Below are 288,358 nucleotides of genomic sequence, written 5' to 3' on the forward strand. Positions count from 1 at the left end.
ACAAACTAATGACTCTGGGGCTCTGTCCAGTGTAGTTCGGCCTGCACAGGGTTAAAAAGTAAATTGAAATGCCCTGGGTGGGGCCAGTGTTCTCCAGTTCTCCACAGTTCCCACCAATCTCATCTGACATCTGGACAGCTTCATTCATGTGTCCACTCCTCTGTAGATCTTCGAGAACCATTGCAGGGAGTCCCGCCAGCCTTGCCTTTTGTTTTATGTAGATGCACTGGTCCACCTTCAGACTTTTCTGCTGCAGGACTGACAGTGAAGTGAGAGCTGGCTCCACCTTCCCTGCCTCCCCTCTGCAAGCATCTTCCCCAGGACAGGACACAGAAATGCCCCCAGCAGCCCCCCTCGCCCACATCCTGCTCAGTCTGGAAAAGGAGACCAGGGAGGAAGGAAGGAGAACATTTATTGAGAAATGTTAGCAAGACAAAGGTTGGAAGGGGGCAGTGAAGACCAAGGGAGAAAGAACGGCTTTCTCCTGGAAGTTCAAATGCAATGTTGATGTGTCAAGGTGCTTTTACACATGTATTTCCCAGGTTCTTGGGTTTTTAATCATAAGGTTTTTCTTGACCTGTTGAGTAAGGAAGGCTGATGGAATAGCCCAAAGAGTGATGCTTCATGTACCATATTCTTCAAGGAGCTGGTAGTGGGGGTGCCTTTGACAGGTGTGTTCTGGGATCTCCAGAGGAGGGGGAACTGCAGGTTTAGGGAAACACAAAGAGTTGAGCAGAGTTGAATGAGTCAGAACTGAGAAGGTGATTGTTCTTCATTGTCCAGCCTGCTCCATCCCACAAGCTAGCACGTGTGGCTATTGGGATTGAGAAGTGTGGCGGGTCCAAAGGGAGATGTACTGTGAGTGAGTGTAAAATACACACCAGACTTCAGAGACCCACAATAAAAAGAAAAGTGTTACCTATCTCATTAATAAGTTTTAGGTATGTTACGAGTTGAAATGATAACATTTTTGACATATTAGGTTAAATAAATTGTATTATTAAATCATTTTACCAGTTGTTTAGTTTTTTTTTTAATGTGGCTACTAGAAAATTTTAAATTACATATGTGGCTTGTATTACATTTCTGCTGGATAATGCTGGTCTAGGCTTTTCTTAAAGTTCCAGGAGCAAAATACAGGAACACACAATCTCACAGACACAGATACAACACACAACCACACACACACACAGCCACACACACACTCTGTTGAGGGTTCCAGGCAACTCCAGCAGTTGGAAGATAAGTCTGCTGAACTTTTCTCTTGAAACTGTGATCAATTCTCGAAAATAATGCAGACCGCTCCTCGGCCCTTGGCGACCCCCTGCTATGGATCAGTCTTCCTTTTTTGCTCTTGTCGTCAGCCCCTCCACTCCTGCCATCTTTGCCTCCACCATACTCCACCTCAAACCCAGCTTAGGCTGTTTCCCACTTTTTAAAATGCCACCATAGATTCAGGGTGTGAGATGTGCTCTAGGGAAAAAAAAGTACTTACCCTTTGGGAATAAGAAGTCATTTTTCCCAGACTTTGGAAATTAACATAATGGGGCTTTTCTGCATTCCAGCTGCAGCATTGGATCTGGCAGGTTGGCTGTTCTCTGACATAATGCAAAACATAACTCAGTGGTCATTTCCATGTGTAAAAAGTTCAGCAGTATTGTTGGAACAATCATCATAAATCAGGAACAACTTTCTTTAGGGAATCTATTGCCACTTGATTTAGTATTTCCTGGCAACTTGCCTATCATGGAATGAAGCCATGATTGCTTCCTACACAAAATGTTATCTGCAAAACATCCCACCAGAAACCTATAGAAAGAACACTGACCAGCTTGCAAGTTTTGATAATCTGTGACTGCTTTTTATATTGAGAATAAATTTGACAATGGGACTCATTGTTAAACTGGACAATATATTCCATGGAACAGCTTCCAAATTAAAATGGGGTTTATATGGCGTTTTACATACCATTTGTTCCAAAGGAAAGAAAATCGGACTCTTTCAGTTCCAGGAAGAAAATTCAGCAAAACATATATACTGTGAAATAAGAGAAATTATCCTCAGCAACTTTCGTGCTAACATGTTCAGTTATTATGAAAACAGGGAAATGTGAATCAGCTGTAGAGAGTAGGTGAGCATGACAGTCTCACGTCCAAAATGTCCCAGAGCTTCTTTTAGACGAGCACTGTGAGGATGTGCAGTTCGTCACATGTAAAGGAGGAATTTACCCAGGAAGTACTAGGAGGAAAGGCTGGGAGACTCCCTCCAATGCCCTGTAGTAGTTTTGCCGGGGGCAGTGCGCTGTGGGGGAGGGGCGGTGGGGGGAGTTAGGGACTCAGTAGATGGAAATCACTCTGTCAGTTCACAAACCCATGGTGGCTCTAACCCCCAGATGACACCTGTTGTGGACGATAAGCCCAGGTCAAGAACACGAGTGACCCTTGGCCAGCACTCAGCAAAGAACAAGGACACTTCCAGAAAACACCTGACACCCTCCAAAACTTAGCAAAAACACTGAGCAGAGATGAAGAGCTCCGTGCGGGGCCACCTCTGCTGGTTCACTCCTGAGCTGCCTAGCTCCCCAGGCCACTGAATCAGCAAAGCAAAACTTGAGTATTTAGTAAATCTAAACCTATATTTTCTTCCTTTCCCTTCCCTTGGGTCGGAACAATTCAGACTGGGATCTCAGTTCCTGGTCCTGGACAAATATTGTGCTCCCTTTGTAATGATGAGCACACAGAGAAAAATTGCCAGGCAAATGAAAAGATAGCAGAGTTCAACAGAAGGGACCACTCTGAGGAATCAGAGAAAATATTTTTCTATGAAATATAGTTTCTACAAGAGACGCGGGAAGCACTCCTGATTTGTGTTTCCAAAAAGCTTCAAAAGGACATTTCTTCTATGAAATTTGAGCAGGGAACCATAAAGAGAAAAACAAACAGGTAATGGAAGCCAGCATGGAGATTTAAAAAAAAAAATGTTCATTTCAGATTGAAATGGAGGAAGTGAACAGCAAAATGGATCCTGCAGCAAACAGGCTTGGTGGAGCAAAAGTCAACTTTTACATCACAAAACTCAGAGAAAAAAGACAAAGAGATAAAAAGAATGGGAGAATATATAAAAAGCATGGACAAGAGACATGTTTAATATGTAAACACTAGGAATTTCAGAAAAAGAACCAATAAAAATGGAGCCATTATTAAAAAACAATTTGGGAGAAGTTTTCCTGAGCTAGAGAAAGTCTTGTTTTCTGAAAATCAGACAAAAATAATGAAAAAAAATTAATACCTAGACTTAATTTTGATAATTTATTTTAATTTCAAGAATAAAAACAGATTCAGTGAGTATCCATGCAGATAAAGCTTGCCTCCCACTTCTCCTTTGCAACATGAAGAAGACAGAATTGTCTACAGAATTATGAGGAAAAAGGGATTGTGACCTAAATGGGATTGTCAGTTAAAATGTGTGTTGACAAGAAGTAAAAACAAATTCCTCATATTACATAAGGAATAATCAATTGACATTGCTCTATTTTTGATAATGAAAATTAGAGAAAATAGATATCAGTACATTTTAATTTAATGTCATTACTAATAGGATAAAAATAGTAGATATGACTTCCAAAATCACGGGAAAAGTCAAGTTAAAAAAGATAACTGTAGTCTGTAAAAAGGTATAACTGATTCACTTTGCTGTACAGCAGACACTAACACAACATTGTAAAGCAACTATACTCCAATAAACATTTTTAAAAAAGGTCCATTAAAAAGAACCATAAAACAACAAAACCCATAAAACCATGTTTTATAGTAGACATAAAACTAAACATATAAATCTTGTTAATAAAATGATCAGGATAAACTCTCACTTTGAATCACAGACTTTTATATTGGGTTAAAACTAAATATTGTATCAGTGTACCCAGTCAATCCCAAAATAATAAAAATAAGGCAATGGGCAAAGACATAAGAAGATGAATCCAGACAAAAGCAGGGCAAGAGACTTCCGCAGTTGCCGGCGTTCCGGAGCCCAGACGCAGCCTCTGAGTCACTCGGCACCTTTTGTTCGGTCAGCGGCGTGAGGGTCTCGCCGCGTCGCGTGTCGTCCGCGCCGCTCTGCCCGTGTACGCCGGTGCGCTCGCCCGGCCGGCCGGCCTGCGGAGCTCCCGCCCGTGTCCCCCGGCTGGTCCGGGGGGTCCGGGCACTGGCTCGACTAAGGCTCCGCCGGACGCGCGGGCTGGACGGCAGCCCGCACCCCGCACCCCGAGCGGACGGGGTCATGAGGCGCCTGCCATACTTCTGACGCGGCCAGGTGGTGCTGGACTTCGGTCGCGGCTCCAAGCAGCTGGGCATTTCTACAGCTAACTTTCCTGAACAAGTAGTAGATAATCTTCCAGCTGATGCATCCACTGGCATATATTATGGTTGGGCCAGTGTTGGAAGTGGAGACGTCCATAAGATGGTGGTGAGCATAGGTAGGATGGAACCCATACTGCAAGAATACGAAAAAGTCCATGGAAACTCATATCATGCATGCTTTCAAAGAGGACTTCTACGGGGAAATTCTCAATGTGGCCATCGTTGGCTACCTCAGACCAGAAATGAACTTTGATTCTTTAGAGTCACTTATTTCAGCAATTCAAGGTGATATTGAGGAAGCTTAAGAAACGACTAGATTTACCAGAACATTTGAAACTCAGAGAAGACAATTTCTTCCAGGTTCCTAAAAGTAAAATAATGGCCACTGATGGAAAAGCATCTTATTTATTCATTCACTGTTTTCTAATATTTTACTGCTCATAACTACAGTCTGATCTTGGTTATACTTTAAAAATCAAACATTTTCCTACAGCTGTGAATTAAACAGTACAATGTAGTTACCATATTATGTTCCAACTGTTCAATTAAACCCATCGTATTACAGTACTAAAAAGGTTCATTTAAAAATTTTTCTTTTTTATGTAATATGTTGATTAAAATGGACCACTGGAAAGGTCTTAAGTGTTTTATAATGGAAATGAAATATATATAAATACGGGTAACAGGCAAGTCACTAGTTTGAGATGAGAACTATAATTCTCATGGTAAAATTTTAGCATGCATGTACCTGTATAGCATGCTCTGCTAATCAGAAGGCTTATAAAAGTAACTATATTAAGCAGAGGGTTGACAGTTTATTACAAACCTAAGGGGAAAAATCCAGACTTGGTATTTTTTGTATTTTGTGCATTTATATATTATTATAGACATGAAGACTTGTGAAATTTCATTTTAATTAGTCATTTCCTTTAAGGGCTCAAATGATTGTACTGTGTTCCATTTTTGTTACAGCTGCCTCAGTTCTAATTGGTCTAGACTCTCTCCCTATTATTTTTTGTTTTTCTTTTAAAACAGTAAAATGAGTGTTTTTCGAATCTCTAGTTCTCATTTTTGTGTTGTATAACACTTCTCTCTTTTTAAGAGTAGCTATTCTTCAACATTTTTCTTAACCTTTGTTTCCTGTATACAATTGTCAGTGGCAGTTTTTCCATTTAGAATATCTAACTCTACATTTACAAAATGTAGAGTTTCATCTGCGTCTGTATCTGCCATCCCATCCCTTCACTATATGAACAGTGATTAAGCGCATATCTCTTGCATTTTAGGAAAAACACCCAAAACTTCATCTGTAGTTTCCTCAAAGTTTAAACGAACACCTGTCAGTTCATTTATATATACCAGTTTCTTAAACAACACAAAATATTTGTTCCCCACCCCCCACCCCCACCCCGGGAAACTATTTAAGAGCCAACTAAACTATGAAATACAAAGTTATTTGTTTTTAATGTGATTATATGTTCCTGGGCAAATGCAAACAGTTGTAGTCGTGTGTGCACAATGTAATTTAAGGCTAAGGAGTGCTATCTAGAAGGTAATTTTAAAGATAACTCATTATAAAACCATTTTCCCCTAATCTGCATAAATGAGAGAACTAATTTTAACAAAACTGTTTATATAATATTTAGAAAAACATCTAAAGCTAATGTTGGAGAAGGGGGAAGCAGGAATAAATTCAGATGGATTTTTACTTTGACTTTTTGGTGTATGAATTTATGGCAAACAATGTAGTATGTGTCTTTTTCATTTCTTCTTTATAGAAATACTTAGAAAATGTAATTTAATGTTAGAAATCCTATACTTGAAAGAAGCCTCAATTATCAGTGGTTCTATGAAACAAAGTGAAAAACAAACGTGGAAAACGTAAAAAAGATTTGTGTTTGAGTAGCTTGCGACTGATTGTGTCCTCTTTAAGTGTGAAAATTCTTTGATATTGTCATCTTACATTTTGTTAAATAACTATTGCTTTTGAAAAACCTTTAGTGTGTGGTTTAGGAGTTAGTTAATAGTGTCTACATTTTTTTGAGTTTTATATTAAGTATTTATATATTAGAAGAAATTGCAGTAGGGCCATTTTTGCTTAGTCACTGTTTTCAGGCCTTGAAATAAATCTTGACCAAGTGATGTTTCTTCTTAAAAAAGAAGGCAAGAGTGGAACATGAATAGGAGACAAGGTGGAACCCAAGGCTGGCACAGTCAATATGATAAATAGTGTTAATTTATTCCACTAAAAGAAAAAAATCCTCAATGAAGATATAACAGGTTGTACTCTTCTATGCTGAATGTAAAAACATTAAATGTAGTAAACAAAAGTTTCTAGCAACACAACAAGAGGAAGAGAAGTGCTGTTGTAGTAGGTGATGTTGACACACTCTGTTGGGACAAATCTAGTGGACAAAAATGAGTAAGTGTGTAGAGGGTTCAAACAATGTAACTTATTTGTGTCCCTAAAATGGAGAAGGTACAACTTTTCAAAATATACTTAGAACATTTCTACAATTTCATCACAAAGAATATCTTAGTAGATTCTAGCAATTAAAATTCCACCAGTGGACCACCAGTCCACGAGTTTTTGGTTGTGTTGTAGACCACTCAGTGCTTTTGACAGATCCCCATGATGATGGTTATTGTCATCATAAAATATTCACTGAGAGCCTGTGATGAGCACATCCCCCTGCATATGCCATAGACAGGCGGTCAGGAGATTCCATAGCCATGCATTAAAAAGGAAAAGAAGAGGGCTTCCCTGGTGGCGCAGTGGTTGAGAGTCTGCCTGCCGATGCAGGGGACACGGGTTTGTGCCCCGGTCCGGGAGGATCCCACATGCCGCGGAGCGGCTGGGCCCGTGAGCCATGGCCACTGAGCCTGCGCGTCCGGAGCCTGTGTTCCGCAACGGGAGAGGCCACAACAGTGAGAGGCCTGTGTACCGCAAAAAAAAAAAAAAAAAAAAAAAAAAAAAGAAGAGAAACTAGGCTTTGATCCATTGTGAATGACTCCCAAGCTCTGATTCTTCATCTAGATGGCAACTGTTGACCCCTCGGTCAATGATGGAATTAAAATCTAGTTAGTGTCCATGGAGAAAATAGATTCCATTTCCAACATGAGGACAGCGACCTTTTACTCATTCTCTCCCCTGCCTTGGATTTCAGACTTACAGACTTAAAAGGACTGCTGTCGTGGAACGAGAATAACTCACTCTAGAAGGGCTGTGTTTTGGTAAAAGCGATTTTTATTATGGAGCCTAAGGTGCTCTGGAAATATAAGCAGTGTAACTTGGGAAGGCATGTCTCATTTTGAGAAACATTGCAGGAGCACATGTGATCCTTTATAGAGTGATTATAAAGTGATTCTTCACTGCACAAACTAACTCAAGGACCTTAAATACTGAACACTCTTAGTGTGTTGCAAGCTAGATTAGGGTTCCACATGACTTTTCTGGAATGCATTTATTGCAGAAGGTACAGCCAATGTGCCCCTAGGAAGGAAAATCATTGAAGCTCTCCATGGTCATCTGGAGTGTAAAATGAAGAGACCATGTGTGGTCTGGACAGGAGTGATCTGTGCCTAAAACTAAGTCACCTGGTGCAAGGTGAGTAGATTGATTTTAGTAAGTAGATAATTAAGAAAAAGCATGGGCATGTGCTCCAACGTGCTGTGTGGGCTCCATTCTAACCACCGACTCGGCAGTGAATGTGTTTTTAAGGAGATGAACTCCCTGGTATCTTCATCCAGGTGAGTTGAAAGTGATCAAGAAGAAAAGCTCCCCAGGGTCCCTGAGGTTGCCAGAGCCCTGCTTGCTCTGTCCTGGGTCACCCTGCATGTCAGGGAACAGAGTTGAGATCATATACTCTCTGAGAAGTGCACGCCTATTTACATACATACACAATCTCCTTGAGAGCTCCTTTGAATTCAGACACATCAGTTATTCGCAACTGCATGATTTCATTCCACACAGTGGTGATATTTTTTTCTCCAAATATGGACTCCTGAGGTGGTAATAAATAATGCAGTCTGGGCGTAGGAAATGGAGTATCCTTCCCCCAGGGTTATTCCAGGGAAGGAGGGACGGAAGTGGGCCTTGCTATTTCAGGAAAGCGGGTGGAGGTTGGATTGGAGGGCTGGTAGCTGGGCGGCAGCTGTCCTCAATCTTGTGACTTTAACAGAGGGGAGCTGCCAGATTTACATTGTTCAAACACTTAACTAAATTAGCTATGAAAAGAAGGATGGGAGGAGCCCCGCTTAGTGGGGGAATTCAGGTCTTCTGGCTTCACACACTTTACGCACACACACGCACACACACACGTGCGCGCGCGCACACACACACACACACACACACATACACACACACACACACACACACACACTGATTTTCCCCAAGAGTCTGCCAGGGGGTACTGGAGAGAAATTGTGTGCCCCTTATAGCAAGATTAACATGACAAAAACAGTGAAAATGCCTGCTTTAGAAAGCTGTGCCTGGAGCATCTGGTCAGGGTTGCAGGGCTCTGGGCCTACACGCTGGGCTGAGAGTCTAAGTTAGACCCTGGATCAGCAGACTGAGGACTAGTCTAGGGCAGTGGATCCAAAAAATAAGGATGAGAACCCAGAGGCTTTAGTTCTGAGGACAGGAAACACTGGATGAAGGCAAGTGGTGTAGGTCTGGCTCTCTGAGTCCCTTTGAAATCATCTCTGCTCTACTGGATTTTCAGTTTAGCGATTGTTGGTTAGGGGACAGTTGCATCTAAGAATGTTAAATATTGGCTCTTTGTCAAGTTGGTGTTTTCGCTAGTGGATGGCCACAGTGCTCTGTCATTGAGTTTATCCTCTTTAACATTCGATCAGTGAGTTGAGTGACACCATGGAAGACATTTATCTAACATTCTAATAACTTAAAACATGAAAGCATATACAATGGAAAACAGAATCATGATTTGAAATAAATTTGAAAAATGGCAAATTGAGCCAAGACCAACAAGGTGAAGCTTCTTAGGAGTACACGGAAGATTCTAAAATTCGATTCCAGAAATCCATTTCATAAGCGTAATATAGAAGAACTGTAGCTGGGCAGATGCAGCATCTAAGGAGACACTCTGTGACTTCACTTTAGCACATAGTGAGTCATGGGGAGCCAGGACTGTCCTGTGGCAAAGAAAGAAACAGCCCAGGCAGCGATGGCAGACCCTGATCTGGCTCAGCTCCAAGAACCCTGAAGACCCATGGACAAGCCAGGAACTGACACCTTCTCACAGGAGGAATTTGTAAAGGAGCCTGGGTTATTCATCCTGGAAAAGACCTCTCTAAGACATGGTCTCCATCTCTGAAGACTCTCATGGAGGACTGGAAGCAACTGCTCAGACAGACCTGGAGGGCAGAAGTCACAGGAAGGAACACTTGGGCTTAAAATACAAAGATATTCTAATGACTCAAGGTCCAAAAAGCGGGTGCCTGCTTTGTAAAGCGAGTACTGAATATCTGAGCAGAGGAAAGAAGGCCTATGCCATCGCTAAGACACCTCTGGCACCATGATTCTCTGGAGTCTATGTGGATATAGGCTAGTCCTCTTTAAGAAGCAAAATCCACTCCTTCCCCTGGATAATGACACGAAACACCTTTAATCAATGGGGCTTCTCAAAGTGACCTTTGGGAGGCTGAACTGCATCTTCCCTAAGTGGAGATAAGGAGTTCACTCTTTCAGCCCAGAGGAATCCTCCAGGCTGAGGAGACCCACCTGAGACTATGGCATGTTCTGGGCCTGGCCTGACCTTCCCGGGCCTCCAGGCCGAGGTTCGGCTCCTTGGGGAACCCACCGACTGAGCTGCCGTGCAGCGACTAAGGCTCATACACCAGAAGATTAGCCTCACTGTGTGTTGCCCTCACTGGACTATGGCCAGACTGATGCTCTTCCTGTTCCCATTCTGGGGGATGGCAAGGGAACTGGGGTTGGGGGAGCCTTTGATAAAGCTGCACAGGTCCCAGGAACCATCACAGAACCCTGGTCTGGAATTTTATTCCTAAATTGGCAGAAGAGTTTCCAGATGGCCTCTGCTCTACTCAATCCAGGTCCCACTTCTGTCTGTGCTTGCTGGGTTGACCCTGGACAAGTTATTTGTCCTGTCAGATCTCAGTGTCCTCATCTGTAAAAAACAGTGGTTAACTTGGTGATTGTCGTGAGGTTTAAAAATATAAGCGTGTACGCCGTATACCATATAACAGTCTACAGCCCACGTACCATGGGCACATTTTGAGGCCCCAGGTTATTAATTGTTGCTGTTCTCATTATTTTAGGTAATTGCATGCACCTATTTTATTTTCTATGTTGCCAGTTCTCTGAAGGTAGGACTTTAGGTCTTATAAATTTTTCTATAACTCGGAACTAGTTCCAAATTTGGCATATAACAGTTGCCAAGGAATATTTATTCCACAGATAAGTAGCTCATATTTTAATATAATGTAACGTTAATTAGAGAAAGACCATCAACAGAATGAAATAGGTAATTTGAGGTAATAATAAAAATAATAAGCAATTATTAATTGCTTCCTTTGGGCCGGACACTTTACATGCAGTCAAGTGCAGCACTGAATCCTCACAATAATTCTCAGAGGAAGAAACTACTAACTCCACTTTAAAGATGGAAATACTGAGGTTCAGAGTTTAGATGACTTGCCTAGAAGCCCATAGTCTGGACCTGACCCCCCCAGGGGTGTCTCACACCACAGCCTGTGCTCTCCGTCACCAGGTGACCAGACATGGGAGCTGATCCCGTTTCATCCACAGTAACTGTATGCAGTGGGACTGGCCCCAAACCCCCCAAGCTGCTTCCAGATCTGATGGCAGCGCCACATTTAGCCCTTACATGGAGCCCCGGAGAAGCCGTGTTCCTTAGCCCAGATTCTAATCAATAACCTCACACTTTCTGTACACATCCTTGCTGAGTGTGACTGCATGGGGAGCATCTGTTCTGGAGATGGGCCACCCCCGACGGGCTCCTCTGCTTCCTGTCCTCTTAGGGGCACACAAACAGGGACAGACCCAGCTGCATGAGTCTTGACAATCATCATCATCATCATTATCCCTTTGCTGTCAAGAATATTCTGAAAGTAAATGTGAAGGTCCTCCTCCCAAGTGAAACTCCTTGTACATTTCTGCGGTGTCACTTCAATGCATGTACTATGCCTCATTTATTGTAACCTCTCCCAGAAATACATAAAGTGAAAATTAGATTAACTGGGAAGACCTCTTAAATACCAGTTAATTGGGATGTGTTTGCTGGACTTGAGTTAACGTGACTAATTAAATATAGAGTTACATTTAAGTTACCCACTGAAGATGGGTGTTGTCCTCATAAATATCAACAGGTTCATTTACTTCTACTTGCTGTGAAACCACAGAATTCAAAACCAGAACTACTTGTGTGATTTGTTGCATATACTGCACTGCCATGATCTTACTGAATGTATTTTTTAATATCCTTTTTATATGTGTTCCATTTTAGTTAAGTGGTCTGGAAGGAACCAGGACCAAAAAAAAAAAAGATGAAAACTTCTCCCCCAGAAAATGTGTTTACAAAATATTCTTCTTTGATGTTTCAGTAACAGAATAATTTTGCACGTAGAGCTCCCAATTTACATTTTCTTCTTTCTATTTTTATACAAAGCCTTTTTTTTTCCCTTCAGAGCAACAGATAAACTGAGACATATTTATTAAGGTGGTAGACAGATGAAAGGGATGAGCACGAAGTCTAGAGCAGGGGGTGGCAAACTTATTTATAAAAGGCTGTAACATTTTCAGTTTTGCAGACCATATGGAACTACTCAAGTCTGCCATTGCAGTGTGAGAGCAGCCGTAGATGATACATCTAAATAAGTGTGTTGGGTCCCAACACAACTTTATTTACAAAAACAAGCAGCAAGCAGATCGGATCTTCCAGCATAGTTTGCCGACCCCTACTCTAGACAGTCAAACACCTCAGTTCAAGCCTTGTCTCCATCACCTATCAGTTCTGACTGTAGGCTGTGAACCTCAGTTTCCGCATCCGTAAAATGGGTATGCAGCACATATTTCAGAGAGTTAGAAGTTAGGTGAAATGTAGCACTTCTGAAGCACTAATTAAATGTGTGCCTCTAAAATAAAAAAGGAGAGGATCATCCACACTGTCAATGAGGTCAGTGCAAGAATTTTTTTGTTGGATGTGAGACTGAATTAGAAATAATTCCTGCCCTGTGGCTGTTCTTTGGTCTTTTGACTTCAGCTTACTTGAAAGAATTAAAGAAGAAATAATTGCATGGGATTTATTTATTGACTGCAAAAATAATGTTAAAAATATTTTCTTCTGTGTTGCTCAGTAAGGCCACAATGATGATCTGGCCAAAGCAAGTTCTCCGACAATCTTGCTTTACCCTGAAGGGTTTTTATGTTTTTACTTCATGGGTAATATCAATCACCTTATTTTCCCATTTTTCCATGGCCATCAGGAATCTCGAAATGAAACCTGTTGTTCAATTTTCAAAATCTAACAGTTCGAACTTTATAATAGTAATAAAACTAAAAATAAGAAAATTTTATTGAGCACCTAATATGTGGCAGTGTTCTAGGCACCGGGTTATGGTGAGCCTCGAGACTCACACGTTTCCAATCTCTTGGAGCTTTCCTCTTATTGGGGAGCTAAATAATAAACATAGTAGCACAAATATTAAATAATTTTCAGGGTGATAGAGTGGTGTGATGAAAATAAAGCATCCTGACATGGTAGAGAGTGATGGATGGAGGGGTGCATTTTAGAAGTGATTGAGGAAGTCTTCCAAGGAGCCGTGTGAAAGGCTGGCAGGGAGGAGCACAAGATCCTGTGTGGGGAACACAAGTAGCGGGTTGGGACCCAGCAAGAAGGCCAGAGGGGTTTGAGCAGAGCAGGCAGGAGACTGGAGCCGAGCAGAGGGTGCGCCAAGGCTTTCCCTGGTGGGTCGTTTCAGTGTTATAAGAAGCCACGGGGAAGCTTCCAGCCGGAGCCCAGAAGCCTGGATGTTCACCACACCGCACACCTGCCTCACCATTAAAATGGCATTTCTCCCCCTCCCTGCCATTCCTCTGAAGCTGCTGCACCTCTTGGAGTTACCAGTGCTCTTCTAGTAGCAAATTTAGTAGATGCCCCCATCAGTTTACTTAAAATATTACATACAATAGCATTCACTCGTTTTGGTGTCGAGTGCTAGGTGTGTTGAGTTCATGGGGTCCTGTAACCAGCCCCGCAGGCAAGCAGAGCTCCTGTTAATCCCCTATCTTACAATCCCAGAAGCATTGACACAATTGCCCATTTTCTCTCCTGATCTCTTCCTGCTGTGAACTCTTGGTGTCTTTTAGCCTTTTTCTTAAAAATTGGGTTTCTCAGAGTTTCATCCTCAGTCCCTTTCTCCTCTCACTCTGTATTTTTTCCCTAGGGTTGCCCACCCATCCCTGGCTTCAGCTGCCGGCCCTCCCCTTCTGGATGCCTGCAGGGACCATGGGAGCCCTCACTCCCTGGAGTCTGCTCAGATGACAATTCTTGGTACTTTTCCTGACTCCTACTTAAAATTGCCTCTGCTATCCCAGCTTCCCCAGCATTTCCTATCTCAGTTTCTCCTGTATGCCATTTCATAACCTTTATCACACCCTATCATACAATGTACTGATTCATTTGCTTCTTGTCTGTATTCCCACTAAGGGTAAGCTCCAGGAGGGTAGGGGATTTTACCCGTGTTGATAGATTTTCAGCATCTAAAACCATGCTTGGTATATAATAAGGGTTTAATAGTTTAATAACTATTTGTTGGGTGATGGAATAATATTGATGATCTGGTGCTTATTTGGACATCTTACTCTAATGCTCCCAGTTCCTCAAAGGCAACTGCTCAACACTATTCTCAAGTCCAGCTTCCCTTTGGGGATGAGAAGGAGCTGAGTTCCATGGTATAGATGAGGGTTCTGAAGCCGGGGCCACTCTGGGGATAGGGATATCAGTGGGCGCCTTTGGTCTCTTGCCTCCTCTTGCCTGGGCCCACTTGTCTCAAATGTCTAAAAAGATCCAGTGTCTTCCAGAAAGGGGGCCCACCTATCTCAATGGTCCTGGACACAGGAGAAGTCCCCTTAACACATTATTTTCCCTAGGATGTCATGGGATATGACAGCTATCATGAGTAAAGATTAATAGTCAAGACCGCTGCACTCATGGTTAGAAGAATGCCTAACACACAGTAGTCATTCAATAAATATTTGTCGAATAAATGAATACATGCTTAGCAATTTTAGCTATTTCCAGTGTAAAACTAACTCATCCTTTACTGTGATCTGGTTAATCAGTTCCTTCCTCTGGGACTGAGAAGAACTGATAAGGTGGTTCTAGTCATCCACTCTTCCTGTCGAGGGCTCTGGTTTCTCAGAGGGGCTCAGTATGGTTTCCATTTCCCTCTGAGTATAACTAGGGCACTGAGGGGTAGACATGGCTGCTTTTAAATGATATTTAATTAAATTGAATGTAATTTATAAAATTTTTCCCCAGCTTTTTTCAGGTATGATTGAAAAAATTGTATATATTTAGGTTATTAATGTGACTTTTTTAAAGGTGGACAACCTGATGCTGTAATGTATATATACATTGTGAAATGATTAGCACAGTCAAGTTAATGAACATGTCCATTACCTCACATAGTTACCATTTTGGGGGGGGTGTAGTGAGAACACACTTAAGATTTACTCTCAGCGAATTTCAAGGATGCAAACGAAAATAGAACAAACTGTACTTACACTCCTGAATGCCCATTGAGGTGCCTGGACCACTGACCGGAGCTCCATATGTAGAATGAAGCCAAGAGACCAAACTGACTCAGACAAGCATATCTGAAGGAAGAAGTCTTTACTTTTTTTTTCCCAATTCATTTTAATTGTGGTAAAATGTACATAACATAAAGTTCACTATATTCACTGTTTTTAAGTGTATAGTTCAGTGGCACTAAGTACATTCACATTGTTCTACAACCATCAAATCAGTCATCTCCAGAACTTTTTCATCTTTCCAAACTAAAAATCTGTACCCATTAAAGACTAACATCCCATTTCTCCCTTTCCCCAGCCCTAGCAACCTCCATTCTACTTTATTACTCTATGAATTTGACTACTCTGTGTACCTCATATGAGTAGAATCATACAGGATTTGTCATTTTGTAATTGGCTTATTCCACTTGGCATAATGTTTTCAAGGTTCATCCAAATTGTAGCATGTATCAGAATTTTCTTCCTTTTTAAGGCTGAATCTGAATAATATTCCATTATTTGATATATATATATTGATATATATCACAGCCATATCTATATCTACATATATAAATATGTAGATAGATAGCTATTTGTGTCTTAAATCTATCTATATTGCTGGATCATGTGATAATTCTATTTTTAATTTTTTGAGGAACTGCCTATTTTCCACAGTGGTTATAACATTTTACATTCCTACCAACAGTGCACAAAGGGTTCCAATTTCTGCTCATCCCCACCAACACTTGTTGTTTTTAAAATTAATTATTAAAAAAATTTTTTATTGGAGTATAGTTGATTCACAATGCTGTTAGTGTTTGCTGTACAGCAAAGTGAATCAGTTATACATGTACATATATCCACTGTTTTTTAGATTCTTTTCACATATAGGTCATTGCAGAGTATTGAGTAGAGTTCCCTGTGCTATACAGTAGGACCATATTAGTTATCTTTTATATATAGTAGTGCAACACTTGTTATTTTCTGTTTTTTTTTTTTTTTTTGGTGGTGTCCAACCTAATGTTGTGAGGTGGTATCTTACTGTAGTTTTGATTTGCATTTATCTGATTATTAGTGATGTTGAGCATCTTTTCATGTTCTTGTTGACCATCTGTTGTATATCTTCTTTGGAGAAATGTCTATTCAAGTGTTTACCCAATTTTTTAATCAGGTTGTTTTTGTTATTGTTGAGTTGTAAGAGTTCTTTATGTATTCTGCATATTGATTCCTTATCAGATATATGATTTGCGAATATTTTCTCCCATTCTGTGGGTAGCCTTTTTACTCAACTGACAGTGTTTTTTCACACACACAATTTTTTTTATGAAGTCTAATTTTCCTGTTTTTTTTCTTTTGTTGACTGTGCTTTTAGTGTCATATCCAAAAAATAATTGCCAAATCCAATATCGTGAAGCTTTGTCCTGTGTGTTCTTCTAAGAGTTTTACAGCTGTAGGTATTACATGTAGATCATGGATCTACTGTGAGTTTATTTTTGTATATGGTGTTAGGTAAGGGTCCAGCTCCATTTTTTTTTTTTGCATGTGGATATTCAGTTTTCCCAGGACTATTAGTTGAAAAGACTATCTTTTCCCCCATTGAATGATTGTGGCACCCTTGTCAAAAATCATTTGACTAGGGCTTCCCTGGTGGCGCAGTGGTTGAGAGTCCGCCTGCCAATGCAGAGGACACGGGTTCGTGCCCCAGTCTGGGAAGATCCCACATGCCGCGGAGCGGCTGGGCCCATGAGCCATGGCCACTGAGCCTGCGCGTCGGGAGCCTGTGCTCCGCAACGGGAGAGGCCACAACAGTTAGAGGCCCGCGTACCGCAAAAAAAAAAAAAAAAAAAAAAAAAAATCATTTGACTAAATATGTGAGGATTTATTTCCAGACTTTCTGTTCTATTCTCTTGGTCTATATGTCTGTCCTTATACTAGTACCATACTGTTTTGATTACTGTAGCTGTGTAGTTAAGTTTTCAAATCAGGAAGTATAAGTCTTTGAGCTTTTTTCTTCTTTTTCAGGATTATTGTGGCTATTCAAGGTTTCTTGAGATTCCATGTGAATTTTAGGATGAATTTTTCTACTTTTGAAGAAATGTCAATGGAATTTTGATAGGGTTTATGTTGAATTTTTAGATTATTTTGGGTAGTATTGACATTTTGGCAATATTAATTCTTCCAAACAGTGAATATGGGATATCTTTACATTTACTTATGTCTTTAATTTCTTTCAGAAACGTTTTATAGTTTTCATTGTGCAAGTCTTTTGTCTCCTTGTTAATTCCTAAGTATTTTATTCTTTTTGATGCTATTATAAGTGGAATGAACATTTTCTTATTTTCCTTTTCAGATTGTTCATTTATAGTGTATAGAATTGCAACTAATTTTTGTGTGTTGGCTTTGTATCCTGCTACATTGTTGACTTAACTTAGAACTTATTAGTTCTAAGTTTTGTTGTGGAATCTTTAGGGTTTTCTACATATAAGATTATGTAATCTGTGAAAAGAGATCATTTTTCTGCTTCCTTTCCAATTTGCATGCATTTTACTTCTTTGTCTTGCCTAATCGCTTTGGCTGTGTCTTTACTTTTACACTTATGTCTTTATATGTTAGGCTTCCATAGCAGTCAAATAATTACTGATCCCCCCCACCCAGGGGAAACAAAAGGAAAGGAAAAACACATACACTTGTTTAAGTTGAAGTACAAATTATAACAACTATGTTGGCCAACAGGAAACTTCACCTAAATAAAATGGGATCCAGGATGGGACGGATCCTTGCCTTGGCTGGAGAGGATATACCATGTCAAGGAAAGCACACCCATGGAGAAGGGCAGTGATAATTTACCCACCTTTGAAAATAAAGCACAGTGCAGCAGGAAGCCAGGTGGGGTCCTGACCTTGTACTGACCTCAGGAGTCCCAGTATGGTTGGTGTTAGTTCAGGAACCTACAGTCACACTTAATACATTGTGCTTTTTTTTCATTTAGTGTTTCCTAAGTCCCTTTGGGTCCCTATGGTGAGTGTGAAGGTACAGAGTATGGTAGGCATCCTCAGCTTTCCCACCCAAACCAGGTAGTCTATCATCACCTTTTTTCAAAGGAAAAAAACCTTTGAAATCTTATGTTTGTTTCTGATAAAGATGGCAAATTATACAAATCAGTGGAAAATTTAGCAATCTGGTGGAAAATGGGTAATTCTGGACACTCCCTATTCAGCTCCATGCTTCCTTCTCCCACTATTAGTGGGAATATAAAATGGTACAGCCACTTTGGAAAACAATCAGGCAGTTCTTACAAATAATTAAATATAGAGTAACTATATGACCCAGCAATTCCACTCCTAGGTATATACTCAAGAGAAATGAAAACACATGTGCATACAAAAACTTGTATGCAAATATTTATAGCAGCATAAGCATAATAGCCAAAAGCTGAAAACAAATCAAATGCCAATCAACTGATGAACCAATAAGCAAAAGGTAGTATATTTATACAATACAATATTGTTTGACTATAAAAAGGAGTGAAGTACTGATGCACACTACAACATGAATGAATCTTGAAAACATTATGGTAAATAAAAAGTAGTTAGTCACTAAAGACCATACATTATATGATTCCATTCATATGAAATGTCCAGAACAGGAAAATCTACATAGACAGAAGACAGTTTAGTTATTTCTCAGGGCTGGAGGGAAGGGAAGGGAATAACTGGGTGATAGCTAAAGGGTGTGTGGTTTCTTTCTGAGGTGATGAAAACATGAGCACGTGAAAATTGACTATTGTAGTGGCTGCACTTATCTGTGACTATACAAAAAACATATTTGTATACTTTAAATGATTAAATTATATGGTATGTAAATTGCATCTCAATAAATGTGTTCAAGGAAGTGAATTAAAGGATAACAATAGCATATAGGATGGGAGGAGAGAAATGGAAATGTACTGTTTAGGTTCTTATAGAGTTACAGATGTATGCTACCAACTAGGAAGAAACCATGAAAATAACAAATGAAAAAAGATGGTAGTAAGCTAACAAGGGAGATAAAATGCAATTACAAAATATTCAGTTAATCCAAAAGAAAGCAGAAAAAGGTGGAATAAAGAACAGATGGAAAAAATAAAACACAAATGTCAAGATGATAGATTTAAACCTAACCAAATCAATAGCCACATAAAATGTAAATGGGTTAAATACCTTAGTTAAAAAAGAAGACAGGGCTTCCCTGGTGGCACAGTGGTTGACAGTCCGCCTGCCGATGCAGGGGACATGGTTTCGTGCCCCGGTCCAGGAGGATCCCACATGCCGCGGAGCAGCTGGGCCCGTGAGCCATGGCCGTTGAGCCTGCACGTCCAGAGCCTGTGCTCCACAACGGGAGAGGCCACAACAGTGAGAGGTCCGTGAACAAGAAGACATTATCAGATTGTATAGCAAAGCAAGCTGACTGTATGCTGCCTAAATAAAACTCACTTTAAATATAGAGATATGAATAAATTAAAAAATAATAATGGAAAAATATACTATTCTAACACTAATCGAAAGAAAGCTGGAGTAGCTATTTTCATGTAAGACTAAGTAGACTTCAGAGCAGTAAATAATACCAGATATAAAGAAGGTAATTTCAAAATAAAAAGGGATAAATTTATCAAGAGAACATAACAATTCTAAATTTTTGTAAAAAGAGAACTTCAAAATATATGAAGAAAAACTGGGAGACTTTCAAGAAGAAATAAATCAACAGTTATAGTCAGAGATTTCAATACCCCTTTCTCAAAAACTGATAGACTATATAGACAGAAAATCAATAAGGTTATAGAAAATTTGAACAACACTATCAACCAGTTTGAACTAATTGACATATTCCTCCCAACAATTACAGTATATATTCTCTTCAAGTGCGTGCAGGACATTTACCAAGTTAGATCATATTTTGGCTATAAATTAAGTGTCCATAAACTTAAAAGCATTCAAATTGTACAAAATATGTTCCTTCACTACAAGATATTAAATTAGAAATCAATAATAAAGTCCTTAAACATTTGGAAATCATAGCACACTTCTAAATAAACCATGATCAAAAAAGAAATTTAAAGTGAAATTATAAAGTATTTTTAACCAAATGAAAAAGAAAATGCTACCTAGCAAAATTTGTAGGAATCCACTAAAGCAGTACTCAGGAGGAAATTTATAGCACTATAGGTCAATTATGGAAAAGAAGATCTCAAATTAATGGCATCAGCATGTACCTTAAGAAATCAGAGAAAGAAGAACAAATTAAACCCAAATCAAGTAAAGGAAAAAATAAAGATCAGGGCAGAAATCAAGGAAATATAAAAGAGAAACAAAATAGAGAAAATTAATAAAATAAAAAGCTGGTTCTTTGAGTAAATTAATAAAATTCATAAATCTTTTTTCAGACTTATTAGGAAAGAAGAAAAAGAACCAATTTACCAATATCAGGAATGAAGGAAGTGACATCACTACAGATTCTACAGATATTGAAAATATAGTATAGAAATATTTTGAACAACTTAATGCAAATAAATTAATGACTTATATGAAATGGAGAAATTCCTTGAAAGACACAAACCACGAAAGCTCACTCAGATGGAAATAACCTGAATACAGTAAATCTATATCAAAGGAAAATAGTTTGTTATTAAAACCTTCCCACAAAGAAAACTCCACACCCACTTCACTGGTGATTCTTCCAAATATTTAAGAAGGAAATACTACTAATTCTGCTATATTATTCCAGAAAATTGAGGTGAGTATGGTACCTCTCAACTCATTCTATTAAGCCAACTTTATCCTGGTACCAAAACTTTCCTGGAAAAGAAGATTATAGGCCATTACTCCTTATAAACATATATGCAAAAGTTCTTAACAAAATTTTAGCAAGTTTAAGCCAATCATATATAAAATAGATCATGACCAAACAGATTTATCCCAGGAATGCAAGGTTGATTTAACATTTGAAAATCAATCAGTGCAATTCATCATATTAACAAGCTGAAAGAGAAAAAAAATGTGATCATCTCAATAAACACAGGAAAAGTATTTGACAAAATCCAAATCTATTCCTGATAAAAACTCTCAGAAAACTAGGAATAGAGAGGAACTTTCCTGATCCAATAAAGGGCATCTAGGGAAAAATCCCTACAGTTAACATTCATACATAATGCTGAAAGGCTGAATGTTTTCCTTTTATGATCCAGAACAAAGCAGGGTGTCTGCCTTTACCACTTCTATTCAACATTGTATTGGAGGTTCTTGCCAGGGCAAATAGGCACAAAAATGAAATAAAAGTTATCCAGATTGGAAAGGAAGAATTAAAACTGTCTTTATTCACAGATGACATGATGGTCCACATAGAAAATCTGATAGATTCTACAAAACCTAATGAAAAACTTAAAGAATATAATTCAGCAAGAAGGAAGTCTTAAAATCAGAAGGAAGGTCTCCCAGTGAAATAACACTCAGGAAGAAAAAAGTACACCTGTCAGCAATTATTAAAATGACTAAAATTGGGGATTTAAAAAAAGGTGGAACTAAACACTAGACAATACAGTAAGTTGGCAGATTGGAGGAGGAGATATGCTGGACAAATATCATTCTAAAGTTCTTGTATTGTCTGGGAGGAAGTTAAAAATCTAACTTTATACTTTGTAAAGTCTAGTATGCACATTAAAATGTAATGGAAGCTCATGAAACTAATAGAAATAGAATGTGTAATTGTAACTATTAGAGAACAAGGGAGTAGGATGAATTAAGCATGGATAAATATACAGAAATGAAGGAAAGAAAAAATAAATAAAGAAAAAAATACAGTAACTTAAAAATAAAAAAGAATGATAAGTCTAAATATATCAATATTTACAATAAATTTAAGTTGATTAATCTTATAGTTAAAAGCAACTTTGCTAAGTTAGATTAAAAAATTAAGCTATGTTCGTTCTTTTTGCAAGAGGTTCTACTAAACCTAAAACCTAAAATAAAAGTAAAAATAAACTAAAGCAATATGAATGTTAGACTAAATATATTTTTTAAACCAAAAAGCACTAATAGGAACAGAAAGCATAATTACTCAATAAGGAAAAGGAAATATTAATCAGAAAGATAAAACAATGGGGAAATATGTATATATTTAAAAACATAATATCAAAGGGATAAAATAGAATTGATTAAAGTTTCCATAAAGATTGATAAACCTATAATTAATAGTGAGAGATTTTCATACATGTCTGTCATAATTGATGAGTTAATTGAATAAACTTGGTATAATAGCTTTATAGAAATAACTTTACATGAAACAAAAAGAGGAATTATTCATTATTTTCAAACACTTGTGAAATGTGTTAAGATTGAAATCTCAGCAAATACTAACAAATTGTTATCATATAGACCATATTTTCTGACCACAATGAAATAAAATTAGATATCAAAAGTTAAAAGGAAAAAAGAAAAAAATAAGGAAAGAACAACAAAACACAATAAACTAAAAAACACACCTTTATAAATTTCGTGGATCAAAAGAAGTCATCATGAATATTATCAAAGATTTAGAACTTCATAACAATGTAAGGATTGTATATCAAAAGCGGTGGAGTATAGCTGAAGCAATATTTAAAGGGATAATGCTACTTTAAATGTGCTATATTGTCATTTCAAAAAGTTAACATAAAATTGAGTTTATCCCAAAGTGTGAAAAAAATAATAAAAAGAGGAAGTTAATGAAGTAGGATATTTAAAAAAACACAAGATAAAAAAACAAGAACAAAAGCTATTTTCTGAAAAGACACATTGTGGAATGGTACAGCTCTACCAGCAAATTGATTAAACAGCAAAGAAAGCACAGATTACCAACATTAGGAAGGATAGAGGGAGGAGGGATGTTGAAAGCTGAGGTTGGAACAGTGGCCAGGGGAAGGTGATGAGGTGTCACTGGGCTGGGCTGAGGCTGCAAGCTTGCCAGAGGACTGAGTGCTCTGGACCTGTTGCTAGGGCCCAGTGCCACTGGATGCCCCTCACCCCAACCTGGTTGGAAGAATAAGCGAACAGAAGCATGCTGGCACCAGGAAGAGGCCCCTTCCTCCTGCAGTGTTCCTCCAGCATCCTCTACTGATAAAGTCGAACACATGGGCGCCAGTAGCAGACAAGAAATGCTTACAGCTCGCTGAACAAGAAATAAAGAATGGATTTGCAGCTGAGACACATTAAACTGATAACTGGTACAGACAAGATCCAAGATGAAGAATCAACAGTTGGTGGCATTTCCTGAGATGAGATCCTTGAGGAAAAGACATTTAGAACAAAGTAGATGAAAAACATTTTGAAAAAGCTGAGTTTAACACACTTGAGAAACGCCCAGTGAAATGACCAGCAGGCAGCTAGCTTCTCAGGGGTCTGGTGCCTGGAGGGAGAGCCGGACTGGAGAGAGAGATAGGCAGGTCTCCAGTGATGGAGCCATGTGGCAGGGTGGAGGCACGTGGAGAGTCAATTAAGAGAGAACCCTGAGCAACTCTGACATCCAGGGTTCTGTAGAAGAGGCTAAGCAAATGCAGCCATGGTGGTCAGAGGAAAAGGGAGAGGAGAAGGTGTGGTGTCATAGGAGATGGGCAAGTTCAGTGAACGTTGTAACAGTGTCACATAAGAGAAAGACTGGAAAGAATCATTGGCTTTAGACTCGGAAGTCCTACATGCCTAGTGACCAGAGAAGCTGCAGTGGGGGTGGAGGAACGGAGGCAGGGGCGGGGTCTGAGGAAGCATCTGGTCAGCCTGACGATCTGTGTGCCCAAATTTGCCTTTGAACACAGAAAGGATGAGAGTTATTCGAGAGATGTGGGCCTGAGACAAGGTTTTATTTTTACTGGAGAGAAGGAGCATTTTTATGTGGAGACTGCAAAGAGAGGGGCATGGAAGTTGCGTATTGTTATGTGCATGAGTGAAGGAGGAAAAAGAAGGAAACAACAATGCGACTTGTCCCAGAGCTGGCAGTCAAGAAAGGTTTAGCATGCGCTTTCACCAGCTGTGAGGGCTATCAATGTCGTTTGGATGTCCTCCAGAAATGAGCTGACGGAGTCAGATGGGTTTAGTAAGGATGACAGAGGATAATTCTGTTGTTGAGCGGAGCACATGGAAGTGCATGGTGTGTGTGTGTGTGTAATAGCTGCCAGAGCTAAGGTTTCAAAGTCATTTGCAAAAGGTAAGGCGGTGGGAATCAGAGAATGAAAGGCTTAAGTGTTTACCATGACCTTCAGTTCTGACCTGTGATCAGTAAGAGGTATCAGTAACAGCCTGACTTTCTTTCTTCTTTTTTTTTTTTTTTTTTTTTTTTTTTGCGGTACGCGGGCCTCTCACTGTTGTGGCCTCTCCCGTTGTGGAGCACAGGCTCCGGACGCGTAGGCTCAGCGGCCATGGCTCACAGGCCCAGCCGCTCCGCGGCATGTGGGATCCCCCCGGACCGGGGCACGAACCCATGTTCCCTGCATCGGCAGGCACACTCTCAACCACTGAGCCACCAGGGAAGCCCTCTTTCTTCTTTTTTATTTCCATCTGTGGTGATTTCCCAAATCAGCTTTCAATAGGTCGCAGTGAATTTTAGCACTGGCCACTAGTTTGTTCGTACATAAAATATGTAATCCTCACTCTCACATCTCCAGAATGCTACACTTCTGGAAGCAGCTTCCTTGTGTTCCCAGTTCTCTTTGGCTAATGGGTTTATTTGTTTTGCATGTCTAGTTTTGTCAGCTTATCTTTCACTTTTTCCACTTGTTAATGTTTTCTTTCTCTATCACTCTTTCTTGTGACCAAACCTAGTTCTCTATCAGGTAGGGAGGTGTAGGAAGGTGGTGTTTCCCATGGCTGCTGGAACGTTGGGAGGGTTGTGGTATCTCCCTCCACTGGGGTCTTACATCCCCCATGCAGTGTGGGGAACCTGGACAGTGGCTTCCCTACATGCAGGAGTCTCTCAAGGGGAGGCAGTAAAGGAAGTGTGATGATATTCCACTTACACAGTGCTCTGCACACCTCCTTTAAAGATGCTGCACGATCAGAAGCATTAGTAGTTCAGAATTAACAAGGCACTAGGGACTCCACTTAAACTATAGTTGGTATTTTATATTACAATGTACAAAAATTGCCCTCAGGGCCGACTTGGGTCTTGTCCCTTGCGTTTTATTTTGTACAGACGTGTGTGGGCCTGAGTAGGGCAGGTTGCCAAGGAATGGTCTTTCTGTGAGGCAAACCACACCATTGGGCTTCCAGGTGTCTGGGTAAGATTGCCCTGCAATTGGTCAGCCTGGGCCACCATTGCAGAAACCTTCCTAATGTTTTGTTTCCAGAACAGACCACAAGCAGATTGCCGCTAGGAGCACAAAACCTGTCTGCCTGCCCCTCGTGGCCTCAGGACACTGATCTGTCACTTACCGTATGCACTTCCTAATATGCTCCCCCCACTTATTCAACAGTGTTCCATGACACTGTCTTCCTTCAGTCTTGAGTATTTAGCCAAGCCTTGTATTTTGTATTCCCCTGGTAATGCCTGGGGGAATCTGGCAATGCTAATTGAAGCACACACTCCATTTAATTAATTGAGCTCTTAGATAGTGCCAGGGACTTTCCTAGGAGCTGCAGAGAAAAGATGGGAAATAGATGTCCATAGTTCAATGGAGGAGACGGTTCCCAAGGCATTGCAATGAGTGTCCTAAGAGAGGCGTGGTGCAAAGTGCCATGGGAACGTAGATGAAACTTTGCTTCCTTCAGTTTTACCCTCCCCTATCTTCTGTCATCACATCTTCCATCAGAAATTGAGCAGTCAACTCTGGAGTCAACAAGATAGAACAGTGGAATGAAAGGACAGTCAGAGAAGGCTGTCTGGGCCTGGAAGGATGATTATGAGTTCATCAGGTAGGAAAAAAAAAAAAAGGGAAAATGCATTGCAGAGGGATAAACTGGGCAAAGATACAGGGGCAGGACTAGGCACTGAATATGCAGAGAAGAGTAAGTATCCCATGTGACAGGGCAAACGGATGGATGGAGTGAGGAGAGCGCACAGGAATTAACACTACAGGGAGTGTTTGCTGCCCAGTTTGGAGCTCCTGCCCTATCAGTGGGAGCCATGGAAGGATTCTGAGCAGGTGAGTGACTGATGGAAGATGTGATGACAGAAGATTGGGGAGGGTAAAACTGAAGGAAGCAAAGTTCAGCTGCTGTGCTCCTGGCTTACCTGTCAGGGGGCCATGGTCACCATGGAGTCCTCGCCCACCTTCCTTGAGGCCCGGTGTTTCTGAAAGCTCTTCTAGTCCAAATCTCTTTTGGGAGGACACTCAGTATCTGAGAAGAATCTGATGGGCTCAGCCGCTGTGCAGGGATCCTGCCATTCAGGGATGCTGTGCCTCTCAGCACAAAGGTGGGAGCAGTACCTCTTGGCAGGGAGTGCCCTGGACTGAACACAAGGACGTGTGGGAAACCTGAGGGCCAAGGAGTCTGGCCATGCCTTCTTATCATCTCCAGGTGGGCATGTAGTTTAAGGAGAAACATCTTCCTTCTCATGGAAAGAAATAAAGCTATTACTTGTAAGACAGGAGCTGATTCCAAAGCTACTTGGAAACACTGATTTCATCAGATTTTCTTACACTGTTTGCTTCAGACTCTTAGATCCAACTTAAATCAGCAGTGGCAAAATAGTCTCTCTCGGTTCAATGGCCCAGAGCTTGTATAATCAATACAAAGCCAGGTAACGAATGACCCATTCCTGCCAAGTGGTGTATTTCTTCCTGGGATCCCTTCAGACTGAAACATCCTACTCTCTTCCGTACATGGGACTTCTAAGCAAACTGTCAGAATAAAACTGAAACGCTGGTGGCCTAAAGCTGATCCTTAGACGCCAGATGACTCCACAGTGTATCAGAGGCTAATTCTTGGTAGTGTAGTGTTAGTGGCAGTTATGTTGGTTGTTCTACATTTTCGAAAATTCGTACTCTGGGGAAGTCTATCTGGCAACCGCGTACCAACAAGAATATTAGTCATCTGAAGTGTTACCCAACAGATGTGATGTTCCCCTGATGGTGGGAGGTGTCCCCCCGATTTCTCCTCTCGTGTCCCAGTGCCACTGTAGATGGGGGTAGGGATGAGGGAGTAACTGTTCTCTCATTGTACTAGGAGAGAACATGCCCTGAGCTCCATTCTTAGTGAAAACAAATTACCTCTCTATTTTTCCTGCCAACATAGGAAATCACAGACTTAAGACATAAATTAAAGGAAAGATAAACACTAGTGTCACCTCATAGCAGGAGTGGCCACAGCCTCACCAATCCACGCCCTGCCAGTCCCGGTGCCCCTGCGGAGGCCTGGGTAGGTGTGGGGTGGGGTTGTTACTTGGTGGGAGATGCTGGGCAGGGGATGAAGGGCTGTGCTTCCCCCTGAGCTGTCCTGCCCACTCCCCAACTCCAAGGATAATCGGAAATTTGCTTTGTCAAGATGTGAACAGGAATCTTTTCCTATAGGAAAAGAGTATTTTTCTCTTTTTTCCCAAGTCACCATGGTGCCTGATGAGATACCAATCACTTGCACCCACCCCTTACTGGCTGGGGGTGTCATAAAAGCATTCAGAGAGTCCTGGACCTGAAAGCAACTCATGGTCTAGGAAGATGCCTGTGGGCAGCAGCAGTCTGGCTGGAGGTCGGGCCCAGGATGCTCAGCCTCAGCAAATGGGCTGGCTGGTAAGACATGAGCCGGAGGGACAAGGTTGGGGCTCGACAGCTGCCTGTACGTTCCTGAAATCTCCTTGTCAGTCGAATGTCTGGTGTGGGGAGGGGGATGTGTGTCGCCACATCTGTCAGAGTAAATGCCCTGTGGGGGAGGGCTCACATGGCATTCTCTAGCCCTCTCTGTCCAGAGGGGCATGTCCTTCAACCAAGCACAGCGGGCAGGCCACACAACTCATCACTGACCCGAAAATGCCTTTGGACCCCAGACCCTTCTCAGACTTGTGATCCTGCCTCATTATGGAGTGAACGTGACTTCTGCTGTGGTTTAATCCCATTTCCTTTGTCCTCAGCGAGGACAGAGCATGGCTGATCATCTCCCAGAGGAATCGTGCTCATCACTAGCCATGTCAGGCCTTAATCTGAAAAGTGCCTTTGCAGAAATGGTTCTGAACAAATTGCCCATACTGTTCACAGCCACATGCATTTACTTCTCCATTTGTCTCAGCATCTTGGCTCTTTTCTTTGAGATAAGCCCCAGGAACCCAGAGAGACACATAAATAATCTGGCTGTTTTATTACCCTGGTTCTCATAATAGGCTACATTGTGTGACCCGACCATATCTTTTTCAGGAAATTTATGTTGTGGCAATAATAATTCCTTCTAACAGAAACAACCCGTAACAGGGTGGCTTTATTAAGAGAGTATTTATGGCTAACTAAGCTGCCATGAGCACTCTTTTCACTCTTGGGCTGCCAAGGAACAGATGCGCATGGGGAGACAGTGGGGGCATATCAGGAAGTAGATGGATTTTAAGGCAGGAGACTGGGGGTCTGCTCATGACATTTTCACCCACCGCATCGTAACTGAGGGCAAGACTCTTCCCTGCTCTGGATCACACTTTTGTTAACTGGAAAGTGAGGGGATTGAATTGGACAACCTTCATGCTCTGTGATTTGTGAATCTGAGGGTTGAGAAGAAGCTGGGTATTTATACAGGGATATGATAAGAATGAAGGATCACAGTCCAGTTAGCCCCCCACTCTTGATGTACTTTTGAGACTTCAGCCCACCACTTACCAGTCGTAAAGGTGACAGATGGTTTAACCTAGTCCAGCAGCCAAATCCTAACGTAAAAATAGACAACCTGAAAAATCAGGCCCACTTTGTGTGTGTGTGAGCTTCCAGAGTCTGCCCCTGACCCCACTGAGAACACCATCAGGTAAAAGCACACAAAGTGACCTAACTAGAGGCCATCTGTTAGCAAGAAAGTGCCCATCATTCATCACCTCCCTTAAGTGTGTTTGCTTCCACACTGGGGAGACTAACAACAGTCTTCCTGCTCAGGAATCCTTTCTGTCTCCTAGTCTCAAAGCCCTAGACAAATACAGTTGGGAAGAAATTATTCTCACAGTCAGAAGTGACACATCCTTCCTGAAAAACTTTTTAGCACTTAGAAGCACATTTCCACCCTCCCCCTTGCTAAGATGCTGTATAAATCCTGACCCCGGGGAAATCAACTTCAGCTGACCTAACCGTCTCTACTCCAGGCATTTACCTGGAGAATTAACTAGCCCTTGTTTTCTCAGCAAGTCTCCCATGTCCAACAATGGTGTGACCCCCCCCCCAGAAGTGCCTGAATGTTCACACTATCCCATCAGTTATGAGCAGTCAGGATTAAGTGTGTGGCTCTTTCAATCAAATACACAAATGGTGTAAAGGTCTGACTGTCTCTGGTCCACGAGTGCTTCATCACCGTCACCTCAGAGGTGCAGTCGATGTGTCAGACAAGGACAGGTTGCTCTAGATAATAGCAGAATTATTTAAAACATGGTCCTGGTCCTGAAAGGATTTGCTGCTTGAGAAACTTACTTTTAGAGGGAAAAATATTAACAGAATTACTAATCGCTGTCAGGTCTAGGAGGTGCTCCTTGACTGTTCAGAGAATAAGGACGGGGAAGTCTGCACTGCAGTGTTGGTGGTAAGACACTGGTTCCCACTGTGTGGTCTCGCTCAAATCCCTAAACTTCTCTCCACTCCCAAGTTCCCAATGGGAAAACAGCAAATTCCCTTACCCCGATACTCAAGGAGCAGAAAACCATTGGAAAAAATTGTACTTAGCCCCACCAGCTACCAGAAATCCAACTGCTAATTTCAACTGGATGATCAGCTAGCCTTTGGCTACCAAGACAAAACCCTCTGTTGATGACAGGGCCAGAAATAAACCCCCAAAGTGTTTCTTAGAGTTTTCTTTTCTTTTTTTCTTTCTTTTTGGATGTGCCATACAGCATGCAACCAGGCATCGAACCCGTGCCCCCTGCAGTGGAAGCGCGGAGTCCTAACCATGGGACCACCAGGGAATTCCCTCTCATAGTTTTCTAATAACACATTGAGGAGTAGAGTAAGAAGTACTTTTTAATAAGAGTCTGTTGATACTTGAGAGGTTAATAAATGCTCAGTAAATCCAAGGCAAAATCCCTCAGTATGAAATAAAAGCATGTAACTGGATGATTGGAGCCTATACATAGCCATTGGGTGCTTAAAGGTCTTATATGTTTCAATCTGGTCCCTGTTAACAAATGATAATAACAACAAAGATACTATTAAATAGTTATCAGTTATCAAACCATAGCATTTATCGAGTATTGTGCTAAACACTTTAGACATGGGACCTAATTTAATACTTCCAACAATTCTATGAAATAGACAATCATTTCTCTAGAGAGGTTTAGAGAAATTGTCACTTACTTAAGAGAAAATAGTGGCAAGCATAGAAATCGAGATTTGAACCCACCTAACCTGGCACCACATCTGTGCTGCTTTGTGCTCTGTATCCATGCATCCAGTCCTGCTGCCCCAGGGCGAGTGATGCTCTATAAAGCCAGATTTCCTAGAAAACTAGAGAACACTTTATATTTTCAGTTCAAATCTCTTTAAAAGTTAATACACATCTCCACACCTTTATTTTTAAATAGCTTTATTGAGATATAAACCACATACCAATTCACCCATTTAAAGTATACATTTAATGATTTAGTATATTCACAGTTATGCAACCATCATCACAATCTAATTTTAGAACATTTATGCCATTCCCAAAATAATTCTATCCATTAGCAGTCACTCCCAATCCTCTCTAACCCCCAGTTACTATACACCATTACTCTAACTTTCTGTTTCCATAAATTTTCCTCTTCTGAACAATATACGTAAATGAATCATAGTTTATGTGGTCTTTTGTGACCGGTTTCTTTCATTTAGCATAATTTTTTCAAGTTTCATTTATTTTGTAGCATCTATCAGTAATCCAATCCTGTGTCTTGCTAAATGATATTCCATTGTATTTTGTTTATCCATTCAACAGTTGATGGATATTGGAGTTGTTTCCACATTTTGCCTATTATGAATAATGCTGTAATGAACAGTCATGTATAAATTTTTGTGTGGACGTATGCTTTCATTTCTCTTGGGTGTGAACCTAGGAGTAGTATTGCTGGATCGTATGGTAACTTTATGTTTAACTGTTTGAGGAACTGCCAAAATGTTTTTTCAAAGAAGCTGTATCACTTTACATCCCACCAACATAGGAGAGTTCCAATTTCTCTACTTCCTTGTCAACACTGTTATTGACTGTCTTTGATTATAGCTATTCAGGGTGTAAAGTGGTATCTCATTATGGTTTTGATTTGCATTTTCTTAGTGATTAAATGTGTTGAGCAATTTTTCATGTGCTAATTCGCCATTTGTACATCTTCATTGGAGAAATGTCTCTTCAGATCCTTTTTCCATTTTTAATTGGTTTATTTGTCTTCTATTATTGTTTTGTAAAAGGCTGTTTTACATTCTGGATATAAGTCCCTTATCAAATATATGACTGAAAACATTTTCTCTCATTCTAGGGTTTGTCTTTTCATGTTTTGGGTCATGTCTATTGAAGCACAGAGGTTTTTAATGTTGATGAAGTCCAATTTATCTATTTTATCTTTTGTTGCTTTTGTTGTCATATCTAAGATAACATTGCCTAACCCAATGTCATTAAGATTTACTCCTAAGTTTTGTTCTAAAAGTTTTATAGTTTTAGCTCTTACACTTAAGTTTATGACGATTTTGAGTTAATTTTTTATATGTTGTGAAGTAGGGTCCTAGTTTCATTCTTCTGCATTGGATATCCAGTTGTCCAAGCATCATGTTTGAAAAGACTTTTCCTTCTCTCATTGAATTGCCTTGATGCTTTTGTTGAAAATCAGTTGCTCACAAATGTAAGGCTCTATTTCTGGACTCTAAGTTCTATTCCATTGATCTATTTGTCTATCCTTACAACTGTAACATACTGAGTTGAATTCTGTGGCTTTGTAGTAAGCCTTAAATCAGGAAGTGTGCGTCCTCCAACTTTGTTTTTACTTTTCATGATTATATTGGCTTTTCTGGGTCACTTGTATTTCCATATAGATTTTAGAATCAGCTTGTCAATTTCTGCAAAAAAAGCCAGCTGGTATTTTCATAGAGATTACCTTAGAATTTTATATACACAAGATATGTAATCTGCAAATGGAGATAGTTTCACTACTTCCATTGCAATCTGAGCACCTTTTATTTCTTTTTCTTGCCTAATGGCTTTGGCAGGGATCCAGTGTAATGTTGAAGAGAAGTGGTGAGAGTACATATCCCTGTCTTATTTCTTGAACTTTAGGGAAAAGCATTCAGTTCCTCACTATTAACTATGATGTTAGTTGTGGGTTTTTTATAGCTGGCCTTTATCAGGTTGATGACGTTCCTTCTATACCTAGTTTGCTGAGTCTTTTACCCTGAGAGGTATTGGATTTTTCAAATGCTTTCTCTGTATCTGTTAAGATAACCATGTTGTTTGTGTCCTTACTCTATTAATGTTATATGAATTCATTTTCAGATGTTAAACCGACCTTGCATTCCCAGTATAAATCCCACTTGATCATGGTGTATAATTTTTTTTAACATCTTTATTGGCATATAATTGCTTTACAATGGTGTGTTAGCTTCTGCTTTATAACAAAGTGAATCAGCAATACATATAGATATATCCCCATATCTCCTCCCTCTTGTATCTCCCTCCCACCCTCCCTATCCCACCCCCCTGTGTGGTCACAAAGCACCGAGCTGATCTCCCTGTGCTATGTGGCTGCTTCCCACTAGCTATCTATTTTACATTTGGTAGTGTATGTATGTCCATGCCACTCTCTCACTTCGTCCCAGCTTACTCTTCCCCCTCCCCGTGTCCTCAAGTCCATTCTCTACGTCTGCATCTTTATTCCTGTCCTGCCCCTAGATTCTTCATTTTTTACATTCCATGTATATGTGTTAGCATACGGTATTTGTTTTTCTCTTTCAGACTTACTTCAGTCTCTATGACAGACTCTAGGTCCATCCACCTCACTATAAATAACTCAATTTCATTTCTTTTTATGGCTGAGTAGTATTCCATTGTATATGTGGGCCATATCTTCTTTATCCATTCATCTGTTGATGGACACTTAGGTTGCTTCCATGTCCTGGCTATTGTAAATAGAGCTGCAGTGAACATTGTGGTACATGACTCTTTTTGAATTATGGTTTTCTCAGGGTATATGCCCAGTGGTGGGATTGCTGGGTCATGTGGTAGTTCTATTTTTAGTTTTCTAAGGAACCTCCATACTGTTCTCCATAGTGGCTGTATCAATTTACATTCCCACCAAAGGTGCAAGAGGGTTCCCTTTTCTCCACACCCTCTCCAGCATATTGTTTGTGTATTTTTTGATGATGGCCATTCTGACTGGTGTGAGGTGATACCTCATTGTAGTTTTGATTTATGCAATTGTTTTTTAAATATACTAAGAAAGAAAGAAGAAAATATGCAGTGTACTCTGTTTTATTATTATCTGCATAATTACCTTTACTGATCCTCTTTGTTTTATTGTGTGTATTGAATTAACGTCTGGTGTCACTTGTTTCTGGCCTGAGAAATTCCTTTAGTATTTTTTGCAAAGCAGGCCCTTTAACAATTAACACTTACTTTTTTTTTTTTTTTAACTTATTTGGGATTTTCTTATTTAGCTTTCATTTTCTAAAGTTCTTCTAGTTATAAGGTTCTTGGGTGGTTGACTTTTTACTTTCAGTACTTTGAATCTAGCTGCTTTCTGGCCTCCACTATTTCTGTTAACCTTCTTTGGGTTCTCTTGCATGTGATGGATCTTTTTTATTGTGCTGTGTTCAAGATTTTCTCTTTGTTTTGCCTTTTAAGTAGTTCAGAGAAGTCTATTTCCCTGCAACGTATAGCCTGTGATGTCTCTTTTCTGAGTGTGAAGGCTTGGGAATATGCACTCTCCCTTATCACCAGAGATGTCTGTGGTTTATTTGTGTACTCTTTGAATCTGTCTTTCCCTGACTTGCCTCTTAAGCTTCTGGCTCCTTTGCTTTTGTTGGTTTCTCACCTAAATGTTAGCCTCTACTAGTTGCTAGCTGTTTGCTCTATTGTTTTTGACAATAGCTTGATATAAATTGCTCCATAGTCTGATAAATTAAAGTCATGGAGCAGGGTGTTCCCAGTCTTTGGATCTTACACTGACTCCAGGAGGGCTCTTTTTAGCTGTCTCTTTCCCTAGTTGTTTCTGTTAAATTTCTAGCTGGTGTAGCATGTTGCTTGCTACTACTAGCATAGTAAAACCACCAGGCTTTTCCAGTTCACCACCAAGATCTCCACTGCTTTTAAAGTGTCCTTAGTCATGATCTTCCCAAACTATGTTATAAATAAAGTCAGTCCCTTTAAGGGGGTATGAGGGCCTCACTCTTCTTTAAACTTGCTTCTCTCCCTAGGAAGAACCTCTATGCCACTAAACCAGAGGTTGGATTGGGGACAGTGGCCCTCTTCTCCTGGTGACACCCCTCTCTATGAGTGAGAGGTCTTCTCCTCTTGCTTCTCCTGGTACTGAGCCTCAATCCTACAAGCTATCTGGGGCAGGGGTGATCAAGCCCAGTATTCTTGGCCTTATGAATGAAGGCTCATTGGGGGAAGGGAACCCCAGTCCTCTTGGACATGTCTGCCTGGATTAGAACTCCTATAGCATGGAGCTGGTGAGGGGATGAGATTTGCTGAGAACTTCCCCATGCTGGGATGAAATCACAACCCTAGATTGGGATCTTGAGGGAGAGGGAGACCCTTGTCCTTGGCCATGCCCACCTAGGATAGAGTTTCCATGACACTGGGCTGTGGGTAAGGATGGGAGATTGGTTGTGGTTCAAATGCTACGGACTCTCACTGTTAGTATTGAAATTTAATAGATTTTATTGAATGAATCTTTTCCCATATTATGCCATTAGGACAATCCCCAGAGACTTTAAATAATTGTGTTATATAACTTCCTGCATCTAAATGGATTTTTTGCTGGAGAGAGGATCTACTGAGTTCATTATGACACCATTTTGCATGTCCTCTGTCTCCACACCTTTTAAACACTGGAGGTGGATCATTATCTACCATCTTCTTGATCTTTCAAAAACAATTATAACACAATTCTACTATTGAATGTTATAGAAGACATTTTTCCTGCATAATATGGTCTCAGAACTTTTTAGCCTGAATTTTGTAGTTTTAAAATTTCTTCCCTTAACTTTGACCAGTCAGCGTTAATTTTTTTTTATTTTGGCAGCCTATGTGCCCATAGTTACTCTCTTTCATGCCTTCTAATTTTCAGATTCAAAGCTGACTGGAAGCTTGTCAAACCTACGGGTAATTACAGTAAAACATTCTGCCTGGAGGCCTAGAGAAATCTCTAATGAACCAAGTGTCTATACTCCAAATCATGTCATTTCACAAAGACTATCCAGAGCCTTTGATAAGTCTGTTAATTTCCTGCTGTTGATGACCTTTGAGACAGGGGGAACTATTGGGAAGCTCAGAGGTGCTACGGGGGAGACCTCACAAATTGCTCCCAGCTTCTGCAGAGATGATTGGGCTAAACAGTCAAGAGGTGTGTGTAAAAACACAGTGGCACTAGAAAGGGCTATTATTTTAGGATAGAAAAGAAACACCTTGCCTCAAAGGCTCACAGGGTCTGATAGCCAGTCTTGAGGTAAGGCAAGAAGACGGTGGGTGGGAAGTTCTGCCCAACAGAAAGGGGCCTGGCACTGGCTTTGCTGCTAGTCTAGCCCAGGGCAAGAATGCCCTGATTCTGATAATCCAGCTAAGGCATTTTCTCTGCATTTGAATATTGCCATGGAAGACTGCTATTCCTCAGAGCATCTATACCCTGGGGAGATATTCTGTCTTTCCTGGTGTCCTTGTTAGAGATTTGCATGAACTGGCTGGATCATTCCCTGGCTGGACCCTACTATTAATGACAAGCTTTCCTTGATGCTCACTGCCAGCTGTTCAAGTGCATGAAGTTCTCTCATAGTTGGAAGGTCTTGTTTGCTGGATCTCATCTGCTTTGTGTGTTTCACCAGCTTGCTGTGACTGTCTCCTGTGGTCTTGCCTGTATCACTTCCTATAGCTGGTCTGTTGGTCAGTGAATGTCTAACCTCCGTTGGGAGATATATTTGAAGTTCTGGCCTCTCTCAGCGTACTAGTCCAACATGCAACCCAGCTGTAGTTAATGGAGGCCTGACAGAAACAGTCACGGTGCTTCTCACACTTGGGTATACAACAGAATCACCTGGAGGAATCTTTAATACACAGATTGCAGAGCTCCACCCCCAGAGTTTCTGATTCAGTTAGTCTGAGTTGGGGACAAAAATCTGCACATCTAACAACTTGCTAAGTGATAATGGTGTTGCTGGTCCAGGGACCACACTTTGCGAACCACTGATCTAGAAGGTAACATCCCCCAAATTGTTCTAGCTGTCAACCCTGGGGAGATCACCAAAGCTGATTTTTAAATTTTTTTCCTGCAGTTTAAAATTTCTGTTTCTGTTTTTCGTAATTAAAAATAATAAAAAGCAACAGAAAATAGTACAGATACCTACTTCTCCAAATGCATGTCCTCAAATTCTCCCCTCAGCCTATTTTCTCTGGCCCGTTGGACCTCTTTCTCTTCCTTCCTTATTCTTCCCTCAGGGCCTTTGCAGAAACAATTCTCTCTGCCTGGAGAAGACCTCCCAAAATGCCCCTGTTGTTCAGGTCAAAGGTTAAAGTTCCCCTCATCAGAAAGAACTCTTCTAATTCATGCCACTCTCTATCACCCGAGATTTCATTTTATCTTTTTGTAGTACTTCTTATGACTAGAAATTATCTTGTCCTTTAATTTGTTTATGTTTTCTCTTTCCTGACCCCTTCTCCTTCCACCTCCCCTTCCCCACCACAGTCACTAGAACAAAAGTTTCATGAGTCATCTTTATTCATGCAGAATCCCAGGGGCTTGAAACAATGTCTGTTGCATAGCATGTGCTCAACAAATATTTGTTGATGGACTAAACAATGATAGGAACAAAAATATTATTAAAAAAATGGGTCATACCCCTAGCATGTTCTTAGCTGTGACAGTGGTTTGTATGTTAATTTAGCTAGAACAGATCTCCAGGGAGAGGCTGCATCTGAGGGGACATGGAGGGGAGCAGGGGCATGGCAGAGAAGGAGCTGGGGGCAGGTGGAGAGAAAAGGTGAACAGAGTTCTGCCTCAAAGGACAGGGCAGCTTAAGCAGGGCTGGCTCACCTTGTCAAACAGAGCAGGCTCAAGCATTGACAGGGCAGAACATTCTATGTACTTGTAGGTGACCGTATTAATTTCCTAGGACTGCTGTAACAATGTCCCACAATATGGTGGCTTGAGACAATAAAAAATGGATTCTTTCACAGTTCTGGAGGCCAGAAGCCAGAAATCAAGATGTTTATAGGGCCATGCTCTCTCCAAAGTCTTTAGCAGAAGATCTCTCCTTGCTTCTTCCAGCTTCCGGTAGCCCCAGGTATTCCCTGGCCTGTGGAGCCAGTCTCTGCCTCTGTAGTCACTTGGCATTCTCTCCCTGTCTGTGTCTGTCTTTTTTTCCTCTTCTTATTAGTTAACTAATCATTGGATTAGAGCCCACCCTAATGACCTCATCTTAATTTGATACATATGCAAAGATCCTATTTCCAAATAAGGTCTGGAAGTAGGACTTCAGTATATCTTTTTGGAGAACATAATTCAACCCATAACAGTGGCCATGGTAGAGCAATTTCCATGAGGTGTCCTTCATCTGTGACGATGAGACGTCTGTGACAATGAGTTACATCTAAAGACTATTTTACTCCACAGTTACTGAAGGAAGAGTGACCCACTGAAGCCCCCAGGAAACGTGCCTCAGTCCAGGATCCCTCCAAATGGAGAGCACCCTCACCCCAGGCCTCCCCAAAGGAGAAATGCATCACTCCAGGATCCTTCAAATGACAATACTTCTATTGATATACCCCCAAACATATTATGATGTTGGCCCACTTAGGGCCCATTTGGGGATAGAATGGGAGGGCTGACATTCCAATTTCAGCTGTGTCAATAAGGCAAGCTTGACCTGTGTCTTTGCTGGGGTTTAGACCCCTCCAGAGGAGGCTTTAGCCTTCAGTGCTGGATGATGTAGAGTGTCTTGGACAAAGTCCATTATATGTAGGTGTGTGCTGGGCACTTCCCTAACAGCGATGTATAATAACCCCTTTACACGGAGGAGGGAATAGAGGCTCAAAGAGGTCATGTGACTTGCCAGTGGTCACATGACTCATGAGTAGTAAAGCCAGGTCTTTTGGTGCTATTTAAGTGCCCTTTGCATTGCACTATGCTGATTCTGTTTTATTGGGATGCATTTACCATCAGTGAACCAGTTATCCATGCCTAGACCCTTAAGACTGGAGGGTACAGTCTTAAGATTGGAGGATGAAGGGAATCCCTGGAATCTGGAAATTGAACCCAAGGCTAAGGGCTCTCTGTATCTCGGGGGACCATTCTCTTATCTGTTCATTGTTCTTTAATGTTGGTTAAGTACATACAAAGTGTATATGAAGCATGACAAGGAAGCTATTCCCAAGGAGCTTGTAGTCTCACAGGCAGCACTGCAAGTAGAGGAATTCTGCGGGCAGCCACCTAGCCCAGACTGCAGGGGTCTTCCTTGAAGATACCACCATTGAGCCAAGTGCAGAAGGATTCTAGGTCAGGCACATCATGTGGAAACTCCTGGAGGAGGCACGAGAATGGTCTCCTTGGGCTTGAGCCATAGGAAATAGGGAGTCCTAGAGATAAGCCTGGTGGTAATCAGAGGTGTGGCTGTGAAGAGCCTTGATGCCACGTGAAGGAATTTGATGCTCTTTGTTAAAGTTCTCAGAGAGTTTGGAGTCATCCAGGGAGAAAGAAAGATAGTTTTCAGATTTCCAAATGCCCCCACATTGTGCAAGACAGAATCCTACTCATTGTGTCTGCATTCCTGGGCCCTGGCATTGCTCAAGGCCACCTTGGGCCTCCCCCTCTGACTGGAAATGAAGCAGCAGCTGCGCTTAGACTGAGACCTCTCAGATTTGGAGTCAGACTTTATCGGAGCCATGATCTCTGTAGGATGTTGGCCTTTTTTCTAAGCCTGTGATTAGAGACATGCCAGGCCGGGCAGGGCAGGGGAGGAGTCTTGTTACCTTAGCACCCCTGTGATCAGGGGATGCTTTCTGAGCCCCTGGATTTGTGCCCTTCCACATAGCCACGAACAAAGGCAATAATGGCCTTGGGACTTGTATGGCAAGAAAGCCAAGTCTACAAGGCAGGCTAGGACTTAACATGACCCTTAATTTGGGCATCTATTCTGTTGTTCTTTCAAGCACTAAATATTTATCAAGCATCTACCGTGTGCACAGCCACCTTCTTACTACAGGGATATGGAGGTGGGGAAAGGATATTCCCTGGCCCCAAGGTGTCCACAGTGCAATGAAGCAGATACCCAGAAAACATTCCCACTCTGTAGGTGTTACGATAGAGGTAGGTGTAAATCCAGATCTGAGAGCCCAGAGCAGAGAGCCGTTAACCTAGATGCAGAGACCTTGGTCCATGGATGAAGACACATACCCCAGAAGGTTTTGGTTCCAGTTCTGTCTGAAGTTGATTGACTTTAAGCTCTCACAAGATCCTGCCATGAGAAAAATCCTTCTCCCAGCTCCCTAAAAGACTATTTCGGACCTTTTCGAGATCCTTAGCTTTAGTACTGCCCCCTCACTCTTAGCTGATGACCAAGGAGACAGAACCAGCCAGTAAACAGTGTTGCTCCCCCTCGCCATCCTTAACCACCTCAGCCTTGGGATCCTAAGGTTCTAAGTACCGTCTCCAAGCTGATGACTCTCAGAAGCATATCCTTAGCCCCCCTCTCATGAACTCTAGCTCTGTCTCCTTACATACCCCAAAGGGACTTTAAGCTCAGCTTGTCTCAAACTCCATATTCATCTGTAGCCTCTCACACCAAAGAAACATACTCATCTTTCTGAATTCTGTAATTTTGTTAATGGTGGGGTGCCTACCCAGCTCCCTGATCCAGAATTCTAGAGGTTGCTCTTGAATCCCCCCGTGTGATCTTTCGGGTGTAGGAGGTGTCTGTGGATATCTCTCCTTTCTCTCTCCTCCTCACTTCCAATGTTACTGTCACATCATCTTTCACCCGAATTGCTGCCATAGCTTGGCTGTGACTCCTTTCCTATAATCTGCCCTTTGCTAGTTCACCCACCACACCGTCTTAAGGGTGAGTTTTCCACAAGTACAAAATTTATTGTAAAATCCACCATGGTATCCCATTAACTCACAAAGCAGACAAGATCCTTCAGAATTTGTTTCCGCATCACATCTCTTTCCCCATCACATCTCTCTACCTCAGGTGTCGGCAATCCAGAATTGTCCTTGCTGCAGGCACTACTGATAGCCTATCCTGCGCCTATTCCCCTCTCCCCTCTCCTCATAGAACCACATCTGATCACCACCCTCCCCAGCTCCTTCAAGGAGAGCTGCTTGCCTTCAAACCTCTTTACATATGATGTCCCCCTGCTCCATAAGTGGGCCAGAGAGGACAGATAGATTGAAGGGAAGGTGAGTTTGGGGAGGAGTTTTACTTCCTCTCTGTTTTGCTGGGTGTGAATAACAAAGCCCTCGGCTGTATTGTCACTGGTCGCTATCTTGACACTACTAGAGGGACAGCCCCGGGATGAAATTGACAGTGAGGACAGAAAAACACAGTGAAGGCACGTGGGTCCTTAGTGGAAGCAGCTAAGTGGCACCTCATCTGGAGGCCTCCTCGGACTCTAGTCTTCTGAATTTAGCAAGGGTTTTCTCTTACTCATAGCCCAAATCCGATAGATGCTAATTCAAGCCTCCAAGTCTGTGTTCGCTGCCTAGATGTAGGGTGAACATATGTCCCAAATGGCCCAGGACAGAACTGGTTTATGTCCATCAGTCAAGCATGATTATTAACAACAGCCCCTTTCAGTCCAAGATTCCTATGTCTGGAAAATAAAGTACCGATTCACTCTACTGGAATTACTCTGCATGGACAGTCTTTGCCTGGAGAATGCCTACTCAGACGTCTAGAGCCTGTTTATGCATCATCTCAATGAGGAGGCTTATTCAGCTTCCCTCTTTACTCCCCTGCTTGCCTGAAGGGAATCCCTCTGCCCCTTTGTAATAAACCCTATCTTGTGGACATATCTGGTACTGCATATATTAGACTGTACTGGAATTCTTTATTTTTATTTCTATCCAACTGTGACCTTAAGGGCAGGTACCACATGTGCTCAATAAGTGAGTGTTAAAGACAAACAAATGCATTGTTCAAGGTACGTTATTTTCATGCAGTAGATAAGAACATCTGAGCCACAAAGTGGCCTCATAGTTATTTTGGGTGACAGAGCTTGACAAAGCCTCAGTCTTCTCATCCCAGGGCACAGACACTCAGTGAGCAGCAGAGAGCAGTCCCCGTGAGGCATCTCCTCTCCCACTGAGTCCTCCAGAAGAACAGCACGGTGCTCTGGCCTGGGGAGCAGCAGGATGACACCAAGAATGTTCCTAAGGGCTCCCAGCTGCTCTGAGAGCAGCTCATCCAGCTGATCTGGGTGGGGACCACTCCCTGTTTCCAGAAGTCAAGGGGCATTGCAATGGACAGAGCCCCTGGGTCCCCATTTCCCATCTCAAAATGGAACTGAGCCCCATTTATATTTCCTCTGGTTCTGTCTGTCCCTGTGCAGAGGGGCTGCCATGAATAGTTTCTCTGTTGGAAAGATCAGAGTAAAAGGAGCCAGAGGAGCTGTCTTCATCCTGCTTCTCTGGACAGTCAGCTCAGTGTGAGGAAGGTGCTGTGAAGCCGTGCCCTGTGTTTCCACCTCTGCTGTCCTGGAAACCTTAGCTTATTAGGAATTCCCATCATCCTAGAATTTTGAGGGGGTCAGGGAACTCAGAAAAGAAATTTACTCCTTAACAAATATCACTGGGTACGACAAGGAGAGTCTTGCCTGACTAGACTAGCAAGGGAGCTTCAGGAAACAGCCTACAGTCAGGAGTGAAGGTAAAATCAAAGAAATTGGGGAAAGAGCAAACGAAGATGCCCCAACATTCTCCTAAAGGCATCAATACCAATGAGGGTGGCATAGCCACAGACACTGAGGAGCATGAGTGTGGTCCATGGCCAGGCAGCTCAGCGTCCAAGGGTGGCATCCTGCCCTGCCTGTTCTGTCCATGGCTCCCTATGCGACTCTTAAAGCCCAGAAGTGCAGGCATAAAGGTTTTACAGAGAGTTGTAATAGACACTCGTCAGAAAAAATTCCTAACAGTAACATGGCATTCAGGACACTTTTCCACCCTTATCTCTGCACCCCATCCTTCTATCTCTGGGACACAGGTACTCACAGTGCCTCAGCATCACCAAGAGCCCACACAATTCTCAACCTATGTGTCTTGAATGCACATGCATTCAGCTTGGCCTAGAATGTTTCTCTGCCTTTGCTATCCAGCAAAACTGTAAACAAACTTGAAAACCCGGTGAAAACAACTTCTCCTAATAAGTCTTTTATGAGCTTCCAAGACCAAAGAAATTGGGGTCTTTATTTATTTTTTGCTTCTAAAACTTCAGTCATACCTTGGCTTCAGACATCAGGGTACCAGAGTAACTACTTGTGTGTGTGCGTGTGTGTCCCATTTAGCATGTGAGATCCCTTAGGGAGGAGGCGCTGTCTTGCCCAGGCTTCCAGAATACTCTCCATTTTAGAGTCGATGCTCTGAAACATTGGATGAGTGGACTGTGTGCCTGTGAGGAGACTGCCATTTTCAGGAAGATAAACTTTAAAACTATGAGAAATTGTTCTTTTCTCCTTCTGGTTTGGCAAATAACAGTTATTCTCTAATGGAAAGCTTTAATTGGAACCTTGACTCTGTATTTGGAGGTAATGGGCCTTACTAAAAGCGGATTAGAGCAGTTCTCTCTCTAAATGTTAACATATTACAGGGCCTACAAAGGTTACTTAGCTTGGCAAGAAAACGCGTATTGAAGATCAAAATAACAATTTCCTGGATTCCTGTCCTGTGTAGGCTTCTAACTTGTCGCAGTATCCTTGGGCCTTGAGTAAACAGCTGTGACTTATTCAGTAACTGCTCTAAATGGACAGAAATCCCAAGCTCTATGCAGTTCTCTTGCAAGGAGAATGAAGGAAGAAATGGGACAGAGTAGACATGAAGGAATGATTACTGATAGCAGCCAACTTTTAGAGCCAGCCTCTCTTCTAAATATTTCACCCAGGCCATTTTGTTTTTGTTTTTGTTTTTTTGTGGTACACGGGCCTCTCACTGTTGTGGCCTCTCCCGTTGCGGAGCACAGGCTCCGGACGCGCAGGCTCAGCGGCCATGGCTCACGGGCCCAGCCGCTCCGCGGCATGTGGGATCTTCCCGGACCGGGGCACGAACCCGTGTCCCCTGCATCGGCAGGTGGACTCTCAATCACTGCGCCACCAGGGAAGCCCACACCCAGGCCATTTTTATAGCCCCTCTGGGCAAGGTTCTGCCATGATTCCCACCTGGAAGATGACTTACCTGAGATGCAGAGTGCTTGGGTCTATTTCTCTAGATTGTATAGCGAGACCCTAGCTGATTGCATTTGTTTTTGGAGCTCGAGTTCCTAACTAGTCTGCTAGGCTTTCTGCTTAATTATTCTCCTGTTGACGTTCAGGTTCAGAAAGGTCAGCTGAGGCATGCAGACAGAGGCATGCTCTGACAGTTCAGATCTCCTGTTCTTCACTCCAGGGCAGGGGCCAATGGCCTTGGGTGCAACAAAACTGGGCTCCGGAATAGTCCTGGAACGGGGTCTGAATCTAGCTCTGTGAGGGGGAGGGTGCCTTTGGGCATGTTGGTCGAGACCTTGAGCCATCGGTTTCCTCATCTGTAAAATGGGTTATTTTGAGATGCTTCATGTGCAGAGCTCAGCATGGTGTCTGGGCACGTGAAGAGATGGAAAAGAAGGGGGAGGAGGAGAGCAGAGAGCAGAGGTGGGGATAGAAGTCTGCTAGGGCAGGGGGCAGACTCTGTCTTCTTAAAATTACTCCCATTTCTGTGGTCATAAGAATGTCCTCTAAATAAAAAAAGATTTCCAGAAAGGCCCTCAGGAATTTGGGAGGAAATAGGAATCTATTTGTTCCCTTGTGCCTTTCTCCTCCTGGTCCTGGTACCCAACTGCAACTTCTCTTTTACCTCCTCTCTTCCCTGCCCAGCCTTGCCCATCCCCTGGGTTCTGGACTGGCCACCTAGCAGCAAGGACTGGCCTTTGGGTCTAGCATGGTCCCCAGACTGGACCCAGGCACTCAGCTTTGCACAAACACAGCAGCCTCATCTGCGGCCTGGCTGAGCGATATCCCCCAGGCCATGTCCGTCGTGGGGCAGAGCTAACTGGAGCCACTCACCTGAGAACATCCTGCTGCCTGTAGGAGATGGGGGCCAACAGGTGAGGGTCTGCCCTCATTGAGGTGGGCCAGCAAAGCTGGGTCCATCTTCTAGCAAAATCACTAAGGATGTTTCCTATGAGAGGGGATTAGGTGCTAGTTCACTAAGCCATCACATTGACCGTAAAAACCAGGTGGAGAAATTTCTGGATTTTAGGAAGAAGTCTCATTGTTAATGACACTCCATCAATGGCCTGGCTCTAGTGGTAGGCATGGTCCTTTGGTTTAGCTATCCGTAGCTCTGTCACTTTCTCGGCCTGAGCCAAGGTGACTGAATTCCTCACATAACCATAACACTCATTCATCATGTGTGTTTATAGTAACTGACACACTTCAAAGTCATTGACAAAAAGCAGCCTGCCGATGGCCAAGAGTCTCATTGGTCATGCAGTGGGAAAGGACCTTGACCAAGCCTTGAGATCTGGGTAATATGTGACTTATCTCAGGAACGCCTGACTTTGAAAAATATACAGAGTGACCCACAGTAGACCCTTAAAACTCTATTTGCTGGCCTTATGCATTCTCTGCCTCATTAAAAATGTTGGTTGTTTAAAATTGCTGAGGGATAATTAAACAGGCCTGCAGTTGATTTATGGGAGACAAACAGAGCTATGAATGCACAGAAATATTGTGAGGGAGATAATTTATGATGATAAAGCTAAATACTGTTGGGAGAAGCCCAACTCAAGGTTGACTATAAGAAGTGATATATCTCGAGAGCCCTCCAAATCCATGGAGGCCAGAAACGTCCAGATGAGTATCTTTTTTTTTTTTTGCAGTACATGGGCCTCTCACTGTTGTGGCCTCTCCCGTTGCGGAGCACAGGCTCCGGACGCGCAGGCTCAGCGGCCATGGCTCACGGGCCGAGCTGCTCCATGGCATATGGGATCTTCCCGGACCGGGGCATGAACCCGTGTCCCCTGCATCGGCAGGCAGACTCTCAACCACAGTGCCACCAGGGCAGTCCCAGATGAGTATCATATTTTGACATCCTAGCCTGTGTTTTGAAGTTAATAGCTTTTAAATCCTATCTCAAGACCTGAAAAACAGAATGAAATGAATGACTGCACTCATGTACCTACTTGCACCCCTGTGCACAACATGTAACCACAGAGGCTAAACTGTGTTTGGAATATGATGTGGAATCAAAGGGAAAGGTTGTGACAATGGATGTGATGAGTGGTCTTCCTTCTTTAACATCCAGCGTTTCCTAGTAGTGTGGTTAATACTCACCATCAGGCCCTTTTTACAACAGGTTATAAATTGGAGGGTGTGGGGGCAGCTCAAGTATGTCTCGGCCTTCAGTCTGGGAGTTCTTTGGGATGGGTGGGGAATTTCCTTTCTCTCTCTTCTTGGTGAAGTTCATGGTAAGAGAACAACAGAGAATGCACTGAGGCAGACTTCTGCGGGTGATAACTGTCTTGGATGTCAGAGGACATCTGAGACTTTCAAGTACTTGAGTTTCCCAGCCTGGCCAAGCTCACTGCTGGTCTGGGAGCAGCCTCGGTCTGCACTTGGACCTTCTGATGAGACCCCCTACACCTCTGTGTCTCCTAGCCATGTGGCAGCTTCCAACAGCTGCACTGGGCTATAGGCTTGGTCCTGCCCTCTCTGTCTTGTAACTCTGGTCCCTCAGTGGTCAGTCAATCAGGGACACCTGCTTTTACCCACTTTGAAGGGCTGACCTCCTCTGCCTCAGATGACAGCTCCTTACATCTTGAGAGCTGGTCCCAGGGAGGCCAGTGTGGGTCAGGTCTCACCTGGACATATCAGTGCATTTACCCATCACTCGCTTCTGGCCACCTTCCCTCTCTTCAGCTCTGCCCTGAGCATATTTCAATCCCTAACATCTCTGACTCAGTGGCCCACCCCAGAACCGCTCGTAGGATTCAGTACCTGATCTGGGATCCCAGCTCAGGTGTGCTCTTGTCCAAGTCCCAGTTCCACTTCCTCTGCCTGTGTTGTCTCAGATATGCACCTCGAGTGTCTCATAACTTCCAAGGGAAAAAGAAAGTTGAACTCTTGGAATGGCCACAGGTCAAAATAGTGTTCATTAAATATTTTTCCTACATGGGTCCTTTACTGAAGGTGCTTCTAACAGTATCAGAGCCAGCATAAGAAGATGGCCTGATCCAACCTTCTTTCTTGTTTCATCTCTACCTTCCCTTCTGTACACTCACCAAGTGCAAAATCCTACCCTTCTCTGAATCTACCCATGTTCTGTTTCTGTGTCTTTTTGAAAGTCCCTCTCTTTATCGGGAATGACCTTCCTGTTAAGCACATGTCCTGCTTAATTAAAATGTCAGCTCCAGCAGTGAGTTCTCTCTGTTTCTTTCTGTCAGAACCCACCTCAGAATCTGAGTAACTTCTCTCTGCTCCGAACCCAAAACTCTCCACAAATCACCAGTAAAGACCTCTTTGTTCTAACAAAGGAAACATTTTGCCAACCTGGTTTGAGTTACTATGTGAACTTGGAAATACTTAAAATGCTTTAAATACTCTTTAATGCAGAATTTATGTTGATTTAAACCGTGCTTGTCTTCAATATGTCTGAATTGGAAAATTTATTGTATGGAAAAATCAAAATCAGTGACTGCATTTTGCTCTCCTTCAAATAAACCCAAATCTTAAAAAATGGTTACTTTATTCCATTTAAATGTCCCCGAGTCTTAAAAATGCAACTGTATACTTGAGGTTTTAATGTTCCTGTAGTATTTATCAGTAATTTTAACCTAAGCCCATTAAAAAAGTAGAACTTGCTGTTTAGATTGGAAATGAAAGCACCTCCTGTTCTGGGAATCAGCAAGGCAAATCCCTGTCCCCCTTCCGTGGTGTCTTGAGCTTTTACAACCTGAACCAGGAAAAGTTGGTTTCCTTTTTGCATAAGTAGGGAAGTTGTACTGCTGTATATGTGACCCTGAGGTTGGCCTCTGCCTTGCACTCTAATCTGGTAAAAATGTCACTTTTTTCTTTATATAAGTTAAAGTATGTGGATGATCAGTGACAACACTGTTGTAAGCTAGAATGTGAAGTGGAGTTAGTTATTATCAGTGAATAAAATCAAGGTGTCCATCTGGGGAATCTGACCCTCTGAGAATTTCAGGAGCAGGAGAGCCAGCAAAGTTAAAGCTCTGAGTTGAGGGTCAGTGATCACCACATGGTCTCAGCTGAACCTGGAGATGGACAAGTGTTGGGCATGTGTGTGTGGGAGGGTGCCATGGGGGATGGGGTGGCATTTGTGGGTACTAAGATTTAAAAAAGAAAACAAACCATGTTGTCATCTGAAAGAAGATAAATGAAAATTGTTGAAACAACAGGCCTCCGGGGACTAATTACTTGCCTGCTATAATTCAGGGACTTCACCAGTGACTTACGTTGACTCAACATGTCAAATGTCAGTTCTGTGTTATGAAATAAAATACATGTTCTCTTAATATAAACAATCCAGAAATGTTCTCAAATGTCCCAAGTCGTTAGTCACCCTGGACACATTCAGTGCACTACGACTCGTCCGCATGGCTCTAGGCCCAGAGGTCACTTGTAGAGAAAGGAAGTGTAGAGGAATTAAATGATGCAGCCACGTAGTTGAATTCCAGGTATCACCTTGTTTACCTGGGGGCTGAGGAGCCTTCAAACAGCTGCTCATGGAAACTCAGCCTTTAACAGCATATGGTGTTGCACATTGAGAATACAAGAGTGATCTCAAATACAAGTCCCTCAAACTTACCTATCTGCGTTCTGCTTTGGTTTCACGTAGGTTGTCGCAGGAGACTGGAGGGAGGCTGGTACCTCCCTAGCTGGTACCTTGGTAGGGTTTGAATCAGCAGTGAGGGGTGGCGATAAAGAGCATAGGCTTCCCGTCACACTCCCTGCCTTCCCGGCCCTGCCCCACACCCTGCAAGCTGCCTTGGCTTCCCATGGGGTATTGTGTAGATCAAACACAATGTGTAGTTAAAGCAGACTGAGGAGTTGGTGCACAGAGAGCACACAGTAAGCACCAGCTCTGTTTAAGTAGGCTTTCGGGGACAAACATGCCCTGGTGCATCTTCTTATAATTATAAAATGTATCTCTTTTTTCTTATGAATTTTTTTGTTTTCAAGTCTATTTTGTCTGATATCAATATAGTCACTACGGTTTTCTTATAGTTGCTATTGGTATGGTATATCTTTTCAATTCTTCTATCTTCAGTCCATTTGTGTCTTTGGATCTAAAGTATGTCTCTTAAAGACATATAATTGCATCTTGTTTTATTTGTATCCAGTCTGACAGTCTTGGCCCTTTGATTGGATCATTTAATCATTCACATTTAATATTATTGATATAGTTGGATTTGTATCTGCTATTTTACGTTTTTGTTTTCTATATGTTTCATGTCTTTTTTTGTTCCAGGCATAGCATTTTAAAAGGGCATATTATAAACTATGGATTTGGGTTTTAGTTGCAATATTTAATGGCAAAATATTGTTTTGCTTTCTTTCCTTTGTGCATGACTCTCCCTCAAGGTCTTCCTTATGAGGAACACTAAAAATCTCTTTTCTACCTTGCAAATCCTGGTGAGCTACTCTGGGAAGGAGGTGCAGGGGGAGATAGGGAGTGTCCCAGGGCTCTGATAGAGGGGCTGAGATGTGATTAGGGAAATGCCCCATACCACCTCAGTCTCCACTCTCCCTGCTCTGCATCCCTTTAGAGATAATTCAAGTCACTTCAAGCACGTTAAGAGGCTGGTACCTAAAATGCAAAGGAGCTCTCTGGACCTGGCCATCACTGCCCACAAGGACCAAAAGGGAAGCTCTCTGCAGCTCACAATCAGGCTAAAGCACCTTCCTCCACAGCTCCCAACACCCAGGCACCAGCCAAGGCTTTCCTATCACCAAAATGGGCTTCAGTCCACTCCCTGGAAACCATAGGCTTGTTACATAGCAGGATAACATGATCACGGGAAAGCCAGTTTGGCAAAGTGGAAAGCATCTTTATGATATTATCAGGTGAAAAAAGCAAAGGACAAAATTATGCCTTGCTGAGACCACCAGGTACAACTAAGAATGCATGTGGACAGGACCACGGGGGAACACAGGCTTGATAAGAGTTTTTTGTCATAGTCTAATGTCAGTGTGCCTGATACTTTTCTTTTGTTAGATGTCCTTTATTATTGCTATTGTTTTTTTTTTATTTAAGGGGGTATAAGAAGCAATAAAAAATGAAAAATTAAGGAAGGACTGATGGAAAGGAGGAGGGAGGGAGGGAGGGAGGAAGGAAAGACATAGTGAGGGAGCGAACACAAAGAGAGGGAAGTTCAACCTTATTTGGGCTACAGGCAAAAGATAATCCCCTCATGTTTTAAGCCAGCTACAGCTGATGAATAATGAAAGGAGATCTGAGCCTCATTTATGTTTTAATATTTACTTAGTGTAGTAAAAAATTGGGGAAAAATAAAGTAAAGTATCAAGGGGAGTTCAAGACCTAAAATGGACCATCTGAAACATGATCTTAAAAAAAGATACTGTGATTCCAGTCCAAAGACTTTAATTTCACACAAGGGAGTAGGAAACTTCATGGCCTGGAAAACCTTTTTTACGTCTGGTTATTTGCCCTGGGGGAGGTAGCAGGAGGCTCATCTCCGCATTCCCAGTCCTCTCTGAGCTCTGCAGTTGAGGCTGCTTCTGCCCACTCCCGGCTCCCGTCCTGGGCTGCCGCCAGCGTCTCTCCATAGAACCTATCCACTGGGCCAGCTGCATCTGAGCCCCACATCCAGGATCCCACCTTATTTCCAAAACAACCTCAGATGCCACCACCTCCAATGGACGCTTCCTAACTCCTGGACCCCATTTCAAAAGGGGACTTGAATCCCTTACAGCTGTGTTCCCAGAGTCCCTGGACTCTGTCTTCCTAGGAGAAATGATCATTTCTTAGATTGCGTCATGGGTACCTGTTGGATGGATTTATGTTATGTCACCTTAGCTAAGCTGGAACATTGTTCCCCAGAATTCTTATTCTGAATTGTGTCAACAGAGCGTGGACTACACTCTGTATGAGCTGTGGCTCTCCACAGCAGATGAATAGCCTGCCTGCCTAGAGGTCAGTGCAGTGCAGGCCATCGTTGCTGACTGGCCAGTATGGTGTAGCTGCTGGCGGAACTCTCTGGGCCTGCTGCGCCTCTGCTCCAGCCTCTCCCACTAGAGGTCAAAGCGCTTCCAGGTGGTCCTTGTTGCGCCAGTGTACCACGAGGGGGTCCCACTAGGCAATGCTTCCTGCACTTCTTGTCTGCCATCCCTCCCCAGCCACCTGCCTGCAGGCTCCGGCCGGCATCATTCCCAGAAGCGGCAGCCTCCCGTGGACTGCATCCGGCCAAATCCCTGCAATAATGCCTAGGACATAGGCCTGGCAGTTCTGCTTGCAGTAGAACCCTGACTGAGGCCCACCTGTGTGTTGCCTATCCCCGTTCAGGCTGGTCCAGGGATCAGGCCTGATTCTTCTTCACAAGTCCAGGCATGCAGTAGATGCCCACAGAACACAAGGTGTTTTGGGGGCTTCATTATCTTCAAGCTGACATACCACTGCAGGTTCCCTGTGGCATTAGTCTGAGCACAGCAAGGCCTGGCTTCATCCCACAGCTGGGAGAGGCTCCATTTCCGGGATTCCTCTTGCTGTGGGACTACTTCTCAGGGCAGATGCTTGGGGACAGGATTCACTCTGATGGTCTTCCTCCGACCAGATGGCCTAGTGATGGGTGTGCTCCCCTAGGGACAGGGTAGGTGCTCCCGGCACAGCTGTGGCTCTGCAGACTGGCTGTGCTGCTTCCTCCCAGGAAAGGATGTGGCCTCTTTGCTCCCTTTTGTCACAGATGTCTTTGCCTCTCTGGTCTTTCTAACCCGGCCCCAGGTTCTTCCACAGGAGGAAAGACTGTGGCTACTGCCCAGGTTGGTGGGCCCTAATAATTATGTCCCTACAATGCTCTCGGCCCCTACTGACGTATGTCACCTACCTCTGGCTCAGTGTGGCCATCACACTTCCCCATCTGAGTGTCTTCCCCGCCCAGTGCATCTCTCTGTCTAGGACCAGGACAACTTGTGGGGTGTCCAGTTAAGGAGGGCAAGTCATCCCTCCCACCAGTCGTCTCTGAGTTGAAAATTCTCGGCACAAGTCACTACTTTGAATTTAAGAATAATTTCCAAATGCCGACAGGAGCAAGCCATTCACGTCTGTTGATGGCCTCCACTTGCAGGATCTGAGGACAGAGCAGGAACCTCTGAAGTCCCAGATTTGAGGCCCCAGTCATAGCCTTGTTCCTTGGCAAGCTGGTTAAGTGGTGGCTCCATCTCACGCCTCTCACCCCAGAGTCCCATCTATGAGGAATGATGAGGCCAAGAGCATGCCACACTAAGTGTTTTACAAGCTGACCTCCAGGTTTCCTTCTCTCTCATTGTTCCGTGAAGTTCTCTGATATGCACATTACCACGGTTACAGTCGTAGACCCTTGGAGCATCACCCCTCCAAGTAACCAGAGACACTCCACTTCCCAGCAGGTTCCTGTTATTTTCTGAAGGGCACTGGATGTCAGAGAGGAGAAGGGGCCTGGGCATGTGTGGGGTGATCTGCTGACTGGTGCTGTACATCCAGGTTCAGTGCTTGCAGGGCTAGGCTTGTGTTATGGGCTGAATTTTGTCTCCACAAAATTCATATGTTAAGGTCCTAATCCCCTGGTACCTCAAAATGTGACTATATTGGAAATAGGGCTTTTAAAGAGGCAATTAAGATAAAACGAGGCCATTCGGCTGGGGTGGGCCTTAAGACTGGTGTCCTTATAAGAGGAAGAGATAAGGACAGAGACACACAGGGGAAACCATGTGAGGACAAAGGGAGAAAACGGTCATCCACAAGCAAAGGGGAGAGAATCTTGGAAGAAACTAAACCTATCAACACATTGATCTCAGACTTCTAGCCTTCAGAATTGTGAGAAAATAAATTTCTGTTGTTTAAGCCACCCAGTGTGAGGTATTTTGTAATGGCAGCCCAGGCAAAAGAGTACAGGTGGTGACTTAATTCCCCTTGGTTTCCTCTAGTGGCCTCCACATGTGACTTTGGTGTATTTCATGTCCACTCTGTGAGGATTCGTTCAGCAGAGCGACCCTGAACCCAGATGGCTAGCTTCCCTTTTCACATCCTGTGTTTCACACCCAGTGTTCCAGCCTGTTCATTTCAGGACTTGGAGACCATGCCTGTACTCCACCTTCCGAGGCCTCTGTGTGGCCCCTTGTCTGCACTGGCTGCCTTGTTTCAGCAGGAGCAATTTGGGGGCATTTCCTTCTGGAGGACACAGAGGAGTAGGGACAGGAGTGCGAGGTGTTGGGCCCTGGGACCAGGCCTGCAGATCCTGCTCCCGTGAGGTCGCTTTTCTGCCCCTTGGTGCTCATGCATTCTGTGCCTGTGGCTTCTCCTCTGCGACCTCCTCCCTCCCAGCCTCTGCTTCAGAGGCTGAGAAATACCAAAGGCACAGGCATGGAGAGGAGACAGACAGAGGGCCAGGTCACAGATCTGAGGACACCTGTACCTTGAACATGGATTTCCCTTTGTCTTACCCTTCTTAATTCCTAGAAACAGCAAATTGTACTTGCCAGCCTTAAATATTTTGGCCGGGGGATGTGAAAAAAACCACGTTGGCTTGCTTTCCATTTAGTCACATATACTGTGTGGTCAGTGGAACAGCAGGACAGTTTGTCTGCATGTAAAGGAAAAGTATCTCTAGTTACCAAAGCTGCCCATTGGTTAGAAGGTTATAGTAAGAGTTATACCTTCACTGTATGGTGGTTTACAGTTTCCTGACCACTTTTACGAGCATTTTTGTTTTAAAACATTTATTGTCTCTGGTTTATAAATACAAAATTAAGATCAGGGGAGATCATATTCTCCTAACTGTGCTGATTTCTAGCCCAGTACAGATGTCCCCTAGGCCATCTCTTGCCTCTGCCACAGCTGGCTTCCCAGTTCCTCTGTGCTGCTGGCCCAGCACATCAGGCCCATGTGTAACTTAGCTCAGTGTGTTATTTTCCATGGGGACGGTGGGGAAGAAGTTTTCCCCAAATTGGTGAGATCGAGAGAGTTTCTTTTCAGGGAAGCTTGTTTCTGACCTTGCCGGCTTACCCAGTTCCAGGATCTGAGTCTGTGATGAACCTACCCCGTCCTCCACCATCTGCGCCTGAGCCAATTCTGACTGGTACAAAGAATATCAGCATCTGTCTTTCCCAGTATGGGTCAGAAAATGCCACTGTTTCTCCAGTTTCAGGCCACACTAAGTAGACAGTAGAGAGAAGTAGACATTTTTGAGAATTATGGCACCTTCTTCCACCAGCATTGTTGAAAAATGGTTGGCCTTTCTTTCTGAGAAGGTTTGGTGGCTTCTGTGTCAAATTCTAGCACGGCCCAGAGTCCAGTCATGCTCTGCTACCTGCAGGACCCCAGGTTCCCAAATAGCCCTTTGTTTATATCATCCACCTACCTCAGTACTTGAGGTGCTGCAGGCTTTTCCCTGTCCCATTCTGCACTGATTTAATGTAGAATTGGGCTGTACCTTGTTTTCCTTCCTGTCTTCTGCTGGAGAATTTGCAGCTGTCCTGTCCTGGACCCCAGCCAGTGCTGGACTCAGCACCTCAAGCCCTCCACCTAGGGTCCCACACCTATAGTAGGCAGAATTCTGAGAAGGCCTCAAGATTTCCACCCCCTGGTATATATCCCAAATAATCCCCTCCCTTTGAGTGGGGGAAAGACTGTTAATGTGATGGATTTATGTCCTGTGATTAGGTTTCGAAGGTGAAGGTCAGTTTGCAGATGAAGATCCCTAATGTTGATTCTGAATAATCAAAAAGGAAATCACATGAGCCCTTGAAAGGGACTGGGCCCTTCCTGAAGAGAGATTCCAAGCATGACAGAGATCTTCCTGCTGGCCTTGAGGATGTAAGCTGCCACGTTGTGAGAGGGCCTATGGGGAGGCCCCAGTAGGGAGCTAAGTGTGACCTCTAGTTGCCGAGAGCAACCTCTAGCTGACAACCTCTAGCTAGCATGAAAGCTGGGACCACAGTCTTACAGTTGCAAGGAGCTGAATTTGGCCAACAACCATATGAGGTTGGGAGTGGGCCCTGAGCTCCAGAAGGGAACGTTCCCCAGCCAATACCTTGAGAGAGACCCTGCCCAGACTTCTGACCTACAGAAGCTGTGAGATAATAAACACGTTGTTTCATGCTGCTAAATTAGTGGTAATTTGTTACACAGCAAGAGAACACTTAATGCAGTGCCCCTACTTCTATCCCCCCAACTGTGTGGCTCAGGGTGCTATCACAGCTTTCAGTGTTTCCTAATAGCTACTACTGCCTGACTTCGTGATTGGCCTGCATCCTGGAATCACATTTTTCAGACACGATCTGAGCCCGTGGTATGGATAATAACTCCTGGGCTCGGGGCTATAGCTCATCCTCCCCAGGGTCAGCCTGCTGGCCCCATCCACCTGAATGCAAGGGAGAAATGAGAAGGTTTGGTCTTTCTCCAATGGGCTCTACTCCACAAAGCTATGTTCCTTGTTCCCATCAGACCATTTCCAGGAACTTACGGGAGCCACAAAACCCAGCCGCTTGAAATTAGGAACAATCTCCCAAGCTTTCCCCAACAAAGGTCAAGAAAATGTCACCATTTCTCCAAGCCCAGACCACAGTAACTCGAGATTAGAAAGGAATGAACATTTTTTAGAATTATAGTGGCTTCTCCCATGTGCAGGCTTTAGAAATTGCCAACCATCATTTCTAAGGAGTCTTGGTGATTTATTTGTGAAATTCTTAGGGGGGATTGCAATGAGAAGAGAAATCTCACCAGTCTCAAAGCTGCTCATCAGCTTATTTAAAAATTTGCTATATATTTAGCAAACACTTAGGGCAAACCACAGGAAAAATACAGGAGAGAATTCATTCCCTGTCAAAACCAGTTGAAAATATAAAGCCCCAAAATGCATCAGTGAATATGGGAAATGGGGTAAGACCCCCCCACCCCCACCTGCTTGATCTCTGGTTAGCAAGCAAAATCATTTTCTTAAGAATTTTTATTTTGATGTAATTATAGACTCATAGGAAGTTGCAAAATGGTACAGAGTCCCATGCCCCTTTACCCAGCTTTCCCTGATGGTGAACTTTATATAACTATAACATAAAATCTAAAGTGAAATTGACACTGGTGTATGTTATGGATTGAATTGAGTCCTACCCCCTGCAGAAAATATATGGTAGAGTCCTAATCCCCCAGTACCTCTGAATGTGAACTTCTTTGGAAATAGGGTTGTTGCAGATGTACTTAGTTAAGATGAAGTCAAATTGGAGTAGGATGGGCTCCTAATCCAATATGATTGGTGCCCTTACAAGAAGATGGCCACATGAAGGTAGACACAGGGAGAATTCCATGAAACAGCAAGGGCAGAGATTTGAGTTCTGCAGCTGCCCACCAACTAATGCCGAGGATGGCCAGCAAACTGCGAGAAAGAAGCTAGGAAGAGGCAAGGAAGGCTCTCCCCTATAGGTTTTAGAGGCAAGGAAGGCTCTCCCCTATGGTTCCACTGACATCTTGATTTCAGACTTCTAGCCTCCAGAACTGGAGACAATAAATTTCTATTGTGTTAAGCCACCAATTTGTGGCACTTTGTTTTGGCAGCCCTAGGAAATTAATACAGTACAATACTAGACTAAACGACTGACTATAGTACTATTGTATCCTGGAGGTTTGGGGTGTTGTACTGAGAATTTCTGGATCCAATTTTGTCTTCTTTTTCTAGAAGGCTGTCATTCTGGTTACGTGTAGGTCATAGGTCCAGATCAGGGTAAATGTTCAGCTCCCCATCAGCCATACCCATATGAGGATGAGGGTGGGTGCTAGCAGTTCCTCATTGCGGATGAGTTTGGGGTGGAAGTCTAGCTCCCCAGTCAGCCTCGCGGACACTGTGGTGGGGTTGGCGAATGAGGATGTTTTCCATTGCTATTTGGCTAAAGTAGAACAGTTATTGTCAAAAAACCTCTCTGTTCTGTCAAGTTGTCATTTTCCCATTCCCATAACCACGGGCATTAAGCTTTGCTTGGGGCTTCTTTGTCTGTACCTGTTGGTAGCTCCAGGTGGCAGGCTTCTCCAGTTCCCTGGCTAAAGTGTAAAGAAAACCCAGGGGCCTCACTGCTGTGTTATTCTTCAAATCCCAAGGTCTCTAGGAAGGTGCCTTATGCTTTCCACCTTTCAGAGTCTTCCTATGTTTGATTTATTTTGTTGTTGTAAAATATGCATAACATAAAATTTACCATTTTAAGTGTATAGTTCTGTGGAATTAAGTATGTTCACATTGATATGCAACTGTCACCATCATCCAAATTCGGATCTTTCTGTCTTCTCACACTAAAACTCTGGTTTCAAGGTTAATCTGTGCTGTAGCATGTGTCAGAATTTCTTTCCTTTTTAAAGCTGAATAATATTCCATTGTATGTATGTACCACATTTTGTTTTTCCATTCATCTGTTGATGGACAATTGGGTTGCTTCCACCTTTGGGCTATTGTGTATGATGCTGCTATGAACATGGGTGTACAAGTATCTATTTGAGACCTTGCTTTCAATTCTTTTGGTTATATGCCAAGAAGTAGAATTGCTGGATCATAAGTAATTCTATGTTTAATTTTTTATGATTGACTTTTTACGTTATGTCCAGCATTTTTTTTTTTTAAGAGGGAGGACTTGGGAGGAAATGAGAGTACGCCACCTTGGCTGGAACTATCAAGCTAGTCAATTTGAAAAATCTTTTTCTTAGCGTTAACAAATAAACTGCCTTACAGCATAACTGGCAAGGGTCTCTTGAAGTTTATGTCCAGATCATGAATGCGCCTTTCTTTGGAATCCTTACCTGCTTCTGACACCCAGGGAATTTTCCAGAAGAATAAGTGGGTTCCAGGCCCTCTGGTCAATCATGGAGCATGAATCCAGGGAGGTGAATTATCTTTTACTTCTTTCTTTTTCTTTATTGGAACTTCTAACATGTAAGTAACACGTAGATATTGCAATAAACGTTATAATAATCCTTTTCATTTTCCAAGAAACTTTCATTTTATAATCTTACTAATCCCTATAGTATCACTCTGAAGGAAGCAATCAAGACCAAGATTATTTATCTTCATTTTATAGACAAGGAAATGGACTCAGAAATAGATTTGCGATGAGAATTCTCAAAATTCTGATACTTAAGTCACTGCTCTTGCTTAACCTCTCATGTCATTTGATTGAATTAATGATAGCAGGACCACTTCAGCATTTTAGATAATCAACCCCACCTTTATCAATAGAGAATGTCCTGTTAATAGGGTTGTAACTTGTTTCTGAGTCTGGGAACTGCAGGAAAAGAGTGAGGATAGAAGGAGTATGTTTGTGGATTGAGAACATCTGGTTTGCATTTGGCATTGGAAGGGATAATAACTCTGTTACCCAGGCCTGTAGTTTCTCTTTCAGATTTATCATCCAGTCTACCCTGGAGCAGGACATTAGCGTTAGTACAAACGGAGAGACCTTTCTTCTGAATACTCAGGGTCACTGACAGTGGAGGGCTGTGTGTGCAGATCATGATGGAGCAGCTCACATCAGGCTAGGGCTAACAAAGACAAAGTCAGCAGGAGGTCAGCAGAAGAGATCGCTGGACACGTTTGCTGATAGATATACCTGAGTCTCAGAGTCATATGCCTGGGCCTGGGATGTCTGGTGGGCTGCTTAGCAATTGATCCCATAAAACTCTCCCAGTGGAAGGTCAGATGAAGACTCAGAGCCCCACGTCACGGAACATGATAAAGTTTGACTAGGAGTCCTGAATACCCATGCTGCTCACACGGAGCCTAAGTGTCTCTGTGGTCCGACAGCCTCTCTCTGGGAAGCCTCCTTGCCTCCCTGGATTAGAAATGCAAGTTCCCGTGGAAGGTGCCCCAGTCATAAAGCCGACTCCACGTGTAGTTTTTACACACTAACGTCAATGGTCTCACCCATGTTATTAAGAACTACACTAAACAGATGGGGCAGAGTGCCAAGTCTTAGCTTCAGGCAGGCAAGTAAGAAGACAGGGTTACTGTGCAAGGGTTTTTCTTAGGCACCCTCTCTCCCTTTTAAAAACCATTCAAATACTCTGTTCCCACTGCTAGACATGCAGTAGGTTTGTCTGCAACATGAGCTGGTCTATGACTTTCTATCCCCTAATTTTTTTTAATGCAGTTTAATAATTCTTTTTTATTAATTTTTATTGGAGTATAGTTGCTTTACAATGTTGTGTTAGTTTCTTGCTGTACAGCAAAGTGAATCAGTCATGCATATATATATATCTACTCTTTTTTAGATTTCCTTCCCATTTAGATCACCACAGAGCATTGAGTTCCCTGTGCTGTACAGTAGATTCTCATTAGTTATCTATTTTATACATAATAGTGTATATATGTCAGTCCCAATCTCCCAATTCATCCCACCTCCCCTTCCCCCCTTCATAACCATAAGGCTGTTCTCTACATTTGTGACTATTTCTGCTTTGCAAATAAGTTCATCTCTACCATTTTTCTGGATTCCACATATAAGTGATATTATATGATATTTATTTTTTTCTTTCTGACATACTTCACTCTGAATGTTAGTCTCTAGGTCCATCCTAATAATTTAATTCTATCTTTGATGACCTCTTTAGTTGGCCAAGTTTGGATTGATGTATTTGGCTTCTCTCTACTTCCCTTGTAATAGGAAAGCAAAAGGAATAGACATTTAGATTTCTCCTACAACCTCTACACTTAGATTATCAATAAAATCTCAGGAAATTATGTTCTGCCTTTGAATGAAGAAAATGCCCTCTTCTAGTTCTTCCATTTGTCATATTTTTAACCTCTAAAATACCTCAATAGCACATCTGCTAGAAGCCCCTGCTGGACACACTTGCCCTGGGAACAAGGGAGTTGGCCACCAGCATTACAGTTTTTGTGCATTGGTGTCTAGCTTTGGGCCTGGGAGGGACACACAGACATTGGGTGGAAGGACCAGCTTGTTCCTATGACGAGGCTCTGGGAGCTCCACCTCCCCACACTCGACTCTCCAATCACAACAGGTCCTACCATCTCCCCCTCCGCCTTTCTCACGCTGCTCCCCAAGGCTAAAGTTTATGAATATTCTGCAGAGAGGATTCTCTAAAGCCCTTACTCAGAGCCATGTTTTTGACTTTTGTGTATGTTTAACAAGTTTAGCAGATATAGCAGAGGAAAGATATTTATGGAAATGTATTTTTTTCTTTACAAAATTTATCCAAAGTGATTAAAAACTTTTTTTAAAAGTACCAGGAATAATAACTTTGGTAGGCTGGATAATGGCCCCCAAAGATGTTCATGTCCTAGTTCTAGGAAGCTGAGAATATGTTATATTTCACTGCAAGGAGAGATTAAGGCAACAGATGGAATTAATATTGCTAGCCAGCTGAACTTGAGTTGGGGAGATTCTCTTGCATTATCCTGTGGGCCCAATGTAATCACAAGGGTCCTTAAAGTGGAGGAGGGAGGGAGAAGAGTCAGTGTCAGAGACGTGCAGGGTGAGGTCTGGACTGGCCTTTGCTGGCTTGGAAGATGGAGTAAGGGGCTGTGCACCAAGGAAGCTGGGCAGCCTCCAAAAGCTGGAAAAGGCAAGGAGATGGATTCTTGTCTAGAACCTCCAGGAGGAACCAGCCCTGCCAGCACCTTGATTTCGGTCCAATAAAACTGATTTCAGACTTCTGCCTTCCAGAACTGTAATAACAAATTTGTCTTGCCACTAACCCTGTGCCAATTTGTTATAGCAGCAACAGGAAACAAATACAGTAACATAGCCAAAAGCCTAATTTCCCAAGCTTTTAGACATGTGAGGCTATTTCTCATATGTCTAAAATGTAAATTATGTAGGAATACCAGAACTCAGGGTCACCTGTGTGTGTGGCGGTGGGGATGGGGCGCTGCAGATGGCTGTCATCCAGCCTTTTCTCTCTGCATGTGCTTGCTCCTCCCATCAAGGGCTGGAGTACGTTGCCTTTCCTCTCTAACACCAGATGGGACAGAATCGGCCTTAGCAGAATTGCCTGTTTCCAGCTAGGCCTGAAGAGGCCTAGTCATGCCCCCTTTTGCCCTCTTGGAAGCAACTGGTCTGTAAGAAGTCTAAATACTTGGCTGGAGAGTGAGACCTGGTGAATCCCCAGGCATTTAGCTGCCCCAGTGGGAGTATCTGGTGTGAATGAAGCCACTGTGACCCTCCAGCCCCAGTCGAGCACAGCAGCACCATGTGGATCATCAACAGCCATCTCCACTGACCATAGTACAGACTTGTGAGCAAATAATGCCAACAGCGTGGGCCAGATCATTTATTGAGTTTCTTCTATCTGCCAAGTACTAGATGAAACCTGTGTTCCTTGGTAACAGGGCAGAATTGGTGCCTGTTCCGTGTGCCTTCCAGGCTCCTAAAACAAAGCACAACAAACTAGCAAACAATCAAACATGGGTTTACCGTAAAAGGGGAAACTAAAAACCAGAGAGCCCAAGTCACTTTCTGAAGGCCACACAACTAAGTATGAATGAGGACTCATGCTCAGGGTTGGGGATCCAAGCCTGCTGGGCCAGGTTGGTTCCTGCTGCAAAGCACTTGTTTCACCCTACAGTTATCTCACATAAGCACCAAATGCCATCCTGTAGTTCTGCTTGACCAAATGTTCACATTTTCCACATACTATATTTTTTCTGTTCTTTAAGGATCTAAATTTTCTTGGTTAGCCTCACATAAAACTCTATTACATAAATAAGACACAAAGTTTGATTAGGTTTCAATGAATGGAAAACTATGAAGTCCAAATAAATGCAGAAATCATTGGACTTGGGACCAAAGGACAAAATGCTCCCAGCTGTAGCTATACCCTTTCTACCTTCTTTAAGAGAATTTACAACACAGAAAGAGGCTGATAAAGCAGAAATGTCAGTTAAAAAATGCTTTCACTTCTGGGAATTGTTCTGATTAAAACATATAATTCATCTATGCTTAATTATGATGTATAAAGCACTTTCTGAAATGCCTTCTATTCTTTGGAGTCCCCACCTGCCTGCTGGGATCACTGTCTACTGGCTGCTCCTTGGCCCTCTGGAGCTGTGCCCCTGCACCCAGCCAAGACATCCACCCCTCAGGGGGCTGGACTCTCTGAGGCTGGCCCTGTCTGGGCTGCTGACAGGGTATCACCCATCAGCATGGTAAGGCCTGGTTTCCTCCAGGGACTCCTCTACCCTGATGGGCACCTGGTCCAGGTCCCAGCCTTCTGGACCTGGCATATCTAGATGCCTCCTTGCACACAGCTTAGCAGCAAAAACAAGCCAGATGTTTGCAATTCTCTGCTGAAGCCATAACATGATGGCATCACGAATACTAATATATATATATATACACACACACACACACACACACATATATATATGTATATGTATATGTATGCCAAATTAGAAACCATTTATTAAAGACTCATATAAGATGGTACTTCAAAACTATCTTCCCTCTCCTGAGAAGGATATTCCATATGGTGTGAAGAATAAAAGTAAAGCAATGGAAATGATCTAGAGGGAGAGAGATGAATATTTATCAGATTCCAGGATGAACATGGGCTTTGTAATTGTAATGCTTTAGGGAAAATTAATTCACCAGAAGCACCCCTGGGGAGAACATGGTAATTATTTGGAAAAGATGCCAGATAAGCACCTAGAGGAAGGAGGGAGCAATACTTAGGGAAGGTGAGGGCATGGCAAAACTGCCTTCTGGAGAGCTGGGGACCTCGCTAGCTAAGAGCTGACCTCATGCTCGGCTGAGTACTGGTAGTAGTTGGTTTAGGGACAAATATTGTCCTGGCACAGTGGAGCAGAGGAAGTTGAGGTTTTGGGGGTATTAGGGGAGATTTCCTGGGGGGATTGGTTTGAATTTTGTACAAATAAAAAATCTCTGAAGCAACAAAAAGGAAAAATGTACCACAAGCAGATAAAAGTAAATAACAAGAGAGATTGGTTCAGTATGGTGGAGTAGAAGGATGTGTGCTCATTCCCTCTTGCGAGCACTGGAATCACAACTAACTGCTGAACAGTCATCGAAAGGAAGACAATGGAACTCACCAAAAAAAGATACCCCACATCCAAAGACAAAGGAGAAGCTGCAATGAGACGTAGGAGGGGCACAATCACAATACAATCAAATCCCATAATGGCTGGATGGGTGACTCACAAACTGGAGAACACTTATACCACAGGGGTCCACCCACTGGAGTGAAGGTTCTGAGCTCCATGTCAGGCTTCCCAACCTGGGGCTCTGGCAACGGGAGGAGGAATTCCTAGAGAATCAGACTTTGAAGGCTAGCAGGATTTGATTGCAGGACTTCGACAGGACTGGGGCAAACAGAGACTCCACTCTTGGAAGGCACACACAAAGTAGTGTGTGCATCGGGACCCAGGGGAAGGAGCAGTGACCCCATAGGAGACTGAACCAGACCTATGTGCTACTGTTGGAGGGTCTCCTGCAGAGGCGGGGCATGGCTGTGGCTCACTGTGGGGACAAGGACACTGGCAGCAGAAGTTCTGGGAAGTACTTCTTGGCGTGAGCCCTCCCAGAGTCCTCCATTAGACCCACCAAAGAGCAGGGTAAGCTCTGGTGCTGGGTCACCTCAGGCCAAACAACCAACAGGGAGGAAACCCAGCCCCATCCATTGGCAGACAAGCGGATTAAAGTTTTACTGAGCTTTGCCCAGGAGAGCAATACCCAGCTCTACCCACCACCAGTCCCTTCCATCAGGAAGCTTGCACAAGCCTCTTAGATAGCCTCATCTGCCAGAGGGCAGATAGCAGAAGCAAGAGCTACAATTCTGCAGCCTGTGGAAGGAAAACCACATTCACAGAAAGATAGACAAAATGAAAAGGCAGACGACTATGTACCAGATGAAGGAACAAGATAAAATCTCAGAAAAACAACTAAATGCAGTGGAGATAGGCAACCTTCCAGAAAAAGAATTCAGAATAATGATACTGAAGATGATCCAGGACCTCAGAAAACGAATGGAGGCAAAGATCGAGAAGATGCAAGAAATGTTTAACAAAGACCTAGAAGAATTAAAGAACAAACACCTAGAAGAATTAAAGAACAAACAAACAGAGATGAACAATACAATAACTGAAATGAAAAATACACTGGAAGGAATCAATAGCAGAATAACTGAGGGAAGAATGGATAAATGACCTGGAAGACAGAATGGTGGAATTCACTGGCACGGAACAGAATAAAGAAAAAAGAATGAAAAGAAATGAATACAGCCTAAGAGACCTCTGGGACAACATTAAACGCAGCAACATTCGCATTATAGGGGTCCCAGAAGGAGAAGAGAGAGAGAAAGGACACAAGAAAATATTTGAAGAGATTATAGTCGAAAACTTCCCTAACATGGGAAAGGAACTAGCCACCCAAGTCCAGGAAGCACAGAGAGTCCCATACAGGATAAACCCAAGGAGAAACACGCCAAGACACATACTAATCAAATTGGCAAAAATAAAGACAAAGAAAAATTATTGAAAGCAACAAGGGAAAAATGACAAATAACATACAAGGGAACTCCCATAAGGTTAATAGCTGATTTCTCAGTACAAACTCTATAAGCCAGAAGGGTGTGGCATGATATATTTAAAGTGATGAAAGGGGAGAAACTACAACCAAGATTACTCTACCCGGCAAGGATCTCATTCAGATTTGATGGAGAAATCAAAAGCTTTACAGACAAGCAAAAGCTAAGAGAATTCAGTACCACCAAACCAGCTCTATAACAAATGCTAAAGGAACTTCACTAAGTGGGAAACACAAGAGAAGAAAAGGACTTACAAAAACCCAAAACAATTAAGAAAATCGTAATAGGAACATGCATATCAATAATTACCTTAAATGTGAATGGATTAAATGCTCCAACCAAAAGACACAGGCTCACTGAATGGATACAAAAACAAGACCCTGGGCTTCCCTGGTGGCACAGTTGTTGAGAGTCCGCCTGCCGATGCAGAGGACACGGGTTCGTGCCCTGGTCCAGGAAGATCCCACATGCCGCGGAGCGGCTGGGCCCGTGAGCCATGGCTGCTGAGCCTGCACGTGCGGAGCCTGAGCTATGCAATGGGAGAGGCCACAACAGTGAGAGGCCCGCGTACCGCAGAAAAAAAAACCCAAACAAAAAAACAGCAAGACCCATATACATGCTGTCTACAAGAGACCCACTTCAGACCTGGGGACACATACAGACTGAAAGTGAGGGGATGGAAAAAGATATTCCATGCAAATGGAAATCAAAAGAAAGCTGGAGTAGCAATACTCATATTAGATAAAATAAACTTAAAATAAAATAAAAAATGTTACAAGAGACAAGGCAGGACACCACCTAATGATCAAGGGATTGATCCAAGAAGATGTAACAATTATAAATATATATGCACCCAACATAGGAACACCTCAGTACATAAGGCAACTGCTAACAGCTATAAAAGAGGAAATTGACAGTAACACAAAGTAGTGGGGGACTTTAACACCTCACTGACACCAATGGACAGATCATCCAGACAGAAAATTAATAAGGAAACACAAGCTTTAAATGACACAATAGACCAGATAGATTTAATTGATATTTAAAGGACATTCCATCCAAAACAGCAGATTACACTTTCTTCTCAAGTGCACATGGAACATTCTCCAGGATAGATCACATCTTGGGTCACAAATCAAGCCTCAGTAACTTTAAGAAAATTGAAATCATATCAAGCACCTTTTCCAACCAGAACACTATGAGATTAGAAATCAATTACAGGGAAAAAAATGTAAAACAAACAAACACATGGAGGCTAAACAATACATTACTAAATAACCAAGAGATCACTGAAGAAATCAAACAGGAAATCAGAAAGTACCTAGAGACAAATGACAATGAAAACACGATGATCCAAAACCTATGGGATGCAGCAAAAGCAGTCCAAAGAGGGAAGTTTATAGCAATACAAGCCTACTTCAAGAAACAGGAAACATCTCAAATAAACAATCTAACCTTACACCTAAAGGAACTAGAGAAAGAAGAATAAGAAAAACACCAAAGTTATTAGAAGGAATGAAATCATAAAGATCAAAGCAGAAATAAATGAAATAGAAACAAAGCAATAGCAAAGATCAATAAACCTAAAAGCTGGTTCTTTGAAAAGATAAACCAAATTGAGAAACCTTTAGCCAGACTCATCAAGAAAAAGAGGGAGAGGACTCAAATTAATAAAATTAGAAATGAAAAAGGAGAAGTTACAACAGACACCCCAGAAATACAAAGCATCCTAGGACACTACTACAAGCAACTCGATACCAATAAAATGGACAACCTCGAAGAAATGGACAAATTCTTAGAAAGGTATAACCTTCCAACACTGAACCAGGAAGAAATAGAAAATATGAACACACCAATCACAAGTAATGAAATTGAAACTGTGATTAAAAATCTTCCAACAAACAAAAGTCCAGGACCAGATGACTTCACAGGTGAATTCTATCAAACATTTAGAGAAGAGCTAACTCCCATCCTTCTCAAACTCTTCCAGAAAATTGCAGAGGAAGGAACACTCCCAAACTCATTCTATGAGGCCACCATAACCCTGATACCAAAACCAGGAAAAGATATCACAAAAAAGGAAAATTACAGACCAATATCACCGGTAAATATAGATGCAAAAATCCTCAACAAAATACTAGCAAACAGAATCCAACAACACATTTAAAGGATCATATACCATGGTCAAGTGGGATTTATCCCAAGGGTGCAAGGATTCTTCAATATATGCAAATAATTCAATGTGATACACCATATTAACAAATTGAAGAATGAAAACCATATGATCATCTCAATAGATGCAGAAAAAGCTTTTGATGAAATTCAACACCGTTTATGATAAAAACTCTCCAGAAAGTGGGCATAGAGGGAACCTACCTCACATTAATGAAGGCCATATACAACAAACCCACAGCAAGCATCATTCTCAATGGTGAAAAGCTGAAAGCATTTCCTCTAAGATCAGGAAGAAGACAAGGATGTCCACTCGCGCCACTAGTATTCAACATGGTTTTGGAAGTCCTAGGCACGGCAATCAGAGAAGAAAAAGAAATAAAAGGAATACAGATTGGAAAAGGAGAAGTAAAACTGTCACTGTTTGCAGATGACATGATACTATTCATAGAGAATCCTAAAGATGCCACCGGAAAACTACTAGAGCTAATCAATGAATTTAGTAAAGTTTCAGGATACAAAATTAATCCACCGAAATCTCTTGCATTCCTATACACTAATGATGAAAAATCTGAAAGAGAAATTAAGGAAACACTCCCATTTACCACTGCAACAAAAAGAATAAAATACCTAGGAATAAACCTACCTAGGGAGACAAAAGACCTGTACGCAGAAAAGTATAAGACACTGATCAAAGAAATTAAAGATGATACAAACAGATGGAGAGATATACCATGTTCTTGGATTGGAAGAATCAATATTGTGAAAATGAATATACTACCCAAAGCAATCTACAAATTCAATGCAATCCCTATCAGTTTACCGATGGCATTTTTTACAGAACTAGAAGAAAAAATCTTAAAATTTATATGGAGACACAAAAGACCCCAAATAGCCAAAGTGGTCTTGAGGGAAAAAAACGGAGCTGGAGGAATCAGACTCCCTGCCTTCAGAGTATACTACAAAGCTACAGTAATCAAGACAATACGGTACTGGCACAAAACCAGAAATATAGATCAATGGAACAGGATAGAAAGCCTAGAGATAAACCCACGCACCTATGGTCAACTAATCTATGACAAAGGAGGCAAGGATATACAATGGAGAAAAGACAGTCTCTTCAATTAGTGGTGCCGTGAAATCTGGACAGCTACTTTTAAAAGAATGAAATTGGAACACTCCCTAACACCATACACAAAAATAAACTCAAAATGGATTAAAGACCTAAATGTAAGACAGGATACTTTAAAACTCTTAGAGGAAAACCTAGGAAGAACACTCTTTGACATAAATCACAGCAAGATGTTTTTTGATCCACCTCCTAGAGTAATGGAAATAAAACCAAAAATAAACAAATGGGACCTAATGAAACTTCAAAGCTTTTGCAAAGCAAAGGGAACTACAAACAAGACAAAAAGACAACTCCCAGAATGGGAGAAAATATTTGGAAATGAAACAACGGACAAAGAATTAATCTCCAAAATATATAAACAGCTCATGCAGCTCAATATTAAAAAAACAAACAACCTGATCCAAAAATAGGCAGAAGACCTAAATAGACATTTCTCCAAAGAAGACATACAGATGGCCAAGAAGCACATGAAAAGCTGCTCAACATCACTAATTATTAGAGAAATGCAGATCAAAACTACAATGAGGTATCACCTCACACCAGTTAGAATGGGCATCATCAGAAAATCTACAAACAACAAATGCTGGAGAGGGTGTGGAGAAAAGGGAACCCTTCTGCACTGTTAGTATGAATGTAAATTGATGCAGCCACTATGGAGAACAGTATGGAGGTTCCTTAAAGAACTAAAAATAGAATTAGCATATGACCCAGCAATCCCACTATTGGGCATATATCCAGAGAAAACCATAATTCAAAAAGACACATGCACCCCAATGTTCACTGCAGCACTATTTACAATAGCCAGGTCATGGAAGCAACCTAAATGCCCATTGACAGATGAATGGATAAAGAAGATCTGGTACATATATACAATAGAATATTACTCAGCCATAAAAAGGAACGAAATTGGGTCATTTGTAGAGACGTGGATGTATCTAGGGCTGCCATACAGAGTGAAGTAAGCCAGAAAGAGGAAAACAAGTATTGTATATTAACACATATGTATGGAACCTAGAAAAATGGTACAGATAAACCGGTTTGCAGGACAGAAATAGAGACACAGACAGAGAGAACAAATGTATGGACACCAAGAGGGGAAGTGGCAGGGGTGGTGCTCGTGCTGGTATGAATTGGGAGATTGGGATTGACATATATACACTAATATGTATAAAATAGATAAGTAATAAGAACCTGCTGTATAAAAAATAACTAAAATTTAAAAATTAATAAAAAAGCAAATAACAAGTTAAGGAAAATGCAACAAATATGACGAAGGTTTAGTTGGCATGTTCCTACTCCTCTCTGTTAAAAGTGCCAATGCTCCAGAAGAAACTAGAAAAGAACATTGGGTCAGTGGGGCCCTCTGAGAAGACCAGGGGACGGGATGAATCTTGGGAGGGTTTACTAGGGGAACTGAGGGGGAGAAGGAGTGGGGAAAGGCAGCCAACAGGCGGGCAGACTGGAGGGAAGGAGACAAAGGAGTTGGGGAAGAGGTGTCCTGGATGCTTGGGATCCTGGAACCAGAGTCAGAGGAGCCCCAGGTTTCCAGGAGCAGGCCAGGCCTTGGCCTTCCTGCTGCCCACCCTCGTGATGGGGTGGCCTCTGCTCATGTGCAGCCTGGGCTGTGGAGCCAGCAGCAGGGACCCCTGGCCATCTGTATTCCCTCTGGTTGGAGTCTGGATGCTCATTTTCATGGCCAGCACAGATGTGACAAGAAGGTCTCAAAGGAGGGCTTGCAGATGGCCAGGAAGCATTTTATGTAGTGTCCCACAGCCCTCGGAGAAGGTGGGGCCACCAGTGCAGGCAGGGCAGCCTCCCCAGTCCTTCTCAGCCGTGGGCATACTCTCCTCACAGAGGAGTCAGGACTTCCCATGCTGTCCTCAGAGCCTAAATTTAACTCCAGAAGAATTGCAGATCTATGAATCTCAGAGCACAGGTTTTCTTTTAGTGCACCCCTATGGCCACCCAGCCTGTATCTGAATGCCTCCCATGCCAGTGAACTCACTCCTGTTTAAAATATATCTGGATAGGTTTTGAAGAGCCATGTTACTCAAAGCAGGATCTGGATAGGTTTTGAAGAGCCATGCCACTCACAGCATCTACATCATCTTTTTTAGAAATGCAGAGCTTCAAGCCCACCCTGGGCCTTTACAAGATCCCAGGAGCTCTGAGCACACATTCAAGTGAGAGAAGCACTGTGGCAGGGCAGGCCTCTGTGGACCAAGCTGATATCAGCTTCCCTCTGATGGAGAGTGAAAAAATTTTCCCTCCCCCTCTAGGTTCTTCTGGTTGGTCTAAGAATTAAATTTACATGAGACTGATTAAGTGGAGAAAATAAAATTACGTACATACATTCATGGGCTCCCAAAGAATATGGGGCCCAAGGTCAAGTTAGGTAATTGAGGCTTGTATGCCATCTGAGAGAAGAAGGGGATTGGGGTTTGGGACTTAAAAGGGAAGGAAGGCAATTCACAGGAAGATGAAAAAGATAAATGTTTGGTAAACAAATGTTTGGTAAACAAATGTTTGCTGGGCCAGGCAGAGACAATGGGACACAGAGAGAAATTTTAACAAACAGACTTTGCTAGGTTCCTCCTTGTCTCCACACCTAGTTCATACTATAGTTATCTTTGGTGATAGCTCCCTCCCTGGAACAGGTCCTCTATCTACATTCTTTTAGGCAGTTAGGGGGAAGGTCAAAAGTTCTTCCTGAGTGTTTTGGGCCTTGATTGTTTTCAGCTCTAAATCATCCATATGCCAAAGAGACACATTTTGGGGTGGCAAATTCTACTCCCCTAGACCTCCAACTCTTTTTCTTTTCCATATGCAGGTTAGGTTCCCCACCCCCCCTTTTTTAACATCTTTATTGGAGTATAATTGCTTTACAATGGAGTGTTACTTTCTGCTTTATAACAAAGTGAATCAGCTATATGTATACATGTATCCCCATATCTCCTCCCTCCTGTGTCTCCCTCCCACCCTCCCTATCCTACCCCTCTAGGGGTTCACAAAGCACCAAGCTGATCTCCCTGTGTAGACCTCCAACTCTTACCCACTGGTCTTGGTTTTGCTTTGGGGAATCACATGAAATGACGCTGCCCCCTGTCCTGCATGGCACGGGTAACAGTGATGGTGAACATCTACAGTGGCTGTCACTCTGGCCTGGGTTGGGGTTGGGGGGTGTCCTAAGTTGGGAAAGTGAGAAGCGCAGAGAGGAGCCCACATTTGAGGTGGGCAGAGGTGGGGAAGGAACAGCTAGTTTGGGGGATGATGTGAAGGGCTTTGTGCTTGTGATTGGATCTAAAGTTTGTGATGAAGAATGTCCCAGGTGGACAAGAGCTTTGGATATCATTATGAGGGTTTTATTCTTGAACAATACAACATTACTCCAGGACTTTTTTCAGGAGGATGCCTTTGGAGACAATGCAAAGGGCAGAAAACAAGGAGTGATTGGAAGTTTCAAGTGAGGAGTGGTGAGTGATGCTGAAAGTCTGAGTCAGGCAGGAGGGTTGGGAAGTTGGGCCCAACCCACGGCCCTGGGCTGGCTCAGGTGTGTGAGGGTGATACCCACACCACTCTCCTGCCCGGACCTCCCTCCTCAGTCCCAGACCCAAATCCTCCATTGCAGCTTCTCCACTTGGACGGCTCGCAACTACATTGTTATTGACTGAATTGTGTCCCCCTCAAAATTTATATCTTGGAGCCCAGCCCCCAATGTGACTATATTTAAAGATAGGGACTATAAAGAGGTAATTAAGATTAATTGAGGTCTAAGGACAGGGCCCTGATCCAATACGATTAGTGTCCTCATAAGAAGGGACACCAGAGAGCTTTCTCTCTCCCTCCACCCCTTTGTCTTATGGAAATACAGTGAGAAAGTGGCCATCTACAAGCCAGGAAGAAAGGCTCTCACCAGAAACTGAATCTCCCAGCACCTTGATCTTAGATTACTGGCCTCCAGAAACTGTGAGAAATGAATTTCTGTTGTTTAAGTCTGGTATTGTGTTATGGCAGCCCGAGCAGACTAAGATAAACCTCAAAAGCAGCATCTTACAAAAAGAACTCATGATTTCTCCCAGAACCTACCTTCCTCTATGTTCCATCTCACTGAATAGCATCACACACCTCCTTTCCAAGCTGGGAGGCCCCTGACTTTTCCCTCTCCTGGGTTTCTTACATCTAACTAGTCATCAGAATGTTTTGCTTTCATTCCTTTAAATTCTCTTGAATCTACTTACCTGACTCTCTGGCCACAGGCTTGGTGTTACATGCCCTAATCTCCAGCATGGATGATTTCAGCAGCTTTCTAGGAGACTTTCCTGCCTCTAGTTCTGCCCTTTGTCCCTCATTCTCACTCTATACAGTGGGCCTCTTTCTAAATCCTTCTAATAAAGCTCATTTGACCAAGTTACTTCACAGTACACATGCACCTGGGGTCCCTACTGTCCACAACAGGAAGCTGAGCTTTTTTTCTGCACAAACCCTTCATTTTGATCTCACCTGGTGTCCTCTTAGCTCTCACTTGTCATTCTCCCTGTGCCTTCCCGCCCTCCCTCCCCCTGCCAGTGGCCCTGAACCTGCTGGGCTCTCTGCCTGTGTATTTCAGCTTCAGCAATGCACTTCCTTCTCCCTGGAGTGTCCTTTCCTCTCCTTCCTCCTGTCTAACTCCCCAACTCACCCTTTAGCTCAGCTGAGCTGGATCCTTTAGGAAACACCTCTTCATCTCCCCAGACATCACTGTCCAAGGCAGTAGCCTCTAGTGCCATGTGGCTGCCAAGCACTCGAATTGTGGCCAGTGTAAATGGAAACTGAATTCCTAAGCTGAGACATAGCATAATTTTTATATTGATTCCATGCAGAAATGATAATCTTTTGAGTATATTTATTTAAATGAAATATATTATTAAAATTAATTTAATATTAAAAAAAATTTTTAATGTAGCCACATGAAAATTCAAGATTACATACGTGGCTCACATTATATTTCTATTGGACAGGTCTGCCCTAGACAGGTGAGCTGTCCCTCCTATGTGCTCCCAAAGGGCCATGTCCTATTCCTGGTATAGCACACATCAAACTGCCCTCTAATCATTGATTCTTTGACTGTCTTCTCCAACAAGGTCTGTTTCTTGAAGAGGTGTACTGGGTCTTGATCAGTAGAATATCCCCTACACCTAATGACAGAAATTTGCACATAGAAGATGCTCAAAAAGATTGATGGGAGGAGAGAAGGAGCTAGGGAAGAAGAGAGGGGACCAGGAAGGAGGGAGGGAAGAGGGCAGGAGGTGGGGATAAGAAGAAAGGAGGGAGGGAGGAGGGAAGACAGGAGGAAGAAACATAGATCCTAGCACATGGAATGGTGCAGGTCTGCAGATCCAGGAGGCTCTGAGAGGGCAGCAAAGGGGGGCCTTCCCCAAGCTAGGAGGGTGCAAATGTCTTCCTGGCTTGGATCTAGAGAAGGAAGCTGGTGGGGACAATGACTCGGCTATCACTGGTGCTAGAATAGCCTTCGTGGCAGACATGATTTTCTAATGCAAAGAAGAGCTAAATGGTGTTAGATGTTCATTCATACGCATCGTCAGAGGGCTGGAAGAGAAATGCTTTACCTCCTAACATAATGCAAAAAATAATCTTCTAGGCCTTATTATTTCAGAGGAAAGTAACTTCTCCCTCATCTTTTGGTCCATATGATGAAAGCATAATGGATTGTAGGATTTATCTACCTGGCAGGCCTTTTTACATATCTTGGCCCATGAGCCATAAATCAACCTGGGGCTGCTTAAGTACAGTAAGTCCAGTCTGTAGGAAGTGGTGGTCAGATGCAGTCTTTCCCTGCAGTCCTACCAGGGAGGAAGCTCACCGTGCTGACAGCTCTTGCCCTGGACAGGGCATTCCATGTGGTGTAGTGGAATTCACACCCAGAATATGTAGATAAGGTGAACTGAGTGAGTTAAAGCAATCTATGCAGTGAGTAAGACATCAAATAAAACTGTTGCTACTATTCTCTTTAACATAGTAGAATCAGTCCTTTTATAATTTATACAAAATTCGTGTTCTAAGGTGAGAGGACAAGATATATTTCAAACGTACCTATGTTGAATAACAGTTTTTATTCCTCTTCCACTATTTACAAATTGTTTAATTCTAACACATGGGATCCAGTTATCATTGCTTAGGAAACTCTTTTCTTATGGATTAAGGAAATAAATAGAATACGTAGTTTTTTTCAGATGGAGTTGAGTCAAGGGTCCAAGTACCATTCTACAGATCTTCCTCAATTTGCAATGGGGTTACATCCTGATAAATGCATTGTGAATTGAAAATATCATGAAGTCAAAAAGCATTTAACACACCTAACCTACCAAACATCATGGCTTAGCCTAGCTTACCTTAAACGTGCTCAGAATACTCACATTAGCCTGCAGTTAGGCAAAATCATCTAACACAAAGCCTATTTTATAATAAAGTATTGAATATCTAATGTAATTTATTGAATACTGTACTGAAAGTGAAAAAACAGAACGGTTGTCTGGGTACAGAATGGCTGTAAATGTACGAGTTGTTTACCCTCGTGATCAAAAAATCCTAAGTCAAATCATGGTAGGTTGGAGACCGTATATAGGTATTTTAAAGAATAAGTGTTAATAGCCGGTTATTAGAGGCTTAGGCAAATGTCAGAAGCCTGAGGTGTGAAGGACCGGGGCTACCTTCTGAAAATCCTGAAGGGCAGAGGTCTCCATGGTCTCAACCATCTGCAAGGAAGGTTGGGAAGGTAGGCAATCTAATCAAGAAAGAGTTATACTCTCAAAGGATGGAGACTCTTGGGGAACCATGGTTAGATTAGCCTGGCTGAATCTTCAGATAGGAACCATGGGGACCCTTGGGGAACCATGGTTAGATTAGCCTGGCTGAATCTTCAGATAGGAAGGGGAAGCATGAATAGATGAGAGTATCGACATAAGCCGAAGCCAGATTATTAAAAGTCTTAGGGTTGACCCTGTGGATTTTAGATTTGTATCCTAAAGGCAATGGGGCTAAGGAAAAATAAGGCACAGTCTCTGTACTCAAGGAGCCCAGAGTCTAATTGGGAGACAGAGCGGTAATTTAAATATGTTATGATAAATGCCAGAAGAACTACTGCATCTTACATTTTAGAGGGTTCCATCACTTTTCAGTCTATGTAATTACATGCCCTGTTGTTGTGTAGTTCACAGCCTGTGCAGCTGTCCGTCATGGCTCTGGTTGCCAAGACGGTGGTAAGCACTGACTGCTATGTGCATACATTGAAAGGAAGATCTAATTTAGCATGAACTGAACAGAAAAAAATTTCCAGAAGAGGGGACATCTAATCTAAGACTTGAAGTATAAATGGGAGTTAACAATTTGAAAGAAAAAGGAGCCAGGAGAAAAGGGCTTTCAAGGCAAGAGTTTCAGCACGTGCAAAGGCCTGGACACATAAGTGCATAATGTGTGTAGTCTGACTGGAGTCTAAAGAGCATGAAGGCAGAGGGCTGGTGGGGATATGCGTGGGTAGGCATATGCACTTAGATATGGAGGTCTAGAGCTCAGAAAAGAGGTGTGGGCAGGAAACACAGATGGAGTTGTCATCATCCTACAGGATGGGGTCCTGGGGAGGGATGAGTTGTAAATGTGGGAAAGGGATGAAGGATGGAACCCTGACTCATGAACGTGAGAGGAAAGGGTTGGGTAGGCTGAGAGTCCTCTACATGCAAGAGAAGGAAGTGGTGTCCAGCATTGACTTACTTCAAAGTGCCGTTTGAAATTAGCCACTAAGATGCAATTGATGACCTTTTGAGAACATTTTTGGGGATATTTTGAAGTGGGATGGGCAACTGCAGTGAGTTAAGAAGTGAGAGAGGTGAGGAACTTGACTGTTCTTTCAGAAGCCAGACAGTGAAGGGAGTAAAAACAGATACTAGATAAAGGTGATAGAGAGAAGACTGAGGACCTTTTTTTTCTTTTTGAAATGAGTGATTTGAACACATTTATATGCTTCTGGGAATGCCCCACCAGAAAGATGTTGAGAATACAGAAATGTGAAGGGAAATCTATGAACAAAGCTCTTAAGCAGGTACCTTGAGGGTGGGGAAGTGGGCGGGCAGGGGGTGCTCTCTGCGCTGGTGTATATCCAGAAACAAATAGAAGAGTTTGTGTTCAAAAGAGGAACTTATACAGTGATAACTTATTTCTCTAACTAAGTTCTGGATTGGAGGAGGGAAGAGCAGGAGCTGAGGAAGTTGTTGCCCTGTGTCCATCAGGTTCCCCGGGAAACAGACCCTGAGATGGAGGTTTGCAAGCAGAAGACTTATGTGCTTTCAGGAACAACACTTTAAAGGGTAAAAAAGAAAAGAAGAAGAAACTGAGCTGCGATGCAGCTGCACGACAAAAACCTCAGACAACTCTACAGGGAGCTCTTGTGCTGGGATGACCCTTTGGAGTTGTCCTGCTTTGAGGCAAAGGGGCTGAGCTTTTCTATCCTTATGTCAACTAGTCACTGGATTCAGGTAGAGGCACTCTTTGTGGATGAGAGAAATTCCAAGAGAGGGATTCATTTGAGAGCCATCAGCTGCCAATACCCCTAGAAGCTGGAGCAATGAGTAGTTTAGCCCTGAAAGGGAAGTCTAGATTGCAGACCACAGCCTCCACTACACCTTTTGTTTTTTCAGTGAACTACGTGGTCGTGCAAGTCATGAGGGAAGAGCGGGGTCTAGGGGACTCTTTAAAGAGAGTTGTGAAGGTTAGAACTAGTTTTGTTTTGAATAAGAAAACATCCTAAGGATCAAAAGAAGGACTGTGGAGGGTGTTATAGAAGCAAAGTTGAAGACCAAGAATTTCATTGACCTCAATCTTCAAGGTTGTGTGAGTTCAGCAGCATTGCTCAGCATCTCAGGTGTACTTGTAAAGAAAAGTATATGGCTGGACTCATTTAAAGTTGGGTGAAGCAGAAACTTGGAGGTTAAGACAGTTGAGTATATTTGCAAAAGAGCTTTAAGAGATGAATTATCAAACCCAACTGAAACCAAGAGGGGGATGGTAGTTAGTAGAATCATGATACATTCTCAAACTGTTAGGATCCTTAGGTTTGGTCCAGATCCTTAGGTTTGGTTCTCTTCTCTCTCTTCACTTTTCCTAGGTGATTTTTAAATGCCATTTATTTCAATTTATTTTCTCATTAAATTTGACCTCTAAATTTATATCATGTGGTTGAAGAACACTGGCCAATAATTCTCCTTGTACAGGTGTTCTGGTAGCAAAATCTCTCATTGTTTAACTAAAATGTATTTATTCTACTTACATTCTTAAAAGACATTTTTGCTAGATATGGAATTCTAGGCTGGCAATCCTTTTCTCTCAGTATTGAAGAAATCATTCCATATTGTCTACCTGCCTTTAGTCTCATGGTTACTCCTTTTGAACTAATCTTTCTTATTTCTCTTCTTACTTTAAAAATCTTTGGTTTCTATATTTGGTACCTTCCAAATCTGCCATACCACTTTTTTTTTTAACAACAAAAACCAAAATCCCCACCTTCTTAGAGTTTATTAGAATGGGGCAAGAGCCAATAAAAAACACAAGGTGGGGAGGGTAAACATACTAGATCCACACCACTTTTTATAATTTCTTGTTCTCCCCTGAAATTTTCAAGCTTGTCCTTTTCTCTTTGGCTTTTGGAATTAATGTCTGAGGAGGGGCAGTGCCAGTTGAAGGCACCCGCACCTGGACTACAAGAATGGGTAGCTGATTGAGAATGGTATTGGAGGGCATTAGACTTGGGGATTGATGTGTAACCCACAGTAACACTGAGGTAAGAGAAGATGATGGTAAGGACAGTTGATAGGGGCGAGGAAATGAAAGAAAGGAAGGCAATGATGTAGGTGTAGTCTTCAATCAGTGATGGAGTGTGAAGGGAAGGAGAAAGGGGTGATGGCAGCCAGTGAATGACATATGCTACAAAGAAGAAGGAATGGGCATGGCGAACAGAGAGAATGCTGATCTCTCATCTGTCCCCGTACTCAGTAGGGGTATCTCTCTGTCCACTTGAGAAGATCATAGTGGAGGTGGGCTCCTAGGTGCAGTGTCAGGCAGGAGAGCCTATGTCTTCTGCAAAAAGCCAAGGACACAGCTGAGAGTGTCCATCATGAAAAGGATGCCCAAGACACAGTGGCAAATATAGGGAAGAAAGAATGTGGTAGGGAGTTGCAGTGGTGAGGAGAGGCAGAGCATGGTTGGATGACATTTGTCCAGTAGGGAGCAAGGGAGGAGGCCTATATCACAGATGGGACCAAGGGCAACAAGAATGTGAGGTGTTGGGATTATTGGCTTTGAGACTCCAAAGCTATGTGGTTCTGGTTTGCTGTGAAACCAATTAAAGCTTAACCCTGATCAAATGGGCTACGGATTCCTGGGCTCCAAATGCACTGACCCCATGCTGGAAGCTGTAGCAGTCCCAGGTGAGGCAGAGAGAAGATGCGCTCCTTCCAGAACAAAAACACAGCCACAGCAGACCCAGAGGTCTTCTGGAGATGAGATGTGACTCTGGGAATGTCTTTCCTTGTGTGGGAAACAACTCAGAAGGACTCAGGCTATTAATGAGTTGGCAAACTCAGCTTCTGCAATAAAAGAGAATGTTAGATCCATGTCGGAGTGTGGTTGTGAATAAAAATTGAGATAATATATAATAATATATATGAATGCATTTTAAAGAATATATTATAAAATATCACCTTCTAATTTAAAAAGCATACTTTATAAATCGACTGATAATTTTCCTATTAATTTGAGGAGAAAGAGACTTAGAAATATTGATTTCTTTCTATAATTTTAAAATTAGCTAGAGTTTTTTGAGAAAATATCTACACAGGTGGTTGGAAATTTAAGTAAATACAAAGAGAATAAGATAAATCCTCTGTTCCCTCAGAGCTCTTATTGTCTAGGGTTTAATTCCTTAAAGCAGCTACTCTTGGAATTTTCTTATACGTCGTTTCAAAAATGTTTTAAACATATAAAACTACATATATGTATCTTTTTATGCAGTTGGGAGCACTCTATAGAGTATTTCACATTTGGTCTTCATTTTCCAATCAATCTTGGTATATTTCATGTTAGGATATATAGATCTAATTTATTCTTCATGGATGTGCTGTATTTCATTGTAGGAATATACTGTGATTTATCTAAGACCTGTTGATAGACTGGTTGTTTCTAGTCTTTGTATGGCTGCCAAAGTCAGCATCGATATCATTTTACTTAGGCCTTGTAAAATCCCATCTCACAGCATGTGAGCAATTTTATTTTATTTAGATAATGATGTATTGACCTCAAATGAGATCAGCTGGGTTTCTATATATTCTCCTAATTGTGTATTATCAAGATTTTGTTAAGTGAACAATGGGAAAAACAACATCTTTATTTGCAGTTATTTAGTTATGGGGGATGTTTAGCCTCTTTTTAATTATTTATGTGCAATTTGCGTTTCTATTAATGTCAATAGCTCATTTATGTTTTTTTTTCTCATTTTTCCTACTGTGTTTTTGTTCTATTTGTTGATTGGTAGAGTTTTTATATATTAAGAATTGTTCCCCCTCTTTATGCCTTTTGATTTTGATTACGATGTTCTTGTCAAATTTAGCAACGATTTTTTGGGGGGCTCTTTTTCTGTTTCTTGCTTTAAAAACCTTCTCCAACAAAAGATATGTCTAATTCACCTATTTTTTCTAATATATTGACATTTACCTTTTAAAAACATTTGAGTCTTTGATTCCTAGGATTTATTTTGAATGTAGGGGGGTGAGGTAAAAACTGAGCTTTGATTCTCTCGTGATTTTAGGCAGTTGTCCCCTTTTCACTTAGTTAATAATCTGTTTTTGTCCAATGATTTAAATTCTGCTGTATAATATGTTATAATCCTGTATGTATTTAACTCTGGACTCTCTTTACAATTACCAATTTTTATATTCCTTTTTCTAGAGGAAAACTTTAAATTACCACAACTTTAGAGTATGTTTTAATATCTAATAGGCCTTGACCTCATTACCACTCTTTTTTCCCCCAGAATTTTCCTAACTACACATGCATAATAATATTTCCAGATGAACTTTAGAAACAGGTGGCATAGTTCAGAAAATGTTAATGGGGGGGATGAAAGCTGACATTTTTATGACACTCAAGGTCAGAGTATCACTTCCATGTAGTTAGGTCTTTTATATTCCTCAGAAATTTAAGGTGTTCCTCATACAGCTCCTTTACATTTTTTGTTTAGTTTACTCCCAGACATTTTTGTTGCAATTGTTTTACCACTCTAAACAGGATGTTTTTAATAATTTTATTTTCTCAAAACTTGCTATTTATGTTTAGGAAATGCTCTTTGATGTTTTGTGATCTGCCATTTTACTGAAGAGTTTTTACTAAATTCCCTTAATGTTTTTAATGGTTTCATTGTATTTTATTTGAATTATTTTCTTGGGTGAAATTTCTGTATAAAGTCCTGCGCCGTATTTATTCACTGTATCATTATTAGCAGCAGCAGCAGTAATAGCAGTGGTAGAGCAGTAATAACAGTGTTACATCTGGAATCTAAATTGTGATAAAGGCCCAGGGCTAACCAATTCCAGGATGATCTGCAAGTTTACTCAGATAAAGGGCTCTTTTATTGAACGAGTTCATCAGTACATCTAGGTCAAGAAGAGCTGAGCCCTGGGCCTAATGCCTTTTATCATGGTTTTGGGTGATGTGTCTATCCCTTGGCAATTGTACTTGGAGTCCGTAACGATGCCTCTTTCCTTAGCAATGACCCAGAATCAGCACAGTTGGATGAGGCTTAATCCTAAAACCCTGGATTTTTCCAGCAGTCAGAGTTCAAAGAATGGTGCTTCACCCCAGTTAGCATGGAACAGGCCTAGTCACCCTGGGAAAACTTGAAGACTTCTGTGGACTTGGGGTGGCATGATCTTGCCATGTTATAGTGAAACCCAGGGTCAGGTCAGATATGTCCAGGCTCCTCTACTGCTGAGCTCTTTGACCAGCGGGTTCTTAGCATCCTGGCTACACTTCAGTACTTGAGGGGCTGAGGTCCTAGGTAGATACCCCATCTTCTCAGTCCTGACTTCTCATCTTACAGACAACTGAGGCCAGACAGGGCCATCCAGAAATGAATAATCCCAGAAATACTACTCCATTTCTCTGGAGAAAAGTTGACAATGCTCTTTTGCCTTTCTTTAGTCTTTCGTCACTCTGGCATTGATCAAATACATTCTTATTTTCCAGACTCTAATGAAAAAGCCAGTAATTTGATTTGGGCCCTGTTGTGCAAATCTTCTATGCTTCCCAGCAGAAAAACTCACATTTAATTATGTATAGTCTTTAAACAATTGCAATCAAAAATTTCTCATTTATAGTGATTCTTTTTAAACCAAAGATAATAAATAATCAACAAGTTTCAAAAAGTTTAATTTGGCAAAAAATTCAGCACTACTGACTTAATGCAACATGCAAACCTTGAGGATTTGTCTCATTCCTTTGCTTGTATTGTTTCCTGTATGTACATAGCCTGACATAGTCTCATTTATCACAGTTACTTCTTCTCTGGGGAGCTCCTATTTCCTGCCACCTTATCCTCTTACTTATACAAAAACATTGGAACAGGGAACTAAAAACCCCACACTGAACAACTCATTGAAAAAACAAGCAATCAGTTACATGGGTAAATAATCCACTGGTAAACAGGGTTGTAAACGCAAGGGAATCTCAATGAGGGAATGGATAAAAGAGATTTGCATAAAATAGCCCTGTAAGAAACTCCATGAGCTCAAGCCTATCTCTATTCAAGTGACGACTGGAATTCTTGGAAGTGTTGTCTGGCTGTGGAGCAAAACCAGGTGGTGGTAAATGCTTCACCATGTGGCACCAAGGGGCAAAGGCTTGGGGACCAGCATGAATTAATCACAGGCTTTTAGGATGTCATCACATTCCTTGGGTCTGGCTTTGGTGCATTCCAAAGCAAAAGCTGGGAGAGAAAGGCCATTTTGGTTTCAGAATTTTCTTTTTAAAATGCCAGCATTACAACTGAAGGTTCACTTTGATGTCAGGAGCCTAGAGTCTTTGTAGAGCAGTAATCCACTGCACCTGGCAGATGCGTTCAGCGTCTTCTGTAAAAGGGTCATTGAGGGACACACTGGCCTTAGATAAGGTCTCAGCCAGTGAGGAAGCCATTTAAATGTGCAAAGCCTCCACTGTTGGGCAGCTGGCCCAAGATCCATCCACTGAGGGCATTTTGCCTTAAATAGTCCCCGAGTAGAGGTCCATTTACTGTTCTTTGGTCAACCTTTAAAAAAAACTGAAGTATGGTTGATTTACAATATTGTGTTAGTTTCAGGTGTACAACAAAGTTATTTAGTCATATTATACAGATATATATTTTCAGATTATTTTCCATTATATATAGCTTATTACAAGATATTGAATACAGTTCCCTGTGCTATACAAGTAAATTCTTGTTGCTTATCTATTTTATGTATAGTAGCTTGTATCTGTTAATCCCAAACTCCTAATTTATCCCTCTGCCCTACTCCTTTCCCCTTTGGTAACCATAAGTTTGTTTTTTCTGTCTGTGAGTCTGTTTCTATTTTATATATAGATTCATTTGTATTATTTTTTAGATTCCACATATAAGTGATATATTTTTTTTGTCTGACTTAATTCACTAAGTATAATATTCTCGGGGTTCATGGGTTCATCCATGTTGCTGCAAATGGCAATATTTCATTCTTTTTTATGGCTGACTAATATATACATACACACACACACACACACACACACACACACGCACGCACACATACATATATATCTTCTTAAACCAACTGTCTGTTGATGGGCATTTGTGTTGTTTCCATGTCTTGGCTATTATAAATAGTGCTGCTGTGAATACTGGGGTGCATGTATCTTTTCAAATGAGAGTTTTCGTCTTTTCCAGATATGTGTTTGAAAGTGGGATTACTGAATCATACGGTAGCTCTATTTTTAGTTTTTTGAGGAACCTCCATACTGTTCTTCACAGTGGCTGCACCAATTTACATTCCCACCATCAGTGTAGGAAGGTTCCGTTTCCTCCACACTGTCTCCAGCATTTGTTACTTGTAGATGTTTTTTTTTAAAAAATTATTTTCTTTTATTTACAGTGTTCAAAATAATGAGTTGGTTTCCTTTCATCCTCCAAAATATGGTCATTTACTTTCTTTTCTCTAAGTATCAATATGAATTCATGGACTTAAGCATATTTGCTTTGTTTCATTCCATTATTATCCAACTGAGAGCTCAAATTGTCCCATTTTTTTGGCCAGTGGGAGCTTTTTCACGTGGGCTCCTGAGTCTCTGACAGCTTTCTTGCTATCTGGTATGACACGATGTTCCAGGTTCATCTTGTACGGTTCTTTCCCCAGACGTGGAATTTGTCATTTCTTCAAGAAGTCTTGATGAGAATTGGAATTTCAGTGCCACAAGCTGGGCAGCAGAGGTGCTCATTGCTAATGGGTTGATCATTTTTTCTAAGACTCTTCAGTGGATAGAGCAAATAAAAGCAGTCTGTTAAATAAAATATCTGATGAAGTCATATTGATGCTTCCAGTTCAAATTCAGCTATACCTCTTCTGTATTTATCTGTATCTCCTTTTTTCTACCTGCTAAAAATGCTACTTCTTAAGGGCACAGAGGATATTAGAAAACCTCATATTTATTTATTTTATTTTAAATTATATATATAACAGTCTCAAAATATTAATCTATTACTAATATTTCTACTACCCATATAATTACTGAGAAGAGTTTTTTTTTCACACCTTTATTGGAGTATAATTGCTTTACAATGTTGTGTTAGTTTCTGCTGTACAACAAAGTGAATCAGCTATACATATACATATATCCCCATATCTCCTCCCTCTTGCGTCTCCCTCCCTCCCACCCTCCCTATCACACCCCTCTAGGCGGTCACAAAGCACCGAGCTGATCTCCCTGTGCTATGCAGCAGCTTCCCACTAACCATCCATTTTACATTTGGTAGTGTATATATGTCAGTGCTATTCTCTCACTTTGTCCCAGCTTCCCCTTTCCCCCTCTGTGTCCTAAGTCCATTCTCTACGTCTTTGTCTTTATTCCTGGCCTGCCACTAGGTTCATCAGTACCATTTTTTTAGATTCCATATATATGCGTTAGCGTATGGTATTTGTTTTTCTCTTTCTGACTTACTTCACTCTGTATGACAGACTCTAGGTCCATCTACCTCACTACAAATACCTAAATTTCATTCCTTTTTATGGCTGAGTAATATTCCATTGTATATATGTGCCACATCTTCTTTATCCATTCTTCTGTCATTGGACAATAAGGCTGTTTCCATGTCCTGGCTATTGTGAATAGTGCTGCAATGAACATTGGGGTACATGTGTCCTTTTGAATTATGGTTTTCTCAGGGTATATGTCCAGTAGTGGGATTTCTGGGTCATATGGTAGTTCTATTTTTAGTTTTTTAAGGGACCTCCGTACTGTTCTTCACAGTGGCTGTAACAATTTACATTCCCACCAACAGTGCAAGAGAGTTCCCTTTTCTCCCCACCCTCTCCAGCATTTATTGTTCGTAGACTTATTGATGATGGCCATTCTGACCTGTGTGAGGTGATACCACATTATAGTTTTGATTTGCATTTCCCTAATAATTAGCGGTGCTGAGCATCTTTTCATATGCCTGTTGGCCATCTGTATGTCTTCCTTGAAGAAATGTCTGTTTAGGTCTTCTGCCCATTTTTTGACTGGGTTGTTTGTCTTTTTTAGATATTGAGTTATCTAAGCTGTTTGTCTATTTTGGATATTAACCCGTTGTCAGTTGCATCATTTGCAAATACTTCTTTCTCATTCAGTAGGTTGTCTTTTCATCTTGTTGACGGTTTCCTTTGCTCTGCAAAAGCTTTTAAGTTTGATTAAGTCCCATTTGTTTATTTTTGCTTTTATTTAAGAGACACACTTTCTACCTCAGACTAGAACCACTATAAGAATCCTGGGCAATCCCCACTTGCCAGTTTGCTGTGTGAACTTGAGTGTGCAAGTTAACAAGGACTACAAGTTCGATAGACTGTTTCTTTTCAAAACATACCTCCAGAGAGTTATGCACAGGTATGCTAGTCTGTTAATAAGCCAAGCAAGGGCAAATTTAGATAATCTATCTTAATGAAAACATTTAATGGGATTTCACAGAGCTGTATTATGTTAAAATTATAAAGAATAGATATGGTCATGTATTTTGGAAAATTGCTTCTGACTTTATCAAGCACTAGAATCTTGGTTTTATGAGACTTCTGTGTTTAGTTTTAATTATTTTGTTCATGTGTAACATACTTCATGCAATAAAGTCTTACAAAACTTACAAAAACACGAGTCATATGTGAAGATAAAATTTATACAGTATGAGATTCCCAGGTTGTGAATGAGACTTGCTATCTATGCCTAAATCGTATCCACCCTCCACAGGAGTTCCCAGGAAATAAAGAAGGTGCAAAGCCTCTAACACTAGAAATAAGGAGCTTGGTCACTGGGCCCAGCTCTGGAACTTTCATAAATGCTTTACGGACACCTCATATCTAGAGCTCTGAAGTAACACGAGACTGGAGAGGAGGGAGGAAGGAGACTGTTTGCATTCACCCCATCTGTATGGCTCTACCTCAGAGACCTGGTCCCAGGTCTGGTGAAAAGACTGAGACATGCCAAGTTTGTGAATGGGAAATTGAAGCCAGAGGTGCTTCTCAGTGACCCAGCTGCTCCCAGATCATAAGGGCCTTCTGCATCTGAATCCCCTCATTTTTCTCTTTTGTCCCAGGAAAGCACATGTGAAGGGCAGAGCTATGGTTTATCAAGAAATCATTCCTCCCTTGTTTGCTGACGTTGCTTCATAACCATCACAGCGGCCACCTGCATCTCCTATTTACATTCTGTGCCTAAGAGGAGGGTTGTGTCACTCTATAGCTACCTCCTCCTCACTCTTTCCATTGCTGATTCTCTGGCAAGGGCTCACATTTGCTGATACTGTGCCAGTATCGTGCCCTGGCTGGCATCTGTTCTGATGGTGCCCATGTCATTAGGGTCATTAGGTATTTAAAATATATCCCCTGCCTGGTGCCAGCCCACACTGCCTCTTCCCTTCCCCTGTATATAAACGCCTCTCTGTTTTCTACATGTCGTTGGTCACCTGACCATGAAACACTTCCTCCTAGTCGAATTTGACAGTGCTTCCCAGAGCCCTGGACCTCGCATTACCCTGCTCATAAAACTCTGACATTTCCCTTTGTCTTTCAGATTTCTTGGTCATTCACAAGCTGGCCTTGACTTACCTTTCCTAATCTCAGTTTCCATGACTTCTTAACTTGCCGCTCTGCTTTAGGCAAACCTGAGTATTCCCGGTGTGCCTGCTGGCTACCATGGATCACTCATATCTGGTATTGCCATAAGTGACCATCCTCACTTCCACACTAAGCTGAGTTCTGCAGGAGGAAGGGCAACATCTGATTCATCCCTATGTCCCCGACCCACTCTGGAGGCCCAAATACACCGGTTTCTCTCCTTGGCCTTTTCTCCCCACAGTTTTCCTCTGGCCACTTGCAAGGCCAGTGGCTCTCAGATATTGTCTTTAGTAGAGACTGCTCCCGAACAGCAGACCCATTGTCTTCCCAAGCATCTCCTGCTGGCTGGTCCACAGGCAGTCAGGGCTAACATCTGCAGACATAAACCAAGAACCTCCTGTTCTGCTCCTACCTCGTGTTTGTTTTGATTCCCCTACATTCCTTACTCAAGTGGAGGACCTCTAAGCCAACATCCTACATCTTCTTATTGGCCCATTCTTTCCCACCAGTCACCATATCCTAACAGTCTCCACCTTGACGACTTTTATATTTTCCCACTCCTCACCAACTCCAAATCTCATAAGTTAAGTGCTCTCTGAATTCACTAAAATTATTCCACTTCTTAAAATGCTTTGAGGACTTCCAGTTACATACAGCTATTCTTCTCAAACTGAACTACATGGACCTCTGGGGGGTACTTCTTTGTATTCCAGGGCACTTGAAACTTTTGAGACACGTGGTCTATTATTCGGGAGTAACAATTTTACTAGAAGGTTAGAACTATTTTAAAATATTAAAACAAGTATCAATTTATTACAAAGTAGAAGATACAATTGGAATATTTTAAGACAATTTTAAGTAAATTATATGCACAGGGCTCCCTTTGGGCTATGACCTAAGACCCTTAGGGGGTATGAGATCATTCTCTTTTTAACAGTTTGAATTTCCAATGAAATACAAACTTCCCAGTATGTCCTACAAGGCCCCTGAGGTCTGGCCCTCATCTTATTTCTTACAGTGTCTTTTCTCAAAACCCATGCTCTGGTCACACTTCATCCTGCCATGTTTTTCTTAATACAGTTTTCTCTGCCAAGATTTCTCTTACCCCATCCCGTTTTATGTGGCAAATGCATGTATATTCTTCCAGCTTTAGCTACACGTTTACTTCCTCTGTGAAACCTCTCTTCTTTCCTCCCCAAATGGAATAGAATTGATTTCTCCCTCCCTGTGTCCCTAATGTCTCCCTTTCCCGCAGTTTCCTAATACATTCATTTTGTGTAAAGTTAATGTTTCGGCTTCAGTGTCTCAAAAACTGGCAGGGAATTCTTTCTCAGCTGTGTGTGTTTTTGCAGACTGATGAAAGCAGCTTCCAGCTAAGGCACCTCTCTGCCTAGACAGCCCCTCAATGATGACTGTTTGTGTAGGAATGTCACACTTTAGTGGCCTTGGCTCTACCTATTGAGTCACAGCACTGGGGCTACTACATTCAGGGTTAACCCCCAAGATGATCATTTTCCATCTGTAGTCCCTGGGACCACCACCAGAGGGACCCTGCCCCGGGCTTCCTGGGGGGACCTCTCTTCTTGCTCTCACCTTCCTTGAACACTCAGACTTACCGCTGGGAGGGTCCTCTCCCTCTCACCCCTGTCTCACTTGTTTTGGCTGTTCTTTCCTCCTTGGATATGAAAAAACTTTTAAACAAGACCTTTTTTATCTTCCTTTAGAAGATTGTATGCAGCAATAATTGGGGAATTTGTACTCTATTCCTAGAATCTAGCATTGCCCCTAACCTACAGTAGGTAATTACTAAATGCCGGTTGGTTGGATGGGTGAAGAGACCACTGCAGTTCAGATTTTTAAAGTCAGCCCTGGAGAAACTACCTCTCTATCAAGTTCCTTCTCAGGAAAGGAGGGAGACTCTTGGAACCACAGTCTTTCCCTTCTTGCTATAGCTCTGCCTTTGTGGAAAGGATAGTACAAACATCCATGAAGCAAACCAGGCTAAGAAGTTGGCTTTTGGTTATCCCTGGCCTTTGTGATACGGGAATGAATATGACTCATCCACCTGAGGGACCTACACACATACCTAAAATTCAACAGATCATCTGCCTTTTCTTTCCAATCACTCAACGTACTCTCTTGGGGAAGATTCATTCACCTCAATGACTTGATCAACCCATACTATGACTAGCCCACTCTACAGAGTCCAGAGTTTTTCCTGTTGTGCAATTTTCAAACTCGTTGTTTTTCTCCAGGGCCAGCAGCCCTCCTATGATACCAACATTATAGGTCTTCATGAAGTACTTGAGTGATTCCAGTTTTACAGAGATAACTAGAGGATTATCCATGCTGTAGCCATGGTAAATGAAACAAGTAACAAAGCCATCAATAGAGAATAACTATATTATTATATAATTAGGAAGGAAAGGAGTGGAGAGAACATCTTCACCAAAGAGGTGATATTTGAACACAAAGATGGGTAGGTAGCAGAAGAAAGTGGATAAAGAAGATGAGGAATTCATTCTAAATGGAAGGGATAAGGGTATACAAGGAAAACAGGTATCCCTGGCCTTTCCTTCAATCCAAAAATTATAAACAGAATATATTTATTTGCATGCATTAATGCTTTTTCTCTTTCCAGAGGTAATTTTATACCTTTATGGAAAACCATTTAAAAGCCTTTTATTTATTATAATTTAAAAGTCTGTAAGAAAAAGATAAGCACATAGGACTGATGTTATCGCAGACAATCCGGAACAATTTATTTATTTATTTATTTATTTATTTATTTATTTATTTATTTTAAAAGAACTATTTAAATTGCCATCTGGAAAGCCCATCAGTGGAGAGATCCTTCTGTTGCTCCCTTTTCTTCCTTCTCTGCCAGTACAGCTTCCTCCGTCATTCAGACCCATGTGTGCACATGCTGAGGATGGTGGGGCTGGTCTCCCTGATAATGGGCTAGAAAGTAGCTTAAGATTAGTGATGGCTTCTAACGGACACGTGGCTTGTAACTTGGAATTCCCCTGCACAGAGGTCCTCATGGGATGACATCATGCTCATTCTGTGTAGTGACGTGTTTTGAGTATGTGAGTATGAACTTTCTTTAGGTACAGGAAGCAAAGGAAGGATAGTGAATTTAAGAAAACAATGGCAATCTTAAAAACATGGGTCAGATTTTCAACAAACATGCCAGCCTGTTCCATATTTTTACTTATTTGGAAAGACTGCTGTCCAGTGGTCTTGACCAACTCTCTCAGAGGGAGCAGGGGCCTCTCCTGTGCCTTTTCTGTAGAGCTTTGTGGTGAAGTTTGATGAAATGAGTCCCTTGGAGCTCACAGGCTGACACATCACAGGGAACCAGAGAAAACTCTGCTTATTTAAAGGGCTCTTGTGATTAGGATAGCACTACTCTGATACTCTCATTAACCTTATTAATTACATCATTTAATCCTCACTGGAGGGTTTTATTTCACATATGAGAAAACAAGTTCAGAAAGTCGTTCTTGCACTAGTTAGAGGAGGGCAGAAGCTTACACAGGTTCATTTGATGCCAATGCCACGAGAGAGTGAGGACAAAGGAGAAAAGAATGCGGTTGGGGAAAAGGACCAGTGAGTACTGGCTTTTGGTCACAGCCTGAGATTGTCCCTGTCGTGGCACATTAACGTGTTTGACCAACAGTTGATCCCAAAAAGGGGACTTGGGAGACAAAGAGAGTAATAGAAGTCATGTGGTAAAAGTGCGAGGGTTTGTAGATGTAATGAATCAATACAAGAAGAAAATAGTCAAGCTGGGCAAAGAGAAATAGCTTCCTCAACATCCAAACTCAACAGAATTGCTTTTGATTCAGGCGTCCACTCTTTAGTCCAAATACTACATCATGTCAGAATGTTCCTGTCTTGAAATGGTAATCTAATAATCTTCAGAATCCTCAGGGAGATGAAGCATCATTTGTTCCCTTCACCTTCTGGCCTTAGAAAATACAGTCTTTTAGAAAGTTATCTTTGGCTTCTTGAATTTCAGCACCAAGGGAATGGCATCCTTGGCGTGGTTCAGAAAAGATGTAAGCTCTCCTTAGCCTTGCTCATCCCAGCTCTGGGCAGCCACCTCTTGGCCTCAAGTTTTTAATCTTGGTGGTGTAAGCTGGACCCTTAACCTTCTTTACAAATCATGATGGGTATGTGAACAAGGAGGTGGTCCCCTGTATGCTGGAAAGAATGTTCTTGGCTGCCACCTTCTTCTCTTTCTATTTTAGTCCTGAGGGACATGGCTTTTTTTTACTTCTATGAGATTTAGGAGTCTTGAGGTTTTAGTGCAAAAAGAAGAATTCCGTGTGGTTTTAGAAGGCAAGTCACTCTGAGTAATTTAAACCCTTATTTATCTAAACACAAAGGCTGAAGGATGTTTTAGCAAACTAGCCCCATGCGATAAAGCTTTTGGCAAAGATTTTATCTGTTCTGTGCACTGCCCATATTTTTATGTAACAAGTCCAATAGTTGTTTTTTCCAGTCAGCCTGGCCCTGCTAGTTTATCTTCATAGGTGTGTATTTTATACATGTGTGTGCAGAAGGATGTTCACATGAGAATGTGTGTGTATATGGGGTCATGTAGAGAGAGGCAAGACTCCAATTGTTTACTAGGCCTGTAGCAAATGAGGTTCAGGGATAATTAAGAGAACTCTCCCTTGGCAGAAACGTGCCTGTTTGGGTCTGCTTCTCATTTGGGACAACTGGAAAAGGCAATCACTGAAGTTTCATTGATGCCAAAGAATTTTTCACTGTCATCAATATGGACTACAAAAATGAGGTTATTGACATCTTATTTCTGGGGGTTTTTCTTTCAGATAATTGTGAGCCCTCAGCATCAAATGTTCTGATATAAGGCAGTTCCACTCCGTAGCTGAGCATTTTCAATGCATTGTGTGCAATTGATCTTACCAAGTTCTGCCAAATCCCAGGCTGATCACATCTGTATCTATCCAGCCCATTCAGATTTCCCCCTCTTCTCTAAGACACTCTGATCTTGATTTTATTCAAGGGAGCATGAGATAAAGCTGATATCGCATATGAATGCTTTTAGCCATTTATTAAATTATGGATACATTTTGGATGTGAATGCCTAGGTTGTTGTAAGTAGACTTTGGCCTGTTCCCTTTAGCCCCGTTTCAGTTGGGTCTTCTGGAGTATTTTGGTTTCCCTCTTGGAGTGATCTAGGATATGAGCTCCTGCAGGTCCTTGGGCACTCAGATATCTACTAAGGCTCCCAGCAATTGCTCACCTGCCTCCATGGGGCTGGAAAAGACACCCTTCCTCTCTGTTGCAGAGTGAGAGCAGCTGGCTCCGTGCTCTTGGCGGCAGCCTTCTGTCTCTCTGGTGTGAGAAGGCCAGTCTGTGTGCCAAGGGCAGCCAAGATGAGATTGTGAGGTTGGCTCAGCTAGTTGAGAGCAGCCCTCTGTGAGCACAAGGCAGACTGGACTCAGCAAGCCATTGTGGCTGAGCAGGGCCTTGGAGCCTGCCCAGCAAGGTCGGGGGAAGCCAGGCTGATCTCATGAAGGGGGTGCTATTTCCCTGGGCCACCTGCCCTAGAGACCAGACTCAAGACCAGGTGCACAGGAAACTGAGTCATGAGTGGCCGCCATGGTTGCTCTGAGCCCAGAGGAACATAGAGAAACTCATTACAACCAGCAAAAGTCCGCACCATAAAAGTACAAGTATTTACTACCCCAGGAAGGAAATGGAGTGACCCATACAATAAGATTAGCCCCTGAGTAACTCCGTGAAAGTCACAATTTTAGCTATATCTTGTTTAAAAATAAAGAGCTAAATAGAATAATGGGATCTATTGAAGGGGTTTGTCAGGCTGTAGTGATGATCTCACTTGCATTCTATCATTACTAAAACTGAAGCCAATTTGAGAAACTGAAGTCTCCCCTTGCCAAATTACCCTCCTCAGACATTTTATTTATAAGTGGTTGCTATTATCAATCTCCATTGAAATCCGTGTGCATATGATGTGCACATCTACATCTCCTTTTTATGGACAGGAAGCTGAAGGTTAAATAAGATTCCCAAGACCACAAAAGATTTTAACAAGATCTGGAAATTTTTCTCAAATCACCTCCCTCTCTCACTCACCTCAATATGTGCTTCTCCGTCCAGATGTATTATAGATAATGATGCAATCAGTTACCATGGCGGTAAAGTCAGAAATCTTGAAGCGTCTTTGCGGCCCAGATCCCAGAACTCCAGCCAGCACAGGGACAGCCAGCGTGGCAGCCGGGCTGGGAGGTTGGGAGAGCCTGGGTGGTCCGACACATCCTGGCTGAATGTTTAAACGCTGACTTCACATGAGGGGCTGCCCTGGTCATTGGGGTAGAAAGCTTCTCCTATGAACTTCTAATCAGAAAGGATGTTTTAAAAGAAACCATTTGTAAATAGCTAATATGACAAACTCTTGTTCTGCTCGCTCATAGTTCTGGATTCATGAAATGCAAAATGACGCCAAAAGAGCTTTAATATTCCTGCAATTTAATATCCCCAACTTTGTTCGTGAAATGGTTGTTCTTTGCCTTGCTCCCATCTTTCTGATATCACTTGCAAAGCGTTCCATGTAATTAGGTATTCCTTACATGCCAATACCCACAGCTCATGCAAAAAATATAGAAGTATAAATGAACGTGTTGACTACTGAAAATCAACAAAGATTTTTACTTTTACATGATCTTGCCACAAATGATGGGACTGTGGGTCTGAGCCTGCCCCAAAGCAGCTACCTTTAGGCTTTCTGTGCAGTGGCCTGTTACAACAGCTCTGCCCAGCAGGGCTGCTCCATGTGGCACCATATTGACTCAGTTAAATCCTCTTTCTTCTGGATTTTGAAAATGAGACACACAGGGATGCAGACATTGGAATAGTGCATGCCAGATGACTCACAGAGAGAGAGTGTATGAGCAGAAGCTCTCAGACAGCAGAGCCAGTGGGAGCAGAGGGACATTTGATTGGCAGCAACAAGAGAAGATAAAGAGACAGAATTGCCATGTAAGAGATGCAGCGGCAGGGCGCAGTGGCCGTCTGCTGCAGGTGGGTGAAGGATGCCTCACTGCAGCTGGGCTGCATTTTGGACTCTTTTGGTTGGTGGATGCTAAATTTTCTTCTTTCCTCCCTACTTCCCTGATAGGATTAGCTGACATTGCTTGATAACTCGAGTCCATCTCCACTCCTTTGGCCTGGGAGATCCTAACCACTGCAGTGAGATTTCCTTAAGTGAGGCATTGGTTGGAAATGAAATCTGGAACTTACATAGGGTCAGACAAAATCGGCAGCTCTTAATGACCTGTCAGACGTGGGTGAAGAGCAAAAAGAAGAGGTAAATCCTAATGTCCAGCTTCTGCTTGGCCACAGCCACAGAGGACCGGGAATGGAATACAAGTGGGGAGGCAGGTCTGGATGTGTACTTCTACCTCAGGGTGAAGATGACATGAATCTGAAGTCCTCTTTAATATTTGTGTTCTTTTTCTTGCTCCTTATTTTTTTCCCTTTCCTCCTATTCCTCCCCTTCTACATGGAGGCAATGCGTTGAATGTTTCATCAGCTTCCCTGGTGTTTTGACTTCAGGCCGCCTGGTCCATCCCTCTAAGGAAATTCGTTATCACATTTCTGGCTCAGAGCAAGGCTCATTCAGTATAATTAGTTGACAACTCCTTGGAGTGGAAAAGTTCTGCCAGAAATGGTCTGAGTTCAGGGTGAGTGCCTGAGTCATTTTATGAGCTCTGATTCATGAGCTCAAGGGCAGAAGATCACAGAAATTGATAATTGGCATCTTTTCTGAAGTCAGTTTCCCTCTGAAGGTCAGTAGTGAAAAAGGGTGCCTGGGGTTCAGAGTTTTGCAGAATGATATGAATAATTACTCCACACAGTGTTACTACGCTCCAGGCTCTTTGTTCTAAGCACTTACATGTGTTAATCCATTTATTTTTCACAACAAACACATGAAGCGGTACTTTTTTTAAAAAATTAATTTATTTTATTATTTATTTTTGGCCGTGTTGGGTCTCCATTGCTTCCCGCGGGCTTTCTCTAGTTGCGGCTACATTTCTTGCAGTGCACGGGCTTCTCATTGCACTGGCTTCTCTTGTTGCGGAGCAGGGGCTCTAGGCACCCAGGCTTCAGTAGTTGTGGCACGTGGGCTCAGTAGTTGTAGCTTATGGGCTCTATAGCACAGGCTCAGTAGTTGTGGCACATGGGCTTAGTTGCTCCGCAGCACGTGGGATCTTCCCGGACCAGGGCTCAAACCCGTGTCCCCCGCATTGGCAGGCGGATTCTTAACCACCGTGCCACCAAGGAAGCCCCAAGAGGTACTTTTATTATCCTGTTTCCTGTATGTGGAAACTGAGGCAGGAAGAGACTAAATAACTTGCGCCAGGACTCAGGATAAGTAAGCAATGTGCCAGGCACCATGGTTCCAGGTCTGTGCTCTTTCATCCATGTTTTACCCCTCAGCCTCCCTGTGCATCTCTGCATCTGTCTTCATTCTTCAGCCAGTGAGTCCTAGGGTTGGCTACATCTAGACTTATCTCCATAATATAGTCAATTGTATTTGCTTTTCTGGAAGCAAGTCAACCATGAAACTGATATCTAAAATACTCTTCAAGTTTTTAGGAAAGAAAAAAGAAAAGTCTTCCTATAGACTTAGCCAGCAAGAGGAATCTGTTCAGAAAAGTGTCTTGCCTGGGCTTGGACTATCGTGAAGTTGTCCTATGCTCCCTGCTTGGGCTGCTGCCCCTTCCCTCGACTGCAGGGAGTGTGGAGCTTCAGAAGTCTGCTGGTGGTGAGGTGAGGATGACAAGGATGAACTAAGGATCTGCCAAAATCCAAAAGTGTCTTCAAAGACACACTCGATTCTGTTCTGGACACTTCTAGCTTTAAATGCATTTTATTAAAGCCTAGTTGTTTGCAAATCATGAATTAGGGTAAACATTCTGTCCTACAGGGAATCATTCTGATCAGAGTGGGGTTTGCTGTCTGGAAGAGTGAGGAAATGCCTGAACTTGACCCCTCTCCCCAGGCCCTCATGTTCATCTAGAAGGGTGGTCCCCTGCAGTGCTCTTATGGCCCTTCCATTGGCACGGGCTCGCCAGCTGACACAGGGCTGCTGCAGGTACATGAGCCCCTCTGATGTGGACAGGGGTGCAGCACACAGGACCCAGGATGGAAGCTTTGGAATCGCACCTCAGTCTTCACTGGGGCTTGAACCCACACCTTAGCCTGCCACTCTCCATCTTTAAGATGGGGGCAGTGGAAAGGCATTCTAGTTCATGCTTTATGAAATGATATGGAGCGATTAGTCTGGCTATCCATGACAACACTGTCCCTGAGTGATGAAACTGACTTGAGGCGCCAGTACAGATGAGTCAGCACTGATCAGGGGTGTCACCCACCCCAGCGTCCTTCTTTCATTCTTTCGTTACAGCATGTGTGTCCTTCGATTCTATGTGCCCCAGACAGCTCACTGAACCTACAGGTGCTCAAAGATACCAGCATGCTAAATGTGAATTACTTGTCAAATCTTCCTTAAAACCTTCAGGTCCTGAGCTGGAACCTGTCACCCTTGCCAACATAACACAAGGTGTCTTTGCTCATCGCAGGCTGCTACACAGGTGCACGTGACCCTTTCCAGTCTCTCAAATTGGTCCCTGCTCCTTCTCTAAGCTTTTTTGCATTTTAGGGACAGTTGACCTTTTGCTGGTTCATCTTGCTACCTGGGTGTGCAGAATTTGTTGCCTAGAGCTGGTTTCTGATCCATCGGCCTTGGGCCTAGGCATTGACATTTTGTTTTCAAAATAGAGCAACCCTATAGCTCCATCCTGCTTTAAACAAATGAACAAATAAACATCCTTTAATTATTACCCTTTCATAGCTCATTTTCCCCCTTTAGAACCTCTTTATTCTTTTAAATTTTTCTAAACTTTACCAATTAAGCTTTAAGCCCCCATCCCAAGTCTTTGCCCCTCTCTCCTATTGCACACTCATGAAGGATGACGTACACGATGGGTTGACTTTTCCAGGAAGTGGAGGGTTCCCAGTAGAGCTGGAAGCCTATCCTGAGTCATCCCCGCTCCATTGCTCTGTCTGTGACCAAAAGTGATCCCAGAGGAGCTTCTTCCCTCACCAGAGCTCGACTCACTCAACGTGGGGAATGACAGTAGAATGGAGGGCCTGGGTTCATTTTTCTTGCCCTCAAGATACCACGTCTGACATCCCAACTTCCCTATCATCCGGAAACTCCAAGTGAATTCTTCCCACACAGCCCCTGCTTCCCCACCAGGCACTTGACCCTTTTCATCTCCAGCAGCATCAGCATCAGGCTAGATCCCCACTCAGAACGAGGTCTTTTCTCTGCCTCTCCAGCTCCACCTGTTCTCTAGATTCACGTATGTCCGGGGGCCTCTACACCCTGGCCACCCCCATGGTGATGGTCACCAGGTGGGGTTTAGTGGCAGACCCAGAGTATGAGACATCAAATGAGAGTTATTCCTGTAGGTTTCCTTGTGTGCTGCTGTCTCCCTGCCCCCGCACACGGTCTCCGTGGGGCCAGGAACACACTCATCACGCTCACACTCTGTGTCCAGTGCCTGACTTGGTATCTGGCATAGGACAGGCGCTCAGTCACCCCCACTGACTGACTGGCTGCAGGAGTGCACTGTTGTGTGCCAAGAAACGTGCACACATTATCTTCTGAGCCCTCTTACCAAGTCTACAAGGGAGGCACAGTTCCTATCCCCATTTTACAGGTGAGGAAAGAGAAGTTCATAGTAACTGAGAGAATGATTACCAAACCCGGCTGATCATCAGCATCACCTGGAAGCTTTTGGAAAATATGGATTTCTGGGCTTCTTTCCAGATATCCTGAATCAACATTTCTGGGGTCAAAATATCTTTAGTTTCCAAGAGTTCACCAGGAGTTTCTGATGATCAGTGGAGTCTGGGAAGGACTGAATTAGGTAATTATTCGGGTCACAAAACTGGTAGAGGAGAGAGCCATGATTTACACTCGGGTGTAGCTGGCTCCAAGCCCTCTGTCCTCCTGCCAAGGAGTCTTCTTGGTGAGAGACCCTCATTCTATCCTGGGAAAAGTGGAGCCTCAGGGAGGTTCTAGGTCACACAAGGAGTCAGCATCAAAGTAGACCTTGGAAGCGAAGTCCCCAGCTCTGGTCTGATGGCATGTGGCATATTCCCTGACCTGGGCTGTCTTGTACACATTGATCTGTCCTGCACCCTGGCCATAGTACTTGCTCTTGGCACCAGAATTTAGATAAATGATTAGAATTATTTAAAAATAATGTATTTATATGTAACATTGAGCTATTGAAGAATGTAAGATTACCTACAGAAATGAGTGCTATTAGTTTTAGACGCTGGTCATTTTCAAGTGAGTTTATAAGGCTGAATGAGGCACAAAGAAGCAAAAATGGAAAACACTTGCTTTGTGGTTTGGAAGTGATCCTGTCCACCTTCCCTTCTCAGGGTTGCAGGGTGGAGGGAAATGGGAGAAGCTGTGCCTGCTTTCCCTGAGGAGACCATCCTGGGTTTGGAATGTCACTCTATTTGCTGTGCCAGGAGGTGGTGTTAGCTCAGCTCTCTCTGAGCTTAAATGCAGTTGCAGAGCCCGGATTAGGAACCAGGGTGTAGAGATGAAGAAAGAGCCCTTGCTGCCCTGTGGAGTGGACGGTCCAACAGTTCTCTAGCAGGCAGTCAGGATGTCTGGCTGTAGAATGACCAGAGTGCTTTAGACAGGCCGTGCAGGGGTGACATCTGAGCTGGCTGACTGTGAGTGACCAGAAGCTGCCAGGCTTGCAAAGATCCAGGGAGTAGAAACTACATGTTTGCACATATGTGAGTCTGGGGGTTCCTGAATCGGAAAGGGGCCTGTTTGATGGGAGCACACGGTATATGAAAGAGGGAAGTGTCTGAAAAAACTCACTTGTACCTACTTTTGGAGATTTTTTGACCCTGTTAGTGGCCAAAAGTGATTACTTTTTCACTTGTTTTCATTGTTCAGTTTGATTTTTGTTTGTTTTTGGCTTTGCCTACCTGGCATCCATCTTTTCTTCTGGTACCAGTGACTCAGTTTTGGGTTTACAGCTGTCTCTCTCTCCATTGGGTAGCTTTCTAGCGGGACTGATATTCAAGGTGTCCTGACCCACCCCACCTCTGCTGACCAATGAAGGAGGAGGTACCCATGCCAGGCCGATCCAACATTCTCTTCTAGAACTTTTGATGTGTGAATAAACTGGAAGTATGAGTCATTGGTCTTTCATTTACCCCAAGGGCTGCACTCTGAAGGCACAGGCTACCAATTCACGCTCTCCGCATCCCAGAACCATCCTGAGTCCCATCCATTTGAAAGTCTGGTCCTTCAACGTCTATTTCTATTCTCTGAGCTTTTCATAGCCTTTTTTAAAATTATTATTGTAGTATAATTGCTTTACAATGTTGTGTTAGTTTCTACTCTACAGTGAAGTGAATCAGCTATCTGTATACCTATATCCCCTCCCTCTTGGACCTCCCTCCCATCCTACCCATCTAGGTCATCACAGAGCACTGAGCTGAGCTTCCTGTGCCTTATAGCATGTTCCCACTAGCTAGCTATTTTATGCATGGCAGTGTATATATGTCAGTCCTAATCTCCCAATTCGTTCCACGCTCCCCTTCCCCCACAGTGTTCACATGTCCGTTCTCTACATCTGTGTCTCTATTCCTGCCCTGCAAATAGGTTCATCTGTACCATTTTTCTAGATTCCACATATCTGCATTAATATATGATATTTGTTTTTCTCTTTCTGGCTTACTTCACTCTGTATGACAGACTCTAGGTCCATCCACCTCACTACAAATGACCCAGTTTCGTTTCTTTTTATGGCTGAGTAATATTCCATTGTACATATGTGCCACATCTTTATTCATTCATCTGTCGTTGGACAGTTAGGCTGTTTCCATGTCTTGGCTATTGTAAATAGAGCTGCAATGAACATTGGGGTACATGTGTCCTTTTGAATTATGGTTTTCTCAAGGTATGTGCCCAGTAGTGGGATTACTGGGTCGTATGGTAGTTCTATTTTTAGTTCTTTAAGGAACCTCCATACTGTTCTCCATAGTGGCTGTATCAATTTACATTCCCACCAACAGTGCAGAAGGGTTCCCTTTTCTCCACACCCTCTCCAGCATTTATTGTTTGTAGATTTTTTGATGATGGCCGTTCTGACCTGTGTGAGGTGATGCCTCATTGTAGTTCTGATTTGCATTTCTCTAATAATTAGTGATGTTGAGCATCTTTTCATGTGCCTCTTGGCCATCTGTATGTCTTCTTTGGTGAAATGTCTATTTAGGTCTTCTGCCCGTTTTTTTTGTTTGTTTGTTTTGTTTTTTTGGTTTTTTTCGGTACGCGGGCCTTTCACTGTTGTGGCCTCTCCCCTTGCGGAGCACAGGCTCCGGATGCGCAGGCTCAGTGGCCATGGCTCACGGGCCCAGCCGCTCCATGGCATGCGGGATCTTCCCGGCCCGGGGCACGAACCCGTGTCCCCTGCATCGGCAGGCGGACTCTCAACCACTGCGCCACCAGGGAAGCCCTTATGCCCGTTTTTTAATTGGGTTGTTTGCTTTTTGATATTGAGCTCCATGAGCTGTTTGTATATTTTGGAGATTAATCCTTTGTCCGTTGCTTCGTTTGCAAATATTTTCTCCCATTCTGAGGGTTGTCTTTTCGTCCATAGCCTTCTAGTGCCAAACATTTCTGCTTTCATGAGCCACGGTTGTCTTCTGTTGCTGGCCGTCAAAAATACCGAAGCGGGGCTTTCCTGGTGGCGAAGTGGTTGAGAGTCCGCCTGCCGATGCAGGGGACACGGGTTCGTGCCCCGGTCTGGGAAGATCCCACATGCCACGGAGTGGCTAGGCCTGTGAGCCATGGCCGCTGAGCCTGCGCGTCTGGTGCCTGTGCTCTGCAACGGGAGAGACCACAACAGTGAGAGGCCCACGTACTGCAAAAAAAAAAAAAAAACCGAAGTGATCCACAGGACTAAGGAAAATGCTCTTAATTCTGAAGATGCAGTTGAAAGCTCACTGTGGGAGAATTGCATGGTATTTGCATGGTATTTGCCCTATGCTTTGGGAAAAACCTGGCAGCAGTATACAGAATAGATAAGACTGGAGAAAATGGAAAAGTCAAAGTCAGTTTCAAATCCATCTTTAACTGTGGCTCTATGCCAGGTCCTGAGTTAGCTATGGAGAATTCAGAAATAAATGGAGCCAGGACCTGCTCACCCTTCAACTTCCCCTCTCCCTAAAGAACTTACTATCTAATAGGCAATATAGTTAAAGGGCCAATTTTTAACTCACCCGGGTAGAGTTAGGGGTGCTATTATTAATTTCATAGGACTTTGTATATCCCTTTCCTATGTAGTTAATCCCATTGTTTCATCATTTTACTTGTGTTTGTCTGTCTCCCTCACTAGACTCTGAGCTCCACAAAAGTAGGAGCTTGTGTTTATTTGCTTATTAAATCTTTGTGTCTATTTGCTTATTTTTAATTTTTGCATTCTGCATGCCTAGCTCAGGCATGACTTTAACTCATGGCTGTTGTCTCATATGGCTTTAACACGTGGCTATTGAATGAGAGGGTGTTGGGTAAGAGAATGCATGGGACATTGAAGCTAAAAAGAAAAAGAGGCTGGGAAACAGCAGTAGCAACACCACATATAAAGTGAGGGATAGCCAGGACACTTGCCATAATGACTCTTGGCACTAGGCAGGTTATTGGGTACGATGTCAAGGAGTGGGGGATTCAGGAGGGATGGAGTCCAGCTTCAGTGCGGGCAACTCGTTTGCCCTGGGATGCACCTTTACACAACCTGGCCCCTCTCTCAAGCTCTGAACTGTCTCCCCCAGATTATGGCTTTTGCCATGTGTCTCTCTTCTCAGATGACCCCTTGGCTCTGGGTTCTTCAGCTTCTGGGCTCTCTCTTCTCTTTCAGTCTTACCCTGCAGGCAGAGATGCACCTTCTGCTGACTGCAGCCTGCACCAAGGTCAGGCTTGTGGTACTGAAGGAGACAGGCCCGATTGTGAGCCCTGTCTCACAGACCTGTGAGGCCTTATGAGATAATGAAGGCCAAGCAGCTAGGACAAGGATGGGCAAGTTGTTGTGAACACAGTAATGGTGATGATGATAACAACAATAGTGAAGGTCTATTAGGTACTTACTATGTGCAAATAATTCTGCTTAACATTTAACATAATAATTTCAGTTAATACTCAAAACTATTATCGCCCCCATTTTACAGATGAGGAATCTGTAAGATTCTAAGAGAGGTGAGTAACTTTCTCATGATCAAGCTGGTAGTACTTAGTGGAGCCAGGATTGGAACTCATGTGATGGGACTCCAGGGCCTCTTTTGTAGTTAGTATGATATACTATACTAAAGAAATGCTGGTCTTCTTCTCTTTCTCTCCTTCTCTCCTCTCTCTATTGGGGATGGGTTTTCAAGCCCTGAGCTCTATTAGTATTCCCAGTTCCTCTCACCCCACCTTCCAGACATGTGGCAGTTACAAGTCATGAGCATCCTAGATGTTAATGAGACAGAGATCCAAACACAAAGAATGAAGCAAGAATTCAGGGTCAGGGCAATGGCACTGTGAGTAAGACCTGAGGCTGAACCCTCTGGAGACTGGATTGGGAATGTTTCTTGTTTTAGGCCAGGCTTGGTGTCAGTGCTAGGATAATTCTCAACCTGCAGGTAAGGGCTGTGTCCTGAACTGTGGATGGACATGGTTGCAGGGGCAGAGGGGGTAGTTTCCTTTTGTAGCCAGGCTATATTGTGTTGCATAGTGAGCTGGAGAGGAAGAACTAGAAAGAGGAGTAGATTAATCTCTTTGTGAGATTGGCTGAAAAAAGACATCGCGAGATGAGGAAGTACCCCAAAGATAAATGAGTTTAAGGAAGAGATTTTTAGGAGAAAGAAAACCTTACTCTGATAAGACAGATCTTCCTCACATGTTTGCTTAGGACCAAAAGAAACACCAATCTCACCATGAGATTGTAAGGCATAGGAATGTGTTTAAAGTGAGAATCCGGCAGTTACAGGTGCTCACCTGAACCCATGTCTTATCCAACCGTGGCCCTCAGCTTTCTGGCTGGATTATAGCAAGTACATAAATCTTAGCTATACAATGACCCCAGGTTGTGTAACCTATAGTTGCCTAGCCTTCAAGGGTGCTGGAGAGAACCCAACCTTCCCTAAATTCTGTCTCTGAAATTAAATAATCAGTCCCAAGAATTAACCATCATAGGCAGTGATTTTTGTTGGTTTCAAGACTTACAAAGTGCCCCCTTTCCTCTAAAAAAAAATACAGACAAAGACATCATCTCTCACCATCACCATTTTATTCATTGTACTTGAAGTTCTAGCCAATGAAATAAAGCAGGAAACAGAAATAAAAGTTATCCATGTATGAAAGAAAAAAGCAAAACTGTCTTTATTTTAGGACATCATGATTGCCTATGTAGAAAATCTCATGGAATCTACAAAAAAGCTATTAGAACTAATATGTGAGTTGAGCAAGGTTGCAGGACACAAGATCAATATACAGAAATCAACTTCATTTCTATATACAAACAAAAATCAGCAGTTAAAATTAAAATACAATACCACTTACAATAGCACCAAATTATGAAACAGAGATAAATCTGCCAAAAATTGTGAAAGACCGCTATCTACACTAAGAAAAAAAATGTTGTTTAGAAAAACTGGATAAAACCTAAATAAATTGAGTGATATACATTGTTTATGAATCAGAAGACTCAATATTATTTAGATGTCAATTCTCCTCAAATTAATCTACAGTCAATGGAATCCTGATAAAAATCTCAGCAGGCTTTTTTTGAGGAAATTGATGTTGATTGTAAAATTCACGTAAAAACTCAAAATACCTGGAATAGCTAAAACCACTTTGAAAAAAAATGAACAAAGTTGGAGAACCAATAGTATCTGATTTAAAGACTTTTTATAAAGCTTCAGTAATCAAAACAGTGTGATAGTGGCATCAAGATAGACAAATAGGTCAATAGAACAGAATTAAGAGTGAAGAAATAAGCACACACATGCATGTACAATTGATTTTCAAGAAAGGGGCAAAGGCATTTCAGTAGGGAAAGTATAGTCTTCAACAAATGGTGCTGGAACAAGGTATATCCATATGCAAAATAAAATGAATTTTGATTCATGTCTTGTATCATATATAAAAACTTGAATCGAAATGGATCATAGACCTAAACATAAAATCTAAAACTCTAAATCTTCTAGTCAAAAACATAGGGGAAATTCTTTAAGAATAGAGTAAAACAACAACAACAAAAAATTAAGGTACCATACCAATCCATAAAGGAAAAAATGGATGAATTCAACTTCTGAAAATTAAAACTTCTGATCTTAAAAAGGCATTGTTAATGGGATGAAAAGACAAACTACAGTCTGAGAGAAAATATTTGCAAATCAAATATGCAAAAAAGGGCTTACATCCTGAATATGTAAATAACTCTTAAAAATCAATAATAAGGAAAAAAGCCAACACCTCAATGGGCAAAAGATTTGAACAGACATTTCACCACAAAAGGTATAAGGATGGCAAATAAGCACATTAGAAGATGCTTAACATCTTGGGGAAATGCAAATTAAAACCACAGAGAGATACAGCTTCATACCTACTTGAATGACTAAAATGACAAAGACTGAATATACCAAGTGTTGGCAGGAATATGGAGGAAATGGAACTCTTCTACGCTTTGGAAAGTAGTTTGGCAGTTTCTTAAGAAGTTAAATATATACTTCTAATGTAATCCATTCATTCCACTCCTGTATATTTACCCAAGAGAAATGAAAGCAAACTTTCATACAAAAATTTGTACGTAAATGTTTATAGAAACTTTATTTGTAGTAGCCCCAAACTGGAAACATCTAAGTGCCCATCAGCAGGTTAATGGATAAACAATCTGTAGTATATACATACAGTGGGTTACGCTTAGCAATAAAAACAAACAATTGATACACGCAACATGTGTGAATCTAAAAACTATTATACTGAGTGAAATAAACCAGACAAAAAAAGAGTACACAACGTATGTTCTATTGATTTGCATTCTGCATCCCCTCTCACTCTATGTTCTATGCTCCCCAGTGACAAAAAACCCTATGTACCGTGATACAGCTAAAGTATATTTTCAGTTCCTGAACTCTATTACATTTTTTGGTGCCTCTGAGAAATTCTGCTGAAATATTTGGCTTCACTGTTTATTCCTCAAATTCCCAAGCCCAGACTCCCAACAGTGGTCCCAAAAGAATTCCACTCAAGAAATCAAATATGAGATTATCCAGGCAACACGCTAGGTATGTTTCCCGTATGGCTGGCTTGATGAACTGGAGCTCCTGGAGCTCCTCTCCAGCATCCAGCTTCTCAGGATGGCTAAGTTGGCTATACTGTTGTCAACTTGAACAGCAAACCCAAGTACCCGGCTTCCCCCACACCACTAAAGGTGCTTTCAGTTCTTTCTCTTGCCTCTCATCTTGTTAATTCTAGTCTTGGTTGAAGGGAGATTGAAGTTTCCTTGAGGTCAAACAAAGCTCCTCCAAAGTTGACCATGGAGGGAGAATCAGGGGGCAACAGTCCATGCCCTGATCACTGAGATTCTCCTTTGCCTTTGGGTTTCTTTGAGAGGACTCCATGCCCCTGAACAACACAAGCTTAACTGGAGACATATGCCCCTTCCCTAGCAACAAAGCTGAGGCAAGCCCATGCCATTTAGACAAGGCTTTGCTGGTGTCAGGGATAATGTAGGGAAGACAGATATGAAGAGTAGCATGAAGTTGGGTGGTCTGGCTTCCCAGTTCTGGATGCTCAGAGAACCTCTGCATGTAAGCTTCTGTTTTCCTCTAAATGTTGGGCTCTGTTTCTGCTTTCCAACCAGAAGCCCACATGTAGTCTTTAACGCTCCCAAGTCCAGAATGCAGTGAGCTCAGTGAGATGCAGAGGTCCCTTATCAGTCTGTCTTAGTAGAGACAGGAAGTTCCTATTTCCTTTCTGATAAACTCTTTCTCCCAATTATTGACATCAGGACTGCCAGCCACCGGCACCCCCTTTAGGGAAAACCTTATGTAACCACCTGGCCTATCAGGCATCCCCATAATAGCCATATGAGAACCTAATACAATAGGCTCAACATTCATTGCCTTAACACTGGCATCCACGGATCCAGGTCCATATCACTAAGGACAGAAGAGTAACAAGGAGTGGCCTGGTTAGAACAATATCTTTATAACCGAACCAGCAAATCTCACACTTTATCAGCTCCAAAGGACAAAGGCGGTTCCATTTACATTTCTATCCCATAAACACTGGATTCCTTTACAATGGCATGCTCCCCTCCTTCCTAACCCCCTTTGCAGCAAGAGTTCTCGTGTTGCCCTGGGACTTCTCTCCACAGACGTTCTCAGGAATTCCAAGTGGGGGCATACCCTTGACTTTGGTGTCAGGCCAGGCTGTCCTCACAGCTTATCTGGTGTGGGTGTTGGGGATTCAGACCTGTACTTGAAGTGAGCTTATCCCAACTCTCCAGCAGCTATTGTGATCAAATTACTGCTGTCTCCATTAAAAATACAGCAAAGACACTGCACCTTTTCCCAAGGACACTAGGGCTTCCCTCTTTCTTTGGCAGTGCAGGCTCATGTCCTTCAATGCCATCACTTTGGATCCATCATTAAGGGGTGTCTCAAAGGCAATCTGCCTGAACTCTGAAAGGTTATTGTTACTATTTTTTTTTTAACCAAAAGACGTATTTTTTCCCTCTAGGCACACCCATACTGCCAATGTGTTGTGTCAAATGGGATCCCTTAGAGGCTGGATGTTAATGACACTGCCCTCAATGTCTTCGTTCATAAGGTCTCCCTTGTTCGTTCCAGCAGCCTGACCTTGGGTGGGCATCTCCGTGCACCAGCTCCTTTTTCATATTGCTGAACCTCAGTGAAGGGGGAAAAGAGCTCATTTTCCCAGGTCTTTCCCTCCTCCAAACCCCCTCTGTACCTTTCTAAATTCATGGAAGTACGTAGATCTTGGGGAAAGCATCATAATCTAATTCCTCTGGCAAATGCATACAAGCCTTGACCTCCAAGTGTGACCAGAACACTCTGTTTGGAATTGGAGACCCTGATAAGGCTGGGCCCTTAGCTTCCCCAGCGACTAAGGAGAGAGTGTCCATGGATTCCCAGTTTAGGTTTGATTCAGCACAGCAAGCTGTTGGTGGAAGGTCATTCCTCCAGCAGCCCATTTTAAGAGTAGAGTTGTCTGGGAGCATAGCAGTCATCAAAGGAAGAGGTAAAAGGAAAAGGAAGGAAGGGGTAGCTTTCTAATGAACAAGGAAAACCATGGGGAAGAGAAGAGAGCTCTCCCGGCATGTCCCTGGGGCGGGGCGGGGTGGGGGTGGGGGTACGTCCTGACACTGTTCTCTGCTTACTTGTAAAGTCTGACACAATCTGGTGATATTTCCCTCCTTTTCTATACATGTCTGATCAAATCCTACAATTACATTAGAGACAGAAGGGGGATAACTTACTGAGAAGGTCTACCTTTGCGTAAGGGAGAAAATTCCTATCAGAACAGCGGCCCGGCCCCTTTTCACATCCTCAGAGACAAGTCTTGGGCCAAAGGTGGGCCTTCATCTCCGCTGCCTTCTGCTTGCCTGGGGAGTTTCTGTTCCATCGCCACCTGGGAATGACCTCACGTGATTGTCTTGGTTTCGTTCTTAGAGATTCACAGATGTCACTGGGGCAACTCAAGTAGTGAAGGTGTTTCCTTAAGCCAGAAGGCTATGTCGGGTCTTCTCTTCTCTCCAGATACAGTTACACTTTTTTTTTTAAAACCTCTAATCTCCTCAGCTTGTCTGTATCTATGTTAATTTGCTTCAGGGTTTAACTTCAGTCATTTTGAATCTCCTCTGGGTCACTGTACATTCTAAGAGTGAGTTGCTAATAAACAGCATAGAAAAGGGGGAGAAATCAAAACAAAAATCTTGATAAAAGCCTCCCCTGATCATCAGATATTTGAGCAGTAAGGAAATGCAAATGACTTTCAGACTTTCCACTAGCCAGGGGCCGTATCTGAAGACTTCAAAATCTTTTCAAAAATAAATTATTACCCCTTCCTCCCACATTCAAGCCAAATTGAGAGCCTAGTAGACTGAGGAATTTCCAGAGTGGTCACAGGTCCTCTCTGGGGACTTACGGACAGTGGGTTTTAAAAAACGTGTGTTTGAGACGATTTTTCATGGGCGTTTGAATTCCGGCTGGTGGACTGCACATGGGGTCAGAATAAGCGTTCTAGCTTAAAAACAACAAAAAGGGCTGAGTTTTGCCCTGAGCTAAAGAGGAGGTCTTGTTCTGCGGTGGCAGCAGCTGCAAACACACACCCGAGAAGGAGAGTCAGGCTACCAGGGACTTTCTCCGTGAAAAACTCTGGGTATGACAGAAGAGAAAACACATTTATATGCTCATGCATTTTCCTCTCTTCTCCACATTCCTCACCCATCTCACTTCCCTCTGAGCAAGCCCTGCAAGGCTAGAGCAGGTAAAACATCAGGAAGAATTGTCACTGTGGAGCCCAGCACGTAGAAGAAAAATGACTTTTCAGACTCCCTACCTCTGTGGCAAGCAGGAGACCTGCTATAGGATGAATTCGGTCCCCCCAATTCCTATGTTAAAGCCCTATCCCCAGTACCCTAGAATGTGACTCTATTTGGAGATAGGACCTTGAAAGAGGTGATTACGGTTAAATGAGGCCATCAAGATGGGCCCCAATCCTTATAAGAAGGGGAAGAGCCACCAGGGATGCCCAGGCACAGAGAAAAGGCCGGGAGAGGACAGGGCAAGAGGATGCTGTCTACACGCCAAGGAAATGGCAATCGGGGGAAACCAAACTTGCCGACACCTTGATCTTGGATTTCTAGCCTCCGGAGCTGTGAGAAATGAACGTCTGTGTACTTCGTTATGGCCCGAGTTGCCTGACATGGGACCCCTCCTCACGGCCCAGCTCTCTTCTCAAATGCAGAGCCACAGGAGGGGCCTTGGGATCCAGTGCAACATAGGAAGGAAAATCCAGGCCCAGGAAGGCCGGGGAGGGGGTCTGTAACCCAGCACTATCCTCAGAAAGTTCTCTGCCTGCAGTGGGTGTCTGGGCAGAGCGAGGAACAAGCCTGTCTTTGCCAGGGACATAAAGAAAGGCCTCAGGGGCCTCAGGAGTGCTCAGCTTGGTGGGGGGGGGGGGGGTCCTTATGACAGGGAACAGACAGGGTTAATTAACATTTGGCCTGTGGATCCCTTGAGAGGGGAACCTTTCTTGTCCATGAGAGGTGGTTATGGGGGAAGGGAGAAGGGTCACCTCGAGTTCTGCTCCCAGACCTACCACCCTCTCAACCACACACCCACCTGACTCCAAATTTCTCAGGTACAAAATCTAGATTACCTCCAGGTCAGTGCTTCTCAGACTGAAATGTGATGTGACTCACACAGGAGTTTTATAAAAATGCAGATTCTGATTGAGTAGGTTTGGGTATGGCCCATGAACTTGCATTTCCAACCAGCTCCCAGGAGATGCTGATGCTGCTGGAGGTTCACAACTGAATATCCAGACACTGTCCCTGTGCTCCTTCTTAGCAGCATCTGCATCCCTCACCTCATCCTCTGCCCCACAGGCACCTTCAGCTCCTGGTTGCTCCAGGCACTGAGTTGAGCATCAGGGACACAGAGGAATAGGAGGCAAGAGACTGAGGGAATTGAGAAGAGTATGTAGGGGTCAGAACCATCAGACCTGGACTGAAGGACCCTCATTAGCTCTGTGACCTTATGTGAGAGTCTTAACCACTTAGAGACTTAGTTTCGTCTTCTGCAAAATGGGTCAGTAGACCTACTTCATAGGGTCTTTGTAAGGATTGGTGAGATTAAAATATAAAAATCCCTAGACTAGGACCAGGAACATGAGAAATACTCAACAAATGTTGGCCACTTCTCATATCTACACACAACTAACTCACAATCCATGGGGGAAAGTCCTGGAAGCAAATTATTGTAGGAAGTGTACTATCTGGGGTCAAGATTGGGTCACATGGGGACATGAGGAGGGTCTGCTCTCTCATTAAGACCCTGGGTTCTGTATAACTGTGCTGCCTACCTTCATCCTCCAGGACAGCGTCCAGCACGTAGGACATGATCACAGCATGTGCAGAGTGTCTAGTTCTAGCTAAGCTCTGGCCTAGCTGCTGGGCTTAAATGGGGAAGAAGACTCAATCCTGGCCTCAAGGGTCTCAGAGTCCTAGGAATTGGTGACAAATGGTCTGATAGGTAAGAGTATTGAGGCCTGGGGGCACATGGCAAGGATTCTTCCTGCTGTCTAGAGGAGGGGAGGTCAGAGAAAGCTTCCTGGAGAACATGCATCTCAACTAGGGCCTGGAGGGCAGCAGGCTGCGTGTGTGTGTGTGTGTGTGTGTGTGTGTGTGTGTGTGTGTGTGTAGGATATATGGTAAGAAAATGGAGAAGCGCACTCTATGTCTCATAAGATAGAACTAAAACTAATTAAAAAAAATTTTTTAATTGAAGTATAGTCAGTTTACAATGTTGTGTTTAATTTCTGCTGTACAGCAAAGTGACTCAGTTATACATATCTATACATTCTTTTTCATATTCTTTTCCATTATGGTTTATCACAGGATATTGAATATAGTTCCCTGTGCTATACAGTAGGACCTTGTTGTTTATCCATTCTATATATGATAGTTTACATCTGCTAATCCCAAACTCCCAGTCCTTCCCTTCCCTACCCCCCCCTCCCCCTTGGCAACCACAAGTCTGTTCTCTATGTCTGTGAGTCTGTTGCTATTTCATAGATAAGTTCATTTGTGTCATAGAACTAAAACTAATTTTGACACTTAGCTAACCTTAGGAAAAAAAGGAAAAAGTGAAATCTTCATGTGTCCAATGAAGAAGCTTGATGGTCTGAAACCTTTGAGGGGGAGGCTGGGGGTCTCACCCTTGTGTAGACTGGGAGATGGGATTGGAATATCCTGGAGGGAGGCAGCTAGAAATGAGCCCCTGCATAAAGCCTTGAGCCTCAAAGAGCTGTCCCTTCCATTTAATAGAAACTAACATCCTCGAGAATTCTGTGAAAAAAAATTTTGCAGTCTGGAGGAGGGAGAGAGGAAAGTCACCCATGAAAAATTGAAATGCCAGCTCTGTGCCCACACAGACGTGCAATCCAAATTTGTACTACCAGCCTGGAGTGGGAATTCCACGTGGAGAAATTAAAATAACCGTTCAGGACCACTAAAGCCCTATATTTTCAGCAGGAGCAAAATGTGAAATTATTGCTGGGGAAACTTTCACAACCCAGGGGTCATGGGACTCCCACAGAAGAAACAGCCTCTTTGAAGATGAGCTGACAGTCAGAATTATAAACTAACCACCCAAGAAAATGAACCACAATGAGCGAGTGTCAACACATGAAATAGAATCGCACCATCCAAACTGGAAAGAGTACATTAATCTGAAAAATCAATGGTATAAGTATATTTCAGAATATTAAAGAGAATAAGGGAATGAATGAAAACCATAATAAAAGGACTAGTCAGTGTGGACAGGGATTTAAGACAGCCATGTAGAAGTTCTTTAGGTGAAAAATATAGTCATTGAAAGTAAGAACTCAATGGACAGGATAAAGCACAGAGTAGGCACCCAGAAGAAGAATTAGGAAATTGGAAGGTAGTTCTGAAGAAGTCAGATAAAATGCAGCAGAGAAAGGAAGAGGTATAGAAGCATCAGCTAAGAGACAGGGAGGATATAAGGAGCTGATTCCTTGAAATGTGGGTCCCAGAAAGAGGGAGTAAATAAATGAAATGAAGGACTGGCAATATTTCAAGAGATAATGACTGAGAATCTTTCAGATTTCAAGAAAAATAAGTTTTCATTTCTAAGAGCCACAGGAGTTCTGAGAAGAATGTTTGTAAATAGAACTAACCATACTCGATCCATTAAGACTGGAGAACATGAAAGAAAAGAATCAAAACCTTTCTCACAAAGACGATACATTAACAGAAGATTCTTCATCACAACAATTAATGCCAAAACAAAGGGATGGTGACATTTTCAGAAGAACAGGGACTAAGAAATTTTTTCCCTTAGAAAGTCACCAAGAAGTAGCTACTAAAAGATAGACTGTAATACGGTGAAAATTGACCCTGAGGTAAAAGTCAGTTGCCAGGAATAATAGTGACTGAAAAATGGTGGCAAATATATTGGGAAATAAAAAAGAGCATTGGTAAAAACAAAAAAGACAAATTCTGGAAGTCTTAAAAATAAGGTGCAATTAAAATGCTAAAAACCAATAACATGGTAGATGGAAAGGTAGAAATCAGAAGTGATGTGTTCCAATATCCTTGTATTATTCGGAAGGCAGACAAAAATAGTGATTAATTGTATATTTACTAACTTAAAGAGGACCCATGAGGCATAGGGCAGAGAAGGCCTGAGGGTGGGGTGGGGGGCGGAGTGTGCATCTGTGGAATAAATGACCACTTTGGCCTGATTAGGTGTAGGGCGCCCTAAAATGGCAGGGAACCCTGCCGGAGATGATCTTGGAACCTGTGAAGGTCAGGTCCACGTAGTGCTCCAGGTGTGCAGAGCTGCAGGAGGGGCTGGGATAATTTGGAGGCTCAGCCTGAAGACAAGCGCCAGGCTGTGATAGGCTCTGCTGGGTCACAGTGTGGTTGCTAACATCTAGGCTGGGGTTCAGTGGTCTCCAGTGTGGTGCTGCATGCACCCAGGGGTGCTCAGGATAACCTAGCGATCGGTATTGCCTTCATGTAAAGAAAAACATTAGGCCTGGATAACATTTAATATGTGGATCCTTCAGTCAAAGATGTAGTGTCACAAATGCCTAAAGGGAGCTTCCAGCACGTGTGGTGACAGCTGCTTATTTAATCATTTCGTTGCTTCCGGCACATCAGGATTTGGCTGTTTCTTTGTACCTGCTTAAGGATGTACAGATTAGATGGTCTGAACTTGGGGTCTTGGAGGAAGCTAGGTCATCTGGTGTGGGGGTAGCAGCTTTTACCAGCCTGAATGGTTGTGCCAATGTACATCCACCAAGCACCAGCCCTGCTTTAGGTAGCAGAGAGGACTCCTGAGGCTCCGATCCGAAAACACAGCTCAATTCAGAACTCCTTCAACTGAGGGTATTATTCCAAATATCCTCAGTATATCCTAATATACTGAGTATATAATAGTATATACTAGTATATGTCAGTATATTTTAGTGTATATATATATATATATATATATATTAGAATATACTCAGTATATTCTAATATTCTAATAATATTAGAAGTCAAGATTTCTGACCCCTTTCCATGTTGGGACTTGTTTCAGGGAGACAGTGTGGTTAGCTTCTGCCCCATCTCTCCAATTTTCTAGGTGCTGTTTTGGAGGAGGGAGGGAGAAGACCAAGGAGAGATCAGGGGTGAGGCAGCTGCTCCATAGCCAGGGGCTTTGTTCTTTCTGAGTCTAGAAGGTGGTAAAAGTGGATTTTTCTTTTGGTGATACCACTGAGAGCTCCTCAGAGAGTCCTGGCTGGAAGTCTCTTTCTAATCAAGACAGATGCATCTTTATTCCAGGTGGTTGCTTGGACCTCCTTCCTTAGCACCTAGGATTCAGTAGATTCTTGGTGGCTCTTTGGACAGAACCCCACTCCTGCCACCCTGTCTCTTTCTCTTCAGTGACCCACGTCTGGTCTCTAGGAAGCATCATGGCTTCTGGCCCTAGAAATCCTCAGGAATGGGCTGGCCCTCCCCTAGCTTCATCCATCTTGCACACCTCTTGCCTCCGACTCTGGGAAGCATTTCAAGGCTGGAGGGAAGGAGCAGCGCCATCTGCTCCTCTCCACGTGGGGTCCCCAGCTCTCCGCAAGTGCACCCAGCTTGCTGTCCTTTTCCCCACTTTCTGAGTCCTTTGATCCTTGGTCAGGCTTTTAGGTTAAGAATAGAGCCACTTCCCAGAAATTTCTTTTGTAAATTCTGGTGGTGGTATTTGGTTTGCAATTTCATACCCATCATTAACTTCAGAACTTCAACGATGACATCCAGCTACCTGTGAATAGAGGTAATGGTTCCCATCTTTTTTTATTAGACTGATAGGAATGTCCAATCAGAAAGGTATGGAAACCACTGGTCTCATCTTTATGCAGCTTACCTTAGTTATCCATTCTAAGAGGATTCTGCCCTTTCTATCGTAAGGTTCTTGCCTTAGAAATTGCAGTAGAAAAGAGAAGCTCAGGTTTTGAGACAAAATCCATCATTTGGAAGCCTGGCTTTTGAAAGAAAATTTCAAATAATTCTCCTTCCAGACTCAGACACTCCAGGTCCTGTCACAGCTTAAACGTGCTTTTTCTGTTTGGTCAGTCTGAGTTAAATTACTCTGGGCATTTTTGAGTTTCATGAACAGGAAAAAAATAAACTTTTTCAACTTGAAAAATAAATGGAAGCCATTCTTTTTGGCGGCAGATAACTCCAAAAGATGTGACCTTTCAGAGTTCACACTGCCCAAGTGAATTGTTTCCTTACAGGAATAGAAATTGCACGAGTTCAATCAAGTAGTGTCAAGGAGAAAATGTTAAGTGATGGAGGAAGAAAAAATATTTGCAAGACAAGTAAACTTTGGAGCCTATTACTCTCCTCAATTTCCTGTAGCTCACTCTATGCCAGGGTTTCAATGTTGTTCAGAATGTTTTATGTCATTTCAATAACCAAAGTGGTTTGTCTGAATAAATACAATGATTTGATTTAGAAAAAGTGATTATTATGGTGGCTAGAAAAATAAGTTTCTATAGAAAATGGGATAATTTTATAGCCACTGGGTAAGACAGATTTGCCGTTGCATATTGTACAAACAAATCCAAATGACACTTATTCCCTTTTGGTGCATTCCTCTGGTAATCAACCTACCAGGTTCTGGAAATGGACCGTTATGCAAATTCATAAAATACAACTAGATATTTTCACTTTGGGATGTTTATATTTTTTTCCCCTTGGAAATAAGATCCCTAAATGAAAATCTCAGTGGCAATGCTCCATGAAGGCTAGGCCATAAATGCCTCGCTAGGCAATAGAAAATAAAAAATGTTGAACTACTCAGGGAAATATTAACTCAGTTTTGTGGCTGAGATGTTATGGATTCTCTCAAGGACTGTAATTTACTGATCTTTTAATATATGGATGTTGCTACTTTTATTGTTCCTTCTTGACGTAGCGGTGACTGTAGGGGATTCCATGAGGAGAAAGGGCTGGGCTCCTGCCTCTGATGGCCCAGGCACTCCCCATTCACTGGGGGAGATAGCTAAGCACATCAGTAGCTAAGATTTTACAGGCATCTCGAAGTTTACAAAACACTCTCACATTCTGCAAATATGTATTGAGTGCCTGCTGTAAGAGAGTCACTCTAACATTCATCATTGCATTTTAATTTTAAGTGCTTCTCCCAATATTATAAAGTGAAACTCTGTAAGATTAAAACACAGAATGGTTTTCATGTTAGTTCTTGTCTTTACTGGCATCATGCATGAGAAATCCACATTGCCCAGAGACTCAAAGCAAGAGGTCAGATGTCAAAGGAGAGACTTTCAGGAGACACCAAAAAAAGCACTGCAAAAAAAGAAAAGAAAAGAGAGGAAACCTAAGAACAACAACTTGAAAAACAAACAAAATAAGCCCAAAGCATAGCACAGAACCCTTGGGCCCAATAAAGTATTTTGCAACTTAAAGGAAGCTCAAAGCAAAGCAGAACAACTTGAGAAACTCCCACATTTCTGAGGCTGAACCACAGCTAGGATGCAGGGAATGACTTCCGTCCGCTGGAAAGGGTATGGCTTGGAAGCAGCAGTGCACAAGGGCCAGGTGAGAAAACTCCTGGCTCCACCACCAGGGGACATCAAGGGCTCTCCAGGGAAGCCAGCAGAACCCTCTGCTTCTGGAAATCCCTTCTACCTGAGTGACTCTCCCTAATTATAGTGGAGGAACCAGATTTTCCCCAACCCCCATGTCTGTCTGTTCAAAAAATGACTACTTCATTCTTTGGATAATTAGGCAACTCTCTTCCTTCCTTTCCACATCTTACTCACCCTTCCCTAAGGGATTGGAAGTGATTTGTCTGATGGATCGGTGGGCATGCTTGGCTTAGCTGCTCTTCTAAACTCTGTTTTGGAACTACCTGCCCACAGGTTTCAAGATTAACTAAGCCTCCTCCCTCTGCCCCCTCAGGTCTTTACTTAAATGCCACGTTCTCAGTGAGCGCTGGTCACCTTATCCAAAACTCCATACTTCCTCTAACTCTGAACACTCCTTAACCCACTTCACTCCTTTAATTTTCCCTTTAGTACACCCTACTATCCAACTTACCATATGTATCTTTGACTTAGTCATCTACATCATTGTTTGACTCCCCCAGTGGTGTTCTGGTAAATGTTTAATAACTGGCTCTGCAGGGCGGCGTTGTGTGGGGTGGAGGCCCTGATGTTCAGTGTTGCTCTCTGCACATCAGGGCCTCCTGATAGTGCAGGAGGCCTGTGCATACTCCCACTATGCACACAGTGCATACTCCCACTGTGGTCAATTGCAAGTATGGTTGTGTTTAACAATTGGCTTGCAAATTCCTGAAAATTTCACAATATGTTTGAATTGGTTTGAGCCAGCTTCAGCTCCCCACACTGGGAAGTCACACGAGGGTGCACCATGAAGGCAGGGGTTTGTGTGAATGCTTTGTCAACTGCTGTAACCTCGACACTCCAAATAGTACTTGGCCCATAGTAGATGTTTCATAAATAACTATTAAATGATTGAATGGGTATAAGTACCTATTTAATTTAATTAATTTATGTATTTTTTATTTTATTAATTTTTTTAACATCTTTATTGGAGTATGATTGCTTTACGATGTTGTGTTAGTTTCTGCTGTATAACAAAGTGAATCAGCTATACATATACATATATCCCCATATCTCCTCCCTCTTGCGTCTTCCTCCTACCCTCCCTATCCCACCCCTCTAAGTGGACACAAAGCACCGAGCTGATCTCCCTGTGCTATGCAGCTGCTTCCCACTAGCTATCTATTTTACATTTGGTAGTGTATATTAAGCACCTATTTTATAATTGGGATCATTGTATATAAAGAACAATGTATTCTGCCAATTTTATTTAAGCTCATATTAAGAACCTTGTCCATGCTATTACAAGTTATTCTGTAATATTTTAATGATGCTATGATACTTAATATTAGGGTATAAATTTTACAACTGCTATTTAATATTTAGGTAAATTTTATCTGATTATAAGACACTATTATAAATATCTTTGAACGTAAGTATTTACTCAAATTAACTACTTCAAATGTAGTGATATTTGTTTAAGGTTAATAAAATTATACTAAAAGTGGTATGGGAAATAAGTTTGTGAGGATTTCAAATGATATTCGGAAATTTAAATGATAAAAAATGTTTGACCAAATTTATCTGACATTAGAATATACTGTTAGGAAATAAGATATGGACCAATGGAACAAACAAAGGATCTAAAACATTGACTCTCTTCAGATATAAATTTAATAGATAAATAACTCTCATAAACAATGCAGAATATTTAAAAAAATGAGTCGGGGTAATTTGTAATAATATGGAGAAAAGTAATTTAGATTCATACTTCATATTATACAACAAAAATAAAGTCACTCTGGATAAAATAATAAAAAATAAAATAAATAAATTAGAAAACACATTTTATTCTAAGAGTGTAGAAACAAGAATTTCCTAACAAGGCAATAGAAGAAATTATTTAGAAGTTCAATAAATTTGAGAATATGAGGAATTAAAAAAATTCTGTTCCACAAACAGTAACAAAATTCAAACTAAAAAAAAAAAAAGGGGTTATGATAGCTCTGACAGACAAAAATCAGTTAAATTTTTATCCAAATTCGTAAAAACTCTAAGAAGTCATAAATGGACGAAAGGTTAAAGAATATAACAAGAAGTTGTATTAAAGTACAAATGATAAACACACATTAGGAAAAATACAATTTAGCTTAACCTACTTATTAACTAAAGCAATGCAAAGCAGAATTTTATTAGAAGAGATTGTATGCTTAGTTCAAGTCCCATCATTTATTGCTCCACCTGGATTGATTCCATTTTAATTCTCCTAAGCCTTCATTGGACCAAATATGGATTGATCCAAATGTGGATCTCAATTTGTCCACCCCTAATTCAGTCATGGAAATGCCAAAGGAAATATCAGAAGCTTGCCAAGGTAACCAACAGGGCCTAGAGCTGGTGTGTGATTGTATTGTCCTAAGAGATATTAGAATAACATTTTCTTGTTCTTCCTAAAGAGAGCCTCAAAGAGTCAATCAGCCAGAAACAAATATATTTCAAACCCAAGTGCATTGCCTTAAGATTGCTTCACTTTTGGTCCCTATATGAAGCTTAAGTGCAGATGTAGGTGCATCTGTTTACTTCATGTGCATTGTGATCCAATGGTGCAATTTTACTATGAAAACAGTTGTTGTTGGGAATATATCCAACTTCAGTAGTGGCTCTAAGTCATTGAATCATAGACTGCCAGGTGGTGGAAGAGATGGCAATTTCTATCTGATTCAAACCTTTATGGAGTCCCTGTGTGCCTACCTACTAGGTTAGGCATCCAAGGTATTTCCTGGGCAATTTTGTTTCCATATCACCTCCATGACCTTCACAAAGATATGGTTGTAGTTTCCAAGAGCAGCAGGTGAGGTTGCAGCGCTCAGCCCTGTGTGGACACTGGCTGCGTTGCATTGCTCCTGTTTCCTGTCACTGGAGTGCCACTGCTAGAAGCCTCCTCCCTGCTGTATCTGTTCCCACTCTAGTTCAATTCTCTGTGCCTGGGATGGCTTGGACCCAATCTGTGCATCCCAAGCTCCTCGTAAAGTACTCGGTGGGTCTTTGAAGGTATAAATGGAGGAAATGTGCATGAAATAAGACATAGGCCGATGTGCCCACATCTGGGGGACTTTGGTATAGCCAAAGAAAGGATGTTTGGGCTTGTATTAGGTGACCCATCTGCACCCTACAACTCAGAGTGTGTCTGACTTCGTAGGGAGGACTTAGCATCAGGGAGCCCTGGGCAGGGGCCATTGCTCCATCCTGACTCGGTACCTTGTCCATCCAGCTGTTGAGTTCTGAGTTTTCATGGTTAACACATTTCCTCCGTGACTGCCTGCATGCTCCCAAAGATAGAAATTGTTTCTCCTGTTATCAGATGAGGAACTGGGTCAAACAAGAGGACCTTGGGGCCCAGTGACACATCTGATAAGAGACAGAGGCAGGTCCAAGCCCAGCCTCCTGCCTCCTGCATCCTTGTCCTCCCCCTTTCCCCAGCGTGCCCTGGGGCTCCTGGATGATGTGACTTCCCTTCCCAGGCCCAGGACCCATTCTGCAAAGGGGAGCAAAGCACTCAGGAGGTGGTTTGGCAAATCCCCTGATGAAAACATGGCCTTCAGTTTGGCCCTTCTGCCCAGATCCTATTTTGAGTCCTTATTCTGGGTAAAATAACAGGAACCTGTACCTGTCTTGCTGGCTCTCTGTGGCTCAGCTCTCCTCAGGGCCTGCGTGGCTGCAGCTTCCCATTGTCCTTCTTGCGAAGGGAGCTGGTGACCATATCGTGGTGGACCCATTGTGTGCTTGGCGGGCTGCCACGCACTCCCTGTGCACAGGCCTGTGCCATGTCCCCGCTTTCCTGGAATTCAAGGCGTAAGAATGAAACTGACTCCTTATTCACTCCCCAGTTATTTCCAGCTTCATTTTTCAGGCTCCCCCTATGGCATTGTTTTCCCAGGAACTATGAAGCAATGAAACTATTAGAAAATTCAAACACTATGCATGGACTGTTTATCAAGAAAACAATCATAGAAAAAAGATCCTGCGAATTTGCCCAGTGAAAATTTCATTGTGGGGAGGAGGAGAAGGGAATGGCCACGGGGAGGGTCAGGTTTCCTCCTGAAATGCTGACCAACTGGACTGGGGCCGGGGGTGAAGCTTCCATAGACATACACACGCACGGACGCAGTGTGAGACCGTACGTGTCCCGCTGTCTTTGTAGGTCTCTTCGAAGAACTAGAAAGATTCAGATTTCCTTTTAGATAATTTATGAAGCACTTTAAAACACACCCACTCCCTTGGGGGAAAGATTTTCAAACAACAACCTAACTTTTGTTGATGGATTTTTGGGTATTAGGGATATTAGTTCAGCCTGATTTAATTTGTGGGTTTGGTTGACGAGAGCATCGACGGAGGCCCAGCTTGGTTCAGTAGAGAGAGACTTGGGCAGAGAGGTACCTGGGCTCTGGTCTTTCCTCCACATCCTCCCCAGCCTTTTTGCCAGCTGAGCAGAGGCCTAGGAGGTCTTCCGAGGTATTTTCCTGCCTCACATCTCCACCTGGCATTTGCTCCTGTCAGCATCTCACTCCAAGCTTAAACCAGGTGGGAAACAGGGACCTGCATCTCAGAGGCCTCTGCTCCAGGTGCATCTCCCCTGTGAGTCAATCATAGAGAATTGGGTGAGCCCAGGGACCATGCTGGGTCAGACCATTGCACCAGAGCTTGCCGATTCCATAGACTCATGTCCATCCACCCTGGGGTTTGAATGCTGTGATACTCAGAGCTCCAAGGGTGGCTGGTCTGGCCACTTGGAGTCCATAGGATGCTGTGGTTGGATGGACTTTTCTCCATCAGCTAATCTATCTGTGCTCAGCCCTTAGTGATGCTGCCTTTGGTCCACAGTTCAGAGGCCATAGCAGAGTAAAGGTATGTGCAAGGGTGGGTGTTTTTACCACCTCAGCTGGCAGAAATCAAAGGGCTCCCCCAAAGTAGAAAAGAGAGAAGGGAGGGCATATTCAGGAATGTAATTAGGAGGCTTCTGGTCTTACCCACCATCTGCCTTCATTCCCACCCAGGCCCCAAGCGGCTGGATGGGCCATGGTGGGGCCCTAGAGACCGTCAAAATACACATTTCCTCTGTGAATGTCCTCAGTCCTGGGGCTTCAGGGACTAAACCGTTCCATCTTCCATTAGAGGCAAATCCAGATGGCCAGTGCATTGTTCCCAGACCCTCAGGCTACACACAGCTTCAGCTGCTGCTTTTCCTAATTTGGGAAAGCAGACGTCTCTGAGCTTTCTAATTGGCCTCCGGCTGATCTGCCCCAGCCTTTTTCCTTTTAACCAACTTGGCCTTCTAACATGAATGAGGAAATGCCTCTTTGCTTAAGCTTGTATTTTCCATAGTTATATAGCAAAATCCCATTTTTATAAGCATAGTTTAGCTTACAGTATAATGACGCACCATTCAGCCAACCAAAAAAGCCAGCCAGGCTTCCTTCCAGTTTGAGATGAGGATGCTAGAAGAAGATTGAGGCCCTGGAGAGTGAGGCACTGTTTCCATCCTGAGTAGAAAAGAAGTGGGGGGTGGGGGGTGGGGGTGGTGTGGGGTTCATACAATATGAATGAACTTTAAGGACATTATGCTGGGTAAAATAAGCCAGTCACAAAAAGGACAAATACTGTATGATTTCCCTTATGTGAAGCCCTTAGAGTAGTTAAAATCATAGAGACAGCAAGTAGAATGGTGGTTGCTAGAGGTGGGGTAGGGGAGAGGGGAGTTAGTGTTTGATGGGTACAGAGCCTCAGTCTGGCAAGATGAAAAGAGTTCTGCAGATGGAGGGAGGTGATGGTTGCATAACAGTACGAACGCACTGACCACTACTTAACCGTATGTTTAAAAATGGTACATTATATGTATTTTACCACAATTTAAAAAAAGAGGGGGGATTCAGCACAGCCAGACCCTGTTTTACTGAGAGGTGGGGAAAATGCCACTAGGCTTTCTGAATCTCTAGCTCTGTAGCGTGGAGGAATCTCCTGCCTCCATCTTCTTCCCCATGGTGATGTTGACACTGTAAGTCTTCATTCATCAGGAATATTTTCTTGGTTTGTTTGAATTTTATTTATTTATTTATATATAGCAGGTTCTTATTAGTTATCTATTTTATACCTATTAATGTCTACATGTCAATCCCAATCTCCCAATTCATCCCACCACCACCATCACTACCCCCAGTCTCTCCCCGCTTGGTGTCTGTATGTTCTCTACATCTGTTTGTCTATTTCTGCCTTGCAAACCAGTTCATCTGTACCACTTTTCTAAATTCCACATATATGTGTTAATATATGATGTTTGACCCAATTTCGTTCCTTTTTTATGGCTGAGTAATATTCCATTGTATATATGTACCACATCTTCTTTATCCATTTGTCTGTTGATGGGCATTTAGGTTGCTTCCATGACCTGGCTATCGTAAATAGTGCTGCAATGAACATTAGGGTGCATGTGTCTTTTTGAATTATGGTTTCCTCTGGGTATATGCCCATTAGTGGGATTGCTGGGTCACATCAGGAATATTAATTCATGATTCTGGCCTAAAATAAAGGGCATGCATCACTATGACAAGAAGTGGAGCTTGGTTAGACTGTTCCTTGTTCTGGCTTTAGTATGAGCTGCCTATTGTTATGCAGTTGAATCAGTAATGCTTTTGTTTTCTCACTTGCCCATTCTTTCCTTCATCATTAACAAGCTTTTACTGGGAACAGTTTAGGGCCAGCACTGTGTTAGGGAAATACCTAGGTCCCGGGCTGTAAGGAATGTTGAATCTTGACAGGCACTCATCCCATTAAAGGCTGTAAACATTCTGACTTTGAGCTTTTAATCTGCTCATGGAAGATAAATAGGACTTTACTAGATGAGGTTGAAGAGTAGAAAGCATGTGTGCACATAGGTTGCTGGGAGGAGACCTGCAGATGAAAATCGTTGCTACTTCACCTGCATCCCTGCTCCTGCTCTGGGGGTAGCATGGCTGAATAGCCAGCAGGATCCTGGGCACCTCTCCACAGTGGGCGCCGACTCAGCCGACTCAGAGCACGCACACAGCAGTTCTTCTAGGTATGCACCAAGGGAGGGGCGTGCTCCAAGTTGGTAACACATGTTTAGCATAAACCTTACTTAAACGTCTGCTAACAATGACTCAGTTCAGCTATCTGGAGCCAGAAAAGCCCCAGGCGAGCTTTCTGTTGGAAATGGCATCTGCTCAAGTCAAAGAATTGCTTCTTTGAAAAAAGAAAACACACGTGAGGAATGGAAGGCAGACCTGCCTTCCTGATGCCTCTGTCAGGCTGCAATTCCCAAAGAAGAGCCAACAGTCCTGGGGTTATGTTGGCTGATAAAATCTTGTCCACTTGTAGAATTGGCTATGCCAAAGTGGAGTTGTTTAGCCGTTACACAGACAAAATAGGAAACACACATTTTCTATAGCAGCAGGAAGCAGTGTTTTTGTTGGTTTTTGTCAAACAAATCTTAAGCCCTTAAACCTTTTGAAAACTTATAGAATAGAAACATTTATATTCTGTGTGGACTTTACCTTCCCAATACACAAGCCAATTCCAGAAGTTCAAAAACCCCAGAACAATTTTTGGCAGAAATCTTGGTTCAGAGCGGGAAGGTTATAAGAGTTTATATTCTTCTATCTAGACCAAAGGCTCTTGTGGGACTGCTGTTTATTTTTCCGACTCAAAGAGCACAGCCTCCAATATAATGTAAAATAGGTAATAAAATAAAAATACTATATAAATCAGGAACTCCGTCCGGTTAGGTCTATGCTCTGTCAACTCTGAAATAAACACGCAGGAACCCTTGCTGACTTCATTTCCTCTTGGTTTCTTCATCAGAGTGCTGCCCAAGTCTTTCCTTGGTTTGTTTTCGTTAATTCCCCCAGCCCATCCTGTACCACATAGGTCCCGCTGCAATTACAAGTGAACCTTGCCTTCGCCTGCAGTGTGGCACGGAGGGATGTGTTTTTTTTTCCTTCTCCTGGTGGAGCAGAGGGGACAGGGCTGAGCAGCGGATGGCACAACTGGCCTATCAAACACACATCAATCACTCTGTCACAGGAAGGTCTAGTTCTCACAATAGCGCTTCACTCCTTGCTAAATGTTTGCTTTGGAAAACGGTGCATCACATAAGAGAAAGTTATCTGCGAATAAGGGACACCTAGTATGTCAAGCCTTCAAAGTCACCAACCTGCCTTTTGGCGTGAGGACAATGAGACCCAGAAAGGAAAGCGATTTGCCCAGGGTCACCTAGCTGGAAGAGTGATGGAGTCCTGACTTCCTACTGGAAAGGGAACCCAGGCACTGCGGAAGCCCCTTCTCTGCAGTGCAGGCTCTGCTTCCTCATCCTCCCAGCAGGCAGTGATGCCTTTGTTCCACAGACATCCTGGTTGGAACTTCTCTTTACATTCATCTCAAATCTGCCCCAATTGATCTTTTGCTGCCAATCACTGCTTCTAATTCTGTTGCCTGAATTGAAATAGAATAAGTGCATTCTTTCTTCCATGTGTTGGTTCTTCAAAAATCTGAAGCCTTTTAGAATATCCTCCAAGTCTTCATTTTTCCAGGTTAACCACATTTCCTCAAACTTTCCAGACACTTCTATCTTTTCTATTTTTTTTTTGTAAGATAATTTCTTAATGAAAATAACACTGTCTTCATTAAAGTATTGGTTTTTTTTAACATCTTTATTGGAGTATAATTGCTTTACAATGGTGTGTTAGTTTCTTCTTTATAACAAAGTGAATCAGTATACATATACATATGCTCCCATATCTCTTCCCTCTTGTGTCTCCCTCCCTCCCACCCTCCCTATCCCACCCCTCTAGGTGGCCACAAACCACCGAGCTGACCTCCCTGTGCTATGCGGCTGCTTCCCACTAGCTATCTGTTTTACGTTTGGTAGTGTATATATGTCCATGCCACTCTCTCACTTTGTCACAGCTTACCCTTCCTCCTCCCCATATCCTCAAGTCCATTCTCTAGTAGGTCTGTGTCTTTATTCCTGTCTTACCCCTAGGTTCTTCATGACCTTGTTTTTTTTTTTTTGTCCTTAGATTCCAGATATATATGTTAGCATACAGTATTTGTTTTTCTCTTTCTGACTTACTTCACTCTGTATGACAGACTCTAGGTCCATCCACCTCACTACAAATGTCTCAATTTCGTTTCTTTTTATGGCTGAGTAGTATTCCATTGTATATATGTGCCACATCTTCTTTATCCATTCATCTGCTGATGGACACTTAGGTTGCTTCCATGTCCTGGCTATTGTAAATAGAGCTGCAATGAACATTTTGGTACATGACTCTTTTTTTTTTTTTTTTTTTTCGGTACATGGGCCTCTCACTGTTGTGGCCTCTCCCATTGAGGAGCACAGGCTCTGGACGCACAGGCTCAGTGGCCATGGCTCACGGGCCCAGCCGCTCCGCGGCATGTGGGATCTTCCCGGACCAGGACACGAACCCGCGTCCCCTGCATCAGCAGGCGGACTCTCAACCACTGTGCCACCAGGGAAGCCCCATGACTCTTTGAATTATGGTTTTCTCAGGGTATATGCCCAGTAGTGGGATTGCTGGGTCGTATGTTAGCTCTATTTTCAGTTTTTTAAGGAAACTGCATACTGTTCTCCATAGTGGCTGTATCAATTTACATTCCCACCAACAGTGCAAGAGTGTTCCCTTTTCTCCACACCCTCTCCAGCATTTATTGTTTCTAGATTTTTTGATGATGGCCATTCTGACCGGTGTGAGATGATATCTCATTGTAGTTTTTTTTTTTTTTTGCGGTACGCGGGCCTCTCACTGTTGTGGCCTCTCCCGTTGTGGAGCACAGGCTCGGGACGCACAGGCTCAGCGGCCATGGCTCATGGGCCCAGCTGCTCCGCGGCATGTGGGAACTTCCCGGACCAGGGCACAAACCCGTGTCCCCTGCATCGGCAGGCGGACTCTCAACCACTGCGCCACCAGGGAAGCCCCTCATTGTAGTTTTGATTTGCATTTCTCTAATGATTAATGATGTTGAGCATTCTTTCATGTGTTTGTTGGCAATCTGTATATCTTCTTTGGAGAAATGTCTATTTAGGTCTTCTGCCCATTTTTGGATTGGGTTGTTTGTTTTTTTGTTATTGAGCTGCATGAGCTGCTTGTAAATCTTAGAGATTAATCCTTTGTCAGTTGCTTCATTTGCAAATATTTTCTCCCATTCTGAGGGTTGTCTTTTGGTCTTGTTTATGGTTTCCTTTGCTGTGCAAAAGCTTTTAAGTTTCATTAGGTCCCATTTGTTTATTTTTTTTATTTCCTTTTCTCTAGGAGGTGGGTCAAAAAAGATCTTGCTGTGATTTATGTCATAGAGTGTTCTGCCTATGTTTTCCTCTAAGAGTTTGATAGTTTCTGGCCTTACATTTAGGTCTTTAATCCATTTTGAGTTTATTTTTGTGCATGGTGCTAGGGAGTGTTCTAATTTCATTCTTTTACATGTAGCTCCCCAGTTTTCCCAGCGCCACTTATTGAAGAGGCTGTCTTTTCTCCACTGTATATTCTTGCCTCCTTTATCAAAGATAAGGTGACGATATGTGCGTGGGTTTATCTCTGGGCTTTCTATCCTCCTCCATTGGTCTCTATTTCTGTTTTTGTGCCACTACCATACCATGTCTATATTTTCTTCTTCCAATGTGTTCAAGGTCGTCGGTCATCACTCTTAAAACATTGTGTTTGGAATGGACCACAAGGTTCCAGACAGTGATCTGATCAGTATCATTAAAGATTTCTGGCACCATCGGACTCATGTTGTGTATACACATCAAACTTACACATTCTTAGGTCCTCTTTTGTTTGTGGTTTTGTAAACATAAACCATTATTTATATTTATTTATTCAACTGTGATTGCTTGGCTTTCTTGTTCCTAAAAAGATTTTAAATGACTTTTCAAAATATAATACAGCCATAAAAATATTAATTGAAGAAGCTAGCAAAGGGATAGTATAAATGGCGAAAATAGAGGGAGCCAAAAGTTATAATGGCGGGTAAAATGCATTCCTGGAGATCCTGTAACCCTGCTAGAAGCAGGCTATACATTTGGCTCTGAGTTTCCTAGCAACAAGTGGAAAGATGGTAGCATAATCATTTATGTGTTGAGGCACATAAAGGGAGCATTAGTCAGTGGCTCGGCACAATTATAGCTATTCCTGGTACTGGGACCTACGGTAAATATTTCCCATAGTCCTGACAGAAGCCACTACATGACATAACTCTCAACAACGTCCCCAGAGCAAACAAAGCACATTTCCTAAGGTCCAGTCGCTTATAAGTCCCTGAACTGCTGCTGATCTTATGCCACATCCAACACGATGTGCTCTTTGGCAACTGAATTTTTGAACCGTATTTTTATCACTCCTACATTTTAATGTTCAGTTTGGAGAATTATTATTAAGAAGGAAGATAGACAAACTACATGAGAGCATTAATGTTTCTATCCAGTGCCTCTTGATTTTTGAAGTTCTGTGGGATTCACCTCTTTTGTTGTTGAACCACATCCTTGTAATATTCTCCAAAGACCTTGTTGTTATTATTATTTCAAATAAAACATGTTTTGAGAACAGGGACACTTGTAGGAACCTGTCTGTTCTGATGTTTTAGCTCAAGGCAGGTCTAGCTGGAAATCTGGGGTTATGCCCAGCATCTGTCCCTCCAAGGTATAAAATAATTTCAACTCTCCTGAAGTCCTAGATCCCAGGTGTCTCCATGGGCTCCAAGGAGAGGCAAGCAGGGGCTATTTGCATATCTCAGCATGAGAGATGTCAGTGATGGAGAGAGAGAAAGAGCAGCCTTGTGGATATCCTTCTGGTCAGGGATGTGAGTGGGGATTGCCATGTGGAATAAACGAATCCACTAACTCTGAATGAGTGTTCATGCCCTTGCTGGGCATCCAGCACCTCCAATAGCTCCTTCAGCCGGGCCCACTGGCAACAACACTGCAGTAGCTCTATCCTCACGCTCTACTCAAAAGGTACTCCTGTACACATCCCAGTGTAGCTCGGTCATTCTAACAACTCATCTTTGGATTTTAGCCTCTAAGCAATGAAACTGACTGCCTTTTTTTGGCCTTCTTCCCTCCCTCATCCCACCCAGCAGAGCTCCAAGCCTGGCAGCCAGGTTCTCTGTCATCAAATCCATTGTCACCCCTCGGCATTACTTGTGACCAGCCAATGCAGAGGACGAGGTTGACCCCTTGTCCTCTTGGTTATCCAGCGCCTGACTGCTTTGCTTTCCTTTTAATTTCCTCCTTTCTACTTGCATCTGCATGGTTCATCCTGAAACACTGTCTTCCTTCTTAATGCTGATACCATCCACACTGGTAATGCGTTTCTTCTCAGGCAAACTGCCATGGTTGAGTTTCATGAATTCTCACTCTATCAGTATCTCTAATCCTTTTGTCATCTCTGTGGTTCTCTGAATGCTTCCCAAATTGTTTATTCAGTGTAGGTCAGTAAAGTTCTGTGAAGAAAGGGCAGTTCCAGCAGCTGTTCCAGAGACAGAGAGAGAAAGAGAGAGGACTTTATTTTGGGGAGTTTTGCCTCAATATTGTAATGAAATTACCCATAAAGGGCACATAACATTTTAGTTCAGAACTTGGGGTACTCCCCTCCAAACAAATTCCCCAGTTTTCTAATGAAAATGGCCAAGACTTTAAATTCCATTCTGTAGATAAAGGCACACAGGCACAAAACGTTCAGGCAATTTTCCCAAGTCAGGGTGAGGGAAAAACAAAACTCCAATAGTATCTGGGTCTTTCCTCTGGGAAGTGGAATCAGATTCAATTTCCAGTCTTGAACTGGGTCATTACAACTCCCAACTTGCAACAATAAACAGTGATAGTTTCTATTTTGTTCTCAGTTTAGTGATGACCTAAAGCAAAAGCAAGAGGAGAGGAGAAAGGGTTTCTGTACTGTGGTGGAACCAGCTGGAGAGTTTGCTCTGGCGAGAGGAGCCCACTGGGCTGAGCCCACAGGCCCAGGAGTGCGTATGCCCCACAGATGTGAGGAGCTGCTCTTTCTGCTTGGAGAATGCTTCGACTCAGTCCCAAACTAGAGCATGAACGATATCGGAACGTTTAAGGCTATCATTCACCTGAAAACATTATGCATGTACTTTTGGGGTTAACAGATACAAACTACTATATATAAGATAGATAAACAACAAGGACCTCCTGTGTAGCACAGGGAACTATATTCAGTATTTTGTAATAACCTATAATGGAAAAGAATCTGAAAAAGAAGAGATATATATATACACACACAGAAGTATATGTATATATGCACATATATATGCAAGTATACACACACACACACACACACACACACCTGAATCAACTGGTGTACACCTGAAACTAACATAAAGTAAATCAACTATACTTCAATAAAAAAATTTATGCATGTACTAAATACACAAACACTGATACTTCTGGAGTTTTAAACACATCACACATGCAATGTCCCATTTAATCATTGCACAGCTCTGTGATGCAGGAGTTATTATTACCAGCAGCATAACCCCACTTCCCAGATGATGAATCTGAAGTTTGAAGAGTTACGTTTGCAACAAGGGCCTTGAATGAGGTACTCGAGACCCACGTGGCATCATTTGCTTAGAAATGATGCCTTTGACTATTGCTCTCATCACTCCCAACACCCAGGACCGAACGAGGACTACCTGACACCGAATGTGGCCTGGGCCATTACTTCTTCTTGTCCTGGGGTGTACCTTTACCTTGATGGTGGCCACATTTGCAAATATCAGGGCTCCCAGAAAGAGAGGCCGCCTCAGCTTTGGAGATTGGGGTGTGTGACTCCTGGTAGCTGTCTACCTGGAGGGATGGGAGAGAGTGGGGATTTTTAAGAAGATGACACATTCTTTGTTATTATTGGCAGTCACGGTGCTGAACTCATTTCAGCTGAGTAAGCACCAGTGACTCAATTCTAAGAGCACCGTAGACTTCATCTCACACTGTGTGGAACTTTTAAGAGTTATTGAGTGTTCTCTTCATGGCCCCTTAAGATCTGTGAAATAAATCTCTGCCCTTGGCAAACGCATTGGCTTTCCAGTCTCCGTGCCCCATTGAAATGTCAAAGTATGACAGGAAGGCATGGCTTCTCTTGTTTGGGAGGCTTGATAGAGCAAATGCATGATGTATGCACACCAGCTGGAGGCTTCACCGGGGTCATATAATATTATATATACACAATAATATTACATATGTTAATATGTAATATATTAGCATGAAAACTGGTGTGATTTGCAGATCCAAGCATCTAACAGTTGTGTGGAATCTTCAGGTGCCCTGAAATAGCAGACTGAGTTTAAGGACTCCTCTCTGTGTGAAGGGCCACCCAGAACTCCTCTCCCCAGGGAGCTCAGTTGTTCAGAGCAGCCACTGCAGGGAACCATCTGGTCTGGAGACAGCGCACTTGCCTTCTTTCCTCCCTTGCAACCTTTAGAGCCAGGAAACACTTTGGGAGTTTAATAAGATCTTTCTTATTGTTCTTTTATAGATGAGAGAACTTGAGACCTGGAATGCATTTTTAAAAAATTTTTTATTTTATACTGGAGTATAGTTGATTTATGGAATACATTTCTTTCTAAGATAAAACAGAATCAGTTCAGGAGGCCACCTCTAAATGGGCATTGTGGCACAGGAGTGAGCATGGCGGGGGCAGGGCAAGTGACAAAAGTGAGTGACCTCTGAGTGGAGTGGTGATGTCGGGATGCTCACGGATGTTGTCCATGGGATGGGAACTGAGGGCTGAGTGAGCAAAGGGCCACCCTGTTTGTCATGACTGAGTGGGGAGACGTCTGAGAGGTTATGGTGCCTGCAGAGTGAATGGGAGCAGCATCTGCTGTGCTTGGGTATCATCTGAGCCAGGGTGGATAGCAGATGAGGATGTGCAGTTGGCATCTGAAAGGAATGGGAGGCATCTGGAGAGGTGGGCATGCTATCTGACTGGGGCTTAAGGCAGTGGTTCTCAACCCAGGGTGATTTGGCATCCCCAGGGGACATTTGGCAATGTCTGTCTTGGTTGTCACAGTTGGGGTGGGGGCTGCTTCTGACGTCTCCCGGGTAAAGGCCAGGGATACTACTAAACACCCTGCAATGTTTAGGATGGCTCCCTGCAACAAAGCATCACCCAGACCAAAATATCAATAGTGCAGAGGTTAAGAAACCCTGATTTAAGAGTTTGTAAACGTTTAAATCAGTATACAATGCCAGTTTTCATTTATAGCTATTAATTCTACGACCTTGACTTGAGATTAATTCTCTCATGCTTTGCAGAGCCGTTTCCCAGCTAATATAATAATGTCATGGTATAAGAGGAGAATGGTTTAGAAATACTCGGGCACACTCTGCCAGAGATTAGGGCCCAGCTCTTTCTCCCAAGCTGTAGGCAAGCTCTTCCTCCTTGGCACTGCCTAGGGCTCTATCTGTCCTCCTAGGGACTTCGAAACTTTATCTCATCTGAGCTCGATCTATTCATTTCCCATCCTTCATGGCAGCCAGTTGACTGTTTTGTCCCTAGAAACTACTTAATGAAAGTTTGTAATCCACCCAGAGCCACCGAAGCCACCCTAAAGCTGAGTTTCCAGGCATTCACTCCACCGTGTTTATCTCTGGTTTGGGAAGAGTGGTCATATGTGCTTTCAGGGCCTGGCTCCATGGAAGGAGGGCCAGCACCCCATTTAATAGCCTTTTCCTGTCAGTTATTTGTCTCCCTGAGACTCCAGCAGCTTCTCACATTGTTTATGGCCTTGACGTCCCCTTGGAAATAGAAAATGGTGTGTCCTTCACCCACCCAGCCTCCATCCCCTGCTCACATACAGACATTTGTTTTTTGCTTCCTGTGCACTCACTAAGTGATTCTGAACAAACAAATCTCTCTAACACTGTCCCGAGTGACCCTGTGAGGTGTGAAGGGTAAGAAACCATCCCTCTCTCACAAGTTCTCTCTTCAGTGAGCGGGCCGGTGGGCCCATAAATCATCCTGATAGATTGATTAAATGTCTTCGTAGAAACGCAAACAGGGTGTTTGTGAGAGTAGAGAGAAAGAAACTTGTAACTGGGCTTGGTGGAAGGGGAAGGTGTGGAGATTTGGAAAGGCCATGTTTTACCTGCCTTAATGGAGGCACAGAAGGTGACCAGGTGGAATGGTGCCTAGAATGGCTTCTTTCTTCACCTCAAGGAATGTGTAGTCAGGAAAGCTGTGGCGTCCACATTGCTGCCAAGGCAACCTGACCATTTCTTCCCATGGTTTTCACATATTGGACAGGCCACCACGTGGAGACTGAAAGCAATGGATGCATATCCAGCTCCCTGAACCGCAAGCCCCTCCACAGTCTGGACATGACTCAGCTGCCCCATCATCTCCCCTCGTGACCTCCCCCAGTCACAGTCACACTTTCTAATTCCTGGTTATGGCAGAATGTTTCTGACTCCTTGGTGCTCCGTGTATTGTGTCCTTTCCTCGTTTGGGAAGCATCCTCCATAGGTAATTTTTCTACCCATCAAAGTTTCACTTATCTTCAGTCAAAACGTCAAAGGCCCCTTTCTCCATGAAGTATTTCCACCCCAGTGGAAATCATTGCCTTTGTCATAGCTCATCACACTCGGGTTTTGCTTCACATCAGTGCTAGGAGTGTTCAGGTCCTTCTCTATCTCATGTGCTCCTTGACGTCACATATGATTTTTTTACACATATTTGTATATTTGTACCACTCTGTCCACCCACGGTTAACTCTAATGAATATATAGTAGATGCTGAATAAATGTTTGCCGTTAACAAAGATGATAAGTAATATAAGAGTTATATTTTCAGGAACTAGGACTCATGTGTTTCAGAGAAATACTGAATCTTTTCAAATTTCACCAGCATTCAGCTTTTACTGGTGTTCCTAAATACATAGACTGCTATGGTGCAGAGGGAATATTAAAGTTCAAAGAGACAGAGAAATCAGGTTGAAGATGGTAAGTGATCAGACTCTTAAGGGAGTAAGAGCATTTCCTCATTTCTGGACTGGAGCAGAAATGTCTGTAATCCAGATATTTAAAACTCGTCTGGGTGAATAGATGGGGGAGGTTTCACCGAACAGCCTGGAGCAGGGCCCTCAGGGATGAACTTGATGTGATCGTAAAGTCATATCTAACCCCAGAGCTTCAGATTCCAGGATAGCACATCTGCTTTTGATTGTGTGGGTTCTGAGCACTGGGCTTAGGGCAGGACGCCATCTGAAGGAGGAAATACTAAGCTTGTCTGCAGGTCTGGCTGTTCCCACAACGGGAGACCAGCTAAGCCCTGTGACCATAGAAAAGACACTGGAGCTTTGTCTCTGAGGCCCCACACGTGGAGAACTCTGCAGCCCACTCGGGCCTCTCAGAACCAATGAAATGGAGCAAGCGGAGATGCAAAGCCGGGGAAAGTGGATCCGACAGGAGCCGGAGATGATCGTTTGAAACATGGGATAACGCTGTCGTTAGGAGGGAAGGTTGGGAATCAGAATCAGACCTGCACTGTAATTCTGATGACTCCACTCACTGGCCCTTGTGTGACCTCAGGAAGCTTGCTGGTTCTTTGTCAAATGTGGGTTTATTGAGATACTGCATGCCAAGCATTTAGGACTGTGCCTTTGACTTACCACTCAATCGAGTCTGGCTATTATTTTATCATTTAACTTTGGCTTGCTCCATCTGGGGGGATAACATGACACTAAATACTTTGAAATTTGAAAGAAAGAAAGAGAAAAAACACCACCCCAGAGCGCTGTTTAGAATAGTGGAAGTCAAACTCAGATGAGCAGCCCCGGCTCCCTGCTGGGCACAGATGTGAGGGGCCCACTCCCTGGGCAAGTGCACTTGCTACCCAGTGAGAGCCAGCCAGGGCCACCAAGTCACGTGAGCGGAGGCAGTGAAAGCTGCAAAAACACATGTGGCGGGAAACAGGCACAAGGAGGTGATGCCGGCCCCAGGAGGTCCCTGAGGCTGCAGGGGACACAGATTCCTTGGAATGCTGCAGAGACCAGGACTATGTAAACAAGAGATCAAAACAATGGCCTCGCTGGCCCTTCAGTGTGATAAATGTTTGTCCTGAATGTGCAGCAGGAGTCAGACAACCACCATCTTTTTGCAGTCCGAGTTTTAAGAGGACCCGGGAGAAGATGCACTGGTGTGAGTTTGGGGAAATCCTTTCAGTTGGCTTGTCTCCCTGGTGGCTGAACCCACCTTCTAGGGGCAGACAGTCCCCTGCCTTTTCAAAGCCCAGCCTGCCTGCATGACCCCTCCTGAGCAAGGGGCCACAGAGCAGGCTGCTCAGAGGCTTTCAGCATTCTAAGCCAGCTCTGGGAGCCCTCCCCCATGGCGTGGGAAAGAGGGGCCTGCCTAGTCCAAATCACGCCCATTATCCCAGGACCACCAAAGACCACGTCTGTGAGCTCCGAAAGGGGGAGTTTAATGGGAAGGGAAACAGCGCGACCAGGTGTGCTCAGGGTCATAAAACCCAAATAAGTTTCAGCAGCTCTTCTTTCTATGTTTGCTACCGCTCTTGGTTGCACTTAGACCAAAGCCCCTTTGCCTTGGCTGTTACTGATTTGGTCCCTCACTGCCTTGTCTTGGGCATCTTCTCTTAAAAGCAGAAAATACGGAAGAGAAAACATTTCCTGTTAAGAGTCCCAGAACACGTGGCTTCTTTAGTTTCTGCTTTAGAGTGAAGCTGGCAGGTTATTATGACTCAAGCAGTCCCCCTGCCCAGACGGACAGACAGACAGACAGATAGTTCAATCAATCCATAATCCATTGGTTGAAAAGATTGCTGGGATGATTGAAACAGCCCTCTAAGATCTAACCACCTTCTACTTCATTATGAGGACCACAAAGATTAGCAAATCTTTTTGTTCATTTATCATTCTGTCTTTTCTGTCAGAAGTTCCAAATTAATGTTCACCCCTTGCTCATGTTTGCTATTTCCTTTAGAAAGTATTAGCAATAAAGCCATTTATCTGAGAAAGCAAGTGCACTTGCTTTGTTTTTGTTGTCTGGCCCCTGCACTGCAGTGTTTGGGGCCAAAAAGTGATTATCAACATCATGCCCGAGAGAAAGTGCTCAGACTGGCTTGAATAAGTATCCAAAAGGGGAGACCTGAAGATAGTCCTAGGAGCCCAGTGTGGGTCAGGCTGAAAGAGATGGGTGATGGCTGTAGGTTCAGAATGGTCTGGGAGGATCTCAGACATGTTGTGCATGTGTGGCGGGGCTGGGACATGATGATGAAGATGATGGTGATGGTGATGATGTGATGATGCCGGTGACTAGGTTTTCAAGATGCCGTATGAACATTTGTGTGGGTGCCCATCTGTGGTCTATTTGGAGCATCTGTGTCAGATACCCTGCAATGCCTCCATGAGTTACAGTAAACTACAGCACTGTTGGCTGCAGGAATCTTGCCAAGGTAGCACCTTGGAGGGTCCTGAGCCCCAAAGGCTTTTCTCCCTGTTCTGGATTTTTCTGTGGTGACTTATCAGTAGCCCTGTGGACTGGAATGCATGGAAGAAGGTTTGACATTCAGGCCTGAGCCAAAGGCACTCAGCAAACTCAGGTCTCAGCTGGGGAAGGGGCCTGGTTGATGCCAGATGCAAGCAGGCACTGTCAGCCACTTCTGTTGGGTGTACTTTGGGCCGGTCCCCTCTGTACTCAGCTTCCTATCTCAGCCACCTGTTTCTTAGGGTGTGATTGCAATAGACTAAATAAAATAATGCATATGACATCTTTTTAGAAAGTAATAAACACTATTCTCTATTGGATTTTGTTGGGGGCGAACATTTTACACACACTGAAAGCAATCCATCCCCAAAGAAGACATACCTGAACGGGGAAACTCTGGGCATTCATGAATTACATCATGTGATGTCACTCATTCCTCTGGATGTTTTTATTTAGTGCCTACTTCATGCCCTACTTAATGCATCAAGGATTCCAATATGAAAGGGGGCCTGATTCCTGTTCTCCAATGTTTTTTAGTTTTGCGGAGCAAGCTGACAAGGTATTAGCCTTAGTTTCCTAGAAAGCAGAGGATTTGTGGGCTATTATTGAATTAGGGAATTGTCATGGGCTGAATTGTGTGCCGCCCCCCCAAATTCATATGTTGAGGTCCTAGTACCTCAGAATATGACTATATTTGGGGATAGGGTATTTATAGAGATAATTAAGGTAAAATGAAGTCTTTAGGGAAGGCCTTAGTCTAATATGACTGGTGTCCTTATAAGAAGAAATTAGGACACACACATGCACACAGGGAAGACCCTGTGAAGACATAGAGAGAAGGTGCCCACCTACAAGTCAAGGAGAGAGGCCTCAGAGGAAACCAACCCTGTTGACACCTTGATCTTGGACTTGTGGCCTCTGGAATTGTAAGAAAATAAATTTCTGTCATCTAAGCCACCTGGTGTGTGGTACCTTTGCCATGGCAAGCTTAGCAAACTAATACAGAAATGCATCACAGGAAGCAGGAGTGAGTGTGGATTAGAAGGAGAGAGAACATGTGAGAGGATGGGTGCTTTATTAATATGGCCACAGCTAAGTGCAACGGATGGCTCAGTTGAGTGGGTACCATTCTCGGAGAAGCTTCACTCATAGAGTCATGGTCCATTGAGAGGCAAAGGATAAAGGGGGACAATATATTCTCAAACTCTGATCTCCCATTGGTTAAAGTGTTTCTCCACTGGATATTGACTCCCCTGTACCACCAGGTGACACAGTCATGGGCACTGAGCAGGGTCTATGCCTTGGTGTCACAGGGAAACTTGTTAAGATGAAAGGGATGCTGGGCACTAGCCCGGGAAGGCATTGCCACAGGCCCATGGGAGCCGCCGAGCCCATGCAGAGCTGCAGCAGGGCTGGGACAAGCGGACCTGGAGCAGGGATGAGTTAGCCTGGCCGCTAGAGTGCCAGGAGGCTTCCCTAAGAGAACTTGGGAAGACAGAGAGGCATGGATGAATGAGAGCTGTTGGTGTCTGCTGTGCTAGAGCGTAACACAGCGGCAAGGGTTGCTGGGAGGTGATATTAGAGAGGCCCCAGCAGTGAAATCACCAGAACCTTGGAAAGATAACGCCTTTGGGTTCTATCCTGAAAATAATGAGTTGTCATTAAAACAAAGCCTTTAAGCGAGGATGATGCGACTGAGCTCACACTCAGAAAGAACTCTGGAGGGATGGAATTTGACAGGGGACTCCAGGGCTCAGGCTGCCAAAGAGGTGGGCCTCAGCCAAGGCGTTCTCCCTGCCCTTCCCCACACCCCACTCTCCTCTTCAGGAAGGAGAGCGGATGGGAGCCAGCAGCCCAGCCTCAGTGCTGAATCAATGAAACTGTGAGATTTACTGACCATGGTGAACTGACAGGTCAGGCCGGCCTTGCGCTCACAGAGCTTGTGATGTAGTAGAAGCCAGAGGCTGAAGGGAGGGAAAAGGGCTCACTCCTTCAGGGGCCTGCTGAGAGGAGGATCATAATATAACTTTTGCCTTCAATTATTCCCTCTCCAGAGAAGGCTTTCCCCGTGGGCCTGAGGGAGAAGACCCTGGAGCCCCCTGTCTCCTCCAAATAGCAAACTTTCCCCGCCACTCCAGCCATGTCTGTGAAGAAGGACCTGTCCCAGAGACCCCGTCACCCATTTATTCCTCAGGCACATTTGATCAATTGCTCCCTAAGTTTTTAGCTCTACCACCCATGGAGCTGAAGGGCCTTGGTAGGTTTCATAGATGAAGGAAGTCAGAGGCCACTTCTGAGAGGAGAGGGCTTCAGGTCCCCAGAGAACAGACCGTGTCCTTGGGGAACCCCAGAGGGAAGAGGAGAGAAGGGAGGCAGAACTGTGGTCGGCTGTGGGTACACAACAGTCAGAGGACTTGCTAGGGATTTTCACAATGGTGGCAGGTACAGGCCCCTAGGGAGTTCATGGTGGGTGGGGCCGGGCCTTCAGACCCCCAGGGAGGCCTCGTACCTGAGGATGGTGGGACACTCCACCTCCCTAAGCCTTCCACCTCAGATGTATCCAGTGTCAGGGCTGCAAGGTGTCGGTTCCCATTAATTCAAGTCCAGGTCACACCCTGCTCTCCTGATCTGGTGACTCCTGGAACAGATACCCAGACCCAGATGTCCCTGCTACCTTCTAACTAACAGGTCAAGGCCAAGCCAGGCCCAGATTGAAGGCAGAGAGGGCCTCTGGCTTTGGCACTAAAGACCCATCATCAATGGGTCTCGAGGAGAGAGTTTCAGGAGTGAGGGCAGAACTGTTTCTTATGGTTCAACAGGATCCAGTCTCTTCCTGCTCATGTATGACTCTCTTCAGTTTCCCACAAAAACAAAACAGACTAGACAACAACAACACACAAGAAGGAGTCTTCAGCAGACCCCTTATAAATACCAAGTCCATTTATTTATTTAGTTTAAATAAAAAGGATTTTGTTTCCTGGCTTGGCTTCTGACTCTGATTACTGGGCAGCATCGTAGCTGTGAAATCTGAAAGATGAGGGACAGAAGTCATGGTCAGGAGCGCTGGAGGCCTACTTAAGAGTGCGGCCTCCGAGTCAGAGGGTTTGGGAAAGAAAAAGTCATGTTCCCAGTTCTTGAAGTTTCCATCAAGCTAAGCACCCATCCACTTGTCTAGAACTGGAAACCTATTACAATATGTCCCTTGTTATTCTTAGAATTTAAGATGGTATTTTCCTATTTTAGTTAATGGCCTGAGAATGAAATTTTGGTTGTTTGCAGCAAATTGACTGATTTGGAAATATTGGTGCAGAGGGACTCTTTGGAAATATTGGTGCAGAGCGACTCTATATAATTCAAAGTCTTTTTATAGCATAGTTCTGCACACACACCCCATCCCCCGCTGTGGAGAATTGCTTTAATCAGGTAGTGAAAGCAATTAGATCCCATGTGCCTCTGTACAGACGGAGGTCTCTGTGTCCTCAGAGTGAGGGGAGCAGGGATCATGGCAGCAGACCCCTGCAGAGAGGGAAATCCCAGGACTGTATACTCTACCCAGAAAGTGCATGCATGCAATTAAAGACTTGCCAAACCCACCCAAATGCAAATAGGGATGAATATAACAATTTGTGGAATGTGTTCAAGGCTATGTCTTCGGCTGTACTGGCTCAATGCCCCCTTGCTGGCTCAGAAAGCAAAGGGGAAGTGGTGGGGCAGTGGGGCTTAGAATTCTGCTCATTATTTCAAAAAGAAAATACTTAAAATCTTCAGCCACTATTTACTAAGCACTTACTATGTGCCAGGTACTAAATGGCAGAAGGAGGGAAGGCTATATAAAAGAGTAATGTTTCATTGCTACTCCTGGGAAGTTCACAGTTTAGTGGGAGAGACATATAGACACATAGTTACACCTTAAGGTGGTAACAGCCAGAGCAGGGAGCTCTCTTGGATGCAGAGAGAGAGAGAGAGTGGTGACTTTGTAGAAGTTCCTCAGGCTGGGAAGGAGAGAGGGTGTTTCCAGCAGAACCAACAAGATGTGCAACATCTCAGTGCCTGGAGGGTAGGGAGCAGTGGGGCAGGGATGGGACTGTAGGATGGGCCCAGAACATGGCATTTTATCCACCCCAATGAAGACTTAGGATTTGCTATTGCAGGCGGTAGGGAGCAGTAGGGTGCTCTGAAGCAGGAAAATTGAAATGGAATTGATGGTTTTTTTGTGTTTTTTTAACATCTTTATTGGAGTATAATTGCTTTACAATGGTGTGTTAGTTTCTGCTTTATAACAAAGTGAATCAGTTATACATATACATATATCCCCATATCTCTTCCCTCCCACCCTCCCTATCCCACCCTTCTAGGTGGTCACAAAGCACCGAGCTGATCTCCCTGTGTTATGCAGCTGCTTCCTACTAGCTATTTATTTTATGTTTGGTTTTATGTCGTTGTAAAGATTTGAGAGCCAAGGCCATGTAGAGTTGGATAGAACCAAAGTTACGCGGCTGAGGGGTGGCAGTGCCTCTCCGTCCTAAAAGCCACTAAGCTCAGGTTAGATCCCGAGCTTGTCATGCATCCTTTCGTTCTTAATTCATCCTCTCTTTTTTTCTTTTAGAAATACTTGCTTAATATGCTCCTCATAGGTGTTCCAGGTGCAGTCTTCTTCTACAGATCTCACTTCAAACTTGTCCCACCTTTACTGGACCCACTCTCTGATGGTATTTTTTAAAAAAGCGTCTAGCAACTGGACAAACAACAAAACAGTGAAGTTCTCCACATAACTCACAGGCTTCAAAAGATAAAAAAAAAGTCCACCTGGCCTTGACTCTGTCTGGGACATTTACACGCGGGACGTTCCTAAAAGGAGGTTTGATCCCGTACTGACCCTGCCTGAGGTCTCTCTCAGTAGGATAGCTGGGGCGCTGGCACCCCCATTAGTGCAGTCACAGACGCAAGCTCTCCCCACCTCTGAAATATGTCTCCCAACGTTCAGGCCACAGCCTGGCTTCCTGCTCACCTGTGTCACCTGGATTAAAATGTCTCTAAGTTCACTTTTATAGAGACCTAAGGGCAAACCTCATTGTTTCCCTTTTAGTAAGAAGAAGGCAAAGTCTCTGCCCCGTAGGAATCTGGAACGTCAATGACCGAGACAGTGAAAGCATTTCAGAAGCATGGATTTGGTCTCACCAAAGCCAGCACAAACTCTCTTTCGGTCACACCTCTCTCTCTGCCTCCCTGGCTTCCTTGCATGTGATACTCATTCTTATTCCCAGGTTTTCCTCTGTTAGGTCTCACCCACCCTCAGGGCCTTGGCTCCAACTTCACCTCTGAGAAGCCTGTTCTCATGATGCAGCCACATGTGTCTCACTTGTCTGGAGCTCCTTTGGGTTTTATTGACCACAATTAACAATTAACCTTGAACTAGTTATAGACAAACTCCGAATCACAGAGGGGTTCTTCTCAGCATGGGCTCTATGCTATGGGTGCCAGGATCGATAGCCTGCCCTCCCCCACAATGCCCAGTACCCAGATGTGGGGGTGATGACCAGCCCCCAGCACTGGGCAGAACATCACTTCTCTGAAGGAAGTGATCCTCCATTGAGGATGGCTATAGGAGCTGTGCGAAGGACGAGGTTATATCAAGCTGTAATCTTACCTAGCGGATCAGTGGAAAGGGTTGGGTTTGCAATTAAATAGAACTGATTTCAAAAACCAGTTGTTTGTAACTCATTAGGGAAATTCAAATTAAAAACACACATGGAGATAGTATTACACTGATTTAAAAAAAGGAGTGATAGGGGGCTTCCCTGGTGGTGCACTGGTTGAGAGTCCGCCTGCTGATGCAGGGGACGCGGGTTCGCGCCCCGGTCCGAGAATATCCTACGTGCTGCGGAGCGGCTGGGCCCGTGAGCCATGGCCGCTGAGCCTGTGCTCCGCAACGGGAGAGGCCACGACAGTGAGAGGCCCACGTACCGCAAAAAAAAAAAAAAAAAATGGAGTGATAAACTTAAGTGCTGGGGAGGTTGCAGGGCGACAACTTCTTGTCTGCTGCTAGTGGGAGGGTGAACTGGTACAACCACTTTGGAAAGATAATTTGAATTTGGACTTTTGGTTCTCCCTGTAAGGTCGGATCTTAACAAACTGCACCGCGAAACAGAGGAAAGCTTCAAGTGAGCTTTATTAGGGAGCGCTCCCGGGTGAGGTTCACTGGTCCGAGAGAAAGGGGCCAGAGAAGTCGCACCCGGGCGAGGGTTGGGCAAGATTTTATAGGGGAAGAAGGGAAAGGAGTGTGGTGAATCTGGGAGGGGGCAGGGTATTCCTTATTTGGTGGTCTTTTCGGGTATCCTGGGGGACCGTTGGTCCCACCCCTCGAAAGGCGGGAAGGCTGGTCTGGGTTCAAAGTCCCCCAGGTCAGTTCCTGGAACTGGGTGGTCCAGAATGTCTCCAGGTCAGTTCTTGGAACTGGGTGGTCCGGAATGTCTCCGGGGCAGTTTCTGGAACTGGGTGGTCTGGAGAATTTCGGTCTGATGCAAGCTGTGAATCTGATTATGTTCCCCTGCCTCGGGCCAGTTGGCCTTACATCCCGACATCTTTGGTGTAATGGGGAGGCGTTCTGATCTCTGGCTACTTCATGCTGAATGGGGGCGTCGAAAGGGGAGTCGGGTGACCAGAGGTCCGAGGCTTAGGGGAGACCAGTGGGGTGTCCTGTAGGAAGCAAGGTGTAAGGACCGAGGAGCATTTGGGTTGTGGCCACCCGAGAGACTTCCTCCATGTGCCTGCGAAGGAACCTAAGAAAACAGGGAGCAAACGTGAGCAAGATACAGATGAGAATTAAGGGGCCTGAGATTGGTGTTAGCCAGGTATAGAGGGTGGATCGCCACCAATCGGGAACTGGGGAGGCGGACTGTTGGTGTTTGCGTTGGAGTTCTTCTCTTAAGCGATGGAGGGCTTTTACGTTGTCTTCGATGAGTCCTGTTTCATTGATGTAATAGCAGCATTCCTTCTGTAGGAAGAGGCAGGTACCTCCTTAGTCGGCTGTCAGGAGATCCAGGGCTCGTCGATTTTGGAGGGCACCTCGGGCTACTGAGGTGATCTGGCACTGGAGGGAGGTGATGGAGGCCGCAGAAGCCTCGATGGCTAGCTGGAGTTTCTGTTCTAGGTCACGGGATGTTGAGACACTCTGTGTTAGGGCTCCTCCCCAGATGCCCGCAGCAACGAGAGAGGAGGCGAGGGAAATGCCGGCGACCATAGGGAGAAAGATGGCCCTTAGAGAGGTCGAGGGCCCGAGTGAGTGCTATCAGTTAAGCCCTTTGAGAGGTTGTCTCTTCTGGGAGGCTGTTAGCCTTGATAATAGTTGAGATAGTTACCACCGCGTAGGCCGCCCGTCGGCATCCATCGGGACGGAGTCAGGACTGACTATTGAACTACCATCCACAAAGGGAGTGCGGTCCGGATTTGAAAGAGGGGTGTCAAAGAGTCCCTCTCTCAGTGGGCTGAGGGCCTCTATGACTTGGGGGCAGGAGTGGGAAGGTGAGGTCCCGGTATCGGAGATAGGCGAGAGGGAGGCCGGGTTTAGGCGGGGGAGGAGGTCGAGGGAGATAGCAGGGTTTTCAATGAACAGTAGGTGGAACTCCTGGATGCAGGAGGGGCCCAGGAGGGAGAGAGACTTGTGGCCTAGGAGGTCGACCAGCCGGTGGGAGGAAAACACGGTTAGTGGGTAGGCCAGAGTCAGCTTGAGTGTTTGGTCAGTTCGGCTGCTGCTGCTAGGGCCCGAAGGCATGGTTGCCATCCCCGAATGGTTGGGTCTAGCTGTTTGGAGAGGTAAGTTTTTGACTATTATAAATTAAGTTGCCAGGAACATGTTTGACATGGCTTTGGTGGACACAAGCACTCCTTTCTGTTGGAGATACACCCAGGAGTGGAGCTCTTTTTGGAAATGCATTTAATACACCTAACCTACCAAACATCGTAGCTTAGCTTAGCCTACCTTAAATATGCTGGAACACTTACATTAGCCTATAGTTGGGCTAGATCATCTAACACAAAGCCTGTTTTTAGTAAAGTGCTGAATATCTCATGTAATTTATTGAATATTGTATTGAAAGTGAAAAACAGAACGGTTGTCTGGGTACAGAATGGTCAGCGTAGCAGTTCTTTACCCTCATGATCGCATGTTGACGGGGAGCTGCAGCTGCCACCGCTTAGCATCACCAGAGTATTGAACTTCATATCACTTGCCCAGGAAAGGATCAAAATTCAAAGTACTGCCTTTGCTACTGAATGCAATTGCTTTTGCACCTTCATAACACAGAAAAATCGTTAAGTCGATCCATTTGAAGTTGGGGACTGTCTGTACATAAATTGAGGGAACTGCAGAGCTGCAGGACTGGTGATGTGCAGTAGTGTGTGTGAAGGGTGATAATACTGCCGGACCGTGTGGTTGGAATTGTCACAGCTAACACTGCCCTCTGGGTATCTTGACTGCATCCATCAGCTTTTGCCTTGTAAGGAACTGTCCCACAGTTTAGTGACTTAACCAACTATTTATTAGTGCTCACCAGTCTGTAGGTCAGTCGGGCAGCTCTGCTGCTCAGAGCAAGCTCATCTGATGGAGCGGGGCTGGCTCATTGCTGTGATCAGCTGACAGGTTGGGTGGGGCCTGCCGGTTTGGGTGGCCTCAGCTGCTTGTCTGGTGGTTGTCTTCCTGTTGGTTGAGGAAGACGGGAGGGTGAGCTATGGGTGTCTCATAATTCAGCAGGCAACTGGGCTTGTTCACACAGCTGCTGCAGGTTCCAGAAAGAAGAGTGGAACCTTGCACCATGTGCTTGGGCCGGTGGGGAACCGACACACATCACCTGTGCCATGTTCTACTGACTGAAGCATTAGACCAGCCAAGATCCAAGGGGTGGAAAAATACATCCCGCTCCTGGATAGGGGATACAGGAAGGGGAGGAAACTTTGGCTACCTAAAATGGGCCCTACTGTGTGTTCTATATTATAGTCTCTGTACATCCTCTTTAGGTCTATTTCTTACCTAGCTCCCAAGTAACAAAGAGGAAGGGGTACAGCTCTGCCCTCACTTTTTGTTCCCTTTGTGGAAGTCAGGAAAACAAAATCTGCCATTAACAACAGCATGCCACCAGGGTTTCCCCCTGAGGAGTACGTTTTTCATTTTCCATGGAAAGCTTTTAAAGTGACATTTCCTTGGAACCATCAGTTATAAGCGTAAATATGGGAGTTCAAATGGAATATTCAGTTTTCACAGCTGTATCTGTGCTAAATTAAAAAGGACAGAAAAACAAAGAGAAAGAAAAAAATGACCCATGGCTTTTTGCAACGGAATGGAGGCCCTGGGAAGGAATCTTTTCAATGCCATGCGGCCTGCTCAGTGACTCAGTCATTTCCAGATTGGACTCTTTTAATTAACCTTGGCTGGATTTCTGCACTTTTACTCTTGGGTTGGTGTTTTATTTTTTTGTTCTAGTGCCCACATGAGCATCCTCTGGCAATAAAACACTGGGAGAGAAGTTATAAAAACATGTCATCTTGGTTATAACATATGGCTAATTGATTTTTGAGAATCGCTTAATAGTATGACTTTAGTTAACTAAACAACAATGCCTGTTTTCACACCCCTGAAATTAGCTCATACTATTTCATGACCTGCCCCTGCTGAGATGCACTCCACATTTCTGACCATAAATCTGGCCTCTGCCGAGACTTGCATATTTGTTCCAGCTTTGTTGTGATTTTACTGCATTGGTTGCTTTACGCCCCTCCCCAATTTATAGTGGGCAGTAAACATGGAGAAATGTTTTAAGGATAGAAAGTGTTTGTTTCCAAACTGTGTGAGCTGTATTTTTAATTTCTTCCTTAAATAAAATAATAAAAGGTGGCTTTATTCACTTCTTGGCCCAACATGGATCTCTGTAGGTTCCACTTAAATGGTATGTGAGAGAAACATGAGCTTGTGGCCTTTTTTTTTTTTAAACTGAGGTCTCCAAAGCTCTGCTGAATTAGATTAATTGCCTGGAAGTTTCACAGGGGTCTACGTCAGTTACAAGGAGGTTTTAGTGTGGAAAGTGGGGATGATAGGCATGTGGGAAGAGAGGCTAGGAGAGGCCTGAGAGAGAGGAATGAATGGAGGGGGGGAAATAAAGGCATTTCAGACCAGAAGGAAAAATCTGTTTGGCGGAGGACAAGAAAGTAGGGATGAGGCCTGGGAATATTTCCCCAGATCGTGGCCTGAGCTACAAAGAAAGAGGGAAGGAAAAGATCATATTCCACTTTTACCCCTCTGGAAATTGCTTGATTGATCAAAAGCCTGCCCACCATGTTGTTATATATGTTATATTGTCGAGCTGCAATATCCCTAGAAAAAGTCACATTCTAGGGTGTTCAAAGTAACCCTCTGCTTTCTATAGCTCCACTTGAGGCCACTGACTTTTTCTTTTCTTCCTATCATAAAGGAAGCCCAGAGTAACCATTAAAATCTATAATAATAGCTTGATACTTCCATGCAACTTACCATTTGACAGGGCATATTCTAAATGCTCCATGGGTATCAATTTCTTAAAGCCTCACAAGGTCCCTATGATGCAGATACTATTATTACCCCACTTCACAGATGAAACTACTGAGACACACCCAGGTGAGTGACTTGCACAGTCACGCAGGTGCCACATGGCAGAGCTCAACCTGGCTCCAGCCTCCACCTTCATAAGCAACTTTGCTCTCTTGCCTCCTTGCTTGGGTGGTTCCCAGATAAGGGCTTCAACAAGTCCCTGGGTGCTGGGCCCATGCAGCATTGGTACTAGGAAAGTACACTGGGGCCAGTTCCCGAGGTGGAAGAATGTATGCCTCTTATTTCTTTTTCTTGCTTTGTTGCACCGGCTGGAACCTCCAGGATGATGTTGAGTAGTAGTGGTGAGAGGGGACATCCTTGCTTCATTCCCAGTGTTAGGAGGACAGCATTCAGTCTTTCACCATTAGGTATCATGCTACCAGAAGGTTTTTTGCTGATATTCTTTATCAAGTTGGAGAAGTTCCCATCTACTCCTAGTTTTCTGAAAGTTTTTATCATAAATGGGTGTTGAGCTCTGTCAAATGCTTTTTCTGCGTCCATTGATAGCACCATGTGATTTTTTCTTTTCATTCATTAATATGTTGGATTACATGGATTAATTTCTCAATATTAAACTATGCTGCTTGCATTTTTGGAATAAGCCCCACTTGGTCATGGCGTATATTCTTTTATATATTGCTGAATTCTCTTTGCTAATACTTGAAGGATTTTTGCAATGATGAGAGAGGAAAAGGAGAACTCAGAATGGGGGCCTTCACCTGAGCTGTGGGCGGACCCTGGACTGACGGAAGTTTCTGGCTGTCTGGGCCTCATCCTGGGGATGAGGAATCCCACTGTGCCACTGTGCCAGCAGGGCTGGGCTACACCGTGAGTGAAAACACAGAACGAGGGGACGAAGCTGGGTGTTCTCATCTGGGCCATTCCAGTCTTGCAAAAACAAACAAACAAAAACGTCCAAGGCTTTGTGTGGTTCTCAAGGGAAGGTGTCAACCACAGTGCACTGGGACTGCGTTCCATGGTAGATGCCAAACAAGATTCATAGAAAAACCAAAGGCGTCAACTTTCTTACCCTTTTAGTAGCAAGATAAAAATTTTCAACAGTTTTCATTGAACAGAGATGAAACACTTTGTAGGAAAGCAATCCCCTCAGCTGTCAACCCTTGCTCCCACCCCATTCAACCCACCACAACCACTGTTGAGAGGGTCAAGTGTGCTCATTCCAGGAGGGCCCTCCTTCTATCTCAGCCAGGGCATTTTTCCTGCCTTCCTGGTGACATAGACCTTGCTGTGTACCTTTGACCTAATTGCCTGTGCTGACCCCTGCATTGGTAACCTCCCTAATACCTAGAGTGACCATATAATTTATCTTTCAAACCAAGAATGGGGCACTTTTGAAAGTGATTAAGCCGTAACAGCAAGCCTGTACTGGAATTGCTTTGGGCAAATGGGGACATACAGTTGACTTCATACTTCAGGTACTCTGAAACCTGGGCTCTGGACTGTTCATGCCAGACCCTGCTCGCCACCATGGTGGGCCCTCAAGTTCTGCTTGAACCCTGAGCACCTTCTTTCCTCTCCCAGAATCCCATGCTGCTGTCTTGACCTGGAATCTCTAACAATTAATTATCTGACCCTTGAATCCCACCGAGGAATTCCGAAGGCCCATGGAGACCTCCATTTGGGCAGGACTGTGACCTGCTAGGGCTTTGCGTTTGGGTTGTTGCCTTATGTGGCCTCCTACAATCTTCTGGATTTCACTTTAGGTGATTCAGTATGTCCTCACCACTCCTCCTACGCAGACCCATTTGGTACCTACACACACACATTGGCTGCCTCTTGGAAACTCACTCCTTCCTGTTGGTGATACAGGGGTGAATTGAATGAGCCTCCATTGGTTTGAAAAATGAGAGTTCTCAGCAAACCGAAACGCAGCCTTACTCTTCTCTCTACTATGTACATCTGCTATGGCATGATTTCCACTTTAGAGGTTAGATCATGAGGCTCAGACAGATTAAGGAAGCAAGTTCCCATAGCCTCTTTGGAAGTAACCTTGGGCTGGGAAACCAGATGTAGCCAGGGCATAAGCACTGTTAATAGTGTCCTGGACCCTGAAAGCAGGGACTCGAACAGATATCTGTACACCCGTGTTCATAGCAGCACTATTCACAAGAGCCAAACAGTTGGAAGCAACTCAAATGTTCATTAATGGATCAACAGATAAACAAAATGTGATATATCCACACAATGAAATATTATTCAGCCTTAAAAAAGGAATGAAATTCTGACACATGCTATAATATGCATGAACCTTGAAAGCATGCTGAGTGAAATAAGCTAAACACAAAAGGACAAATATTGCATGATTCTACCTATATGAGGTGCCTAGAATAGTCAAATGCATAGAGACAGAAAGTAGAATCGTGGTTGCTGAGGGGAGAGGGGAAGGAGGAGTTAGTGTTTAATGGGGACAGAGTTTCAGTCTGGGAAGGTGAACAATTTCTGGAGGTGGATGGTGGTGATGGTCACACAACAACACGAATGTACTTAATGCCACTGAAGTGTGCGCTTAAAAATGGTTAAGGTGGTAAATTGTGTGTTATGTATATTTTACTGCAATTTGAAAAGGTGTCCTGGGTGTTCACTCCAAGGAGCACCATTCTGTTCGCTTGTGAAAGGCGTTTCCGCCGCCACCCTCTTGCCCCGCTCACCTTCTCCCCTTTCATCGGAAGCCCACGCCAGCTGGCCTTAATCTTCATTGTCAGCCACCTGTGCTGATAAAGCTCCGTTTGCTGCCTCTGGAGAATCCTTCGTGGACACGTGGACCCTGCCCACGGGAGAGGCTGCTGGCTTCTTACCTCTGAGATGACTTTGAAGGCACTCGCTGGCAGGCCTGGGGATTTCTCTTACTCCTGTGTGGCGTGGGGCTGCCGGGCAGAGGCCTTGCATTTGACAAGCCAAACTCTGCGATGCCACACACCCTGCCTTCCAGCCCAGCCATTGGTGATGGCCACATTTATTTTCTGCAGCAGGCTGGGCATCCCCTCCTTGGCACAGTCGGCATGTGCAGGGCCCTCCCCGTGCTGTTCGGTGAGTCTGGGAAGGCAGACACGGGTGAAGGCAAGGCGGGGCCTTGGGGCTCCATCGCCTCCATGTACAGAGGAGAGAGCTGAAGCCGGCAGTCCTAAGACGTTTGCACAGGCACAGGGGGTCTGGTCAGAGGGGACCCCACCGCAGGTCCCCTAACTTCCAGGATAGGGGCTCCATTTTCAGTTCACAACTGGGACCCTGGACCTGGTGCTGGCCGTGCTATGTGCAGCTGGGGCTATCCTTGAGCAGCTGGCTCTTTGAAACACTCAGGGAGGCGAAAAGTGTCTTTTTTCTCCTGCACAACTAGCCCCTATTTAGTTTTATTTCTACTTTTTGGTATGTTCAAACTTTCTTCAAATAGGGCATAGCTAGAGCTCATAATTAAATACCCTGATCCTTTGACTATTCCACATAGCATCTCTCAGACAAAAACCAAAGCTTTTCCACCAACATTAAACAGGATAATAAATACAGGTTACAGGAGGTTGCAAAGATGGTACAGAGAGGTTCTGTGTAGCCTTCACCCAGTTTCTCCCAGTGGTGACATCTTACATGATACAGTATAACGTCAAAACCAGGCATTTGACATTTGTCCAGAGTGTGTCATTTTATCACGTGTAGGTCATGTAACCATAACAGCAATCAAGACAGAGAACTGTTCCATAACCACAAAAATCTCTCTGTGGTCATATCCACTCCTCACCCACCATCCCTACCCCTTGGCAACCACTAATCTGATCTCCATTTCTATAATTTTGTCAGTTTAAAGACATTCTGTATGTGGGATCATAGAGTATATGATCTTTTGAGATGGTTTTTTTTTCACTCATAAAGCCCTTAAGATCCATCCAAGTTGCACGTATCAATAATTCCTTTTTACTGCTGAATAATATTCTGTGATACCACAGTTTGGGAGGCTAGGTTTTAGCTATTACAAACAGAGCTGCTGTGAATGTTGTGTACAGGCTTTTGCATGTTTTCATTCTCTGGGACAAATGATCCGGAGTGCAGTCATGTGTCATTTGACAAGTCAATGTTTAATCTTTAAAGAAACCACCAAACTGTTTTTCAGAGTGACTGTGAGATTTTGTATTCCCATCAGCAGTGGATGAGTGACCCAGTTTATCCACATCCTTGCCTGCATTTTGTATTGTCACTATTTTTCACTTTAGCTGTTCTAACAGGTATGTAGGGGTACCTAAAGAAACGAAGACACAGTTGTTTTCCTTATCAAGGCTAAGATAATTTCCAGTGTGCATTTTTAAAACCACAGAGAAGGGGTGGCTAGAGCCATCATTAATAAATGCTAACACCAAGAAATAAATCAGGGGAAGAGGCTATAAAGTATTGAGGAGAAGGGAGTTTCTAGCAGAGTGGCCAGGGAAGGCCTCATTCAGAGGACTTTTGAATAAAGAACAGAAGGAAGTGAGGGAACCAGCATTTCAGACCAAAGGAACAGCAGGTGCAAAGGCCTGAAGTGGGAGTGTGCTTGGTGGGCTCAAAGAACTGCAGGGCGGCCGGTAGGAGGGGAGACCAGAGTGGTGGGGTGCAGCATGGTCATGTCCTGAGCAAACCAGAAAGCCTCTGGTGACTGAGAGCAGGAGTGGGCGTCTGGAACATTTTTAAATGGTCAGTCTGCTGCTGCATTATGAACAGACTGGAGAGAGACAGGGGCAGGAGAGGAGAGCAAAGGGAAGGCTTGTTCAATAACACATAGTAGAGAGGGTATAACACATACTAGAGAGGGTGCTTGGACCTGCTGGGGACAGTGGGAACAATCGTAAGTGGTCAAATTCTGGATACATTTTTGAGATGGAGCCAATGGGACTTGCTGACACTGGATGTGGGGTAACATCAAGGGCTGGCTGACGGGCAGCCACATGAGCAGCTGGGGCTGGCACATGCCAAGTCCCGATGCCACTTAAATTCCTCAGGGACACATGCAACCAACTGTTGATACATGTGAATGGGGTTTGGAAGACAGATCCAGGCTGGTGGTATTAGCTTGAGGATCATTGTTGGTGGCCTTTGGAGCCATGATCCTGATGCGTGGAGTGACTATAGATGGAATGTGGCTTCACATGGGGGCATTTGAAGGACTGGGCCTTTTGGAGAGTCTCATTTCATATGATGCTGGAGCCTTCCTTGGTGGATGTGGGGTCCTTAAACTCCCTGTTACCGTGGAGGCAGCCCCACAGGGCTTTGCTCAGGGATCCGCTTCTCCTAGGAACAGAACCTTTGTCTTGTATGCATCCCTTTGTACCTTCTAGTGTTTCCTTCGCCCAAGCCCCTGCCCACCCTCTGCTGGCAGGTTTGTGTGGTTGGACGGCCTGGCTGGTACCCGTGCAGCTCCCAGCGCCACAGTACCGCATTCCACCAATGCTGATCAAAGATGACGCAGGGCACTTAAAAAACCTCTCAGGGATTGCTTATGTGCTCAGAGGAACCTCCTCTTTGTCTATTTTTGTATACACTTGTTCACCCCCTTGCTGTCTTTCCCAAGTTCAAATAAGAGAATTTTGTTTGGGAACCACTTCGTCCAATTCTGTTTGGGAATTTTCATGTTGTGAGAAATGAAACTTCATGTTAAAAAGATTGAGTGTATATTGAGATGCTAAATGTGGGACCAGAACACCCCGCATGGGAGAAAAAAGGCAACACACTATGAGTTCTGTTGCCAAGGCCTCCAGGACCATAGCATAAGAAGTGGCATTAATAGAATTAGCTTTCCTGCCAGCTGCATCAGACCCAGGTGTGGTCTTCCAGAGTATATGAGCTGGGTTTTCGTGTAGTTAAGATTTCACTTGTTGTGACTCAGATGAGATTTATACCCACTGCCCTTGCTGGCTCCGCGTCTAGCACTCACTCAGTGAAGGACTTTTGACGAAACCTCAAACCTCCCAGCCTCTGGCGGCGGGGAGGCGGGAACCAGAGCACCTGCTGGTTCCTGAGGGACGGTCCAGCTTAGTGTGGAAACCCTGATGCCTGCTCAGTGGGCTTGACTAGCCCTTAGGCTCAAGCTGAACTAATGCAGATGCAGCCTCCCCTGGGCTGCTGGCCTGGCAAGCCGGCCCACCAGTGCCTCCCTTCGACCATTCTACTGCCCTCCCGCCTCTGAGAAAGGCCCAAGTGAGCAGCAAGTCAGTACAGGTACCCAGGAAAATACTCCCAGTTGGTGGGGCAGGACCAATGCTCTTTCAAGGACGGGGAATAGGGGTCCTCAGGTTTTGCTTTACTTCTCCTCACTTGCGCACCTCCCCTGGGGGGTCTCCCTTGGACATCACACTCCAGTTATGAGCAGCACCTGGACTGGAGGAACTGTGTTCTGAATGGGCTCTTCCTCCAGAATGGCCAGGTGCCTGGCAATACACCAGCTGTAGATTCTAGGAGGACGCAGGCAGATGCGAGGGGTGGAGAGCTAGAGGTAGCTGGCGGTCTTCCAGACCACTGTAGTCAACTATGTGAAATGTTTTAAAAAGTGAAAACTGGCTTAGAAATGTAGAGCACTTTGCACTCCCAGGAACCTATGGCAGCTGTGTGTGTGTGTGTGTGTGTGTGTATAATAGGTGCAGGAGGAAACTAATCCCTGGCAATGACAGTCCCCTCCCACTTGGCATTTGTCTTTACATAATCCTCAGAACAATTGGAAGAGGAAGAATTACCCCAATACCATGATGGAGAAGACCGAAGGTCAGAGCAGTTAAAGGATGGGCTGGTGAACTGTTGGACCTAGGGGTCTGTCCCAGGTCCTGAGCTAGGCTCTTTCTACTCAGCAGACCTGCCCATCATGGGCTGTGACATGAGGACCTGGGAGAAGAGGTAGAAGGCAGATATTTTATTGGCTGTCAAAAAGCGTTCTCATACGTGCAGAGGGTGACCAGACATAGCACACGAGGTTTAGGAACCTGGGTGGAGAGAAAAGCAGGGTTCTCAGAGAGCATCTCCAAAGCGAGGAGATGGGCAGTGTGGCAAGGAGGCACACACAGTGTTCCCAGGCCGCTGTTCTCATGCTGAGCAATCCAGAAAAATGATGTGTGTAATCTCATCCTTATCATTTGCAAAGTGGGCACAGTCACTGCTTATCTCCTCGGAATGTGGCAAGGGATACTGAATTGAAATGACCACAAAGCACTGAGTCAAGTTTATAAAGTGCTATGTAGAACAAATACAGAAATAAATACAGACGTGCATGTCCTTTTCCTAGGAAGTTTATTTTTACGAACTAAGAAAAGACTTCCAGTCTCAATGAAGACTTTTGCACACTGGGCCATCTGAACCACACTATGTGCTGTCAAGTTCACTTACAAACTTCTCCAAGGTTTGCAGACTGAAGAGGTTAGCTGAAACCTGCTTATAGCAATAGAACCTGCAATAGATTTTCAGTTAAATGTCCCAATAGAATATATTGCATTATTTTCATTTATGTGGAAATTTTGCCCAGATTTTAATTCCCTTTGACCCATGGGCCGTTTTAGCCCTTCTGGTTTTAATTCCATCTGTCTCTGATTAATCCCTTGGTGCTCTTCACCTTTTCTGCTGTCACTGGCAGAATATGCTGCAAAGTGCAAATGCCTTTTGGTATGTTTACTAATTTAACTGATTCCAAATGTAGAGTAGAGATACCTTCTGGAGTTTAGATCTGCAATTTTCACATATCAGAATTTCATAAGTGTTTTCTCTCTGTCATCAGTGAAGGCTTCAAGAAATTGCTTTGGCATTTTAGTTTTTGAAATTAGATGTTTCTCCCTATTTTCTTAGGTTTCTACAAACAGGAACTATATCTTGTTCACAAACAAGTCGTATGTTTAATCAATAGTCCCTGTGTTTCTGCCTTATCAACACGTGAGGATTTTAGCTAATATCTGTGCCTCATAATCTCGCATTGCTAGAAACAGCAAGCACCAAGCCTCTGGCTTCCTTGTAACCTGAGTCAAGTCCGTTCCCCCCACCTCTCTGCCCCCAACATGGATCAGAGGGCTTATAGGTTAAAGGCTAAGGGTGTGAAGACCCGGTGTGAACTTGAGCTCTGATACCAAGTCTGTATTTGATTCTGGGCAATATTTCAAGGCTTTGCATCTATAAAATTGAATGAAACGATGTAAAAACAGAAAGGGAAATAGGAGGATTTTACACATGTATTTGTACACATACATGGTTTTGAGAACACAAAATCAAGATGTATGTGTGGAGTTGTGTGGATGGTGATGTAGGAGAGAAACCAACCTTTAAAATTCTTTGAATTTGCCAGAATACTGTGTTTCTCTTTGTGTCTCTTCATTTCTCTGTGTCTGCCTCCTTCTCTGCCTCCTTCCTCCCCTCTTCCCTCCCTTCCTTCCTCCATCTTCCTCTCTCATTCACACACACACACACACACACACACACACACACACACACACACAGCTTTGGAGTACTGATATCAGAAGTTAAATTATTAATTGCATTAGAGGTTAAATTTGTTATTTTTTAAATACATATATTTTTAAATTTTTATTTTCTATTAGAGTATAGTTGATTTACAATGTTGTCTTAGTTTCAGTTGTACAGCAAAGTGATTCAGTTATACATATACATATCTAATCTTTTTCAGATTCTTTTCCCATTTAGGTTATTACAGAATATTGAGTATAGTTGCCTGTGTTATACAGTAGGTCCTTGTTGATTATCTATTTATGTTAATCCCAAACTGCTAATTTATCCCTACCCCCCACCCTTCCTCTTTGGTAACCATAAGTTTGTTTCCTAAGTCTGAGTTTGTTTCTGTTTTGTAAATAAGTTCATTTGTATCATTTTTTTAGATTCCACATATAAGTGATATCATATGATATTTGTCTTTATCTGTCTGACTTACTTCACTTAATATGATAATCTCTAGGTCCATCCATGTTGCTACAAATGCATTATTTCATCCTTTTTTCATGGCTGAGTAATATTCCATTGTATATATGTACCACATCTTCTTTATCCATTCGTCTGTCAGTGGACATTTAGGTTGATTCCATGTCTTGGCTATTGTAAATAGTGCTGCAATGAACATTGGGGTGCATGTATCAGAGCAGAAATAAATGAAATAGAGATGAAGAACACAATAGGAAAGATCAATGAAACTAAAAGCTGGTTCTTTGAAAAGGTAAACAAAACTGATAAACCTCTAGCCAGACCCATCAAGAAAAAAAGGGAGAGGGCTCAAATCAGTAAAATTAGAAATGAAAAAGGAGAAGTTAACAAATGGTACCACAGAAATACAAAGCATCATAAGAGACTACTACAAGCAACTATATACCAATAAAATGGACAACCTAGAAGAAATGGACAAATTCTTAGAAAGGTACAATCTCCCAAGGCTGAACCAGAAGAAATAGAAAATATAAATAGACCAATCACAAGTACTGAAATTGAATCTGTGTTGAAATAACTCCCAACAAACAAAAGTCCAGGATCAGATGGCTTCACAGGCGAATTCTATCACACATTTAGAAAAGAGTTAACACTTATCCTTCCGAAACTATTCCAAAAAATTGCAGAGGAAGGAACACTCTCACATTCATTCTATGAGGCCACCATCACCCTGAAACCAAAACCACATAAAGTTAACACAAAAATTGTTATTGTTGACAGGTGTTTTAGGGAATTTGAAATAACATTCATTTAATTTATGTAATATACTTAACAGGGGATTCATGTGAGTATGATGTATCACAGTTACATCAGTCTTACATTTGTCTATCAATGAGTAAGAATTTCTAGCCATTAAATCATTTTCATAACTTATTTCTCAAATAATTTACTATTATTCATTACAGTTTATTTCTGAAAGCAAAATTTCAAGTCCCTTGTCATATCCATGCATCGTGATATTACAAAACAGCAGTATATATCCCATGGATGGCCCTTTTCTGACCTCTTATTTTGTTGTAGTGGTGGTGGTTGATGTACAATTTACAATCAAAATGGATATATCTGAAGTTTTCAGTGCAATGAAGTTCAACAGCTATTCGTATATCCACGTAACCACCACTTAAAATATGATAGAGAACATCTCTGTTGCCCTGAGTTTCTCTCATGCCCCTTTGCAATTTATTTATAGGCAGCCACTTTCTGATTTCAAACTCCATAGATTTGTTTTACCCGTTATATGGTATCTAATACATGGAATTATGCAACATGTACTATTTTGCAGTTTGACTTACTCAACATCATGTTTCAGTTATCCATCCATGTTGCTGCTTCCTGTATCAGTAGTTTGTGCATATCTGTGAATATATATGCACACACACACACACACACACACACACACACACACACACCATATTGTCTTTCAGTTCATGGGCATGAGCATGATGTGTTTCTCCATTCTCTTAGGTCTTCTTTTATTTCCCTAAACAATGATTTTTCGTTTTCACTGTAGAGATCTTACACATATTAGATTTATTAATACCTATTTGATGTTTTTTAAAATTAATTTATTTATTTTTTCACACACACACACACACACACTGTATTTTATTTTAACAAGAGATAAATAAACTGACACCAAGCATTGTACATGGATGACCACAACAAAAGCAACAATGATTGAAATTACCAAACACGAAACACACTCATACTATGTCATAATATTGACATTCAGTCCAGTAATCCTCCACTGTAACAGCTCCCTTACTTTGCAGTGAAAATTGATTTGTATATTTTTTGCCTCTGAGTCCTTGTGGGATTTTTTTTTTATTCAAACAGAAAGTCACAAAAATTATAATCATCCTCATCAGTTTAAAATAATATTTGTATTTCATTTTAAAAATTGCTGATGGTATATAGAAATAACGATATTTTTGTGTATTGGCCCTGAATCTTGTGACTTCATGGAATTTACTTACAGATTCCAGAAGTTTCCTTTTTTTGGGTAGATTCCATAAGGCTTACTATTTACACAATTACCGTCTGTAAATAATGACAGTTTACATCTTCCTTTCTAATCTTTGTGTCTCTCGTTTCCTTTTCTTGCTCTTGCTAGGACTTCCAGTGTAATAATGTTGGATAGGAGTTAAGAGTGGAAATTCTCATCTTCTTTCTTATCCTGGAGAGACAGTATTCAGTTTTTCATCAAAAGTGTGATGGTAGGTGGAGATTTTTCATCCATGCTTTTTATTTGATTGAAAGACTTCCTTTTAATTCCTAGTTTGTGGAGATATTTTATCACAAGTGGGCATTGGCTGTGTATATATTTTAAATGATTCCCTCTCATTTCTTGTAAGGGATGGTCTCAGCTTCCATTGCACCAAGTGTCGATCTCATTCATGTAGATTTGCCTCTGATTGAGTCCCTCATCTTCCTACTTTCACTGATGTTAGCAGAGACTAAAAATAATCCCAATTTTTTTGGACATAAACAACTGTTAAGCTAAACTTTGCCCACCCTGTTTGTGTAGTTAATCTTTAACAATAGATATCAGACTTTACACTGCTTATTGTACAGCTTGGTGTTAATCATCTACAAGTTCTTTCACTCCATACGGCTTTCATCCTTTCACCAGGATATAACTGAAATTTAATAAAATATTATATGATAGTGTTTTACATTATCTGAACCCAAATCCAATAATCAGGTTTAAAGTAAAGGAAATTAGTTCATTCCAGCTTATTGTCCAGGTTCATTCACTTTTCCAAGTGTTAACAGGTAATATGTATATTACAATCTTATGATAGAATCCATTTTATGGTTTATCCATTTTTACTTTTGAAATAAAAGTTAAATAATAGTTAAAAGTTAAATAATATTTGAAAACCAAAGTTAAATAAAAACCCTGTGATTTTAAATTTGTAAGAAATACCAATAAGAACTTATGACATATTATTTTTTCTCTTAAAAGAAGAGACATTTTCTAGCTCTGTCCACTGAAAACACCTAAAAGCAGTGACAACCCTATCACAATTAGTACCCATAGGATCCAGCTTGTGGGCCTTAAACACAATTTTCCACTAAAGCAATTCAAGGCTTCTTGCAGAAATTGCTGGTTCCAAGTTTGGAACGAGAAGATGAACTTTTATGTGCTTTCAAGTTGAAGGACTCCTACTGGTCTGAGATGGGATGATTTGAGCACAAATGTAATAATGCTGAAATGGATTGAAATCCAGTATTTATGTCTAAAATGTTTATGAGTTCTAATACATATTTTTAAAAGAGCAAAATGCTCATTGGTAAAGCTTCAATATTGCTAGATTACTAATTCATTATTCTTAAAATTTATAATTAAAGGAAAAGAATAAAACATTTACCCTCCACTTCCTATATAAATTATAACAAATAATTGCTTCTTTATAGATGATTCTGGTTAATGTAAATAGAAGAAATGATAGAAACAGAAAATTATGACTTTGTAACCCCTAATGGACGACAGATTTGGACAGTGATTATCCATGGCTGCCAAAACCTTTAAGTGAGATTTTGATGAGGAATGTTATAATAGAGGGATAAGGGTGACAACATCTGACCTACTGATCAATTGTAACATCCAAAAAGAAAGGCAATCAGATGTTTAATGTCTCCTGATGTGATATAATAAGAGGTACACATGAAATATCCTTTCCAAACAACTTGAACTGGTACATGATTAAGTCTTTGATCTAGCTACCATTTGTAGGAAGTCAGAGGATAGAATAATGTGTTGAATGGCACCACTAGAATGTCAAATCTGGAATGTGGGAAAACTTACAGGACAATTGACCTGCTTTCTTTAATAAATAAACAGTAAGAAAAAAAAGAGGTGAAGTAAGATATAAGCAGGGGGGAAGGAAGTGAGGCTTAAAGGATACATTGAGCAATGCAGTGTGTGATATTCTTTGGATTCTAACTCACATAAGTCAACTGTCAAAAGACACTTTTTGGAGACAATCCGAGAAATTTAAACATTTGATTATATGAAGGAATTATGGATAATTTTGTTAAGTAAGATAAAGACACTGCAATTATTTATTGTGTCCTTACCTGTTAGAGGTTAAAAACAGAAGTAGTTTTTGATAAAATATGATATCTTGGATTTGCTTGAGAATATTCCAGTATGTAACGGAGGTAGTAAACAAAATGTGTGGGAGGCATATAGGGTGGACATATCATTTATCATAAAAGCTAGAACACCTGAGGGTAAAGTGGGTACTGTTAATAACTGCTCAGGGAAAAAGAAGCATAAGCAGGCTCTGGCCCTGCGTGCATATCTGCTCAGGGCCCTGGAACGCACAGCTCTGGTCTGGACACTTACCTGCAAGTTCTCATGGGGAAGTTCACAAGATAGTGCTCCCACAGAGTATCACCATGCATCAGCAGGTGTGAGCTGCCCGGGTGTGGCGAGGTGGTGTCTGACAGAGAAGAGGCTGTGTATGGTTTATAGGCTGCTCTGGCCTTGGTCTCTCTTCCTCCCTGCTTAGCTGAAATAGAGATACTCCCTGTCTTAGTGAGGAGGCCTAGTTAAGGAGGCCAAACCAATAACAATGACTTCATGTTCACCTCAGGCTAATGGGAAACTAATCTTGGCTACTAGCCCTTCACTGCAAATAATATCTCTTAGAACCCTAGGATAGCAACTGAGGAAAGCTGCTACCTATTCCCGTTGAAGAGGTGGGAAGGGCAGGGAAGCACTGAAATGTCTATGATATGAGGTACCTCAAAGTAGCCAGGCACTATCTCATTCATTCACTTTGTATTTAAATATTTATTGAGCCTTCACTACATGCCAGATTCTAGACTAGGCTCTGAGAACCAAGATAAGAGACTCAATTCTTGTTTGCAAAGAGCTTGTGGTCTAATGGGGCAGATGGGCAAATGCAGACTAGTTCGTGCCAGGAACATAAACTTGGAAATATGTATTTCATTAGTTCATCCACACAACTATGAAAGGTGAGCATCATTTTAGACACAGGAGAAATGATATTGGACCAGATAGATGATCATCTCCTTTCTCCTCAGGAAGATCAGCATCAGGCTTGAGTGGCCAGGAAGGGCTTCACACAGGTAAACAAATGCTGGGCAGAGTCTTGGAGAATAAGGAGGAGATAACCTGAGGGAGGGAATAAGGACTAAGTGTTCCAAGTGGAGAGAACAGCAGAGGCCAAGGGACAGAGGCGAGGAAAGCCAATGCAAATGTCAGAGGAGGAAAAGCTAAATTCTCACCCTTGGGTGGAGTCCATCCTTTCAACTAACAGCCAGATGTGCTAATTGATTGCTTTATTATCTGATTAGCCATGACATCAACTTCTGTCATTAAGTTGAGTACAGGCTCAGCTTCCATCCCTGCTGAAGCTCACATCCAACACTTGGCGCTCCCACAGTCTGGGAAAGGAGTCAGGAAGAATAAAACATGCCCAGGCAGTGCTGGACTTCCCATCATGTTGGCCCAAGCCCTTCAGCTGGCATAATGTCCAGGAATTTTCTCCAGGCTCTTGTTGGACATCAGGGAAATCTAAACATCTTTATTAGAAAAATATTCTAACTAATGAATAGGAATTATTGCCAATAGCACAGTCTTAGATACCAAAACTCATCCAGAATTATCAAGGGACTCCCTATATGGGTTTCCAGTTTTATTTTACTTTTTAAGGTTATACTCCATTTATAGTTATTATAAAATATTGGCTATATTCCCCGTATTGTACAATATATCCTTGTAGCTTATTTTATACCTAATAGTTCATACCTCTTACTCCCCTACCCCTATATTTCCCATCCCCCTTCTCTCTCCCCACTGGTAACCAATAATTTGTTCTCTATATCTGTGAGTCTTCTTCTTTTCCTTATATTCACTAGTTTGTTGTATTTTTTAGATTCCACATAAAAGAAATATCATACATACTTGTCTTTTTCTGTCTGACTTATTTCACTTAATGGAATACTACTCAGCCATAAAAAAGAATGAAATTTTGGCATTTCCAACAACATGGATGAACTTGGTGGAATTAGTGGGTTTCCCGTTTTAAAAACATTGTTTAAGGCATAGCTATTAAAGTTTGGAGTGGGGTAGAAGTGGGTGGGCTTGGGTTTTATAGGTAACTCTGTAGGTCACTAGGGGTGACAGGCACTAAGTAAATGATCCCACCGGAATCTATCACTATCACCACATTACTTATCCTATGACTTGTTTTTCCATCATTTGTTCCCCAAGCTTCCACTTGTGGGCTCTCTGCCACGTTGGAAATGGTAGAACACGTCAGCCTATGACAAGAACTTAGAAAGAGAATATATAACTATTTGCATGAATTTATATATTCAGGTCCAGGTTTTTATATCTTGAAAATGTAGAAAAAACCACAGGCATGATCTTAGAGCAAAGTCTTGTCTATTATCACTGAGGAATCATAAAGAATGGGACAGTTTCCAGTTTCTGCTCTGACATGTAAAAACGTCATCAATACCATCCTCATAACAAGCAAAAAGCAGAAGAAACAAAACCAACATCTTTTCTTAGATCCTTCAGAAAATTGATGTCACAGGGCAAAATGATGCCTCCAAAATTGGAGAAAGAGTGGAATACAGAGAATAACTTGAAGTAGAAGCTGCCAGAGTCAGGAACAGGGATCTTGTATAATAACAGGAGGATTACAGCTAAAATAATTTAAGAAGGAGTTTCTAGGGAAAACCAAAGATAACAGGGGGGACAAAAACAAAGACAATGGAAGAAATTGAAGCCTTAGACATCTACAGCTATAGCAAAGGGCAAACACAGCACAACTCTAATCAGATGAAAGTAAACCCTCACATTAAAGACCTATTGACCTCAATTTCTGTTATCCAATGTATATTGCCTGGCTTTCAATAAAAATTACAAGGCATGCTGAAGGAAGGAAAGAACACAGTATGAAGAATCAACAGAAGAAGCAACAGAACCAGACTCAAGTATGACACAGATTTTGGAATTATCAGAGCAGGAACTTAAAATAACAGTGATTAATATGCTAATTGCTCTCATGGAAGAACTGGACAACATGCAAGAACAAGTGGGTAATGTAATCAGAGGGATAGAAACTCTAAGAAAGAATTCATAGGAAATTCTAAAAGTCAAATATACTCTAGCAGAAAGAAGAATTCCTTTGATAGGCTCACCAGTAGGGTGGACATGGTTGAGGAAAGAATCAGTGAGCTTGAGATATGTCAACAGAAATTTCCCAAACCGAAATGCAAAGGGAAAAAAGAATAATAATTAAAGAGGAAAAGAACATCCAAGAACTGGGAGACAATTACAACAGGTGCAGCATATGCATAATGGGAACACCAGAGAAGAAAGTGAAGGAAATATTTGAAGTAATGGCTGAGAATTTTCCAAAATTAATGACAGACTCCAAACCACAGATCCAGGAAATTAGAAAACATCAAGCAGGATAATTACCAAAAATTTTACAGCTAGGCATACTGTATTCAAACTGCAGAAAACCAAAGACAGGGAGAAAATCTTGAAAAAAGCCAGAAAAAAAATACATTACCTATAGAGGAGCAAAGATAAGAATTATGTTAGACTTCTTTTAAGAAATTATTCTTGTTTTTATTCAGAATGAAATATTTAAGTGTTAAGAAATTCTGCCTAGAATTCTGTAACCAGCAAAATTATCATTCAATAGTGAACAAAACTACAATGAGATATCATCTCACACCAGTCAGAATGGCCATCATCAAAAAATCTAGAAACAATAAATGCTGGAGAGGGTGTGGAGAAAAGGGAACCCTCCTGCACTGTTGGTGGGAATTTAAATTGATACAGCCACTGTGGAGAACAGTATGGAGGTTCCTTAAAAAGCTACAAATAGAACTACCATATGACCCAGCAATCCCACTACTGGGCATATACCCTGAGAAAACCATAATTCAAAAAGAGTCATGTACCAAAATGTTCATTGCAGCTCTATTTACAATAGCCAGGACGTGGAAGCAACCTAAGTGTCCATCATCGGATGAATGGATAAAGAAGATGTGGCACATATATACAATGGAATATTACTCAGCCATAAAAAGAACCGAAATTGAGCTATTTGTAATGAGGTGGATAGACCTAGAGTCTGTCATACAGAGTGAAGTAAGTCAGAAAGAGAAAAACAAATACCGTATGCTAACACATATATATGGAATTTAGGGGAAAAAAATGTCATGAAGAACCTAGGGGTAAGACAGGAATAAAGACACAGACCTGCTAGAGAACAGACTTGAGGATATGGGGAGGGGGAAGGGTAAGCTGTGACAAAGCGAGAGAGAGGCATGGACATATACACTACCAAATGTAAGGTAGATAGCTAGTGGGAAGCAGCCGCATAGCACAGGGAGATCAGCTCGGTGCTTTGTGACCGCCTGGAGGAGTGGGATAGGGAGGGTGGGAGGGAGGGAGACACAAGAGGGAAGAGATATGGGAACATATGTATATGTATAACTGATTCACTTTGTTATAAAGCAGAAACTAACACACCATTGTAAAGCAATTATACTCCAATAAAGATGTAAAAAAAAAAATATAGTGAAGTAAAGACTTTTTCAGACAAACAAAAATTGAAGGAATTTGTCCCTAGTAGACTTGCCTTGCATTAATGCTAAAAGGAGTTTTTCAGAGAGGAGGACAATGTTATAGAAACTCAGATCTACATAATGAAAGGAAGATCATTGGAATAAGTGAAGGTAAAATAAAAACTTTTACTTTAAAAATTTTTAGTTCTAATAAATAACTGCTCAAAATATTCATAACAGCAATGCATTGGGTGATTATAGCTTATAATATATAATGAATAGAGAACAGAAACAAATAGGGTAGATAGTAATCCAACTATATCATTTTATTTTATTATTTTATTTATGTATTTTGGTCATGCCACATGGCATGTGGGATCTTAGTTCCCTTACCAGGGATCGAACACGCCCCCCCCCTGCATTGGAAGCACGGAGTCTTAACCGCTGAACTGCCAGGGAAGTCCCCCCAGCTATATCATTTTAAACATCAGTGATCTAAATATACCACTTAGAAGACAGAAACTGACAGAATGGATTTTTTAAAAAGACCAAGCTCTATGTTGTCTGTAAGAAACCCACTTTAAAAACAGACACAGATAGATTAGAAGCAAAGGGATAGATAAAGATATACTTTGCTAACAAAAACCAAAAGAAAATTGGAGCAGCTGTATTAATTTCAGACAAAGGTGACTTCAAAATAAGGAAAATCATCAGGGATGAAGAGGGACATTAGCATAACGACAAAGGGCCAGTTCTCCAAGAAGACACAATACTTAATATGTGCACCTTACAACAGAATGTCAAAATATATGAGACAAAAGCTGGTATAACTGCAAGGAAAAATAGATGAATCTACTAGTATAGTGGAGAATTCAACACCTTTTTATCAGTATTGACAGATCCAGTAGGCAGAAAATCAGTAAGAACACAGTTTAATTAGACCACACCATCTGGATCTAATCGACATCTATGGATTACTTCATCTAACAACAGCAAAACACACATTCCTCTCAAGCTCATTAGAAACATTCACCAAGATAGGCCGCATTCTGGGCTATAAAACACATTGAACAAATTTAAAGGAATAGAAACCATACAAAGTATGCTTTCAGATGACAATAAAATTAACAAGAAAACAATAACAGAAAGATACCTGGAAAATCCCAAAATATTTGGAGATTTGACAAAATACTTTAAAATAACATGTAAGTCAAAGAAGAAATCTCAAGAGACATTTAAAATATTTTGTTTAAATGAAAATAAAAACATAAAAGATGTGGGATGCAGCAAAAGGAGTGCTTAGAGGGAAATTTATAGTATTGAATCTGTATACTAGAAAAGAAAGATCTAAAATCAAGAATCTAAGCTTCTACCATAGGAAACTAGAAAAAGAAAAGCAATATAAACCTAAAGCAAGCAGAAAAGAAATAAAAATTAGAGCGGAAATCAATGAAATTGGCAACAGAAACGATTGATAAAATCAACAAAATCTAATTCTTTGAAAAAAATCAGTAAAATTGATAAACTTCTAGCTAGGCTAACCAAGAAAAAAAGTGAAAGACACAGAATACTAGGATGAGAAATGAAAGATGGGCAAACACTACTAACCCCATGGACATAAAAAGGATAAAAAGGGAATAAAAAGGGAATATTATGAACAACTATATGTCCACAAATTTGATAGCTTAGATGAAATGGATCAATTCCATAAAAGAATGCAGAAGACAAGAAATAGGGAAATGGTCTGATATTTAAACAGGAAAACTCAATACACTCTAAAAACTATAAGATGCAAATATTGTCATTGATAAAATCTAAAAATCCTCAGAATACAATTAAACAAATTGTTATTTATCAATTGTAATAAGAATGTGATAATTATAAGGGAGGAATATGGGTTCAGGAAGAGTAAATAATGTCAGAATAGCTCCAGTTATTTTTTGAATACACTGTAACTACATCAGAAAAGAATGAGAACACCTTTGACTATATGTCTTAATTTTGAAAATGACAAAATCTCCTAGGAAATTTTAGAGAATAATATAATGAAGTATGTTCTTTTCAATACCACTTGTAAAAAATGTATAACTGGTTTAGCAACTCTGCCCTAACATTTTCTTTTACTGAGGTATAGTTGATTTACAGTATTATATTAGTTTCAGGTGTACAACATAGTGATTCAAAATTTTTATAGATTAAACTCCATTTAAAGTTATTATAAAATACTGGCTATATTCCCTGTGCTGTACAATATATCCTTGTAGCTTATTTATTTTATACATAGTAGTTTGAATCTCTTAATCCCCTATCCAATCGTGCCCCTCCCTTCTTCCCACTCGCCACTGGTAGCCACTAGTTTGTTTTCTGTATCTGTGAGTCTGTTTCTGTTTTGTTTTATTCGTTCATTTATGTTTTAGATTCCACAGGTAAGTGATATCATACAATGTTTGCTCTTCTCTGTGTCGACATAATACCCTCCAGGTCCATTCATGTTGTTGCAAATGGGAAACTTTCATTCCTTTTCATGGCTGAGTATCGCCATTCATCTGTTGATAGACACTTAAGTTGCTTCTGTATCTTGGCAATTGTAAATAATGCTGCTGTGCACATTGGGATTCATGTATCTTTTCAAATTAGTGTTTTCATTTTCTTCTGATAAATGCCCAGGAGTGGAATTGCTGGATCATATAGTAGTTCTATTTTTAATTTTTTGAGGAACATCCGTACTATTTTCCACAGTGGCTGCACCAATTTACATTCCCACCAACGGTGTGCAAGGGTTCCCTTTACTCCATTTCCTCACCAACATTTGCTGTCGTGGTCTTCTTGATGATAGCCATTCTGACAGGTGTGAGGTGATATCTCATTGTGGTTTTGATTTGCAATTCTCTGATGATTAGTGATTTTTGAGCATCTTTCATGTGCCTGTTGGCCATCTTTATGTCTTCTTTGGAAAAATGTCTATTCAGATCTTCTGCCCATTTTCTAACTGGGTTGTTTATTTTTTTGATATTGAGCTGTAGGGGCTGTTTATATATTTTGGATATTAACCCCTTATCAGCCATACCATTTGCAAATATTTTTTCTCATTCAGTAGGTTGTCTTTCTGTTTAGTTGATGATTTCCTTTGCTGTGCAAAAGCTTTTAAGTTTAATTAGGTCCTAGTTGTTTATTTTTGCTTTTGTTTCCATTGCCTTAGCTCTGCCCTAACATTTTGATTAATAGCTTAATCTTAACACAGAGGAAGGGTTCAGGAAACAATCACAATACTGTGTTTTGACCCTCTCACTTAAAATTTTTATCAAGGACTGGAATGAAAACCTAGAAGGAATGTATATGGAGTTAAACATTAACAACAAAAACGAATAAGAGGATCAGGATTCAAAATTACCTTATCAGGATTATATTTAACAGGAACAAATATAAAGACCCTATGCCAGGGGTCCCTAAGACCACCCTCAGGTTTGGTGATTTGCTAGGGAAGCTCAGAGCACTCAGCATATTGTCGTACTCATGTCTATGATTTGTTACAGTGAAAGGTTACAAAACAAAATTAGCAAAGAGAAAAGGCACATGGAGCAAAGTCCAGAGGAAACCAGGTGCAAGATTCCAAGAGTCTTCTCTCTCAGTGGAGTCACACATGATGTGCTTAATTCTCCCAGCAATGAGCTGTGACAACATGTGTTAAACATCTACCAGGGAAACTCATTAGAGAATCAGTGCCCAGGTTTTTATTATGGGCTAGCCATGTAGGCACCCTCTGTCTAACATGTTCCAAAATCCATGCTCCCAGAAGGAAAGCAGGTATTCAGTATAAACTATATTGTCTGCACAAACAGTTTAGGCATAGTGAGCCATAATTATCAGGGAATGGCAGGAACGCTCCCAAAATCCAAGACTCCAGGTGCTGGTCAAGGGCTAACCCTGAAAGCAGGCCTTTTAAAAGATAGCAGTCTCAGACTTGCTATGTTAACTCTTTTAATGCATAGCCCTGCATTAAGGTGAGCACCAAATTCTTTGTCCATACGTACAAGTGTGGAAGAAGTGATTGACAAAAGAAGCAGATCTGATGATCTCAGTTGACCTCAAGTGACGAGCTTGGAATGTGATGAAAAAAACTTGGTTTTGGAGTCAAAAATATCTGAGCTTAAATACTAATCAGCCATCTATTAACTTTGAGATCTTTTTGAAGCCACTTAAACCAAGTTTCAGCTTCCTCATCTGTAAAATGGGATAGTAATCATAGTAATTACTTCTGAGAATTATTATAAGGATTATAAATGATGTAAGAAATCTGGCACTCAATAAATGGTAGCTACTGATATTAAGCTTAATATGAACCAAAATTGTGATGACTGGAAAAAAATATCCCATTTTGGGGCTTACTCTCAGAGTTAGAAGCAGATTTTAATCAGTATTTGGAAACTATTTCCAACGTTTGAACCATTAAATTATTTGATGGTATAAGATAAACAAGGAGGGAGCCTCTAGTAGCTGGTAAAGTTCAAAAGATCATTGGAGTCTGTTGGATCTGTAAAGAATATTCTTGATCCAGAATGGAGATTATATCAAGAATCTTCAAAAGGTACTGGGAAAGTAGAACATGAAATATTTAAAAAGTATTGAAATTTGACTCAAACATTTAAAGCACTCTTTCAGAAAGAAGAGACTAAAATTTTAAATTACCGAGTTCTAATGGGTAGCAAGACAATTCTAAGACAATCCCTTAGAAATTACAGGAAGACTCAGAGTGGCTAAAATAAAGAATGCTTTCCTTACAACTAGATTTGTCTGGAATTGGAATGGAAGACAACAGGAAGTGGTGAGTTCTCCATTCTGGGATGTGTTCAAAGGGAAACCAACCTGGGAAGAACATTACAGAAGAGATTTCTGTGTGAATGCGAATGAGGTTACTATTCTTGAGGAATCCTTTTAAGTAGGTTGTAGAGAATCCTTTTAAGTAGATTGTACTATTCTTGAGGAATCCTTTTAAGTAGGTTGTAGAGAATCCTTTTAAGTAGGTTGTAGAGATAATCAGTCATTTTTGCCTGTGTAGAATCCCTTTCTACGCTTTTTGGCAATAGCATCTCAATTTCTAACTCTTATTTCAAGTCTATGAAATTTACTGTCATGCCTCAATCCCTAGCGGTGGGGGAGCCATGTGACTCAGACCTGGCCATCCAGAACACTGCCTCCTCCCGCTACAGTGACTGGCTCACGGTTGGGCACATGGGCCAAGAAAGGCCAATGAGAAACCTCCAGGGGTTTAAGCTGAAGCCACTGGGGAGGAGATGGTCGTGGCCCAGTGGGATTCCTAAGAAGGTGGTCTGTAGGTTAGACCTTCTGGGACCAAGTTTCCACCTGATAGAAGAACCTACTAAGAATGCAGCCAGCACAGAGGAAACAAAAACTAGAATCAGAGACAGGAAATGAGAGAGACTGTCCTGATAACATCTGAGGCCCAAGATCCAGCCATTCCTCCAGTTTTATAAGCCAATAAAACTCCATTTTTTGCTTTAAGTGGTTTGAGTCAATTTTCTGTTAAATGCAACCACATGGGCTTTAATAATATATATGTTCTCTCAGGTCAAACAGATAGAGATATTTCATGAAATGAAGTATATGTATAAACTCCTTCTCATTCCAAAGCATATAATGCCATTTAGAAATATAATAGGGTGAGCTAAAGTTGGTACTCAAAAATATATGCCAGAAATTCTCGCACAGCTGTTAAAGCTGGGCTGTACATTTACTTTGAAGTCTCCCAGGAGCCAATCAAAACAGAAAAAGAGTGTTACTTGAAACAGCCAAAGAAGACCAGTTGCAGTGTTCATGTAATATAAACTGTACTTGGGATAATATTTGTTTCTCCTATGGGTCTTGGTGAGGAGATCACATCCTCATCAATCCCCGAGGAAAAGAGCAATTAACAAATGCTGTTTGTGGCTCTTTATAGTACCCCTCACCATAAACTGGGCATTGCAGAAAAGCAAAGGGAAATGTAAACCCATCTGTACAATGTCAAAGCAACTCTGTACATTTCAGTATCTAATCGCTGAGTGACAGTCAACAGCTCTGCCAATCTGGCTTCTTAAAAGGGAAGAATTGATCAAACTTTATGCTGTGCATTTTACTACAATTGAGTGGAAAAACATAATGCAATATATACATATGATGGACTATTATTTAGTCCTAAAAAGGAAGGAAATTCTGACACATGCTACAACATGACTGAAACTTAAGAATATTATGCTTAGTGAAATAACCCAGTCACAGACAAATACTGCATAATTCCACTTATATGAGATATCCAGAGCAATCAAATTTATAGAAACAGAAAGTAGAATGGTGGTTGCCAGAGGCTGGGGGAAGGAGAAATGGGGACTTGTTTAGTAGTACAGAGTTTTAGTTTTGCAAGAAAGAAAATTTTGGAAATTGGTTACACAACAGTGTAAACATACTTAACATCAGTGAACTGTACACTTAAAAACAGTTTAAGATGGGACTTCCCTGGTGGTCCAGTGGTAAAGAATCCGCCTTGCAATGCAGGGGATGCAGGTTCGATCCCTGGTCAGGGAACTAAGATCCCACATGCCGTGGGACAACTAAGCCCGTGTGACACAACTACTGAGCTCGCGCACCTCAACTAGAGCCCACGTGCCGCAAAACACAGAGCACACAACTACAGAGCCCACACGCCCTGGAGCCTGCACACCACAACTAGAGAAGATAAAACCAGCACACCACAGCTAGAGAGAAGCCCATGCACCACAGCAAAAGATCCCGCATGCCGCAACTAAGACCCAACGCAGCCAAAAATAAATAAATAGTAAATAAATCTTAAAAAAAAAAAGGTTTAAGATGACAAATGTTACTCTATGCATTTTACTACAAGTTTTTAAAAATGTACAGTTTTCTCTCCAAGCCATACTTCTGTGGAGCTATGTCCATCCAGAGAGTCTTCTTTGTCTAATTTGCACAAAAGTGTCATAGAAGATAGCTGAGGCTCAGGGAACATGTCTCACAACAGTGTTTTGGACAAATGTTGAGGAACAGGTGGAGGTTATAGTAAGAAAAGATATAGAGCAAAATTAATGTGTGTCCCAAAGAAGATCAGATCCAAATGTTCAAAAACAGAAATGGTGGTCTGACTTATCTTGAGAAAAATTATAATGTCTGAAAAGACTTGTTTCTGAAAAGAAGGCCATTCAGTCTTCACACAGAGGTAGAGCAGAAACACATTTGCACAACACTAAGAAAACAGTCCTGATATGCTTGAAACACAGGACAAACAGGACCAAGGCCTCCAAGTTCTGAGCCATAAAAGGCAGCCACAGTGATTCTGAAAATGGTCTAAGTATTTACAGTCACCCACCATGACCATAAAACTTTCCAATAATTTACCCAGAAAATGATTAATTTTAAGCAATGCCATTTCTAATGAAACTTCCAAGATAAATTCGTTGCAAAAGTACACATTCAGGTAACTACAGAGTTGACCTACAGAGCACAAGTGTCAGATATGATCCAATTAAATGTTGGCAGGTGGCTGATTTGGAGGTTAGAGTAACAGATCTTAATTCACTCTTTTGGACTGAAATTAGATACAAGGTTTAGTGGACTGATGTGGGTCTTTAAATTTATGATCATTTCTGAAAGAATAGTTACAGTTTATCTAAAAAGGGCTTAGGTAAATTTTAAAGAGAAGGCAATACAGGACACATTCCTCTTTTACCATTTCATACAATATTACCTCATTTGATAATATTCTTATAGAACACATTTGTTTCAGAGATATTGAAGGGCAGTTTTATGTGTAAGCATTAATGATTAGGGATTTGATATTAAATGCCTCAATGGAAAGACCTTATTGAAGGATGTTGATTTTCCCTAAATTTTTCATACATTTAAAACAGTCACAATAGAATACACCACATGACTACTTTCTAAAAAGCTAGCGAAGAAAGAAAAACATGAATTCTACTAGATAAATTGTTATATAAGAAGAGTCGTGGGGGAGAATTTTACTAACAGATGTGAAAGCATTATATGGTTCAGAGATCAACACAAGCATATCGATGGAGTTTAGTATGATGTTGAGTGAGAGGTAAAAGATGGGTTGGTTATTTAGAAACCAAGATTGACTGGATAACCTCTTGGAAAGAACAGAAATAGGCAGTATTTCTGTTCAGAAATAGTAGACCCCTATCTCCTGCCAGATTTAATTCAAGTTGACTACAATTTTAAATATGAAACCTGAAAACATTATGTCTCCAAACAATACAGATGAGTCTTTATATAAACTTGACTAGGAGGTAGAATTTCTAAACATGACCCCAAAGGCAGAACCCTCAGAGGAAGAGCTTTGAAAGATTTTACACATAAAATATACAGATCAGCACACATTTTTTTCCAGATGCCACAGGAACAGTCACAAAACAAACTGTGATTAGGACACTGAGGATACCTCCATCAGTTGACAGGTAGGGGTGACAAATCGTTAAAGCAGAAGACAATGATCCATATCTATTGACTTCAATACAATTATGTATCTTTAGAAAAAATTTAAAAATACCCACTCCTATCTCCCCCATTCATCTCCAAAAAATCCCCAGAAAAAAACTAATAAAAACCAAAGTAATCCTTACCATTTAGAAACTAAAACAACTTTATATCAAATTCTTGGTTTAAAGCACAAATCAAAATTGAAATTGAAGAAGGATCAACAATTAAAGCATTACACAGCTAGATCTGTGGGCTGGAGCCAGCACATCACTGCCAGGGATATTTCACAACTTTCAAAGCTTTTAGTAAATCATAATACAAAATGGAAGGCAGGGCACATTTTTTATTTTTTCCTCTCCACATAATTAATGAAACCCAAAAGAGAGCAACAAACCCTTTAAAGTGAAGAGGATGGAATGGGTTTGGTTAGGGTGGATCATCAGCTGATGTGGGATTTCAGAAAAATTTGAAACAATGGGAAGGAAATGGGAGAATCTAAGCATATGAAAAAAAGAGGAAACCAAAAACCAGAATATGGTCACAGAAGGCGCTGCAGCCAAGGTGGGAACCCCTCATCCTAACAAGTCCCCAGAGACCCCTAAGCTGTCAGCACCCTGAAGTGGAGAGTGGAGCAAGTGGAGACGGTCCACTTGCTACAGATATGGAGCTCTGAGACTTGTTCCCAAGCCTGCTCCCTTCTAACCAAATTCTTTTGAACGATATTAGGGAACAGAGAATGTGGAAGATGTGTTTCACATATGGTCTTAAAGTCAAAGTAGGAGCCTGAGCCCCAGAAATCCATGACCAGAGAAGCATGCAATCCGAACAACACCTCATCTTGCATTGTCCTCATAGGTTGGGAGATTGGCAGGACATTTGCTGCTTTCTCACTCCCTCTGTCCTGAGATATGCTAAAGGAAGAGAGGACCTTGACTATACAGGCAGATTTCTGCCAAGGAAGGGAATCTGGAGATTTGCCCATTTCATTTGTTCATTAATTTATGTGTTGATTTCAGAGCAGTTATCTCTTCATAAATAGAATAAATAGCTTTTCAATTTTCTTTTTGAGAAAAACAGAAGTTGATTTATGGAAAGAGCAGAGGACAGTGGAAGAAAAGTCTTTCTAGGAGGTACCTTCCAAGAGGAAATCCTCTGTCAGCTTGGCCAGGTGAGAGGCACAGTGGGAATGGGAAGTGCCCATAGCTTCAGGAAGTTCTGTTTTGGCCTCACTGTACATTCAGTAAGAAGAATGGATATCACTGTGTTCAGCTTCTGGCTTTTTTGTTTTCCAGAAGGAGGTTATTATCTGGGGATAAGCAAACTTTGATTTCAGGAAATTGTTGATGAGGCATCTTTGTCTGGATCTGTTTCTCTTACCATACTTTGAATTTGAAAGAGTAAACTCATTGAAAACAAGAGCTTGGCCTGCCTGGTGGAAATTATAATAAGAGAACAGATGGGATCCGCAAGGGCAGTACCCGGGCTGTCTATAGAGCAATGAATGAAAGCATCAGACCTACATTCTAGAGGATGGGGAAATGAGGTGGAAGGCCAGGGCACACAGCTTCAAGATGGACTCACAGCTTGTGAATAGAAAGCCCCACCAGAGACAACCCTACAGGGCACTGGAAAGTAAAAGCAAAGCACGCCCTCATTTACCATCTTTCTTTTAAAGAAAAAGATTCTTCTGTGCTGATGGAAATGTCCTATATCTGCACTAATACAGTAGCCAGTAGCTACATGTGGCTACTGAGCATGTGAAATGTGGCTAAAGCGAGTAAGGAAGATTGAATTGTTAATTGTATTTCACTTTAATTACTTTGCACTTAAATTCAAATAGCCATATGTAGCTTGTGTCCATCATATTGAACAGGCAGGTCTAAAAGACTTTCTGAATATTAAAATAATTTGGACCTTATTTTAAAAAAGAAGAGGAAATTTAAAAAAATATTCAGTGTGTATTTGTTGATATGTAACTCCCTAATCTCATTCATAGACAAATAAGCAAACAAACAAAACCCCTCAAAACAAAACTCAGACATATTGGCAAATCAAGTGTTATTGGTATATCATGTTGTTAATACTAGAAGCTGCTTCACCCCGGGATCAACTGGCTTTAGCTGAAGCTTTTAAGTGCTAGAGGAGAGCCAGTAACAGGTATACGTTGGTGAGTTTAGAAGAGATAGTGCAGAGTATAGATATCATGAGAAAATTCAGGGGACAAAAGAGAGCTTGGTACTGCTAATAGAAAAAAAGAATAGCTGGATATTTTGAAGTGAGACGCCCTCTCCTTTCCTCATGTCCAATGTCCTTTCCTAATGATTAAGGTGGCCAGGGATAGGGAGCAGTAGGAAGTGCCAGCATTCCAAGTATTGAAAGTTAACCAGGAAATAGGTGGCCCTAGGCTGTTCTGCAATCAGATACGACAAAGACAGGGAAGAGATACAGTCATCAGTGTCCAGAACCACAGACATGGGGACTTGAGAGGGTGAAAGGAAGGCAGGGAGAACTGGAAAGGTCTTCTGAGTGGCCAGGCTGCTGTATCAGAAGTTTATATTCATTTAATTCCATTAATACTTATTGAGCATGTTAACATTTATATAGTTCTTCATGTTGGTGATACATGAGTGAACAAGAGATTTAACACCTGTCCTTAATTAACTAAAAAAAAACTACCAAGGAAGACAGGAGATGAGTATATTATCATACTGAGAATTAATTAAGCCCAATAGTATTGGTAGCTGTGAAAGCATATGACTGGCTAACCTGACTGGCAAACGTGACCTGTGGAGATGGGTAGGGCTGAGACAAAGACTCCCTTAAGAAATCCTATTTCAGCTGCTACCTAAATTGTCATTAGGTACTCTCCAGAAGAAGGAAGGAAAAGAACACTCCAGGAAAGGAAATCATTTGGGGATCTGATAGACCAGTGTGAATGGAAGCAGGGGATAATGAGGAAACCATGGGCAGGGAGAGTCACGCAGGGCCTGGGGCACACTCCAGGATTTTGGCACTTTATCCTAAGGGATTTTTGGTGGACTTTGCTCTTAAAAACATGCATATGTCCTGGGAGTGCAGAGCCATCTGAGAGGCAGCACATTCTCTTCTCCAGCATGCAAGGATGATGGAGAGGTCAGCCAGGATTTGGGCAAGCACAGGGTAGGATGACAGTGGTGTCCAACTGTTCTGGCCAATTTTGTTTGAGAATGAATTTTAATTCCATAGAGCCTGCCTTATTTGGGGTTGCTGGAGAGTCTTCCCAGCTGTGGCTCGCACCCAAGGTCACTATTTAACTAAATGGCATGAGGCCCTTTAAGGGCACATGGGTGGTGAAAGAACATGAATTTGTGATGACAACTTTGCTACAAGTAACCCTCACAGAATCTGGTCTCCACACTCAAACTCACATCTAACTGAATGGAGGGGAAACATCTAATTGTCTTGCATTTATTTGAGGCGAAGCCTTCAAGGGCATTTCATCTTGGTGTTATCAGAAGCTCCAGCCTCCCCAAGATTCTGCTCCGTTCTTCACTGTGGAAGAACTGAAAGCTTCTGTAACCTAGGCTCCAATTCCACTTTGATTTTGTGGAGAAATCAGAAACCTTAGAATCCCTTCGAACCTCCAGATCTGGCATGGCAAGAGAGAGAATTGTAAGCATTTTAGTCTGTTGGCACTGCATGCCCAGTTAAATTTGCCTTTCAGAGAAACAGCAAATTTCTTTTCAGCTTAAGTATGTCCCAGGCTATAGAAATATTCCATGAGACAGATTTATACTAAAAAATTATTGACCATTTCTCTAAAATACCATTTAACTGGACATTCTGTATTTTATCTGGCAACCTGATGTGTGGGTGACATCTTATTGTCATAGATGGGGGTGGAAAAAGCTTCTGGAAAATGTCCAGTGAACTGGTATATCTGGGGTTAACATCAATGACCACAGGGTTTTGTATTCGTGTGGCTCTGAAATAAAACCCCAAGGAATGGCAGCATCCATAGGAAGAACTGGATTTGAGGTCCAGCCAGTTTGCTTTGAACTTTAGTGCCATCATTGTGTGATCTTGTGCAAGTATCTTGATTTTCTGAGACTTAGGCTTCTCATTTATAATGAGGACTAATAATATTTGTTTTTCAAAGTTGAAGTAAAAATTGAAGATACTTTATATTAAGGATTTGGTACCTTATAAATATATGAATTTTTAAAAATCTAGGAAGACTGGTCAAAATCCTTTCAAGGGAAGACTAATATGATTGAAAAGAATAGATCTGTTAGAAAACCAAAGGCTGGGGGAAACCTGCCAGGCAGCTATAGAGAGAACTAAGAGGAAGTTTTCTGAGTGTAGCTTGACCTGGCCCAGTATATTAAGAAGTTGCCTCTCCTGTACTGCTGTGGATTTTTACTGGCTCTATATCTCTCAGGGCATTACAGATGCTTCCTGACTAAAAGAAATTTGAGAGAGATGTATTGAAAGGAATTGAAGCTTGCTTGGGTTCAAAAGAGCCACTGATCTATTACTTGCTTTGAGTTAACATAAAATCAGAACCAAAAGAGTTATGATGTGTAAATGGTGATGAAGATGATCTGGATTTGTAGAAGTAGTAAAAGGTTTACAAAACACATCTAAGTAAGTGAACATTATGGACTGGCTGAGTTGAGTACACCACTGTACTGAGAGAGTCACAGAAGGGTGGAGAGAGAGGACCCCTTCTGCCGGTCAGGCACCGAGTGGTCCTTCTGCATCTGAGTGGTGTTTTATAATATGTCTGCACACTTTTTGATCCTGTTCAAAAAGTGGACTCTATTTCTATTCTCCTTAAGTGAAAGCAGCACTTGGTGACTCACCTTTAACAAATAGATTTGGGTAGAGGTGGTGGTGTGTAGGACTTCTAAGACTAGGTCATAAAAAGCATTGCATCCTTTTCCTCTCTCTGGAATCACTTGCTCAAGGGAAAGCTGAATGTCCCACTATAAGAACTCTTAAGCAGCCCTACAGAGAAATCCACAACATGAAGAACTGAGGCCTCCTGCCAACAGCCATGTGCAGGAGCCATCTTGGAAGATATTCTCCACCTCCAGCCAAGCCTTCAAATGGCTGCAGGCTCATGAGTGACCCTGAATCAGAACCACCCAGATAAACTGCTTCTGGAGCCCTGATCATCAGAAGCTATGTGAGATGATAAGTGCTTTTTATCTGCTAAACTTTGGGGTAATTTGTTATGTAGCAATGAATAATTAATACAAACAACAATAATAGCTAAAATGTGTTGAGTGCTTACTACGTACCAAGGATGCTTCTAAGCATTTTACACATGTTAACTATTATTTTCTCTATTTTACAGATGAGGAAACTGAAGTACAGAGAGGTTAAATAACTTTCTCAGGGCACATACGTACTAAGTGACTTAAACATAGCTAGAGTCTCCCTCTATATGTGTTCTCTCTCAAGTATGTTTGTTTTACTGCTGTACTGTCTATATTCCTTACTATATTATAAGTCCCACAAGGTCAGGGGAGGTATTCTACCCACATCATTGGAAGTCAGCAGAGTGCATAGAACACAGTATACTTGGAATAAAAATTTAGATAAATTGAATAAATAGATGATAAAGAAGTAACTGAAAAAAATCATTGCACATCAGCTCTTTGCCCATGAGGCTTGAGGTTTTGGGTCTAACAAAGGGCCATATATGGAAACTTTACTGTAGGGTGATGTTAGTATGTCCTTTTGTTTAGAATCTGAAATTTTAGACTTTATTTTGTTGCCAATTTTAGATGGTGCTCAATGCCTTAATCTAATCCACAAACCCAGTGTTTCACAAATTTGCACTTAAATCCAAGAGAAATTGGAAATAACCTAAATACCCAACATTAGAGTTTAATAAATTATGGCACTTCAGTGCAATAAAATTTTGTGTACCTCTAAAATTATAAAACTAAGTTGAATCAAGAAAAGTGTTTCAAACAATATTTAATTGAAAATAGCAGAAACAAAGTAAATTTTAGGCAAACGTGTTATATCATTATAGTTATTAGAAATAATGAAACATTTATTTATACTTCATGGAATGATCTGAAAGACATATTTCAAGTGTCCTTGCTTCTAGGTCCTCTCAGGGGACAGAGGAAGGAAATAAATGTGTATATACTGACCCATATGTATGTATGCATGTATATATGCATATGTATGTATATACTTCATATATATATATACACACACACACATAACAATCTGTATCTATATTAATCTAAACATGAACTACTATTTTCCCAACTCTAGTCCATTACAGTATGGAACAGTTTGACCTCTTTCCCGAGATTATCTGTTAACTGCCCCTCCAGTGGTGAAAAACCTGCCTCCTACCATCTGTACCCTGAAAAATCATGCTCCAAAAGGAAAGGAGAAATACACACTTTCTCAGAAAAACAAAAACTGAAGAAATTCATCACTGGCAGGCCTGTCCTGAAAGAAATGTTTTAAACATTCTTCAGGTAAAAGGAAATATGATACAGGTAAGAAACTAATCTACACTAAAAAAAAGAAGAGTGTTGGGGAAGGAATAAGTAAAGGTAAAATAGAGTCTCTGATTTTTCTTATTTTTAATTTATCTAAAATACAATTGTGTAAAGTAGTAAGAGTAATAATTATTTGGTAATTGTAGCATACAAATAGGTGACATAAGTGAATGACAGTGGTAGTCTCAAGTCAAGAATCAGGAATGCCATGAACTTGGCCTTGAACACCCCTGTTCTCCATAGAGACCTGTCTCCACTGTAATCCTTACACCATTTGATAACATCTGGGGGTAGGCAAATTTCCCAGTCGATACTTCACCTCAGGCATTTAATCCAGTAAAAGTGGAACAGGACATTAGTCCTCACATGATCTGGGGAACCAGGAAGATAACAGAAGAAGAAATCAGAAAAAACTGAAGACAGCTGGGGCCACAGGGATTGGGGGTGGGAGTAGGAGGTCAGATTCACGCTTGAGAATACAGTAGGGAAGCCATTTAAACAGAATGGAGTACTCTAGGGTCAAGGCTTGTGAGCAGGGCAACAAGCCACAGGGCATTTCCACTGCTGTAGTTCTTTCCTGTGTCCACCGTGGTTTTCCTGGGGCTACTTGCTAAATTAACCCGAAATATGGGTGCTTTGCTACCCTCAACCGATTGGCATTGAGTGACTTAGGGTGTGACCCTTCAAACTGTTGAGTGTGGGAGTTGGCTGAAGTTGTGTAAGCCTGCAGTTTGTTCATTTCAGTCAAAGGGGTAGGACTGGCTGCCCCCTAGGATGTTCTACTGGAGAAGCTGGGAAAGGAGTAGCTGGCCTGGGACCCTGCATAGTCCACATAGTGCAATGTGTTCTTGTTGGTGAGTAGAGGGAAGACTGACCACAGGGAACACCACACATCTATTAGAGGAAACAACGCTTGTAACACACTCGTGGTGGAATTTGCTCTACTGGGCTTTCACTTCTGACAGAACATTGAGGGCTAGAGTAAAATGTCCCTAGAACCTGAAAATGAATATCTCTTCTGAAATTCACATGTCATAAAGTGAAGAAATGTTTTCTCTTCTTAGAGCTTATTACAAGAATTCTTCACTCAGAAGGGACTTGGCTTTTTTCGGAAATTTGTTTTATAAGCCTACTGAGGGAATAAAAACAAGCTTCCAGGACCTGGGTTTTGGGCTAGTGCCTAGTTTCCACGAGGAAGAAAAAAAACTCTGCCTAATAACTGGGAGAGAGAGGAATTTCGTGTTCCTACAGAGACAAATCCAGGAGGGAAGGTGAAGGAGCAAGACAAAGGAAGAAGTATTGACTCTCATGAGGGGAGATGGTTTTGGGCTCTGGAGTTAAGAGCAGATTCAAAAAGGGCAAAGGGAAATGTCTGATTGTGTTCGTTTTGTTTTGTTTTATCATTTTGGGGTTGGATGATGCAAACCATCATCCTCTATGTATTGCTCCTGCTTTGGGATGCGTGGATTGGGGTGGGGGATTATGAAGAGAAGAGGGAGATCCAGACAGCAGGCTGCACCTGTGTGATTGATGAGAGAAGCTCTTTAGCTGAAGTCACTAGGAATGACAAGTTGTGTGTGTGTGTGTGTGTGTGTGTGTGTGTGTGTATTTCTCTTGATCAAGGCAGGATGAGTGGAGCCTAAAAATCCTTTAAGTCTTGGCTGAATATGAAAGTTCACATTTAACTGTGTGAACTAAAGTGTAGAAACTTCATCATACCAGGATACTTCTTAATGTCTAGAGGAGGTTGTTACTTTTCTCTGACTTCATGGAAAGGCTGACTGGCTAATTTGTCCATCCTGCCAGCCTATATTCAGGATCCTCTAAATAAAATAGGCTCACAGAAAAAAAAAAAGGTGGGGTTTCGGGGGGCTTGAGACATGAAAGCCAGACAAAGACAATATTTCAGAATGGAATGGTCTCCTTTGAAGAGCTTTCCATAGCAGATGAATGTTAAATATTTTCACTAACGTGATATGTGCCATTATTTTCACTAACATTTAAGTGAGAGTTAGCATTTCCTTCAATTGTGAATATAGTCCTAAAAGCACAGTAGTATTAAGAGCACTTGTTTTTTCATCAATAGAAACTAATCAATATCAGCTCTATTCAGATATAATTTGCACATCAGAAAATTCACCCACTTAAAGTGTTCAGTAGTTTTTAGTATATTCACAGAATTATGCACTCAGCACCACATCAGATTTAGAACATTTTTTTTTTACCACAATAAGAAAATGTGGTATTTTGTGACTGGCTTGCCCACTTATGTAATGTGTTTAAGAATCATCCATATTGTAGCATATATCAGTACTTCATTACTTTTCATTGTCAAGTAATGTTTCATTTTATGGATATAACACATTTTGTGTATCCATTTATCAATTGATGGACATTTGGGTTAATTCTACTTTCAGCTGTTTTGAGTAATGCTACTGTGAACATTCATGTACAATTTTTGTGTGGACATATGTTTTCATTTCTCTTGGGTATATTCCTAAGAATGAAATTGCTGGGTCATATAGTAACTATGTTTAACCATTTGAGGAACTGCCTGAGTATTTTGCAAAGTGGCTGCATCATTTTTCATTCATTCCCACCAGCAATGTATGAAGGTTCCAAATTCTTCACATCCTTGACTGACTTTTGTTATTTTCTGACTTTTTGACAAAGCTATCCTAATGAATGTAGAGTGGTGTCTCACTGTGGTTTTGATTTATATTTCCCTGATGGTTAATGATGTTGCACATCCTTTCATAAGCTTATTGGCCATTTCTATGTCTCCCTTGGAGAAATGTTTATTTAGATCCTTTCCCCATTTTAAAATTGGGTTGTCTTATTGATTTGTAAGAGTTCTTTATATATTCTAGATAAAAGTCACCTATCAGATATATGATTTGAAAATATTTTTTTCCATTCTGTGGATTGCATTTTCACTTTTTATGATACTCTGAAACAAAAGCGTTTTAGTTTTGTTAGAGTCTAATTTACCTATTTTTCTTTTCTTATTTGTGCTTTTGGTTATTTTATCTAATGAACCATTGCCTGATAAAAGGTCACAGATATTTATGACTATGTTCTCTTCTAAGATTTTATAGGATTGTGTCTTACATTTAGGTCTTCATTCCATTATAAGTTAATTTTTGCATATGGTGTGAGGCAGGGTTATTTTGCGTGTGGGTATCCTGTTGTCAAGCACCATTTCTTGAAAATACTACTCTTTCTCCATTGAGTTGTATTAGCACCCTCACTGTAAACCAATTGACCATCAAAGTGAAAGTTTATTTCTTGGCTCTCAGTTCTGTCCCTTTGACCTCTATGTCTATCTTTATGCTAGTACCATACTGTCTTGATTACTGTAACTTTGTAGTAAGTTTTAAAATTGGGAAATGTGAGTCATTCAACTCTGTTCTTTATCAAGATTGTTTTGGCTATTCTGAATCCCTTGCATTTTGATATTTTAGAAAAAGGTTGTCAATTTCTGCAAAGTGGGCAGCTGGAATCTTGATAGGGGTTGCATTGAATCTACAGATCATTTTTGGCAGTATTACCATCCTAACAATATTAAATCTTGCAATCCATGAACTTAGGATGCCTTTCCATTCATTTAGGTCTTCTTTAATTTGTTTCAGTAATGTTTGAAGTTTTCAGAGTGTAAGTTTGAACCTTTAAAATATTTATTCTTAAGTATTTTATTCTTTTTGTTCACACCAATAATATAACATAATAACATAATAAAATACAATAATGTAAATAATTTTAAAATTTTAATTTAACTTTCTGATTGTTCATTGCAAGTGTATAGTATACAATTGACTTCTGTATGTTGATACTGTTTACTGCAAACTTGCTAGAATGGTTTATTAGTTCTAATTGTTTTTTGGTGGATTCCTTAGGATTTTTTGTATACAAGATTGTGTCATCTGCAAATAGAGATAGTTTTACTGTCTCTTATTATTACATATATTATTTATGAAAGATAGTTTTTTCCCTGCCAATATGGATACCATTTATTTCTTTTACTTGCCTAATTGCCCTGGCTAGAATCTCCAGTACAATGTTAAATAGAAGTGGGGTAGCACACTTCTGATCTTAGTGGGAAAGCATCCAGTCTTTCATTGTTATATGTATGTATATTAACTGTGGGTTTTCATAGATATCTTTTATCAGGTGGGACAATTTCTCTTTTATGTTAGTTTGTTGACTATTTTCATTAATAAAGGGCATTGGATTTTACTAGATGTTTCTGCTGTGCCTATTGAGATGATCATGTGATTTTCATCTTTTGTTCTATAGATATGGTGTATTCATTGATTGATTTTCTAATGTTAAACCAACCTTACATTCTTGGGGTAGATCTCAGTAATGGCTTGTAATCCTTTTTATATGATGCTGGATTCAATTTTATAGTATTTTGTTGATGGTTTTTGCTTTTATATTCATAAGAGATATTGGTCTGAGGTTTCTTTACTTTTGGTATCTTTGTCTATTTTTGGTATCAAGGTAATATCAGCCTCATACAATGAATTGTGAAGTGTTCCTTATGCTTCTAAAATTTGGATGAGTTTGTGAAGAATTGTTATTAATTCTTCTTTAACTGTTTAGCAGAATTTACTAGTAAAGCCATTTGGAACTGGGCTTTTCTTTGCAGGAAGTTTTTTGTTTGCTAATTCAGTCTCTATTTGTTACAAGACTATTCAGACTTCCATTGCTTCTTGAGTCAGTTTTAATATTTTAAGTCATTGTAGAAATTTGTCCATTTCATCTAATTTATGTAATTTATTATTATACAGTTGTTCAGAGTATTTTATAGTCTTTTTATTTCTGTAGGTTTGATAGTAATGTCCCGTCTATCATTTGTGTTTCTAATTATTTGCGTCTTCACTCCATTTTTTCTTTGACAGTTCAGCTAAAGTTCGTTGATTTTATTTATCTTTTATAAGTACCAAATTTTGGTTTTGTTCATTTTCTCTATTTTTTAAAATTCTCTACTTTACTAATTTCCACTCTAATCATTACTGTTTCCTTCCTTCTGCTTGTTTTAAGTTTAATTTGTTCTTCTTTTCTACTGTCTTAAAGTAGAAAGTTATGTTATTGATTTAAGATCTTTCTTCTTTTATAATGTAGGTGTTTACAGCTATGTATTTCCCACTGAGCACTACTTTAATTGTATTTCATAAGTTTTAGCATTTGATGCTTTCATTTTTATTCATCATAAAATGTTTTCTAATTTCCCTTGTAATTTCTTCTTCAACACATTGGTTATTTAGGAGTTTGTTGTTTAATTTCAACATATTTGTGAATTCCCCAAATTTCTTTCTGTTGTAAATTTCTAAGTTTTTCCCACGGTGGTCAGATATCAGATTTTGTATGATTTCAATCCTTTTAAATTAATTGAGTTTTTTTTATGTCTTAGCACATAATCTATTCTGGAGAATGTTCCATGTGCCCTTGAGAAGAATCTGTATTCTTCTGTTCTTGGGTAGAATGTATCTAAGTCTAGTTAGTTTGTAATGTTGTTCAACTTTTCTATTTTCTTGTTAATATTCTCCTTAGTTGTTTCATATATTATTGAAAGTTGGGCATTAAAGTATATAGAATATTATTATACTTTATAATGTATTATATTACTGCAGAATTAGCTATTTCTTCTCACCAATAGAATTTTTATACATTTTCAAATACATTAAAATTTCCAAAAATCTCAAAATCCCCATCTACTTTGAAATCACAGGAGTTATTATACCTGCTGCTAATTCTTTGTAATATATCAACAAAGCATGATTTTAAAATAGTTTTATAACATTATTTTAATATAATGAGTTTTGTCTATACCTTTATATATAATAATTTATGCATAAGATACAAGGTCAAGTAAGACCAGAACCTTGAACACAAGTGAGGATGGGACAGAGTTGAGGAAGATTGTGGGTGTGGACTGGCACCAAGAAGGAATAATATTGCTCAATTTTGAGAAGGAAGTGGAAAGAAAGAAATTTGCTACAGGGGAGATCCTCACTTCAATGAGCATGAGGAGTACCAAGACACAGTTTCCTAACATGAAACAGAGTTAGTAGAAAATATAAAAATGTAAGATATGATGACAATCCTTCTGGTACTTCTAACTTCCTAGGACTCTCCTAATCAGTCTTGTAGTCAGAAAACAGGGCTTTATTTACCCTGCTCTGATGCATAATTCTTTCAACTGCTCCCCTATCCAGGGTCAAGTTGCAGGACAACAGAGGAAGGAAAAAAAAAAGCAACATGGGTGTTTTGTGATCACAACTTCTCCAACTGAAAAGTTTCATGACCATGGTATTTTTAGATGCCTTTGAGCTGCTGTGGTCTGGAATGTGAAAGAATAGGGGGAAAATTTTAAGAAATAAATGCTGAATATTTCCCAAACTTAACAAAAGGTATAAATCCATAAAAGCTCAGTGAGGCACAATCAGGGTAAACCCAAAGAAATCCATGCTAAACACAGCATAATAAAATTACTGAACACTAAAGACAAAAAATCTTGACAGTTGGAAAGCGGGGGTGGGCGTGGGGTGGTGGTGGTGGGATGAATTGGGAGATTGGGATTGACATATATACACTAATATGTATAAATAGATAACTAATAAGAACCTGCTGTATAAAAAATAATAAAATTCAATTTAAAAAATATCTTGAGAGCAGCAAGATGAAAAACATAGGAAATAATGATTTGGATGAGGGTAGATTTCTAATCATAAATCATGGAAACCATAAGGAAGTGGCACAACATTTTTAAAGGGATGAAAGCAAACAACTGTCAATCCAGAATTCTATGTTCAGCAAAAACATCTTTGAGGAATAAAGGTAAAATAAAGATGTTCACAGATGAAGGAAAATTAAGAGAATTTTTGCCAGCAGACCTGCTCTAAAAGAATTGCTACAGTAAGTTATTTTGATAGAAGTGAAATTATATCCGAGGGAAACTTGGAACATCAGGGATGAAGGAAGAGCAACAGAAATAGTACATATCTGGATAAATATAATGGACTACTTTTCTCCCTTTCAGTTCTTTAAAACATATTGGATGATTGAAAGCAAATATTATAACATTATCAATGAGGTTTCAATGTGCATAGCTGTAATACTTCAGATAACTACCACATAAAAGGGGGAAGTGAAAGGGACCTGTATATTGGTAAGGTCTATACATTCCTCTTGAAGTCGTAAAGCACTGACTCTAGATTTTTAAAGTTTAATATGTTTATTATAATCCCCAGAGCAATCACTAAGACAAACAGACAAAACAAAATTATACAGAGAGATATATTCAAAGCACAAGAGATAAATGTAAATAGAATACTAAAAAAAAGTTCAAATATACCAAAAGGAAGCAGGAAAGAGGAAACAACAAAATGGAAAATAGTGGTAATAAACAGAAATCGAATATAAATTGTTAAACTAAATGTAAACATATCAGTAATTACATTAAACCTAAATTGTCTAAACACATCAGTCAAAAGACAGAGATTGTTAGAATGGATAAACAAACACATAACCTAACTATATGCTGTCTATAATGGTAATGATACAGGTAGGTTAAAAATAAATGATGGAAGAATACATACCATGCAAACACTAAACTAATACTGGAATGGTTGTATTAATCTCAAAATAAACGTCAGAGCAAGGAAAAGTACAAGGGACAAGGAGGAACATTATGTAATGATAAAAGAGACAGTTCCCCCCCAAAGATATAGCAATCATAAATGTGTAGAACCTAAAATAAAAGCTTCAAAATGCATAAAGAAAAAGCTGGCAGATCTGAAAGGATTAATAAACAAATCCACAATCTTAGCTGGAGATTTCAACACTCTGTCAGTAATAGATAGACCTACCAGAAAGAAAGTCAGCAGGAATAAAGAAGAATGGACAACACCATCAGCTAAATGGATTCAGTTGATATTTATTGAATTGTCCATGCAAGCAGCAAAATACACACTTCAGAGGAAAGTAGAAAATATTTTGAACTGAGCAAAATTAAAACATAACATAAAATTTGAGGCATGTAAAGGAGTGGTAGGAGTGAAATTTATAGAATTAAATGTTTATGTTGGAAAATAAGAAAAGTTTCAAATAAATAATCTAAATTTCCATCTTAATGCTCTAGGAAAAAAAAAAGAGCAAAATCATTTCAAAGCAAGCCTAAGGAAGAAAATAATAAAAAGACCAGAAATCAATGAACTTTAAAATGGAAAAACAATGCAGGAAAATCAATAAAACCAAAAGGTGGTTCTTTAAAAAATAAACCTCTAGAAAGACTGACAAAGATGAGAGAAGACACAAGTTATTGGTATCAGGAATAAAAGAAGGAGGTCTTACAATAGATCCTGCAGACATTAAAAATTAATAAGAGACTATTATGACAACTTTGGCTCATAATTTTGACAATGTAAAAGAAATGGACTGTTAACAGTGGGGAGAGGGAAGGGAGAAGGGACAGAATAGGGGTAGGGGATTAAGAGATACAAAGTACTATGTATAAAAATGAATAAGCTACAAGGATATATTGTATAGCACGGGAATATAGCCAATATTTTATAACTTAAATGGAGTATAGCCTTTAAAAATTTTGAATCACTATGTTGTACACCTGAAACTTATATAATATTGTGAATCAACTATACCTCAATAGAAAATAATTTCAAAATGGACCAATTCCTTAAAAACCACAAATTACCAAAACTCACTCAAAATTGAATAGATAACCTCTATAAAACAAACTGACCTGTAGTTCAAACCCTTCTGAAAAAGAAATATCCAGGTCCAGATGGGTTCACTGGCAAATTCTGAAATATATTTAAAGAAGAAATAACACCAATTCTACAAAATCTCATCCAGAAAAATAGAAGAGAGGGGAACACTTCCAAACTCCTTTTATATAAGCCCAAATTCGCCCTGAGAGAGTGGGACAGGGGCAAGAAATATATATACATTTTCATTTTAAACCATTTGTGGGGGGGATTTGATTCTTGATCATGTATATGCATTACTTTAATTATAATTGTAATTAAACATAAGCACCCTGGTTGCAAGTCTCAGTCACCCAGCACAAAGCTCCCAGTTGTATCTCCCTGTGGACTCTACCTCTGGAAGCCAGGTGACTTGGCTATTTTTCCCTCTAAAATATGTTCTTTCCTAGCAACTTCAGAGCTATCCCAGAAGACTTTCAATTGCAGGACATCTGACCTGCCTCATCTCAGCTTTTTTATTGCTAATTTCCCCTTACTGAGGTCTTTGGTCTACCCAAGTGGGATGAGTTCAGAGGGTTTTTTTTTGTTTTTTTTTTTCCCCCACAATTGGCCTCAGGAGAACAATCAATGAGGTTCTCAGAAAAGAATGCACATTGAGGAAATCCCCTTTGAGCTGGCTGTGTCCATGAACTTCAGTTCTGTTTGCGGTTTTGTATTTGCCAAGCACCCACGGTGTATCAGGAGACTCTTAGGGAGAGAGCATGGGGGGGTACTCATGGAACGTCATGACACCATGATTGTGAAACCGCACTGGTTAGGAGTTTGACTGACCTTGAGCAAACATCCATATGGGGTGGGTGAGAGGGGTTGGGCCATACTGTGTAACCCACTTGGGAGAATCGTGATGGCATGAGGGCAAGATGGAGTCAAAGTTTCATGGATATAAAATAATCCCATGGTCCTTGCATAACCTCTGACGGAGCCCAGGAAAAAGGAACCAGAACCACATAGACTGGACCTAGGGGTTTTAAAAGGTAAGAATATGTTGTCAAAATCCTGGTCTTTGTCAAGAACAAGATGTTTTAAAAAAAACACTCTGAGCTATTTGAGTTTAAGCCAGTTGTCTCTGGATGGATCTCAGTCCTATTTCTCCTTAGCCTATTGCTGAGGCTTATCAGACCTTTTGGGATGCTTGAAACTGTTGACTGTTTTCTGATTATCTGAAATGTGTAGTGATAGTAGCAGGGAGGTCTGGTTGGTATCAGATTCCAAATGTGAAATCACAGATCACATTTGGAATCTGATTTCTCAAACGTCTGGTCCAAAGTCAGTGTTGGGCGTGTTCTGAAGCATCTTAGGCATCACTCTGGGAAAACCCAACATTTGCTACTCCCACAGACAGCCCAGTGGAGAAGCTATTAGATGACTGGATAGAACCCAGTTTTCACTGAGCATTCAGAAGGGGCAGCACAGCGAGCAGCACAGGCAGGGCAAAGCTTCTCTCCAAACGACCTAGTTGCCCAAATCTTGCAGTGGATACAATTACAGTCACGTCTGAGAAAACAGTAGATGAGCTCTGACAGAGCAGCAAAGATTCACAGAACCTAGCACACACTTCTTGCTGAAGCATAGACAGGTGGGAATATAGAAAACAAGCAATTATAATTGTAAAGGCATATGTAGCACTTACTTTGTGCCAGGCGCTAATCTGAGGGTGCTATGTATGTTAACCTATGGCATTTGTAACTCTTACAACAATAGTATGAGTTGTTATTATCACCATCTGCTAGACGAGGGGACTAAGGAACACAAGGGCAAGTAACTTGCTGGTATGGCCTCAGAGCTAGTAAGTGGCAGAGGTAGGATTCAAACTTGGGCGGGCTGGCCCCAGAACTTGTGTATGCAAACCCTGGTCTAAACTTCTTCTCTCCTTCCACGAAGCAGTACCCACTGGGATGTGCCAAAGCCCCTCTCGGCTAATGCCATGGCCCCTCTGTTGTGTAGATTATCACATGCCTCTACCTAAGCAGTGTGGTGGTTTTTGGAGAACAGTGTTCTTTTTCAGTTAGATCTCTCTGATGATGCTCAGGAATATAGGTAAAACTTTAATCTCAGATGGCATTTCGTGCCTTCACTTCATCCTCAAGGCTCTGACTGAAACACATTTTTGTGTCTTTCCATTAGGAGACTGGGCTGAGAGTAGGGAGCTCAGGACTTTAGGGCCTAAGTATCCCTGAGTTGAGCTCCAATCCTGTGTAAGTAACTCAATGGAAATATGAATGGCTGAGTTGGAATACCGGGGCAAAAGTACGGTCGTAAGAGCCACAAACGCCAAGTCTACAACAGAAACACACATTCATAGAGCTGAAGCAGCCGGAAGGAAGAGCAGGCTGACATTAAACTCAATAAACTCAGAAATCCGGAGGACAAGATGAGAAGCTAGGTACAGACAGATGAAGCATGGTTCCCAATGGGGTCTGCCCCAGCTTGGGCTAGGAGTGGACTGTCCTCGGGGACAGCCTGCTTTGCACTTTATGGCAGGCTGGACTTGGCCACACGAGACAGGGAGAAAATTAAAACGCCTTCTTCACTCACATAATGATCTGTAACTTTTGTCTCCCACTAAGGTAATGCTCCTCAGTGTCGAACTCTTTCTCTCTCTCTCTCACCTCAAGTACACAACATAATTTTCAGTTCATGATGCTATCATCATTGCCCAATGTATGGTCTGCTTTTATTCATATATTTATGTATTTTAGGTAATATATATATATTTAATATATGCACAAGATACATAGGAAATAGTGCCTACAAGGAACGTTCAGTTTATTAATTTATTTATTTTTGATGTGTTGGGTCTTTGTTTCTGTGCGAGGGCTTTCTTTAGTTGTGGCAAGCGGGGGCCACTCTTCATCGCAGTGCGTGGGCCTCTCACTATCGCGGCCTTTCCTGTTGCGGAGCACAGGCTCCAAATGCACAGGCTCAGTAGTTGTGGCTCACGGGCCCAGCCGCTCTGCGGCATGTGGGATCCTCCCAGACCAGGGCTCGAACCCGTGTCCCCTGCATCAGCAGGCAGACTCTCAACCACTGCGCCACCAGGGAAGCCCCCAGTAATATATTTTTGATAATGTAATGAGTACCCATGAGCTACTATACTATCCAACACAAAAACTAGGACTTTGCCAACAACCTACCCTATAGTGATATCCATACCATTACCCACCTCATTCTGACTTTGCTGGACCCTAAGCACTTTGTCTTTGTGGATCCCTTCCTCTATTAAATATATATATATTTTTTATATATATAATTATGTATATATATAATATTTTATAACTGCATTGGTAGAACAATGAGTAAAATCCAGGCTGGATTCATTATTATGTATTTATTATTATCATATTCATTTTTCTTCTGTTGTTAAAAGAAAAGAAAATATTTTTGTGGACCCCTAACATTCTCATGGGCCTTATGCACTGTTGTGCCTACTGTGCTGAACGAGTGGATAAGCAACCCCATAGCCGTGCAATTTAACCATCTTTCTGAATCTTGTATTTCTCAACCCTTTGCCTTCCTTTTAATATGACTTTATTTACTTATATGAATATAGGTATGTAAGTGTGTGTGTATGTGTGTGTGCAAATAGTTGTTTGTAAAAAGAGCATGTGGAATATCCAACGTGTAAAAAGTTCAGAATTTGTCACCTGTGTCTTTACGACAAGTAAAACTAAACAAAATGAAAACCAACAACTTTTTTTAGACCTATGGAAGAACTGAGGTCACAAGGCAAACTGCCACCCCCAAATTGGGAGAGACAAGCAAATCCAGAGAGTCACAGCTGAGATCTGCTTACCCAAAGTAGAAGCTGCTGGAGCCGTATACTGGTGGGAACATTTTAGGTGCTGATTTTGATGAATTTCTGGAAACTGAATGTGAACTAGCTTGAGAGTGAGAAACTCCTGGGGGCATAGTCTTGGTGAGGGGTCACCACATTTTTGTTGTCTCTACCTCACCTAATCTCACCAGATTCTCATGGTAAAGGGCCAAAAAAATTTCTCTTCTGACTCTGGCTGAGGGAGGGGAGGAGTAATCATTTAGAAATATGTCCAGAGAGTTCTCCAAAACAAAAACCTACTCTCCAGTGTAAAAGACTTTACCAGAGCCTTATCCTACTTGGGAGAAGGACAGTTCTCTAACTCTGTCTCCTTTTAGGCTTTCTGGCTCACCTAAGTGGAGGAAAGGAGGGAAGCTAAGAAACATTTGTGATAGTCACAGACCAGCGATGCAGGTTCACAAAAAGACTGAGATTTAATCATACATTTATAGAACGCTTCCTGCCACCCCCAACACAAATACCTTACTATTATGTTAATAGAGCTCCAGTATAAAAACAGAGGATTACAGTTGAAAGAACTGCAAGGCACAGACTGTAGCTGAAGAGGAGTTCTTAGGGAAGCCCAAAGTCAACAGGAAAGACAAAGCAAGAAATCTAGAGGATTTAGAAGTCTCTGGCACCTATAGCTACAGCAAGCATTAGACACAATCCAACTCCTAGCCAGATTAACACAAAATCTCACACTAACGGCCTCTTCAACTCAGTTCTTATTACCCAATACAACATAGCCATCTTTCAACAAAAAATACAAAACATACTAAAAGGCAAAAGAAAGCCAGACTCAGATATGACATGAACATATTCTCAGAGAATTTCAAATAACTATGATTATTATATGAAGGGCTCTACTGGAAAAGGTCAACAACAACAAGAACAGATGGGTAATGTAAACAGAGAGATGGAAATTCTAAAGAATGATAAAAAGATATCTAAAATATTGTAATGAAAATGAAGAATATTTTTGATGGGCTCAGCAGAGACTGGATATGGCTGAGGAAAGACCCAGTGGCTTTGAAAATAGGTCAATGAGAACTTCCTACACTGAAATACAAAGACAAAGTACAATGACAAAAACAGAACAGGGCATCCAAGACTTGTAGGAAAATTTCAAAAGGTGTAATACATGAGTACTAGAATACTAAAAGGAAAAGACAAAATGGAGCAGAGGAAATATTCAAAATAATAATGGCTGAGAATTTTCCAAAATTTGACAGCCAACAAACCACAGTCATGTTTTCATTAATGTAAGAATTAAAACATTCTTGGCTGGGCTCCTCTTTCTTGGACCTTCTCTTTTAAAAAGTGAATTTCCCATTGGCAAAATCATGGTGTCTCATAGTACCTGATCTATGTATGATCTCCTAGAACACAGAAACATGACAGGCTGAAATCAAGCACCACTGATATTTTCTCAATTTAGGAAGAAACAGAACTATGGCAATGAATAGAATGTCCTTAATTTGACATAGTTAGCCCACGAATTTTTCTAAAAGCTTCTTTATCTAATGGTACTTTCTTGCCTGCATTCTTACGTATGTTGGTATGTAATTTCACTCAGCAAAACATTCATGGTAGGAGTTCCAGGTTTGATGAATCAATATTTTGTGTGTGTGTTAACCAAAATGAACTCTTTAATATTCAGTTATCTGAAATAGTTTGAAAACAACTTATGGTAGACATGTATGAGTGATTAAGAATATTTTGTTTTTAATTTGTTCTTTGTTCTTATTAGATTCTTATTTTTTTTTAGATGTTGGGGGTAGGAGTTTATTAATTAATTTATTTTATTTTTGCTGTGTTGGGTCTTAGTTTCTGTGCGAGGGCTTTCTCTAGTTGTGGCAAGCGGGGGCCACTCTTCATCGCGGTGCGCGGGCCTCTCACTATCGCGGCCTCTCTTGTTGCAGAGCACAGGCTCCAGATGCGCAGGCTCAGTAGTTGTGGCTCACGGGCCTAGTTGCTCCACGGCATGTGGGATCCTCCCAGACCAGGGCTCGAACCCGTGTCCCCTGCATTAGCAGGCAGATTCTCAACCACTGCGCCACCAGGGAAGCCCCTTCTTAGATTCTTAAATACATTTTCCCTTTAGGAAAAAACATATATTCTAGTCCTTGGGTGAACTTGTATGACGATAGAATTCAGATGAATTGACACTATTTCCTTGTAAATTCCACTTGCCTCAAAGGGCATTTGAGGAAATCTGTGAACAAATTACTATACTCAGACTTGTGGTTGGCAAGGCTACTTGGACCATGATATCCAGTGTCTGATCCAGGGGCTTCCCATGAGGATTTTCTTCCAGCCCGTTGTTGAAGAAAAGTGGAAACTTCTCCCTGAAGGAGAGAAGTTTCTGCTTTGCCCATTATCCTCTGCATCATTTTATCCCTGAGGGTCTCTGTTTCATTTTGACTACTTTGAGAAGTACCCTGGGAAAATGAAAGCTGTGTACAGAAATTTTGAATTTCTCTTCACAAGAACCGTATTGTATCCTGTATTTCTGATTGATAGAAATTGGTGCAAATGCTGTTGCAAGTCCTTCTCAATAAAACTGGTGACTGAATTTTCGGCGTATATGAATGATAAATGTCATCACAACAGTGAGTGGCTTTTATTACCAGAGATTGTGAATAAAATATTCTCTAAGATGACCTTTTCTCTTATATAATTTGCATTTCAAATCTCCCCCTTCTCAGGTGAAGAAACTAAACACTTTGTCTAAGGACAGGAAAAGTGCCCATCAATTAATCACATTCATAGCAAACATTAAGCACCCAGTGTGTGTTAATTAGGTCTAAAGAAGTTCCATCCCTGACTTTTTGAAGGTCGCAATCTAGAGGATAAATTGGGCCACATTCAAGGAGAAAGTCCAAGAGGTACATGGAGCTGACATCTTTCAAATAAGCATTTCATGGATAGAGAAATCCACTGGGTGTTATTAATATGGGTTGTGTTAATTTAGGGCAGGCCATATGACATGGGGGACCAAGGCTTAAAGGAGCAGCATGGTGACCCTGTAAGAGAGAACAGATTGAAGTGAGTTTGGAGGTGAAAATGAAACCATTTACAAGCAATTGCAAGTTTACCTCTTGGTTGCATATGGAAGAGACCCCTTGCAGCTTTTCCTAATATTTTAGGCCTACCTCATCTTGAGCCTGGGACACAATGAGAGGCACTTGTTGAATTTATTAATTCAGGCAATCATTTTGGAACACATAGAGCTATGTGCCCTATGTAGTCTCATCTTACTCTGTCATCTGCCAAAGCATCTTAGATGTATGTTTTCTTAGCCCTCGGACTGTAAGCAGCCAGAAAGTAGAGCCTGGCTCTTGCTCATCCATACTTGCCTACAGGGAGTGCTAGTTTTATTGTAATGACTTGACCCTTCCTTTTATGGAATTCTGGTTACTAGGGCTATGGAATGAGTGTTTGTGTACCCGCAAATTCATATGTTGAAGCCTAATCGCCAATGTGATGGTCTTTGGAGCTGGGGCCTTTGAAACGTAATCAGTCCATTGGGGTGGAGTCCTCATGAATGGGATTAGTGCCTTTATAAGAAGAGACATGAGAAAGATGATCCCTTTGTCTCAGCCATGTGAACATACAGTGAGAAGATGGATAATCGTAAACCAGGAAGTGGCTTAACCAGACACTGGATCTGCAGGCTCCTTAATCTTGAACTTCTAGAACCATGAAAAATAAATGTTGTTTAAGCTGCCCAGTCTATAGTTTCTATCATAGCAGGCCAAATGCACTAAGTCAAATGGAGAGCCATTGCTCTTAAAATGACTTCTAAAGGGACGCTAACAATTTTGAGTATTACCACGTGAAGAACCTAGACTAATATGTACATATTATATATTAGACTGCCTTGGAGTTCATATGCACATAAATGTCATATATTATATATATATATACACACACACATATATATATAATATATATGTGACATTTGTAGTCTAATTCTGAGTAGTGTGGCTAAAATTCACTGACTGGGTTGATTCACAGATGTGAAATAATTGTGACTCTGAGTGGTTAGAACAATATCTTCCTTTTGTTTTGGCCACTGAATACTGGCAGCATTGGTTACTAGTAAGCAAAAAACAAAAACAAAACAAAACAAAACTGCAGCCTGAACAAATTCCAGTGGTTTGCATACATTTTTAGTAGTGACTAATCTTTTTAAAATAAAATTTTAGGGGAAATCCCATTAAAATCACAAGAACTAATATTTTTTGCACACCAACTGTATGCCAAGGGAACCATAATAAGCCTTTTTATTAATTAACTAATGTCTTTTTATAGCAACCCCACAAAATAGAGTACTGTTATCATTCCCAACTTACAGTTGAGGAAACTGAGGCAAGAGAAGTGATCTGGCTTGCCCTAAGACATATAGAGAGTTGGTCTGTAACAGAGCCATGATTCAAATGCAGGCAGTCTGGCTCCTGAGCCTGCATTAATCATTGCATGCTACTCTCTACCTTTTGCACACCATTGTTCTCCAGAGCATGTGTGTGTGTGTGTGTGTGTGTGTGTGTGTGTGTGTGTGTAGAAAGAGATTTTATTATAAGGAAGTTGCTTATGTGATTCTGGATTCTGGTTAGTCTAAAACTTGCAGAGTGGCCAGCAGGCTAAAGACCCAGGAGAGATCTTTTCAAAGAGTGAACTTTTGATTTCATTGATTTTCTCTAATGATTTTCTATTCTCTATTTCATTTATTTCCATTCTAGTCATTATTTTTCTCCCTTCTTCTTTCTTTGGGTTTAGTTTACCTTCTTTTCTCTAATTTCCTAAGGTGGAGGTTTTGGTTATTGATTTGAGATTTATTCTTTTTTAATATAGGCATCTACATGTAAACATTTCTCTCTAAGCTTGCTTCAGCTTCATCCCACAGGTTTGATATGTTGTGTTTTTTAAAATAATTAATTAATTAATTGGAGTATAGTTGCTTTACACTGCTGTGTCAGTTTCTGCTGTACAGTAAAGTGAATCCGCCATATGTATACATATATCCCCTCTTTTTTGTATTTCCTTCCCATTTAGAGCACCAAGTAGAGTTCCCTGTGCTATAAAGTAGGTTCTCATTACTTATCTATTTTATACATAGTAGTGTATATATGTCAATCCCAATCTTCCAATTCATCCCACCCTCCCCTTTCTCCCTTCATATCCATTTGTTTGTTCTCTATGTCTGTGTCTCTATTTCTGCTTTGCAAATAAGATCATCTATACCATTGTCTAGATTCCACATATATGCATTAATATACGATATTTGTTTTTCTCTGTCTGACTTACTTCATTCTGTATGACAGTTCTCTAGGACATACAGATGACCAACAAACACATGAAAGAATGCTCAACATCACTATCATTAGAGAAATGCAAATCAAAACTACAATGAGGTATCACCTCACACCAGTCAGAATGGCCATCACCAAAAAATCTACAAACAATAAATGCTGGAGAGGGTATGAAGAAAAGGGAACCCTCTTGCACTGTTGGTGGGAATGTAAATTGATACAGCCATTATGGAGAACAATATGGAGGTTCCTTAAAAAACTAAAAATAGAACTACCATACGGCCCAGCAGTCCCACTACTGGGCACAGAGTCATGTACCACAATGTTCATTGCAGCTCTATTTACAATAGCCAGGACATGGAAGCAACCTAAGTGTCCATCGACAGATGAGCGGATAAAGAAAATGTGGCACATATATACAATGGAATATTACTCAGCCATAAAAAGGAACAAAATTGTGTCATTTGCAGAGACATGGATGATGCACTGTGTTTTTATTTTCATTCATCTCAAAGTGTTTTCTAATTTCCCTTGTAATTCCTTCTTTGCCCATTTGTTATTTAGGAGTGTGTTGTTTAATTTCCACATTATTGTGAATTTCCCAAATTTCCTTCTGTTATTGATTTCTAATTTTATTCCACTATGATTATGGAACATACTTTGCTTGATTTCATCCTTTAACATTTACTGAGGCTATTTTATGGCCTAACATATTGTCTATCCTGGAGAATGTTCCATGTGCACTTGTAAAAGTTTGTACTTCACTGTTGTTGGGTAGAGTCTATGGATAGCTATTAGGTCTAGTTGGTTTATAGTGCTGTTCAGGTCTTCTATTTCCTTTTTAATCTTCTGTCTTTTTATTCTATTCATTATTTAAAGTGTGGTGTTGGAGTCTCTAACTATTATTACTGAATTGTCTATTTCTCCAGTCACATTTTCAGGTTTTGCTTTAAGTATTTGGGGGCTCTGTTGTTAGATGCACCTATGTTTATATCCTCCTAATGGATTGACACTTTTACCATTATAAAATGTCCTTCTTTGTCTCTCTCTATATTTTGTCTTAAAGTCTATTTTTTCTGTTGTTAGTGTAGCCACTCTAGCTCTCTTTTGGTTACTTTCTGCATGCCATACCTTTTCATATCTTTTAGTGTTCAGCCTCTTTTTGTCTTTGAACATAAAGTATGTCTCTTCTAGACATGCATTGAAAACTCATCCAAATTAAACCAATTTCTGTACATATTTACTAGCACTAATTTTAAGTGAGATACTGTGCTTTGTACTGTGGGATTGCCATGGTAAGTAAAAAAGACATAGAGGCACTTCACGAAAACCTCCTAGCTGTGGATGATTGAATGCAGTGTCCAGAGCATGGTAAGGGCCGTAAGGGAGGCACAAGCAGCCTTGCGTACTGAAGTCAAAGAAGAATGCGGAGCTCAGACAGTGATGGAGTATGTGAGCTCAGCCCAGGGGTCAGATGAATCTTCAAGAGAGAAGCTGAGTTTGTAGCAGGAAGGAGCAGCACCTAAACACATTAGGTCAGGAAATCATAAAGTGTGTTCAACATCTAGTGTGTAGAACAATTTAACAGATAACTAGGGCATGCATGGGAGAGGAGTGGGAGATGAGGCTAGCAAGATGGACAGGGTGTTAGAAGGAAAGTTCTGCCTACACGGTGAAAGGTGTTTGATTAGGTCTAGAATGACTGAAGCGAGGAAAAAAAGACTCTTACAGCAAGTGCTTCAAATGATTAAACTTCTGTTTCCTCCCACTTGATCCGTACCTTTAAGCCCCAAAGGGAAATGAAAATACAACATCTCTCATGTTCATCATTACGTGATGGGCATTCAATAAGGATTTGCCACTAAACCATTAGATTAATGGAAATAAAGGGTGAGAGTCAGAGAGAGAACTACAGCTTAGTGCCATGTGCACCAGGGAGGCCATCACCATTGGCAGTCATGTTTCTCCCAACACTGGAAAAAGACAGGACAAATTTCAAGGGAGAACTTCAACTTTAATAATGAAACATTCAAATACAAGGCAACAGAAAAGGGGTCTGTATTTGCGGCAAAATGTGTGGACCATCTGAGAGCTTTCTGTCCTGTTTTGCTTCTGTTACTTTAAGAGCTTGACACCAACTAGCAGATGCCAGAGGGACTCAATCCTTCTTACTTCTCCCTGTCTTGGTGAGAAAGAAGTGAATGGATGATCGCTTAATAGAGTATTATTTTTCCTTAGTATCTTTCTCTTAACTAGTGCTGATGGCTTTTTAAAGTTCTTTCATAATATTATTGCACTGACTTTCTTTGTGTGAGGCAATAAGGGAGAGATGATTTTCATTTGGTTTGACAGTGAAGGAACTGAAGGCCAGAGGGATTCCATGGCTTTTCTAGGATCTGGTTGCTAAATGGAGAAGGTGAGATTCATCTCAGGTTTTATTTGTTCAGTAGTCAAAAAGTCTAAGTGTCTTCTACGTTGCAGGCACTTGCTGAATGCTGAATAAAACACACATCCTGATTCAAGGTCAGCAGAGCCCAGAGGGAAGATTCTAGTTCATAAAACAGGAGGACAGAGCTAATGTGTGCTACCTTTCCAGTTATAAAAGCAGAAAAATACTGGATAAGTGTAACGAAAATAAAGTCTTTTGTGTCTACATAGCTGAGCTTAATAGAAAGAAAGGAAAATTCCCACATGCCAGAAATGAAAAAGAAACTGAAGGCTAGAATAAGAAGCTTGTGGTCCGATACTTAAGGCCATCAGGGGAGTGGAATCTGGATATGGGTCGGGTGGCTGAGAATGGGGACTGAATGCCCAACCAGGATGGGGGATGAGGTGGGGGAATCTGTAGAAAGCTGGAGGTCAGACCCAAGATGGGAAACTCAAAACATGGAAGCAATAGGATGCCCACTGTTCACCTGAGGCTCTGAGTAGATAGAAAAAAAAGTAACCTCTGAGTTATCAAAACATGAAGCCAATCCAGGCACAAGGGTGGTATGGAGTTCAAGTGCATATTCCCACATGGTATGAGAATCCCCAAGAAATGAGTGTGAAATTGGACCTAATCAGGTGCCCTGCAGAAGCAAAGGCAAAGCCACTCTGTAAGGGGCTTTCCACAGTCCAGAGAGCCCAGTGTCCTTACATATAAATAAATCCCATGAAAGATGAATTTTAAAACTTATGAACTACACAAGAAAGCTGCCAACTGTGAGAAAGAATTAGAAGACACAGCAAACATGAAAATAGGACATACAAATTTGAGGTAATCAAGCTGTCTGAAAGAGACTAAAAATAAGCCTGTTTAAAGACATGAAAGAATGACTAGAAACTCAAATGAAATAATAGATTCTGGGTGGAAAAACAGAAAAGCAAGACAAAGCTAAGTAATTCAACTTCCAGAAATAAAAATCCAGTAGTTGAGATAAACAAAATGTGATGTACCAAAGAGGCTGAACTTAATTGAAGAAATGAATGCTTGGGTGACTGAACTGGAGAAACTATCTGGAGATAGACAACACGAACCAAAGTGTAAGAAATACAGAGAATGCGAAGATCCAATATACATCTGACAGGAGTTCCAAAAGTATTAAGAGAGGGAATGTGGGGAGGCCATATCAAAGTCATAATACCTGAGGACTTTCCAGACATAATACATCTTGAGTTGATATTGTGTAACTAAGTCCCAAGGAGGATAAAGAAAGAGTTATGCACACTAAGAACCATGGTAGTCAAGCCACACAACACTGCAGATCACCCGGCCTGTGGAGGAGACAGACATTTCGAGGACTAGTCGCTGAGGAGGGGCCCATGAGCACAGGAATAGGAGAGGCTCACAAGAAGAAAGAACAGCTCCAGGGATGTCAGAAACAGGGTAAGTGCGGTGGCCGCTCTAGAAGCCTGACGGAGAGATATGGGAGCCAAATGGAGGCAGGTGATGGGACACTGAAGCAGGGGCCAATTTGATAGGCTCAGGGGAAAATGAGGCAGTTAGTATGAGTGCAAAGGATGGAAAGTGGTCCTGGCAAGAGGGAGAGGGGCAGAGAGAGGCAGGAGCTGCTCTGAGAGAACTGTGCCTCCTTCCTCGGAGGCCCAAGAAGATCACTAAGGATTTTAAGCCACAGCAAGGACAGGGTAAATTTTGCACCTTATAAAATACTCTGGCTCTGTGTAAAGGATGGACAGGAAGTGGATAAAAATGGTAGCAGGCGCATGAGCTAGCAGATTGTTACCACAACTCAAGCATGAGATGAATGCTGAGGGTTGGAATACAGCCAGAACCAGGGGAGTGAATCAAAGGAGACAGCCCTGCAAAGGGCTGAAGGACAGGTGGTGTGAAGGACATGGTGTCTGTAGGGAGAGGGAAGAAGGATAAAGGATGACTGCCGTGTGTCTGGCTAGGGAACAGGGATGCCTGGTCCCCTGACACAGGGCATACAAGCTTTCTGGTCTTAATAGCCATATGAGTTTTATAATATATTTCACTGTCTATTCACTATTTACTATTTCACTGCCTCCTTTTTTTAATAGCCAACACCAAACATCATTGATTCACAATTATTAATTCACCATTATGAATACTCTTGAAAGGAAATTCATGTTTACTTTGGGACCAGTGTTTACCTTTGCAAGGTAATGTTGCATAAATGAGTAGCAGTAGAATGTTTACATCATTTATCTGCTATATAGGGAGGGAGGCCTCTTTAGAAAGGAAGTAAACCCTTCTTATAAGTATGGGGAGGCCTACAGCACACTTCTAAGTGACAAGTATTTGTGGTGAGAGGTTGGAGAAGATGTTTATAATCCTAGTGATTTCTCAGCATTGTAAAAGGAGTGTTAATGCCATAGATAGTAAGATACAGCTGATATCCCCTAAGCCCTTGCAGGACAGCAGAGAGCCTAGGCTGGCCCTGTGTACCCTCCCCAGTCCCCTTGATGAGTAGCATGGTGGACACAGGGCTTCTTAGTCTAGAAGTGGGAGGAGTTAATAGTTTTCTACCTGTGAGCAAGTTGCAGGGTCAAAGGGAGACATTACTGAATGTTCATAATGTTCTAGAGATTCTTCATGCAGGAATTCTAAGGGAGCTCACTGCAAACATAATTGTGAGTATTGTTATAGCTATTTTAAAGGTGAGGGAATGGAGACTCAGAGAAACACCTTAGCCAATGTCAGAGCCTGTGAATTAGGAGAAGTTTTGAAGGTAGGCCTGTGGGATTCCTCCTGTGACCCGACCTGAGTCATGGATGCTCCCATTAGGCCTTCTTGCAAGCCCTCTATTTCTTAGTGAGTGGTCTTCTGGAGACCACCAGAGAAGCTCAGGGCAGTGGCCAGGCCACACTCCTCCATCTTCTTATTGTGTGGTCTCCAAAAATCACTTAACCTCTTGCTGCCTTGACCTCCCCATCTGTGAAATGGGGATCAAATTTCGTTGCTGCACTTTTGTCTACCCAGTGATCCTCGATGATTAATGATTAATGAGATTGCAGGGGGAGGAGTTGTTGCACCCAAGGGCAGACTCAATTATGAAACAGAGTCCATTATTTCTTTTTTTTAAATTTTCCTTTATTTTTTATACAGCAGGTTCTTATTAGTTATCCATTTTTATACATATTAGTGTATATATGTCAATCCCAATCTCGCAGTTCATCCCACCACCACCACCACCCCCTCTCCCTCAACTTTCCCCCGTTGGTGTCCACATGTTTGTTCTCTACATCTGTGTCTCTATTTCTGCCTTGCAAACCGGTTAATCTGTACTATTTTTCTAGGTTCCACATGTATGCGTTACATATACGATATCTGGGGCTTCCTTGGTGGCACAGTGGTTGAGAGTCTGCCTGCCGATGCAGGGGACACGGGTTCGTGCCCTGGTCTGGGAAGATCTCACATGCCGCAGAGTGGCTGGACCTGTGAGCCATGGCCTCTGAGCCTGCGCGTCCGGAGGCTGTGCTCCGCAACGGGAGAGGCCACGACAGTGACAGGTCTGCGTACTGCAAAAACAAAAACAAAACCAATATACAATATTTGTTTTTCCTTTTCTGACTTACTTCACTCTGTATGACAGCCCTAGATCCATCCATGTCGCTACAAATGACCCAATTTCGTTCCTTTTTATGGCTGAGTAATATTCCATTATATATATGTACCACATCTTCTTTATCCATTCATCTCTCCATGGGCATTTAGGTTGCTTCCATGACCTGGCTATTGTAAATAGTGCTGCAATGAACATTGGGGTGCATGTGTCTTTTTGAATTATGGTTTTCTCTGGGTATATGCCCAGTAGTGGGATTTCTGGGTCATATGATAATTCTATTTTTAGTTCTTTAAGGAACCTTCATACTGTTCTCCATAGTGGCTGTATCAATTTATATTCCCACCAACAGTGCAAGAGGGTTCCCTTTTCTCCACACCCTCTTCAGCATTTGTTGTTTGTAGATTTTCTGATGATGCCCATTCTAACTGGTGTGAGGTGATACCTCATTGTAGTTTTGATTTGCATTTCTCTAATAATTAGTGATGTTGAGCAGCTTTTCATGTGCCTCTTGGCCATCTGTATATCTTCTTTGGAGAAATGTCTGTTTAGGACTTCTGCCCATTTTTTGATTGGGTTGTTTGTTTTTTAATATTGAGCTGCATGAGCTGTTTATATGTTTTGGAGATTAATCCTTTGTCCGTTGATTCGTTTGCAAATATTTTCTCCCATTCTGAGGGTGGTCTTTTCATCTTGTTTAGTTTCCTTTGCTGTGCAAAAGCTCTTAAATTTCATTAGGTCCCATTTGTTTATTTTTGTTTTTATTTCCATTACTCTGGAAGGTGGGTCAAAAAGATCTTGCTGTGATTTATGTCATAGAGTGTTCTGCCTAGGTTTTCCTCCAAGAGTTTTAAAGTGTCCGGTCTTACACTTAGATCTTTAATCCATTTTGAGTTTATTTTTGTGTATGGTGTTAGGGAGTGTTCTAATTTCATTCTTTTACATGTAGCTGTCCTGATTTCCCAGCACCACTTATTGAAGAGACTGTTTTTTCTCCATTGTATATCCTTGCCTCCTTTGTCATAGATTAGCTGACAATAGGTGCATGGGTTTATCTTTGGGCTTTCTATCCTGTTCCATTGATCTATATTTCTGTTTCTGTGCCAGTACCATATTGTCTTGATTACTGTAGCTTTGTAATAGAGTCTGAAGTCAGGGAGTCTGATTCCTCCAGCTCTGTTTTTTTCCCTCAAGACCACTTTGGCTATTCGGGGTCTTTTGTGTCTCCATACAAATTTTAACATTTTTTCTTCTAGTTCTGCGAAAAATGCCGTTGGTAATTTGATAGGGATTGCATTGAATTTGTAGATTGCTTTGGGTAATATAGTCATTTTCACAATATTGATTCTTCCAATCCAAGAACATGGTATATCTCTCCATCTGTTTGTATCATCTTTAATTTCTTTCATCAGTGTCTTATACTTTTCTGCATACAGGTCTTTTGTCTCCCTAGGTAGGTTTATTCCTAGGTATTTTATTCTTTTTGTTGCAATGGTAAATGGGAGTGTTTCCTTAATTTCTCTTTCAGATTTTTCATCATTAGTGTATAGGAGTGCAAGAGATTTCTGTGCATTAATTTTGTATCCTGCAACTTTACCAAATTCATTGATTAGCTCTAGTAGTTTTCTGGTGGCAACTTTAGGATTCTCTATGTATAGTATCATGTCGTCTGCAAACAGTGACAGTTTTACTTCTTCTTTTCAAATTTGTATTCCTTTTAATTCTTTTTCTTCTCTGATTGCCGTGGCTAGGACTTCCAAAACTATGTTGAATAATAGTGGTGAGAGTGGACATTCTTGTTTTGTTCCTGATCTTAAAGGAAATGCTTTCAGGTTTTCACCATTGAGATTGATGTTTGCTGTGAGTTTGTCATATATGGCCTTTATTACGTTGAGGTAGGTTCCCTCTATGCCCACTTTCTGGAGAGTTTTTATCATAAATGGGTGTTGAATTTTGTCAAAAGCTTTTTCTGCATCTATTGAGATGATCATATGGTTTTTATTCTTCAATTTTTTAATATGGTATATCACATTGAGTGATTTGCATATATTGAAGAATCCTTGCACCCCTGGGATAAATCCCACTTGATCATGGTGTATGATTCTTTGAATGTGTTGTTGGATTTCGTTTGCTAGTATTTTGTTGAGGATTTTTGCATCTATATGCATCAGTGATATTGGTCTTTAATTTTCTTTTTTTGTGATATCTTTTCCTGGTTTTGATATAAGGGTGATGGTGGCCTTGCAGAATAAGTTTGGGAGTGTTCCTTCCTCCGCAGTTTTTTGGAAGAGTTTGAGAAAGGTGGGTGTTAGCTCTTCTCTAAATGTTTGATAGAATTCACCTGTGAAGCTATCCAGTCCTGGATTTTTGTTTATTGAAAGAGTTTTAATCAGAGTTTCAATTTCATTACTTGTGATAGGTCTGTTAATATTTTCTGTTTCTTCCTGGTTCAGTCTTGGAAGGTTATACCTTTCTAAGAATTTGTCCGTCTCTTCCAAGTTGTGCATTTTATTGGCATAGAGTTGCTTGTAGTAGTCTCTTAGGATGCTTTGTATTTCTGTGGTGTCTGTTGTAACTTCTCCTTTTTCATTTCTAATTTTATTGATTTGAGTCCTCTCCCCTTGTTTTTTTGATGACTCTAGCTAATGGTTTATCAATTTTGTTTATCTTCTGAAAAAACCAGCTTATAGTTTTATTGATCTTTGCTATTGTTTTCTTTGTTTCTATTTCATTTATTTCTGCTCTGATCTTTTTGATTTCTTTCCTCCTACTAACTTTGGGTTTTGTTTGTTCTTTATTCTCCAGTTCCTTTAGGTGTAAGGTTAGGTTGTTTACTTGAGGTGTTTCTTGTTTCTTGAAGTAGGCTTGTATTGCTATAAACTTCCCTCTTAGAACGGCTTTTGCTGCATCCCATAGGTTTTGGATGATCGTGTTTTCATTGTCATTTGTCTCTAAGTATTTTTTGATTTCCTCTTTGATTTCTTCAGTGATCTCTTGGTTATTTAGTAATGTATTGTTTAGCCTCCATATGTTTTTATTTTTTACATTTTTTCTCTGTAATTGATTTCTAATCTCATAGTGTTGTGGTTGGAAAAGACGCTTGATATGATTTCAGTTTTCTTATATTTACCAAGGTTTGCTTTGTAAGCCAAATGTGATCTATCCTGGAGAATGTTCCATGCACTCTTGAGAAGAAAGTGTAATCTGCTGTTTTGAGGTGGAATGTCCTATAAATACCAATTAAATCTGTCTTGTCTATTGTGTTATTTAAAGCTTGTGTTTCCTTATTAATTTACTGTCTGGATGATCTGTCCATTGGTGTAGGTGAGAAAGTTCCTTACTGTTATTGTGTTACTGTCGATTTCCTCTTTTATAGCTGTTAGCATTTGCCTTATGTATTGAGGGGCTCCTATGTTGGGTGCATATATATTTATAATTGCTATCTCTTCTTCTTGGATTGATCCTTTGATCATTATGTAGTGTCATTCCTTGTCTCTTTTTACATTCTTTATTTTAAAGTCTATTTTATCTAATATGAGTGTTGCTGCCCCAGCTTTCTTTTGATTTCCATTTGCATGGAATATCTTTTTCCATCCCCTCACTTTCAGTCTGTATGTGTCCCTAGGTCTGATGTGGGTCTCTTGTAGACAGCATATATATGGGTCTTATTTTTTTATCTATTCAGTGAGCCTCTGTCTTTTGGCTGGAGCATTTAATCCATTCACATTTAAGGTAATTATTGATATGTATGTTCCTGTTACCATTTTCTTAATTGTTTTGGGTTTGTTTTTGTAGGTCCTTTTCTTCTCTTGTGTTTCCCACTTAGAGAAGTTCCTTTAGCATTTGTTGTAGAGCTGGTTTGGTGGTGCTGAATTCTCTTAGCGTTTGCTTATCTGTAAAGCTTTTGATTTCTTCATCAAATCTGAATGAGATCCTTGCTGGCTAGAGTAATCTTGGTTGTAGTTTCTCCCCTTTCATCACTTTAAATATATCTTACCACTCCCTTCTGACTTATAGAGTTTCTGCTGAGAAATCATCTATTAACCTTATGGGAGTTCCCTTGTATGTTATTTGTCGTTTTTCCATTGTTGCTTTCAATAATTTTTCTTTGTCTTTATTTTTACCAATTTGATTACTATGTGTCTCAGCATGTTTCTCCTTGGGTTAATCCTTCCTGGGACTCTCTGCACTTCCTGGACTTGGGTGGCTATTTCCTTTCCCATGTTAGGGAAATTTTCGACTATAATCTCTTCAAATATTTTTTTTGGTCCTTTCTCTCTCTTCTCCTTTTGGGACCTTTTTAATGCGAATGTTGCTACGTTTAATGTTGTCCCAGATGTCTCTTAGGCTGTCTTCATTTCTTTTCATTCTTTTTTCTTTATTCTGTTCTGTGGCAGTGAATTCCACCATTCTGTCTTCCAGGTCACTCATCCCTTCTTTTGCCTCAGTTATTCTGCTATTGGTTCCTTCTAGTGTATTTTTCATTTCAGTTATTATATTGTTCATCTCTGTTTGTTTGTTCTTTAATTCTTCTATGTGTTTGTTCTTTAATTCTTCTAGGTCTTTGTTAAACATTTCTTGCATATTCTCAATCTTTGCCTCCATTCTTTTTCCAAGGTCCTAGATCATCTTCACTATCATTATTCTGAATTCTTTTTCTGGAAGTTTCCCTATCTCTACTTCATTTAGTTGTTTTTCTGTGATTTTATCTTGTTCCTTCATCTGGCACATAGTTCTCTGCCTTTTCATATTGCTATCTTTCTGTGAATGTGGTTTTTGTTCTACAGGCTGCAGGATTGTAGTTCTTCTTGCTTCTGCTATCTGCCCTCTGGTGGAGGCTATCTAAGTGGCTTGTGCAGGCTTCCTGATGGAAGGGACTGGTGGTGAGTAGAGCTGTGTGTTGCTCTGGTAGGCAGAGCGCAGTAAAACTTTAATCTACTTGTCTGCTGATGGGTGGAGCTGAGTTCCCTCCCTGTTGGTTGTTTGGCCTGAGGTGACCCAGCACTGGAGGCTACAGGCTCTTTGGTGGGGCTAATGGTGGGCTCTGGGAGGGCTCAAGCCAAGGAGTCCCTCCCAGAACTTCTGCTGCCAGTGTCCTTGTCCCCATGGCCAGCCACAGCCAACCCTGCCTCTGCAGGAGACCCTCTAATTGTAGCAGGTAGGTCTGGTTCAGTCTCCTATGGGGTCACTGCTCCTTCCCCCTGGGTCCTAATGAGCACACTACTTTTTCTGTGCCCGCCAAGAGTGGAGACTTTGTTTCCCCCAGTCCTATCAAAGTTCTGCAGTCAAATCCCACTAGCCTTCAAAGCCTGATTCTCTGGGAATTCCTCCTCCCATTGCCAGACCCCCAGGTTGGGAAGCCTGACACGTGGCTCAGAACCTTCACTCCACTGGGTGGACTTCAGTGGTATAATGTTCTTCAGTTTGTGACTAACCCACCCAGTGGTTATGGGATTTGATTTTATTGTGATTGCACCCCTCCTACCATCTCATTGCAGCTTCTCCTTTGTCTTTGGATGTGGGGTATCTTTTCTGGTTAGTTCCAGTGTCTTCCTGTTGATGACTGTTCAGCAGTTAGTTGTGATTCTGGTGTTCTCACAAGAGGGCGTGAGCACACATCCTTCTACTCCACCATCTTGAGCCAATCAGAGTCCATTTCTTCTTCTTTTCACACACTTTTTTTTTAAGTATAATAAGCTAAGGTAAATCTTTTGCAGAACTTAATTGCATAACATTTAATAATTACAACTTTGGTTGAAAACCTTTAAGTTAGTTAATAATGTGAGATAACTATCTGAGAAAACAGATTCGTTTTTGGTGCTGGTATAATTTTTAAGAGTTAACCAGACTTAGCTTTTTTATTCCCTAAATAAAATGGATTATGGACAAAGTGACATTTTGAATCACCACAGTTTCCAAACGCCTTTAGAGCTTTGAGGCTTAGTCCTTTCTCCGGGGAGGTCTGGGAATAGCTTAAATAATTCCAAACCAACTCTCAGCTTGTTATGACTTTTCCAGACATTAGGATTGAATGAATTTCTATGTGTTTCTTTTAAAAGTTAAAACTAAGGGTTAAGAAAGATCAGTGTTATGAATTTTTAAAGACATCATTGACAAACACATGGTCATTAGATTGGATACTTAGTCATCATTCTGCGTGGGGTATAGTAAGTGGTGCCTGCCTAGGGGTGGTTCAGAATTTGAGGGACAGGTATTTATCTGAGCAGATCACTTTAATACAAAGCACATGGGATTAGAATTCAGGGGGACTCTCATACTCATGGGAGGTTTTAGACCAAGAACATATCTTTTCACATTTCTGATACTCTTCTTGGAGGCTTCTTTCATTCATTGCACATGCTCAATGTGAGCATGACTGTACCAGATTGTGTAACAGGGTAGGTTGTAAAGATCCATAGGAATGTGATTTAAGTCTTCAGTGCCTACAGGTAGAAAGATGGTGGATGCAGCCTATTTAAGGGGGACAGTCTGTCTCTGACTGGTGCCATACCAGAGTGAAAGCAAGGGGTTCTTCCAAGAGATGGCAGAAATTTGGGTTTTTATGTGAAGCTTCTTGTTCAAGTATTAGTAATTAGTTGCAAAGCCACATTTCTTTAAACATGGGACAATGTGTTGGGCCAAATAAAATTAGTTCATAACCTCTGCTCTTAATGTTCTTTCTGCCCCCAAACTCTCTACTTCCATCAACTACTCCCGTAATTACTCACAGACAACCATCTGGCCTCTATGTCTTAGGTAGGAATGTTACACAAGGCATCTGAAAATGCGGCCATTCAATTGTTTGGTGACATAGCTACCTCATTTCTCAAAGAGAGACATTCCATTATTAATTAAGAGAAGGGTGTCTAACCTGAATGTGATGCTTGAGGGAACCCAATTCAAAATGTATGTACTACCAAGTAACCAGCTAAGCATTCTCCTTCGTAAAATCTTTTACTCATTCATTCTTCCTTGCACAGAAGCCCAATATGCATTATTTAAACTTTCTGTTGGCTCTAAGATATTTTAATTTTTAAAAAGCACGGGGATTTTGGACCACTTTAGAAGTTGGTTTCCTAAGCATTGCTATGTCATCATTTCCCTTTGTGAGTAAAGCCCATAGAGAAGGATGGAGAGACCCAGAACCCAGTCCAGAATTAGATGTACATCCCATAAATGTCAATCTAACCCATCATGGAAATGCTGGACTCCTGGTGGCTTTGGCTCATCATCTTTCTGTGACTGTGGAGAGTGCTAAAGTGGACAAATATGCCTAAGGACATTGGACACACCTGCCCAACACCAATTTAAGTCAACAATTGGCCTGAAACTATTCACTTGGTAAAGCAGAGAAGAAAAAGATTTAGTAGTGTGATCAATAAAAAGTATCTTTCTCACTCTATTGCATCTATTTGGACACACTGGACAGGATGACCTGGGAGGTTTAACAATCTTTCCTACAGCCCTCACACTAATATAAACAGTAGATGCATTTGAAGGACTCCTTCACATACACATATTCCCAAGGGTAAATCTAAGTGAGGCATAGACAAACAGAAGGCAGTGATATGCTTCTTTTGAGATTGAAAGACCACCCTGGTCTCATTGGAAACAGCAGGTCAAGATCTATCACTTGTCCACTGGTTAGTGTCTGCGTTTGCAGGGAGGAATGGTAATTTGCAAGATAGCAACAGATTGATGTTTGCAATTCTGTTGAGGAAAGTTGTTAGCTGAACTGACTCTGTGTTTCTTTTTGAGCAACACCATCCTCTCCTCTGAAGAGAAGTGATGAGCATAAAAAAGAGTTCAGAAATATCTCGGAGCCATGGTGTAAGTGAAATACAAGTGTGCTTGTATTAGAGAATCATGGACCTGATTTGTTAGACTTATTTTGAAATTCTCTGTGATCTGAGGCACTTACTATACCTGGCTGCAACTGGATACAGACACTGACAGAGACCTGTGGAAGGAGAAACTAAGACTGTTTATGCTGAGTACATAATACGGCTTAATAAGAGTGAATGGGAATTCGCACCAGCAGAAATTACTTGTGGTCTAACCAGACAGTTTCTTTAAGAAACTGACATTTATTGAAAATGGGCTTTGGATAATTACTTGTTTTCTGTGTTGCTCAGATATCTTGCTCCTTTGCATTTTAGCAGCCACGATTATTCTGCAGAAAATGCAATTATATTGCTATTGCATTTACCAGTTGTCTCTAGCTCCATTATAAGGAATCAATAGCAGATTTAATCACAAACCAGAGTATTAATTGTAAGTCAAATTTTTACTTAAAGAATAGACCTTCCATAAGAATAAGTACTTATTTGTATGTTTACTTTTACTTGGGTGAAAGAGGAAAAAAATGGGTTTCAAGGTCTTTGGAGGATGAATGCAGGGACAGAATATGGGAAGATAAGTGCATCTTAGTATGTTCCTGAACATGATTTCAAGAGCAAATGCCTAATCTTTGGAAAAAGCTCCAACTCAGGAGGATTTTAGTATCTAGTGGTTTCAGTCTCTCACATTTTACTGGACTATGTCCTCATTAGGGTCTCAAATTTCCCAGGCACCACAAGGCAACCCCAGCTCAGATTTAATCAGCAGCAGACATCCATCAGGAGGAAGAAAGGGCCATCCCTGCCCCCTTGTAGCCCTCCCATTAATGAAATATTCACCAAGAAAACAGTGCCAGAATGCAAACAAACAGTATTGACCATATCCTCTCCCCACTTCTAACCTCCTGTGATCTTTGGCTTCTGTTCAGTAATTGTATTTATTTTTATTTCATTAAAAGAATGTGAGAGATGGAATTCCACTTAGGCCTGAAGTTCAAAGATTTATAGCCCAGATACAGCAGAGAGAGTTGTCTCAGTGTCCGTATCAGTTTGGGGTTAGGAACGCTCGTCTAGTTGGGATGTTTTCCTGCAAATGAGGTAACAAATGTTCCTCATATGTTCTCAGCAATTTAAAAACAATTTAGGATATACCATCATGATCATTTTCCTCATCTGATCTTCTCAATAGCTCTGTGCGTTAGGTGTGGTCCATCTCATTTTACAGATGGTCCCCTCATTTTCCCAGATTTGTGAGATTAAAGACAAAATGCTTCAGAGGGATCACAGATTGAAATAAGCAGTTTATTCCATTCATAGATGTCTACTTGCTCCAAATGCCAAGCCCACAAATATGAAGATGAGCCGAAGTCCCAGCAGTGTCACTGATACTTCACATGTCAAAGAACACATTCACATTTTCACTAGTATAACTTAAATTGGGTCCAATTGGAAAATAATTCACAGATCTATGTCACTAGACATTGTTAACTACACTCCCATGATCAGAATCCTCATCAATATGAGTCTCAATTCTCTATTCCCCCGAGTCCATAAACAATACTGTCTGCATGAAATGGAGTAAGCTCTTACGAAAGCTCCGTTATTGGGTGGGCATTTCATCCTGAGCCTTATCTGGCAGGACTCCATCAGTTGAAGGGAGCCACTCATTTTGCCATGGCTGTATGCCATTCTAAAACATTACTGCATCATAAAACCATGTAAAATATATTCCAAACTTCCAAAGAGAGATAAGAAAACTGAAGTTTGGAGAGATTTTCATTTACCAGTACATGACAGAAATGGAGGAGAATCAAGATTATGTGACCAAGAGTCCCCTTTTAGCTTGGTGATCAGCAGACTTGACTGATAGGTCAAGAGCATAGTACAGAACAGCTGAGATGAGACACTAGGCAAATGCTCCAGGAGCAGGAGCAAGGCAAGTGCTGACACACAGACGTGGGTTGAAGACACTGAGTCCAGCCAACATATACTGGAAATGGGGACACACAGTGAGGAAGTGATTTGCCCCCCAAAGTTGATGAAGCACAGTGAAGAGAAGTCAATGTTTCCAGCTTGTGTTTGTGCCTCTCGACACCCTCAGCTTCCAAAAGAGTGCCTGGCACAGAGGGACACTTGATAGCATTCTCCAGGAGGTAATACATTGCAGATGAGTTCCAGGGCAACTGAATTGCCAGGACACCTAGGTCAGAGTGTTTTCTCAATAAAAGCAGGGTATTTTCATTTCCAAGTCTTTCCCCATTATGGAAGTCTGACTCACACACTAGATGATAATCACTCAATATCACAGCTATTACTATAATACTCTTCTTCAGTGTTTTTTTTGCCTTTTCTTTTCATCAAGAATTGAAAGCAAAATCCCCAAAGGTTGACCTCAATGATTTTTTTTCCCTCTTTCTCTCCTTTGATTCATGCTGATACGTTCAGTGTGGAGGGGATTGTTTTCCATTTCCTCTTCTTATTTTCATCAGATGAGGACAATTAAAAAAAAGTCCTTAATTGTCTAGAATGGGCATGGTATTAGTACCAATTTATGACTTTATCCTAATGTGTCCCATATTTAGAGTAACAGATTCTTTGACATTTAGGGTTGTGTGAGACATAAACAACAGTGCCAGAATTATTTATGGAGATGGTCAATGTCGTCACCCCAGGAAGCCTCGAAAGTTGAATTCACAGCCTTAAGCCATGAAGAAATGGCCCCATTGTTTCTTTCTCTCCTGACTGATGTTGACAATTCTTTCACCATCCCTCCCATATAAGAACTTTATAAGTACTTAGATGCAAGAGCTGACACTTTAGGGGGAAAAAAATCAACCACAAATATATGGATCTACTTGGCAAGTAAAACTGAAGGGAAAAAAACAGAGTATAAATATGAAAAACTAAGAATGAGAAACAGTGCCTAACCACAGGTGTGGACTTAAAATTTTATAAGACACCATTAAGAACAAAATCACATTAATATGCTTAAAAAAATCTATGAAAGTCATTATTTCCCAGGGAAAGAGAAATAACCAAGATTAACTAAAGGAATGTAAAGCTTGAATAAAGTCATAGTCATAGAGATAAAGGTGACAGGAACATGGCAGAATGTTTCTGTGGTGATAATACTATTTTTTTTTTTAAAGCTTGCAACATTCAGATAATCTTTACATTAGGTGAACTGTTCCATAGAATATAGAAATGTGAAAATTTTCCCAAATCATTTTTCGTGTTAGCATAACAGTGGTGTCTAAATCTGAAGATACTAAACCAAAGAAGAAAACTCTAGGCTGGGCTTCATTATGGATAGCAAGATAAAAATTCTAAATCAAAGACTAGCAAATAGAATTCAGCAGCATATTGAAAGACCATGTCTAAGTTTTCCTCAGGAATGTATTTCTGATAGGTTAAAAATACATCTATTAGGAGGCTACTTAAATTGGCCAAAGGGGAAATGATACAAGTTCATTTTAAAAAATGAAAAATTTGGGCTTCCCTGGTGGCGCAGTGGTTGAGAGTCCGCCTGCCGATGCAGGGGACACAGGTTTCATGCCCCAGTCAGGAAGATCCCACATGCCGTGGAGTGGCTAGGCCCATGACCCATGACCGCCGAGCCTGCGCGTCTGGAGCCTGTGCTCCGCAACTGGAGAGGCCACAACAGTGAGAAGCCCGTGTACCACAAAAAAAAAAAAAAAAGAAAAGAAAAGAAAAGAAAAATTTATCATTGGATAAATTTCAACATATATTCTTATGAAAACCGTAGGTAAATCAGCAATGAGAATGACAAAAAATATCTAATGAGATTCAATAGAGGTCATTAATCATAATGGTGAAATTCTTGAGGCATTACTTTTAAAAATCAGATGCAAGGAGAGGGTGTCCATTATTATTTACCATTTTTCTGGAAGTCCCAGCCACTACACTGAGATATGAAGACAGAAACAAAGAATATAGCAATTACTAAGTAAGTGAAGATTAGAGATGTTTGAATTGGTGCCTTATTAATCTCAATGGCTTTCTAGTGTTATATTCAAATACGATACCTAGCACTGGGACATGAAGTAGGGAATCCTAGCCCTTTCCCCATCAAGGAAACGCAAGTGGTGCCAAATTCCTCTTTACTCTTTGTTATGGGATGGACTGCGTCTCCTCCAGATTCATAAGTTGAAGTCATAAGCCCCAGTACCCCAAAATATTACTGTCTTTGGAAATGAAGTCTTTAAAGAGATAATTAAGTTAAAATAATCGTTAAGGTGGGCTCTAATACAATATGACTGGTGTCCCTATAACAAGAGGAGATCAGGATACAGAGAGAGACCAGACAAGTGCGCACACAGAGAGACAACCATGTAAATACACAGCGAGAAGATAGCCCTTGCAAGCCAAGGAGAGAGGCCTCAGAAGAAACCAACCCTGCTGGCACCTTGATCTCGGACCTTGAGCTTCGAGAAATGTGAGAACTAAACTTCTGTTGTTTAAGCCACTAAGACTGTGATCTTTTATTATGGCAGCCTGACACACTAATATATCCTTTTTCTCACTATGTTTTTGTGTTCCAGTTGAGGTCCAGTGACCTTGACCTCACTTGCATAGCTCCAAGTGGTAAGATCAAATCTTTATGACCCATTCTGGTGCACAGATATCCAGTGGCACAGACTAGGGGGACTTTTATGAATCTCAGTAAATGCAAGTCTGCCTGATGGATCTGATGCAGTCCAGTTTCAGAACTGCTGTTACAAACCTGTTAAATGGCGTCACTGCTGCTTGACTGAGACCACAACCGTGATTCCAGTAAGATGGGAGAAGCAGGTTTTTCCTTTCCAAGTTCACACTAGCCTCTGTGCTTCAGAATTCTTTCTCAGAGCCATTTGTCTCTGACGACGCACGTGCTATGGCAAGCAGTTGATGCTTGGAGTGCAGTCGGTTCTATTTCCAAGAGCCCATCTGACTTAGTCATTTGAGTGAGTGTCTTGTCAAACTCCACATGCTCTATCTTCCCCCTGACCCCATAAAGTGGATTTTATCAGTTTTTCAGAGAGCCTGACCCTCTTTGCCTTTCCTGAACAGCTCTGGCAAGGTACACTGATGGTGTGAGAGAAAAAAGAGTATTTCTTAGTTCTGTCTAAGGCACTAAGAACTCCTCCCTAAATGAGAGACAGTGTTCTAATGAGGAACAGATGGAGGGCACAAGTGCTTTAGCCAAAAGGCTAGGAAAGTTGAGAAAGGAAAATACCAGCATTTCCAAATCCATCTGAGCTACAAGTTCATACACGTTTCATTCAACTATGGTTTGCACTTTGGCAATTCAGTAAGTATGGCATGGCCCCACTGAAGAGTTCAGAGTCTTGTAGAGTTAAACACTAAACAAATTTAATCGAGAAGCTGCTACTCTTGAACACATTCAACAGAAGGAATGTCTTCATTTGTCTTTAGCGCTTAAGTCTCAGTCTTGAAGAGAAGCTGCAGTAATCCAAATCAAAATCAGTGACTAATTACCACATTTCAGCTGAGTGGAAAAAATATGATGCAGCAAGAAACACATGGAGAGTGTGATGTCTTTGTTTATACATCATGCATAGCAGCTTCGCCATGAAGACTCTGGGCCATATGTTATGTACCAAATATATACACAGCAACTGATTCTTATACCTCTCTCTTTATTTGGTGAGATTTGTATAGCCTCAAATCTTGTTAGTGTACTTCCCTGTGAATGGTTCTTATGGAACTACTAGCTGCCTGCTGTTTCTGGAAAAACTTGATAATCACAAAGTAATACAGAAGTTGTGAAGTTTCCTTCCTTCATCTTTTCGCTGTACAGGCACCCAGAGAGGAGGAAGACAGTCCCTCTGGGAGCACTCAGGTTTGAATGGTGGAAAGGCGTGTGCATAAATCCTATAACGTGAAGCCAAATCTTTGGATATTCAGCAATGGCAATGATTTTCACCAAATGACAGAGGGGGAAGGAGAGGAGGGAGAAAGGAGCATATCAGAGGCCCTGATCTCTTTTTCAAATTCCATCCACCGTCTGTTGCTCCTTTGCTAGTCCTTCCATCTCAATTCCCTGGCCCTGAATTCTGGAATTTCCTCCTCAAAGCCATATAACATTGACTTCAAATGAATTGAAAATATTCTTTAAAGAAAATGTTCTTTAAATCTCTCTGAATGTTCCAGATATTTTTCTCTTATGTTTAGTCTTTTTTCTATTATAAAAGGAAATCAAGGTCACTAAAAAAGTTAGAAAATGCAGAGAAGAGCAAAAGAACGCCACCAACAACAACCTCCTCACCCCCGCAGTCCCACCCACCCTGGGACAACCGCTCAGCCCCACCTTGGAGTATGTCTTTACATACCTTTTCTATGAAAACTGGATCATGTAACTTACTATTACTTGTCTGAGAAATTATCCCAGATAATCTACTGTTGGACATTATTTGCTCTATCTTTTCACTACTTTAAGTTCTACAGGGCAGAACTAAAAAGCTTAAATCGAATCACATGTAAAGACATTAGAAAAAGTTTCTGAAAATCAAGAGTCACAAAACTTCTCACCAGCCTGTGTCCAAAATGACCAAATAGTCTTGTTTTCCAACCAGAATGTAGGCCAATTTACTTTAGGCCAATTTACCTTAGGCCAGTATAATGTTGCCAAAGTGGTGCGTAACAAATCTAAGAGACTTTGTCGATTTTTATCTCAATGTTCTTACTTGATACTTTTCATCTTTATCCTTGGATTGCATCTTTTCCTTCAGCCCATTTTTAACACCTTTCATGTTTTCTACCTGGCTTTCTGCCTAAATTTCTGTTTCTTCAAGGTTTCTGCTCTTGAAAGTCCCAAATCTCATGGGCATATATAAGGTGTATAGCACGTAGTAAATATCCACCCACCCCCGAAACAGTGTCTACTATTATTTTTTCAGCCTTTTATCTTAAAACAAGTATAGCGTGTACTTTCTCAGTGTGTTTTAGGATTCATAAAAATCATGAGATGTGTTCCATTTTCCCCACTTGCGTTGACGACATCAAGATACAGAGATTGCATGTGATTCTCCCAAATGCAGAGCTAGATTTTAAAGATCTAACGATCAGAAATTTATTTACTGCACCGAGTTATTTGCAATATTTGGATACGAGAGTTAGCTTTCTATGGAGTTGAAGGAAGTTTTAAAACTTAAAAAAACTGGGCACAAAGCTAAAAACTTGCTGAATTTTCAAATTCTATTAGGGAAATTCTTTCACAAACCGTAAATTTGTGAATGTAAATAACATTCCCCCAGGCAATGCAGAGCCATTATTTAGAAGTTAAGAAAACAGAACATTGCTTTTGTGAACTTGGTCGGCACCACAGTCTATTTTGCAGCAGCCCTATTGCTCAACGTGGCTTCGCCTGTGTTTGATTGAGTTTCACAGAATATGAGGAAAGTGCTCAGATTAGGCTTTGAAGGGGTCAGCATGGCTGTGCTGGATGCCAGTGGCTTTGGATCTGGTCTAATACAGAGAGTGTATTAGGTCTCTTTTCAATATTTGGAAAGTGTCTTGTCTGCGGCAGCTATTACCGTGAGCGTCTACATAATCACCTACTTAATCCTCACAACAAATCTGTGGGATACCTGTTATAGTGATCTTACTGAGGCACAGGAAGGGTAAGCGCTTGCCCAGATCATCAGCTAATCCTGGGAGAGTTTGAACCCCAGCCCAGACAGCCTGGCTCAGAGCTGCCCTGGGATTCTGTTTCTCCATGGTCTCTACGGTCAGATCCGATGCCCTTGGCACTAGTCAGGAGTTCTGCAAAAGCAATCCATATAATTCTTAAAAATAAAATAGAATAGTTTTGGCTACTATGAAATATACTGCATTCATTCCATGTCCATGTGAATTCACTGATCAGTCCCAATCAACCCCTTCCAAAATTACAGTAGGTGGGAGGGCAAATGGTGCGGTGGTTAGAGCTGTGAATATCACCTTCCTCTGATCCCGCACCACCTGGCCCTCTGGGTCTGTGCCCCACATCTTATCCCTCTCCTGCATGAGAGCCCGCTCCTGCATCCCACAGCATGGGTCGCCACTGTGTTTGCTTGAATTGGAACAGAAAAGACTGGAGAATGCTACTGTGGTTCAGGGGGAGAAATCTGAACCTTTTGGAGAGGGTCAGGAAAGGCTGCGTGAAGGAGGCAACGTGCACCTTGAATGCTGGTGGGATGTCCATCCGGGGTGAATGAAGGAGGGTTTATTCTAGGAAATGGGGAGAAAGTCTCATGGGCAGTGATGCAGACAGGCCAAGACTTGAAGGGCTGGAGACAGTCAGGAATGAGGAGAGCTAGGATTGCAGGAGCCCAGGAAGGGTAGGGAAGGAGTAGGAGAACAGGGAGGCCCTGAAATGGTGTGGTTTGCCACCTAACTCTCTTCTGAATCCTTTCTTCAACAGGCCTTAAAAACCCCCAGTTTCTATATGGCTTCCTTACATGCTGTGACATGGAAAAAACCTCAGCCTCCCAACACCACCCTCTTCTAAATGGTGATGAGTTGAAACCACATAGTGGAAGGACTCCAATGCCCAACTGAAAAGTTTCAATGTCATGTAATTGGGTGAGGGGAGAGGGAGACTCTGTTAAGGGGTTCATGCAAGAGACTGGCATTACAGAGCTAGGTATTAGGATGGTAAACCTGCTGGGTAGCAAGTGGACTAGGAAAGGAAGGGAGGAAGGAAGAAAGGATAGAAGAAATGAAGGAAAGAAGAAGAGAGAAGGATTAAGAGGTGGGAGCCAGGGCTTCCCTGTGGTTGAGAGTCCGCCTGCCGATGCAGGGGATACGGGTTCAAGCCCCGGTGCGGAAAGATCCCACATGCCGCGGAGCGGCTGGGCCCGTGAGCCATGGCCGCTGGGCCTGCACGTCCGGAGCCTGTGCTCCACAATGGGAGAGGCCACAACAGTGAGAGGCCCACGTACCGCCAAAAAAAAAAAAAAAAAAAAGGTGGGAGCCAGGAGGAGGTAGAGTTCAACTCCAGGAGGACATTTGAGATGGAATGGAAGAGACCAGAAGATGCTCCTGCAGACCCTTATCTCTGTAACACTCATCCTGAATAAATCTAACATGGCCACATGTGAGCACATTTTCAGTACTTCTCTCCACGTTTCACAGGGGAAAGGGGAGGCTTCCATTTGACAGAAGAAGAAGCTATTGCATAGGAAGAAGACCAGAATAAAAGTGTTGAAATTGGTGCTAGAGAGATAAATTCTGTTACCCAAACAAATGCTTGTGATGGGGGGATAAGAGGGTTCCTTTAGCATATTTAGTACCTATCGTGAATGCAGTGAATCCAGCTCATCTGAGATTATTTTCTGTGTTTTGTTGGTCTCAAAAGGTAAAATAGAAAAGATAAATAATATGTTTGACCTGTGCTCAGCCCCTACTGTGTGTCAGGCTCTATGCTGGACGTGGCAGGAAATGTATTGATGAGTAAGACCCGTGACTTACGTAGAAATGAGGGAAGGAGGGCATTTGAGTTGTGGGAGGAGGAGGCCCCTCAGAGCCCATCCATTGTCAGTCCCCACTGAATTCATCCCTTCATTTGTGATGTTATTTATTTATGGATGGGGAGGAGGCACAAGGAGAGAGAATATTTGAAATATTTACATAAGAGACTCTGCAGCTTTGAAGCCTTCACTTACGTATATTTTTTGGTGTTGGCCTGATTCTTATGTTAAACTAACTACATGTCAAACTCTGACGGGACATTTGGAATTCAATGTCCACTGTTGGTGACACAATGGAGAGAATCCTTAGCGTACACACTGTCTTCTTTTTCTGTCCACGGGAAGAAACATTTTCAAAGAATAATTCTGGCCAAACTAGGGTTGTATGTTGCAAGACAGGAAAGTGTCTGCAAGCCCAACTGGAGATCCCAGTCTCTTCCAAGGTTTACGTGAGTTTCCCATTTCAAACCCTGGCTCCAGGTCTGTGGCTTCTTCTTTTAAAGAGAATGTCAGAGCCCAGAAGTCCATTTGCTCCACGCAGTGGGCAGGGCAGAGCTGCACAGAAATGGACACCGCCTCATTGGTGTCCATTCCTCCAGCTCTTCCCCAGGTGTGTAGGGGCACAGAATAGGGCTTATTTTGAGGTGATATCTCAGCGGGGAGCTGTTTTTTAAATGTTCCCTTCTCCATACATGTTATAAAGGAAACCCGTTGGCTTTGGTTTCTTTAATAATAAAAAGCTGGTTGTAACCATTTCAGAAACACATTACAAAGTAGTTTCTTTAAACAATGATAATTTTGGCAATTGTGCATCTCGGCATTACAGACTTGAGCCAGTATTCAGGCAGTCTTGGCCAGGAAACCTCCCTCCTTTACAAGAACCTTGGACCAAGGAACTTCACATCCAGAGACAGGCTGAAGCTGTTGGTTATTTGCCAGCTCCTTGAATTGGAAGAGAAACCCGCCCCCCACAATCCCAACACACCTACCCACAGGTGCACACACCAACACACCCAGACACACACACACCCCTCACTCATACCGTCCACTCTATCTTGATGTCTGGAAAGCAGGGTACCTTTAGGACCAGAGGCAAATAAAGGATTGGTTGTTTTATTGGGGGCAGCTCTACCTGTATTACCCATCACCAGAGGCTTTATCTTGAAAGGAAAATTTAGCAGGGAGATGGCAAGGTTGGGGAAGCTGATTTACTCCCCAGGGAGAGAGGGTTTGTGTAAGGGTGGAAAGGCCTGACACTCTCAAAGAGACCAATGACAACCAATGGGATTGCCATTCCCATGAGAGCTTTGGTTGTTGTGACCTGAGCACCAGTTGAGTATTCCCAATAGCTAAGGGGCATCCTGAGGCCCTGTCTGCTGCTGAGTGCAGGGTTCCTAAGGAATGGGATAGGGTCCTGTGGTGAGGGACCCCTCTAACACTTCCAACTCTGACCCCCTGATTGCTCCATAGTAGGCACCAGCTTCTCTAGTTCAAGGAACATTGGCAGCCAGGAAATTTCATTTTTCTATCTTAGAATGATTCAGCAATCAGTCTCTCCAACCAGTGAAGTGCTTGTTCCTTCATTTTTCATTCATCCATTCTTCCCTACATCCAAATTTTCATAGAGCGTCATAGTGCACCAACTGCCAAACCTCGCTCAAGAAGAAATGGATAATCTGAAGACCCCTCTATCTATTAAAGAAGTTGAATCCGCCATGAAAAACCTTCCCATAAAACCCTCCATTTCAGATAGCTTCCTTAGTGAAATTTACCCAGGAAGGAATGATACAAACACTTCCAGAGAATTAAAGAGGAGGGAACACTTCCTAACTCATTCTTAGAGGCCAGTGTTACCCTGATACCAATTCAGACAGAGACATGACAAGAAAAAGAAAAAAACAACAAACTACACTCCAATATCCCTCATGAAACAAGATGACGGATTCTAAACAAAATTTTAGAAAAAATCAAAATCAACAGTATACCAAAGGATGATGAGGTTTACCCCAGGAATTTAGGATTGGTTTAGCATTTGAAAATCTATCAGTGTAAATTAGCATACCAATAAACTAGAAAGAAGAAAAACCTAGTATCATTTTGAAAAATCTAACATCCATTGCTGATAAACATTCAGCAAACTAGGAATAGAAAGGAACTTCTTCAACCTAATACAGAACATCTACAAAAACCCTACAGCTTATATCATACCAATTAATGAAAAACTGAATGCTTTCCTGCTGAGATCAGGAAAAAGACAAGGATGTCCAGTCTCATAACTTTGATTTAACATTGTATTGAAAGCTCTAGACAGTGCATCCAGATTGGAAAGGAAGAAGCAAAATGATTTTCCTTTGCAGATGACATGACTACCTTTGTAGAAAATTTGATGGAATCAACAGAAGAAGCGACTAGTATTAATAAGTCAGTTAAACACATTTATAGGATAAGATAATATAAAAAATCAAAATCAATTGTACTTCTATATACTAGTAATGAACAATAAAATGTTAAAAATTTAAAAACCAGCAGGATTTATAACATCAAAAATATTAACTACTCAGTGAACAATCTGACAAAAGGTATGAAAAACCTGCACACTGAAAATTTTTAAAAATATATTACTGAGTGAAATTTAAATAGACCTAAATAAGTGGGTCGTTATACCTTGTTTGTGGATCAGAAGATTCAGTATTGTTATGGTGTCAATTCTCCCAAAAGTTATCTATACATTCAATGTAATCCTGGTCAAAATCCCAGCAGGCTGTCTTAATTGAAATTTACAAGCTGATTATAATAATTCATATGGAAATACAGAGAAGCTAGAATTGCCAAAATACCATTGAAAAAGAAGAGCAAAGTTAGAGGGCTAACAAAACTAATTTTAAGACATAAAGTTATGGTAATCAAAACAGTGTGGTATTGGCATAATAATAGAAAAGTACGTGAGTATAACAGAATAGAGTACAGATATAGACTGATGTACATGTGGGACAACTAATTTTTGACAAAAGTTCAGAGGCAATTCAGTGGAGAAAGAGAGCCTTTTAAACAACTGGCACTGGAATAATTGGATTTCTGTATGCAAAGATAATGAATTTTGACCCATATGCAAAAACTAATTCAAAATGGCTCATAGATCTAAGTGTAAAGTCTAAAATAATAAAACTTCTATATGAAAACATAGGAGAAAATCTTTGTGATCTTGTGTTAGGCAAATATTTCTTAGCTATGGCACCAAAAGGGCAGTCTATTTTATTTTAAAAAAATAATGAATTGGATTTCATAAATATTACAAACACTTCTTTTTTTTTTTTTTTTTTTTTTTTTTTTGTGGTACACGGGCCTCTCACTGTTGTGGCCTCTCCCGTTGTGGAGCACAGGCTCTGGACGCGCAGGCTCAGCGGCCATGGCTCACGGTCCCAGCCGCTCCGCGGTATGTGGGATCTTCCCAGACCGGGGCACGAACCCGTGTCCCCTGCATCGACAGGCGGACTCCCAACCACTGCGCCACCAGGGAAGCCCTACAAACACTTCTTTGAAAGACATGTGACAAGAATAAAAAGACAAACCATTACTGGGTGAAAATAATTGCGGAGCAGATATCTGATGGACTTGTATGTGGTATATAATGGACTCTCAAAAGTTAATAATGAAAAAACAAACAACTCAGTAAAAGAAAAAGTAAAATATTTGAACAGACACTTACCAAAGAGCAGATAACACATGAAAAGATGCTCAATATCATTTGTTATTTGAAAAGTGCAAATTACAATTATGATGAGATACCACTTCACATCTATTAGAATGGCTCATATGAAAAGAGTGCCCATACTGGAGCTTTCAGATGTTGCAGGAAAGGGGACATGAAATGGTTCAATCACTTTGGAAAACAGTTTGTCAGTTTCTTTAAAGAGTTAACCATACACCTACCAAATGATCCAGCCATTCCATTCCTAGGTATTTGCCCAGAAGAAATGAAAGCCTATTTCCACACAAAAACTTGGTACATGAATGTTCATACAGCCTTATTTGTAATAGGGAAAACCTGAAAACAATCCTCGTGTCCATCAACACGTCGATGGATTAAACAAATGGTGGTGTATCCGTACAGTAAGACTACTCAGCAATAAAAAGGAAAAAAGTATCATCACATGCAACATGGATGAATCTCAAAATAATTACACTGAGTGACAGAAGGCAGACCAAAAATGATGCACAGTGTAGTGTTCCATTCTTATAAAATCTAGGAAAGCCAAACTAATCATTAGTGAAAAGAACATCAGGTGAATTGCTGGGGCATGCGTCAGAGTAGGGGGTTGGGTTACAAACGGGCTGGAGGAACCTTCTGGGGGTGATGGATATGTTCACCATCCTCACTGTAGTGATGTGTTCATAAGTGTATGTATAGATCAGTATGTGCAGTTTATTGTATGTGAATCATACCTCAATAAATGTATTAAAAATAGAAGAAGGAAGGAAGAAAAGAAGGAGAGAGTGGGACAGAGAGACAAAAGGAAGAGAAAAACAAAGGGAGAAAAAAAGGAGGAAGGGAAAAAATGCGAAGAAAGTATTTTCTCTGGGCTTAGAGTGGATCTGGGCTGGATAGTGGTGAGTAGGTGACTGGGAATCTCCCACCCAGTCCGTACAATGAAGTCCACTGTGTTCATTTCAGCACCACATATATCACTGATGGGAAGTAGGTTGAGCCCTCAAGAGGAGAGATCTTTCATTTCCAATGGCCCCATCCCTTAGCCTGCCAGGGCTTTTCCAACATTTCATGACCTCTAAAGAGACATTCCATCCATACTACTCTCTGTGACATGCCCACATCATGGCAAAGAACCTTCTTTTAGTTCTTAGCATGGTTTACAAAGCCCTGAATTGTGAGGCTCTAGCCCAATTTTCAGCTTCTGCCTCAATGCTCTCACTCACTAAGCTTTAGCCATGACAGGCTTCTCTCTTTTGAAACCAGCCAAGCTCCTTTTCTGCCTCAGGACCTTTGCACATGCAGTTCTTATGCCTGGAATAAGCTCCCCCACACTCCCAGGTCTGTCTAGATCTGTAGGTCTAAAGTTAATGTTACTAACTCAGGAGACCTTCCTCCTCCCTCCCTCAGACTAGATTTGATCCTTTACATTGGCCACAAACTCCAGTTTCCCATCCAATACTAATTTGGAATCACAGTGTTGCCTTAATAAAATAAAAGATGAGGTTTGCTCTTTCCACTTCATCTCATTTGCAAAACGACTCCCCAGTTCCATTTATGTCTGTGAATGAAAGCAAACACCAACTGCAGGGCCTGCCATCTCCTGCTCCCTACAGCCCTGCACACCAGGTCCAGCTACTCTCCCGTGACAATGTCACTTCAACAAACACGAAACTCATAGAACATTACCTGCTTCTGCACAGTTTTGGATTTGGGGTTGTGGAAATTCTCTAGATTCCTTCCTGATTCACAGGGTTAGTAACTGGGTTGCTGCCCACTACATTACAGTTTTGAAATCTGAGAACAGTGACCTCAACCATGAAACACAAACTCAACACAATTCCCGGCTGGAGCTTGTGGGTTCTTCTCGAAAACCCACAGCTCAGCTTCCCAACTTTGCTGGGAGTCTGGCAATGCATTACATTTATAGTTATGTTATCACATTATTGAGAAGTAGGAAAGCCCTCCCGTTTTGTAATCTTGCTGTGAACGAGCTTCTATCTGCTGCCTCTCCCATCTTCATCCTTCCAGACCTTAATACCTCCTTCTAGACCTTTCCCAAAGTCACCTCTTAGCTTGAGAACATGGAACATGCTCCAAATGAAATCACATCACTACCAGATTATTTCTCTATCTCGATGTCAATAGGGAGCTAACAGTTCACTGGGCCAAACAAATGTAAGTAGCATGTGGAATTGATTTGTTGGACTCTTATCAACAGGGAAACTGCTGCTTCCCTACAGTTTCTATAAGAGCTCTATGTCTTTCATACAGGACTGCTTTTAAATGTATGAGAGCTCAACTGCTCTTCAAACTCTTGTCTTTTTTTTTTTAATAGATCTTTATTGGAGTATAATTGCTTCACAATACTGTGTTAGTTTCTGTTGTACACCAAAGTGAATCAGCCATACGCATACATATATCTCCATGTCCCCTCCCTCTTGAGCCTCCCTCCCATCCTCGCTATGCCACCCCTCTAGGCCATCACAGAGCACCAAGCTGATCTCCCTGTGCTATGCTGCTGCTTCCCACTAGCTAACTATTTTACATTCGGTAGTGTATATATGTCGATGCTACTCTCACTTCACCCCAGCTTCACCCTCTCACCCCGTGTCCTCAAGTTTGTTCTCTATGTCTACATCTTATTCCTGCCCTGCAACTAGGTTCATCAGTACCATTTTTTTTTGATTCCATATACCTGTGTTAGAATACAGTATTTGTTTTCTCCTTCTGACTTACTTCACTCTGTATGACAGACTCTAGGTCCATCCACCTCACTACAAATAATTCAATTTCGTTTCTTTTTATGGTTCAGTAATATTCCATTGTCTATATGTGCCACATCTTCTTTATCCATTCATCTGTCGATGGACACTTAGGTTGATTCCATGTCCTGGCTATTGTAAATAGAACTGCAGTGAACACTGTGGTACATGACCAAAGCAATCTACAGATTCAGTGCAATCCCTGTCAAATTACCAATTCGTCACAGAATTAGAACAAAAATTTTACAATTCATATGGAAACACAAAAGACCCCGAATAGCCAAAACAATCTTGAGAAAGAAAAACAGAATTGGAGGAATCAGGCTCCCTGACTTCAAACTATACCACAAGCTACAGTAATCAAGACAGTATGGTACTGGCACAAAAACAGAAATATAGATCAGTGATACAGGATAGAATGCCCAGACATAAACCATGCACATATAGGCACCTAATTTATGACAAAGGAGGAAAGAACATACAATGTAGAAAAGTCAGCCTCTTCAATAAGTGGTGCTGGGAAAACTGGACAGCTACATGTAAAAGAATGAAATTAGAACACTCCCTAACACCATACACAAAGATAAACTCCAAATGGATTAAAGACTTAAATTTAAGACCAGACACTATAAAGCTCTTAGAGGAAAACATAGGAAAAACACTCTTTGACATAAACCACAGCAAGATCTTTTTTGACCCACCTCCTAGAGTACCAGAAATAAAACCAAAAATAAACAAATGGGACTTAATTAAACTTAAAGCTTTTGCACAGCAAAGAAACCATAAACAAGATGAAAAGACAACCCTCAGAATGGGAGAAAATATTTGCAAATGAAACAACAGACAAAGGATTAATCTCCAAAATATACAAACAGCTCATGGAGCTCAATATCAAAAAAAACAAACAATCCAAAACTTTTGTCTTTTTATTGAGATATAATTGACATATTACATTGTAGGTTGATTTGATACATTTATATATTGTAATATGATTAACACCGTAGTGTTAGCTAACACCTCTGTCATGTCACATATTTATCATTTCTTTTTTGTGGTGAGAACAATTAAGATCTAGTCTCTTAGCAACTTAAAATGTATAATACAGTATTTTGTTGTCTATAATCACTATGCTATGCAGTACATCTCCAGGAGGTAATTATCTTCTAGTTGCAAATTTCTATCCTTAAACAACATCTCTCCAATATTCACCCCCCAGCCCCTGGTAAGCACATTTCTGCTCTCTGTTTCTATGAGTTTAGCTTTTTTAGATTCCACATATAAGTGATATTATACATTATTTGTCTTTCTCTGTATGATTATCTCACTTAGCAAAATGCCTTCAAAAGATTATATATATATATGTATTTGTTTATATATAGTCTCACATCTTCTTTATCCATTCATCCATCAGTGACTACTTAGGTTGCTTCTATATCTTGACTATTGTAAATATTGCTGCAATAAACATAGGAGTGCAGATATCCTTTCAATATCCTGTTTTCATTTTCTTTCGGTGTATAACCAGAAGTGGGGTTGCTGGGTCATATGCTCTTTAAACTTTGCAAACTGCTTTGCTCTTTTAGGTTTGAGAGTTAGAAAATAGTTCTGAGGCTGGGCTCCCCCTCCTGCCCCTAGTGGCTACAGAACACACCTGCCCTCCCTTGGACCCCTCCCCATGGACCTCTGGGGGCAGCAGAGAAGTGGGAAGGGCCACAGGCAGTCATCCCAGTTCACTCTCCTTCACATGGTATGCCCAGGCCTGCAGAACACCAGCATCCTTCACGGGGACCATCGGTGCAGTCAGTCCTCTTGTGGTTTTTCTGCTTTTGGTCTCCAGCCAACAGTCCAGGTCTCCTCTGTTGCCAGAACAAACTGTCTAAGACTAAATCTGGCCTCGTCACTCCCTGTCTAAAATCTTTCAGGGCATCCTCTGTTCATAGGATAAAGTGGGAGATCCTTACCTGAGAGACCAGATGCTCTAGGGCCCAACCCTGATCTCTAGACCCTCCCTGAGTTTTCCTTAGGCCTCTTTCAGCTGCTCCTAATGACCCCACCACCAGGCTGGCAGTTCCCCCACAGTGTGGCTGGTGTCTTTTTCTTTCCTTTACATATTTTCTTACTCCCTTTCTCTACCTCAGTAACTACACACTAATGTTTCAGGATCCAAACATCCAAAGCCAGGTGCTCTCCTGGAAGAGGAGAGAAATGCTTCAAGGTGAGAATGAGACTGAGTGGGCAGAAGCCTCAGACAGTGGGCAGAGCAGAAAACTGAGACAGGCCAGAGCTTCCCCACCGGCCACCTCCTGCTGTGTAATATCGGGTGCCTTAGTTAGCTAGGGCTGCTCTAACAAAAGGCACAGACTGGGAGACTTAAACAGCAGAACTTTATTTTCTCACATTCTTGGAAGTTGGAAATCTGAGATCAAGGAGTTGGCAGGTTTAGTTTCTTCTGAGGCCTCTCTCCTTGGCTTGTAGGTGGAGGTCTTCTCCCTGTATCTTCACATGGTCTTCCCTCTGTGCTGTCAGTGTCCAAATTTCACCTTTTTATGAGAACACCAGTCATACTGGACTAAGGCCCACCCTAATGACCTCATTTTAACTTACTCATCTCTGTAAAGACCCTATCTCCAAGTAAGATTACATTCTGAAGTACTGGGGGTTTAGGACTTCAACATGAATTTTGGAGGGAGAAACACAATTCAGCCCAGAATGGGGCAATTAAAGGTGTCCTTTCTCTCGCTGTTCTCAATTTAAACTCTTCATCTGTAACATGGGGGTTGGGGGGAGTATAATAGGTAATCTTGTGTATCTTTTACAGCTCTAGACTTTCGGAGTTGAAAATCAGGCAACACGAAATAAGAGCTTGAGCAATTAGATTCTTGTGTCTTTCCATTAGAAAACTAACCCACAGTTTCAGACCTGAATTATCTGTGTAGGTGTTGGAATCCTCCCTCCACTTTTCTTGCATGCATGCTTCATGAAAGGGGATCAGAGTAAAGAAGGGAATGAGTTTGCTGCCTACTTTTCCCTATCACCTGGGAGAGATAGAAGAGGGAGTCAGAGAGGGTGGGAGGTGAAAAATGCCCAGATTTTTAAGTGTCCTGCAAGGCATGGGAGCCAGCATGAAATGGGCTTAGAGAGAGGGAAAGTGAGTGGAGGGAAGAGGGGAGCAGTACTAGTTTGTGTATCCACGTCCTAAAAGGACCAAGAAAAGTTATTTGAGATCCACAGTGGCCAGAGAAGAAAGTGGCCACCCAGGAGGGGCTGGGTCCTCTCTGTTCTTCCCTCCAATCTTGCACATGCCCCCAGCATATGCCCCTGTCAACATGAGAGAGATGTTTTCCTCTGACTGCTGGGGGATGCTCCCGGGGTACCCAGGGCTGCAGGCTCCTGGCTGTGGGCAGCTCTTTTTGGGGTTCTCTGAGTCATCCTAGCCAGATGTCTAGGAATGTCAGGCATGTGGTGAAGGATGGTGGTGGTAAGCACTTGGGACAAGAAATATCTAACGTTGCTAAAAATATATATATATTTTTAAAGATTCTTATGTATTTACTTTTGAAACCAGCACATCCCGGAGGACTGGAAGGCAGAATAACTTGGTGATTTTGGAGGCAGATAGGCCTCTCCTTCCAATTTCAGGTCCAACTCCAGAAACATTCTCCTCATAGTGGCCCAGGGATTGAAACCTTTGCCCCGAACCCTATGTATTCCGTCATGTACAGTATTTACGTGATCATATTCACATAAATGCTCCTTATTGATTTTTGTCTCTTCAAGCTCATGTGTGGACAGAGCATAGAACACTCAGTCATGGTTAAGATGAAGGAATGGGTAGGTTGCACCACACAGAGCCCTGTCCCCTCTCCTCACATACTGTTCCCTCTGCAGGGGAGACTCTCCCCATAACTCTCCTTCTCCCTTGCTCATTCCACCTTCAAATCTCAACCTCCAGTGAGAAGCCTTGCTGACCCTTCTGCAGGCTTGGATGAGCCCCTCTGACCCCATGTCCCTTCCTGGGGTCTCCACATCTAGCTATGGAGACTGTGCACAGAACAGAATTCACATTCAGAGTCATTATAGAGACATATTGTAATACGACCCATTTTCCATGGATGGTAGTTACATGTCTGGAGCAAGGGGCTTCTTGGTGGTGGTGGTTCCCCCCCGCCGCAGTTTTATTGAGATTTGATTGACACACAGCACTATATAAGTTGAAGGTGGGCAGCGTAATGACTTGACTTACATATATTACAAAACGCAATAATTTAGTTAACATCCATTACCCACAGGGTTACAAAAAATCTTTTTCTCTTGTAATGAGAACTTTTAGGATCTGTTCTCTTAGCAACTTTTAAATACACCATACAGCGGTGTTAACTGTAGTCATCATGTTTTAAGTTATATCCCCAGTATTTACTTATCTTATAACTGAAAGTTTGTGCCTTTCCACCGTCTTCATCTGATTCCCCCACCTCCTATCCCCCGCCTCTGGTAACCACAAATCTAATCTCTCTTTCTATGAGTTTAGCCTTTTTTTAGATTCCACATGTAAGTGAGATCATACAGTATTTGTCTCTGTCTGGCTTACTTCACTTAGCATAATGTCCTCTAGGTCTGTCTGTGTTGTTGCAAATGGCAGGATTTCCTTCTTTTTTTATGGCTTTATCCATTCATCTGTCAATAGATATTTACATTGTTCCCATGTCTTGGCTATTGTAAATAATGCTGCAATGAACATAGGGTTGCAGATATCTCTTCAACATAGTGATCTCATTTCCATCAGATATATATCCAGAAGTGGAATTGTTGGATCATATGGTAGTTCTATTTTTTAATCTTTTGAGGAGCCTCCATACTGTTTTCCATTGTGGCTGTACCAGTTTACATTCCCAGCAACAGTGCACAAGGATTCTCCCCATCCTTTTCTCCACATTCTCACCAGTATTTATCTCTTGTCTTTTTGATAATAGCCATTCTAACAGGTGTGAGGTGATATCTTATTGTGGTTTAGTGGTTTAGATTTGTTTTTTCCTGATGATCAGTAATATTGAGCACCTTTTTATGTACCTGTTGGCCATTTGGATATCTTCTCTGGAAAAATATCTTTTCATAAAAATTAACTTGAAATGGATTAAAGACTAAAATGTAAGACCTGAAACCGTAAAACTCCTAGAAGAAAACATAAGGGAAAAGCTCCTTGACATGGATCTTAATGAGTTTTTGGATATGACACCTAAAGCACAAACAACAAAATAAAAAAATAAACAAGTGGGACTACATCAAACTAAAAGGCTTCTGCACAGCAAAGGAGATGATGAACAAAATGAAAAGGCAACTTACAGAAAGGGAGAAAATATTTGCAAATCATATATCTGATAAGGGGTTAATATCCAAAATATATTAAGAACTTATACAACTCAATAGCAAAAAACAAAAACAGTTTGCAACAATGGGCAAGGGGCATCTTGTTCTAATTCTAATGAAGGAGTCCATGGGTTACCTATGGGGCTGAGTGTACCTCAGGGGATGGTGACAGCTGAATACTCCTCTGTTTTTTTCTCTGGACTGTGAGCTCATCAGGCATCAACCATGTCAGAACAGCTCAAGGTGGGGTCTCCAGCTTGAACACAGGGCCTGGTACTGGACCATCATTCACACAATGAATCAAAGGAATTAGTGGAGCTCTGGGCAGTGAGAGAAGAGTCCATGATGGCACTGGACCGTCATTCACACAATGAATCAAAGGAATTAGTGGAACTCCGGGCAGTGAGAGAAGAGTCCATCCCAAGGGGGATGAGCGAGGGCTCGCAGAGCTGGGCTGGAGGCAGAGAGGAGGGGGGCCCAGCAGGGCTCATGAGAGCACAGGCCGTGGGAGCCAGTTGTGTGACTGGTACTCAGTCCAGCAGTACATGGATAGCACCTGTGTCAAGCGGGTAGAGGGGAATTCGTTGAGTTAGTATTTCCAAACTGCTTAGAATAGCACTAGGCACACAGACATCAGGATACAATGTCAAGTATAAATAAATAAACGGAGAAAATGAACGTTAACCATAACAATGTGAAATTAAGTGTGAGTGACGGAAAGTGCAGCTGCAACTTGCCCAGAAGAGCAGTTGAGGAGACCCCAGTGATGGGCTGAGCTGTCCTGGGCAATCACAGCCTCCATGACAGGATGTCAACCTTCCGTTCAAGTGCATCGTCGCTATTCCCTTGGCTTATGGTGCAGACTAACTGGACTCTTCCCAAAGCGAGGAAAACCAAGAACTTGTGACTGTCTGATGTAGGAGGTGTTGCCTTGCCCGCCTTGTGGTTCTGGGTAAGCTGTGGTAATGAATGGCCACAGGATGAGCTGTGATGAAAAGGAGGGGTGGAGCGAGCGCGGTGTCTGGAGCTTGGCGCTTGAGTGGAATAAGCACGGCTGCTGCCTCCTCTCTCCCTTCCTGTGGTTTTCTTCCTGAGGCCTGGTGTTAATCATGTGACTTCTGGGTCTCCCACATGAAAAATCCTGTAGCTGGCTCACCCCTGAGCCAAGAAAAGGTAAGTGCCACATTCACGCAGGCTCCAGTGCTTGTATTTTTGGAGAGCAGAAAGAGGCAGATAAAAGACAGAGGAAGACAGGCCAGGAAAACTGTGAGATCCCAGAATCAACAGCTGTGGCTGAGGAATCCTCCTCCCACATCCTGGGGGCTTGGGACCCCTCCAGGATCTGCCAGGGGGCAGCACGGGTGCTGGGGAGGCAGGGGGCTTCCCTGCTGCCCCTGGCTCTCTCTTTGGGCATGTGTCTCAACATAAAGTCCCCCTCCATCCCCCCCATGAAGGAAATTTCACTCAAAGAAATGTTCCTATCCAGTCTCAGAAGCTCCATTAGTCCTCATATTAAACATCCTCTTCCAAAAATGGTCTCTACTTCTCGTTACCAAGGAGATTCATTCTTTCCAAATACATTTGTTTCTTCTAATAGGAGAGTGCCGGAGAGAGGCGTCCTCTGTCCATGCCATGGTGAGGTCCAGGCTCAGGGTGTGCCAGGAACTCAGGCTCCAAGAAGGAAGAGGTCAGCCTCAGGCTGGACAGAGTGCTTGCTTAGGCTTCCAGAGGGTTCCCTGGTTGCTAGAGGGAGGATGAAAGGGGTTTCACAAGCCCCCCATCATTCAAGGCTCCTTCATCTCCACCTTCTAAACTAACTTCTTTTCGAAATACCTAAGATTTTTCAAAAACTTTCACTGGGGAAAAATGATAGGAAAACCACTATGAAAATATTCAACAGCTTGTCTAAGTGAGAAATAAAGTCTCAACCCTAGGGACCCGGTTCAGTCAGTCTGCCACCCTGTTCCCTCACTGTTTTGAACTTTATACAGCTGTGTGTGGGAGTCTGGGGCTTGGGGGGGAGGTGTTAAACAGATCTAACGTGGTAAGAAATTTCCCACTTTTTCTGCAGGAAAGGGAAGAGACAAGTAGCTTTGTATGGCAAAAATGGTAGAATGTGAAGGTTGGGAGGTAGCTAGGCCCTGAGATCAGAAGCAGGGGAGCTGTTCCTGGCCCTGGATCTCTTAGTGGGGGAACAGCAGCCACTGGCCCCCATGACCCCATTCTCTTGCTGAGGAAGGCTGAGGACATGGCCCTGTTCTTTCCTCTGAGCTCAGTATTAATGGTGATGGAGAGTAGTCTGCCCCCTTGCACATCCTTGAGAGCAGTCAGTGGGGATGTGTGTTAGGCTGTGGGGGCCTTGTTTACCCCTTCTCCAAAGAAAGTGTTCTTCAGTCTCATTGACCCGTCTTCCATCTATCTCACCCCAGTGAACGTGCAAGCGGGCTTCAGTGAGTGACACAGAACTCCTCGTGAATGTGTGTGCAGTGACCTTGGTTAGTTCCTGGTGGGCATCAGAGACCCAGGTGAACTGAGGGATGTACAGCATTATTTTTTCTCTTCTCTTGCTCCCCCGACAAGTAGGATGCCAGAGGACAGGAAGGGCAGAGGAAACTCTTAGCAGAGCTGGGAGGGGAAGGGAGACCTTCTGTTTTCACGCTTGGGCAAGAAATCCTTACATGACTCCAAGCAGCATTGAGGACACTCTGTGGCCACTGAATGGGAACAGGATTCAAACCAGGGGCAACCCAAAGGCATTGTACCTGCCTCTGTCAGGTGAGTCCACTGGGCATCTCAGTGAAGGATGTCCCAAACTATTAAAAGATTATTTTAAAGAGGCTATAACCAAGTCTCTCATACAGATATTTATTAAAAGAACACTTGTCAAGTATTATATTTTTACGTATTAATAATATAATAATGTTGGAATAATAATAATGCAATGAGTATGTGTAAGATGTTTCTTTCAACTGGTTCAAAGGTGAATTTAAAGTACCACTCATTCATAGGAAGACAAGAGATGTTAAAATTAACTTGGATGCAAAACAGGAATATCCATAGGGCAATAATTGCATTCCACTGAGCACAGTTAATTTGTATTTCTACAGACAAGCATCGTTTGCATTATTATCAGTTTTTCACAATTGTAAAACAGCTAAAAGGCAGTGAAAGGTAGAGGTAAACCAGAGGGTTCAGTGGACAGGGCAATGAATAATCCTTTCTAGTTTCCATTTCAAACTCTTTCACACTTTTCTCTGACATTTCAGCATGCCCCAACAACTGATTTGGCAAAAGTACTTCTGACCACTACTCATGCAACACTATTGTACTGGACTCCAAGGAGGGTTCCTCCTCAATCTCCAGTTCTCACATGGTTTTTAGTGAAATAGGTCTCCTTATTTTTTGAACTCCTGTCTCTTTAGTTCATGTAGTACAGGCCAATCTAGAGAAAGTCCACCATACTGTACTCAGAACCACCTCTCCAGGCCACACTGGACCATCATACTTGCTCCAAGTTACCACATTCCTACTCTCCATCCTCTTGAAATGGAAATATACAAAATGGCCTCAGCAGGTCTACCCCGTTATGCCTGAAATGAGGAACAAACGTGATTTAGGCTACCAGGTTGGAGCTCTCTAAGGAAAAAAAAGCATTCAATTCCTACAATAAGAAGAAAACAAACAAAACTTCTTTAGTAATTAGAATGTATAGAGATTGTAGGACTCAGTGTCCTTGTGTGAGGGAAAAAAATGAAGTATGAAAATTAGACAGTGTGATTCTTTTTTTTTTTAACATCTTTATTGGCGTATAATTGCTTTACAATGGTGTGTTAGTTTCTGCTTTATAACAAAGTGAATCAGTTTTACATATACATATGTTCCCATATCTCTTCCCTCTTGCGTCTCCCTCCCTCCCACCCTCCCTATCCCACCCCTCCAGGCGGTCACAAAGCACCGAGCTGATCTCCCTGTGCTATGCGGCTGCTTCCCGCTAGCTATCTACCTTACGTTTGGTAGTGTATATATGTCCATGCCTCTCTCTCGTTTTGTCACAGCTCACCCTTCCCCCTCCCCATATCCTCAAGTCTGTTCTCTAGCAGGTCTGTGTCTTTATTCCTGTCTTACCCCTAGGTTCTTCATGACATTTTTCCCCCTAAATTTCATATATATGTGTTAGCATACGGTATTTGTTTTTCTCTTTCTGACTTACTTCACTCTGTATGACAGACTCTAGGTCTATCCACCTCATTACAAATAGCTCAATTTCGTTTCTTTTTATGGCTGAGTAATATTCCATTGTATATATGTGCCACATCTTCTTTATCCATTCATCCAATGATGGGCACTTAGGTTGTTTCCATCTCCGGGCTATTGTAAATAGAGCTGCAATGAACATTTTGGTACATGACTCTTTTTGAATTATGGTTTTCTCAGGGTATATGCCCAGTAGTGGGATTGCTGGGTCATATGGTAGTTCTATGTGTAGTTTTTTAAGGAACCTCCATACTGTTCTCCATAGTGGCTGTACCAGTTCACATTCCCACCAGCAGTGCAAGAGTGTTCCCTTTTCTCCCCACCCTCTCCAGCATTTATTGTTTCTAGATTTTTTGATGATGGCCATTCTGACTGGTGTGAGATGATATCTCATTGTAGTTTTGATTTGCATTTCTCTAATGATTAATGATGTTGAGCATTCTTTCATGTGTTTGTTGGCAGTCTGTATATCTTCTTTGGAGAAATGTCTATTTAGGTCTTCTGCCCATTTTTGGATTGGGTTGTTTGTTTTTTTGTTATTGAGCTGCCTGAGCTGCTTGTAAATTAATCCTTTGTCAGTTGCTTCATTTGCAAATAGTTTCTCCCATTCTGAGGGTTACTGTGATTCTTAACATTCTTTATGATCACTTGTTTATTTCTTTGCATAAAAAATAGTAGCTACTATTTATCAATTTTCATCCATGTGCCAGCCTCTCTGCTAGGAATTCCTACATGCATTAAACTTAACCTTTATAGGATGCCAAAAGGAAAATATTATTATTCACATCTTACAAATGATAAAAAAAAAAAAAACACATGGCTTAAAGAAGTTGAAAGTTTTGGCCAAAGTCATAATGAATAAGTGGTGGCTCCTGAGTTAGTGTGACTCCAAAGCACATCTTCTTTTCTTCACACTCTTCAATGAAGGCTTTTGCAAAATGAATTCTCCTGCTTTCCACCTGGCAGGGTGAGAAGGAACTGCCATTCCTACTGGGATCTAGAGGCTGCTGTACATGATTATTAGCCCAAGGAATCTTCATTTCAAGCAGAACCAGATCTCTCAGCTGATTACTCACAGGGGAGAGGATTTGGCATATAGTCAGTCAGACAGGGACTGCAGAGAACACACCAAGTCCTGGATATTTACAGTGACAAGGTGGCCCCCAAAGCCCAAACACAGAACCTTGGGAGATTCCACCACTTCTCTTTAGAAACCCCTAGCTGGGTGGACTGCCTATAGGATACAGGCCAGGGGGACCAGAAAGAGCACAGTCATCATCAGTAGCCTTTGTCTTGCTGGAGGCTGATACTTCAGAGAAACACTCCAATGGGCCTTGGCCAATTGATGAGCCTCCTTTTCAGTTTTCACCTCTGTCCCTGAGTTTAAGCTCCGAAGTGCTGGTTACTTTGAGAGGCAAAAGGGAAAAACATCTGAGGGCATGAAGTATCCAAGGCTAGAAACAATCCGATGCTGATATTGGAAAAATTGTGTGTGTGCAGAAGGTACTCTGAAGTTCAAACAACAAATGATGAGGATGTGCAGAAAAGGGAACCCTCATACACTGTTGGCGGGAATGTAAATTGGTACAGCCACTATGGAGAACAGTATGGAGATTTCTCAAAAAACTAAAAATAGAACTACCATAAGACCCAGCAATTACACTCCTGGGTATTTATCCAAAAACAAAAAGAAATGAAAATACTAACTTGAAAAGGTAATGCACCCCTATATTCACAGCAGCATTGGTTACAATTGCCAAATATGGAACCAACCTAAGTGTCCACTGATGGATGAATGGATAAAAGAGGTGATATATAGATATATATAGATATATAGATACACACACACACACACACACACACATACATACACAAGCACACACACACAATGGAATACTATTCAGCAATTGAAATTTTGCCATTTGCAACAACATGGATGGATTTGGAAGGTATTATGTTAAGTGAAATATGTCAGACAGAGAAAGACAAATAATGTGTGATGTCACATATATGTGGAATCTAAAAAATAAAACATACTAGTGAATATAACAAAAAGGAAACAGACTCACAGATATGGAGAACAAACTAGTGGTTACCAGTACAGAGAGGGAAGGGGGGAGGGGCAATCTACTATGTATAAAATAAATAAGCTACAAGGATATATAGTACAACACAGGGAATATAGCCAATATATTATAATAACTATAAATGGACTATAGCCTTTAAAAATTGTGAATCATTATGTTGTACACCTGAAAGTTATATAATATTGTATATCAGGGTTCCCCAACCCCCAGACTGAGGACTGGTCCACAGCCTGTTAGGAACTGGGCCACACAGCAGGAGGTGAGTGGCAGGCAAACGAGCAAAGCTTCATCTGCCGCTCCCCATTACTCCCCATCGCTCACATTACTGCCTGAACCATCCTCACCCCCCCCACCCCCCTGTCTGTGGAAAAATTGTCTTCCATTAAACCAGTTCCTGGTGCCAAAAAGGTTGGGGACCACTAATGTACATCAACTGTATCTCAATTTAAAAAAAGAAACACATAACCAGGGTCATTTAGAAAAATATATAACTTTACTAGTAAATATCGCTTGGGAACTTCTTAAGTGTTAAAAAAAATCTATTCTTAAAATCAGTAACTATATAAGTTACTAAAGTAACTTTTTCTCTCAAATTAATATTGTTGACAATATAAGATAAACAATGTTGGCAGTTCACATTGCTAAAAAGAGTCAATGCTGGCGTAAACTTTGAATACTTAGGTCCTGAGCCTCTCTTAACTGTAATTTGGAGGTCAGAAAGAAAGTAAGATATACTAGTTGAGACCCTGTCCATCCTAGACACAGCACGGCTAGCTTCCCCCTGCTCTCATGGGAGCCCAGAGCAGAGGGACAGACACCCCAGGCAGGACTAGCTTCATGGGCATGCAAGCAGTACCATCACCTGAGCCTGCTTCTCAGAAGGGTCCCACACTTGGTTTAATGTTCTTCTGTGGCCATCTTGAAATCCTTAATAATTTCATCTTTGGACTTGCGTTTTGTAAATGAAGTCTGACGTGACACTGGAGCACGCGCCTGAGTAGAGGAGCCTGCGCTGGGCGGGCCCACGTGCGCACGCACCTGCCAAGCCAGTGTGCACTGTGGGCAGAGGACACCTTGCACGCCCAGCCATCAGCTTGGCTGCCCAGCACTACCTGGAGCAGTGTGGGACACTGCAGGGCCCTAAGGGGGTTGTTATTTCTGGGGACCTGGGCCTAGACTGGCAGTGGTGGCAGTGGTGGTTGCAGCAAAAGCAACAGAGCTGGCTAGAGTGGCCATGGTTTCAGGAGAGCATGGAGACAGTGCCTGGAGGCTTCCCTGTTCCTTTTAGGCTATGTTATGTCATGTCATTTTGAGAGTAAATAATGTCACTATTGCCCCATTACATTCTCTGAGTAATAAAATATTTTTAAAGGAAAACCTTATAGTTTTTCGTTTTTAACTGTATTCCTTTTCCTGTTTTCTGAACAAGGGACTCCCATTTTCATTTTTCCCTGGGCCCTACAAATTATGTAGCCAGCCCTTAGGACAGGACTTGAGAGAAGGCAGAATATTTTAGATCTAAAAACATGCAGAGCGAGCAGTGAGGGATTCAGACAATAATATGAAAATACAGAGTGATTTGGCAGAGGTTGGATGGAAATTAGGGAAGAGAAGTAAGAATTGGGTGACTGTGGAAAGGGAAGGCTGGTTCTATTAAATGGCTCTTGACATAATTTTAGCAGTAGTGATAGAGAAAGTAACAGTTTTCGGAACTGCAGCCTGAGTAAATAGCCTATGAAATGAAAGGAGATAATGAGTGTCAAAAATAGTCTAGTGTGGGGCTTCCCTGGTGGCGCAGTGGTTAAGAGTCCGCCTGCCGATGCAGGGGACACGGGTTCGTGCCCCGGTCTGGGAAGATCCCACATGCCGCGGAGCGGCTGGGCCCGTGAGCCATGGCCGCTGAGCCTGCGTGTCCGGAGCCTGTCCTCCGCAACGGGAGAGGCCACAACAGTGAGAGGCCCGCGTAACGCATAAAAAAAAAAAACAAAAAACAAAACAAACAAAAAAAAATAGTCTAGTGTGTGACCCAGGATGTTGCAAAATAAATTTTTTGAATTGACTGCACTGGAATGAATGATGCCTGGGAGATGGGAAAGATGAGTGGCCAATAGCAAGGGATACTGTCAATAAATAACAAGAGAAACTTGGAAAAGGAAGAAAGAAGGATATATTTTTTTAAAAGCTGTATTGCTGGTTAGCTAATGGGATGGAGAGCTGAGGAAAAAGAAAAGAGGAACTACTGTTTGTTGTATGGCCAGTATTTGAATATCTCATTGAGGCATCTCAATAGATCTCTAAAGAGAGATATAAATAGATATAGATATACACATAGGTGTGCACATACATATAGGATATAGATACATAATTAAAGATATACTTAAATGATAGGTTTTATATATAAATATATATGTAGTTTATATATAGTCTATGTAGATAAATCTATATAAATCTCTCCATATAGGAAATCTGTAAAATTAAGATTAATAAATTGTCCCAGCTGACACACAGAAGTTGGACTTGAACTCAGGATTTTCTGGCTCAGAATCCTGTGGATTTTGTACTCTACCCTACTGCTTTGCCTGCAATCTATCTTTTAAATCTGCTATAGGAACTCTGCAATGTAACAATTACTGTTTTAGGACAAATGATTCTGCTATTTTGAAAAGTTTAAATAAATACAAGATATTAACTACCAACTAATTTATCTAAAGTAACCATAATCTGAAATAGTATTTAAAAATATGAAAAAGAACTCACCCTCAGTTAAAAACAAAAGGCTAACCCAAGATAATATTGGTTTTACCACCAAGCAAAAGAAAGGAGAAAGCGTAGCCATATGAATGGGCAACAAAAGGAAGGGCTCATTGAAAAAGATGAGGGAAAGACAAAATCAGTACTGAGGTTGGGAGCTCTTCAGTTTATGAGGTGGAGAGGGGTAGATATTGAGAAGCACTCTACTGAGATTTTGCAAGCGTAACTCCACTTCCTGCCCTCTCTTCAAGGCTAAACTTCTTGACAAAGTTGTCTAAGCAGGCTGTCTCCCTTGTTTAAATCTCTGATTCATTTTTCAACTCATCTCTTTCTGGTTTTGTCCACAAAAATCTACTGAAATAGCTCTTGTCAAAGTTTCCAACAATTTTCACATGTCAAATTCAGTGGTCGATATTTTGTCCTCTTCTTACTTCATATCATAGCAGCATTTGATAGAGCTGTCTACCTCTTTGTTCTGGCAACATTCTCCTTTCCCATCTACTGTGATGCCACATTCCCACAATTTTTCACCTACTATTTATTCTCAACTTTCTTTCTGTACCCAATTTTAAAATATTGATATAATTACTTAGAGCTTTGTTTTAGAATATCTTCTCTTCTTTGTCCTGTTTCCATAAAATATGCTATCCATTCCCATATCATTAAACAATATCTATATGGCAAGGATATATAATTATAATTTATTAATACCATTAATCATGTTTTGTAATATATTTATTTATTCTTATTATGTTTTCTCCATTAAAATGTCTGCTCCAACAACCATATGACTTTGTAAATTTGTTCACTAAGAGGTTAAGAAACAGGTTCAAGTTCTCAACATTAGTGAGTGACGGAGCCAAAAATGGATCACAGATCTTCCTATTTCTAGAGTTGTGGCTGTATGTTACTCTATCTCTCATAAAATAAAAATTTAAAGGGGTTTCTAAGTATGACAAAAATAGAGTAGCTTGAAGTAGACCAACACTTCTGCCAAGAAAAATTTTTAAATCCAGATAAAATGCAAAATAAACAGCTATTGAAAGCATTGACGAGATACCAACGTAGCTAGGAATTAAGTGGCAAGAATGCCTGAGAGAAGTAAACCACATAAAATAAGCTCAACAGTTGGTGGTTTTCCCTCAAAGTAGTTGCCAAAATCAATAACAGAGGGGGAAAAAGGCAGAATAGACTGAAAAATCAACAACTCTTCTTGATCCATAAAAGAGGGAAGGACACAGGGCAAACCACTGCTCCTAAGATTGAAGAGACAGACAGGCGAATACAGAGTCACAGCTTACCAAAGCAGAGACTCACACAAGGAAACAGCCTTGGGAACCAGTGGTGGGGTAGGAAAATGTGAACTGTAATTGATGAATTGCTAGAGGCTCAGTGCAGACAAATCTGAGAGCTAAAAACTCCAGGAGGACCCAGACATAGGAAGGCCCCCACAACCTCCAGGAGCTTGACCAGGTTCCCACAGTAAATATCAGAGAACAATCTGCTCATGCTTCTGGCAGAAGAAAGGGAAAGGGAACCAGTTTTGGAATATACCAGAGCAGTTTGTTCTTCTTAACAAGGCCTCACCTCAGGGGAAACTAGTTAACCAGAGCTTAACCTGCTGGGGTATTATCAAGAACTAACTAACCTGGGGAAGGTAAATACCCAACTCCAGCCCACTCCAGCCATCCTGTCCCAACCAAGATGTAAAACTGAGAAACCCTTGGGAAGTTCACAGAGGTACAGGCTCACTAAAACACAAAGACCTAATTATAGGATTACAGAAAGCCTCCGCTTCCCCAGCATTAGAACCAGACGTGGCAGAGACATTGGAATTATCAGATCGGAAATTTAAAACAACCATGATTAATATGCTAACACTCTAATGGACCATTAGACAGCAAGCATGACTAAATGTAAGCAGAGAGGAGGAAATCCTAAGAAAACCAAAATGAAATGCTAGAGATGAAAATCACTGTAACCCAAATGAAGAATGCCTTTGACAGGTTTATTAGTAGACTGGACATGGCTGAGGAAAGAATCTCTGTGCTAGAGGGTATATCAACAGAACCCTTCAAAACCCAAAAGCAAAAAGAACAAAGACTAAAATAAAACAGAATGGAATATCCAAGGATTGTGGAACAACTGCAAAAAGTATAACATATGTGTAATGGGAATATCAGAGGAGAAGACAGAAAAAAATAGAGGACATGTTGGAAACAATAATGAATGAGATTTCCCCAGATTAATTTCAGACACCAAACTACAGCTCTAGGACTCTCATAGAACACCAAGCAAGATAAACACTAAAAACAAACAAACAAACAAAAACTCCACCTAGGCATATCATTTTCAAACTACAGAAAATCAAAGATAAAGAAAAAAATCTTGAAAGAAACCAGAGGAAAAATAAATCACTACCCATGGCCACTCTTAAAGGGTCCACATACAGATTCACTCAACCTGAAAACCAATGCAAAAACACCAGATTAGAAAGAGCATGGACCAGGGAGGACCTTCAAGATGGCAGAGGAGTAAGATGTGGAGATCACCTTCCTCCCCACAAATACATCAGAAATACATCTACAAGTGGAGCAACTCCTACAGAACACCTACTGAACACTGCCAGAAGACCTCAGACTTCCCGAAAGGCAAGAAGTCACGTACCCCGTGTACCTGGATAGGGCAAAAGAAAAAAGAAAAAACAGAGACAAAAGAATAGGGACGAGACCTGCACCTCTGGGAGGGAGCTGTGAAGGAGGAAAAGTTTCCACACACTAGGAAGCCCCTTCACAGGCAGAGACGAGTGGTGAGCGGGGAGGGGGGGAGCTTTGGAGCCACAGAGGAGAGCCCAACAATGGGTGCAGAGGGCAAAGCAGAGGGATTCCCTCACAGAGGAACAGTGCTGACCAGCACTCACCAGCCTGAGAGGCTTGTCTGTTCACCCACCAGGGCAGGTGGGGGCTGGGAGCTGAGGCTCAGGCTTCGGAGCTAATTAGATCCCAGGGAGAGGATTGGGGTTGGCTGCGTGAACACAGTCTGAAGGGGGCTAGTGGGTCACAGCTAGCCAGAAGGGAGTCCGGGAAAAAGTCTGGACCTGCCTAAGAGGCAAGAGACAATTGTTTCGGGGTGCGTGAGGAGAGGGGATTAAGAGCGCTGCTTCAAGGAGCTCCAGAGACGGGCGCGAGCCGTGGCTATCAGCAGGGACCCCAGAGACGGGCATGAGACACTAAGGCTGCTGCTGCAGCCACCAAGAAGCCTGTGTGCAAGCACAGATCACTATCCACACCTCCCCTCCCAGGAGCCTGTGCAGCCCGCCACTGCCACGGTCCCGTGATCCAGGGACAACTTCCCCGGGAGAACACATGGCGTGCCTCAGGCTGCTGCAACGTCATGTCAACCTCTGCCACCACAGGCTCGCCCTGCATTCCATACCCCTCTCTACCCCCGGCCTGAGTGAGCCAGAGCCCCCAATCAGCTGCTACTTTAACCCCATCCTGTCTGAGTGAAGAACAGATGCCCTCAGGCAACCTGCATGCAGAAGCAGGGCCAAAATCCAAAGCTGAACCCCAGGAGCTGTGTGAACAAAGAAGAGAAAGGGAAATCTCTCCCAGAAGCCTCAGGAACAGTGAATTAAATCTCCACAATCACCTTAATGTACCCTGCATCTGTGGAATACCTAAATAGACAACGAATCATCCCAAAATTGAGGTGGTGGACTTTGGGAGCAACTGCAGAATGGGGTTTGCTTTCTGCATCTAATTTATTTCTGGTTTTATGTTTATCTTAGTTTAGTATATAGAGCTTATTATCATTGGTAGATTTGTTTATTGATTTGGTTGCTCTCTTCCTTTTTTTAAAATATTAATTTTTCCTTTTTCTATTTTTGTGAGTGTGTATGTGTATGCTTCTTTGTGTGATTTTGTCTGTATAGCTTTGCTTTTACCATTTGTCCTAGTGTTCTGTCTTTTTTTTTTTAGTATAGGTTTTAGCGCTTGTTATCATTGGTGGATTTCTTTATTGGTTTGGTTACTCTCTTCTTTCTTTCTTTTTTATTTTTTCTAATAATTTTTTTATTCTAATAACTTAATTTTATTTATTTATATTTTCTTTCCTTCTTTTTTTTTTTTAAATCCCTTTTCTTCTAGAGATGTGGCTGACAGGGTCTTGGTGCTCCAGCCAGGTGTCAGGCCTGAGCCTGTTAAGTGAGAGAACTGAGTTCAGGACATTGGACCACCAGAGACCACCAGGCCCCATGTAATATCAAACAGCAAAAGCTCTCCCAGCAATCTCCAACTCAACACTAAGACCCAGCTCCACTCAATGGTCAGCAGGCAACAATGCTGGACACCCCATACCAAACAACTAGCAAGACAACCCCACCCATTAGTAGAGAGGCTGCCTAAAATCAAAATAAGTTCACAGACACCCCAAAACACACCACCAGACGTGGTCCTGCCCACGAGAAAGACAAGATCCAGCCTCATCCACCACAACACAGGCACCAGTCCCCTCCACCAGGAAGCCTAAACAACCCACTGAACCAACTTTAGCCACTGGGGGCAGACAACAAAAACGACGGGAACTACGAACCTGCAGGCTGAGAAAAGGTGACCCCAAACACAGTAAGTGAAGCAAAATGAGAAGACAGAGAAACACACAGCAGAGGAAGCAGCAAGGTAAAAACCCATCAGACCAAACAAATGAAGAGGAAATAGGCAGTCTACCTGAAAAAGAATTCAGAGTAATGACAGTAAAGATGATCCAAAATCTTGGAAATAGAACGGAGAAAATACAAGAAACGTTTAACAAAGGCCTAAATGTAAGGCCAGACACTATAAAACTCTTAGAGGATAACTTAGGCAGAACACTGACATAAATCACAGCAAGATCCTTTTTGACTCACCTCCTAGAGATATGGAAATATAAACAAAAATAAACATATAGGACCTAATGAAACTTAAAAACTTTTGCACAGCAAAGGAAACCATAAACAAGACCAAAAGGCAGCCCTCAGAATGGGAGAAAATATTTGCAAATGAAGCAATGATAAAGGATTAATCTTCAAAATATACAAGCAGCTCATGCAGGTCAATATTTGAAAAACAAACAACCGAATCCATAAATGGGCAGAAGTCCTAAATAGACATTTCTCCAAAGAAGGTATACAGATTGCCAACAAACACATGAAAGGATGCTCAACATCATTAATCATTAGAGAAATGCAAATCGAAACTACAGTGAGATATCACCTCACACCTGTCAGAATGGCCATGATCAAAAAAAATCTATAAGCAGTAAATGCTGGAGAGGGTGTGGAGAAAAGGGAACCCTCTTGCACTGTTGGTGGGAACGTAAATTGATCCAGCCACTATGGAGAACAGTATGGAGGTTCCTTAGAAAACTAAAAATAGAACTACCACATGACCCAGCAAACCCACCACTGGGCATATACCCTGAGAAAACCATAATTCAAAGAGTCATTTACCACAGTGTTCATTACAGCTCTATTTTCAGTAGCCAGGACATGGAAGCAACCTAAGTGCCCATCATTGGATGAATGGATAAAGCAGATGTGACCCATATATGCAATGGAATATTTCTCAGCCATATAAAGAAATGAAATTGAATTATTTGTAGTGAGGTGGATGGACTTAGAGAATGTCATACAGAGTGAAGTAAGTCAGAAAGAAAAACAAATACCGTATGCTAACACATATATATGGAATGTAAAAAAAAAAGAAAAAAAGGTTCTGAAGAACCTAGGGGCAGGACAGGAATAAAGATGCAGACGTAGAGGATGGACTTGAGGACATGGGGAGGGGGAAGGGTCAGCTGGGACGAAGTGAGAGAGTGGCATGGACATATATACACTATCAAACGTAAAATAGATAGCTAATGGGAAGCAGCTGCATAGCACAGGGAGATCAGCTCAATACTTTGTGACCACCTAGAGGGGTGGGATAGGCAGCGTGGGAGGGAGACGCAAGCGGAAGGAGATATGAGGCTATATGTACACGTATAGCTGATTGACTTTGTTATACAGCAGAAACTAACACACCATTGTAAAGCAATTATAATCCAATAAAGATGTTTAAAAAAAGGAAAAAAAAAAGGGCATGGACCATAGGTGAAGGGAACCCACTTACTAATCTTGAAGCAACTGTCATGGAGACAGGAACCACTTGGGATGCTCCCTGGGGACTGAGACACTGGTTGGCGCTATTCCCTTGCTAATGCCAGTGTTGGCAGTTGCCATTTTTGAAATTCCCTTCTAACCTATTAGTGTCAGAGGGTATGCACTGCTGAGAGCCCTGCCTATCCCTGCACCTTGGTCGGGCCTCACAACTGGCTGAGCGATAGCCTTGCCCACAAGCATGAACAGCAGTTGTGGGTGGGCCCTGAAGCCAGTCCAGGGACCAGCCCCCCTCACTCGTATGCTGCAGTAACAGCCACAGCCCTGTCACAACAGGGGAGTCCGCAGAGCCCACATAGGGGTCATCCCTTGAGCACCTGGCTCTGTGGCCATGTGGGATGTTGCCTTGAGCTGCACAGGACATGTCCTAAATATGGTCACACCTTCAGGATGGAAGAGATAGCTGATTTACCTAACACATAACAAAAACAATACAGAGAATTCGGCAAAGTGAGAAACAGAATTATGTTCCAATAGCTATAACAAAACTTCAAAAAAAAAGAGCCAAACAAAACAGAGATAAGAATCTACCTGATAAAGAGTTCAAGGTAATGGTCATAAAGATACTCACTGAACTCAGGAGAAGAATGAATAAACACAGTGAGAACGTCAACAAAGAGACAAGTTATAACTGAACTGTAAAATCACTAGAGGGGTTCAAAAGCAGACTGGATGAGGTAGAAGAATTAATCAGTGAGCTGGAAGACAAAACAATGGAACTCAGCCAGACAGCAGCAAAATGAAAGAATTTTTAGAAGTGGAGATAGCTTGAGGAACCTTTGGGACAACATCAAGCGTGATAACATTTGCATTATAGGGGTCCCAGAAGGAGAAGAGAGAGAAAGGCACAGAAAAATCATTTGAAGAAATAGCAGCTAGAATTTTCCCTAATCTGTAATGGTTTAAGTGTTCAGGATCTGGAACTTGACTCTGGCCTTGGGGTTTGTTTCAGTCATTTACAACTTGTGAACTTGGACAAGTTACTTAACTTCGTTGTCTGTTTTATCATCTGTAAAATTGGGAAAATAAAAGTACCTACTTCATTGTTGTGAAAATTCAAAGGGTTTAATACCTAAGTGTTCGTACAGTGCCTAGTTCTATTTCCTTGTCTACTCTGATTTATTTATGAGTGATAATACAGAACATGCACTAGGAGGGGAAGTAAGTCTAAATGATTAGGACATTTTCAGCGTCAACACAACACATCTAAAATCGTAAGTGTCTAAAATACTTCACTATCATACCTGGCTGGGGTTCATCTGAGAGTGAGCATTGATTAAAGAGGAAAGAAAGGACAATAAATAGGATTATATGCCAATCACAGCATTTTCATCACATCAGACACAAATGCCCAGACTTCATTTGTTTCTTGGCAAGTTCTGATTGAAATTAGAAAATACTGAAGTTCAAAAGACTTGTGAGCACATTACAAACTGAACCAAATTGAATTTGACAGCCTAACGGCCTCAGTCTCATTTTTCTAAACAATGTCATAAAGAGACATAAAAACACAGAACTAAGTGCAAAGGATTTAATGAGAAGTATTATCCAGTGATGATTTATTTGACTTCCATGGTGGTTACCCCTACACAGATTTAAACTGATTTAAAGAGAAAGAAAGGAAGGAAGGAAGTATGGGAGGGAGGGAGGAAGAAAGAAAGAAAAAATTAATTCAAAACTGTAACTGTGGCTTCAGGAGGCTTAGCCCAGTGTTCTTATTCCTGTGGAGGCCTTACTCATCCTTGTTAGTGGGCAGAGTCTTGAGACCCCCGAGTCCCTGCGTTGAGAAGGGGCCTCATGTGTGCAAATGTCACAGGGCCAGGATAGGAGCAGCTCTTCTTCCAGGGTCCAGGTTTGGTGCTGGTCTATGTTTGGTCTGATTTCAGTTGGCTTTGACTCTGCTTTGTCATGTCCAACACCTGCTGTCAAAGAAGGACCGGGCCCTGCCACCCCAGCTCCAGGTCTGACCCTTACCACCCTCAGTCCCATTGCTAGGGAGTGTTCATCCTGACACCTGTTCCCTCTTTGCTCTTGCCCCTTAAGTGTAACTCACTGTTCTTATCCCCACTGCTAGACCTGGGGTCTACTGGGCTGGTGAGCTCAGAATAGAGGACAATTTTAGGGGGCAGGGCTAGGGTTATCCACCACAGGCTGGGTGCTGCGTAGAGAGATCAGCTATTTCAACCTTTAGAATCCTTTGTATCACATCTGTGTTATTATCCCCAAATTATAAACAAGGAAACTGAGCTTTACATCGGTCAAGGTCAAGTTGCTACTTGCTTCCCTTCCCTCCTTCTCTTCATATTCCCCATATTCCTTAGAAAGACTACTCTCTGAATAGGTAAACTACCATGAGGTCTCACCTCCACCAGACAAAACCATGGTGCTTCTCAGGAGATTTAGTTATTCCACAGGCTGTGGGAAGCCTCTCCTATCATAGAGAGGTAACACTCAGGTTTGGAGTTAATAAGTACCAGGACTTAAAACACATGGCAAATGCGGTCAAGGCTACATCCTTGTCCCAGAAATATTGCAAAAGATTGTGATGATGCTGACTCAGAAAACTGCACCCACTTACCAGCAAAATGATTCTGGGCCCTGCTGTCCTACAGGTGGTCAATGACATGACCTTCATGTGGAGAAGGCAACCACGGTGTGGCGCAGTGGGTGATGACGGGCTGCTCATCAAGGACTGGGCAGAGAAGGATGGAGTCTCAAAGGCGGTTTGCCTGCTTCTCTTCCAGACCCTGGCTCTGGGGAGTCCACTCGGACACTCTGACTAATGTGTCTCAGCCCAGATTCCTAACACCTGCCAAGCTGTGTGGTCGCCTGCCTGGGCCTCCAGGCGCTCGTCAAATGGGAACTTGAAAGGCTTCGAGATCTCCAGATAAATCAAGCAAGATTTGAGGTGACAGTGCAAATCAGGCAAATATTTGCCGTAGGAACTGCTTTAGACCTTCCCCTTGTCATGTAGGTGGTTTGCTAGCACAACTCGACCTCTGTAGCTGTGATCTCTGCTCAGTATTTTGGGATAATTCATATTATTGCATAGATTTTCAGAATTCTCAGTATGAGTCAACCAGTGATCTTGTGACTCCCCAACGCATGCTATTTGGGGCTACTCTACAGGAAACCTAGTGTAGGTTCTGGGCAGGTGGGTGATGGTGTTGTCTTTTCTGCTCTGGGTAGACACACCTAGATGCTTTAGTTCTGGTACCCACACTTTAGGAAGGGTGTAAAACCTGAAGCCTGGCCTAAGAACATCTTGGGCATTAGGTGGCTCAAAGGGATGGGTTAATATAAAAAATGATCCCATATCCTGTGCCCACTACTTCTTGGCTCATACACTGTGGCTTTCCTATGGCCAATAAAAAAAGTCTTAATTGTAAGAGGATGTATGTTTATTATTTAGACTCTCACTAAGAAGGAGGAGGAATAGAAGGATAGAAGAAGAAGAAGAAGAAGAAAAAGGAGGGGGGAGGAGGAGAGGAAGAAGGAGAAAAAGAGGAAAGAAGAAAGAGGAGAAGAAGGCAGAGATAAAGGGGAAGGAGAGGTAGAAGAGGAAGAACTGGTACTTACTGAGCACTCTTTGCATGTTAGGCACTTTGCATGGATTATCTTATTCAGTCATTTAAATAATCTTCTGAGGCAGGCACTAATATTCCCCAGATTTTCAGATGAGAGACTCAGGCCTAGAGAGGTTAGATAATGTCCCCAGTGTCACACACCCAGGAGTGACGGGGCTGGAATTGGGCCTGGATGGTGTCACTTGTTCTAGTGGTCCACAGCTCCACAGGCTGCCAGCGTATGCCTGGGTCATGTTAGAGTGATACTGGACCAATGCACAGCTGGTAACAGATAGACATTTTTAACTTCTAGACTATACCAAAAAGGGAAAGGCTTGGTACCTGGAACCCTCAGCTAACAGGAGTTTTATTCACTCAGTATTTTTTTGAAAAGAGAAATATTCCCACAGTGCTAGGAAGCCATGTTAGAATCCACATGAGGCTGACTGTAGTATGGGTTTATCTTTCCATTTCACAGTGCCGTGTCTCAAAAGTGTGCAGGCGTCCCTTGAGAATGACACCCTGGTTCCTAAGTGACAGATGAAGATACTGAGGGTAAAGTTACATCAGTTCATTTCTATAAGTGTGTGCCAAGCCCCTTCTACCCCAGGCACATTATTATATTGTTGCACTGGAGACTCAGAGGAGAACTTGGGTAGATCACCTTGCAGTTGGGAGAGACAGACAGCAAACTAGTGGGCAAATAAAATAATTTCAGCTCATGATAATTTCTCTGAAGGAAATAAGGTGATATGATCAAAAGTGGTCTGGGTGAAGGGACTATTTAAGACTGGGTTTTCAGAGAAAGTCTCCAGGAGACCAAGTTCCAAGGATCAACCCAGATGCTCCTGCTGGCTTGGAGCTTTCTCTGTCCTGCACAGGCTGCCTTGTTCAGATCCACCAAAGCCACCTCCTGACCCTAAGAGCTGACAGTTACAATACGTGCTGGGGTCCTCTTACCAATAATACTTGCCGTGACAACCAGGCAGATTTAATTTCTAAGGCAAAGTAAATACTATAATAGTCAAACGGAACTCAGTAGTAATGAGGAGGAGCCTATATAATACAAACAGTAGAACATATTGACTTATCTTTAATGACTCTCTAGCTCCCCAAACCAGGAAGGCCTTCAAAAACATCTTAAAGCTCAGACATTGACTAGGAGAAGGCATGACAATTTTATCTGAAAGATAGTCTTGGAGGCTAAAAAGACCCAATGACAGTATAGTGCTTCCTAAGCAGAGATGGGGCCCTGGAGAGAATCCCTATGACAAAGGTCCACACGAGTGGTCCCCAGTGGGAGTGGATCTGCTGAGGAACCAAGGAAGGGACAGTTGGATCCTTGAAGGCTCATGGGATCTGCTTGAAGAGTAAGGAAGGAGATGAGTTAATGATTTCGGATATTAGTTCCCTCTGTGGTGTTCAGTGCCAATGGAATATGTCCTTTGTGAGTGAATGAATGAACGAATGAATGAGTGAGTGAGTGAATTCCTGGCAAGATGCCTCGTTTGGCTTGAGAGAAATTCTGATTTTGGTGGAGATGAGCTCTGTGGGCTGGAGTGAATACCGAAGGAGGCATTGACCTGTGTGAAAACCTCAGGGGTTGTTGATGAGGAAATTAGGGGCCAGATGTGTTTGTGGGAGGTTCAGGCAAGTGCCTTCTCTGTGGATGAGTTTCCGGAGCATTTACGTCCTGGAAGAGCCATCATTTCCTTGGGACTAGAAAGCTTCCAGAAGGACCCAGTCTCAGAGGTGGGAGCCCTTGGCCCAGCCTGCTTGAGGGCTGGGGGTCGGCTGTGCAAGGGTGGGGCCACTGGCTGGGCTGGACCTAAAGGCTCATCCCGGGCAAGGGTCCTCTTCCTCCTCGTGGGATCGGAGCCTGGTAAATCCCCCCTTCAGCGCAAGAGGGCGCTGTCCTTTCCGCAGGTAACGTGCACCTGCCCAGCTACAGGTGGGGAGATGCTGAATCTGAAGACCCTTCCGGGACTTAAAATTTTACGTATGTTGCATTTAAAAGGCTGTGCTGAGTTCACAGGCTTGTAGTGCTATGGAACATGGAGAAAGGACACTGTGTCTCCCAGGGCTGGCACGTGAGAAGTTTTCCTTACAAGGGGGGAGGCTGAGCATAGTGATGTGACCCTTGGACACTGCTCCTGGGATCTGCTTTCAAGGGGACCATACCCACCTGCTTAGGGTCATTCCAGGCTTGGAAACACCTGGGAGGAGGAAGTCCAACCCCGCCACCCACGTGAGCCCCAATTATCACATTACCTGCTGCTGCCTGATGGCCCTGAAAGGAGGTGGCAGGTGCTAGGACAAGCATAGACCTCCAGGAGGCCTGTTTTGGGCCCACAGCTCCAGCAAGGCCTCACCTCCATCTCCCATCTAGAGTGGGACTCATCGCTTTGTCCAGAAGGTGTTCTTTGCTATACGGGTCTCTCTGTGCCTGATTTGGAGGAGCTTCACAAATGGATCACGCTCATGCCCCCTGCCCCACCCACAGCCAGAAACTGAGGTGGAAAGTTCTCTCATCCTGTCACTGCCCACTGTTCCTCCCTCCTCCAGTCCCCCTACTCCTAGTGTCTCCCCATCAAACCATCTATCTCTAAGTTCCCTCTGTTCATGGTGTTGCTGCTGAGACAGTCAAGGATGCGTCACTTCACACAGACAATGCTCTAGGGTGTCAACGCATCCAGGCTCCTCTGCACTGTGGTCCTGGCTCCTTTCTCTGGCCTTTTACCTCACAGTCTCCTTGCCTTGGGAATGGTCTTTCCCCAGGTCATGGTGGGCTTATGAAGTTGTCCCTGCTGGCCCTCCTCTGAGCCACTCCAGGTCCAGCCTGCCCTGCAGGGTCTGACTTTGTTCCCCCTTCCTCCTCAGAGCTATTACTGATAAGCATTACTCTGAAATCTTATAGTTGGTTCTAGTGTGATATTAATTTAACCCTTAACATGTACTGTCTTATCTCCTTCCTTAAATAGAACCCTCTTGAGACCAGGGGTTAATTATCTCATCTTTAAGTCATCAGCCAATTACACATAAGACACATCCATGTGTGTGGAAAAAAAAAAAAAAGACACTAATGAATCTGACAATCACCAAGAAAGAAAAAATTTGTCCCAGAAAGTTGTAATTTAATGAACTAGGATCCATATTAAGAAGTTAGGACCATTTGTAGAAGGGAGGAAATAATGAAAGAAGAACAGAAAGTAAGAAAACTAACAATTACGCTAGAGAGGATAATGTAATCAAAGTTGTTTGGAAAAGACTAATAAAAATGATGCATTTCGGGAAAGATTGAGCAAGAGATAAGTGGGAAGCTCTTGGTGGTTCTTAAGCCAAATGCCATCCAGATGTTGGGCTGAATTTATGAAAACATTCCAGTCTGAACCTGCTGACTCATTAACATTTACTTAGCACTCCTGTCCAGACCTCTCCTCCCACTGCACTAGGGTCTTAGGCCCCCAAATCCAGTGTGCTGAGGTGGAGGAGGAGGAAACTGTAGAAGGAGTGGAGCACATGAAGCTCCTGCAATCAGAGATCCTCAGCAACTTGGAAGATAGAGATGCCATTCCTGAGTCCCTAAAGGACCACAGGTCATTAGAGATCAGAGAAGAGCCAAACAAAACTCAAGCGAGGAGAGTAACTCAACCCCACCCTTGGAGACAAACGTGTGGCATTTGAGGAGGTGACTGGCTGAAACTCAGCTTGAGGACAGCACTGCCTTTGAAAGAAGAAACCAAGAGCAGCTTTACAAAGCCTGCCACTGAGCTGAGAGAGTTAGCCCAACTTGCTGAGCCATTGCAGCAGAAGTTCAAAGCTTGGCTTTATAAATAAATAACTTACATTAGAGAGACATGTGCAAGCTTTATGGAGCATTTATTTTGAAGCATCTCCATTATGAAGCATAATGGAGATGCTTCTTAGTTTGTTACAAAAGGAAAGAAAGAGAGAAAGCAAGCAAGCTAACAAGCATTATCAGGAAATATAAATACCCTAGCAAGGCACTTGGAAGTGGGCAACATGTGAGAGAGAAACTTTCACTGACGCCCTTGCCCTCCCCTTGTCTACCCAGCCAAGGAGACCCTGCAGGACCACCCCCGTGGGCACAGAAGAAAGACTATTTGGGGCGTTCAGCACTAACGAGGGCCAGTCCTCTTCATGGCTGTCTTTCAGCTGGAACTAGGACATCTTGCAATTCATCAAACATCTGCTGGGAACCTGATGTATGTCAGGTATTGGGCTGGGATCTAGGGATGCTGGATGAATTAGATATAAGTCCTGTCCTTGAGGAACCCACAGTCTATCTAGGAAGACAGTCACCTGAACACAAACATAGCGGCCAGTGTGATAACAGGCACAAGGTACAGAGGTCCTTTTGAGGTGAGTGAATGATGGAGTAAATGAATGAATAGAGATGCTAGCTTTCTAGTTTTAAGTTCTCTGGCTGTCCTCTGCTACCAAAGGCATATTGGATAAGAGGAGCATAATAATTATCACCCACAACACTTTTAAGAATGAAAGGGAGACCTGTGAATAATTGCACAAGGACAAGAGTGAGCCAGGACTGTCCTATGTAAACTGGGGTAAATGGTAATTCTAATTAAGGGAAAGTGAAAATACAAGGAATCATAACATGTGAAGAATATTTATTCCTCTTCCACTTATTCTTTTTGTTTTAATTGAAACATTTTGTGGTAAACCATACATAACATAAAATTTACCAGCTTAGCCATAGTTAAGTGTACAGTTCAGTAGTGTTAAATACATTTACATTTTGGGGCATACAATCTCCAAAACTTGTTTAATCTTGCAAAACTGAAACTGCAAACCCATGAAACAGCAACTCCCCATTCCTCCCTCCCTCAGCCCCAGGGAACCACCATTCTACCTTCTGTCTCTATGTATTTGGCTACTCTGAGTACCTGCCATCACACAGTATCATTAATTTTTGTGACTGGGCTTATTTAACTAAGCACAGTGTCCTCAAGTTTCTTCTATTTATTTTTGATAAGTATTACCACAATGTCAAATTCACACTTGCAATGGCATCACTGAGAACTAAAACTACATGTTATGACATCGTTGCTATTTTCAACTGACTAGATTTAGTTTTAGCGTTCTTTATTTTTGTTTTATTTGCATTGGGTCAGCTACATTTCAGGCATACTTAGATGCTTGGTGTGAAGGTTCTACTGTGAGAAAACACAGGTTGTGCAAAGCTTCAAGTGTGTCATGCCTGGCACCTATTCGGAGAATGGCCAGGCCAATGCTTGCTGGGGCTGGCATGCTGGGCCTATCGACATGCTATTTCTTCTATGGTACCTAGTCCACGGGAGATTTTGTTGGTTCAGAGATTCTTGAATTTAGGACTCATGGCTATGTTATCAGTCTGTGTAATCCTCAACTTTCTTATGGAATGTATGACTGTTTTATTTGAAAGTATGTTGTTTCAAAGAGCAAATTACAGAGCAGCATATGTATTATGTAGATAGGAAGATAGATGGAGAGATATAGATAGATATAATGACTGAGCATGCATTAAAAGTCTGCAAAGCTACAATCCAAACTATACAAGTACCTAACTCGAGGGAATGCATTTTTTAAACTCAATATGATGTTATACTGTATTTATTAATAATTCTATATTTTTAATGAAAAGTCTTTACAAGGCAGGCATTTGGACTCCAGGATATACACTTATCCTTGAAGTCATTCATTCATCTATCCATTTACTTATCCAATCAGCCAACAAATGCTGCATGCCAAGGACTATTCAAGATATCAAGATGTAGCAGAAACAACACAGACATAAACCCTTACTCTGGAAGAATTTGTGTTTAAAAAAGGAAACAGGGGAAGAGAGTAAACAAGCAAGAAAACAATAGGATAAGTCTGAGAGAGAGAAAAGCTATAAAGACAATAAAATAGTTTAACGTGGTATAGAGTGGCTGGAGGTGGGATGTGGGGAAAGGATCCTTTGGTTAGTGTTAAGAGAGAACCTTCTGAAGACATAATTGCAGAAGAAGCTCTCGGAGAACTGGACAGAGAACATTCCAAGTAAGCAAAATGGCAAGTTTAATGTTTAGGTTGCTGGGGTAACATAAGCCAAGATAGAAAGGTTGCCATGGGCCAGAACAAGGAGGGGAGAAGATTGTGAATAATAAATAGATCACTGATGGGGATTAAGATTGTCTGGAGATTTATGAGAAAGGCAAGAACTGGCTGGTTAAACATCCAAATTAGGGCCTTTTAGTGGATGGTGCCTGAGGCCTTGGGGTGGCTCAAGGAGATGTCAGCTTCATGGTCCTCCAACGCCAAAACTGAAACCACTAGGAGTTCGTGGACATTTTACAAAAGACTTTAGTGTTTTTAGAGCAGTTAAAGCTTCACAGCAAAACTGAGAGAAAAGTACAGATGTTTCCCATCTATATACACCCCCCCAGATGCATAGCCTCTCCCAGTGTCAGCATCCCTACCCAGAATGGTACATTTCTTACCACTGATGAACCTACATTGATATGTAGTAATCACCCAAAGTCCATAGTTTAGATAGGATTCACTCTTGGTGCTATATATTTTATGGGTTTGGAAAACTGTATAATGATATGCATCCATCATTACTGTATCACACAGGAGTTTTCACTGCCCTAAAAATCCTCTGTGCTCTGCCTATTTATTCTCCCCAGCCCCAACCCCTGGCAGCCACGGATCTTTTTACAAGTCTCCTGTCCAGAGTCCTTACCCTGGAGTTTCAGGGCCCACTTTTAGGTCCCCGCAACGATAAGTGGGCACAACAAGTGATGCTTACAGGGAATTGATGGATCAGGTGACCGTAAGAAAAACACGGTCCAGATTATGCAGAAAGAGCTGTTTGGAGCCAATATCAAGGCCTAGGAAACCACATGACTGTCAAACCAGGTGTTTAAATTTAATGAACATAAACTGCAACCTAATAGCCCTCAAGTTCCCTGCAGGCAATTTTCCTTCTAATTACCCACCAGCCTACGTGTGCTCCAGGCCTCTCCACAGCCCTCACGTGGCATGTGTTTCTAGTATATGTTACTCTGTATTTCTTAGATTAGTTGCTTTTGCTTAGGATGTTGACCTTGGGGCAATTTTAAATTGCTGTCTTGTAATATGATCACATAAGAACATCTGGGAAATATTTTAAGTTTTTAATTGATAGTGGTTATGCAAATAAGTTAATACATTCGAACCAAGATTCCTGTTCCCGTTTGCATTCCATTTATATCTTCCATCAACCAAGGAACACTGGATCTGAGACGTTTCCCCTAAGCAAGGGAGAAAGGACACGGCTTCAAGGAAGGAATCAAGCCTGGCTAACACTTAAAGAAGGGAATGGTACCTGAGATTGCCAATTTCTGCTTTTCTTAAAGGGTACACAGAGGAAATGTTATAATCTCGAATAAAACAAAATGTGTACACACACACACACACACACCAGTACCAATAGCTTCCACAAGGGAATGCCATGCTTCAAAAAGGAGGATTTCTGAACCTCAGACCAGACACCACCCAATTTTTCAATCATCGTCTCTCTTGCCCTCCCAAGACTGAGCTGTGAGAGCTAAGATTTGCTTACATCCATGGACCCAGCTCAGTACTATTGCAATAATCATGGCCCTGCCACACAAGAGCCAATGCAGAGAGCTCTGAGACCTGGGAAGGGGCAAGCGGCCTTGGGGCATGGAAAACTTGGAGGATTCTTGTATTGTTTTATTGTTATTGAGAATTAATTGACATACAAAGAGCCCAAACATCACCTAGAGCCTCTCCCAGAGGTGCTGCTGGGCTAGCTCTGTCAGTATCTACCAAAAGTATCCACCCATGAGATGCTCCTAAAATTATAATGTACACTAATAAGGAATAACAAGATCACACTTACCTTAAAATAGGAGAACAAATTTGTAAATTTTTGGATTCTATAATAGAACCAAAAAAGCACATCAATTAAAAATACTCTTTCATGGTATACTTTCTGGGGGGGTTGATTTTATAAGCATAATATTCCCTTATCCTTGCTGTAAATCTTCTTCTCCCAGATCCTGAGAGGCAGTCCACACGGTGAAGGTCTGGGGACAGACAAGAGTGGCCCTGGTCCATCTTGTTTCCCTGCAGGACACAGAAGCCAGGCCACCTGCCCCACTGTGAGAGCGTGCCCCGTGCACATCCCTAGGCCTCTGGAGAGCTCCCCCACAGACTCACCCTCACCCCCTCACCTCCCTTGTGGAAATACTGATCCCAGAACTCACCTTGAGGCCACAGGTGGTCACTGTCCTCAGTGGCCTCCCTCGTTCCTGGTGCTGGAGAGAGGGACAGGCAGGTAAGTGAGAATCCTGGGACCTAGAAGGGACAGAAGAAATGAAGGAGGGTCCCATCCTAGACTTCGGCTGCCTGTTTCTTAAAGTAGCTTAAATTAAACACACTTCACACCATGAGATTTTTTTCAATATATATTGTTAACTTTTACTTTAAGATAATGGTTAGGTTCACATGCAGTTGTGGGAAACAATACTGAGAGATCCCCCAGTTTCCCCCACTGGTGACATCTTACATAACTGTAGTACAATGTCACAACGAGAAAATGGACATTGATCCAACCAGCGACCTCACTCAGGTTTCACCAGCTTCACACGCACTCATTTGTGTGTGTATCTCTTTGTGTTTAGCTCCATGCAATTTTTCACGTGTGGAATCGTGACCACCACCACAAAGTATCGAGCAGTTTCCTCACCACAAGGGGCCCTTGTGGTACTCTTTCATAACCATTCCCATCTTAGCAAGGTGAGTGCCAGAGCAGATGTGAGACATGGGAGGTACTGAGTGTGACTGTAATGATACAAACAGTGTCAGCAAATGACATTTCCTCTCCTTCCCCCAAGAGGAAGCATCAGAGTGGAAGAAGCCTGCCTACCGCTCAACATCAACCAGCAAAGAGGGCACAGATGAGAGAGGAAACAGGTTTTTCAGCATATTCCCCTGTTAGAGTCTTTGCTGTGCTACATTCTGTCCTTTGTTTGGGGGAAAGTCATATAACTTCCCAGGCTGTGCCCATGCCTCTGGAGAGGGGAGAAGGGCTGCACCCCTGCACAGAGCTCGGGGCTCAGTGGGCACTCACTCTGCAGGCCAGGCAGCTCAGGGGGCCACCCTGTCTCAGCAGATAGCTTTTGAGCCTCAGACCCACCCCGCTCACAGGATATTATGAGGACTCATGGAGCACATGTTGCCAAAATCACAGATTACTTTGGATCAACCGCTCATCGGAGAGAAGGACCAGCCAGTGGTCATTTGTTCCTGGTGGCAGATGGCTTCACTTGTGTGCATTTCCCATCGACCCAAGTCTTCCCCACCAAACTGAGGCCGGAGACCTCAGAGGAGGAAGTGCAGGGCAATAGGCCCGGGTGATGGAACATTCTCCCTGGACCTCTTCAATGTGGATTTGGGAGAACTGTTCCCAGAGCCCCAGCGCCTTGATGCTCAGATCCCAATACTCAGCTGGCCCCTTGTGCCTCACAGACCCATTGTGATGTCCAGATGCCTTCACCAGCATATCCCAGGCTTGGCACTGCTACAACAGGGAAACATACCAGAAACCTCCGTCCCTGGCTTCACAGGTCCTGCAAAGGTGTCAGACATTTGGTTTTCACAAGTGCATTCAAGGATTGCGTCTCTGAATCTCAGGGATAATGCCAGAAAGTGACATTGCTGCCACAGTCCAAGACTCAGATGTGAGTTACTTTTCACACCTACCAACCCATGGAGGAGTTAAAAGAATCATTCCTCACTTGGGTGAGTGAGGCCCTTGTCAGGTCTGCAAACACTCGCCCATGGGGTATCCAATCCAGTCCAAGTCACTTAATTTAGAGATGCTTATTCCTGCCTCAAATTGTCTTACAGTGTCAGGTGCCTAGTGGTGCCTTTAAAACTCTTTGGAAGCAAACAGACTCTTTGGAACAAGAATCACACTCACCTGGGGCCGAAAGTGGCTGTGGGTGAAGAAGACACCACCTGCTAGGTCATTCAGCTCTTACTTCTGCCACGAGTTCACTGATGGCTTCCCTGGTGTCAGATTTGCTTTAGTCACACCCTCTGCTAGCTCGTGGCCTTTCGGAATCTCCTAGTATTGTATTCTGGTCACCAGGCATATCTGTGACCTTCCAACACCGGATCTGCAGCTTGCTTTGTTACCTGACTCTGTGGGATGATGGCAAAGCACAGCTGTCTCGTTGTAGTTCAGTGACATAGAGGAACGCCAGGAGGCTACAAGGAGAAGCAGGTTTCTTTCCCTTTTTGTTTTGAGAGATAAGCTGTCACCGTGCAAGGCAGTGACATAGGTGCCCTGTATGGCTCTCTCCTTTCCACTAGATCAATTTCCAAGCAGAGCTGTTTCACTTGTGGGCTCTTTGGATGAGATTATCTTTGTTAGATGTCTGCATATGGATGTGGACCTGAGTCACACTGACCCCATATCCAATAGAGATTGTAGTCCACATTCCTCCAGAATTCCACCATCCAATATGGCAGCCACTAGCCACATGTGGCTGCAAATATTTAAATTTGAATTAGTTAACAGCATAAAATTAAAAATTTAGTCACACTAGACAGATTTCAAATGTTCCATAGCCACATATGGCTAGTGACTTCCATATTGGGCACTGCAGATGTAGAACATTTCATCGCTGCAGTCCCTTTGAACAGCACTGTTCTAGAAAGTTCTAAATAAAGAGAAAGCATGGTCCCCTTGCCTTGAATGGTTTTCATTTGAGGTCTGAGAGAAAAGAGGTTTGTGCTGCTTGGCCTTTGAGTCCTGCTTTCTCTGTTAATGGCTTTCTTACCAGTTTCCACTACTATCTGAGGGCCTAGTCTGTGTTGCACATGGAGACCCATGTCCCACACATTGGTCGCTCAGGTGCTTGTTACAGTCACAGATGCTGCACTTACTCCTCCAGAGCTGCTGGCTGGGATTTCTGGAGAGGGACCCATGAATCTGCCCATTTAAAAGGAGCCTTGGGGTATAAAGAGGTCGGTAGCAGTGAGCCCAGCTCCTGAGTCGACATTAGGCAACTCTGTTCCAGGAAGAGAAAATTCAGAGCAGAGACGCCACCTGCGCACCTAAGCAGGGATACTCAATTCCAAATGCGAAGCTATCATTTCCCCTAGAAAAAATAACTGCTAAATTTTGCTGTTTCCGCAGAGAACGCTCCATGCGTCCCACCCCTAGCCTAAATCATCAGGCCCCCTGCAGTGTTTGTAACTGGGCCCTGGGACCCAAGAACACCTTGGCTTCCCTGTCAGCTAGTCCTCTCCCTCGATCCTGGGCTAGCAGCTTCCTGCTAGGGCTTAGGCCTGTGTTCTCTTTCTTCTTCTGACATCATCACGATGACAGGATGGTCTGAGCAGCTGCCGGCCTTCAGTCTGGACCCATGAAACGTCTTTGGCTTCACGCTCTGCAGGCCCAGCGCTTCCTCCCAGTCATCTCTGGAGCACAGGTGCCAGGCCAGCCTTTTCTCCTTCGTTTTCCCAAAGCAGGGTCCTGACTCTGGGCACCATCTCCTGGTCCATCATCTTGAAACTTGCCCTTGGTCTCTGACTCCACATCCTTCCTCGGCTCCCATCTAACACTGATCCTAGTTTATTTACATGCACTGAGAACGCAGTGGGGACCAGGCTCTGTTCTAAGCTATTTCCATACGTTCACTCAGTCTTCATGGCATCCCAACCGGGCAAGTGCTGACACAGTCCACATTTTGCAGATGAGGAAACTGAGGCAGAGAGAAGTTAAGCAAATTACCCCAAATTACACAGGTAATTAATGATGGAAACAGGTTTCAAACCCAGTGAATTGAACTTTGGCCCAAATTACATTAACCAATTGTGGTATGGCCTTTTAATGATTACCGATTGCTTTGAAAGTTTTTTCAAAATTATGACCAAAATATACACTTTTTCTTTCTCCCACTGACAACATGAGTCAAAGCTTTAAGAGAAAAATAAATGAGACAGAGAATTTTGTTGCCATCCAATTGCATGTCATTTTAATTCTCTCCAACTCAGGGCAGGGGTCCTGAGGACAGCCCCATGCGGGAGAGGCATGACGTTGGTTGGAATTCAGGGCAGGATTCCAAGGTAGCAGCCTGATTGCTCCCTGGGTGTGCCTACTTGGCCCAGAAACAAACAGAAGCAGGTTCTAGTTGGAAGTTTCTCACCTCCTGCCTGAGAGTTCTCCCCAGGACTCTCCCACTTGCCCCAGGCCCAGCGGGGACCAGGCTGAGATGCAGGTGAGGCCCGTGGCTGCAGCACAGTGGGGACGTGTGCTTCTCTGAGACTGAGGAAGAGAACTCTGCTCACCCTCGGCATCCTATGGGACACAGAGCGGCACTCGAGAGGAAGAGATGGCCGACTCGGAAGCCCGCACATCCAACAGTGCCTGGATGTACCCAGGGAGAGGCTTCCAGAGCAAGAGCTGCCAAGTTCAGAGGCAGGCTGGATAGAGCAGAGACGCCTTCTCGAAGGCATGGGCTGGACAGAGCGGAGAAACCTCCAAGGCCTGGGCTAGAAGTGGGCCTGATGCAGTGCAGAGCCTGGAGGAGAGGAAACAGGCCAGTGGGGTTGGGATTTGGGCCTCTCAAATCCTGCCTACGTGTCTGTGTGCCGTGGGAGGAGAGTTCTAAGGGCCATTGTGATTCCAGCTGAGAGATGCAGGCTGGCCTCAGAAAATCGAATGCAGAAAGTGGGATGCCGTGCAGACACTCAGAGCCAAGGCTCAGTGGGCCTCTCCTGGCTAGAGGCATCCTCTCTCTGGGTGCCGGAAGCTGAGCCATGTTCCACTGCAGTGATGTAAGAAGGGACAACCAGGCTTTCTCTCTCCTCTTAGCTACTACTGCCTAGTCCCTTGGGCTTGTGACTTTGACTCCATCTTCTGACCGGAGTGACGGGGATGCGTCAACAGCACATATCCCTCCCAACACCCCACTTTATCCTGGGTATCAGATGAGGTAGTGGTCGGGGGAGTACCCAGGGAGCTGGCGGCAGGGCCCAGCACGTGTGCATCCCTCTGCCTACCTATGAGGGCAGGAAGAACAGAACATGGGCTGCAGGGACCGGAAGATTTTAGAGCCATCTCTTCATTTAAACACTGGAGGCCGGGCAATTTTCCATCAGGCGAGTCAAGTAATTGAGTTCAGGTTAGATTAAATCCAGACACATCCCATGTTTAGTGCCAATTACTCACTGCCAGCAGTGAGGGGTGAGGGGTCTGCACTGTGTCAAGCCGAGCCTTCTGGACTGACTGTTCCTTGAGCTCAAGGTGAACTGACCTGAAATTATACAAGTCGAGGCCCTGGCTTTGTTTCACCTGGAACTGGAACTTAGCTTGATCTGCTGCAGCCCAGGCAGATGGCTTATTCTCTCCGTGTTTACCATGGAGGACGGGGCACTCAGGACCCTCTTTCCCACCTCGCTCCAGACTGGGCGGGCAGCGGATTCCCATGGGTGACAAAGAGGGGAGGAACTGCAGCCCACCCTGCCCTTTCATTCATCAGAGCATGAGATGCAGGCTGGGCATGCCTCCCATGGACCCCTGTATTCTGCATCACGGCCCAGAGTGGTGCAGCTCATGAGGGCAGGCGGGCAGTCAGGAAGAAGATATGCTGTGATTTGTCATCTAAGTTCACAGCTTGGGAGGAAGACAACCTAGATTTAAGAGCCTGGCTTTCCACCGTGAAATGGCTTAAATCAAGCCATGGCTTGAAGCCAGGGCCTGGGTAGCTCCAGATGCACCCTCTTTGGAGGAACTCTGCTTTCACACAGCCCCAGCTCACTGCCGAGGCTGGAAGCTACATGCAGAGAAAAGGCCACCGAGAGGAAAGCAAGGAGTCCAGAGGAAGGGCACATGGGTTGGTGAGCCTGGTACTCAGAGTGAAACAAAATATTAATCCAAACTAAGGAGAATGCTGGGGAGAACCTTGGAAACAGCAGAACCCTGGGAAATGGAACCTGGGGTTTGGCAATGTGGCTTTTCACCCCCCTGCAGAAGAGGGGAGGCATCCGGTGGTGAGCACAGTGTAATTGTGAGCCTCTGGCTGGAGTGACAAAGGCTGGGATGAGAGCTCTGTCTTTGAGGATAGAAAGCAGTTTGGCTGGGATATTTTTTTTTTCTCATTTTTCAATGCAACATTTTCCCACTGTTTTTAATTGCTCTTTTAGTGAATAAAGGCTGTGTATTAGTTATTTATAGCTGTGTAATAAGTTACCTTAAAATAGAGAATCTCCAAATAGCAAACTAGTGTTGTATGTGTATAACGCATGTTTTGAGGGTCAGGAATCTGGGAGCAGCTCAGTTGGGTGGTTTGGGCTCAGGATCTGCAGAAGGATTGGAGTTAAGACATTGGTCAGGGCCGCTGTCATCTGAAGGCTGGACTGGGGCTGGCGGATCTGCTTCTAAGATCGTCCCCACCGCCCACCCACCAACCATGGGTATGGGATGCAGGACTTGGTTCCTTGCTGACTGCTAACAGAAGACCTCATTTCTACCTGGTGACTTTTCCAAAAAGCTGCTCGGCCTTTTGGCAAGTCACTGTATGGCAGTGGACTTTCTCCAAAGTGGGAGATCCCAGAGAGAGAGGAAGAAAGACAAGCAGGAATCCACAGGGCTTTTTGTCACTCAGTGTGTCAGGCAGAATTCTGTAACGGCCCCTTAGATTCTGCCCCCTGGCGCACATGTGTAATACCCTCCTTTTGAAAGGAAGCAAGACTTATGTAAATATGATGGGATCTCGCTCCCATGATGATTATATGGCAGCAGAAATATTGTGATTAAGATCCCTAACAAGCTGACCGAGTTAATCAGAAGGGAGATTATCCTCGGTAGGCCTGATCTAATGAGATGTTCAACCAGGGATTTGAAGGAGCGAACTGCCTTATTGTGGAGGGCCCCATGTGTCAAGACCCCAAGAGCAGCCTCTAGGAGCTGAGAGTGGTCCCCAGCCAACAGTCAGCAAGATTATGGGGACCTCAGTCCCTACAACCACAAGGAACTGAATTCTACCAACAACTTGCATGAGCTCGGAAGAGGACCCCGAGCCTCAGATGAGATCTCAGTCCTGGCCACCCCTGATTTCAACCTTGTGAGCCTCTGAGCAGAAGACTCTGTCACACTGTACCGGGACTTCTGATCTCTAGAACTGTGAGATAATAAATGTGCATTAAGACAAGTTCATGGTAATTTGTTATGCGGCAATAAAAAACGAATATACTTGTTCTCTGAAATTGCACCCCAGCACTTCTGCCTTCTCTCTACTTGCCAGGAGGCAGTCACTGAGTCCACACACTCAGGGGAGGGGTTTGCTGTTTGAAGGGAGTGCCCAAGTATTTGTGGACATATTTCAAACCCCTGTAGACTCACAGCGAGTGCAAGTGGGGGCATGTTGATACATCCAACACAGAGGTGAACACTGGCCAGTGCTTTGAACATCCTGAGTGAACTCCTGGGGGACTTTACAGGCTTAGGTAAGGCAAGTGAGAGTTTTCTTTTAGGAAGTGACAATCCCAGCTGTGATGTGGGTGGTTGGTGCTTACTTTTTTCCGTTTTGATATTCCCTGGTGAGCAGTCTATGGAGTAATTGTGCAGAATTGGGATGAGGATGGAGAGTTCCTGTCTTTAATTTGAAAGTTACAATATGTTAATCAGCCCCAGTCTGAACCTTGCTGAATTTGGGGAGTGTTAGTACAGCACCTTTCCCAGATGGGACAGGGTTAGGACTAGAGAAGGGTTCAAACGACAGCCCACAGGCAAAATCTTTTGGGACTCTTTGAGCAGGACAAAGTCAACTGTCTCCAAAGCTATATTGCATTTCTCTGCTCTAAAATAACTCGTGGCTTCGGATGAAATAGTCTTTGACGCTTGCCATCATGTCATTCCTTGAAGGCTGCCATCATGTCAGTCCTTGAACCCATTGGAAGTTTTCTGAATTTGCTTGGACCATTAGAGATCACGCAGTAGAAACATGTATGCTGCCTGAGGATTTCTGAATTACAAAATTTTAATTTTTAATTACAGAATTTCTTACTATATGGCTACATAGATGAAATGAAAAACAAAAACCTTTGCATTGTAGTTTCTCCCCCTTAATCCTTTCTTTTCTGTGTTCCTAAGGGCTAAATACCTCTGAGGCTTCTGAAGTCTGGGTTAAAATGGTAACTGCAGTGAATGGTGGTCTGGGTGGGGGACAGCCGCCCAGAAAACCATCATTGTTATGAACAGACAGGGGCCACATGCTTGAGGCTTTATCTTCCCAAGAAACAGAGAAGAAGGAAAAAAAAAAACTGGATAATTTAAGAACATGTCAGCAATCTGGCTAAAGTGAAAGAAGTCAGAAAGCCACATGAGTTTATAAATAAGCCACAGGTCCTAGCTGGATTTAGTAAAAATCTCTGAGGGCTTTGCCTATTCACAACAGCTCCCAGTTTGGATTTTCTTCATTTTAGCCGTGGCAGGTACCTGTGTGGGACTGGGTGGGTGGGCACGGGATCATTGGCAGACCGCCATGGGGTGGGGAGGGGTGGTCAGGATGGAGGCCCCAGAGGGCTCAGTCAGGGGGAAGCAGGACCACCTCCTGGGCTGCGTCCCCACCTGTTATCATCAGGCGGTGTTGGTGATGGTAGCAAATATGATAGTCATGCCTCGCAAGAGGAGAGGGCTGGGGGACAGGGAATGCACTGGAGGGACTGTATACCTTTAATTTCTGAATCCCAGCCCAGAGGGGGCCATTCCTGCTGGGTGCATCCACCCTTCAGATCTTGGTGCAGAAAGGGAGCGACAGTCCTCAGCAACGCCCTGTTTTGCCTATTGTGCGTCTAAATATCTTTATGCATTTGAGACCCAGGAAACAGGAGGAGGAAATCATCTTGGATCATGGGGTGACTGTCTTCTGTCGGAAGAGAGTTTCTCCCTACGTAAATGCATTGACCTATGATCGTTGCCACTTTCTCAGGCTGGATGGAGGAAGGTAGGAAGTGCCCATTGAGTCTCTGGGGCTTCCTGAACCCACGGGGAAACTGAGTGGAGAGTGAGGACTTGCCTCAGATTGTTCCACTTACAACAGGTGCCAGCACGACCAGCCTGCCCACCATGCTCCTCTCCTGGTGCCCGGCTGCTCAATCCCCTGAACGTGTTAAGAGTTTAGCTTTAATATACGTACATTTTACCATTTAATTCTTGCAAAATCATAAAACATAGAGATTATTTTTGTCCTTCTTTAAAAAAACTACCTGTCTTGTCCCAGGACAGAGGGCTAGTAAGTGGAGGAACCAGGACTTGAGCCCAGTGTTTCTGCATCACACCGCCATGCCCTCACGCCCACGCGCTCCCCCAAATATGGCTGCTGCCCTTTGGCCCAAGGAATACCCGGGGCCAGACCTAGCACACAGAGTTTTGAATTGGCCTAGCAGACACACACAAGGATCAGGGTGGTGTGAGAGACTTGAGTCTACACAACTCAGCACTTGGCAAAGAGAAACACACTTTGCCTGGGTGTGACTCACTGCTGACTTGTTTATTTGGGGGGAGTTATTTGTGTGGGCTGTGCTTTTGACACCCTTTCGATATCTAACATCTGGCATCTGTTCCAGCTCCATGAATAGCGTGGGTGTGTGTAGCGGGGTGAATGGTGGCCCCGAAAGATATGTCCACACCCTAAACCCCAGGACCTGTGAATATCACCCTATATGGAAAAAGATGTGATTAAGTTAGTGACCTTGTGCGGAGGAGCATATCCTGGGTTATCTGAGTGGACCCTTTATAAGAGAGGGAGTTTGACACAGACCTACACAGAGGAGAAGGTCCCATGAAGACGGTAGCAGATTGGAGTGATGTGGCCACAGCTCAGGAATGCTAAGGCAGCCGCCAGAAGCTGGAAGGAGCAAAGAAGAATTCTCCCAGGGGGGCTTTGCAGGGAATAGGGATGGCCCTGCTGACATCTTGATTTCAGACTCCTGGCATCCAGAACTATGAGAGAATGAATTTTGGTTGTTTGAAGCTACCGAGTTTGTGGTAATTTGTTACAGTGACCACAGGAAATGTGGGTAAAGACCCCTTCCCCAAGGACTGCTCCACCCGTACTTAAACTGCCCCGGGGAGGGGAGGGTCCTGGCTCGCCACTGCTTGACTACACCTGGACAATGAACCATTGCTCAGGCCAGCTCTGAGGTCACCCCTGGCCCCGTGTGACATCAAGTCACCTATCCAGACACACGAAGGTGTCATGGGGGTGCTACCCAGCACTGTGTACCCAGGCGTGAGGCTTACAGGGAGACTGAGAGAATGGGATCCTTCTTAACATACTGTCCTCCAACTCTGTTTTTAAATTAACACTATATCTGGGACTTCTTTCATTCTAACACCGGAAAAGCCGTCTTTGCAGGGCTAAGTGGTATCTCATTGCAGGAACCCAGAAGAAAGGCAGAGAGGCAAGGTTTGGGTGAAAGTTAGTGTTAAAGGTTAGGATTAGGGCTTCCCTGGTGGTGCAGTGGTTGAGAGTCCGCCTGCCGATGCAGGGGACACGGGTTCGTGCCCCGGTCCGGGAAGATCCCACATGCCGCGGAGCGGCTGGGCCCGTGAGCCATGGCTGCTGAGCCTGCGTGTCCGGAGCCTGTGCTCCGCAACGGGAGAGGCCACAACAGTGAGAGGCCCGCGTACCGCAAAAAAAAAAAAAGGTTAGGATTAGGATTTAAAGCTAGTGTAGAAATACAAAAATTGGCCTAAAATATCAGAATGAAAGCCTTCTGTCCAAGGAAACTGAAAAGAAAGTAGGAAACTAAAAAGAAAGTAGAAAACTGAAGAGAAATGCTGATGTAATCAATATGGCAATGAACTGAAAACCAAGGTGATTAAGGAACCAAAACCTCAGGCCACATAGGAAAAGCAGGTACCAGGGAGGATATCAGGTGATAGGCCTGAAAAAGGCTTTCAGGAAATGAGTATTCAGAAATTCACAGGGAAAAGAAGGGATTAGGGAGAGAATTTGAAACAATCCTCACCCCTGAGGTGTGTCTGTGCCCACACACACAGCCCAGGGGGGGAATGGGAGCCCTGAGGTTTTAGCACCAGAATTGTACGTGAGCTCAGGCGTCCTGAGACCAGGTGGGTTATATCTATAGAGAACACTTGCAATGGCAGAGGCAGGGCCGAGAGAGCCGTAGCCTGCCTGTCATTGCAGGAAGGTGGCGGTGACTTCGTGAAGGTCCTGGAGCAGGGAGCTTCCTGGAGGAGCCCCTGAAACACTTCCTCCACCAGCCGTGCTCTCCACGGAGAGCCTCCCCAGCAGTGGCCCTGCCCCTGAACCTGATGCGAGTGGGCTCAGTGGTGGCCTGTGAGGAGCTCAGGTGTGCTGCTTGGCTTCTGAGAGCCCCAGCTACCGTGGGCCCCTCCTGACCCTCCCTGGGGAAAATCTTGTTTTTAGATCTTCTGCCCTTGCATCGTTGCTCCACAGGGCTGGACATGACTCTCCTTAATGTCTGTGGCGCCTTGAAAGCACCTTCTCAACGCATCTGGGTCCACATGACAACGGAGCAGCTTTGTGGAATCTTAGGCTGCTTTCCTCCTCCAAAGGTCTCCAAGAACCAGGACCGGGGATGGCTGTACCCTTCGAATCTGCTCATATGGTGAGTAAAGCAGATAGCTATTCTCATCTTTTTTCCATTTTTTGTATTGTTTAATCTTTATGGTGATGTCTTCTAAAAATAATCAAAACATTATAGATAAAAATGTGAATTATTCACCCAAATTGCTTACCTTCTCCCTTAGTTTTACTTTCTCCCCATTCAAGCATGTGTATTTCATCAGAACAGGGATGTGATAAGGCAGGGGAAAAAGACAGCAGGGTTTTTCTGGACTTGGTTACGAGGTCCAGTGGAAGCAGCTGAGTGGAACTGAATGGAAGCATCTTGGTGAACCGTCTGGGTAGCAGGAAGAGTTAAAAGTACTCCATTATCACATATGGGGAGGGTGGAAAGCTACCATGCCCTTCCCCCGCTCCCAGAACCATCAGCGTTGGGGTATAGTCTTTCAGATCGTGATACGATGCATAACCTGTTTTATGCAGATAACGTTTACTCTACATATTTTATTGCAATTTAGTTTTTCACTTAAGATCCTGTTGAATCTTTCCATGTCAACCCGTATAGAACCATCTTGGTCTTTCCAATGAATATCCGTTATTATTAATCCAGTTCTCTGTTGTAGCATAATTTATTGATTGAGTCACCCCTCATTGGAAAGTTGGGTTTTTGCAACATACCCGTGTGCATGTTTCTGTATAATAAATTCGTAAAACTGAAATTTTTGGTCAAAGCCTAGAGTATATTTTATTTGAACAGACTTGATGATATTTCCCTCCATAAAATTTGCACCAGTTTATAGCCCCACTGATAGTATATAAGAAAGTCTCAGACTGGCCTCTTCAGAATTTCAGAAACCCAGTATCAAGACAGAAAGTTGCCCAGAGCACACAAGGCCATCAAGATATTAGGACAACTCATTTAATGGGGGCTTTTCCTAAGGGCACTATAGGAGTTCAGGACTGAATGGAGAAGAGTAAAGGGTGGAGGGATTGAGTGAATCGGGCCAGAAACCTTTAGTTAGCTGCCGTGACAGAAGGAAAATATACATTCAGCTAAGTTAATTAAACCAAGCTGTATTATTTTTCTTGGCATCCTTTGCTTCCCTCTTACAACTAATCTTTCTGGAAGGCAGCCTTCATTCTGGCCCTGGCAGGAAACTGATACCTCACCTAGGAATCGGGAATAGATCCCCTTTTTCTCCTTGATGTTGGATTCACCCAACAGATTCTTTGGTATTTTTGTAACTGTTTCTTAATTTCATTTCACACGTGCTAAAGAAGTTTTTGACTTTTTCATGTGTCTTCTATTAAAGTGATTTATGGAAAACATGCTGAGCTGTGGCTTTTGGAAACAACACCGCCTGCCTCATAAAACCATATCCAAGAGCATGTGGGTGAGAGAAATGGCAGGGCTTCCAAGGGCTGGCAAAGTGCGTCCTCAGAGAGGGTCCTTGTGAGCAACACTGGGATCCCTCTTTGTGGACGATGGAGTGTTGGTGAAGCAACAGCAAAAGATGTTTATTCTCACCCTCCACTGAGGCTTGAGAATTCTTTTCTATGTACCTGCCACCCCATCAAGAACCAGTAACAGAAAGTCTTGCAGTTTGTGCTTTGTACATACTACCTGGATTGACCAGCTTGTTTCCCTATTTTCTTCCACGAACATCTGTCAGTGATCAATAGAACGTGCTCAGTACAACTGAGGAGCCTGGGCCAGGAAAGCCATGTAAGCCCAGGATTCTCCTACTCAGCCAGCACGTGCAGCTCCTGCCTGGCTGGGCTATGAGGTCCCATAGAAAGTTCTCTGGGTCTTGTGTCCAAGTGATCTAAGCTGTGGCGCCTCTTCTCTAGGCAAAGCTGGATGGGAGGGTGGGAGGGGTAGGAGGAGAAGGGGTGGTGAGGTGAAAGAGGGCGTGGTTAACAGTGCCCTGAGCTGCCATCTGGAGAAACGGGAAGAGAGGACAACTGAGTTTAGTAATCAAGAGGTTACTCAGATTTGCCCAAGAGTGGCCTCTGGGAATGGTTGAAGCAGGAGCCAGATGTGCAGAAATCTTGCAGCAGATAAGGGGCCAGATCTGTATTCTGTATTGTTAAGGACTTCACTCTATTAAAGAACATGAAGATGGGACAGTTTTTGGAGTCAAACAGAAAAGGGTCTCCGCCTGGACTCCACGACTGATTATATGTGTTATGACATATACAGGCACACCTCATTACCTGCATTTCGCTTTATTGCGTTTTTTACAAATTGAAGGTTTGTGGTAACCCTCCGTGGACCGAATCTATTGACATCATTTTTCCAACAGCATTTGCTCATTTTGTGTCTCTGTGTTATATTTTGGTAATTCTAGCAATACTTCAGACTTTTTCATTAGTATTATTATATTTGTTATGGTGATCTGTGATCTGTGATCTTTGATGTTACTACTATGACTTGCTAAAGGCTCAGGTGACGGTTACCATTTTTTAGCAATATAGTATCTTTTAATTAAACTATGTACGTTGTTTTTTTAGACATAATGTTATTGCACATTTAATAGACTATAGTAGAGTGTAAACATAATTTTTAAATGCCCTGGGAAACCAAAAAATGTGACTCACTTTATTGCAATATTCATTTTTTGTGGTGTCTGGAACCTTACCTACAGTATCTCCAAGGTATGTCTCTATATATGTATATGTATATACATGCATGTGTGATATACAATATATGCATGCATGTATATGTATATACACATATGTGATACATATATATATGCTATATGTAAAATGTAAAGATATACATGTTCCAAAGTGTACATAAATGTATATATAAGCAACCACACGTTTTTAATCTTCCCCCACCTCCTTTCTGCTGTAGTTGTAGTGAGTCCTTGCAGGTGTGTGTATGTGTGTTGAGATCCGGGAGGAGGGTGGGGGAAAGAGCAGAAAGAAAAGCCCTGCTTCCCGTTCAGTGTGGTCCTGCTCCCGTGATGTTGGGGGCTACCTGACACCCAAAGGCGACCACCAGGAAAAGCACCTGTTGCCCTCACTGACACTCAAATGCAGTGACATAGCCTCAGCTTTCACTGGTCTCTCAGACAGAGGAAGAATAGAAGGAGAGTCATTGAGACGTGTTGATACAATCAAGATTTTTCTCAAGCAAGCCCAGGGCTGACTTGTGTCTTGGAGGAGCTGACTCCTTCACAGCACATTAAAAAAGTCAGCTATGTCTCTGCTCTGTACCACAGGCAGCCAGGAAGTCCGAGAAGGCCGTCCATGGGCTGCTTCCGTTCCCAGAGCCACGTCTCCCACCGTGCTCCTGGCAGCCTGGCCTTGTGTGCTGCTGGCCCGCACAGCCTCCAGAGGAGGTCTGCCTTCCTGGCGCCTTTGATTCTGGTAAGGCTCTCTGTTCAGCTGCTCTGACGGTGATAACACATCACTAAAAACAAAGGAAGCATGCTTGTCTCTTGAAGCAGTCGCATTCCAAAGGGAAGTTTCCAAGCTTCCGGGGGAGCCTTTGTTTCATCGGTGGGCCTGGGTGACTCAGGTCTGTGATGGTCCCCACCCAGCCTGGGGGAGCAGGCAGGGCTAGGAGGGAGATGCCTGCCTCTTAACCTCAGCTCTGCTACCAAGCTACCCTGTCACTTGATGCTCGTTTTTTTTCCAGATGTTAAGTGTTCCCACCTGTAAAATCAGGGCGCTGGGCGGAAGCACATTTCTCCTGTGATCATTTGTCTTTCGGGGCAGTGGTTGTCAAAGTTAGTGGGCAAGTGTTGGTCACCTGGGCCCATCCCCAGAGCTTTGATTCTGTTCATCCAAGTAGGGCTTGAGAACCTTACATTTAACAAGTTCCCAGGTCAGGCTGATGGTGTTTGTCAGGAACATACTTTGAGAACCAGCTCCAGGGCAATAATATACATTTATGGAAAAGTAGACTTTTTCATATGGATCCGAAGTTCAGGCCTGGTATCCTTAATTGATTTGGGGCAGTTTCCTGTAGATTTTACATGTTAAAGTGTAAACTATCAAGAGAGTGGCATAATGAGTTCTGTTAATATATGTCTTTTCTTCACCTTTATAAGTAGCCTGAAACTGAATATGGTATTAACTAGACCCATGATTAATGGGCTTTTCCATAAGTTGGCCTGGGGCTATGTTCTAACAATGGGAAGGTAAGCAATAGTTATCCAATCCTGAACACCCTGTGGCAAGTTTCTGACATACAGTTTAAAAGTGTAGATAAGAATAAATTGTATTTTTTAAATTCTAAGTTATTGTCCTTAACTTTGTCAAAGCAAATCACGATTATATCTAGATTTGAGTATTTGAGGTAATCTGGGTGCATATGCAGTGCTTAGTGTAAACTTTATCTTATTTGATCTTTATGCCAACCCAGTGAGGGAAATTCTATTATTCTAGCCTATTAGGATCCTTGGTGAAGTACACTGAGGGTATAGAGGATCAATCGCTTGTTCCAGCTCAAGCAGCTACGAAGCGATAAAGATGTTAATCCTAAAGTTGTCAGACTGTGGATTCGTTTTCAAAGTGCGTCCCTGGCCAGAAGGGTCAGCGTCTCTTGAAAATTTGTTAGAAAAGCAAATATTCAAGCCTCACCCCAGCCCTTTGGAATCAGAACTCTGGAGCCAGCAGTCTATTCCAACAAGCCCTCCAGGTGAGGTTGACGTATGCTGAAGTTTGAGAATTGCTGTTCAGGAAATCAAGCCTTTAACCACTGTACAACCCACTTTCTCAAACACACATTCTGTGGGAAATCAAATCATGATTAGTCCTGGTGCTTAATGAGCCATTAAGTGTCTGTATCCATGAGCAGATTGAAATTAAAGGCTGAGCCTCTCATCCTGGGTATGGGCTTCTGGAATCCACCCAAATAGGTCAAAAAAACGTTCTTTCCTTTGTGCCCTGCCAACCACACACAGACTTTCCGCAGAGCTGTTGGCTTTCTGCTCTTTCTGCCTTTGCCAGTGTAGATAAGATCCACATCCCCTTAGTCTATTTTAATTTATAAGTATTTTAGAACCAGTCTATAACTTGGCTGTCATACAGAGTAAGCAAACTGAGAAGGGGGAAAAAGAGTGATTAAAGATAAATCTTCATTGTTGAATTCTTCAGTGAAGGCAACTTGATTAATTGATAAAACAAATAATAGCAAAATGGATGCTGAAAAAATAAATTCAGGGGGCTGATGCAGAAATTAATTTGGAACCCAGTTTCAAGAGACAAATGTGAGGGAAAATTAGATGAGGATGGTGAACTACACCTACTCTCATTCTCATCTCCAATTCCAAATCCTGAAAAGTTACAAAAAAGGTATTTTATAAAATCAATATCAGAGCCAGGAAACGAACAAACAAAAAATACATTTCTATAATGGATCAGAAACTATGAGGAATCCTTAAAAGACAGAAAGTGAATGGGATCATTTTGAAGAAGGGAACTATAAGCCAAATTCACACAGAAAAGGACTTTTGCAAAAGGTGGATGCAGCCCACCCGGTGTTTGAAGCCCCAAAGGTGGTGAGTCAGGAGCCGGAAGGGAATCTGGGGAGACCGACAGGGTGATTGGCTGGGCACAAAAGGAGCAGCCGGGGGTGCAGACCCTCCCCTCTCCCCACCCTGCTGCTTCTGTCAATTAGGAGAGGGTGTGAGTTGAGTACCTGAGCCCAAGAGTCAGGGTAGTGACCTGAATGTCTGGAAACACCCAAGAGGCGCTGGGAAGCTCCTCACCCAGGAGAATAATGAGGAGTAATGAGTGGAACCCTTGGCCTATTGGTTCATCCCAAGCCTCTGCTGCTGGGTCACAGCAACTAGTCCCAGCATAGAGGAATGCCAGATTCAAAGATGAGCGATACCAAGAGTTACCAAGCAGCTGAGGAAGCCCAGGACCAGCAAGAGAGGAGCCAACATCTGCAAACAAGATGTGTGAGATTCTGTGTTGGGATAATTCAAGTTCTCAGAGAGAGCCAAGACACTGTTGATCCCCATGAAACAAGCATAGGCTGCTATTATAAAGAAATGATCACGATTCTTTAAAAAATGTATGTATGTATGTATATACACATATACATACACAAAGCTATTATTGTAAAAAAACTTACTATATACTCAATATACTGCATGGTAAAACATACATAACTAAAGAAAAATCAAGCTAAGAAATTTTTCCTGAGCATAAAACAAAGGAAGAGTTGGGTATAATAATTTAAAAGTCAAGAAATGTGAATAGATGTCAAAGTTCTAAAATTTATTGGCAAAGTTCTAGAAGGTACGAATGTGAGAAGTATAGGAGAGGGAATATTAAAAATAAATACAAAATTTTCCAAAGCTTAAGGGAAAAAGATGAACACTTAGAAGAGTCCACTGAGCGCCAAGCTATAAAGTAAAAGTAACTTAAAAAGAATTTGTGATAAATTTGATGACATCAAAATTGAAAGTTCTTATATGATGAGACAGTGTAATCATCGTTAAAAGACAAACCGTAGACTGGAAGAAAGTGTTAGCAGTTTATAAAATGTATCATCTCCAGAATATATAAAGTACTTTTCTGTCATCAGTGAGAAAGCAAATAGTCAAAAACTAGGCAGAAGATGAAAGCAGTTCACAGGAAAGGGAAGCCAGATTGACAACAAACATAAAAAGCTGTGTAGCCTCCTCCATGACCAAGGACACGCAAGTTAAAACAGCAAGGAAACCGTTGGTTTGCTCATCATATTTATAAAAATTGAAAAGGAATGTGGGTATTATTGGTGAAAGTATCAATCGGCAAATCCTCTTGAGGAACTTTTTGGCATTATCTGTTAAATTTTAAATGTACGTTTCTTATCTTGACATTTTTAAATCTAGGTAGCCATTTTAGAGAAACACTGTGTATCCATCAAGATGTTCATTGCCGTATTGTTTAAGGTAGGATAAAAAGGAAGCACTTCAAATGTCCACCAAAAGAAGTGCCACATGGAATTGGGGTGTATTTTATGGAATTGGGGTGTATTTTATGGAATTGGGGTGTATTTTCACTACGCACTGCAATGCAGCAGTTTAAAATTAGGTACTTCTGCATGTTCTGATCTGGAAATACCTCTAAGGCATAAGTGAAAAGAGAATTTGAAGAAAGTGTGTGATATAATACTATATATGTTAAGAAAACTACATATTTTTGTCTGTGAAAATATGTATAAAACGATAAACATTAAACTGATAACCCTTGAGGAGGAGGGCCAGGATTAGAAGTAAAATCCAGGACAGTGGTGTCAAAGGGGACTTTGACTTGGCGTGTGGTTTGCAATATTTCAGAATGGAAAGTTAAAAACAGTCCATTCATGTATTCATATAATCACTAAAAAAAGAAGGTAGAAATTATGAGAGAGAAATCAGAGACAGCAGGATAGATCCAAGTGCACTGATCTGTTTGCTCACAGGAGCAGGGCTGAGCCGGTGCCTGCGAGGGTCCTCAGAGAGGAGGAGCGGCACTCAAGTCTCCTGGCCCTACCTGGGCCATGACCAGCGTCTTGCTCTGCAGCTCCCCTGCTCCAGCAGGAGCAGAGACGCAGGTTTCCCTGCATCGACCGGCATCTGCACTCCCTTGGAGTGCTGCCCCCCTGCAGCTGGCTTCAGAGAGGATATGGGGGCACCCAAAGACTGCCCTCTGTTTTACTGGACCGCGAATCAGACACACCAGCCTGTCTCAAGTGCCCCTCAGTTCGGCAAAGGCCAGATTCCTGACGGCTTGAGGTTCATGAACCAGAAACACAGCATAGGAAAGCACACCTGCCAAAAGTAATGCTGAAGACTAAGAGTAGAAGGGAAATCCTTTTCCTGAACGCCTCATGGGCACACCTTGCCTTTCACCTGGCCCCCTATCGCCCAGGGAGAAAGTGAGTCTTTCCACACCTCCCTCCTGCACTGAGTCTCCGGCCCACCCAAATTGTTTCCAGGACTGTCCCCAAGGCCACCCTTTGTGACCCTGCATGTGCCATCTTTGTAATAATTGACAGGAGGAAATCTCACAACCCTCAGGACATAAAGGAGTCCACCCCTAACCCATGGGACCTTGATGTAGGGCCTGGGGTCCCTGGGACAATTTTTTGGAACACCACTACTCACTTGCATGCATCTGCCCCAGACTGTGGGCTTCTGTTCACCACATCTGAGAGGATGCCTCCTGCTGGGCCAGGGAGGATAGACGGGCTGAGTGGGTTCCAGTCCTCTTGGCCTGGTCCCCACCAGGACCTGCACGGGGTGAAGAGAAATTGCTTCTTCCAGTGCAAGATTAGATGCACAGGGCCCACATACCACACCCAAGTGCACACACACACTACCTCCTACACAGACTCACTTGCACCAGCCACACACTATACGCACCACAGGTGCTACACATGTCCAGTAAACCAGACACGTACATTATACACTAACACACACACACAAGACACAAGCCACACACCTGTCACACACACCACCGCAGACGTGCTACATATACCTATCACACTATACACAGACACAAAGTACGTTACACACAAATACCCACAACATACACATAACTACATCACACATGTATTACACCACATACGCACTCACACACACACACACCACATACACATATGCCAAACACATCAAACGCAGTACTCTAGGCATGTGGAACACACATCACAGGTGCACACACACAACTTGCTCTATTGATAAGCATCACATGTCAGATCACATAAACTACACACAACTCAAACAAATACAGAAATACCTTGCCACACAGAAATGCCACACATGCCATACCCACTACAGGCATTTGCATAGCACACACACCACAAACACACCACACATCTACACACATGCACTGCATACACATATCACACACATACACAAACCATATGCACACCAGAAAGTACACACACCAGGCACCCAACACATACCACAGACACCACAAACACATTCACATGCACATAGCACACACACTTGTAAAAACAAGTAGCTTTCATAAATAGCTCAGTCTACATGCACATCAATTAAAAGAACAAAACAGTTCTAAACGAAACACAGTATTGGAATGTGTTCACCCCCTTTTATGTTATCATGTGTTTAGCTCATCGTTTTTCATTCCCAAATAGGTTCTCTGTGACAAAGGCAAAGCCACACTGAACTAATTTTCCCTCAAACAAGGGCAAATTCAAACTTCTCGCCAGCTGCCTTGCCAACTGTGGGACATCCAGATCTGATATGGGAAGAAGGGAGGGAGAGAAATACAAGATGTCTTTCTCTTCTAAAGCCTGTTTCATGGAAACGATTTCACTTTTTACAATTACAGTGAAATATAAGATCAAGGTTGTTTTCGTGTAATGTTTTGTTTTACAAAACTGAATTGTACAGTTACAAACTGAATTGTAACCACTGGAAAATATAAATTGGATGTATAACTTGCCAACTTCTGAACAAGCAAAAGGAAAAAAATATTATTGGGTCAACACACTGAAAGTAAAGAAGATAAAACAGAAATACTAGAGACAAGATAAATTTAGAAGATGAAATAAGAATATGACCCAATCGATCAGTTATCAGAATACATTCAAAAAAATACATAAGCTAAACTTCCCTACTCAAAGCCCAAGTAGCTCAGAGTGCTTCAAAAGGCAAAACCTAGATGTTCCTAAAGAGAAATGAACAGAAAGATTGATACTTTGACACTTAGGAGATGGGTAAGGATCTAGCAGACATATTTTATATAGAAAAAAAGTATAAAGATAGTAAATGGGGAAAATTATGTTTATTGATAAAATATACAATCAAAAATTAAGACATTGTGGTCATGAAATTTGCATTTGAAATACTGGTTTCAGAAGAAACTATGCAAAATGTAAAACATGTAAGGAAATGAATGTTTGGTATCAAAAAGTTTTAACACATCGCACAGAATTTTGCAGATCACGGTACTTCCCTGGTGGCACAGTGGTTAAGAATCCACCTGCCAATGCAGGGGACACGGGTTCGAGCCCTGGTCTGGGAAGATCACACATGCTGCGGAGCAACTAAGCCCGTGCGCCACAACTACTGAGTCTGCACTCTAGAGCCTGCGAGCCACAACTACTGAGCCCACATGCCACAACTACTGAAGTCCGCGCACCTAGAGCCCATGCTCTGCAACAAGAGAAGCCACTGCAATGAGAAGTCCATGCACCGCAACGAAGAGTAGCCACACTTGCCGCAACTAGAGAAAGCCTGCGCGCAGCAACGAGGACCCAATGCAGCCATAAACAAACAAACAAAAACACACATAAATATTAAAAAAAGGAATTTTGCAGATCAAGGAGATAAAAAATAAAGACATAGAGGGACTGATGGTATAATTAACAAACTTGCCATACTAGCTACAGAGGAAATTTTTATAAGCCACAAAGAGATAAAACACATTCTTTAAAAATATTAACATGTTAATGAAATATTTATAAATAATGATCATGAACTAGGCCCAAAAGCTTTTGTAAGTTCTACTTTAAATAAAGTAGAAATTTTCAAGCCTTATTCTTTGACCACAGTGTAATAAAATTAGAAAGTAATGGCCAAAAAAATATCAGTATTTAATCACATGGAAATTGTAAAACTACTCTTTCTATCAAAGAACCCCAACCCCAAGAAGGGAGGGCTTTTAAAAATGCAAATTACTGTCCACCCTCCTTCAGATTCCATATAAATAATACAAGTCACAGATGATTTTATCAGACCTTGATGAGATACTTAAATGTAACGCTATTTTAAAGATTCCAAAACATAGAATGTTTTTTAAAATTGTCTTAACTGGTTATATAAGGCTAGTATCACACTGAAGCCTGAACTTAATAAAAATAAAAAGCATCTATAGAAAAAATGCACTTATGAATATAGATATAACATTTATTAATGAGATATTTTCACATTAAACCTGGGAACACATTCAAATAACAAAGTAACATGAACTAGCCAGATTTATTCCAAGGAATATGGGAATAGTTTATCAGCATGAAGTATGTTAATATAATTTATATTTTAAAAATTATATTTGCTAAAGGAGAAAATCCACCCCCCAATCTCATTTATTGCTTAAGTGACAGATAATAACTGCTATTGATAATAATTCAATAACTGCTCCTGTGTTCTCCCCACATTATGGAGAATATTTGTCACAAATACCCTGCCTGTGTTATACTTAGCTGTGAAACAGAGGGATCTGTGGGTAAAGTAAAATAAGGATGTCCCCACTCGGTATTATGTCTCAGCATTGCTGTGGAGCCACATTTTAGCTACTCCCAGAAGGAAGGAGACATAAATAAATTACATAAATATTGGAAAGGAAGAAACAAAATGTTTATTATATTTAATGAGACTATCATAATTCTCTGTAATCTGCAAATATAACAAAACGCCAGTCAACCTCCCAACGTGTGTATGTGTATTCCAGAGTTTTTACCTGGAAGCAACAGAAGTGCTGAGTCAGAGAGGTTCCCCTAACAGGTGTCACCATCTCTCATCATGATGTGATGCCCACAAGAAGTGCCACAGAAGCACATGGGACGAGGTACATGTGTAAAGATGTCTCTTTAAATCTATGGAAAAAGGAAGGATTAGCCAGGGAACGTGTTGTGACAGGCTACTAATCATTTCAGGGGAAAATATTGTTAAATTCATACCTCAGACTGAAATGAATTCCAGATGGGCTAAATATTTTAAAGTTAGAAAAAAAAAAAAGGAGAAACCATAAAGGCAATAGAAGAAAATATAGAGTGAAAAGTTGTATGAAAATTTAGATTGCGAAAGTTCTTTCTAAGCACGTAACCAAAATCTGACATATTCTAAGGAAAAGATTAATACATGTTAATACATAAAAATTTAAAATGTGCTTTGAAATAAAACAACCATCTGCCAGATATAAAGTCAAGAGATAAGGAAAATTTGTAAGAGGGTGTGGGCAGGAAAGGACTTGTCAAATGCGTATAAAAGGATTAATATAGCTATTATATAAAAAGGTCTTATAAAACATTAAGAAAAAGGTAAACAACTGTTTTTAAAAGCAGAGAGAATACAAAAAGGCAATTCAGAGAGAATATAATGAAATGCAAATGATCAATAAATGTGAAAAAGCCTTAGTGAGATATTTATAGCCCCAGATCAGCATAGATTTAAAAAGATCTTAAATGTTAACAAGGACCGTAGCTGTTCGTGCTCATAAACTGCTGCTAGAAATAGTGTTACAGCCTACCTGCAGGGCAAGGGCAGGAATTCAAAGCACACTCCTGCTGATGCTAGGGACTCCAGCTTCAGGAGCCTGTTCTAAAGAAATAATTCAGGGACCCATCGTGATGCTTTTTTTAATTTGACTAAAAAAGAAAAGGACAAATTTTAAATGTCTATTGATATAGTATTAAGGAAATTGTGTAACCTCTGTTCTACAAAATATTATAAAGAAATTGACATATGATCTATATTTACTAACATAAAGACCTACCCATAATGGCTATTAAGTAAAAAATATGATTAAAGAATAGTATGGGGCTTCCCTGGTGGCGCAGTGGTTAAGAGTCCGCCTGCCGATGCAGAGGACACGGGTTCGTGCCCCGGTCCGGGAGGATCCCACATGCCGCGGAGCGGCTGGGCCCGTGAGCCGTGGCCGCTGAGCCTGCGCGTCCGGAGCCTGGGCTCCGCAACGGGAGAGGCCACAACAGTGAGATGCCCGCGTACCGCAAAAAAAAAGAATAGTATATATAATAGAACGAAAATAGGTGTGTGTGGGTCTGTCTAGAAAAGCATGACCCCAAATACCTTCAGTGTTTAAGTGATCGGACACTCCTATTGGTTTTAGGAAACACTCGTGTAATATGAAATGAGAAGACAAATTGGTTATAGAATATCATCTCTAGCCCCCCACAGCCTCAAAATTCTCTCTATATATACAACGTGGATTTTAAAATTGCAAGAAAAATCACTAAAATATTAACTGAATTTTTTGCTGCGTGGTATGGTTTAGAAAAAGTGTTGTTTCCTCCTTTGAAATTTGTATTTCCTCAGTTTTCCAAGGTGGGCACGTGCCATAATCCAAGGAAGATGTTAGAACAGAGGGAGAAGGGAGAGAGCAGAGAGTCAGAGTGGGTCTTTCTTGGCACCAGTACAGGCGGCCATCCCCCACCGTCCAACTCCGGGTCGGGAGTCCGGAGCAAAGAGGGCAGGTGCACTGAGCCTGCACAGGCTGGCACAGATCTGATGGCCCAGGCCAGGAATGCATATGCCGGGAGGACTGACCCAAACTTTGGATCTTTTCCCAGAGAAGCGCTGGTACCTAGGAGAGAATTCCTGTTAACAATCCGACTCTGAAAGGCCCGGCTCCCGTAGAGATGTGAGCGCTCAGGGTAAAAGCTTTCAGCTGATGACTACCGAGGTGTCTTTAATCCATCCCCAAAGATGACTTTCTGTGCCACATTACACAACGGAGAATTAAAATTCCTTACTGAAATGTCGTGGACACAGGCTCTGCTCATATGGTGGGGCTTTGCTAAAGTCATTTCTCTCCATGGTCCACCCTTGGATGTCTACTCCCCAGCTCTGGGATGGGTGGCAGGCAGAGTTCTTCCTGAGTGAGAGGCTATCGGCAGGCCTGTCTGCCCCCGCAGCTGCTTGCCCACTTCCTTCCATGAACACACGCCTGCCTGACCTCACCTGCCTGAGTCTGTCTGGAGTTCCTGGAAGATTCCTGGTGTTGGGTAAAATAAGGCCATTCAACCTTGCCAGAGGTAAAGAGAGTAAGTAATGTAGAGATAAGTTTGGACGTGAAGGAACTCATCGAGAAGCAGAGTTCTTGAGTCCCCACGCTGTTCCCATGGCATGTGGTGTAACTTCTGTCTCGGCATTTTAACTGCAGGCTGCGGATCCTTGGGTTGATAGCGTGTCCCCAGACACACTGAGTTCCTGGGTGGCAAGGGCTTTCTGTGCAGCACTGCCCCCTGCACAGAGCTTCATTCATCTTTTGAGCCTAAACTTGTCCATTGAATGAATGAATATATAAATACATAAACAAATAAAGAGAGGTGCTTTTAGATCCAGAGATTACAATGCAAATCGATTATTACTGTTCCTGTTGTTATTACTGGCTCACCTCAGCAGATATTTATCTGGTTACTTTTTGCTTGAACAGAAGATGCCTAATTACCAGAAACTAAATGATTCAGCACTGGGCCAGACTTATTGACAGACATGCCTTCGGACTTGAGCCTATGATCTGTTTCCCGGAATTACATGTGGTCCATGGTTCTGATTCTCCAGAGCTGGTTTACTGACTTGTACTTCTTTGCTTGAGATGCAGCTAAACTGACTGCCCATTACTATTGGAGTTAAGATCCCTGTGGCCAGGGTCTTCTGGGTTATGATGGTCGTGATGACACTAGGAATGTGTATGTGTGTTTGCATGCTATCCTAGAGAAAGAGCAGCAAACGAGTGGCCAAGTCACTCAAGCCACCTGCTTCCAGCTTCCCTGGACCTAATTAATCTCCTGGTGTCAGCAATCTGTTGGCCCTGAGCCATCTGCAGGGGAGGCTGGGGCCAGCTCAGTGAACCAGGCAGAGTGGGAAGCCAAGAGCCAGCACAGGAAGTCAAGACTTGAATAATGAAGAGGAGTCAAGTTGAGAGCCTGCAATGGTCCTAGACCTTTGGGCAGAGTGGCAAGTGGGTGGTGATCCTTGAGAGAAGAGCCAATCCCAAGATTTTTAGCAGCCCCAATAAGGAAATCTTAAGGTCTATGCCAAAGGAGGCCAAGACAGCATCAAAGTTTAAGACAGGATATCAGGGAATCTTTGCAGGAGGTGGGGAGCAGCAGCTGTGGAGATGCTCAGTGCTTCCATCTGAGGGCGCTGCAGGTACTTCTAGATCAAAGCACTCAGTTCGTCTACAATGTAGTCTCTTAAATATTCTATTAATATAGGATATTAAGAGGAATCAAAACTTGCACCAGGACAAAAATACCCGTGTTGTCTGACACATGCTTGGCATTTTTCCAGCTCTGTCTATTTATTACTGTCACCAAGTAAATTGAAAAATTAAGAAATAGAGATATAATAAATAACCAGATATTCTCTTCCCTAACCCCTACCATCTCCCCACTCTCATAAAAGCCAAAACTTCTCATGCTGTGAGGCTTAGAGGGTCTCTGATGAGGTGGTAGAAGAAAATTAATGGGTTCTCCACCGGAGCGATCGTTTGCAAAGAGTAGTGAATTGCTACAAGGAATTGGCTGGCTTCCTCGGGGGAGCAGAGAAAATCACTAGTGGAAATCAGCCTCGGTTCCCTTCTCAGGAGCTCCTGGTCTGGCCGCTGTAGTACGCTGATGCTGGACTTGCAGTTCGAGCAGGAGAGTGTCAGCTACATCACATTAATTGGGACGAGTAAATGCACAACCGACAGAAGATGGGGGGGCTGAGATGACTTGAAGAGTGGGGAGAGGGAGAAGAAAAGTAGAAGAAAGTGCCCAGAAATGAATACCCTCATTTTACAAAAGAGAAAGTGTGTCAAAAGTAACTGGAACTAGAGGTAAAGGGGGAGTGTGTTAAAGTTACAATTTAACAATAGAGATGCTAGAAATAACAACAATAATACAAATAATAATACAATTCTCTAACATTTCAAAGAGAGAGGAGGGAAGGGGTTGGTTGTAAGGGGGCCAAACCCCTCTACATCTCCAGCAGAATGGGGAGCGATAAGTGGATAATGCATGCTCTTTAGAGTTATGGGGAGATACTTCAGAACAATTACCAACAGAAAGAGTGAACAGTCTCTGTAGGCTGGTTCTGGGCTATGGAGGCATCTGGTAAGAAACTGCCACTTTGTATTATAAGCCTTTTTTACTATTTGATTTATTACTATGAATGTATATTATTATAATTTTTAAAATGACATAGGACCAATTTACAGCATTTGACAGGCATGCTGAAAGGCAAGTTGTTGGCTATCTCCAGGAATTTTCTGACCTTGGGAGGGGGAGTCCCTCCAAGGTCAGCAAGGTCCTAAGACGTCAAAGCACCAGAATAAATAAAGTAAGAGACATGGTTAATATATCCTCTGAAATAGTTTCTTCTCTCAAAAAATATCCAGTGTCCTTTGCCTGCATCAGTAAAATAATATTACCAAAAAAGTACTGATTGCTAGATATTCTCACACTGGGTGGTGGCTCATAAAAGCCATGAGCCTATTAACCATTGTTGATGGGCGATGATAAAATCTTTTGTTGATATTTTAGCTATTTACTCAGCCTTTCCCATCATCCTCTCATCTGCCTCTGAGCCAGAACAGCACCCAGGGCTCATCCAGGGGGCAGTGCACAGAGTATAACCTTCTGGCTTGAATTTGGTCAGCTCAGAAAAAACAGTGTGCCAGCCAAGTCCACGGGAGTGTGAGACATTACACTCCCATATCGTATTAACAACTGATACTTTGGTCATCTACCAACTTCTTGTGCTTCTGATTAACACGAGCTAAGTCTCACTCCCAACCCCGCCCCAAGCCCTGTACAAACGGGAGATATTTTTGGACCTCTAAGCAATTGTCCCCGTTAAGCTTCAGTGTCCTCTCTGATGTTTTACCTGTGCCCTCTCGTGTGAATAATTAACTCAATCCGTCATGAGGCTCTAAGGTAATTCAGTAATGCCTAGAAATAAGAAATAGAGAGTAAAGACTTCAACACGGGGAAAGGGCAGCAGAGCGACCGCCTTTGCTTTGGGCCTACCTAGCTGATTAAATCTTCATAACACAAACAAATAGAAGAGTCCTCTGCTAATTAAAAAACAAAAAAATCTTGAACTTACAAGCCCTCTTCATCTTTCCCAGTGAATCGTTGGCAGAAATCTTCCAAATTGTTTACATAATAATTTGTTTAAAAGTATAGTGTTGTAGCTGGGTGCTGTGTTTACTTTTTTTCCCCCCGAAAATCAAGTGTTACAGTTGGGGTTGGCTGGTTATGATGGAAACCGTATGGACGATTTGGATTTTGATAAATGTCCCCCTCAGTCTGTAAGCGACTCGCTTTGGAGGCCTGCCTTGGCTCCCCTTTCATTGGCTGTCATTACTCCTCCTCTGGTCCACTGTCTAGTTTCCAGGGCTCTGCCATCGGGAAGTTTAAGGGCAGAACATACGCAATCATGCAGCGCTGTCAGGTCCAAACGGGCACTGTGGTGCTACTCATTTGGGAGCTGCTGGCTGCCTAGAGAAAGTGAAAACAGTCAGTTTGTCACAAGCAAAGGCTAATGAACTGTGGCCCTTTTGAATCATAAACAGTTTATCCACTGAAAACATCGTGTGGTTCAAAAAATCAGAGAACTTTTTAGAGGAATAATCCATGTGGGTTTGTGTGTGTGTGTGTGTGTGTGTGTGTGTGTGAGAGAGAGAGGCACCCCGACCAAGTGAACTGGTCCTGGTGTGCATGGAGGAATTTCAGCTCTTCACCTCCCCATTCAGCCTCCTGACCCCAGATAAAGCCACCCTGACTCTCTTCCTGGTGCAGACTATTCCAAGCTTGGTGCTGAGGATTCTGGGTGATGCGGAGAAACCCCGCCTGCTTATTCAGTCCACAAATGAAAGCCTGAAGTCAGGCTGCCCGCTTTCATAAGCTGGACTCTCCCACAGGTTGGGGCATCAGCAGAAGTACCACCTTTGCTGCCCACTGGACACACGGTGAGGGAGGGTGGGCTAGGGGGCAGAGGGAAAAGGACACGTTTCATAAAGATGAAATGTGCCCCAGCAAGGGGCAGACGTCTCTGTAAAAACTTGGCTGCCTGATGTGACTGACACAGACCAGAGACTTGGCCCTGGGAGACTCAGTATGAGTCTCACTTCCCTTCATCCCTTTTTCCCTGTGGGGAAGGCACTTGAGATGGTGGGGTTTGCTAAACCGGTGGGATGCTGGTGTCTAATAGTGCAGTCCAGGTGTGACTCGACTGGGCTTACCCCCAGGGAAACCTGCAGAGGAATTTTCACGTTAAGGTGTGTAAAAGTGAAAAGCCACTAAGGAAACCAGAGAGGGTGGCACCGAAAAGATGGTTTTTTTGCCTCTAGGGCTGATTGGCTTCTCTTCACCTCTTAGCACGAGAGAGATGTACACAGAGTCAGAGGGTTCATTTCTTAGCAGCTGATTCCCAGAGGTCCAGGGGGAGAAACCCCCTTTCCCCCACTGCCTGTAGGTGCCCATCGTGAGACCAGGAGTGTGTGGATATGGAGGGGACCCAACTGGGGGCAGGGGGAGAAGGAAGGCAGGCCCGAAGAGAATGGTGTATGGAAAAAAAACCCAAAGTGGAAACGTGAGAAATGCAAGGACTGTGGCTTAGTAAGAGTTCCTGACATGCTGCACAGAGGAAGGGGCAAGAGTGGGTGGTCTGGAGTTGAGTGGCCACTGTCCCCTCCAGAGGGGCCCCAAGCTCTCCCATGGCCCCTCCCGGCCCATTTCAGCTATTGACCGCAGCTGCCTATGGCCTGCAGGCCTTTGCATTCATGCCAGAGCTAGAAACCCGTGGCCCCCTAGCTCAGGTGAACAAGTTTCTTCACCCTGGGCCCTGCCTGCTTCATCAACTTCTCTCTGGACCCGGTGACCAGGCCCCTGCCAGCTGTTTTCACTTCGAATCCCATCACATCTCCTTACAACACCAGCCCGTGGTCCAGGCAGCCCGCGCACCGGTCATCAGTAAGCACGCCCTCTGCTGGCAATGGCTTCTTCTGCCTGGGCCAGCAAGGTGGCAGCCTTCCTCTAGACTCAACCCTAAAGGGCATACAAACCAGTCTGATGGTCCACCTCAGGCGTGAATCGAATCTGCTCGTGCCAAACACGGGAAGTAACTGTTCAGCCTCTGACTGAACACTTGCAGTGACGGGGAGTTCATCAGCAGTCC

At 42.3% G+C, this 288,358-nt stretch overlaps 1 pseudogene; it reads left to right on the forward strand.

Moving 5' to 3' along the window:
• Positions 1-4,278: 4,278 nt before the first annotated feature.
• Positions 4,279-4,802, forward strand: LOC136136024 (riboflavin kinase pseudogene; annotated as a pseudogene).
• Positions 4,803-288,358: the final 283,556 nt, after the last annotated feature.

Source organism: Phocoena phocoena, chromosome 16 (genome assembly GCF_963924675.1).
Source record: "Phocoena phocoena chromosome 16, mPhoPho1.1, whole genome shotgun sequence".
In the NCBI taxonomy this organism is placed as follows: Eukaryota; Metazoa; Chordata; class Mammalia; order Artiodactyla; family Phocoenidae; genus Phocoena; species Phocoena phocoena.